Genomic DNA, 232,464 nt, shown 5'->3' on the forward strand with positions numbered 1-232,464 from the left:
GTGTTTGTTAGTTAAAGAAGAATGTAGGGTCTGGGAGCTATTAGCAATAAATTGTAATTTGTGTTGGTACCTACTATAACAAGTGTACCCATCAGATTAGTGAATTTCAGGTTTCTCCTTTTTGTATCATACAGGAAATCCTGTACCCTGCAAGATAAATTGGCTAAAGCTGCTGTAGCCATACTGTAGCAGGTGAGGTTCAGAGTTTGGCTGCCCAAAATGTGGGATGTTTAAGTGCACTTTTTGAACTCAATGTGCTATAGTTTTCTATTTTTACGAGTGGAGGCAGCAATGTAGTTATCCAAGGTCACTCGAATGTCATAGGTGTTTATGTACTTTTCTGTCCTTGTGGTCTCCTATAAAGAGGAAAGGCCACGCTAAAATATGCAGACAGTTTAAGCAAGTCGGTTTCTACCGTCTGAATGTCTTGAGAAAGGTGTAAGATGAGGACTGAAACATTGGCCTGTGTAATGTTAAATATATTTCATAAAAGCTATGTTTTAGCCTTTTTGAAAAACAGACCAAAGTAGGCAAAGTAGTCACTGGAACCACTGAGTCTATGGGAAATGGCCTTTATGTGAATCAGAGCTTTAAGGAAAGTGGGTTTCCAGATACTGATATCTGTACCTTCTTTTCTTTAACAACTGTTTCCAACAAGACAACTTAAGCATAAAAAAAGTTGTTTCAAATATTTACTTAAAAAGTAATATTTCCAGCATAAACCTATTTTAAAACAATAGAACATTTTAAACAAATCTAAGTTCATGATCTCAAACTAGATACTAGTAGTTTTATCACAGATGTTAGTACTAAAGCAAGCTACTATTATAAAACGCATTCCTGTGTCTATAAGGTACATGCAAAGTTAGACCATAACAATCATCCTGAATATTCAGATGAACTAACCAATGTTGCAAAAACAAATGCAGTTCGATGTTCAATCTGCAATTTTTCTGCAAGCCATATCTCCATATGTAGCATTTTGCTGATGGAAGTATAGTGTGCCAAGTTCTGTAATCTACTTTGGAGTTTAGTAGAGACTCTATTGGTTGGCGAACAATCAAAGAAAACTGATGACTGCTGTATGAATAATTCCTACCTGTATGTATACACACACACATATATATTTAGATTTATATACACATCCATAATGCAATCATTTTTCACTTTCACTGAAAGCTTTAAAATAAGACTTGACTGGCAGGATTACACCTGTGCGGAGGTGCATAGATATTAAAAGCGGATATGATTTCTGGCATAATATCTTGTGTTTCTTCCAGTAAGCTCTTGAAAAATCAAGGCTTCATTTGTCACAAATTGTATGTCATTCAATAACATGGAAGGACAGAAACCAAGCCCTTCTTATTAATTACGAACGAATACTAAAAGGGTGGTTTATAAAATGTCCAGCCCCTCGCAAAGGTATTTCCTTCCCGCCCTAGCTAGCACTATACATTTTAACACTGATAGTAACATAGCTTCTACTCAGAAATCTTCCAATACATTAGGAAAAGTAGTTCATTAATCCTTGCTGACCCCACTCTTTTAACACAAACATTCATAATGTGGCATTGCCAGGGCACTACCCAAAGCAACCTTCTTCAAAAATAGCTTAGTTTTCCTCTTTAAGAGTCTGTTTCAAAAACGGGGATCATTTCAGCATGTTCTTTAGTGTCATCAGTTTGCTCACAAGGTGCTTCAATTTGATGACAAGCAGTGACAGTACCTTTCTGTAGTATCTCTGTGGCCTCGTGCTCAAGAACTTCTGAAGGTGTTAACGGTTCCAGATGAACACTGCTTTGCTCACTAACATCCGAACATATGGATTTGGGTTCATCTCTTCTTCTCAAAAACTGCACAAAACAGTTTTCCTCACCTGCAAAGTTTGGCTTACAACTCTCTGTGTCCAGCCTATCATCTTCCAAAGATACTTTGCTTTGGTCAGAGGTGTCACCAATACATGTATTGTCCAAGTTCTGGTCCGTCTCTGAAGTAAGATCTCGGTTCGATATTTCCTCTTTTACAGTACTCACAGAATCTTTCACAGGCTCCACAGGTGTAACATGTTTGTCATGTGAGGAGAAGCTACTTTGATCACTCATCTTGCTACTTTCAGAAGTACCACTTTCTTCAATTGTCGTGATAGTGGTTTTTTCTCCTTTGCTAAAAAAGACAATACCATTAAACAAGAAACTGGTTAAATTGTTATGTATAATTTAAGAACACAAGCATGAAATTCCAAAATAGTTTTCAGGGGGTTAAGTTTTTAATATTGTTAAAGAACTACTGAAAGTAGAAAAGTTAGCAATTTACTCATACCCTCGCCCAATTTTATGTAAGAATCTAAAATAAAAATGTCAAGGCCTCCTATATACATACAAGACTCACAATCAAACACAAACCAGACAGAGGGAAAGAAAGCCTAATAATAAACATGTTTATTTTAAATGTAGATCAGCTATGCAAAATGTATTGGTCACACTACAATGAGAGCATTACTATTTTAATACTTCTGCTGAAATGACCAAATATATGTGTCATTACTTGGGAATATTTACAGGCCCGGATTTGTGGAAAGGCCACCTAGGCCCGGGCCTAGGGTGGCAGGATTTTAGGGGGGTGGCATGCTGCCCAACCACACCCACATTGGTTCAAAAACACTGGGGATGCGCAGGAGATACAATCTCCATGAAAATTTGCATAAATAAAGGGTAGGGGACAGGGGGGACAAACGGCAGTGGGCCTAGGGGCGACCGCTATGTAAATCCGGCCCTGCATATTTACCTTTGGTTTATTGAGGTCTTTGCATCATATAGCATTATCTGAAACACAGAAGCAGTGATTACTAGTCTAATGATTTCAAATCTTACTGGGCTACCATGCAGCCGACAATCATATTTAAGTTTAATTCACCAGAGCTCAACTTCTATGCATTTAACACAGTGTATATAAATACAGAACTGCTACAGCATTTATTTTTTAATTGTAAGGGGTTGTTTGCTTTCCAAACATGTTTTTCAGTTCAGTTATTTTCAGATTGTTCACCAGAAATAAACTTTTTTTCAATTGCTTTCCATGTTTTATTTATGACCATTTTTAAAATTTAAATTTAATCCCGGTGCGGATTCTGCAATTACAGTGGAACCTCAATTTTAACTACCCTATTAAGTTTTCCCAGATTTTACATTTTCGTTTGTGAATGTTAATAGTGAAATAAAAAGGTTTAAAATACTAAACAGGTGAATACTATGGTTCTGCCTGTAAATAGTCAACTCCAATTAGTCTGCACCTCATACAATCATACAACAAATCACTTATTGCTGTGGGTTGTGCATGTGAGAGAGGCCGTGTATGTTGTTCCACAGTGTAACATTAATGCTTCAATGCTTAACCCATGTTGTTAACACAGTAACTTTTGTATTTCAAAGTAAAATGGACTCCTGTTCTTATATCCTTTAAGTACTTGAAGAATAAACTGCTTTAACAAATTTCCCTAATTTTACATACTATTCTCCTGGTCCCCTGAAAAATATAAAGTGGGGGTTCTACTGTGTCTGAAAACAACTGACCTGAAAAAAAGTGTTGGAAGGTGAACAACCCCGTTGAGGTTGAAACTGTTCTCTATAATTGTGGGTAGCATCCGCTGCAGTTTACTTGGTTGCTGACACCTTAGCAACCAATGTGCACGATTATCAGGCTGCCCCAAAGAGCTGCCAAATGTGCGCATGCTCCCCCTAGCTGGTTGTATTATTTGACAAACATCTTTCTTGCTTTTTGGAAAAGAGAATGAAATTCAGTTTGCCTTAGCACTGTCCACAATTGAAAGCCATTTGCATGGACTAAGCTGAGGTAGGAATGGAAATCTGTTAAAGGAAAACTAAAGCCTTGACAACTTTTATTTGGAGACATTTGGTATAAAAGGTTTTCATGGTTTTTACACTCAATAAATCTTGAATTTTGGAAACAATCGCAAATTCAATTGTTAGTAAATGGGGCCCTTAAAGGACAAGGAAAGTTAAACTAAAGAAGTAGCTAGAAATGTTGTACATTATGTTTTGTGCTTCTGTACCAGCCCAAGGCGACCACAGCCCTTTAGCAGGGAAGAACTGTGTCTCCAAAGATGCCCCAGTAGCTCCCCATCTTTTTTTCTGCTGATTCACTGCAAATGCTCTGTGCTGCTGTCACAGTATATATACAGTATACATAGAATGTAAATTTCATGATATAAGGCTGATTAGTAATTAATACAGATAATTACTAAATGGCAGCACAGAAACCAGTGCAACTAGCATCAGAATTTAATAATCAGCCCTGTAGCATCAATGTATATTACAGTCCAACCTCATTTTCTGCTTGATAATTTGCGACGACCCCTAAGCTTAGCTTCTCAACAGCTGCTCAGAGCCCACTGAGCATGTCAATGTCACAGACACTTTTCAAGCTGATGACCCCACCCCGTGACAAGTCTGAAGTCCTGGATCATTGCTGCTATTCAGAAGCTGAAACTTTAGGTTGGTGCAATAAGTTCAGCATTTAAAATATGGCATTTTTAGTAGGGATGCACCGAATCCAGGATTCGGTTCGGGATTCGGCCTTTTTCAGCAGGATTCGGATTCGGCCGAATCCTTCTGCCTGGCCGAACCGAAACCGAATTTGCATATGCAAATTAGGGACGGGAGGGAAATTGCGTGACTTTTTGTCACAAAACAAGGAAGTAAAAAATGTTTTCCCCTTCCCACCCCTAATTTGCATATGCAAATTAGGGTTCGGATTCGGCCAAATCTTTCACTAAGGATTCGAGGGTTCGGCTGAATCCAAAAAAAGTGGATTCATTTTTAGGGTTTAGTTCTCCTTTAAGGGGATCTAGTTAAGGGTGGTGCAAGGCAGGCAATGTCTTATTCTCATATCTCTTCTTGCAAATACAACTTCCAGATACTGTAATAAAATAAGAAAAACATGGGCAGGGTTCTGCAGCTCTGTCGGTGGTTGTAAAATGATTGCTAAAGCTGGCCATAGACGCAAAGATCTGATTGTACTAATCGAGGATTCGTACGATTTTCGGACTGTGTGTGTAGAGACCTGACATTTTTCGTCCGATGGAGATTTCTGTCGGCTGCCGATAATATCTCTGCATGTATTGCCTTTTGTACGATTTTCAGTGGGAGACTGTCACTAGCTTTTGTCGGACATAACTTTCGTACGATTGCTGTCAGGGGCAGAACATCGGCTGATCTGTTCTTTTCTACTTTATTTGATGGGAATTGGTTAGTGGCAGGTCGGGAGATGGGGGAAGTCCGATCGTTTGATGATTCGTACAATCAATACGTCTATGGCCAGTTTACAGGAAGGGACCCCTGCAATAAAGGAAGATGCACTAATTCAACGCTAACATTTTTTTAAAAGCTATGAGTAAATTTTGGAACAAGTTTAAGCATGTTTATTTCATAAAACCCTTTAATGAATGAAAAGAAAAAATAATACATCGTTCATCTTGTGTAAAATATTTTGCTTTAAACAACAACTAAGAAATTAATTAAAGAAGCAAAATGATTTGGTAACAGAGCAGAATTTCTGCTCTGTTACCAAATCATTTTGGTCCTCAGACACTTGTGACCTTCTCATTTAGTTGTACGGCACTTGTACTGAAGAGACTTCACGGCATGCCCTCAAATATTTAATAACAAGTTCAATTTATACAAATGATCTAATTCTTATAGGCATTAGTCACCTTGCAATACTTTTGCCTCTCTCCTACTGAAGATTCATTTCTTGATCTAGAAGAGAAAATCTGGAATTAGAATGCTGGATTATTACAAAAAGTGATCACTAAGGGTTCTGAACACCAATGACCTGATTAAAACAAACAAACCAATCTAGCGTGGGTCCATTTTTACTCGTGCCAAATTATGAAAACGTGAAGTATTCTGAGGCTCTATGAAGTGATCTTTGTGTGGGCATAACTGCACCTCCTTGTTGCTACGTCAGCAGTCAGACTAGATAACACAGTGATGGCATGCACAGTACTTAAGACAAATAGTAAACACTGCAAATTTGAACTCTGCTGGTCTTCAACTGAAAATGACTGTGATCCAGCTGAACCACAAAGAGATTTGTTGGTTCACACAGAAAAGCACAATAGAGCCATATGTCTTTGTAATCTACTATCATTTCAGTGATGGTACAAAAAAAGACACCAGGCTCGTGGCAGAGAAGGAAATGTCCAATAACCAGGGAGGTAGATCCAGGATCAGAAAACCAATTAGCAGTTATCTTACCATGACCTAGATTTGTATTTTTACATTTATCTTTTGAAAATCCCCAAAACAACCACAGCAATCACAAATGTCCGTGTATTTTGGTCCTTAGTTTAAGCTGCTACTGTCTGAGGCTGGTTAAACACAAGTTTGCATCTTAGTATCCACAGCACTTCTAGTGGTATAATCACCATACAAAATGCTACAGGGGATTTATTATATATTGGGATTATTGGGTAGAACCAGCAAACTATAGATAAATTAGTCTCTATTTTGCTATGCAATGCACTTCTGAACTGCTTATTTATTATATGGATTTGTAGGTGTTAAAGGAACAGTAACGTAAAAAAATAAGTGTTTTAAAGTAATTAAAATATAATGCAGTGTTGCCCTGCACTGGTAAAATTGCTGTGTTTGCTTAAAAACACTACAATTGTTTATATAAATAAATTGCTGTGTAGCAATGGGGGCAGCCATTCAAAGGAGAAAAAGCTCAAGTTACACAGCAGACAGCAAATAAGCGCTGTCTGTCTAATTGTGTTATCTGTTATCCATTAGTTAACCTGTGCCATATAGCCGTTTTTCAATTTCTGCCATTGGTCCACAGCAGCTTGTTTATATGAACTATATTTACTAGCAAAGCAAACAGATCAGTTACATTTTTTGATGTTACTGTTTCTTTAAGTTTAAAAGGAACACACTGCAAAATCAGTTAGGGACAGTTAGGGACAGATTTATCAAGGGTCGAAGTAAAAATTTGAAATTTCGAATTTGAATTTTTAAAGTATTTTTTTTATGGCCAAAACTGTGAAAATCGACTAGGGAATTGTTAAAATTCGATTTAAAAAAAAATAAAAAAAATTGAATTCTATTTTCAAAATGAATCATACACTGGCCCTTTAAATACTCAAATTAAGACTATTGCCACCTTAAGGGCTCTTACACACGGCCGTTCCGACCTGCGCTCCCCTGCGTTCCGTTTTTTGGCGTTCAGCCGCAGGGGAGCGCAGGAATAGACGCAAGTCATTATTTGAAATGGGGCTGTACTCACTCAGGCGCGTGTAGGCACCGAACGCAGGTTCAGACGCAACATGCTGCATTTTTCCTGCGTTCGGCGCCTACACGCGCCTGAGTGAGTACAGCCCCATTTCAAATAATGACTTGCGTCTATTCCTGCGCTCCCCTGCGGCTGAACGCCAAAAAACGGAACGCAGGGGAGCGCAGGTCGGAACGGCCGTGTGTAAGAGCCCTTAACCTGCCGAATTGCTGTTTTAGCCTATGGAAGACCACCTGGGATCAATTTGGAGTTGTTTGCAGCCTTCTTGACATTCAAGTTTTTTTCGGAGAAGAAACTTGATTCAAATTTCATTTGAGTTTGCGGATTGATCCTATTCACCCGAGTTTCAAAAATGTGATTTTTTTTTTTTTTTAATAAATTGCACAATTGTTTGAATTTTGAGTACATAGGAGTCAATGGGAGTTTTAAATAACTCCCATGAACTCGAAATTCAACCCATGATAAATCTGCCCCTTAAAATATTCAATCTTTTGAGTAGAAATTCACTTAAATGTAAATAATAATATAAATGAATATAAATATGATTATAATGTTAAGTACCGTAAATATGCTATACTATATATATATATATTATATGTTAAGTACAGTAAATTATCCATCCAGAAGCAGCTGTTGTAAAATGAAATAAAAAAAATATAAAAAAAAGAACTTCACAGTACAGGTATCAGACCCGTTATCCAGAGTGCTTGGGACCTGGGGTTTTCCGGATAATGGATCTTTCTGTAATTTGGGTCTTCATACCTTAAGTCTACAAGAGAATCATGTAAACATTAAATAAACCCAATAGGCTGGTTTTGCTTCCAATAAAGATTAATTATATCTTAGTTTGGATCAAGTACAAAGTACTGTTTTATTATTAGAAATCATTTTTAAGAATTTGGATTATTTGGGTAAAATGGAGCCTATGGGAGACGGCCTTTCCGTAATTTGAAGCTTTCTGGATAGTGGGTTTCAGAAGAACGGATCTTATACCTGTATAAATAATATATATTTCATGGCCTGCTGTAAATAGAATTAAAAATAACCTAAATGAGACTCCTGAGGACAATATAATGAGTAGGGTGATTTCAATGCGCTAGCCTATCCCTCAAGAAGATACATGAACACATTTTGAAGCTCTACATGCTAGGGATACATGCTTGTGGATTCTACAATAATTTTGTTACATTACAACACTGAATTCAATAACTTGGAACATTTTGGTGTGAAATAGAATTTTCTTGTCCTTTAAGATCAGACTTGGATAGAGAACTCAGATTTCTAGCAGGGCCTCCCACACACACACCTGATCATCATTCCACTGATTGCAGGACCTGACACCTATTTTCCCTTTCCTTACATTAAAGGGAAGGGAAATTAAAGGTGAGCTACCCTGTAAGTACCTGCAACTACAAAAATTCCATATGAGCTGGATATGTTCCACATGCTAAAATATATCTGCAATTTCAGTAAATTTCTTTTTGTAATAAATGTTTAGGCTAAAACTTGTTTATCACTCTTTCTTTCTGAAATGGGTATTTGCTTTAGTGCTTTTTTAGAGAGCAGGTATGGGACCTATTATCCAGAATACTTGGATAACCTGGGATTTTCCAGATAATGGATCTTCATACCTTAGGTCTAATAGAAAATCATGTAAACATTATATAAACCCAATAGGTTGGTTTTGCTTCCAATAAGGATTAATTATATCTTAATTCGGATCAAGTACAAGCTATTGTTTTATTATTACAGAGAAAAAGGAAAACATTTTTAAAAAATTGGACTATTTTGATAAAATAGAGTCTATGGGAGGAGGCCTTTTTTTTATAATTCAGAGCCTTCTGGATAACAGATTTCCCATACTTGCAGATTTTTTGCCTTCCATTCACAACCTTTATCACAGTTTTTATTTTATCTTTTTAAAAGACCACTGTGTAGAACAATCAAATCAGATGAATACTTTAATCTATTTCTAAAAATTAGGAGAGGGACAAGAAAATAATCTAGTTTAGCAATAACCCTGAAAACATTCGCTCAATTTCTGCAATGAATATAAGAAAAAAAATATGTACAGATTGAATTCCCTGAACTAATATAAATTATTTACATGCGCTGACAATGGTTGTTAATTATACTGCTTATCTCAACATCCAATTCATTGATTTTCTCAGTTAAGTTAAAAAACAAATGTTGCAAAAGATAGCAAAATTGCCTGATTTCCATATTGCCTTGTATAGTCATTAAATTTAACATTTATCCAACCTTTAAAAGAGGTCTGTTTAAAAAAAAAAAAAAAACTATTGTAACAACTGCAATTTGTCGTGGCAGCGTTAAAGTCCAAGGTAATCAGCAAAAGCTACCGTATACTCTGACTTGAGGATATTAATCATGAATAACATGATACATGACATTGTTCTCCTAAGACATTTAGGCTAAGGCCACACTAGGCGATAGCGCCGCGATTTGACTCGCGGCGACTTTTCGCCGCGACTTTTAAGCCGCAATCGCTGGGGAAACTTTTGCGCTGGCGTCTATGGGGAATCGCGAAAAATCGCCAGCGTAAAAACACACGCGGCGATCTTTTTTCTATTGTCGCTCGAAATCGCCTAGCGAGGCAATTTCGAGCGACAGTAGAGAAAAGATCGGCGCATGTGTTTTTACGCTGGCGATTTTTCGCGATTCCCCATAGACGCCAGCGCAAAAGTTTCCCCAGCGATTGCGGCTTAAAAGTCGCGGCGAAAAGTCGCCGCGAGTCAAATCGCGGCGCTATCGCCTAGTGTGGCCTTAGCCTTAACATATTGGGTTCTATAAACTCTGCTAAACTTATTATTTATTAATCATTCAGATTTACTCATTTAAGTTCTCACCACGTATTCCTAAGTAAAAAATTACGGAAAAAGGAAGACTTGGGGGGGGGGGATATGCATTTAATGTACTGATGGAATACTTTTTCATAAAATACATCATTTAAAGCACTACCAGAATAAAAAAGCCTGAGCAATGGCTGAGAAACAAAATATATATATATAAAGGACCGATATCGACAGCTTTATCTGCCCATGTATGGCCACCTTTAGGCTAATGCCAAACACCAGGCTAATTCTCTGCCAGCAGATAAACGCAAAATGTTGAAATATGATAAAGGTCGGTTAAACCTTTTTCAACATTGTTTTAATTAATAGGGCTTGTGCAGAGAAGTGCTGTTGTGCGTCAAAAAAATTTGTCGCTTGTTAAACAAAATGTGTCGTCCATAGACTTCAATGCATTTGGGAAATTTCTGGCTGCTTCTAAAATTTTCGGTTAAGTGAAACGGCAAAAAACAACCTATATTTATTGCAACAAAATTGTCCACCCGTTGGAATCTATGGGTGTCTTTTTTGTAGGGATGCATCTAATCCAGGATTCGGTTCGGGATTCTTTCAGGATTCTGCCTTTTTCATCAGGATTCGGATCCGACCGAATCCTTCTGCCCAGCCGAATCGAATCCTAATTTGCATATGCAAATTAGGGGCAGGGAGGGAAATCGCGTGACTTTTTGTCAGAAAACAAGGAAGTAAAAAATGTTTTCCCCTTCCCACCCCTAATTTGTATATGCAAATTAGGGTTCGGTATTCGGCCGAATCTTTCACAAAGGATTCGGGGGTTCAGCCAAATCCAAAATAGTGGATTCGGTGCATCCCTACTTTTTTGCGGCTAAAGTGCAAAAAGTTAGAAAAAAATCAGACATATTTCCTAATTAAAATAAAAGGGTAAAAGTATGTTCGCACAAAAGTATTCACTGCATTAATAATGAGATGGGGGTATACTACCTCCTAAAGCTAAGAGCATAATTATTTTATCAAGTTCAGGTTCTGCTTTACTTGCTCAGCTTAAAATGAGACATTTTGTGTGAGAAACAAGAATGTACCAATGATTATTCTTTAAATATAGGATTGTGCTTAAAAAAGAAGTGTATCAGGCCGATTTATTAAATATTTCTGCAAAAACCCTGCCCATCTCTTTCGCTTCCCAATGCCTCCTATTTATTCTGTTACAAAACAATTCTTCGGCAGTGCTGCATAAAAGCAGAGCTGACAGAGAATTCAAGATGCAGTATGGTCTGTGATGAGGTAGAAGCAATTGTGTCATGCATATGTAATACAATACCTCCCCCTGCATTGCATATCAACATGCACACAAGTTAAAAGCATTCAATTATAAAAGAATTTAAAATTATTTTTCTCATGACAGGATAAAAAAAATATACAATAGAAAAAGATGTACTACAACAAATTAAAAAGGCAAAGCTAAATGAAGTATTAATATAATAAACTATCTTTATTATGTTTGCATCAGCACGTCAATTTTAGCAGATGAGAGATTCCAGCTAAATTTTTTTCGTGCACAGTGCAGCTCTTAACGCAAATTATTCAAGCAAATAGATTTACTTAAAGGAATAATATACTACACACTACTTGATATCCATTAACAAGAAGCCAAACTACTAATAGTTGTGGTTGTATTTAAGGGCAGTAAGTAAAAATCTAACTTACTTAGCCATGTCTCCTTCAAGAGTTGAGGAAAATATGGAAACTGAGATCAAAAGAAAAAAATATGAATTTACTTTAAAAAAAAAAAAAAAAAATGATTAGGATTTACAATACCAGCTATTAAATGAACAATGATGAATGATTAAAAAAAATTACATGAACACATTAAAACAGAAATTATTTTTCTTCATACCATTCTCTAAGATAACTTGACAAGAATGAGTGTGGCTTTCATTCAGATGTTTGGCCATATCATCTAAACCAGATACATCAGTCAGGAAATCACAATTGAGGCACACCAGAGTAATTCTCCTGGAGAAACAAAATGTAAATGCATTAGAATTTAACTAATGACGTTAACACATTAGGAATAGTCAAAAAAAAACAAGGCTGGTCATATAATCACTTCTGTGAGTTGACTTTTGGATGGGGGGGGGTAAGTGGTATAAAGTAAAAGTGGTTAAAAATTCAGCTTTGTGAATGCAGCTTTTTAAACTCTTTGTTGTTAAACTGTTTTTTTTCGTGTGGAGTCGGAGTAAATTTTAGGCATCTGGAGTCGGAGTCACCAAAAATGTACAGACTCCTATTAACTTTAAATTGCAATACATAATTTTAATTTGGAGTATACAAGCAATGAAAATAACCAAATCAGATTTAAGAGCTTCTATGAAGGAGGATGTGGCAGAAGCAATTCTGTTTCTAAGAACAATACTTTAGTTCATTTTGGATTGTATTTAAAGAAGTGATTCATAGAATTGCTAATTCTAAGCAACTTTTCAATAGGTCTTTATTATTTTTATTTATATATATATATATATATATATATATATATAGTTTTTGAATTATTTTCCCTCTTTTAGTTTTTTTCAGCTTTCAAATGAGGGTCACTGACCCCATCAAAAAAAAAACAAATGCTCTGTAAGGCTACAAATTGCTACTTTTTGTTACTCGCCTTTCAATTCAGGCCCTCTCTTATTCATATTCAAGTCTCTTATTCAATGCATGATTACCAAGCTAATTTGGACCCTAGCAACCAGATTGCTGAATTGCAAACTTGAGAGCTGCTAAATAAAGAGACCTGGTGTAAGTAACACAGAATTTAAACGAAATTTAAGGTTTAAAGTAATTAACATATAATATATTGTCAGCATGCACTGGTAAAAGTGGTGTGTTTGCTTCAGAAAGACTACTATAGTTTATTAACAAGCTAATGTGTAGCCATGGGGCAGCCATTCAAGCAAGAAAAAAAATGAGAAAAGACACAGGTTACATAGCACATAACATATAATCCCTGTCCAATATCGGTTTTATCTCTTCTGCTATGTAACTGTGTCTAAACAGAAGTCTATTATGCATGGATTGTATGCAAAAAAAATATGTTCAGCACGAGCCATATTCATTAAATGCATGTTAAACAAGAGGGTATATTGCAACTTTAAGTAATTTGTGAAATTGTTGTAAAATGATTAGACCAGACCATATTATAATTTCCTTGAAATATATATAATATATAAAAACACCATCACAAGAAAACTTGTGCTAAATGTTTACTCTCTGGACCCTAGTGCAGTGTAAATAAGCACAAAGAGTTTTTGCACTTGCAACTGGGCTGTAGAAAAGCAAAACAAATTATGTTTACCCAAAATTATATACATTTGCACAATATTCCATATGGTTTACAGATATAATTACTGTCTACAATATCACTATAATATTTTTATTTTCATCTGTAAATTACCTTTTGTCTTTTTGAGCTTTTTTTGACCCCTTAGCCCGTTTGCTGGAACCTCTGCCATGAAAGCTAAAAACATAAAAAACAGAAGTCTGTTCACTTTAGAATAACAATTTAAATATATTTGACATTTAAACATTTAAGTGTCAACTTTTTCTTGGAAAATAAAAGGAAATGACAGTTTGTAAGATCAGAAAGGACAAATTGCAGGAAAGGGAATGACCCCAACATGTGTATAAGATTGCAACCTGCACTTCTTTTCATGCACCTTTAGTGGTGCCTTAGTTACCCAGATCTCTGCGTGGAAATAACCATCCAACAGTCTGTATAAGTAACAGGAATAGCACCAATGTGAAAATTTTGCCATCTTGCCTTTTACACAGATTGAAGTTATTTGTTGATATAAAAACTATAACAGGCAAAATCCTATGACATAAATGACATTATGACCAACTACACATGCAAAAAACTTTTAGAAATAGAATGTAGCCACTTACCTACCCATGTGATTCATATAGGCTTTATTGCAACTTGTACTAAATTTGCATTTGCTGCAGTGCACATATGTGTGAAAATGACCCTCAAAATCTTTCACCTCCAGCTGGCATTCAATACATTTATGGTAACCAGCCATTGACCTAGAAGTGAAAAGCATAAAAGTTAATTATCAACATCAGTCTTCAGTATCAACTTCAACCACATTCTTTGTACCATTTGGCAGCTAAGATATTGTTAAGCTGAACATTATATTATATGTTACATATACCATCCAAAGTGTTACATTTTATTTAGGCATTATCAAAAGCCTAAATGAGAATCATGTAGCACTAAATAAATATACATATATATGTATACACACACACACACATATATATAACTAAAAAACTAGTGAAACTAAAATCAACTGGTAGGATTTTATAAGAAAAATTATAGTTACTATGTAACCAGAGTGCTTTTCCAAACACAACATTTTGTGCTATGTGTTCATATAGCAGTTCAATCTGAGAAATATATAAATGCATATAGTCAGCATATACCTTACCCTCAGCTCTTTCACTGTTTGGATCTGTGTGCCTTTCAGAACTCACCTTAGATTTTGCAATGCTGTATTGATCATCTTAATTCGTTTTGTGGTAGTTGTGCTAGCTGGCTTCTTCTCAGGAGTCTGAGGTGGTACTTTTGGTTTAGTGTTTTGTGCATTTGATTTAACTAAAGGTACTTGAGTAATTTTAGCATTTGTATTGTTGTTTGTAGAAGATGCTTGAAGAGCAGTAGATGGGGGACTTGTGTAAACAGTATTGGTAGGAAAAGAGACACTGTTTATGATGGATCCAACTGATGCTCTAATTGTAACCTGAAGCAACAGAGCAGTTGACAAAAATCATCAGAAAGGGAATTAGTTTTGTTGAAAAAGCACATCTACATTTTTTTTGCAAAACAACAAAGAATTCTGATCTGCACCTAAACATATCTAAAATCTTAACCACAGAACAAGTATGTAAATCATAAGCCTATAATTGAGGGACAATGAATTAGAAAACACACATCTAAAAGGCAATGACAAACAAGGAGATTTGGCCCAGATGTCCTGTGAGAGGCAAATAATTTGTAAATATTTTCCCTTAACTTACATTGGGATCACTGCACATAAAACACTTTACATGCAGAAATCATGAAAAAATGCAGATGATGGCACATTACTATGATAAAGCCAGATCGCCTCATGTAAAGTGGCAAATTTACAGTGCAGTGACCATCAAATTTCATGAAAAATGTTGTTTAACTGAAATGAACTACAGCATGTACATCACCTGTTAGTGAATGATTTTATTTTCTTGTGCCTCAATAAACTGGCAGCACAAGGTAGGTGGGAAGTAAAAACCAGTTTACAGGTTACCTTAAAGGGATCCTGTCATCGGAAAACATGTTTTTTTAAAAACGCATCAGTTAATAGTGCTACTCCAGCAGAATTCTGCACTGAAATCCATTTCTCAAAAGAGCAAACACATTTTTTTATATTCAATTTTGAAATCTGACATGGGGCTAGACATTTTGTCAATTTCCCAGCTGCCCCTGGTCATGTGACTTCTGCCTGCACTTTAGGAGAGAAATGCTTACTGGCAGGCTGCTGTTTTTCCTTCTCAATGTAGCTGAATGTGTCTCAGTGAGACATGGGTTTTTACCGTTGAGTGTTGTTCTTAGATCTACCAGGCAGCTGTTATCTTGTGTTAGGGAGCTGCTATCTGGTTACCTTCACATTGTTCTTTTGTTTGGCTGCTGGGGGGGAAAATGGATGGGGGTGATATCACTCCAACTTACAACTATTAGTTTACTGCAAATTACCTTTGTACCGGGAGGAAGGCCCTCTAATTGTCTTGGCTTTCGAAAGGTCCTATGATGCAGAGTTTTGTGATCCATTTTTTCTTTACAAGTCAAAAACTGAAGTCTGCATTTTGGACATCGGTATACTCCTTTGTTCTATATTGAAGGGAAAAAGTATATTAAGAATTGTAAAAGCATCACTCCACAGTTGCCTAAATGATGTCTAAAATTACAGTAATACATAAAGAATATGAAAGCAATCCTATTTACTCTACTAAAGCATATGGCAGTAGTTTTGCAGTAAAAATGTTGATTTACCTGATGTTTTATGTAGTGTTGCATATACGGTGTTCCACACTTAATAACTCTGAGGCAATATGGGCAAAGCAAACTTTTGGTATTTTCATGAGCACACCTAAAATGGCTGTCAACCTCTGCAAAAGATGATGATCTGTAATTGCAGACCTAAAAAATAAATAACCTTATGAATGTGCAATGGGTTTTGTAAATGTGCACAAATACAGGAGTATTATATTATTACTTGCAAATCAGATTACATTTTGCCTATGTAAAATACAACTACTAATCTGTACAAGCAGTACAAACCAGGATAATTCTTAAGAGAAGGAAAAGTGAAATCACTGGAGGAAGCCAGTGCTCCTGAAAACTGAACCAGACTGAATTCTTCTCAGTGAGCACCACAGAGTTATTCCTCTTCCTGTTTCTTTCCTTGCATGGGTGCGTATGCGCAGTCGAGTAAAAAGCTGAACTTTAAAAAAGTCAGTCTTTTCACTTTACTGGGCATGCATCCTCCCCGGGGTAGAGGAAGAAGAGAGTAAGAACCATGGCCCGTTGCAGTTTTCTTCTAACAGGAACAACGGTCTAGGGCAATGATCCCCAACCAGTAGCTCATGAGCAACATGTTGCTCCCCAAACCCTTGGATATTGCTCTCAGTGGCCTCAAATCAGGTAATTATTTTTGAATTCCAGGCTTGTAGGCAAGATTTGGTTGCAGAAGAACCAGATGTACTGCCAAACAAGAGTCTCCTATAGGCTGCCAGTCCACATAGAGGCTACTAATAGCCAATCACAGCCCTTATTTGGCACCACCCAGGAACATTTTTCATGCTAGTGTTGCTCCCCAACTCTTTTTAGATCTGAATGTTGCTCACTGGTGAAAAAGTTTGGTATATACAATACTGGAGGGTGCCTAACTTTGGGCATCCTCAGTGATTTTACCTTTTCCTTCTTCTTTAATCCTTTTACTTCAAAGATATTGGTAAGTATCTGCATGTAATTTACAAGTTCGATAGATACACCCCACAGTACTGCTGCTGAATATATTGGTGCATTATAAATGTTATTCATTTTCACCATGAAATCTAACAATGATTACAGTATTTAGGGCCATTAGTATTATACAGTTATAAGAACCATGCTGGCACAAAATGCACTTTGATTATTTTCTATCAGTCTTAAAGCATGAAGATCCAAATTAAGGGAAAAATGTAATTTGGAAACCGGGTTCCAAGCATTCTGTATAACAGGTCCCATACCTGTACTAAATAATGTTTTTTAACACACAAAACCATTGACTAAAGCCCTTACCTGACAAACATAGGGCATTTCACCAGGCTTGTGGTTGTCTTTCATATGTTGCAGCAATATCTGTTCTGCTTCAAAGGATAACTCACATATCTTGCAAATGGCTAAAAAAAGGGGGGGGGGGAAGAATAATTTACAATTTGAGATATACATTTTAAGGACTGTTTAGACCAATTACCAATCACAAAAATCTATTTTTTAAGAATATAAAAACTTCCATTTAAGTTAATGTTTATTAAACATCCAAAAGTCAGCTGGGAATCTGTAAATGTCAGATAGTGTTTGTGTGTTAATGACAAAATTAAATATTTTACATAAAAAAAAAGTCAAATATTCTACAATTGGAAAAAGTGGGTTAAAAATAATAATTTCTTTTCTACGCTAAATATCTGTTTACAACAGTCTTGATTTTCTGAATAGGAAGTCTGTGAGGTTCACACACTGTGTAGATAGGCTGTGCAAAATAAAAAATGCTTTCAATAGTTAGTTAGCCAAAAAAAAAGGCTGGAGTGACTGGATGTCTAACATAACAGCCAGAACACTACTTCCTGCTTTGCAGCTCTCTTGGTTTCAACTGATTGGTTACCAGGCTGTAACCAATCAGTGAATAGAGGGGGGCCACATGGGTCATAACTGTTGCTTTTGAATCTGAGCTGAATGCTAGGGATCAATTGCAAACTCAAAGAACAGTTATGTCCCATGTGGCCCCCCTTAAAGCAGGAAGTATTGTTCTGTTCTGTTAAACATTCAGTCATTCCCGCCTTTTTAGATTACATTTTTGGCTAATTAGAAACCTTTTTAATTTTCCACATCCTATCTTTTTACCCAGTTTTTATTTTTATATTGAACTGTTCCTTTAATATCGTCCCCTGGCATTTGCTAACATGGGGTCTCTCAATTGAGCAGTCCCAAAATGATCATGTGAAATCTAGAAATCTGGTATATTGGGAACAAACACAGTCCACAAGTACAGTTAGGGGAAATGTCTCTGGTTCTCCAATGGATACCACTACAGAGTCTGTTACAGGACTCATTTCAGCTGACTCATAGGCTATGCCTTAATTATGCTTTCCCTTTTATGTTTTCCCTGGCTCCAAAATAAGCAAAAATAACCAAAAATTCCTTCCCAGTATTACCTCATATATAAGGGTTTTTACCAACCCTACTGCATGACAGAAAGTACCAACTAGAACCATAGCAGTGAAATCTTGAACATTCCCATGTATACACATTTCCACTAGACTGCTCACATGGTTGACATTTACTAGACAGACTGAGCACACTGCCAGAGTATAGTAAAGCATTAACATTGCAACCCTCTATATTTACTTTACAGCGTCCCTTCGGTCTCAGGAACATGTCTTTGCAAAACACACGGGCTGAGCAAATAAGAAATGAGGTTTGGTGGTATCACGCTTCATTGGTTCAGTAGTGAGGCAGCAGGCAGCTGTTCTATGTCCAAGTTCATTGCACTGCCAACACTGTATTTGACCCTGGTCCCAGGATGAGTAACTGGGTTTAGTTTAACCTACCCCTTTTGGCCATGTTTCCGCTGTTGAATCCCTTTTTGAACCCCCTTCTCTTTCTCTTAATTAAAATGAAAAGTCTCACTGATGTGCCAGACATCTTACTATTTGTTTGTCTGGAGTGTTGTGGAGGTGCCTCTCCAAATAAATCATCCAACCAGCTATTATATATCTTTAAAGGAGTAGTTAGTTAGCCAAAAATGTAATGTATAACGGCTGGAGTGACTGGATGTGTAACATAATAGCCAGAACACTACTTCCTTCTTTGCAGCTCTCTTGGTTTCCACTTATTTCACACAGCCTATTTACCCAGTTTTTTTTACACTGAACTGTTCCTTTAAGGTCTCCTCGTCCAACCCAGCCCTGGATCTTGGTTGGAAGAGACCTGATGTACTTGTCCAATGCCACTCTCTTGGTGATCTGGGTGATTTCTCTGGCTGTAGACAGTTCTTTATTACGTGAATAATGTCATACATCTGAGATCTTGGTGGTCAATAGAAAAAATGGCCCTGCATAGTTATATTAACTCCCAGGGAAGACAGGATCTCAGCTTTCCGTTTAACATAGTCCTTGGCATCATATGCACTTAAATCATACTAGGCCTTTTGGGCTTCTACAATTAGATAGGGTGCTGTTATTTTAGCCCACTGTTTTATCAGTACCCTTTCTCTCTCTCTCTCTCTTTCTCTCTGCAACTGGCTCAAGCACAATTAGATATGCCTCAATGTATTCAGCAGTCATCTTTTGTTGAGACATCTGTACCTTTTTGCAAGCATTTAATGGTGGCTGAACAAGTCCAATGCCTGTAGTTTTCCAGACAAGGACTGTATTTCTTGCTGTAAATGACAGTTAACCTAAAGTTACTGTTCCAATGCAATTTTACTGGCATCTGTCTGTGCATTGATTTGAGACATTAGTAACCTATTGGTCTCTTGCTGATTTCGCTGTTGCATAGACATGGCTTCCTTAAGGTGGCCATACACGGATAGATCCGCTCGTTTGGCGATGTCGCCAAACGAGCGGATCTCCCTCCGATATGCCCACCTTGAGGTGGGCAATATCGGGCTGATCCGATCGTGGGCCCTAGGGCCCAACGATCGGATCCTAGCGTTCACCAAACGGGCGGTCGGATCGCGGGACCGCATCAACGAACAGATGCGGCCGCGATCCGACGGGATTTTTAATCCCATCCGATCGAGATCTGGCCGACTTTCGGCCAGATCTCGATCGGGGAAGCCCGTCGGGGGCCCCCATACACGGGCCAATAAGCTGCCGACACGGTCTGTCGGCAGCTTTTATCGGCCCGTGTATGGCCACCTTTATATTTGCTGCTGAACTCTAAGTATCCTTGTGATTGTCAATAGTTTGCTGCTGAACTCTCAACCTCAAATGTAGCTTGCTGTTGGATAACATTAGCTTGCATCAGCTGCTTTAATACAGGTATAGGGTCCCTTATCCGGAAACCCGATATCCAGAAAGCTCCAAATTACGGAATGGCTGTCTCCCATTGACTCCATTTTATCCAAATAATCCAAATTTGTAAAAATGATTTCCTTTTTTTCTGTAATAATAAAACAGTAGCTTGTACTTGATCCCAACTAAGATATAATTAATCCTTATTGGAAGCTAAACCAGCCTATTGGGTTAATTTAATGTTTTAGACTTAAGGCATGAAGACCCAAATTACAGAAAGATCTGTTATCCGGAAAACCCCAGGTCCCAAGCATTCTGGATAACAGGTCCCATACCTGTAATTACTTCACAATGCTGTTATAAACAAGTATCTGCATTTGACACACCATATTTGGGAATTCACTCAAATGTTGGCATTAGAAATAACTTAGAAAGGCAGTGACATCCAGGTTACTTTGAACAGAAATACATCTGTATTATTCAAGAGTTAAGTAACTTGTACCAGTATGTAACAAAAGTAACAGATTTTGTTAAAGGGGAACTATTTGCAAAAACTAAAAATTATTATAAGCTCCGTCATACTCAAATAAGAAACTTTCTAAATACAATCAATTAAATATTCTGCATAATTTCTGAGATAATCAAGTTTATCTTTACTATTCCTCATTCAGCATCTGTTTCTCTTCATTCTGTCTTCTTTCAGGAGTTGGGTGTCAGATATTCATTGACAGATCCAATATATCTTATGGGGGGCCTCCTTTCCTAGCAGATGTATTAGAGTTCACTCAAATAACTAATTCCAGTACAAACAAAACTGCCTTTTGCACAAATTCTGCATGTAGAGTGACATGATGTCTGGTAATTTTAATAGTGAGCTCTAATACATCTTCTAGGCAAAAGGAGCCCCCCTATAAGATTTATTGGATCTAACGGTCAATGAATATCTCACACCTAACTGCTGCATGAAAAAAACAGATGCTTAGAGAGAAATAATGACGATAGATTTGATTATTTCAGAACGTTACAGAATTTTTAATTGATTATATTTATAAAACTTCAGTATGTTCCCCTCCCCCTGGTGGTAACACTCGCAGCACCTGCACTAGTTATTAGATGCTGACTGTGAATAGAATTTATAATTTTCCTCATATGCTGGGTCTCAGAGAATTCTGGGAGATATGTATATTGTTGTATTCATTTCTAGTCTGACTTCCTTCTGTAAAATGTAAGACTGGGTAAGATTATTATACTAGGACAAGCTGATGTGTATCAGGAAATAAGCAAGCTTAAAAGTGTCTATAATGCCATATAACACAGTAATGGCTGATTTACAAATATAAGTGTTAAATCACAATGGAATTAGTAACCAATCAGCAATGAAAACAAAAATGAAAGCAAGACCAGGCCAGCAGTATAATGGGCATCCGATACATTGTAATATAATGTATTCATTTTCAATTTTACAAATATTTACATCAGTGGTAGGTTTGTATGAAAAAGTAAATCTATGTAATGAAATATCTAATACAAGTAATTTAAAAAAAAAAGAATGAAAATCTGCATAGTCATATGTAATGATCTTTTTAGTATACAATATAACACCAAGAAACATTAGAGCAAAGGAAAGTAGTTCTCTAATATAGCCAAATGCAAACTAATAAATTGTGCCAAACCCCCAAACAAATACTTTGATACTGGGCATCACAATGATTCATGCATCAATGTATGGCCTCTTTTGCTTTATACACACATAAGTTAATAGCTCTGGATTTATACTACTATGAAAATAAATGTTTGATATGTGATATAAATAGCAATTGATTTATCGTTAATCCATAAAAGTTCTTACTTGATGATTCATAGAGAGTATGTGAGCTTTCGATGTGGCACTGCAGCTGGAAAGGTGTGGGAAACTGCCGATAGCAGTGGTGGCAGGTGGTGTGGTTTTCCCAACTTTCACTGCTCTGCTTCTCAAGCTCCAAATGGTGCTTCATGTGGTTCATAAACCTAATAAAAAATACAACAGCAGTTGCAAAAAGTGCCTCAGAGACAATTAGATTCAACAGTTCTTCTTTCCTTCATCACGTGTGTTTGGTAAAGAAAAAGTTAGTCACAGATAATAAAAATATGTCAAGAAAGCTGTAAAAGATTCAAAAGACAGGTTATTATTTAATCCAGTATAGTAAAGTCAGTTTGAACTTCTGGCAACTATATCATTTTTCCCTGGAATGCTATGTGTTTGTCTCTTTAGGCTTCTCAATGAATAATATGTTCTTAATGGTTTTCATTGTTTCTATCCATATTATAGTCAGTCATCCTGTTCTCCCTTCAACTTTTTGAAGCACGTCCTTTGCAAGGAGTTTTCTCTATGTCTAGGTCTGCAGCATTTGAGGTTAGGGTTGTCACCTTTGGTGGCTTATGAACACAGACAAAGGGGACATGCAAGATGCATGTGCACCTTTAACATCATCAAGCGGGTGGTGAAAAAACAGACAAAACCCCTTGAAAAACTGGACTGGTGGCAACCCTACTTCAGGTGGAGAGTGGATCACCAGCTTTTACAGTTATGTTCCCCTGCCCCTAGGCAAAAAGCAGTGGGGTAGGAGTACAAGTGGCCCATGAATGCAGTATGGCAGGTGGTTGTCCTTTAATCTAGAGCTCCCCCCAAAAAGATAGCATTAAATGCACCCCCAAAACATTCAGCTGCTGAAAAAAAATGTTAATTCAATTCAAATTCACACATACAAAAATTAAGACCAATTACACATTAGCTATCACTGTCCACATCATAGCAAAAGTTAAACATGTTGGTAATAAGAACATACCTTATGTTGTTCTTAAGAACTTTGTGACAGATAAAACATTTGAAAGTTGTGTGGGTCTTTTTCTCCTTCTTGGTTAAGTGAAGATCTCCTCCACACCTTCCATAATAGAAATCACTAACTAACATGATCAGCTTTCCTTTTTCTGCATACGCTATCATTCTCCGTGGATTCACGGCTTTATTGTTTGCCACTCCACTAAAAAAGTGGTCCACTTTGTCAGGACAACAAAACTAGATATAAAAAGAAGAGAAAGAAAGGGAGGTAGGAAATAAATTTAAATGTGTGCCAAGTTGATCAAAATTGAATTAGACTTCCTTACTTTAGGTAATCACATAATGTATGACTGCTATGAGCAGTTCAAAAGTTTGTCCAAACTGTTAAACTTAAGTGTTTTCATCAAACTTAATGGTTTAGGCATCTCTTTGTGGCCTAGCATTTATTTAGAGCCCTCTTGAATTAGTAAGAAAATTACAGAAATAGGAAATCATTTCTTTTCCCAACGCTATAGTAAAAAAATAAATATCCAGGCAATCAACCCTATTTCATTCTAAATAGCATCAGGCTAGGGAAATATGTAGAACAGGATCTATATATTGACCCCAAATCTCTACCTTAGTGGTCATTAGACTAAGCCCTCATCTGCAGTATCAGCCCCCTCCTCTCAACAAAAGCCATACTCTATTTTGTTACATAAAGCCTATAAAAACACTTATTTTAGTAGTAGTGGGAAAGATAAAAACACCATTGGAGGGCATAGGTTCTTAAATAAATAATGACCATGCACTTGCTTGAGTTGTTTCATGCAATTTGTACTACATTGTAAATCAAAATTACATGAATATGGTAAAGTGTTGGACTAAGACAAAGAGGACTGTTGCACTGTGAATGCAAGGGTAAAATTAATTTGTGCAATCATAGCCATATTACTCGTGAGTTTAGTTTACAGTGGTGAAATTAACCCTACAATGTTAATACAATATCTAATAACAGATGCACTGGATTCGGTGCATCCTTAATAGCTTCACCCTCTCAATATGCAGGAGAATGCAGAGACTTCTCTCCAATAAATATACTCTAGTCATTCTTTAGCTCCACTATTTACCATGCAGTAACTAAAGATGCTATCAGTCAACTTTACAGTGAAACGAATACAAAAATAAAAGGGCCAGTTGTCAAATGGGAGATTTGTCGCCCATTTTAAAGACTCGTGAGAATGTAATGTAATTTACTTGCATGATTTCCAAAGTTAGCAAATGGCAAGGCATTTGGGGGGGGGGGGATTTGTCGACACAGCAGCAAATCTGTATCATGTGCGACAAATCTCCCCATGTGTCATTGCCCTAAAGGTGAACAAGTGCTGCTGACCCAAGAGAGCTTGACAAAACTCTTAAAGGGGTTTTTCACCCGCCAACACATTCTTCAGTTCAGTTGTTTTTCGGATAATTCACCAGAAATAAAGACTTTTTACAATAACATTCAACTATCTATTTGTGACTGTTTTCTCAATATTTAAGTTTAAAGTTAAATTTTTCCCTTTCCTATGTCTTTCTGAAGCAGCTTTGGGGGGGGGGGGGTCAGATACGCTGTAAATTGTTCTAAATTGATACATTAAGTTGATATGATATCTTTGTCCCTGCTAAGCATAATCCCTTATTTTTATTAAAGGCAGCTGTTATAATTGATACAATAGATGCTAATATTACACAGATGCTGCTGAGAAATGTACCAACTAAATGAAGCAAATTGATACAATTTAGACTCTGCATCTGGATTACTGAGCTGCCAGACAAACACTAGAGACAGGAACATTAAACATTAATTTTGGGAAACGGTAAAAAATGGAAAGCAATTGAAAAAAGTCTTTATGTCTGCTGAATAGTCTGAAAACAACTGAACTGAAAAGTGTTTGGACGGTGAACAGCCCCTTTAAGTACATAGATTGACATGCAGTGGAATTAGGTCAGGAATAATCTTATGCTCATTGCTCATTTTATTCATCAAAAAGTATCTGAAGGTACACTACCTCTCTAATCATTGATTTGGTTAAATTGCAGTACACATCTCTTAAATGGTTAAGATGTCACTAGAATCAAGATGCATCAAGTTCCCTAGGGACTAGCCTAGTCAAGATAATGTTGATTCCGTAACCCCTGCAATCTCCTGAGTTAAAGGACTTACTCCTAGTTAATACTCTAACACTTATATACAGGTATGGGACCTGTTATCCCGATGCTCGGGAGCTGGATTTCTGGATAACGAATCTTTCTGTACTTTGAGAGAGAGAGAGATATTTATTCTTATATATTTTTTTATATATTTATTATAATTTAATAATTGAAATTTCTAAAACAAATATCTTCTCCAGAAGCTCTAACATTTACAGTAGAATCACCATTTTACGTTTTTCAGAGGACCAGAAAAAAATGGTGTAAAATCCAGGAAAATTTAAAATTGGGGAAATGTATTATGCATAATATATAGGTGGGACCACAAAACAACAATGTAAAATGAGGGAAAACTTAAAATCAGGGGATGTAAAATTGAAGTTTCACTGTATATACATACTGTATGCATGCAATAATTGTAGAGCTTAAGAGGGCTGATTTCCACATCATATAATCTACATAAGACATAATTGAGACATGAACAAGTAAACAAGACCTTAAAGAATAAGTAAACCTTTTTTTCTCTCTCTAAAATTACTCAGATTAACATATCTTTCCCTCTGCATTCATATTGCTTTTCTCTGTTACAGCCAGTTCAAAAGCAGCCCTTTTAGTTACTTCCTTGTCTAGCATTAAAGGAATGTAACACCAAAAAATTATACTGTTGCCCTGCACTGGTAAAACTAATCAATTTGCTTCAGAAACACTACTATAGTAGTAGTAACAGTTCATATAAACAAGCTGCTGTGTAGCAATGGTGGAAATTGAAAAAAGGCTATATGGCACAGGTTAAATAGTGGATAACAGATAACAACATGTTCTATAGAGCTTATCTGCTATCTGATGTATAGCCTGAGCATTTTATCATTTGAATGGCTGCCCCCATTGCTACACAGCAGCTTATTTATATAAACAACAGTAGTGTTTCTGAAGCAAACACAGCAGTTTTACCAGTGCCGGGCAACATTGCATTTTATTTTTATTACTTTAAAACACATTCATTTTTGATTACTGTTCCTTTAAAGGAGTAGGAAAGGCTAAAAATAAGTAAGCTTTATCTAAAAGGTCTATATAAATACATCAGTAAACCCTCAAAGTAATGCTGTTTGGAGTCCTCTGCCAAAATAAACACAGAATTTCTTTCCTTCTATTGTGTATACATGTGCTTCTGTATCAGACTTCCTGTTTTTAGCATAATCTTCCAAGGCTAGGGCTTTAGCATGCTCAGTTTGCTCCTCTCTCTCTCTCTCCTCCACCCTCCCTCCTCCCCTTCCCTGCTGATATCAGAACCCAGAGCTAGGAGTGAGCAGGGAGAGACTCCAGCAGGAAGTGATGTCACACCAAGCTAATATGGCAGCTGCTATCCTAAACAAACAGAGAGAGATCCTAGAGCTGTTTATTCAGGTATGGTAAAGCAGTCTGCAGAATAAGTGTTGTGTTATAGTTTGCACTATTGTGGCACTATCTATTGGCAATAACCTATTTCAGTAGTTTTCCTTCTCCTTTAAGCTCCTCTGCTTTTGATTTCCGAGCACTCCTTCTTTCAACTACTGAAGACTGAAGCCCTCCAATAGGTGCCTACTTCACATGCCTGATTTCCATTGGAGCAAAGGCATTGAGCATGTCCAGTAGGCACCTCTTTCAGGTCTTTATAGTTAGCGAGAGAGGGGTGCTCAGAGGGAGAGGAACTCCATGCTAGACATGGAAGTAACTAAAGAAGCTGCAGTTGAACTGGCTGCAATAGAGAAATGAATACAATCTAAATGCAGAGAGAGAGATATGTTATTCTGGGGTCCGTTTTGTAGTCATTTTAGTGGATTAAAACCAAAAAAAAAGCTTACTTATCCTTTAAATAAAATAAAAGAAAGGGAATACTAAGGAACCCACACCAAGTAACAATGAGCTATGGGTGGAATGAAAAATGTTCAGACTGGTACATTTCACGTGTGCTTCTCAGCTAGACATTCTGTCCAATAAACCACTACTGCCAAATGCACAAATAAACACATGATGGTTTTGGTTTAATGCCCAGTATAAATGATTTTGTATGTAATTTTGATTATATAACTAATTGCATATTGCTTATATGGCAATTATTGTTAAATGATATTTAAACATATTTAATGTCCCACCACATGGAAAAAGTTATTGTCTTAAATCTAATGATGTCTTGACCTAAATTAATCAGCCTTCATTGGTTTGTATAATGGTGTACACCCTTTTTCAGGCCACCATTGACCTAAAATTTTTAGCTGTGTCTTCCTATCCAATATAAATACAAATATAGGTGATGTTCCAGAGGCAAATTTAAATGGATCCTTTCTTACTTTATATCATCTATCCAAGGTTTTCAACAACCAAAAAATGGAGTCTGTAGATAAACAATGTGATTAGACTTTTTACCTTCATATGCTTTCTCAAAGGTTCCAAAAGATTGAAATGTATGTTGCATTTTGGGCATGCTCGAGGAAAAGGTGGCCCGTGTTTCGGTGTTGTTCCTGAACTGGTCCCTGCATTTACTAGCAACAGACAAAATATAATATTTCTCGTAAGACCCAGAGTCTTCCTTAGAAGCATATATATTCAAATAACAATTCACACGCAAGCCCTTTTCTAAAAGCTATATTACCTTTTGTAGGGGAAGACTGTGGCAATGTGGGTGACTTCACTGATGCTGGTAAATCAGTCAATCTGCTGCTGCATTCATTCTCTCCATTTTTTGTTTTTTTTGGTGAATCATCGGAAATCTCAATTTGAGCTGTGCGTTTCTCTGTTATTGTGATGTTACTCCGCCCAATACTTGCTTAAAATACAGAGAGAAGTGCTTAGGATTTAAGAAAACTTAAAGCAATGTCAAACAGTGCTGTTATTGAAGACTTCAAAGTATTGTTAGTTTTGTTCTGCAATAATTAACCATTATTTCTCACAAACAATATCCATGTGAGTACACTGGTACTTGCATGGATATTTATCTGATGTAATATGTACTTATGCCTGAAATGCACATTTAAAGGTAGTCTATTGATACACTTAAGAAGGTATTTCTATATCTGTCTTTAAAATTTGCACTGAAGGAAACTGTTTCAATATCTACTCAAAAGGAAACCATAGGGATAATCCCCTGCAAATAAAGTATATACACTAGTGGAACCTAAATTACCTGCATAATAACAAGCTGGCATGGTATATGGTCATTTCACTTAGATAATAAATAAAATAAATCAAAAGCATAATTATAAATATAGGCCTAATTCCTTATTCTTGTCAAATAAAAAACATTCAGTGACAATTCACCATTATAAAGATCTCTAGATACTACTCAACTACCACTACATTCTGAAATTGCACAATTGTTCTCGCTAGAATGTAACAGCTATGCTGGCAAACTATTTTATATATATACTATAGAAAAACAAAGAATTGTACCTGCTATGGAACAACAAATTCCCTTAACACTCTCCATAGAGAGTATAAGAGAAATATAAAAAGCCATCAGCACATAAATCTCTAGTTTTTGTTTTCTACCAAAAGTTGATCCTCTGTGGTTTTACATTTCTGACACTTTCCTATCATGTTCTCTTCACAGAGTTTTAGCTATATTTTACAAGTTTAATTTGGGCCACCCTGAGAAATGAGTTACTAGAATTTGAGTTACTCAAACTAAAACTAAACACAGTACCTTCTACGACTTTTAGTGATTTTATGTATCAACAAAGAATACATATCAAGCTTTAGTTTTCACACTGAAGTGACCAATATATGTCAAGGCTGAAATGTGCTTCAGCATATTGTATGGACTACATACCTTGATGCTGGATCATTATTATTATTTAACATGCTAATGTTCATAATGTGTACTTTGTTACAAATCAATTGTTATTTTCAGATTCTAAGCATCAATAATCAGAAACAGATCTGAGCACAGCCTACACCCTTTTAGCCACTGAGAATTCCATAATTAACAAAAAACTACAATAAACCATCCTAATGCTAAAAAAATGAAGTGGCTTGAGTTCAGCTTGTACCTTCAAAAAAAATGAACAAAATTTTAAAGGAACAGTAACACCAAAAAAATTTAAGTCTGACAATATAATGTACTGTTGCCCTGCACTTGAAAAAAATGGTGTCTTTGCTTCAAAAATACTAGTATAGTTGATATAAACAAGCTGCTGTGTAGCCATGGGGGCAGCCATTCAAGCACAGGATAAACAGTAGATAACAGAAGTTCTGGAGAATCCCATTGTTTACTATAAAGCAGTGATCCCCAACTAGTTGCTCCTGAGCAACATGTTGCTCAACAACCCCTTGAAAGTTGCTCCCAGTGGCCTCAAAGCAGGTTCTTATTTTAGAATTCCTGGTTTAGAGACAAATTTTGGTTGCATAAAAACAGATGCACTGCCAAACAGAGCCTCCTGTAGGTTGCCAGTCCACATAGGGACTACCAAATGGTCCAACAGCACTTATTTTGCACCACCAAGAAACATTTTTCATGCTTGTGTTGCTCCCCCACTCTTTTTAGACCTGAATGTTGCTTACCGGTAAAAAAGTTTGGGGACCCCTGCTATAGAGCCTGTTTATTATCTGCTGTGTATCCTGTGCCTTTTCTCTTTTTTCAACTTTGAATGGCTGCCCTCATAGCCACAAATCAGCTTGTTTATACAAACTAATGTAGAGTTTCTGAAACAAACACACCAGCTGCACCAGTGCAGGGCATCAGTACATATTATCATACCTTCCAAACTCTTTTCTCAGTTCAGGTGTTTTCAGATAGTTCACCATAAACAAAGACTTTTTCCAATGCTTTCCACCATTTATTTTTTACCATTTTCCCATTAAGTTTAAAGTTTAATTTTCCTGTATCCAGTGTTTCAGTCTGGCAGCTCAGTGATCCAGGAGCATCTGATCACAGATACAATTCACTACATTTATCTGATACAATTAGTTACATTTCTCAGCAGTATCTGTGGAATATTAGTTACTATTGTATGAATTCAGCTGCCTTTAATGAAACTTGGGATTCTGCTCAGCATGGCCAAAGATAACAAATGTATCAATTTAGAACAGTTAAAGAGTCCGCGACCCCTTCCCCCAGAGCTACTTTAGAAGGTGAAAAATGAAACTTTACACTTCAATATTATAAAAATGGTCACAAATAAAACGGAATTGGAAAAAGTCTTTATTTCTGGTGAACAGTCTGAAACCAACTGAACTGAAAAAAGTTTTGAAGGTGAACAAACCCTTTAAAAATCATAAATGTTTTGGTGTTACTGTTCCTTTAAGTTTATAGTCGTTTCAGTTTAATCATAATTCAAGTAGACATTTTTTACCAAATGTATCTTACACATGGATGTGTATCTTACCATCCAAGAATTTAAGACAATATTTTAAGAAATCAAAGGGTAGTTGGGACACAAATTATGCACATCGTTTTCATTACTATTTACTTATTTCCACAAGAAATTAATTGAAGGAGAATTAAGACGACCCTCCGGTTTGCCATTCCCCCTGGAACTACTAGGCCGCATCTCTTTTTCTATTGGTCTAATACAATGGCTTCCCTGAGCATAGGTGCAAGCCATAGATGAAGGTAGTTAAGATAAAATATTAGGAAATATAATTCCTTAAATATAAGGAAAACTGGATCTTGACTTGAGGAACTGAGCTTTCATTTGAAGCAGTGAAGAAGGTTCATCGTGGTGAGAGCAATGAGGTAGTGGAATCCCCTGCCAGGTAATGTCTTGATGGCAGACTCTCACAATGACTTTTAGGTCAGATTTTTTCTGTTCTGACTTTTAAAGGGGAAAAACAAAATATTTTCACAGACAAAAAACTTTTTCGAGGTTTATTAAACTCTGATAGTGTTATAAGTCCGGTTAAAAAGTACCGTACTCCAATTCAGAGTTCATCTAGAAGTCAATGGCAGATGTCCCATTGATATCTTGATCTGTGATGGGTTCCGTTCAATAATTCAAATGTTTTGTGGTTTTCTGGTGTAAAATCCAATAAAGTTGCAGGTTTGATTGTATCTATTTTTTTTCCCCACAAGAGATTTTCGGGAAAAAATATTGATAAATAGGAGGGAAAAGTATTGCAATTTTGGTCGGAATCGTTTTCAGAAAATAGTGAGAACTTTTCGGATTTTGATAAATAACTTGGATGGTTTATTGAAGCATAATATCCAAGGCTATAGTAATCTCAAGATCTACAGTATAGGTATTAGTTTATATATAAGTGTATACAGTCAATGTAGATAGTTCTGTATATGTATGTGTACATATATGCGCTTGGGTTCATTTGGTTCATTTCTTAACCCAAATTTAACTATGTTGATCAATTTGGACTATAACTTGACTGGCAGGCTTAAAAAACCCAAATAAACAATAAAAAACCCTATGTGTACCTTCTTATGTATATTCTCTGTAAAACTGTAAGCTGAGCCAGTACAAACCTTATATACACTTGAGGGAAAATTCTACATTCAGCAAATTATTTTTAACAATGCTCATGTTATTTATGCTTATGTTAACCTAATTATTTGAACCCCACAAAATGGGGGTCTATGCATAAAAGTCTTTGTAATTCCTAAACTGCTTAAACCCCTTCAATTGAAGCTGAAAAATACAGGTATGGGATACAGTATCTGGAAACAAGTTATCCAGATAGCTCTAAATAACAGAACACCGTCTCCCACATTTTAAACAAATAATTACAAATTCTGAAAAGAGATTTCAGTTTAATGTGACCTTGCACTTAATCCTAACTAAGCAGCAAAACCCCATATTAGTGAGCCAAATTACATACGAAATCTCCAAATTAACACCTGAAAGTTTTCCTTATAAAAAGGCTCTTTAATAAAAATAAAAAAAAGATAAAAAGTTTTTTGGGAGCAAATGCAAAAAATGTAACTGGTTCAGGCTGTGCAGTAATATATACAATAATACAAATAATACAAACCTGTAGCACTGAGAGGATGTGCATCCTGATACTGTGTTAATGTTGTGCTTGGTTGTAAAGTATACATTACATTTGTAGAATTGCTGGGGGCGAATTCACAATAAAACCCTGTAAAATATGAAGGAAATTTGACCTTTTAAAAAAATAGATAACACTAAATTAACCCAAAAGTAGGGATGCACGGAATCCAGGATTCGGTTCGGGATTCTGCCTTTTTCAGCAGGATTCGGCCAAATCCTTCTGCCTGGCCGAACCAAATCCTAATTTACATATGCAAATTAGGGTTGGGGAGGGAAATGATGTGACTTTTTGTTACAAAACAAGGAAGTAAAAAATGTTTCCCCTTCTCCCCCCTAATTTGCATATGCAAATTAAGTTTCGGATTCGGTTCGGTATTCAGACGGATCTTTCGCAAAGGATTCAGGGGTTCGTCGAATCCAAAATAGTGGATTCGGTGCATCCCCACCCAAAAGACAAATCAGAATACTAAGCTTTCAAAAAACTAAAAAAAAAACTGCCCAAATGCCAAGAATTTCATATATATCAATCCCACTTTTGCTGAATCCCTATTTACACAGGGAGGAAATGATAGGGTGGAGATATTGTTCAAATTAGTGCTTCGTCCTATGTGAACATCACAGCCCCCAAATGTTAGCATAGCACACTGTGAACCCCAAAAAATTGACAGGGCTTCTTTAAAAAGTAGAAATGGTTTGGGGAGTGTCTAGCTGCACCTGGGTATGGTCAGGACAAAATATGACATGGTCTAAATTATTGCTCATTTAACAATTCAAATAATGGGAGGTATAAGGGAAAATATTAGGTGAGCAGAAGGGCAAGATTCTGATTCTGTGTAATGAATGACCTAGGGGAATCAGATTGGCAGATTAAAGGGCAAGTCAATCCCAAAATAAACACTTGCGTAATATATAAATGTACATTTATTACAGATCTTCAGTGATTAAAGTTATTGGTAAAAACATTTGCTTTTGAAGCAGCATTTGCTTAACTCCTGCTTGTTATTTTGTAAACAATGTTGAAATGTTTCCCAGCAAAGACAGGTCTGTTAATCAGATGTCTTGTATCAACAGTCTGAACCAATAGGGTAGAGAATATAAAGGGACAGCTAAATACTGTTTTCAATAGCAATACATACAAATATAAAATTAACTTAACCATAAAAGAATTGTAATGAATCTATATTGCAAAGTTCTCTTTTATTAGGAAACAAAATATTTTTTTGGGTTGACATCTATCTCAAGCTCTCCCATCTTCTCTAATTATGACGTGAAATCCATATTTATATACATGCAGCTTCAACAAACATTTTATAAACAAAATATAAAAGTGATACCGACACGTTCCTATAAAAATCATAGGAACATGTCAGTATCAAGTATTTGCTGCACTCTGAGTAGTTCCCCTCAAAGCCGCCCCCAGCGCTGTGAACCTTTGTGAAGCCAACCTTCTGACACTGCTAACTGATCTTCTGCCTTGCTTTTGTGACGCTGAGCTGGGGGCTGAGCGATCCTTCCATAGGCTGAAGTCCTGTTTTCATTCGTAACAGCCTATAGAAGGTTTGTGCCGCCCCCAGCCCAGCGTCACTCAAACAACACAGAAGATCTTTTAGCAGTGTTGGAAGGTCGGGTCAACGCAGGTTCGTAGGGCGGCTTTGAGTGGGAACTATTCCAGGTGCAGCAACTACTTGATACAGACACGTTCCTACTAGCGATGTGCAGGTTGAGAATTTCTCGACCCGCCCCCTCCCGAACTGTACCCGGACTGGGCCCGCTGCCCTCTTTTTATAGTCTACAAATTCCGGTGCTGGTAGCCGGCAGTAGCAGGCCGCGACCTTGGGACTTTTGGGACTTGAAGTGCCTTTGCATTCCAGAAAATCTGTGCATGAAAAGTTATGAGTCCCAGAATCTATCACTTGCATTACACTCTTCACGAGTTCAAGAGGGGTTGGAAATTAGTTTTTACAAGGATTTTTTATTATAGAATACACAAGAGCCTTGAATATCTTGTCAATTATGTCTTTAAAACAGTGCTTAAGTGTGGTAATCAGGTCAAACTCTTCCTCCAACAACCAAACTTGGTGTCACCAGTAAAAATTGGTGTATATTGATGCAATTTCTGTTATAGGACTGCTTGAAACTTGTGTATTATAATTTGGTATTGACTATGAAGATTTTCATTCATCCAGGTCATGGTATATCTAGTATAGGTCAATCTAAAAACAACTGGACTTGCTGAGTAATCAATGAAGACTTTTCACTACTCATCCGAGCAGCTTCTTCAATTCAACTGACTGGTGTGGGAAGTTTTCGGCATATAAACTCATCCACTAATCCAATCACAATGGCACATTGTAACTCTTCAAAGAGGTGACATCTGAAGAAATTCACAGAGGTGTTGACTCCCACACCAACAGTTGAACTGAAGAAGCTGCTCGGATGAGTAGTGAAACGTCTTCATTGATTACTCAGCAAGACCAGTTTTTAGATTGACCTATACTAGATATAATTTGGTATTCCACCCCCATTAAAAAAAGAAAGAGATTAGAAGTGTATATACACACCATACACACATATATCTATTATTATTCTTATTTTATAAGTTTGAATATTGTTTAATGCACCTTTTCTAATTGAATAAGCTCTTGTGAAGAAAGGGGTATATTCCCTCTATTTGTGGCCACTAACTAATTAAAGGGAGGAAATGCAAACATTTTTTAAATTACCTTGTTCAGAATAACAGGCTGTGCAGTAATAGTGGCAACTGGTCTGAGAGCAGGTTGAACGGTTGCAGGGAATGTAATGTTTTTACATGCTGGCTGTGCATTTGAAGAAACAGCTACAGATCTACTGACAGGCTGGAGGATTGTTGGGCTTAGCCTGGATGACTGATGTGATGGCAAACATCCTGTAAGTGGCCCCTTTATTGGCTCTGGAGAGCCAGCAGGTCTTGGCAGTGGCTGGACAATGGCAGAACTAGTGGCTGGTCTAGATACAGGCTGATATATGGTGTTAACTGGCTGAGCACCTGTGATTCCAGTAGATGCTGTCTTATAGTGGTTGTTAGAAGGACGAAATGAAGCAGTGTTTCCTACAAAGTTAGCTATAGGTAAAATAAAGAAACATAAAGCTCTGCTATAAGTAAGGTTACTACCTCTGTCCGGTGTTCCATTTTCAACACATGGAAATTAATTAGGTTTAGTTACTTGTGCATTATCTGTTAAAAAACAGAATATTAAAAAAATGACAGTGCTCTCAAAGGGATATGGTCATCATACTTCACATACTGACAAAGGGTGGCTTGTATAGGTATGGGAGCCATTATCCGGAAACCAGTTATCCAGAAATCTCTGAATTACAGAAAGGCCGTCTCATTCCTACACATATACATGTATACCAAAACAATATACAGATATTTGGCTATGGACACAGGTGGAGAATCCTCTGCCCGGCCGCTCACCTTCTCTATGCAGGCAGGGTGAATTTCATCTTAAAATGCTAAATGTTGTGTTTCGGTGCCCAGAATCTGTGCGTCTGCCTGCACCCAAGCTGACACAATGCTTCACAGTGTAGGCAGAGCAGGAAGAGATTCTCGCCCTGTGTTTCTCCGCAGCCAAAATATGAAATCTTCTGGCCCTAACCTTAAAGTGTCAGCACAGCCCCTTGATCAACAAGAGTTCAGTGAATAGGGCTTGTGCCAAACATACTTTTTTGTCCATTGTTACCTGTGTTTACTGTTATTTCTTGATCTAAACAGGCAACTTGTTTAGTTTATAGGGGAAATAATTAGATTTCTGGTGCACAGATAATGCCTTTTCATAATGGGCTCCTGCTAACAAAATAGTTACAATTTGGGCCTGCAACAAATCTCTTCTGTGGATGATTAGTTTCCCACATATGTTTTCCCACCTGCGATAAAGCGATTCACTGGTGTTAAAACAAATGCAGCTCTTTGGTTCTGCCAAAGTCACCCGAAGTTGCCACAGGAGGAAACTTTAGAAAAACAAAATGACACATATGTTTTACCATCGGAGATTCACTTTATTGCTGAAAAGAAAGCATTTGGAGGAGATTACTCGCCAGCAGAAGAGCAGATTTGTCAAGTGTAACTAATCTCCTCATGAGTCATTGCCCTAAAGGGGAAAATTAGGTGGTTATATTCTGGTATACTAATTTGCTACCTCTAATGGACAATGCATTCAATAGCTTCAAGTTCGATCTGTAGCAGAATTTTCTCTGCCACCAGAGAAAACAATCAACACCTTTTCTGCGCAAACAAATGCACACACTTTGCGGCTAAGGGCTCTTATAATGATCATCTGTTCATGCCATGCCAGGTGTTTATAATAAACACAAAGTGTGTCACCCTGTGCTACCCTTTCTCTGGCAGTTGGTGCAGAAAAAATTTACCACAGGCAACAACAACAAAAACAGAAATGTGAATCTCTAATGTGGCAAACATTATTTTAAATCAGTAGCTACGAGATTTGGCAAACCGTGCATGTTATATGCATTAAGTATAATAAAAACAATTTTATATATATATATATATATATATATATATATATATATATATATATATATATATATATATATATATATATATATATATATAGGATCCGTTATCTGGAAACCTGTTATCCAGAAAGCTCCATATTATGGAAAGGCCATCTCCCATAGACTCCATTTTATCCAAATAATCAAAATTTTTAAAAATAATTTCCTTTGTTGATGTAATAATAAAACAGTACTTTGTACTTGATCCCAACTAAGATAGAATTAGTCCTTACTGGAAGCAAAACCCAGCCTATTGGGTTTATTTAATATTTGTGAATTTCTAGTAGACAAGGTATGAAGATCCAAACTACGGAAAGATCCGTTATCTGAAAACCCCCAGATCAGGAGCATTCTGGATATCAGGTCCCATACGTGTGTGTGTGTAGCCAACGTGACCTTTCGGTCTAAATTCTTGCAGGTGTATGTAGTATGTATGTACATATACATACATCTTAGGTAAGCTATTCCCTGCCCCTGACTGCAAGTGATTATTACCCCACCCCCACAGGCTGTCAAAGTCACCCCCCATCACCACCTTGTACCAAGTAAAGTGATGCACTCTTGGAATGGAAGTCATTTCTAATTCACCCCTCTCCTTCTTGGTAAAACTGGAGTTCCAACTCTTTATCATGTCCCTTCTTGCATTATATTCTGCACTGGGACTGTAGGGGGTGGACAAGATGTAAGTGACTGACAAGTGATCCAATCAGCAGGCAGAATTGGTGTCCTCAGAAGAAGGGGTGAATCAGGCAAGAAAAATGTTTTTAAAGTGTTGGATCGGATGTGAACTTAGAAGAGGCCGTGTGAGGATGCAGCTGTGCTCAGAAAAGCAGAAAGAATTCCAACTACAGAGTGCATTGTTTTTATTTGGAACAATGTAAAAGTGAAATGAATATTACATTTGGAATTGTCTCCACAGATGGAAAAATGCCAATGAAGAAAACACCAACATGGCTCTGAGCTGCAGGTGCAGGCAGCTATTGACATGCAGCCATTGCACAGACAGGGTCAATATGGGCCCAAATATGCAAACCTGAAGTTTTATTATGCCTAAATCCAACCACTGTGAAAAGGAGAGCTTGTTGCAATTAAAGTCATAGGTAGAATTCACAAACGTGTAGATGACATTTTATGGAGAAAAAAATTTATTAATACAAGGTGTGAATGCAACCTCCACATTCACAAACAAAATCTTTCAAACTTCCAAATAAACAGCCCCTTTTCATTACTTGGTGAAAGAAAGACAGTTTACAGACACTTATAAATATGTTCTTTAAAATTCCAAAAGTGGAGGAAAAACACAAAATGAACAACATTTTCTCCTGACAGTCGACCCCCTTTCCTCAGCTCAGCTTTGTTTGCTTCAATCTCCATCCACCTGGTATTTCCTCCATTGGAGTTTTATTAACAGCAGATAGAGATAATGCTAATTATGACATTAGCCTGAACTTTGGTAAATGTTTCTCTATATTTATTTTAAGTACCTCATTATAGCAAGCACTCATCAAGCTGGAGTCAGGTAAAGCAACCCTATATGTGTATTTATAACTTCATTTGTAAAGTGCTGTTAAGGAGCATCAGAACTGCACAATGCATGAAAACCCTGTTAAAGTATTTTAGTAACAGAACCTAACAAATCTAAATAGTGTATTGGAGCAATATAGCAATACAAATTCAGGAAGCTTGCTTATAGCTACTGGGTTTTAACGTACATAAGCCAAAATACATGCGCTTGTACAGCATCAGAACCAGGGCCATTTCAGGCTGTTATGCCGCCCCATCCCTGCCCATCATGCTTACCTCATGATCGATGACAGGGGTCCTGGGGGGGGCACATCGCTAGCGCAGAGAGCGAAATTGCAGAATTTCCTGTTCTATAACCAGAAATTCAGCTCTTAAAGTTACAAGGGGCGGCTTTTTGCTCCCCTTGCCTCATGGCAGAAACGCCCCTGATCAGAACCTGAGTTAGGCCAGACTCTATATGCACAGTTAAATTCTTCACTGAGTGTTCTTTTAAAGTGGACCTGTCACCCAGACATAAAAAGCTGTAAAATAAAAGTCCTTTTCAAATTAAACATGAAATCCAAATTATTTTTTTTATTAAAGTGTTCATAGCTGATTCACTTATTTAAAAATATCAGCTGTCAATCAACTATTGGCTGCCCCTCCTCTATGCCTTAGGAATAGAGGTGGGGCAAGCAATTACTTTCACTTTCCATTGAGTACTTTCAAGATGTCACTGTACTCCTCACATTCCCCCCGTTCTCTTAACCATTTAATTGTGTAACCAGTGCATGGGGATGGACATCAGATTCCCCATTCTGGTGCACAAACAAGGTTTGCCTTAATAACAGTGTTCACAAAATGGCTCCTGCCTGCTTGCTATAATTATGAGTTCACAGACTGATGGAAACAAGATTCAAATAATTTATACAGTGTAATTAAAGTTAATTTTGCTTGACTAACATGATAAAATAGGATTTGACAAAATCATTAAATGTGCCTGGATGCAGAAACAGCAAAATTCTCCATACATGTCCAAAAGGATCCGCACTCACAGGACTTATAAAAGACGTGTCGGCCCAAACAAAGGCCTTTCTCAAAGTGATGTGGATTTTACACAATTTTTTTCTGGTCCCCTGAAAAACGTAAAATGGGGGTTTCTAGTGTGTGTGTGTGTGTGTGTGTGGGTCCTGTGCGGACCGAAACGCGCTGGTATGTGGTTATAGTAATAAAAGACTATTTTTTTCTTTAAATAATATGATGCCGTGAGTGCTTTCTACAGTTTGAATTTAATTACTTTTGTGAGCACCCGGCAATTGACTCGATGAGTGGTGAGTGCCAATAAATGCGACATAATATGCGATACTTGTACTATGTATTGGCATTCACCAAATTATGAGCATTAGCCAAGTGCTGACCAAACAATAGGTATATGCACCACTGAAAGCACACACGGTCACTGTATGTAGAGAAAATTCACCAATCTTTATTACATCTAGTTCAGATTTACATGTTTCGATCATCAGGATATATAGATATATATATTAGGGATGCACCGAATCCACTATTTTGGATTCAGCTGTTGATCCCAACTAAGATATAATTAATCCTTATTGGAAGCAAAACCAGGCTATTGGGTTTATTAAATGTTTAAAAGAATTTCTAGTAGACTTAAGGCATGAAGACCCAAATTACGGAAAGATCCGTTATCCGGAAAACCCCAGGTCCTGAGCATTCTGGATAACAGGTCCCATACCTGTATGTGTGTGTGTGTATATATATATATATATATATATATATATATATATATATATATATATATACAATATCAAAACAGGGGGGTTGTAGGAGCACTCTAAAGGCTTTAAAGTATATATATAAGTATAATAAATGCTATTGCATATGTACCCAAATAGGGGTTATTTTGTTACAAAGTTATGATCATAAAATTGATAAGCCACCATACCACGTCAAGGTAAACCCCGAATGGCGGTCCCTAACTTGTTTTATTTTTTATGTGCATTTTAGCATTACCTGTAATCAATGTCCATTGAACGCTGTTTTTTCACTGAGGGCTAAATCCTCCCCAGCCTGCAATCAGGCTTTTAAAGGAGAGATATTCCCAAAACAAACGCCCAATTTTAAATGCACATAAAATATAAAATAAGTTAGGGACCGCCATTCGGGGTTTACCTTGACGTGGTATGGTGGCTTATCAATTTTATGATCATAACTTTGTAACAAAATAACCCCTGTTTTGGGTACATATGCAATAGCATTTATTATACTTATATATATACTTTAAAGCCTTTAGAGTGCTCCCACAACCCCCCTGTTTTGATATTGTATATTTAGCCAGGAGCTGTGGCATAGCTTCAGTGGTTGTAGCACCCCATACCCCCCTTTAAACTAGTGGTGATCCTATGCTTTTAAAATTGGGCGTTTGTTTTGGGAATATCTCTCCTTTAAAAGCCTGATTGCAGGCTGGGGAGGATTTAGCCCTCAGTGAAAAAACAGCGTTCAACGGACATTGATTACAGGTAATGCTAAAATGCACATAAAATATAAAATAAGTTAGGGACCGCCATTCGGGGTTTACCTTGACGTGGTATGGTGGCTTATCAATTTTATGATCATAACTTTGTAACAAAATAACCCCTGTTTTGGGTACATATGCAATAGCATTTATTATACTTATATATATACTTTAAAGCCTTTAGAGTGCTCCCACAACCCCCCTGTTTTGATATTATATATATATATATATATATATATATATCTATATCTATATCTATCTATATCCTATTCAAAAATCAATAACCAACTCAACTGCAACACTACTACTCATAGGTAATTCTCTGATGGATCGTGTTTTTATAGTACAGGAATAGGATCAGTTATCTCGAAACCTGTTATCTCCAGAAAGCTCTGAATTACGTAATGGTTGTCTCCCATAGACTCCATTATGATGAAATAATTCAAATTTCTTAAAATTATTTCTTTTTTCTCGTTATAATAAAACAGTACCTTGTACTTTATCCCAACGAAGATATAATTAATCCTTATTGGATGCAAAACAACCCTATTGGGTTCAATCAATGTTTAAATGATTTTCTAGTAGACAAGGTATGAAGATCAAAATTACGGAAAGATCTCTTATCCGGAAACCCCCAAGTCCTGAGCATTCTGGATAACAGGTTACATGCTTGTATTTTGAAATTTTAAAAGAATATTCTTACTTGCAGGAGGTTGCTTTGCTCCACTAATCTCCCGAACAAATATTAGCTCATCGTCATCATCTTCAACTTCCTTTATTCTTTGTTGCCACGGTTGCAGATCTTCCTCCTCACACTCCATTAGCAATTCAGCCATTTTAAACTATGGCAATATCAATTAAAAAAAAAAAAAAGTTAACCAAACTCTCAACCTAATCACTAAATCTCTAAATTTCTAAACATTTACAAGAACAAATGGGGAAAAAGAAATTGGCAATCACAAAAACAAAAATCCACCCAGTGGGTGCCCCAATGAAACCATACACATAAGTATATTACAGTATGTACCGACCTAACATGCCAACTGACAGGCCAATTTGCATAGCAATGAAACATCCATCCATATTCCATGCAACTCCAGAGAAATGAATGGTGATTTCATTTTCTATATTGGACTGCTCTGATCAGACCACTTGTGATCACTTAGGGCAGGGGTGTCCAAAAGGTAGATCGGGATCTACCAGTAGACCTTTAGCTGGTGATCAGTAGATCTCAAGAAACTGTCAACCAACAGCTTTAATATATCTCCCTCTTGTTTCATGTTTTTTATTCTGATATTTTTTACATTATAGTTACATTAGAAATAGTTGATTGTTAAATATAGCAATATACATTTGCTCAAAAATCAATATTTAAAGGGGAGCTGTCACCCAGACACAAAAAAACTGTATAATAAAAGTCCTTTTCAAACTAAACATGAAATCCAATTTCTATTTTTTATTAAAGCATTCATAGCTGTTGTAAGCTCATTTAAAAATCTCAGCTGTCAATCAAATATTGTCTGCCACTCCTCTATGCCAGTGGCATAGAGGCGGGGCAGACAATTACTTTCACTTTCCATTCAGCACTTCCTAGATGTCACTGCTCTCCTCACATTCCCCCGTTCTCTTTACCATTTAATTGTGTTGCCAGGGCATGGGGATGGACATCGGGTCCCCTATTCTGGTGCACAAACAAGATTCTGAGATAATACAAGGCTTGTCTTAATAACAGTGTGCACAAAATGGCTCCTGCCTGCTTGCTATAATTTTGAAATCCCAGACTGAAGGAAGCAAGATTCAAATAATTTATATAGTGTAATAATAGTTCATTTTACTTGACTAATGTGATTAAATAGGATTTCGAATAATTTTTTTGGGTGACGGGTCCCCTTTAAGTAATATTTTCCATGAAATAGAATGCTAACAATGCTTTTATGGATGTAGATCATAATGGGACAACATCACTACTAAAAAGTAGACCTCACATTAGTAAAGTATGGGCACTCCTATGGTGGTGCACAAGGTGTATTCTGTGCCAAAGACTGCTACATTATAATACATTATCTTTCAAGTAGTAGGCAGAGAGTTCACTGCGTCCATATAGCCTAGATCTCTTCAGAATTATATCCTATACTTTACTGTAGGGATGCACGGAATCCACTATTTTGGATTCGGCCGAACCCCCAAATCCTTCACAAAAGATTCGGCCGAATACCGAACCGAACCCTAATTTGCATATGCAAATTAGGGTGGGAAGGGGAAAACTTTTTTTACTTCCCAGTTTTGTGACAAAAAGTCTCGCGATTTCCCTTCCCATCCCTAATTTGCATATGCAAATATATATCCTGGATTCGGTGCATCCCTACTTTACTGTAAAGGTAGCACAATAGAACAGTGGCTATTTTAAAGGGGAACTCCAAATCAAAATTTGATTAAGTGGCCCACATTAGAGTCCTGCACGAGTCCATTTTTTGGAACTCGTACCCGCAACCTGAAATCCACAACCCGGACCCGCATTCTTACCCGCTTGGACCCGGTACATGACCCAAACCACAAGTACCTTATCCGCAACCTGCTGACCATCAAGAATAAGAAAGTGCCGTCATTGTAAACCGGAAGTGACATTATCGGAAATAGACGTGACCAGAAAAAAGGAGTAAAAAAAGGAGCCGCGGCCCAACCCGCGTCTATACCCGCAACCGGAACTTCTACCCACTGCAGGACTCTAGTTCACATCCCCTAATGATCTATCCATCACAGTTACCAGTATGAATAAATGCCATTTTCTATGCTGAAATCCGTTTGGTTAACAGTTCTTCTCTTTCTGCATTATTTGAAATACTGCCAGGGAAGGAGGGACTAAACACGGCTATTACAAACAGGGGCGATCCTGGCCCCTCTGCTGCCTGAGGCAGCAGCAGTTGCTGCTGCCCCCCCTCCCCCAGAAATTCACTCTTAAAGTACCAGGAGCAGCATTTTTGCTGCCCCTGGTACCTTGTAGGGCGCTGCCGCCTGAGGCGACAGCCTCAACTTGCCTCATTGGCGAAGCACCCCTGATTACAAATTGTAACAACTTCTCCACAGCTTACAGACAACATGTAGGAACTACAAAACCCACAATGTATTGCACTACAATGTTTCTTTCCTTTTTGAAATCACATGTGCAGGGAATTGTGGGGTTTGGAGGATGCAGGCTAAGGACAGATGGCTGTTGATACCAAGTAACAGTAGTCAGGCAGCTCAGCAAAGTAGTCAGAGAGATCAGCAGGAGAGCAGGGGGCTAGGCTTAGGGAACTGAGAGAAACCATTAAAAATCATGAAAAGTCTGCATATTTTTTAAATGACATATTGCAAATTTGCTTGAAACTATGTTTACTTTTGAAAAAGCTCGTTATGTTTTTTTTGTGGAGTTCTCCTTTAACATATGAAAGCTGGAGGCTAAAGCTTTTGTTCTCCTAGATATGGCATGACTTATAAGGACGGCTATTATGTTTTCACGTATCGAGATACTTGCTCTGATCTATGTGGGGCTTTCAGTAAACACTGGAGCACAAAGGGAAAGCAATGAAGCTGTGTGTGAAGACAGAATTAAAGGAAAACTATACCCCCCAAACAATGTAGGTCTCTATTAAAAGATACTGAGTAAAACAGCTCATGTGTAAAACCCTGCTTCATGTAAATGAACCATTATCATAATAATATACCTTTTTAGTAGTATGTGCCATTGGGTAATCATAAATAGAAAATTGCCATTTTAAAAAATAAGGGCCGTCCCCTGAGATCATACGATTCACTGTGCACACATACAAACCACATGTAAGGTCACATGAGCCAATTAACAGACAGAGTTCTGCCTTTTGCTTCCTCACTTCTTCCTGTTACAGTTAGAGTTGTAGTATTTCTGGTCAGGTGATCTCTGAGGCAGCACAGATAGAGTCACGAAATGGTGGTTCAAGGCAAGAGATGTAAAAGGGCAATATTTATGTAAATATATATTCCAGTTTGGTAAAATTCTTTAATATGTCATTCAATTTGATATAAACTATCTGTTGCTTAAGTGTTCATTTTGGGGGTATAGTTTTCCTTTAAGCAGCACAGGAAGCGACACCTGGAAGCACATGACTTCAGGTCGGGGAAGGCGGGAGTAGTGGTCCCCGGCGCGGTATTGGGTGTTATGGGGGGAGCTGTAGTCCTGAATTCACTTGGATTACTGGCTATCCTGCTGTCTGTCAGTGAGCTGCAGATTTCCGAAGGAAGGACAGTAGATAGGATGCCCGCATGTGCTTCCCCATACATAGCCTTTTGTATTCTTTATTTTACCACAGGAGTTTTAATCCCAATAAAGACGCATGCGTATTGAATAGGCCGCAGGGGGAAGTGCTAACTTCACTTCCGAAGTCAGCAGTTTACTGGCAGCTGAGAGTGGGGGTGGCTAATTTTAAAGCGCTCAACAGTCCCGCTACTTACCCGTCCCACAAAGCTGCAGAAAAATCCCGACGCCACAAGTCTCATCACGCGAGTTTGTGGCGTCACTACCACACGTAAGCGCAGTGACGCGTCATGACTACACCTTTACGTAAGCACAGTGACGCGTCACGTAGCCGCTTTGTGGGAGTGAGCAGAGGAAGAGTAAGTGGCCATTACAGAAGCTGAAGCTTCTAGCGAGTGGTGCTAGATACGCTCACAATATGTTTTTCTTCTTTTTGTTAGTCAACTAAAAATAAAGTTTTTTTCGTGTTGGTTGACTGCTGTACCTTTTTTTCGGAAGCCATTCTCTGCAGAAGAAGCGTTATTTTAGGAGAAGAGAATGAATAATAATTGAGCAAAAATAACCTTTTACTCGGTTTCCTCTGGACAGATTAGTTGTGAGTGTTTTTCACATTTTAGAGACAAAATATGGCATAAGGGCAAGGCCGGACGTGGTGTTTTTAAAAAAGAACAGCCAGGCGTAAATGCGCTACTGAAACCACATGCGACCGTCAACATGCGTTTTTCAGCACATTGGATTCTTTTCCCAACATGCCCTTCTCATTGAATTTGGACGCCATATTTAAAATACGCTGCGTATTTACGTAAAGTTTGTTTTCAAACGTGCAGATCCCATAGAGCCTATTGATCTGGTAGTTTCTTGACGTATTGGCGTTTCTGCTAAAAAACGCTAATACTGGCGTCCTGTGGCGGATTTCAGTTTGCAAGCGCCTTGTGCGAATTGCCATAGTGCGTTTTCCATTAGTTTCAGTGGTAGTGCAGTTTATGCATATTTACCACCTGGCTGTTCTTTTTTAAAAACGCAACGTAAAAACGCCACGTCTGGCCTTGCCCTAAAGGTGACCATACACAGGCTGGTATCAGTCGCTCAAGGTGGGGATATTGGTAAAAGTTTTGTTTGCATTGAAGGCTATCTGATGTTTTTTTCCTGGTTGGAAGGGGCAGATTTATCAAGGGTTGAATTTCGAGGTGATGGGAGTTTTTTAAGATTCCCTCAACTCGAAATTCGATTAAAAAAGAGACCAACCGAAATGAATAAAACAAAAAAAAAATTCTAATTTTTTAACTTCAACTGAATAGGCTGTATTCGATCGTTCAAATCAAATTTGATTTGAAGTATTTTCAAAAAAAAAAACCTTCGATTTTTTTCAAAGTCCACCAAATGACTCTGAATGGGTTCTAGGAGGTCCCCCATAGGATAAAACCGCAATTCTGCAGGTTTGAGATGGTGAATAGTCAAAGTCGAATTTTTAAAGAGACAGTACATGATAAAATTAGATTTTTTTTCAAATTTGGACTATTCCCTAGTCAAAGTACACTAAGGGGCAGATATATCAAAGGTCGAGGTGAATTTTCAAATGAAAAAAATTAGAATTTCAAGCTATTTTTTGTGTACTTCAACTAGGGAATAGTCCAAATTTGATTCTAATTTGAAGAAAATTTGAATTTCAAAATGTATCATGTACTGTCTCTTTAAAAATTCGACTTCAACCATTCGCCATCTAAAACCTGCTGAATTGCTGTTTTAGCCTATGGGGGACCTCCTAGAACCTATGTGGAGTCAATTGGTGGACTTTGAAAAATCAAAGTTTTTTTCGGAAAAACTTTGAATCGAATTCGATCAAAGGTGATTCGAATTCGATCAATTTGATTCGTACAAATCAAATTCAGCCAAATACATACCTATTCGATCAAAAACGGACCTATTTGACCAAAAAAAAAACCTTTGACTTAATTTCGATTGGTCTTTTTGAATTCGAATTTCAACGTTTTTTTTAATTCGAAATTCGACGCTTGATAAATATGCCCCTTAAATTAGCTCGAAATTCGAATTTAAAAATTTGATTTTTGTAATTCGACCCTTGATAAATATGCCCCTAACTGTCCAGAATGAATGCTTTTGTGGTGAAATTTAATAATCTTTTTTGTTTTCTTTTGTTCTTTGAGGGTCCCACTATTTTTGTGCAAACAAAAGGCAGAACAAGGGCAGAAAACAATAGACGAAATTGGCCAAAAGTCATCTTTTACGCTTCTGGGCCATATGGCCCTAAATGTGTGCATGTTGCCTGTCTGTACAGCCACGGAAAGTTCCCAAAAGGGCATCAGTGAAGACCAGTGCTGCCAGGGGTTTCCATTTTTGACAGAGGGGTTAGACCACAGTGGTTGTCATCCTTGGTTACCCATAAACTTTTAGTTATTCTGGCCCTTGATTATAAGTAGGTACCAGCAGAGTACCAAACCAGAAATACAAACTATCACTCCAACTTGCAGTGCAGCAGTAAAGAGTGACTGAATTTTATCATGACACATGAGGGGCCCCTGGGAAACTGACAATATGTCACATTTCAAAATTAAATATAAAAAAATCCATTTGCTCTCTTTTTCCCATGACAGTATCCCTTTAACATGCAGAAAAGACAGAAGCTACCTATAGTATAACAGTTCTGAAAAACTGCTGAACTATTATGATCTCAAGAAATATATTGTAATTACAGTGTAGACCCAGTGTAGAAAATATACTGTGTTAATACACTGAACAGCAGCAAGATAGCACCCTAGTAATGGCGCACACACACATGCACAATATAATTAGATAAAATAGGATAGCATCGTAATATTGTGAACTGCTGCAATACACCCAGTATTAAAATACAGAATAGACAAAGTAGAATTATAGTAATGATATAGTTATTAATATAGTGTTTAGCAGCAAGAATATCAACAAAGTAATGATGCACTGCAGAGATACACAGTTTAATATGCTGCATGATACCATAATAGTGAGGAGCTGCATCGATACACACAATATTACTATACAGAACAGCAGCAAGGCAACGGTAATGGAATGCATACTGCAGATATTATAAAATAGCAGCAAAATAGACCAAAAAATTATGTGCCCTAGAGTCACTCAGTCTTCATATTTTAAGAGTATTAAGATAGCATCACCATAATGATGTTCTGCATTTATGCACAGAGTATTAATATGGTGAGTAGCAGCAAGATAACTGCTATAATCAGGGGTGCTTCGCCAATGAGGCGAGTTGAGGCTGTCCCCTCAGGCGGCAGCGCCCCACTAGGTACCAGGGGCGGCAAAAATGCTGCTCCTGGTACTTTAAGAGCAAATTTCCAGGGGAGGGGGGGCAGCAGCAACTGCTGCTGCCTCAGGCGGTGGAGGGGCCAGGATCGCCCCTGGCTATAATGGTGAGCTGCAAAAATATTGATATAATGAATAGTGCAAGGTAACTCAATAACAGCATGCCACAGTGATAGACACAGTATTACAGGAACAGAGTTTGATCCCTTAAAGGAGAAGGAAAGGCTTTGTACACTTGGAGGTGCCAAATGTTAGGCACCCCCAAGTGATTGTATTGACTTACCTGAAACCCGGGGCCAGTGCTCCTATCAGCAGAAAACGGCACCAGCCGGGGATAATACCAGTGAGCACCACGGAGTGATCCTCTTCTGGCGTCTTCTTTCTTCAAATCTCCCGGGGCAAATGCATGCTCAGTTGAATTTAATAGGCAACTTTTTAGTTAAAATTTGGCTTTTTGTTCTACTGCACATGTGCAGCCGCGCAAAGCGAAGAGGAAGACAGAAAATCACTTTGTCATGCTCACTGGTATAACCCAGGGCCGGTGCAGTTTTCTGCTGATAGGAGCACCGGCCCAATGTTTCAGGTAAGTCAATCCAATAACTTTGGTGTGTTTAACATTTGGCACCCCCAAGTGTACAATGCCTTTCCTTCTCCTTCAGTGTCGGACTGGGCCGGCGGGACACTGGGAAAAAACCCGGTGGGCCCCATGCACTAACTCCTTTCAAAACCACTTATCCAGGATGAGTTCAGATGCAATCTATTAATGTAATGCATTAACCAATCCCCACATACCAGACAAGCAGGTGGAGGATGAGCAGCTGCTTTGTCTCTTGGCCATGCTTGCCAGCGCAAACACCCATCCTGGGTAAAGCCCACACATTGTAACTGTGCTTGGCACTCAGATCAGCTCATAACCTTTTCAATCTGAAATCCCGCAAGATTTTCTGTGCAAAATCTCATGATGACATCACTGGAGTCACCAGGTAGGGATTTTTTTTTCTAAAGACACTAGTCAGCAGCACATCTCTGCCCCTCCCCCAGACAAGCTTGAATACAGTAGATACATTGGTGCGACAAAGGATTTTTATTTTCTATTCATTTTTTTAGGCAAATAGGTTTGGGGAGGCTTGTTAATCAAGCATTCCTCCTTGGGGCCTACCTTAGGTCTTCAGTGTTAATGTACTTTTTGAACCATTGGAAAAATCCTCAGATTGGCATGTTGTTTTTAGTGGCACTTACATGCACCTGTTCAGTTGGAGAAATCTGCTAGCTTTCAGGGAAAGAACTGCAAAAAGTGGTATATGAAGATAAAGAGAAATTTTATTTGCCGTAAACTTGCCGTAATTGGAGAATGCTACCATCATCATTTATAGCCCCAACAGATTACACAGTGACTTTAGTTCAATGCATGTAGCCTCCATTTAAGTCCGGTTGCTTTGATTTATTACCTTTGTGTAAACTTCGAACGTTATTAGAACTGAGATCAACTGGCCCTTGCATCGTTCATACCCTTATATTCAGGCTGTAAAAGCCCTGCACAGTGGTGTAACTAGATATTACTGGGCCCCACAGCAAATTATTTTTCAGGCCCCCAAAATGTTTAGAGGTTGACTTGTTTCTCCAATATTTATTGAAATTGTATATGAATTGGGGCCCCTATACCTGCTGGACCCCCCTGCAGCCGCAGGGTCTGCTTCCTCTATAGTTGCGCCCCTGGCCCTGCATTATTCACACTTGTAATCTCATTCATTTTTCACACCTGTAATACTCCGTATTGATCGCACTTCATACTGTCAGTGCCCACACTGTTCAACTGTTCAATCTTAGACAGACTGTAGGAGAAGCACTGGCATTGTGTCACTGTATATAATACAGTACATACTGTTCATCTTAGGGTTGGTTTAGGTTTCCCTGTCTCTTACCCTGCTCTGCCTGTGCCTGCTCTACCCTACCTGTGTGCGCCACTCTGCCTGTGTGCAGGGACGGGTTTCTAGCCCTACACTGCTGGTAATAAACTATAAGCTTTACACCATATTTTTCATTTCCTTATATACCTTTACATATATACTCCTTAATGTTTTTAAATTGTGTGAAACAAATACAGTATGGTTAGCAACCTGTTTAGCATATAAAGTGCATTTACACATTAAAATGATCTCCTATTCTGAAGTTAGATTAATACTACATTTTAAATCCATACATCTAACTCCAAAATATCCAGAGGAAAAGGATGCAGGAAATTGGTAAAATATGTAAACTTATACAGTTGATATCTCATTTTTATAAATTGTGTGCTTAGAATAGTTCATTTTTATCCACAACATAAAATAACCATTTTAATACTTCTATCGTAATCCTGTTAATGCATTTATAATGGATTTTTAAAAATAATATGTATTTGTGTATAATTATATGTAAATAACATCAACACAATATTACACACATTACAGGATTATTATTCAGAAAAGGTATGTCATATTTCCAAAATGTATTTGATGGCTATCAGGATTCCAGCTGCTTGCAGTCTTAGTCATATCAATTTTATTTCATATTAGGCTCTCTATACTAAGAGGGTGCCACTCACATAGCAGACAAGAGTGATTTGTGAAAATAGTATAAAGATTTAAGGACTAAGAATTTCACTATATACTTAAATGGGTTGTTCACCTTCCAAACACTTTTTTTCAGTTCAGTTGTTTTCAGATAGTTCCACAGAAATAAATACTTTTTCCAATTACTTTCCATTATTTATATTTTAATATTTTTCCAAAATCTAAGTTTAAAGTTGAATGTTCCTGTCTCTGGTGTGTGTCTGGCAGCTCAGTAATTCAGGTGCAGACTTTAAACTGTTACAATTTTGCTACATGTAGTTGATACATTTCTCAGCAGCATCTCTGGAGTATTAGCAACTATTGTATCAATTTCAACAGCTGCCTTTAATGAAACCCAGGGATTCTGCTCAGCAGGGACAAAGATAAGAAATGTATCAACTACATGTATCAATTTAGAACAGTTTGCAGGGTCTGCGACCCCCCCCCCCTTTCAGAGCTGCTTTAGAAGGTGAATAAAGATACATTACACTTCAATATATTCAATATAAGAAAAACGGTGATTCATAGAAAATAAAAAGTAATTGGAAAAAGTCATTATTTCTGGTCATCTATCCGAAAACATCTAATTGTTTGAAGGTGAACAACCCCTTTAAGGAAAACTAAAGCTTAAAAAAGATGTTTAAAAATGCTATATATTATATACTAAACTTTCTGTACCAAGCCCTTCCTTTTCAAGGTAGTCACAACAGCTCCCAATCATGTCTTTTACTACTGTATGTCAGCTTATAAGAGCCAGTGGCACTGCACATAGTGTGCTCTGGGCTCATGTTGAGAAACTAAGCTTATGTCTTGTGGAAAATCATCAAAACATTTGCAGCTGAAACTACAGGGTCAATTATGAATCAATGCTGATACTGTTTATATGCAGTTGGTGCAGTGATGCTGGAATTCTAGCACAGTTGCATTAGGGGTGAAACCTATGGTGAATGGTTCTTGGCACCAGTAAAAAAAAAAGTAATGCGTAAAAATAGATGTACAAATATTGCAGTAGTAGTGCAAATATTGCAGTAGTAGTGCAGGGTGTGACCAAACAGTTGCTTTGAGAGTAGTGAAGGAATTGGCTAGGAACGTATGGAGTCGCAAGAAGAGATGTAGTGAGAAAGACGTTTGAAGGTTATGAAAATGAATTTATACATTATGCTTTGTTTTATGGGAAGCAATGATAGGGTTTTCTCAGGGGAGGGAAATGGATCACAAGAAGAGAATTCTGTCAGGATTATTTATTACAGATTGTAGTGGGGACTGGGAGGGATGGGAGAGTTAGGGAGGCCACTTATTAGCAAGTTGAAGAAGTCTAGTTGGGATAGGATGAGAGCATGCAGGAGTGTATTAGCTGTTACTTGTGAAAGAAAAGGTGGATTTTGGCAATATTGCATAAGAAAAAGTGACAGGTTTTGACAGTGATGTTAATATTGTCAGTGAAAGAGATAAATGCAGTGTTGACAGAGTTAAAGGATCAGTAACATCAACAAATTTGTGTTTTTAAGTAATGAATAAATAATGTAGTGTTGCCCTGCACTAGTAAAACTGGGATGTTTGCTTCAGAAAGACTATTATTGTTTATATAAATAAGCTGCTGTGTAGCCACGGGGCAGCCATTCAAACACATGACAAATAGGAGGTAACATAAAAGCTATGTAGAATTCCATTGTATACTACAGGACTAATCTGTTATCAGTTTTGCATCCTGTGCCTTTCATTCTTTTTCAGATTTACATGGCTGCCCCCGTGGCTACCCAGGAGCATGTTTATATAAACTATAGTAGAGTTTCTGAAGTAAAAAACTGTTTTACTAGTGCAGGGCAGCATTGGGTTTTTTTTAAATTAATTTAATACACTTTCTATTGTTGGTGTTATTGTTCCTTTAATGCCATAAATAGAGATAGTGAATGGGGGGGGGGGGGCAGGACTAGGCTCAGTTTTTGTTAAATTCAGTTTGAGGTGGCACTGGCCCAGTTGGAAGATTGCTAGGAGGCAGGTAGAGATTTAAAGGAGAACCAAAACCTTATCCATTAAAAACCCCAAACCCTTACCCTACATAGTCTACCCCCAGCCTAGGTGTATACTTCAGTAAATGCCCCTAAGTCTTTACTTACCACTCTTTGCAGATTCAGCCCGTGAGCTCCACTGCACTGAAGAGAGGTAAGTAAAGACTTAGGGGCATTTACCAAAGTATACACCTAGGCTAGGTGGGAGCTGATAAACAATGGGAATATCATAATGGATTTTAGGATAAAGTAATAACATTCTCAAAATTCAGCTTTTAACACTTCTCTAGTTTATAAACATAGAGAAATATATACATATAAATATATCATTTAGGTGGTTTTATCTCACTATTTTTGGAAAGCCACTCCGACCAAATTGCACAGACTTTTCACCCCATTTATCATGACATTTTCCCAAAAAATTCTTGTGTGGGAAAAGTTTCGACAAGATTGTAAAAAAATCCAAATCTGCAACTTTTTCAGATTTGATGACCGAATATCGCAACTTTTTTGTATCGGACACCTGGATACCACAACTTTTTTGGAAACCCAGCGCAAATCAGGATATCTTCAGGACATGTGCCACTACTTCTACATGAACTTGGCAGGTCTGAGTTGGAGTACTTTTTTATTTGGACTTTTAACACCATCGGGGTTTAATAAACACAAAATATTCAAGGTTTTTTTTTTCTAGAAAAATCGGACTTTGATAAATAACCCCCTTCATGTGCAGCATTTTGTACAAAAAATGATTGAAATGGTTCCTAAACACAATTCCATTTTTACAGATCAAAGGAAAACTTTGGTGGAGTTATTTTGCCGGGGAAAAAACATACAATCAAACAAAAATATAGGGACATAGGTAACTGGAAGCAAAATAAATTACAGAGCTGCAAAATCGTATTTATCCAGCCCAAATGAAAGAGACCGTAAAAGGATAATAACATTTAAAAAACAACTATCATCAGAGATTGCATTTTGGAGATTAACATCTGTTTAAATTCTTCCTCACAGCATGTTAGAACCACAGGATGTTCCACTGAAAGTTCTCCCACTTTCCAATTATGTGTCAGGTCTTTGCAGGTGTCTTTATGTATTGCTCCCAGAATTTGATTTTAAATCTAAACCTTGAGTTAACCTGTTTGCTTCCAGAAGGCCAAAGCATTCTCAAAGCATGGAATCATTTTTGGTGTAAGGCAGTGTGTCTATGACTGTATTATTACTATGGGTATGGGGAAAGCAGCTTGATCCTCTTTCATTCTATTAACCACCCACATAGGATTAATTGCCCATTATTAATTTTTCTATGCTATTTTACCATTGTGTGCATGCATATTTCTTAAATTGACATACATTCCAGAGATATACTGTACCGTTTGTTTGGAATTGTTTATGCCTGTTAATACATTGGTGTATCCACTGTAACCATTACTGGGGTAACATATAAATCCTGCCTTCACAGAATCATACAGCAAATGATTTTATTTGATCCATCTTGACTAGGAAACTCATCTTTTACAGCTATGGGATCAATTATGCAGAAACCTATTATCCAGGATAATCTAAATTATGTGAATGCCATCTTCCATAGACTCTGTTTTAATCAAATTCACATTTTTCTCTATAATATTAATAATAATACAGAACTTTGAATTTGATACCAACTAAGATAAAATCAATCCTTACTGGAGGCAATACAATCCTATTGGATTTTATAGCAAACTTAAAGGGGACCCGTCACCCAAAACAATTATTGAAAATCATATTTTATCACATTAGTCAAGTGAGGCAACTTCAGGCGATTTCGGAAAGTGAAGCGATCTGAATGCCATCCCACCGGCAATTCACATTATTGCCGGCGGGAAGGCATTTCAGGGAGATTAGTCGCCCGAAGAAGATAATTATTGCTAGGAGACTAATCTCCCCTGGATCTTCACGTGTGCCTCCACCCTTATGCTAACAGGCAACTGCTGCACAGATATGGCAGCCCTTCATAGAGGAACATGGGGGATCAAATAGATAATATAGAAGCATTAGGAAAATGCTTCTATGGTGAAAATATAATTAGCATGCAAAGGCCATGTTAAGATAGATGTAAAAAAGGTTTTTTAAGGTGATAGGTCCCCTTCAATCCAATAGGGCACTTGGCTTTCGAAACATTGTTCAGATTTCTGTGTGTAACAATATCTGCAAACCAGAAAACAGCAATCGATGTTCCCAGTGAGGAAATACCATTGAATATGGCAACCATTTCTGCAGAGTGACTGCGATTATAGGGGACCAGTCACCCCAAAAAATTATTCCAAATCCTATTTTATCACATTAGTCAAGCAAAATTAACTTTAATTATACTATATACATTATTTGAATCTTGTTCTCTTCAGTCTGGGAGCTCATTATTATATCAAGCAAGCAGGGGCCATTTTGTGGACACTGTTATTAAGGCAAGCCTAGCATAATCTCTCTTGTTTATGAACCAAAATAGGTGGTCTTATGTCCATCCCCATGCACTGGTTACACAATTAAAGGGATTGTTCACCTTTGAAATAACTTTTAGCATGATGTAGAGAGTGATATTAAAAGACAATTTGCAATTGGTTCTCATTTTTTATTATTGAAGGTTTTTGAATTATTTAGCTTTTTATTCAGCAGCTCTTCAATTTGCATCTTAACCAATCTGGTAACTAGGGTCCAAATTACCCTAGCAACCATATATTGATTGTAATGGGTCTGACTAGAAGGATCAGTAATAAAAAGTAACAATAAGAATACATTTGTAGCTTTAAAGAGCATTTTTTTTAGAAGGTAGTCAGTGACGCACATTTGAAAGCTGCAAAGAGTCAGAAGAAAAGGACAAATAACTTTAAAACTATAAAAAAGCAAATAATGAAAACGCATGGAAAAGTTGCTTAGAATTGGCAGTTCTATAACATAATTAAAGTTCCTTAAAGGTGAAACACCCCTTTAAATGGTAAAGAGAGAGGGGGAATGTGAGGACCGAATGACATCTAGGAAGTGCTGAATGGAAAGTGAAAGCAATTGCCTGCCCCGCCTCTATGCCAGCTATTACAACAGCTATGAATGCTTTAATAAAAACAAGAATTTGGATTTAATGTTGAATTGAAAGTACTTTGATTATACAGCTTTTTATGTGTGGGTGACAGGTCCACTTTAAGTTACCACCAATGAAATCTGGAGTTTTAACAAAGATGACAATAATTACTACTGTTCAGCACACCATTCGCCAGCCACATTTCTGGTTGGAATTAAGAAGTATGGTAACAACTTTTCTTTTTCTATAGATGAAATCAGCTTTAACTATAGATTTTTTTTCTTTCTTATTGTGAAAGTGGGAATCAAACTGTTGGGCTCATCTGAACTGGCATCATCTTTCTGTTTGTCTCAGTAATGGTGCCAGCAAGGATAGAACCTTCTTTTTATTTTTGCATTCTGCTCTATATTCACTTTAAATACTGCTCTCACCTTCAAGTTTGTACTGCAAGGTTTAACCCAGCTAACTAAATATTATTATTGTGTTTAGCTTGTCTTAAAAATCTCTATTCTCTATTCAGAATATTTTGTAATTACGCTAAAATGCAGCTTCACTGCAAGAACCACTGATACTGCCTACCCTATATATGTATACAGCATATATTTGACATATTGGCTGCATCCAATAACTGCATAACCACTTAATGGCTGCTCTTTTGCATAGTAAAGCAGTTTGCAAACATTAGAAAAAAGACCAGCACCATGGGACTATTATAGAATAAATGCTATATTATAAATTTGTATGCACAACTGATGTTCCTGTTCAAATTTATTATACAGGTATGGGATCCATTATACAGAAAGTTTAGAATTACGGCTATCACCCATAGGGGCAAATTTACTAAAGAGTGAAGTGACGTCAATTCAGAACTTCGCCGATTTACTAACGGTCGCTGGTGTAACTTCGCTAACTATTGCTCCCTAACACCAGGCGAATTTGCGCTCTGGCGAATGGACGTAACTACACAAATTCACTAAGATGCGGATTTTACTGAACGTTAATTCTTGCGCCAGGCTTGCCTTCACCACCTCAGACCAGGCGAAGTGCAATAGAGTAGATAGGACTTCCTCAAAAATAGTTGAACATTTTTCTAAGTCCCAAAAAATGCTGCGTCTTTTCCTTTTTTCAGGGTGATAGGCTGTAAAAGAGCATTCATTTTTTTTGCGGTAACCAGTTTCCCCCTACATTTACTAACATATGGCACATAAACTATACACTGGGCTCATGTGTAGGGCAATATAACAACTCTATAAATGTTCTTTATAAAGGTTTCCTGGTCTTGTGTTGTGTAATGTACTTGCTGCAACATATACGTCCATTGAACTTAAACTTCTCGCTGTATGTAAATTAGGCAACGCTAGCACAACTTTGCTTTGCTTGGCGCAGTAACGCTAGCGCAACTTCGCCAGCATTCGGTGCCCTGGACACAACTTTGGAATTTAGTTAATTAGCATTGTCCTGGCGCATCTAAGCCTGGCGAAGTGTTACGATGTGAGCGAAGCCGTCGCTGGTGAATTTTCGAAAGTTAGTTAGTTTGCCCCATAGATTCCATTTTAATTAAATGTAATAATAAAACAGTAACTTGTATTTGATCCCAACTAAGATATAATTAATCTTTACAAGAGGCAAAACAATTCAAACAAATCAGGTTTAATTCATGTTTAAATTATTTTTTAGCAGACTTAAGGTCTGGTGATCCAAATTACAGAAAGGTTCTACATCCAGAAAATTCCAGGTTCCGAATGTTGTGTATAATAAGTCCCATACCTGTATTGCACTGTTTCTATGAGAGTCGCCTAGTTCTAATCTTTTTTTTTTATGTTTCCAAACTGCTTTACCGTGCACATGGGCAACCATAAAATGGTTATTCAGTAAGTGAGTGTTGTCCATATGTCAAATATATATCTAAGGTGGGCAGTCCCAGTTGTGCTGGTAATATTTATATATAACAAAAATGCTCTTAAACCTGCCTCAGTTGCCATTCCTGACAACCCAGTTGTCCCTTGTATGAAGAGTGACATCTTCAGTTGTCCATGTCCCATTCAGGGGAGTAACCATAAAGGAAGAACACCTAGAAATGACAGGGGTCTCAGGAATTATAGGGGTCTAATGGGTTATGGACCACTAACTTTTCAGCAGGTTCAGTGTTTGTTTATGAAATATATCATATTCTCAAAGTTTAGGGTGATCACAAAATGATTTTGACGTGGGGCTTAATATCTTCTTGTGTAGCCACTGATCCCAGTGGTGTCATGCTATTCTCCTTGTCCATCATATCACCTTCTGTATTGTTGTATTGGAATTATAAACTTAACAAGCGCCTGGCAGGAGCTGAAAAAAAGCGTTTAGTAGCCTGCATTAAGAGAAAATACATGGGTCCTGAAGGTAAGTAGGCCCTTAAACCTTAAATAGTCCCCAAGATCTGCAATGCACAGAGTTACAGGGTGACGTCAACAGCATAAAAATGTCAAAAGGTCTTACAAATCCTAAACCATTCTGTTACGTACTAGGATAATCCACACAGGTTTAAAACCTGTTTTCGATTCCAATTTTCCATTTTCTCTATGGAAAGTTTGCATAGGTGTTGATTGACTAACTTTTTTCCTTGACCTGCTGCATCATCAAAGTGTGTGTTAGCATTAAAGTCAATTTTATTGTGTAATTTTTTGCTTGGGGTTGCGAAAAGTTAGGCACCCCCAAGTGATTGTATTTACTTATCTGACACCCCGGGCCAGTGTTCCAATCTGCAGAATACTGCACTGGTCTGGAGTTCTTCCAGCGAGCACCATGGAGCAATCCTCTTCCTTCTTCTTCTTCTTTCTTCTCTGGCTGTGCATACACAGTATAGAGGAAAGCCGAACTTTAATGAAAAAGCATGGCTATTTCATTCTACTGCGCTTGTGTCTGCCCGGGAAATTTAAATAAGTGAAGAAGAGGATTGTTCTGTGGTGCTCGCTGGCAGAATCCCAGGTCAGTGTAGTTTTGTGCTGATAGGAGCACTGGCCCAGGTGTCAGGTTAGATCAAGTTAGTAAATACATCCACTTGGGGGTGCCTAACTTTTGGCACTGCCAAGTTAAATAGATTTTCCTTCTCCTTAAACCTACCTTTTAATAAGTATATTTGGTCATATGCAGTAAATGTGTGAGCTACAGAAATAGGAAAAACTAGAAAATAATGTTTTTAATTGAAGGGGAATTGCTAGTTTACCCTGTGGCCAATAGTTAAGAAGTATATTTGAGATGGTGGAAACATCAGATTTAGCATAAATTAAACAAAGCTGACCTTACAGGGCTGATTACTAATCAATTATTATGCAAAATGCACTGGTTTATATGCCACCATGTAATGTGACTTAATTACAAATGAGCCTTGTATCTTGAAAATTTAGATTTTGTATACACAGTATATTGTGAGATGGTCCCTAAACTCTGGTAGCTGGCAGCAGCCAAGAGCATGTGTTCTGAATCAGCAGAAAACATGAAGCTACTGGGGGGTTACTTTTGAAGCACAGATCTTCACTGATCTTGAGCTGGCACAGAAGGACAAAACGTATGGCGTAACATGTCTGTTCTAATTCTTTGATGAACTAAAATCCTCCTTTAAATTAATTCATGTTCAAGGAAAGACATTTAGGGGCTGATTCACTAAGCTCGAGTGAAGGATTCGAAGTAAAAATACTTCGAATTTCGAAGTATTTTTTGGGTACTTCGACCATCGAATTGGTTAAATTCGTTCGAAGTCGAAAGAAATCGAACGAATCGAACGAAAAATCGTTCGACTATTCGACCATTCGATAGTCGAAGTACTTCCCCTTTAAAAAAAACTTCGACCCCCTACTTCGGCAGCTAAAAGCTACCGAAGTCAATGTTAGCCTATGGGGAAGGTCCCCATAGGCTTGCCTGTGATTTTTTGATCGAAGGATTTTCCTTCGATCGTTGGATTAAAATCCTTCGAATCGTTCGATTCGAAGGATTTAATCGTTCGATCGAACGAAAAATCCTTCGATCGATCGATCGCAGGATCAGCGCTAAATCCTTCGACTTCGATATTCGAAGTCGAAGGATTTCAATCCGAGGGTCGAATTTCGAAGTATTTTTAACTTCGAAATTCGACCCTTAGTGAATCGGCCCCTAAAATAAAAATAGCACTAATATTGGTTAAAAGTTCACTGCTGCAATCCTCTCAATCAATGCTTCATCACACCTAAAGTTATATAGTTGACAAGTTTAAAAAAAAGATAGTCGTTTATTAGTCTAATACAATTTCCCCGCACTGATGAAGGTGGAAGATATGTTCCTACCAGTTACCATGCACCACAAAAAGCCTCCAATTTATTCAGTAATATAAAGGCTCTGTCATTTCTTTGACTCTGCCCATTTTTCTTAATAGCTGCAGGCTATGTACCAAGTCAACTCCAATTATGCATTTTAGAGTCAGCAATCTCTTACAGTAGAAGATTGGGGTTGATGGGAGAAAGATGGCACCTATCAACTTGGCTGCCTTACTCTGCTTGCACAACCTTTGGTTGGGGATAATATTTTTTGGCAACAGATGCCCTTTAATATATTTTATCATAGCATTCTGCAAAATAATGTACACTATACTGAAATATGTGCAAATGAATACATTTTCGTTTCATACAATGGAAACAAAGGACAAAGCATCTCCAATTGTATCTTGTGTTAAGAACCACAGCTTCACAGCAAGCCTAACTGTAAAATGTCAAATATAGATAATAATAATTAATAATAATAAGAACATCAGCAACAAATGGTCATTTTTAACCCAAAAGGGAAGTGCGGAACCCAAGTAAAATTATTGATGAACTGAACCTCCAGGTTCAAGGTTTCTGTGCCCAGAAAAAAAATCATACAGTCATACATCCCACTGCCAGTTCTCTGACCGTAAAAAACCTGGGTTGCCCTACTGACTACCGGCATGATTCTCGCTATACAGAACTAACTTCTGTGACTGCTAATACAAAGTAAAGGTATAGCACATTCTCTTGCACATGCAGGTGGCAGAAAAGTTAAAGCTCATGGCCTGTTTGAGGACTCCCTGACTGGGGTGTGGGACCTGTGGGGTTTCAAACCCGGAGGGCCCCAAACACCCTGGTTCATGCTTCAAACACAGTATGACCCAATGCAATGAAACATCTCAGGGTAAATACACTCAATCTCAGAGTGAGACACATGCAGTTGGCCAAAACAAAACTTTTTTAGGGCAAATCTCAGTCTTGGAAAGTCAGGGACTGCTTTTTGTTCTTAAAACGGTGGTCCCCTGCTTAAAGCCCCATTTTGTCTGACCAATACGATTACAGCATTACATAGGGTATGACAAAATGCAACAAGACATGTACCTTGGGGCTTCTATTTGCCACCCTTTAACACCAAAATAACACGCCTCTCTTCTCTCCAATCAGATTGCCCCATTCCATTACATTGCAGAAATATTTGGAAGGACATTGGAGCAAATAAGAAACCATTTACATGGTCAAGGGTCGTTTTTTTATGGATAACCATTTTGTTTTATTATTGGTTTATCAGCCACTATTAGGTAGAGGGTTGTCTACCTATCTGGCCAATAACCCTGCAACATTCCATAGCACTGCCAAGCTTCTTAGGAAATGTTTGTTTGTTTAAAGGGGACACGTCACCCCAAAAAATTATTCAATATCCTATTTTATCACATTAGTTAAGCAAAATAAACTTTATTTATTATTACACTATATAAATTATTTGAATCTTGTTTCCTTCAGTCTGGGAATTCATAATTATAGCAAGCAGGCAGGAGCCATTTTGTGCACACTGTTACTAAGGCAAGCCTTGTATCATCTCAGAGTTTGTTTTCTGCACCAGAATGGGGGACCTGATGTCAATCCACATGCCCTGGCTACACAATTAAACGGTGAAGAGTATTGGGGAATGTGGGGAGTGCAGAGACATCTAGAAAGTGCTGAATGGAAAGTGAAAGTTAATGTCTGCCCCACCTATAGAGGTGGGGCAGACATTAACTTTCACTTTCCATTCAGCACTTTCTAAGGCATAGAGGAGGGGCAGCCAATATCTGATTGACAGCTGAGATTTTTAAATGAGCTTGAAACAGCTATGAATGCTTTAATAGATAGAAAAAATAGAAATTGGATTTCATGTTTAATTAGAAAAGGACTTTTATTATACAGCTTTTTGTGTCTGGGTGACCGGTCCACTTTAAGAAGATGCTAAGATAACAGCTAGGTTTGTCGCTCTGTTTATAACAGGTACTTAGGAGTAAGACAGTGGATACATGTGTCAATACTGACCTCAATGCTGATGAATGGTCCAAGGATATGAAACACATTAGGCAGGAGGAGCACTGAGGTACATCTGATTTTGTAGTAGGGTTATTTTATGAATGTGTGATACAGCCTACCATTTGTATTATCATTTTGTTACTTTGTTTGCAACTGAAAGTGACCATGCCTGCAATCCTTGTATTAGTTTGTAAGCATACCTGTACCATTTGGAGAACTATGCACTAAAAACATCCCATGCTCAAACATGATTCAGAGCAAGCAAAGTCTGAATGCTTCCCATGAACTCAAAAAGGCAAGTTTAAGTGGAAATAAAATAAAACATTATTACTTAAAGACCTGGAAAGTCTCCGCATTGCTGGCCAACAGTAATAATGTCTACCTCTTTACACAGGCATAAGTCAACATATCCATAAACCTGAATCCCTCAAATTATTTTTGATCTCTGAAAATGCTCCGTGCATGAAGTCTGTCAAATATATTTGATAGATTTAAGGTTTTTCTGTCATCTTGCTCCTTGTCTTCTTTCCTCCAGGCAGTCATTCAGCCTGTTCACTCAGTACTGCTGATTGTGAATCATGGATTATTTAACGCTTTGTTTCTTGTTGTGCAAATAAAATAGGTAGTTTAAGATCAATCAAGGTGTGGCTGTTGGCAAATCATTGGGTAGGTTCAGGGTGCAACACCCCATAGAACTATTCAGATGTAAAGTGCTTGCATTTTTTAATCATCCTGTTAAATGAAATACTAAGAAAATATGTTTTGACTTGTGAATGTGATTCTCAGTTTTGCATGCTTCTGTTGCTCTCCAGCTTTCTTTACATTTGAATGTGGCTACAAAAGGTTGGGGACCCCTGTTTATGTGCATGGCCAGCTTTATGGCCAGCTTTAGGGAATCTACCATCACATCCTAATCTGGCAAAGTATAGGAATTACTGCTTGCTTTGTGAATAATCCTTTGTGCTGTGGAACATCGTCATCGTCTACCACTCATGCTGATAAGAGATTTTTTTTTTTTTTTTTTGCATTATCCCTATTTATGCTGTCCTGGAGTTTTGGGCTATATAGAATGATAATGCTTTATAAGCTGCCTCTGATTGCTTTTCTTTAAGGTTTGAAATGTGCTATATTGACCTTAGGCTTTTTCTGTGTACCCTTAAATGCTGGTGGTAATCTATAAATATGATACCCATGAAGCCAGACATTTAAAAAATTCAGATTTTCTTTCATATGTTCTTACCGTTTGAAATGGTTATGCTTGTATGTATTGCCTGGTGATTTTTTTTAAAGCAAAAACATTGTTCCAAAATAGATACCAGTAAATTACCATTGAAATCTCCTTTTATACATGAGTAGAGATATTTGTTACAGCATAATTAATTAAGGGGTCATTAATGACTGCAAGCACAGGTGCACTTGGCCACAGTAGGATGTGCAAAAAACTTTCATTTATTACTTGTGCCAAAATGTGCTCCTTTTCTAAATTCAACACAGTTATGTCTATTGATGCAGGAGATCCCTGGAGCTACTACCATCTCCAAACCAGTCAGTAGATTCAGGGCAGCAGCCTGCATCAATCGCCAAAACTCAGTTGGGCTTGACACCAACTGGACTTATACATTTTCAGTGTAATTGCGTCCAATTTGCCGTAAAGTGCAAGCACAACTGTCTCTTGCCACAATCCCTAGGGCCCACGATAAGATCAGCCCAATATCACCCAATATCACCCACCTCAAGATGACCTTGGAGCAAATCTTTGCTTGTATGACCAACTTTAGAGCATGAGCTGACATAATAAACATTTACAGAGTGATTTGCATCAGCAAAGCTGGTTTATATTTCAGCAAGTCTCCTTCCTTGAAAACATTATTTCAGAACCTGCCTATTTTAAGGGTCCATAAGCAGAAAAAATCCCTGGGTGCTTTGTATAAACAGTAAAGAGAATTCCCTTGTGCTTTGTGCTAAGCAAAAGAGTCTCCTGAGCCCCCATTCAACTTGCTGCTTCTATTACACCAGCTAGACATGCTGTAAAACAACAGACTTCCTGGGGCATGCTTTGCTATGGAACAAATGTTTCTATTCTATTTATTGAAAATGCACAACACTTGACAATTAGCTAGTAGTACTATTGCTAAAAATAAAAGTTTAGATACAGATACACACTACTGCTTTAATGATTAAAAGTGAAAGGAAAGTCATTTTGTAAATAGAATTAGAGATTTAAAAATGTTTTAAAAATGCGTTGTGGTGAGCAGTGAATACCTCTATGGTATGACTTTATTATTATTATTATTAACAACACAAATTTATAAAGTACCATATTAAAGTTACAAATTGGTTGGGGAGGGGGGTATTTCTGTGCAACAGTCTGCTTCCTTTACAGTATTTAATGGCTGGTGCAGTATGATTAATGGGTGTATATACTAAACATAAAGATTCACATACAAAAACCAACAATCAGTAAAAGGTAAAGCTCTAAAAGGCTTCTGAATTAGTTCCATATGGTTGTTGTGTGCTACACAGGACAGTTACTAAGCTTAATTTACAAAGGCAGCACAAAGTGCAACATTTAGATGCTAGATTCTGTGTTTGTTTACTTGCAAAACAACATTTTACCCTGCCAAATAGCTTTTATCTGTGCAAGATGCACCAACACAGTCACAAGTTAGCATCTGTTTCTGTGCACTCTCTTATCCCTGCATTTTTCTTTCTGTAAAGGCACATAGGGTTAATTACAGCATTACCATCCAATTGACTTGCCACAAGTCAGTTTTGGCTTTGCTCTTATCAGCATTACCAATGTCCATTTTCTTGGTGAGAATACCCACCACTCATAAACAGAGTATATTGCATCTTAAATTAAATTGTTTTAAAAAAACAACTTCTTCTTCCTGTCACTCTTGTTTTCCATTCTGATTTTGATAAACATACTTACACAATCAAGTCATTTTTGAGGAAGCGGGAAAAGAAAACAACATACTTAGATAAGCAAAGCCACTTAATCACATTTTTGACAGATACAGTTATAATGATTACCTCTTTAGTGATCCTATAGTATTAATATCCAACTGGATTATTCAATTTAAATCTAGATCTGGATTAATGATTCAAATAATAGAACAGTGAGATTAAAAAAATGCACAAATCTAATAAATATTTTAACCTCTTTTCCATCTTCTCAGGCTTTTGTATACAGCTACCCATTGATTTAAACATTGGTGTGCTATACTGTATAATCGCAGAAGCATTGTATATGAATAGGTGTTGGCAATATTTTTATATTGAGTGTAACTTCTGTTAGATTATCTGATTTGCTATGCTTTATAAAGACACCTTAACTGAACATACAGTAAGTAACATTTACTAACACGTTTCTATTTTGTCTTTCTATAAGGCAAAAAGCCCCCATCACCTAATATGCCAACTGGCAAATTTACATAGAATTTTCACAGAAAGAAACATTGCCTTGTGTACCCACATCTGATCATACTGTATGTTCTTCTTGTCAGTCAAGAAAGTGTTTTAATTAAATTATTATTTCTCAGTGTAGATGCATGTATCATTTAGGCAGAATGTGTTCAACACATTTGAGCAGTGGCATACCATTCTGCTTTTGTTAGAGCTCAGCAGCAGCTGTGAGCTCTAACACCCTTTTGAACCATCCCTGCTGCAGATTGCATGTGGGGGGGGTAGTATTTGTTGTAACGGTGCAGTTTCTCCATGTCCTTTTTATAACATTAATTTTGCAATCTTCTGAAAATCAGCACAAGTAATTTCAGAGTTAACAATCAAGCAGAGTGTTTATTTTCCCAGTAGCATTCTGTAAATTTAAAAGTGCCATAATAACTATACCAAAGTCAAAAGACCAATTCAGTCTTGGGCTCAACAAGAACAGTAGATACACGGATCAGCACACACACACTATTATCTGCAGAAAGGGACAGTGCCCCTCTTTTTATTGTTATATCACCAATTTGGCTCAACAAGCATATTGTTGGATTGAGGTGTCCAGAGTTCATCAAGGATGCCACCTCAGGGGTCCCTACCCCAGATGAGATCTCTATAACTGATGCTGCCAAACCCCCATTCTCCCCCACAACACAGGCCGCATACCTTTCATTTATTGCTTTCAGCCGCGATCACGGGGGGGGGGGTGTACGGGCTGGAGCTGGACCCACACATCCATAGAAGCACTTCCGGGTCAGCAGGGCCCACCAGGTTTCTTCCCGGTGTCTCATGATATTATGTTCAAGGACTTCAAGAGCAACCTGGTATGATGGACTTTACTGCATTGTTTTGCTCCATATTAATTTAGCTCATTCTATACTAAATTTCCTTTGCTAAATAATATATGAAACTAATATGTCTCCTGTGACTGCAAATATGTTTCCATATTGTGTTTTGCTTCTAGGAAGGCCTATATGTTTCATTCTCCAGCTTGTATAAATTAGCACTCTCCACAGAGATGAACTTAATTATCTGAAATAACAAACCCTGGGGAGGAAAATGCTGACAGTGCTGTTTCAGTCTAACAAGTCCATTTTTTCCCTGCCACTTTCCAGAGGGTTTGTGGTTTCATCACGTGCGTACATACAGATTAATGAAGAGTATCAATACTTCAGCTGCAAGAGGTGACAGAAAAGTGTGCTAGAATAGATGATGTCCCTAGACTACAAACAAGGAGTGAATTTTGTCAGAAGCATTTCAGCAAAGACATCATTTCTATTTGGAATGTAATTGTTGTATTGCAGGGTCGGACTGGGGGGTCCGGGGCCCACCGGGACTGGTGTCCAGGGCCCCCCTCTGGCCCCGCTACCTACTTGTTCGGCGAATCCCTGCTCGGCGCATCGCGCATGCGCAAACGGCGCGCATGCGCAAACGGAAACGGCGCTCGGCGCGCATGCGCAAACGGCGCTACTATGCGCCGAATTTTTTTTTATTATTTTTAAAAAACAGTTTGGGAGAGGGGGACTGGCCCGGCGGGGCCCACTAGGGTCGGGGCCCACCGGGTATTTTCCCGGTATCCCGCCGGGCCAGTCCGACACTGTTGTATTGTTTTATCTTTGTTGTGCAGTGTTACTATACAGATAAACACCATAAGGCAACAAAATGTAGACATTAGTGTAATGTAAAGGGAAATTATTTTTATGTAGTGCTTTTCTCCTGTGGGACTCAAAGTACAGCAAGGCAGCCATTATAGGCGCACTAAGTATACTGGGACACCAGGGGATTTAATGACTAGTGACAAGACGTTAACAAACAAGGGAAAGTTGTGCTCACCACTATTTTTTAAAACCATTAGGCGGGGGTGCAATGAGGCTGTGACCACAAAATACATATAGTCAAATACAAGAGTCCTCTGCACTCAACCCATTATCAATATATTTAAGACAGCGACATTTGTGCATACTGCTACTGAAAAATGCCTTACCCTTTAAACAAAACAGGGATTGTTTGTCCATATATTGCAATATATTTAAGCTGGCCAACTACGTCAAAATCATCCCATATCTGGCCAGTCCTATGCTCAATTTTATCTGATTTATCAAGAATTCTATTGCTTCATTATACATTTTACAAAGGGACTAGGTTTTACCTGCAACTTACTTGCTGCTTTCAAAGTAAACCCCCATACTTGGCTGCCCTTTTATTAGACACCAGTGGGATCACCTGACTATAGCTGGGAAGGGTGGGAGTTACAACATGGAGCTGGTCACTGCTCCTGTATAACTGTTAGACTCTTGTATTTGACTATAGTGACAAGACGTTGCCACAGATAATGAAACCAAGGTCTCTAGCATGTAGCATATGATATTGGTCAGGGTCGGACTGGGCAGGTGGGGTACCGGGAAAAAACTCGGTGGACCCCTGGCTCTAGTGGGCCTCACTGGCCCAGATCCGCAACTGGGATTACTTGATAAAGGGCCTTGCCCGAAACATGTCGTACTAATAAAACTATTTGCAGTTGATCTGCGAGTGCCTGGCTCTACTTCCTTTACATAACCTGGATTTCTTCCCGGCTTCTGTCTCAGGGCCCCATTCCAGACTCTGAGGGCTACTGCCTCAGGGACTTCCTTCCAACAACCTCGCCGCCGCTCGTGTGTGCAGGTGCACACTTGTGCATGAGCTTTAATGCACATAGTTTTTTGCCGTAAGGGTTACTGGATGGGAGGCCCTGAGGCAGGGTCCGGAGGGGGGCCCAGAGACAGAAGCCACGGTGGGCCCTGGATCCCCCAGTCCAACACTGCTATTGGTGATTTATACCCTAAAAATATTTTCTCTGCACTCATTAATATCCTATTATACAAGTGGTGGACAACAGAAATCATATCACAAACCTCTTGAATCATCCACAAAGCACTGGCCTTGTATATAAGTTCATGTAGATGAACTACACAAAATAACTATAAGGAACATAAGATTTAAGTGGACGTTGGGTGCAAGGCTCCTATTCAAGCATGTCGAAGACCCAAAGACTAAGGGTTTTGAAGACAAACTTGCTTATCAGTCAAAACATAAACATGAAACAAATTTCTAAAACCCAGTTATGGGATGCCTTCTGGAACTAGTTGAACGAATCAGAAAGTATACTGAGTATTGCAAGGTGTGGTGGTTTTAACTACCCAAACAGGTAGAAGTGCTAAGTCTTTGGGCTAATGCAGCGGAAATTGCTCTAAGCCTCCATTGTGGGTTGGCCCTATAGAGTCAAGCCAAAGTCATTTAAACAATAATTTTTCTTAATCTACCTTTACTACTATATGGAAATGTGTTTCACTGAAACGCAATACAAATACAGTAGGTCTGTAGTTTTTGTAGTTTATTGTGTCTATCATTCAGGATGATTTCATGTGCTTTTAGTACAGGAATTGTTGACTGGCAACTGATGAAATATTATAACAAGCATGTATTTAAGGTTTCTGTACGAAATTATATGTTTAGGCTCTCCCTAGTGTATGGTAGAAAAAAATGGCATCCATCTCAAAATACTCTTGAGTTTTACCTCTCATCTGTCATAATAGAAGCATTATTTCAATTAGCCAATATAATTATACAGGAAGTGGATTGCTGGAGGATGATGTTTGTAGAAGCTGTGGTTTCATAAGCAAGCTCCATGCTGGAAATATGGTTTAGAACATGGAAGCACAATTCAGTGCCGCTCAGGTGAAATTGATTTGAGCTAATTAAATTCACTGAAGAAAATCATTCTAACCTTGTGCTTAGAGACTAAGTGGTGCTGTGGAAAGGTTTTATATTGGAAATGTGTCTTTTCTACTTGCCAGGATTTTGGCTGTGTGCAAGGGTAGGAATGCATGCAACACAGCTATTGTGGGATTCTGGGAGTTGTGCTTTCATAACTTTTTGAGAAAAATGCATTGCCTCTCTCTGTTTTATTTACTTGTTCTGTCAGTGGTTGCTGGTAAATTGTTATTATTATTAACATGTTCTTATAATGCACCAACATTTTCCGCAGCACTAACCAAAGGCATTCTGGGGAGATTGTGTTAAGAAAAAATACACTAGATACATAAGAATTACTGTACGAAAGAAAAAGAAAGCAAGGGATTTTACATTGTTTTTTTGTGGTCCCACCTATATAATATGCATAATATATTTCCCATAAATAAAGGATAATAATAACTTTAAACATCGTTTTAGAATCTGATTTACAATGTGGTGTCAACTTAGAGCTGTGGCTTTAATCAACTCCAGGATGGCCAACAAGTAGTTACTACAAAATATAGGTATAGGATTCCTTATCCGGAAAACCCAGTATCCAGAAAGTTCCAAATTATGGGAAAGCCATCTACTATAGAGTCCACTTTAATCAAACAATTCAAAATTTTAAAAAAATCATTTTTTAGCTTGTACTTGATTCACCGTCAGATATAATTCATCTTTATTGGAGGCAAAACAATCCTATTGGGTTTATTTCATGTTTAAGTTATTTTTTAGCAGACTTAAGGCATGGTGATCCAAACTACAGAACAATCCCTTATCCGGTAAACTCCAGGTTCTCAAGCATTCTGGATAACAGGTCCTGTACCTGTAAATGGTACTATTTTATTATTACAGAGAAAAAGGAAATTCATCAAGAACTGTTTATATTAAGTACTTTGACTGATAATAATATATATTTCTATCTAAAAGGGCAGTATAACATGTTTTTCTCTCCTGCTAGGTTTTCAAGATTTCAGTAAAATAAAACCTGTCTTGTGAATTGATAACTTTCAGGCATGAGAAAACAAAGTAAACATGATTGTGATATCACAATAGTGAAGACATAAACATAGTACATTAGCAAGGTATTGTTGTTTTATTATGGTTTTTAATATAATGGAAAGCTCCGTGCTGAAATATGTCAAAAATGGAAACAGCCTTATTTTTCAAAATTAAATCTTTCAAATATGTGAAATTGGCTTTATATGAAAAGTCACATTTTCATTACTGAAAAGTAAAAAATACTGCACTATATGACAAAAATGTATGTTTTGTGGCACTTAGGATCAAAGATAAAAGCATAAGCAATACATGCCCAGAAAGCAACAACAAAGGTGTATTACTGTTTTTTTTTATTTTTATAAGATTTAGCCAATACCCTTGAATAAAATTACATAGTGGGAAGAAAAATATTTGGAAATAAGCAGTCACATTTAAAAAATATTGCTGATGTTTGGCCTTGTGCCAAATAACCTTTGTTTCAAATGTGGAGCCAGTGTGGGCACATGATTCATACATACCTTCTGGACCTGTCCACTAATTGATACATTTTGGGCAAAAGTAACAACGTTCATAGAACAAACTCTAGACCTGCCAAAGGTGTGATCACCAGAGGCATGTCTTCTGGGGCTGGTAGAACATACAGGGGCACATTTACTATTCAACTACATTTAATATTCAAATTCAAAAACTTCGAATTTCGAACAAATTTTTGGGTACTTCGACCATCGAATAGGCCTAAATTAGACTTCGACTTTGATTCGAAGTAAAAAAGTTTGACTTCGAAAATCGAAGTACTGTCTTTTTAAAAAAAGTTCGACTTCGACACTTCGCCACCTTAAACCTGCCGAATTGCTATGTTAGCCTATGGGGACCTCCTCGAAGTTTTTAGAAGTTGAAGTAAAATTGCTCGAATCGTTCGATACGAAGGATTCTATCGTATGATCGTACGATTTGACTTTGACTGAATATGGCCAAATTCGATAAAAAAAAAACTTTGAATATCGAAGTAATGCAAAATTCGATGGTCGAATTTCGAAGTTTTTAGCACTTCGAAATTTGACCATTGATAAATCTGGCCCATAGAGTATAGTGTCAGACAAACATAGGCACTCACTATTGAGCAGTGTCGGAAAACTTTAGACCAGGGGCCCACTCTCAGTACTATTATTCTTCCTTTCCTCACTCAACCTCTATTCTATTATTCCATCTATTTAGCCTCTTTTTCTCATAGAAATAGGAAATGACCATGAAATAGACCAAATGTTTAGCAGCAGGAGGGTCCACTGACACCTGGGCCCACCGGGAGTTTTTCTGGTATCCTGGTGGGCCAGTCCGACACTGCTATTGCGATTTTTCTATTTCTATGCTAGGAAAACCATTATTCTGCTGTGGAAGCTACCCAATCCACCTTCCCTGAAAAGATGGAAATCTTTGATAAATTAGGCCATCCCACTCTATAAGTGGACCTATCTGAGTTAAGGCTGTCCAGACAATTTTCACAAAGTCTGGGGCCCGTGTGCAGACACCCTGGACTCAGCTAGGGTTGCCACCTTTTCTGGAAAAAAATACCGGCCTTCCTATATTCTTGCCGTTTTTTCCTATTAATAACATCAGCACACAAAAATTTTTATATCAAAAGATATATGTCCCAAGGCTTATTTTCAGAAAAAAAATAAATTGGTATTCACATTTTAAAAAGGTTTTTGGTACATATAGACCTGGATCTGTATAATGGGAACACATGCAGCAATGTCTTCATTGTGATTTGCATACATTTTTAAGATATAGCTATTCTACTGCATATACAGAATACGTTATATTATATTGCATGTTTTAATTCAATTCTTAATTCTTTCAATTTTTCCCTTACATTTGCAAAGTACATGTATGGGATCTGTTATCCAGAAACCCAGTATCCAGAATGATCCGAATTATGGAAAGGCTGTCTCCCATAGACTCCATTATAATCAAATAATTAAAACTTTTCCTCTGTAATAATAAAACAGTACCTTATAATTGATCCAAACTAAGATGTAATTAATCGTTATTGGAAGCAAAATCAGCTCATTGAATTTATTTAATTTTTACATGATTTTCTTAATCATTTTCTTAATTAAGGTACGAAGATCCAAGTTACGGAAAGATCCTTATCTAGAAAACCCCAGGTCCCGAACATTTTGGATAACAGGTCCTATACCTGTATAAATCAGACAACTTGGCAAAACAGTACTTGTTTGCTTGAGTCAGCTGGATTCCCCAATATGAAAGCAGTACTCGGTGCACGTACCATCAGTGGTCCATCCTCCACCATTGATCCAAAAAGAAGTTTCCGTACAGCACCAATAGATTAAAATGCCTTTATTGATACATTACTTGGCAAAAAAAAATTTTTTTATGGGAATATAGATCTGCTGTTGCAATGAGATGTATTACTGTTGAGTTAATTAATATAAATACAGGTATATTTAATATATATGTATAATATTTAATTTATAAATGTTATTTTTTTTAGGCAGGTATATCCATACTCAGTTATACTTGACCTTAAGGATGTAAGGCAACCTCCAAAATTCTTGGGGGCACATTTTTTTTAAATAAAGAGGTATTTGGAGCAACCATTATTCTTGTATTTGGTGTGCTTTTCTTTTTAGGTATTTAATAACGTTTAATAGGCTCAGCATTACAGAGAACGGAAATGCAGGATGTACAGTAGCTTGTCATAAAGTCTGGAGAAACAGCATATACAGTCAGGGGCACTTCGCCAATGAGGCGAGTTGAGGCTGTCGCCTCAGGCGGCAGCGCCCCACTAGGTACCAGGGGCAGCAAAAATGCCGCTCCTGGTACTTTAAGAGCAGAATTTCCAGCTCTTCTAGCACAGAGAGCACATGTTGTAGAGAGTGATATTGTGAGACAATTTGCATTTGGTTTTCATGTTTTTATTATTTAAGGATTTTGAGTTATTTAGCTTTTTATTCCGCAGCTCTTCAATTTGCATTTTAAGCAATCTGGTAGCTATGGTTCAAATTTCCCTAGCACCCATGCATTGATTTGAATAGGAAAGGGTCAGAATAGGGAGATGAGTAATAAAAAGTAGCAATAATAAAACATTTGTAGCCTTACAGAGCATTTGTTTTTTTTAGAAGGGGTCAGAGTCTCCCATTTAAAAGCTGCAAAGAGGCAAATAATTCTAAAACGATAAAAAAATAAATAATGAAAACCAATTGAAAAGTTGTTTAGAATTTGCCATTGTATAACATACAAAAAACTACCTAAAAGGTGAACCACCCCTATAATGAAAGAAATTGTAATTTTAAGCAATATACATAAATTCATTTTTCCAATAGTTTTAAGCTACAGTATTTGTGACTATTGCATTATCCATTTACCCCTTTCTATTCACTGCCCTGGTGGTTGTGAATTTTGAAACTAATACTATGTAACTAGATTATTAACAAACTTGTAAGAAAGAATGCAAGGCTGACTTATGTTACATTGTTTCAAGGAACAGCATCAGAAATGCAGAAACTGTAAAATAATACTTTAATTTACAAATAACTTGAAAATCATTGTACTACATATCTAGGTGTCTGTTGCTTTGTAATTGCTATGGTGTGAAAATCGAATTTGCCTTTAGATGGCCATACATGAAAAGATCGGCTAATTTGGTGTTATTATCAAACAAGTGGACCTTTATCTGATTTGGCCACCAGGAATTATTGTTTGGGATATATTGAATAACAACAGGGACCTATGCAGACTCATTGGGAAAGACCCACATGAAGTAATTTACACGTGACTGGGGTGGTTCACCCTCTAAACACTGTTTTCATTTTCTTCACCATGAGCAGCTCAGTAAAGAGGGTTGCAAACTCTGTCAGGGCTGTGTATACTTAGTCACGGCTTAGTAATTTGGCTGGTTAAGCAGAAAATAAAAAGTGAATATAATATTTTCCATAGGCTGGCAGCAGCCCACCTACTAGCATACATGGATAAAAGGTCTCCTGAACAGAACATTGGTTTTATGAGCCAATCATCTTCTTTCCCCCCCCCCCCAACTTTTCACTATAAATGTTAAGAGGAAAAGATGTGGTACGGATATGAGAGAATTAAAGGAGGCTTCTGGGATCCTAGTGAAACTATGTAATGTTTGCCATAACATGCATTAAAGCTTTACAAAGGTGTATGTCAGTAGATGCATATTTTATTTGTGGAGGGCAGGTATAGGCCTTTAAGCAGTTTAGTTTTAGTTGATTAACAATGGGCTAATTTAAATGGAGGGTCGTCGAACCTGTAAACTGTTCTAAATTGATACATTTATTGTCTGGGTTTCATTACAGGCAGCAGTTAGAATTGATACAATAGTTGCTAATATTCCACAGATGCTGCTGAAAAATGTATCAACTAAATGTTGTAACCGTTTAGAGTCTGAATTACTAAGCTGCCAGACTCAAACACCAGGACATTCAACTTTAAACATAGGTTTTGGAAAAACAGTAAAAAAGTAGTAGTAATTGAAAAACGTCTTTATTTCTGGGGAACAATCTGAAAGGAAAAAAAAAAAGTGTTTGGAAGGTGAACTTCCCCTTTAACCACGCAGCAACACCTCAATAAAACACTGCTTTGCGAGCACACGTATAAGCCACAAGCCAGGTATTCCAGACGGGGGCAATACGGCTGTAGGGAAAGTATAATGCCCCGGGCTAGTTTCCAACTACGGACTATTAGTGGGAGCGGAGGTGATTGTAATGGAAGCGCTGTAGGGGGAAGCGGAGGAAACTCAGCTGGCAGTGGCACACGGCAGCCAGACTGAGAAGAGCGGGTCACGTGTCCCTCCCAGGAGCGCGCCTTTAACACGTTCGTCCCCGTAAAGCCCACGAGCGCGCGCATTAATACCGTGAAAAAGCACGGGTTCTCTCACAAAATAATAAAAAAAAACACTTCTATACCGAACCACAGCACTAGAATATAAAGTAGTGTACAATGACACGCACGGCTAGACCCATACAAAGGATAATAGGTGGTTATTTCGCTGGCAACCTAGGGACTAACATAGCCCACACAGTTGATACGTGAAGTGTAGTGACAAGCGCATTTATCAAGCATTTCTGACGGCATCGATCCTTTCCTGCCTCTGGCAAAACCCCCTGAGGGTCGCAAGTCGCACAGCTGCTGTCTCTGTGACTGACCCCTTCTGAGAAGGGCGCATCCGCCTCTCCAATTAGCAGCGCCCTCAGAAGTGTTACAGGACTAGAGAAAATCCCTGTAGAGCCCAAACTCCAGCCTGGCGTGTCTCTAAGTGGCGAATTACGAACGCGGCAAACACGAGCTGCGCCCTCACATCCCAAAGCTTACTGAAAACTGCGACCGCACACTGCCCCTCTCTGTATACCTCCGCCTCCTCTTTAGCCGGACCTTTATTCTTTACTACAGGAGATGCGTATGGTTTGGGGGGAAAAAAAGGAGCCGGATTCCTCCCCCCCTTCTTTAGCGGAGGGATACTCAACTAGGGTCTAACGTGGTGCTGAGGTTTGACTAGCGAAAAAAATGTCTGCCTGAGGGAGCCCCACAAGTTCCTACCGGGGGAAAACAAAACGTGTAGCGGTAATAAACACAGGCAAAATCCCACGGAAATCTTGTTAGTGCTGAGTATCTTGGCACAGAGGCGGGGAAAAGCTGCTTTTAAGCGCCGGGGAAAGAGACGAAAGGGGATCTCGCTAAACTTCAACCCAATTATTGGATGTTTGAACGGAAAAAAGGTAAAATGAATGTGTAAAGGCAGAGATGTGAGAGGGAGAAGCGGGTGTGGGGGAGGGCAGGGTGGTGGCTGTGTGTTCTCCTGTGTGTGCTTGTGGGGTGGGGGTGCTAGTCGGATCTCCCATAGCTCACTATAGCACTGCCTTGTACAGCGACTTGCTGAGCTCACGGGAAAACTTGGAAACAGCCAGAGGAACAGTCATTTCCGATCCAAAGCAGCCCGAGGCAGCGCTATTCTATGTGCGACTCTGAAGCTGTGTTGTTCAGCTACCGACCCCGTCATCCTCTGACAGCTTTCATGCTGAAGTTCAACAACACCACAGAGCAGAGCTTGAACATGCTCAACTGGGCACCCATTGCTGAAATGCAACTTCCAGCAACCAGGACAGCTTTGTGGGAGTTGTAGTTTGTAGTAGCTGCTGGAAGCTTTTTATTTCGGGCACCTTTGTCCTAAAGGAATCCGAGTTACCAACCTGGCCTTGGCACCCACTGGGTGACATGCAATAAGCAGGGTGACGGAGGAAGGTGCAAGCCACTGGAGTGTTGCTTGCGGTCACCTTGCTTCTTCATTAGCCATTCTTACTTTGGGAGAGTCACTTGCCAGAGCCATTGTTGGGAGAAGATGGTGAGTCACTTTGTGATCTATGCTTTGTTTGTGAAGGCTGCTTTAGCCTCTGCATTTCTTTCTTGCTATGGTATTTATTGTTTAGTGTGTCTCAATGCAGTGCACATTTTTTCAGACCCGGTCTCAGACATAATTTCCGGGGCGCTGGGTGAAAGTTTCCAGACAGTTGCTACTTTTTCAGGAGAGTGTAGTGTCCCCCCTTCCCTGTGCCCTCCCACCCTCCATCAAAGTGTCAGAGTCAGAAAGGGAGGGGGGTGTAGTGCTGTGATGCAAATGGTAAGTTTTTTTTTTTTCCTCCTCTTGCTGTGTCCTAGGAGTTCATCTGAGTGGTGGAAGATGAATCCTCAACAGCGGATGGCCGCTATAGGAACAGACAAGGAACTGAGTGACCTGCTGGATTTCAGTGCGGTACGATATCCTTCGGGGTCTTCTTATGGCTTCTCCCACACGGTAAAGAGAGCATACCAAGAGGCAACCTGGGGGTCTGGACACCTCCACTTTGATGTCATGTCTAGACTCCCAGCCTATAATCACTGTAATCTATACTGGTATCAGTGGGATTACAAAATGAATACCTCCCTGACCTCCAGTGCAGCAATACAGTTTAAACCCCCATGACTGTCTCGCTCATATTTTTATTAAATTATAAGGGTAAAGTTGACCCTGCCCTAGGTTCTAGATAGAGAAAGTTAACCCTGACCTGTTGCCATGTGCACAGGGATGATAGTAACGCTGTCAAGACCTAACACAACTCATTCACACTGTTCAACAATTTGGTGATTAGACTGCATAATAATACTGCACGTCCATACTGTATTTTCATCATTCATCCATGACATGGGCCTGGAAAAGTGGCATTATAAACTAAGGAGGTTATTTACTAAACTCTGAATGCAGGAATCACAAAAAACTCATTTGTTTTCATAAAATCAGACTTTTAAACAATCACAAATTTTTCGGAATTTATTAAACCCGGAGGATGGAAAAGTCTGAATCACAAAAATCCAGCATCTCAGACCTGTCGAGGTTGCATATAAGTCAATGGGAGAAGTCCCAATGATTTTTTGATGTGCACTGGGTTTCGTGCAATACCCCAAAGTTTTCTTGCAAAAATCTGGGTTTTCTGGTTAAAAATCGTGAAAACCGGATGAAAAAACAGAAAAAATTGTGAAAATCCAATTTTTTTTTTTCCCTCAAAGCAAATTTTCGGGAAAATGTATTAATAAATAAGCGTAAAAAATCGGAGTTTGTAGCAGAAAATATTGAGATAAATTCGGACTTTGATAAATAACCCCCTAAGTGTATGTACATTATACCTTTTGTGGCAGTCATGTTTTATTGAAAGCTTAGCAAAAAAAAAAAGTTCTTCCATTCCTAAGTAAATCAGTCATTTCAGCAGACCAGCAGAGCAGTTAAATCAAATGCATACTTATGAAATATATATGAAATGAGCTACAGCTAACTTTAAAGAAATACTCCTTTATGTTTTGCAGATGTTTTCCCCACCTGCTAATAGTGGGAAAACCAGACCTACTACACTAGGAAGCAGTCAATTCAGTGGATCTGGTAAGGAACAGCTAAAATAACAACGCTGTGATCTGTAAAGATACCTTTTGACTGTACCTAGTTAGACGTGTGCTAATTTATAGTTTTCTCTTATTATTGTCAGAGAATGATGATGTGTTACAGTGACTTGCATAGCATGCCAACACCCCGTGTTATACCTTTTGTAGTTGTGTAGCTTTTTCTTTCATTGCAATAACTGTGACATTTCTGATGCGCGCTTTATAGTCTGTGTGCTTGACAATTACTTCTAGAAGAATTCTGTTTCTCCAAGTGTTTGCTGAAGTGATTACAGTGACATATGGAAGGTGTTATTTATTGTAATTATATTGAGTATGCAAAGATACTATGCTTTTTCATTTGTAGTGAAAACTCTAAATGCGGTAAATTTACATTTGGTAATTTGTCGTAGTGAAAATGTTGGTGATCTGTCAGCATAGTTTGAAAATATGCCCCTTTTTTGTTCAAATTGAACCAATTCTGTGCCTTGGAATGTACAGTGAGGTTACGGAATGGTGTGATTTTTCTTTCTTTTTTTCCTTTTAAAAATTTCTAATTATCACACATGAAAAAAATCCAATTACTAAATCTGAGTGAATGAACCTGGATGGCCCTTAAATTGTTTCCACATTTAAATTTTTGCACATATAGCTAGTACAGCCACATGTAGCCCTGAAAGCAAACTGTGTAACGGCAGTATGAGAATCAAGGCAAAAATCTAATTACGTGTGATATAGTTGTAGAGTAATTAACATCCTGTTTAGGAATACAGTAATACCATTTATAACATGATTTTGTTTGCATCCTTGTAGGCAGTGTTTAGACACATGCTCTGTTACAAGTGTATCCAAACACTTCATATAAATACATTTGATCTTTAAGATATAATCTTGTCAGTCCAATATTTGTGCTAACTTTACTATAATATATTTTGAGTATTCATTTTGAAACTTGAAATCTACCTGAATTGGATTCTGTGGCTTTTAATTGATTTTTAACTTTCCCAAAGTATTAATTCAGATGAAATGCCTGTATTGAGACATTGATTGTAATTAATAATCTCTAGAAATTGTTAGTTGCACTATTTCCATGTTATATATTCCTCAATGGTTAATTTGTTACTACTGAATTGATTGTGTGTTGTTTGTGCTGCTTGCTTTTTCCATTATTTAAAATTGTTTCCTCAATATAATCCTGTTTTGGGAAACCTGTTTATAATAAAAAAAATCCTTTGCAGTGGCATCACACATCATTATGGAAGCACTTGCATGAATCTAGAGTGCTTACATGTTTGTAAACATAATTTGCAATCTTTTTTCCCTGGTATTGCTTTTATGTCAGATTGCATGTCTACTGTTGGCATGTAACTGTCAGTTACATTATAAAGGTGTTTCCTTATTAACATTTGCTAGCTTGTAAGAATTTATGCCTCCCACTTTTTATACATTCATGCTGCGTTATTGGTGAATTGTTGGCATGATGATGTATGCATCATGACACCCCCCTTCCCTTCAGTCATTCGTTGCTGAGGATTCATCATTCTAATAATAATTATAATAGTGTTTAGCTCCCTGTTGTAGCTTCTAATATTCAACTTCTTTCAAGTGATCCCTCTGGTGTCCAATAAAAGCAAAGAAACGCAAGTGTCAGTTAAAAAGTAGTCCCTACAAAATAATTAATAAAATGCTAAACATCTGAAAGGGAGTATAGATCTGATGATTTGGATGTATTTTGACAAATTTGTAATGCAATATATGAACAATCAATCACTGTTTGCTTTGAAGGGGTGGGCATTTTAATAGCTTTTTGGATAAAATATCCAGATGTTCTTTATTTATACGGGTGACTGGAGAGAGTATCTGCAGTCACTAGAGTTGTTGTTTGTTGTTATTTTAAAAAGCAATTTCTTTGAGCTGAGCTAACATATCGATGTTTTATTGGCACTTGTCAAACAAATATTAAAGCACAATGTAGAAACTTGGTGACAAATAAGGGCTACTTTACATTAATATTTTTTTAATGATTCTTTTTTGGCTACATTTGTTATGTTTTTCCTTCTAACCCTGTAAAAATGCAAGGGTGCTCATGGAAAAGTGAGAACCTCAACAACCTGATTTCTTACTAATATTCTGTTGCTTTTATAAATAATTTAAGGAATACTATTTTTTTTTAGTTGAAATCTTGTTGGTTTTTTAATACATCAGTTCTCATAGTTCAGTGGTCACCAGATGGAATACCCATATTTTAAGGGCTAGAAAGATACGTTATTATAGGTTAGTAGCTTTTGATACATAAATACTTTAGTCTAAAACATAATTTGATTCATTAAAAGCTTAGAAAGCAACATTTCTTTTTCCCATGTTTAAAGTAAAATAAATCTCTTTTTGTCAATCTTGATTTTAAGCTAGAGGTGTGTGTATTTACACACACACAGTGTCTTGTACAATCTCTCTAGAATTGTTAAGGTCTCTTACCAAGTTGAAATAATGAATGTCTTTATTTATTTAAGCAAAACATTATATTCGTGTTATGAACTGTATTCTCTGCTTCTTTAAAGCTTTTAGCCCCTCACAGACCTGTCACCAGTAATCTATAGGGAGCAAATTGTCATCATTAACACAGTACCTTTGTTGGCTGTCTTTATTGATTAGCCTGAACAACAAATTGGAGACAGAAGAGGAATAATGGCATAAAAATGAACATAAAACCAAATCTTTTTGTTCTTAATACATTCTTTCATTTTTTTTCATGAAACTTACAGCACAGTAGGTATAAAATAAATCTGTCATGTAATCAATATATATGTATACTGTATATATTGTGGTTAGAATACATAGTTGGCCTTATTTAACCCTTCTATGCATTTTGTAATTGTTCTGTGGCTGCACAAAGAGTCAATTTTTTTAGCTACATATGTGAATTTTTTGCTTGATAACATCAGTAAGGAACAGATAAGTGACTAAGTTTATTATTATTTACTGTTGCTTTGGGGGGGAAGAAATCTGTAGCGCCGGTGGTTAAGAGGTGAAGAGGACAAGAAGTGCATAGCACAAAGAGAAATTGCCCTCCTTTGAAAATCTACTAGGTTCCAGAATTCTTTGTTTCTTACAAAAGTTGTTTCTGCAGTTCTGCAGTCATCCCACTTAATTAATTTAGCAGATGTTTTGCAAAATATTCTACCGTGTGGACTGAAAATACGTGAAATGTTAAGGGTGAGAAATAAAATCTTGATTGCAATGGGTTAGTTGCAACCACATATTCACTATGACATTTAATGTTAATGTGCATATGCTATATAAAGACAGAGTTTGTGCTGATGCCACAAAAAAGAAAATATATGCAGTACCACTCTATAAAATAATTGATAAATCAAGATACAAAATTGTTTTTAAATCAATAATTCACTCATAGTTCACCTCAGTCCCAAGGTGCAAGTCCAAAACACTATATCCAAAAATGATGTGAGGACCTCCAGTAATAAAGAAACAATTATATAAAAAATAGAAAAATTTATTAGGACATGAAGACCTTACGCGTTTCGTGCCTATTGGGGCACTTACTCATAGGCTAGCCCAGTTTGTAACTGCCCAGTTTGTAACTGTGTCTGTGATGTGTGAATGAATACACTTCTAATTTTGATGCACAAGATATCTCGGTGTTGCTGGTCTTTTTTTATATATAAAATATGGGTACATCCACTGGAATGTTGTCTTTCTTTGAAGTTACACAAGGGTGGATGTTGGACTAGTTTGGTCTGCATTGCTTCAATGGAACAACATTGTCTGCTTCTGTTTGTCAAGCTTATGGAGTAAAGTATACAAATGCTTAATACACTGCAATGCTATAACATTTGCTTGTTTGCAAGAGAGAGTAACATGGCAACTGGCTTTACCTGTTAATATTGCAAGGGTCAATGGTTGTTATGTTGCTTGAGACCCTTCCAGGAATGTTTTGCAGGTACAGAACTGAACCATTGCCACTCTTCACCATTCATTACAGTTAAATAGCACCTGTATGAACAAACATTAGGTTACATTTTTGGCATTCCTGCCTTTCTTTGCATGTTCTTACCCAAGATGTAAGTAATCTCTTATAATTTGCAGAAATAACAAGTGGTGGTATACAGCTGGTACCTTGCCACAGGGCTGCAATTTCTCAATTGCTAGAATGGGATGCAGATGTAGCTGCATGCTGTGAAAGGGGGTATTAATCCCCGTGGCTCTCCCTGAGAGCATTATGAAGATCAGAAATGCCTGTAAACCATAGCCATGAATCCTTCAATAAAGCTTCTCTTATAGTCACATTTTCATAGTGTATTTTAACAGTATGTTTTAAGTTCTTTTAGGTGGACCACAAAGAAACTTTGTTTTATTTTTAATTAGTTTTTTCTAGTGGTTATCCTACAGTTCAGGCCCTATGCGTCTTCTGTTCTGACATATAAACTCTTCGCTGTGTTTTCGAATTTCTGTCAAGCAGTTAGAAAGTATAAAAAATAAAAATAAGTTCCTTTTATCCCCACAAATTAAGACTAACTGCAGTCTTCTAATACTGCAGATTCTGATATGGGAAAGAATGTGGTCAGTGTAGAGTGTAGCTACAGTGCATGGTCTGGTGTGCCAGTTCATAAGGCCAAAGGATAGCATTGCTGCTTTTGGGCAAAAACTTTGAAATCTTTAATGCATTCTGTAAAATGTAGAGATCTTTCTTTGGCTGTCGCTCTTGCCCATTTTTTTATTTTTATTTCCACCACTGGTTATAGGGCATTAATGATAATCATATTCTTGAAATTCCCTTGGCAACAAGTGCTACCTGCAACTGTAGTTGATGCTCACACTATACATCTGGTTGATTTATTGTTGCAACTAGAGGGACCCCTGCATATCTATTTTGGAGAGTTGCAAGCAGTGCCACAATTCTCCCAAAGGATATGGCAATATGAAAATATGAAAATGTGTTTTCTGTTTACTTTGGAAAAATGTGTGGCCACTTTTCTGTCCACATATTTCCTGGTACTTTGGCATAAACAATGTTGAGTGGATATTCCATTTGCTTAAGAATTGTGTGTAATTGGCAGTGGAATCTTCCATTTGTTTTGCTTGATTAAAGCTCCTTCTCTTGGCATATTTAGATGTTGATGCACAGCCGAGGAATACCTTTTTAGAGCCACTACTAACCCCAAAATCATGTTAGCTACCATTTAATGAAACCAGTCGTCAGACAGAAGCTGCGCAAGGCCTTCTATAATTTTTGCCTTCCCATAAAGAAGGTAGAAAGTATTAATCCCTTATAGCCTGACTTATATTTTAAAGAATGTATAAATATATTTTTTTGTTAGGATGTTTGAAGCGATTTTTAGTTTGCGTGATCTTTCATGAAAGACGTTTGTGGCTTCTGATTTCCTTAAAGTTATAGACCTAACTGCAATGATTTCTTTGTGCAGGGAATTAAAATAGATGACCATCAATTTATTTCAGAAATTATGATTGCTTAATTGTTGAATATTCTAGTTCTAGGGAAGTTCACCTAAATAATTACTTTTGCTAGTATATAGAGAGAGGTTATCAATGCAAATTTCTATTTTATTTTTTTTATTTTTCTTGATTTCTTTCAGTTTTACAGACAGATGTTTAAAGGGGGTTGTTCACCTTTTAACCCTTTTTTCAATTTAGTAGTTTCAGATAGTTTGCCACAAATTAAGACTTTTGTCTATTTTTGATTATCTGTGACCATTTTTCTAGTACTGAAATTTAAAGTTACAGTTTTCACCTTCTTATGTCTTTATAAAGGTGTTTGGGGGAGTGGTCACGAATTCTGTAAACTGTTCTAAGTTAATACATTTGTTGATACATTTCTTATCTTTGTCCCTGCGGGATGGCATATGTATCTCTTTGGAATTCCAAAGACGCCCAAAGTTTCCTTATGAAGTGTGATTATTTACTTTTTAAAGCAGCTCTGGGAGGGGGTCCTAAAAGTCATGTGACTATAAAACATTGGACCTCTGAAAGTAAGAATTTTTTTTTCATATTTGATTTATGGATGCAGCGTATCCCTAATTTAAATACATGAATGGAACTTCACTCACTTGTATGTACATAGGAGGGCCTTAAAATATTCTTTGAATTAGCAAAATTTCATTGCTGTTTAACCGTAGAGTAATTGCATGTAGAACTTATATTAAATTTATTAAAATGTTCATATTTAAATGTAACTTATGAAATTGGTTGGTGTCAATTCAGTACTGACAAATCGAGCCCCCTTAATATAAACCGTAGAACACGACTAAAGTTAATCTATTATTTCTCTATGCTTTGATTTTAATACAGATTTAAGGGACATGTTTTTTTTTCTACTCTGATTCTGGGGTGAGATAATTGGGATTCTATCTGAACTGATTCTTTGTATTGCTGTATGTATAAAACAAAGCTTTACTTGTAAACACAACTTACATAAATATAAAGGGCATACTTTTCAGTGAAGATGTCAACTGAATACCAAGAAGAGCAGAAAAAAGCAACTTTTGTTTGTTTAATGTAATAATGTAGCTGGGGTATTAGTGTATAATTGTGTTTCTAAATGTGTCTGGTTTATAGAGCCCTCTTGGCAGCTCCCTTTTATAATAAAAGTAAGGCCAGACATTTTTTTGGCATTATTTATTCTTGCTTTGTGTCATTGATAACTTGCCTATAAATATAAAGTACAAATATAGTTTTTTGGTAAGAAGTTGTTGCTTACCTTCTGTTGTACACTTTGGTTAATCTTGTACTTGGGGTTCCCAAAACTACCGGTGCTGCTTTCCAATGAGTATATTGCGAATCCTCTGTATGTGCTGGTACAGCCAGTAGTTTGGATGGTATGGTTGGGCAGGGGCCCTCCAATTTAATTCTACCTAAAGGGATGTGCGTGACATTGAGACAAAAAAGCACCCTGTAATACTAAGGATGAGAGTGAGCGTTAAGACCTGACAGGACTGGCACCTAGCCGACAAGCAGTTCAGTAGAACAGGCTAAAGATCAGGGCAGACAATAAACTGATACAAGCAGGTCATTTAGTCGGAGATACATGATAACAGATGTTAGCATGAAAAAACACAAGATTCTGAGGATTGCTAGCATAATGATGTGTGTACTTCTACCAATATTGGGTGGCAAAGACACAAAGCTACATTATAATGATTGGTAATGTGGCTGTACATTGGCTGACTTAAGGTGGCCATAGATGCAAATATCCGCTCGTTTGGCCACATCGCCAAATGAGCGGATCTTTCCCCGATATGCCATTAACAAACATGGCTATATCGGGGGTAATCTGATTGTTCGGCCGTACGGCCGAACGATCCGATTACGATGTGCCGTGGGCTCCGGCGGGATCGGTCGGGTCAAAATAAAACCTGACCGATCGACCAAACGACCAATCTCCACCGGACGAAAGATGTCGGCACACACCACACACGATCCGAAAATCGTACGAATCCTAGATTTGTACAATAGGATCTGTGTGTCTATGGCCACCTTAAAAGATAACAGACATAGCAGATTTGAAAATGGTGTAATAATGAACACCCCCAACTGCCTCTTGCAGTTCCAGCTGACTTAATTGACAACAATGCAGAAGTGTAAATGGGAGTGCATTTTCCAAATACCTTCTAATTTCCCAGGATTGGAATCATTGTATCCTTACCAGTACACTTGCATAGTTCAGCCATAAGCAGTCTTAAGTGCAAAAGCAGGATACATTGATTCCAAATCTGGGCAAAAATATTTTCAAGGACACAACCTTTTGAATGGTGCTGGTGCCTAATACTGACATGCAGTTAGTGTATGCTGTCATTTATTGTCATAAAGAAAATAGGTAATAGCACTTTATTCCTACACTACATTTGCCTCCTTGCACATGTAAAATGAAGGCTGTGGGTACTGAAGCCCTAAACACATTATATACAGTGAAAGAAAGTGGGTACTGGTTCCCTATGTAGTTTACATGCTATAAAAGGCAGGGATTACACCCTAAGCACCCTACATGCAGTGACATAGTAACCTAATAAGGTAGGTTGAAAAAGACACATCCATCAAATTAATCCTTTCGTACAAATGCCCAAATGCTAGGTCAGGGGTGTCCAAACTGCAGCCCGAGGGTCACATGCGGCCCAGAATGCATATGAATGCGGCCCAGCTTGAAACTATTGGTTCCCGAGGAAATAGGAGGAGGGGGGACTCTGCCCATTGCCCAGTTAGTAATAATAATATAATAATACGTCTATTTATTATACAGGTGTTCCATATTCCAGTGTATAGCTCCATCTGGTTATCCAACTGGCATTGTAGTTGTTTTCGGTTTATTTCCTTTACTTTTACAAACCAAACGTGTTTTGTGTATTTCATGTGTGGCCCAGACAATTTTTCTTTTTCCAATGTGACCTGGCGAGCCAAAAGTTTGGACACCCCTGTGCTAGGTGATCCAAAGCATGGAGTGAAAGGTAGTTTTACAAAGCAAGCACATTATATACCGTGAAAAGCAGTGGGTACTAACACACCAAGCACATAACCGTGAAAGGCAGGAGTCCCAACTGATACTGTCTAACATGACAGGCCCATTATTAAATGTGAAGCAGTAACGTTAGGTTTTGCATTAGTGATGTGCGGGTCAGGGTTTTCCTGACCCGCACCCGCGCTTCCAGAGTCCTTTTATAGAACCGCGCAGTGCAAGGTATCGGGTCGGCCCACACATCACTAGTTTGCATGCATACATGGTAAATAATTTGATAATATTGAATATTGGGTAAGATAAATGCTGTGAGAATTTAATTTATTATCTCTCCAGAAAACAAGGAAAGCTAATTTCACTGCTAAATCCATTAACAATACCCCCCCAAAAAACAGCAAATATGCAGTGTAAATGTAATGTAGAATAGCCACAAAAAACATACAGCAAAAGTATGCATTTAGAATGAGTAATGTAGTTCACAGAATATATTGGGGTAAAAATGTTATTTCATATATAATAACCTCTTTGTCACCTGTGGGGAGTGTGATTACCAGTGGATGACAAAACCGCAGTTCTAGAAACACAGGGTAAAGCATTTATTTGGTTAAAATCAGTAATAAATAACAGGTTAGAGGTAACATATTTAAATCTGAGTCAGCGGGAACCTACCTCATACGTAGGTAGTAGTTCAGAGGTCACTGTTCAGCCAATCAGATTTCAGGCAGCTGTGGGGGGGGGGTGGTGGTGGTAAATTTTTGTGGCAAAAACCAGCAGCAGCAATGTATATAGACATGTCAGAGGAGTGATGTGTGTTAAAATCTCTACTACAGATACAGACTTCTCTCTGCAATAAAGAACAGAGATTTTTTCCTCTCTGTATTTTTATTTCCGGTGTCAAGGGGTTTAAGTAGGCTTCCCCATATCCTTAATAAAAATCCTTCCGTGTGTGTGTGTGTGTGTGTGTGGGGGGGGGGGTAATTAATCTAATTCAAGCTATTTTCTGCCTTTGTGATAATTGTTCAATTTTGTTTCAATAGTTTTGTGTGGCTTTAAAAGCTGCTCCTTGAACCAGAAGTGCCCCAGATCATAGAATCTATGGCACTTCAGTCCCTTATCCAAGATTGTAGGTTCTACAATCTGTTGCAATTACAGTGTAATGCAAGTTTTAAGTGATCCATTAATATCAAATTTTAAGGCTGCATTAATAAATTCCTTGCTGGAGTCTTACAGGCGGCATTCGAGTACTTTTGCATTTTATTTCTTCAATGCAAATAATCTGTCATCATGCTGCCAGTCCCTGATTTGTATCCAAGAATAAAAAGAGCATGGAGCTTATTCGGTACACTGCATTTTTTTTATTTAAACAGAAAAGATTAAACATATAAATTATTATTAGTAAAGCTTTTTATTTACTATGTTAAACAGGTATGGGACCTGTTATCCAGAATGCTCGGGACCTAGGACTTTCTGGATAATGGATATTTCCATAATTTGGATCTTCATACCTTAAATCTACTATAAAATAATGTAACTATTAAATAAATCCAATAGGCTGGTTTTGTTTCCAATAGGGATTAATTATATCTTAGTTTGGATCAAGTACAAGGTGCTGTTTTATTATTGCAGAGACAAAGGAAATCATTTTGAAAAATTTGGATTATTTGAATAAAATGGAGTCTATGGCAGACAGCCTTTCCCGTAATTTGGAGCTTTCTGGATAATGGGTTTCTGGATAACGGATCCCATATCTATACTGTTCATCATTCTCTGGCACCCTTTGGAGCTTAGATACATTTCATTTATGTTTTCATTTAAACATACTTGACGTGATCAGTTTCATAAGGAGCTAGGTGAAACCTGACCCTGTGATATTGTGCCATGTCCAAATGAAACTGAGACCCCAGTGCTGCAAAGCAGCAGTGCCACCCACCTTACCACCATGCTATTTATTTTACTTCTTGGGTAACTCCAGGATGTTGTAGATTTGTAAACAAAAAATCCAAAATGTTTAAAGGTATACCCAATTGTTTGTTTCATTAAAGATTTTGTTTCTATGTTTTGAAAGTAAGTAACCATGTTACATGTTTTGGATATACTGAATTTTGTTTGGAGGCAATGCACTAAATCAGAAATGCCCAACAAGAAGCTTGCAGGTCAGATCTCAGACAAGTTTATGACCCTGTCTATCCAAAGGCTCTATATATGATGATATTGTAATGTAATTTAGCCCTCGGTTATAGTAAATAGTTGTCCCAGTTTTGCTTTTAATAAGTAATTTGTTTGCTAATGAATTGTAGTTTCTCGCTTATGGTGTTATTTGTTAGATCAGGACTGATATTTACAGCTCTGTTGTCCTGAAATAACTCCACAGTGTTTAGCTGTTATTAGAAGTAAAATTCTACTATGCCTGTAGTGACATCTTTGAGTCAGATGCAGTTTTACGTTTTAGAATTTGCAAGAACTCTTCCTGGACATTTTCTAGTTAACAATATAAATTTACTGTGACAGCTTGATATATGTACCAGAAGCTAGACCATGGCAATGAACTAATAGTCATGGATATGGGAACAGGTCAGCTGAAGTAATTTGGTGGTTACAATATTCAGGAAAAAAAAATCTCTCTTTACTGAACCAAAAGCTAAAGCTGAGGTCAACATCAAATAATGTTCATCGTGTAAATATTTGCAAAAATGTACATGTAGTTAAAAAATAAGACCATGAGATTGAAAATAATGAATGACTAACTGTTAAAGGATTTCTCTGCAATGCCTGGAAAAGCTACCATTAATAGTTTTTCTTTTATATATGTTTTCTCTCTCCCTTAACTTCCTCCTTTCCTAAAATTCCCAAAATGGGTATTAATGCTTTACAACTTGCTGTTTAGGAAACATTCTTCTGAAATATCCAATATCATAAACACGTAAAGATGTAAGAATCTATATCCAGCTAGAATAGGCACATAGGGTCACTACATGGCCCCTTCTCTTGATGACCCCTCTTAAAACCTTACTTATTAAATTGATGGACTATTAAGACAGAGATGCTTCATAAAAAACCGGGGCTACCCTTTGAAGGAGCCAGGATGTTGCTATAGCCGGACTACTCTACTCAACTAAATCAGAGTACATATATGGGAGTCAAGGGCCAACTGCGTAAACTAGGCATTGAATACTCCATGATGTTCATGGCCAAGCTCAGGGTCCTAGATGGGGACAAGGTAATCATCTTTGACAGACCAAATTGAGATTATACAAAAAGTTGCCCCATACAACTATGGACAGGTGATTTTATGTTTCTGGGCCATGTTTGTAGATTAAAGCCTTTCCCACATGATTCTCTCATTTGCCCAAAGGGTGGCGACACTGGGCCTACCAATGCATGGAAATGGAGAAAAATATACTCCCAACCATTATTGATCCCAAAATATTACAGACTCTATCTAGGGGAAGTAAAGATACTACCTGCTGTCATATTTAGCAAACCCTAAGCAGGCGCTGTCAGCCTTGATACAAACATAGAGTTCTTAGAAGGTAAATGAGAACAAATCATTAATCTTCCCCATAGACCCATTTCGGGATGGTGATCCCTGGGTAGTGAGTAATTTACAGGTGGTAAAGAGTTTCTGATATCTGTTTTTTACTATACACGCAGGCCTCCATACATATGCTAGCATTAATTTTCACCTGATATTGCAAGCCTTAAGCGCAAAGGTAGACATTTGGGAGACCTTTCCACTGTGTATGAGGTAACAAGTATATAAAATAAAAATATAAATTATTTGAAAAATAACCAATTTCAAAATGTTTATAAAGGTTGTAATGCCGTTCACGTCATTGGAAGTTTAGTTTCCTGAGCATGAATCAAAATGTATGCTTAGGTAACAGGTTTGCTGTGTACTTCTATATGGAAACCCAGGAGGGTACCTGAGATGCACCAAGGCCATCCAAAAATTGTAGTGTGGGTCCTAAGAATGACATGGTCATGAAGTTATTTGTATCCTATCTAGAGTGCCTGTTCAGTATGATCACACACCAAAAGACTGCAGGTCTTGCTGTATTTTTAGGGCTTGCTTAGTATTTTGAACTTGCTTTTTATTATTAATAATAATTTTTAATAGACTGATATGAACCAGTGCTGAGGCAGAGTTATGGGTATAGCATTTCTTTGTTCTTTTGCTCTGTGCAAGCCTTGCTATTCTGAATTGTGATAGACAAGATAAGCTTAGCAATTTTGTTGGCATGTGCTGCAAGCTCTAAACCTTTGGCAGTTTCTTGGTGTATGCACTACAGTTCATTACTTGTTTAGGGTAGACTGTAAAATGAAATCAGTGGTTCAGTAAATTGACCATACAATCTAATTTTGCCAAGCTGCTCTTTTTATTAAAACTTGAAATCCTGTATGCAATGCTTGTTTATTGTTAAAGTGTTACCTTTAGGCTGAATTAGCATGGTTGTCCGTCCACTTTGTAAGATCTGCTGTTTCCCTCACTAAAGTGTTGATTAGGTAGTTTCCATTTTGGCAATACAGCATGCCTTGTTGTAACTTGCTGACTGTGTCAAATTTTAAGTTAAAGGGAAAAAAAAGCTTAAACTCATTTTTTTTTTTTTTTATAGAGGCCAGAAATAGAAATCTATTGAGAGGTGTATAATCTAATAAATGCACTGCTATGTCTTTTTAAACTGTTTACAAGAAAAGTGCAATAAATGTAATCTGGTGACAGAGAATTTTTTTTTTTTTGGAATGGTACATATCTCATATAAAGGTATATAGTTCCATGTGCTGCTACATACCTTAGCCAAACAAAATGTAAAGTAATAAAGTCTTAAGATAGAATGCAAATTTTATTGATCATATGTAAAATGTAATGTGGCTAAGTGATAGTATAAGTTCTAGTAATAATTGTGCCTTTACCAGATTACAGAATTAGTGGGTTGTGTTGGTACTTAATAGAAATCCAATTCAAAGCATATTTATCTAAATGGTGAACTCTATTGATAAATACAATTCTTAAAATCCCATAGGAATGAATAGAAAGTGAGTGAGTTTTTCTGTGGTGAGTTCTAACTTGTTGATAGATCTGCCCCTAGATGTGGGTTAAATCATTAAAGTTACTTAAAGGAGAACCATTGTTGCTATAAAATCAAACAAACCTAAATGTTTTAATAAACCTGCTCTACAAAGTAGTTTTTAATTTTGTTTTTCTATTATTTGTATTTTAAATGATTCATTTGAGTTATACAACATAATTTTTTTTCTTTTGTATCCGAAACCAAGACTTGTGCTGTGAGTCAGTGACAAGCTCTTGGCTGACTCCAACGTGGGTCAGCATTTTGCACTGCCTAACTGACAGACCGTATGGTTGAGTTGTGTACAGTAGGGGGTACATCTTTGTTTGAGGAAGCTCACCAATAAATCGTTTATATCTCAAACCCTAATTATGCATCCCCTACAGTTTAGTGTATTTTAATTTTATTTTCTCACAATGCGACTGTTCCTCTTTAACTGGAACCATTACTTGGAGTTGTCACATTATGTGGAAATAATTGTCAGTGTGACATTCTAGCCTAACTTTTAGTTAGGTCCTTTCTGTTATGAGCAGCTTAGCGAAGCAGAAGGAAGTAAATGAAAGGAGCACATGAAATAAAATCAGCTCATGTAAACTGTAAGCTTTTTGTGATATGGCCACTGTGTAAAGTGCCTTAAGCTTATATCTGTGCAGAAATGTAAAATGCATAAATAACAAAATTAAGCATGTAATGAAACACAGCAGTATTATTCAACATCAATCAAATATTTTTGAGTTTACTAAAAATATCACATTCTCTTAAATATTGCTGCAAACGTTCAGACTTCTTTTTAACACCACGTATATAAACAGATAGATATAATAATTAGCTAATCATACTGCAGTGCTCTCTACTCTGCACCATAGAAATAATTTCTTATTGGTGTGAACAAGTTTGCTTCTGTTTTCATAACCCAGACCCATTGCTTAAGTAGAATGAAAGATCAGGACATGCTTTATGTAAGCAAATTAATCTCTCTCATTTTCAGTGGTGTCTGGTAAACCAGTAGCTGTATTTCTTTTGGAGATGGGAACTATGTTGACGTTAAAAATCTTTGACTTAAATATTATATAGTGAATAATGTACCCCCTACTGTAATTTATAAAGATATGTCACCAAGGAGTTACTTGACTGTATAAAAGCACAAGGCAGCAGGCCAAGTCATATAACTCTGAGGTATCTTTATAAATTTTAGCAGGGGGGGTACTTATTCATTCTAGCAAGAGCTTTCTCTCTTTGCTACAGAAAAATGGCTGGTAGTAATGTAGAATAGGGTATGATTTTTTTTTTTTTTTTTTACAAAACATTAATTCTTATGTTAGGCATTTAGACAAGTGACAGGCAGTGTGCAAGGGGAAAAAGTTCTATTAGAGATAGTAGCATGCTGTTTATAAGAATATGGTTCACAGTTTGGTCCCATTGAGAAATTACAAAACTGTAGATTTTAATATTGTATATATTCATACAAATATATATACAGTGTGTATAAACAATGTAATTTTTGTCACATGATTTACTAACATTTTTGTATCATAATAAATAAAGTACCCCTTCTTGGAATATGTGAGGATATTAGAAGTAACCTCGGAGTGACCTGTATAAAAGTAATGCCTTTAGCCTCGTTCTTTTATATGGTCATGGAACTCCTTTGTGACTTATAATATCCTTATATTCTACAACAGGTACTTTATTCACTATATATATTACATTCATTATAGATGACAAAAGAGCCATGAATATCCTGTAAATGATATTCTTATAAACGGAGCTTAGTGAGGTCATCAGGTATAATTGGAGCTTAGTGATTACTTGTGTACAGGTTTGGTCTGCAAGCTTTATTTGCATTATGCTTTATGTGTATTGCCAAACAGACCCTTCTATAGGCTTCCAGTCTACATACTGTAGGTGCTACCAATAGCAATTCAGAACTCATATTTGGCAGCCCCAGGAACTTTTTGCATGTTTGTGTTTCTCTATAACTTTTTTTGCATTCGTCATGTGACTCATGAAGGAAAAAAGGTTGGGGACCCCCATCCTATAGTAATCAATGAGAAGCACAGTCTCTCGAACAGTCAACATTTCACCACTGTGAGATAAAGGCCCAGAATTTCTCCTAGATTACTATGGGAAGCAATCAGGGGACATAATCAATGGTTTTTTAAATGCATGCTGAATGTATCAAAGAGCATTTTATTCTATATGTATGCGTTTTTCCCTAGCATTCCCCAATAGTCAGTTTTAAAGCGTTCAGCCATAGGGGTGCACAGGAAGAAAAGCAAGCAATTCTTCTGAAGGGGCCTGTACTAACAGTATGGGGTCATTTAAATCAATAGACTGCATTTCCCGTGTGGTTGAACACTTTAAAACTGACCACAGAAGATTTCTCTGAGAAATGCTAGTGTGTACAAGCCCTAAATAAAACCAATACATTCAGCAATGTAAAGCTAAAAGACACTTTGTAAAAGTGGATGTTTAAATGTGATAAGTTTTTCTAATGTAATGCATGGCTGCCTTTTTTAAACATTTTGGTATTCATTAGCATTCTTTTTGCAAATTTTGTGCACACTATAGTCACGTAAAGTTATAATTTTCAGCCTAACTTGCATGAAGCCATAGACACCTATGCATGCATCACATACACGTTTGTGTAATAGAAAGAGAGAACCGACAAAGTATTTTTTCTCTTGTGTGAATTGTGGGATTCACCTCCACTAATCCCAAAAAGATCCCTTATAGAAAGGTAGAGAAGGCACCCACAATTACCATCGCATCTTCAACTCATTTTTCGCTACTAACATAACACTACTTCCTGCTTTACAGCTCTCTTGGTTTCCACTGACTGGTTACCAGGCAGTAACCAATCAGTGACTTGAGGGAGGGCACATGGGCCATAACTGTTGCTTTTGAATCTGAGCTGAATGCTGAGGATCAATTGCAAACTGAATAGTTATGTCCCATGTGGTCCCCCTTCAAGTCGCTTACTAACTCAGAGTTATAGAGCTGAAAGCAGGAAGTTGGATTCTGGTTATTATATTAGCCATCCTGTCACTCCAGCTGTTATAGATTACATTTTTGCCTAACTAACCATATTAGAAACATTTTTTTATTTTGCACAGCCTATTTATCCAGTTTTTATTTTTACACTGAACTGTTCCTTTAAGGACCCACTCAAAATATACAGTACACATAGAATATAAATGTCATAATATGAGGCTGATTAGTACTTAATATAGATAATTAATACGTCAGCCCAGAAACCAGTGAAATTAGCATCAGAATTTAATAATCAGCAGCATCAGCTTATATTACAGACAAACCTCATTGTCTGCTTGAAAATTTGCTACAACCCCTAAGCTTAGCTTCTCAACAGCTGCTCAGAGCCCACTGAGCATGTGAGTGTCATAGACACTTTCCAAGATGGTGACCCCCTGTGACAAGTTTGATGTCCTGAATCATTGCTGCTATTGAGAAGCTGAGACTTTAGGCTGGTGCAATAAGTTCAGTACGTAAAATATGGCATTTTTAACCATATTCATGTAGGGCCCATATTTGCATAGTACGTAACAGAGTATACTATTTTGTAGCTCATAAATTATCGTCATCGATAGCTCTTATCACTGCAGTTGCATTGAATGTTTTTCATACAGAAATTCTGAAGTGATGGATATCCCAAGATTTATACCAAGTAAAGTAGTATCCTATATATTTTTAGAGTAATCATTAAGGGTATGCAGTACTCCTATTTTTATATTCTGTTAAATTAATGGTACAAGGGGTGATGTAAAGCATTTTGTTACCTGGGAAGAAAAAAAAGCTCCAAATTACTCCTCAGTTAAAGGGCACCTATAATACAAATTTTTCCCACTTGAGATGCAGACTAATAGAAATCATAGTCCAGCATGTCATGGGTGACCCACAATTTTTTGGAGTGCAGGTGACCTGTGATTTCACTTGGCAAGGTGGCCTGGAAAAATGTGCTACTTCATGCTTTACTTGCTTTGATAGCTCTTTGAACCTCATTGAGAGCTCATGCCAACAGCGTCCAAATGCAAATTCCCTACTTGAATCAACTCCAGAACCTCTACTTGCTTAATTGTTAATGCAATAATGATAGAACTCTCACATCTGGCCATGGAACAGCTTGTCAATCAATCAATTACTTTTGCTGCCTAAGGGTTAATCCACACAAGGAGATTCGGGGAGATTTAGTTGCCTGGCGACTAATCGCCTCTTCTTCTGGTCGACAATCTCCGCAAACTGCCTTTGCGTGTCTTCCCATCCACTGAAGTCACCTTAACCTGCCCCACAGGAAACTTCGGGCGACTCCGGAAAACGAAGCGCCGCGTGTGCTTTAGCGCAGGCGACTTTTTATTATAGCGGATGGGAAGACACTCAAAGGCAGTTCGGGTAGATTGTCGCCCAGAAGAAGAGGCGATTAGTCGCCAAGTGACTAAATCTCCCCGAATCTCCTCGTGTGGACTAACCCTTAAAAAGGAGAGGACTACATTCAAGATGAGTAACTAATCTAGTAGACCATAATTTTAACTAGCACATTGATTGTCCATCTAATTGGCAGTAATATAGTACTATTCATCACAAGTTCTTATACAGCTGCTTTGTACACATGTTTTTCGTCATAATTAAAAATGTTACACAAGTACTAGTGCTGTGATTCATTGTCTATTGAGACACATGATTTAGGTCTCACCACTGCATTATTACCAAACAACATATTTAAAAAACAATTTTTAACCACATTGTTCAACAAAACTTCCCTTTTCTTTGATTAGTGTTTATTTACCACTACTGATGATCTACAAGACTTTTTACTATTAGAATATCTCTGTTAATAACTGATGTGGCCATATCTGATAATGCATGTTTTGGAGCAGGCATTATAGATGGAACTGGAAAGATTTATAGACAAACTCCATAGGACATTGCTCTTAATGACTTAATGCGATAAGAGGTCCGTTGCCGCTCTTATCTTCCAGCATTCCCCTATGGTATCCCTGGCTCAGAAAGGCAGGCTAAGCTCTGCGCATATTTACATTGTACCTCAAACTTCTTAAGTATTCCTAAATGGACAAGTTTCCATGGTTTTTATAGCTGCTTATCTGACCATACCCACCTATTACTGCTTTAACATCACCGTGCATGAGGGTTCTCTTATGGCTTAGGTCTCAAACTTTAACCATGTTTGTGACAAATATATTTTGCTTCAATGAAGAGGAAGATACATGACTTGCCAAGGTTCCATTGTACTTCTATTGAACAAAGTAAGATTTCTACAAAATGTAGAGGGAAGTCGTACAAAATGAGTGATCGCATTGTGGAGCGATTTTTTTTTTTTAAGAATGTTTACACTTTGGTGACTGCTAAAAAACATTGTGTGATACAATCACATCACATTTAATAAGTGATGTGATGAAATCTCAACAGCAAGGTTTATGCTCACCTCTTGCTTAGGGATTTTCACAAAATCCCTTTAACACAGCAACCTGTTTCTTAGAACTTTTACAAATGCCAAAATATACTTGAAGGCATCGCAGGCAGAATTGCATTGGTATTGTGAAGCAATTTTGGTTATTGTTTTCATAGGGGACTTTTCTGAGAGAAATGCCCCAAGTGCTCCACACAGCTCGCAGACATTGTGAGCCACAACTTGAGTCTCAAAAGAGTTTGGGCTAGCCAGCTTGTATCCTTTGTGATATCCTGATTGCTTACTTTGCAGCCAGCTGTCATGTTATCGCTCGACAGTAGTATCATTGAAATTTGTGAGCCTCAGCGCACAATATTGTTGCATGCAGACATAAGTTAATGCTCTCAATTGATCAAGATCCAGCAGGACCTTGTTCGCCCACCCAGCCACTGGGTCTCTTCCCCCTATGGCCCTGGTGCTTTCTGAATGTTCATTTGAAGAAACTGCCTATAATAATCTGCAGAAATATCACCAGCTATTATTGTAGCTATTGTGGCCATGTGTTACTTTGTATGTATCCTAGCATTACTTGTGCTACAATTTCATTTTAGCCTTGATTTTGAAGAGCCCTACTGTCTAGCATTAATGTAATATTTTTAGTTTTGTTGTTAGACATTGGCAAACTATTCAGGAGAAGAAAACATAACCCCATATAGCATCTGTAGAGTCACCATTAGGAAGTTCTGGGTACCAAGCACCAAACCTACAGCCAGAGGGAATGAATCACATCATCTATATAAAAGTGAGCAGGCACGCAATAATGCTAATGTTGACAGGTTCAATAAAGTTTAACTTTATTAAAGTTTACATGTCCATAAAAAGCCTGATGCATTTTGTGCTGTGTAGCACTTAATCATCGCTCAGCATAAGGCTTTCGAAGGACATGTGAACTTTAATAAAGAGAAACGTATTATTTTAATTGAACCTGTCAATGTTGAAATCACTAAGTGCCTGCATGTTTATGTGCATATGTCGGTAAGCTTTTGTCACAATCTTTTTATTAAACACTATTTTAAAAATTCACATATTTCCTGAAGGAAGCTGTTGGACAGTGATATAAATTTTAGGCCAAATAAAAAAAAAAAAAGATTTTTTATCTCTTTATGGCTGTTAAATTAAAACAACCTGATCTTCACACGATTCCCTTCATTTTCTATTTTAACACTTAAAATTCTCTTGCTTATTCTGTGGGCATGTACCCTTCCCTGTTTTTGTTGCCATTTTTTTTTTTTTTTTTTTAAAAAGTCTGAATTAGGATGGAAGCATTCACCCTTGTATTCATTTAAATACATTATTCCCAAATGAATTACCTTATCTGCTGTTTCTAGTCATGCTGTCAGTGCTGCTTCTGTTTGTAAAACCTAAGACATTTTAAACACACATTTAAGGTTGAGTATATTACCCACTAAAATAGCTCAAGTGAGAAACTTGATGGTAACCTTTAGTTTACCCTTCTATGTGCCATGCATAAAAATGAAATCAAGGCATGAAAAGGCACACCCATGAGTTGTGTGACTGTCTGTTAGTAAATTCATTTGAGTATAAGAGAGCAGTTTGCTTAAAGAGGTTGTTCACCTTCAAACATTTTTCCAGTTCAGTTGGTTTCAGACAGTTCACCAGAAATAGACCTTTTTCCAAATGTTTTTTTTTCAATTTTTTTCTACTTTCTATTTGTGACTGTTTTTCTATTTCAATAATTTTTATTGTGTTTTACAAAACAAAAGACACATAGGTAGCATACAGCAGTAAAAAATGGAAATGACAGCCATTACCCAGATATGAAATCAAGAGTACTGCAGTGAAAGGCTCATGGTACAGACAAATAATATGTAATAGGATATAAAAAATCACATCAGTACCAATAGACCAAACACAGTAGCTAACAGAATATAACCAGCCTTGCGTGAGAAAGCATAGTAAAAACACAAGGTGTATTTCAATAACAAATAACAAACTAAATGACAGATTCTCCAATGGACCCAGAGAGAGATGGGCCCACAAAGGGCCCCAAACAACCGGTTTAGGAAATTTGACTCAAATACTAAGCAATGTCAGATGATAACCAGGCCCGTACCTGTATTCCAACCACGGACCCCAAATTTTCAGAAATCTGCTATGGGAATCATTTAAGATACTGGTCATTTTTTCCTGAGACATGATCCAGTCAATCTTATGCTTAGCGATCTCAATGGACAATACTTTTGTCTTCCAAGCTTTTGCAATAGTGCTCTTAGCAGCAGTAGTAATGGCCGTAAAAAGTTGGAATTGGGACAGAGTGAGTTGGTCAGGTTTTTGCCCCAATAAAGCCGTTTTAGGATGTCTAGGAATTACAACTTGGAACACAGAGTGAGTCATAGTGTAAACTCGAATCCAAAAGCGACGCACACTCGGGCATTCCCACCAAATATGGAACATAGAACCCACTTGTCCACACTCACGAAAACATCTAGGGTCAGCAGATGGGGCAAATTTAGCAATCCGGGCTGGAACCAGGTACCACCTGAATAAAACTTTATAATTAGCCTCGAGCAAAGAAACATTTTTAGAGGATCGCATGACATTGCTCCAAATCGACTCCCATTCGTCACCGTCTAATTGACAGGTCAAATCTCTATTTGTGACTGTTTTTCTAATATTAAAGTGTATAGTTTATTTTTTCACCTTCTAAAGAAGCTCTGGGGAGAGGGGGGTGTTGACTCCTTATCTGTTCTAAATTCATACATTTAATTGATACATTTGTTATCTGTGTCACTGCTGAGCAGAATTCATGAGTTTCATTAAAAGCAGCTGTTAGAATTGATACTTAGAATAGTTGCTAATATTCCACAGAAACTGCTGAAAAATGTATCAACTAATTGTATCAACAAAATTGTAACAGTTTGGATTCTCCTGGCTCACTGAGCTGCCAGACTGAAACACTAGAGGAGCATTAGACCAAACATACAATTTGGCAGAACTGTTGGATAAAAGATGGAAAGCAATTGATAAAAGTCTTTGTTTATAGTCAGCATTCTGAAACTTAAAGTGAGTGGTGAACTTAAAGTGATATTCACACAGTCCTATGATGTATGGAGAAATGCTTTTTTGTATCATTTAAAACCTTTCTTTCTCCTGGTTTTGCCTCCTTCCCTGCCTGAAGCCCATCTTTACCCATCTGAAGGCTATGCTGTTTATTTTACTTTCATATAGGGCTGGGTGTCTTGGGAAGTGCAAAGATTATAAGATCCAGATTCTGTTTTAAACAATACAAACATTGGTTAAACACCAGTAGGAGCCTTTTTAGAATCCCTTTAAAATGCTTATAATTCTATAACTTGTAATTAGCTGTCACTATAGCAGAATGTCTTGTTACTTGTAATTGTTGCTGTAAATATTGTTATTAATTCTCAAGGTTTGGCAGTACTGTGTGTTCCTTTGATTTAGTGATGTGCGGGCCGGCCCAATAGCCGCGGGTTGGGTGGGTTAGGGCCGACCTCGCACCCCCCTTTTCAGGGTTGCCCCACCTGCGACCTTTCAATGCCGGCTTCTGACTTCTGGGTTCAACTTTTATAGACGCGTGCCTGCTCGCGTCTAACCCAATGGTTTCACAAGTTTAGGATCAGACATTATTCCTTTTCATTATAGGTATATGTCAGTGTCACCAGGATGATACGGATAAAGCTGATCTTGTATTTATATTTAGAAGTCTGTTTTCACTGAGACATGTTTACTTTTCTTTAACCTTATTTTACCTTTTTAAAGATAGTTAATATTTGCTCTATTTTGTGTTGTATAAAAGATATAACGGTGTAAATGTACACATTATCGAAGTGATCTGCTAATGGTAGGATGCAAGCCAAAGCTTTTTTGTTAACGACAATTATTGTGCTAAAACACAAGCCCTATATTGAGCCTGTGACTATTTTGGAGCTACATCATATATAGGCACTCTAGATTAACTGTTGCAAATATGATGGTTTCTATTTGTGTTTAAAGTGGACCCGTCACCCAGACACAAAAATCTGTATAATAAAAGTCCTTTTCAAATTAAACATGAAATCCAATTTCTATTTTTTATTAAAGCATTCATAGCTGCTGTAAGCTCATTTAAACATCTCAGCTGTCAATCAAATATTGCCTGCCCCTCCTCTATGCCCGTGGCATAGAGGCAGGGCAGACAATTACTTTCACTTTCAATTCAGCACTTCTTAGATGTCACTGCTCTCCCCACATATCCCCGTTCTCTTTAACATTTAATTGTTTAGCCAGTGCATGGAAATGGACATCAGGTCCCCTATTCTGGTGGACAAACAAGATTCTGAGATGATACAAGGCTTTCCTTAAAAACAGTGTCCACAAAATGGCTCCTGCCTGCTTGCTATCATTTTGAATTCCCAGACTGAAGGAAACAAGATTCAAATAATTTATATAGTGTAATTAAAGTTCATTTTGCATGATTAATGTGATAAAATAGGATTTTGATTAATTTTTTTGGGTGACGGGTCCCCTTTAAGAAGTTTTTTCTAATTTTAAAAATGTAGTGTGTTTCCGAAATTAGGATGTAGGGGTTACCTCTGTTTTTGCATGGGAAGCCTCTACACTTGTAGTCTTGTAATTTACAGCATTTTTGGTTTTATGATGCTTTAGTAGTAACAGCCTTTGAGCTACATTTTAAAACGTGTCTTTGGAGATGCTTACCGTCAACTAGCCAAGCATCCTTTCATAATACAGTATAAGCTGCTTCTACTTGCAGTGCATTACTCCATTCCACAGCTCTTACTTTACTGACACTGAGTTTGCCCAGCCCCACTCCTTGTGATTCCTCCCCCCTTCTCGTAGATTGTAAACTCTGATTAGCAGGAACTTCACCATGTCCAGTTTCACTAATCATTCTTTTATGTTTCAAACATAACGCTGCTACTAGTTGTAAGCACTGTGGTAAGAGCAAGGCAGTGATTTCAGATTTTTGTTGTTACAACATAAAAAAACTCGGCTAGGGAGTAAAAAAAACCCATAATAGGTTCTCATGCATCTCATGTGTAATAAACAGTGTAAATTTAAAGTATTTCACTAGGCATTACTAGGCATCACTTTGGCATTACCAAAGTAACAATAGCGAAAAGTCTGGGGTTTCAACGCTCAGTACGAAACTCCATATGTTAGTGAATTGGCTTTGTCCGACCGAATATTCACCTGTCAGAAGTGTTGCGCTGGGTGTGCAGTAGACGCTGCTGAATTTTCGCCAGTTAGAGTTCTGGCTTTTGCTTCCACACTTCTTCCTGTTACAGTTAGAGCTGCAGTATTTCTGGTTAAGTGATCTCTGAGGCAGCACACAGACCATCACGAAATGGTGGTTCAAGGCAAGAGATGTAAAAGGGCAATATTTAGCTGTTGCCGGCCCGAGTGGCTAGAAGCTGTTTAAAATGTTCCTTAGTGTGGCAAGATAATTTCCATTACAACTTTTTATTGGACACAATGCTGAAATTTCCTGACCAAAGGCTCTAATTTACTTTCCGGAGTGCTACAAGCTCCACATTTTTAGGCACATGTACCTGCGAGTGGTATTTTTCAAGGTACCGAACTGTATATTTGACTTTACCTTTACTTATCTAAGCTGTTCACTGTTTGAGCAATAGGCTCCTTCCTGGAATATCCACAGGACACATAGAGATTGATTAGATAGGGATCCGTTTAAGTTGAACCCAAGTTGGGGAGATGGGTTTAATGCAGGGAGGGCTAAAGGGTATTCTAGTTTGGTGGGTAACATACAAAGACAGCTGGACACAGTCCAAATGTGGGCAGACTAGTTTATCCTTTAAAGATAGCATGCCTGATAAAGTAGGGTTACATGATTTCCTGATGCACATGGTTCTAGAAGACTACTTTGGCGAATAGGTTACAATTCCTTAGTTGGAACGTAAGGGGACTCCAAGATAAAATCAAGAGATAACTAGTATTCAGCTTTTTAAAGAAAGACCCACATGACGTCATTATCCTCCAAGAAACACACATGACACAGGATAAGATCTTGTCTCTTAGACGTCCATGGCTCAGCAATACGTATCATGCCTGCTATTCAAATTATGCAAGATGCGTGTCAATAATGGTTAGAGGGGGGCTGACATTCCAGCCGGTTGAAATTAAAACAGATCCTGTTTATGTCTGTGCTAAAATTGATAACAGTAAGTTGCTAATAATAGGGGTGTATATACCTCCACCATTCATTCTAGATTTACTGGCAGAGTGCTTAGCCCTAAGATCTAGGTTCCCTAACCTGCCTGTAGTCTGTATGGGGGATTTCAACTGTGTATTAGACGCAAATCTGGACAAACTTTTAACTATGTTTCAGTCAGGAGCATGGTTTTCCCAATGGTTCCAACAATTTATAGCAGCACTGGGGCTAGTGGATGTGTGGAGGTCAAGCACCCAACCAAAAAACAGTATACTTGTTATTCGGCTACACATAGCTCAATGTCCTGAATCGATTTGGCACTAGTGTGATCAGATTTACTCCAACACACACAACAAGTGCTGATTCTGCCCCGTGGGATGTCTGACCATTCTCCCCTCTCTTTATCTGTATCCCTACTTTCCCGGTCTAATAAGCCGTGGAGGATGCAATTATACTGGCTTAAACTCCCAGAAGTAACTACGGGGTTACACCAAGGGATAGAGGAATACTGGTCCCATAACAAACACACAGCCTCTAACTCAAGTGTGTGGGACGCGATGAAAGCTTACTTTCGAGGGTTAGTTAAATCCAGAGTAGGCACCTGGAAAAAAAAAGGGAAGAAAAAGGGGCCCAACTTGAGGAAAGCCTAACAAAAGCAGAAGCACAGTATACACAACATCCCACTAAGGAGAACAAAGATAGCTGGTTCCTTCAGTCCCAGGAGTATCAGGAATTTACGAGGCAACGGGCATATAAAAGTATACTATACTCTAAACACAAAGTAGCACAGTTCGGAGATAAAACTGGACATCTCTTAGCACTAATGTGTAGGGAGACCACCCCATCCACAGCGATTTTAAATATCCACAACCTGGATGGAACTCTGGTATCGAGTATGCAAGAAATTAATGACACATTCCAAAACTACTTCATCAATGCTTATGCTTCTAAAGTAACGTACTCAGAGGCAGAACTACAAACATATCTAAATGGTGTGCGCTTCCCCAAACTCTCCGCTGAAGATAAAAACCTTCTAGACAGTGAAATAGCACTTGAGAAAGGGGGTTGATCCCCTGAAACGTTGTGCAGAGATCTGAATTAATCATAAAGATTCAGCATATTTTGCTTGGTGAGTGCCATCTGATTTCTCTTTATTGCTACATGTATGGAACTGAAGAGCAGCAAAGTTCCCAGATAGAGCACCACAGTATTTAACCCATGGAGGTAGGATTCTATTGAAGTTAGACAGTGAAATAACTGAGCAGGAAATAGAGGATGCAATAGGTACATTTCCCTCTGGTAAGACCCTGGGCACTGATGGAATCCCCATAGAAGTATATAAACAATATAAAGAAATTATGGTCACCAGGTTGAAAGGCTGTTACGATATAGCTCTGTCTACCAAAAGTCTACCACAATCCATGGCAGAGGCACTCATAGCATTAATACCCAAAAAAGGGAAGGAACCCATGCACTTTGAATCCTATCGCCCAATATCCCTACTAAATTGTGATATTAAAATACTGGTGAAAATGATGGCTCTTAGACTGAACAAGATAATCCTTAAATTAATACATGAGGACCAAACCTGGTTTATGCCTGGCAGGGCAACCACTATAAACATTAGAAGACTTCACACAAATCTACAAATGCCACACACTAATGCAGGTAAGAGAGTTATTCTCTCATTATAAGCCGCAAAAGTGTTCGATTCAATAGAGTGGAAATTTTCTATGGGAAGTCCTAACCAGGTTTGGCTTTGGGAAGCAGTTTATGTCCTGGGTGCAATTGCTCTATACTAGCCCACGAGCCAGGGTCTGTACAAACACCCACGTTTCAGAACGGGGCACAAGACAGGGATGCCCAATGTCCCCAGGTTTATTCGCCTTAGCTATAGAAGTTCTGGGCATTATAGTCAGGGCAGAAAAGAGGATTGTAGGCTGTAAATATGGTGGCATAGAGGAAAAGATTGCACTCTATGCCAATGATATGCTGATATTTTTGGTAGACCCAGCAGACTCCCCGGTACAACTTCTGCAAAGTGTAAATACCTTTGGCAAATTCTCTGGTATGTTAATTAATTGGGGAAAATCCCACATTTTTCCACTGGATGCTTCAGCCCCCTGCCACCAAATGCCAAACCAGCCCCTCCAATGGGTAGAAAGCTTTCAATATTTGGGAATCCACTTTACTAGGAAGCACTGCCACTACCTGAAATCCAATTTGGATCACATACTCTCCAGAATTTACAACCAAATGAAGGCATGGAGATCCCTCCCCCACCAGGCAGAGTAGCTATTTATAAAATGATTTTCCTCCCACAACTATTGTGTATATTCACAAACTCCCCAATCTATATAACCAAGAAAGTGTTCACCCGCCTAGACTCTGAGACCAAAACATTTATCTGGGTAGGAAACGCATCAGGCTGGCATATACAGTAATGCAGCTCCCAACCCTACAAGGGGGATTGACCCTCCCTAAATGGAGGTCATATTATTTGTCCTCACAACTGCAAAATTTCCTGCCATGGATCAGCGGGGACCAAACAGATGCTTCCTATAAGATACTAAGCACTCGCTGGGGTAGAGAAGCAGTACCCCTTCTGATTTTTTTCTGGAAGTAACAGAAAACTTCGCCCTCCCGCTCCCAATGATCAAAACGCTTTTTAAAGTATGACAGACAACACTAACACTTATACAATACCAGGGAATCTCACCAAATACCACTCTGTGGGAGAATGATAGGCTTCCTCACCTGAAAAGTGTAGAACTACAGAATCACTGGCACAAGGTATTCAAATAGTAGATGGCTTGTTTATTGATGGAGTATTTAAATCCTTTGGCCAAGTAAAGGCAGACTTTGATGTAACAGCTAACGCATGGTTGCAGTACTACCAACTTAAGCACGCAACCAAGGCACAATGGCCAACCTCTCCTGTCCTAATTGCTAAATCACCAGTGGAAAATATACTGGATTACCTGGTAAACATATGTAGAACCCACCCCCTGTCATGGATTTATTCCATCTTACTTAAAAATAAGAAGCAAACGGCCAACACTGCTAGAGGTAAATGGGAGCTTAACATCTATGATTTGGAAGATGAGGAGTGGGAGGAGGCGTTAGAGGCCCCTAACCAAGTATCCTTTAATGTTAGGAGCAGATTCTCATAGATGTTTATCCTACATCAGGCATACATCACCCCTACTCGCATGTACAAAGCTAAATTGAGGCCTGATGACCGCTGCCCGAAATGTCAGATACCTAATACGGGAACACCTTACGATAGCCCAGCTGGTGTACATACAAAGGGGCAACCTGGGCAAATTTGAACTTATATGGCAACCCTGGCTGGACTCACCGTACCACAAGGACAGTAGCCCCCCTAACTTAGCCAATATGCATCAGCCCCCTTAAAGACTACACCTGGTTAAAGCAACCGCACTATGGACTGTAACTTCTACAAAGCTGTCAGGCAAAGACAGTATATTAAGAATGCCCACAAATTGTTAACGTGTTGCTTTGTTTTTATTTTTATTTTTTCATTTTTGTATTGCAAAAAGCAATAATATGTTTGTTAAAAGTAATAAAAAAGAAAAAAAAAGGACAATATTTTCTTAAATGTATATACCAGTTTGGTAAGATTCTTTAATATGCCACATAACTTGATATACACTATCTGTTGATAAGTATTAATTTGGGGGGTATACTTTTCCTTTAAACACTGAAATACTTAATTTTAAAGATACTTCAAAATGAAAATATTCTTTAGCAACACTTTTTGTAATTTTGCTCTGAGTAATTTCAGGCGTTTTCATGTCCTGCAAATTTAGGAGCTCAGGGACTGTGGCACATTGCCTGAAATTGATGTCCCTAGGCACTAAGGCTATTGCCTGAAAGTGAGTTTCAGAGCAAAATTCACTAGCACTTGCACAAGCACTTCCAGGCTATCAGCACTGTAGAAAGTGAGACTAAATCATTGCCTTAAAGAAACTAAAAAGTTATTTTCAGCTTTAAAGGATAACCTGATTCAGTTGATGTGCAAATATATTAGTGAATAAGGCTTTTGTTGTCCTTTAACACCCTTTAAGATAAAACATGCAAACAAGTATAACCAAGAAATAACATTTTCATCCAAATATTCTTCGCAATGCGTTTACATTTTTTCTTTTTGCTGATGAATCACCTGTGGCATATAACATTTTCAAAAGCAAACTTAAATTGCAGAAATGCTCTAGACTATTCTTCTGCCATTTAATGCGTTATAGAGGAATTTGGTTAGTTTGGTCAGATGAGTTTATATGACAAACTTGTAACAGATGGTGAACATATACTGTGTATTGTCTTTCTGTGGCTGTAGTGCTTTTATAGTACAGGCTTTCTAAAATTAGATTTAAATGTTTTATTTTGAACATTACTATAGACTTTAACTTTGTATTGCACTTTAACTTAATATTGCTACAAACCTATCTGAGCTGTGAGATTTTATTTAGAGCACAGCAAGCTTTGTATTAAATGTATTTCATAGTAGTTCAGTTGCCAATATTTTTGATTTACTGAATGTACACTGTGAAGAAAAATATTTGAGGTTGTAGAGTTCTCATTATCTGAATGTTGCTGCTTATAATTTGTATTTATGTGCATGTCAGAATTTAAATAAATATTTAAAGAAAGATGCTCCCTGCCAGCATCTGACACTGGTTCTGAGGGGGTTCTGAGGGTGGTGGGGACAGTAATCCCTGTGATAGACTAAGCCAGCCCATACATTTGTTGTGCTTATTCTGTTAAATAACATGCAATGCAAGGATAATTACTCATTTTATCAGCAATAATTGTCTGTATGTATGGTTGCAATGGACCTACTGTACTTTTTGTTGTCGGTATTATATGTCTTCATTACTATTGCCATAACGTAACTAGGTATTGCTTGGCCCCCCAAAAATATTTGGCCAAGTGTCCAACCAATCTGAACCCTAATGTGCATATTCAGGTTTGAGAAGAATACAAAAAATTGCCTCAAAGAATGTTCATTTTCAGTTGTTCAGGCTATGAAGTCATGTGAGTTTGAATTTGGTTCAGCTTAATTCTCAGGGGCAGATTTGGTATGGTATTTTTGGAGGCGTATTTATCAAATGGTGAGTTCTAATTTTTACCTATTGACTAATATCCTTCTAAAAATCCCATAAGAATTTATAGAACGTGGGTAACTTTTTATTTATTAAAATCTGAACTCACATTTTGATTAATCTGGCCCTTAGAGTTCAAAACCATCTGGGATTCAACTAAATCCTCCAACCCTGGTTAGATCACTTTTTCTTTTTTTTGATGGCCTTTTTTTCTGTAGTTCTCTGTAATAAATTATTTTTATTTTCCTGAATTGCAGGTATGGATGAAAGATCAGGTGCCTCTTGGGGAACAAGTGGTCAGTTGAGTCCATCCTATGAATCTTCAAGGGTAAGAGATTTGTAATAGAAACTGCCAAGTTTCCTTAGGCATAGAGACGGGCAGGCAATTACTTTCACTTTCCGTTCTTCACTTCCTAAATGTCACTGCACTCCCCACATTCACCCTCTCTGTTCACCATTTAATTGTGTAATAAGTGCATGGGCATGGATAAAAGGTCCCCTATTCTGGTGCACAAACACAATTTTGAGATGATGCAAGACTTGCCTTAATAACAGGGTCCACAAAATGGCACCTGCCTGCTTGCTATAATTGTGAATTCCCTGATGGAAGGAAACAAGATTAAAATAATTTATATAGTGTAATTAAAGTGTATTTTGCATGTCTAACAGGATAAAATAGGATTTGGAATTAGTTATTGGGGTAAAGGGTCCTGTTTAACTCTTTCCAAAGGATAGAGAAATAGTCTGTTACCCTACTCTGATTTCACCAGTGTCTGAAGGTATGGTTAAACAAAACAAAACCAGTAAAATGATATAATGTGCATCTGTGCATAATTAATAAGTACTAAAGTGCACCAGATTTGTTTTCTATAAATCAGATGTTTTTAGTAGAAATTATTAAGCAAATATCTTTTTGATTGCCATTGATGTGTGCCAGATTGTTTCAGGGCAGTTATGTCAGTATATTATTATTATTAACATGAATTTATAGAGTGCCTACATATTGCGCAGCTTAACCCTACTGTCTCAGCTGTAATTTCTATATTGAGATTTTTTTCCTATTGCTGATAATATCCTTGAAATGGTGGGAATTTGTTGGTTAACAATAGGGATGGGCGAATTTGACCCATTTCGTCAAAAATTTGCCGCAGGCGAAATCTCGGCGACGCCTTTCAAAATCTATGGGCGTCAAAAAAAAAAATATTTTTTTTAAACGCACAACGCCATACAAGTCTATGGGCGTCATTTCTGCGGTGAAACAAGGCGAACAAATCCATCCATCCCTAGTTAACAACAAACCTAATTTAATTTAAAGTAATAAATTTAATTTAATAAGTCCATAGTTGGTGGAAACTGATCTCTTTGAGTCCCATTGTTATATTTGAATAGAATGGAAGAAAGGCAAGAAGAGTCATCCTTTATTTTCCAGCTTTTGATTGGCATTGTCCTTTAAGAACCCCAAGAGTAACATAATAATGCTTTTAGATTGAATATGTTAAAGGGACGATAATAGCTGGCAACACACCGAGTTGGCAGCCCAATGATTGGATAAGCTCAATATCACGCAGTCATGGTGCACATATCAGAGCAAGATCCACTCTTTTGTAACAAACAAGCAGATTTGCCCATGTATGGCCACCTTAGCTCCTCTTATTTGAAGATAAGGCGAGATCATATAGAATAAATAGATCCGTATAACTATATTATTATTATTGTGCTTGAAATGCTAAAGTGTACTGGAAATGGCTGGAAAAAAAACACAGAAATATGTTCAAACTTTTATAACCTGCGAAATTTTGTAAAATGAACATGGTAATTAGGGGGTGTGACCACAAAATAGGCATGGTCAAAAAATTTCGCCATGCTACGCGTGGCAATTTTTTTGTCCCTCTTTTTATTTCCAAAATGTTGGGAGGTATGCTAATGTATACATTTTGAACAGTTTACATAGTCAATGACCCCCTCCTCCCAGAGCTGTTTCAGAAAGACATAAGAAGGTGAAAAATTAAACTTTACACTTCAGTATTAGAGAAATGGTCAGAGATAGAAAGTAGTTTCTTTTAATAGAATGGGTTCTTTTAAGTTAGTGAGTGGTGCCAACTTGAAGTGAGGCCACATATAGTTAAAGACCCACTGGAAGAATAAGTATGAGGGGAGTAGATATCACATTTGCTATTATCTTTGTAAATATCTGTTCTAGATTGTATGTACATTCAGGGGCATTAATCAAAATGTGATTTCAGATTTTATAAAAATTCCTATGGGATTTTTGGAAGCATATTTATCAAAAAGTGATTTTCACCCATTGATAATTATCCTTCTAAAATCCCATAGGAATGAATAGAACGTAGGTGAGTATTTATTAAAGGACCAGTAACATGATTTAAAAAAAAAATAAAAAAAATAAAATCTGTTTGTATATAATGAAGAACAAACACCAGGACATATTTAACTTTAAAGTCGCAAAGTCTTTATTAACAAATAACCGATACTCTGCTCCTCTTCAGAAAAGGCGTCAGGCGATGAACCATTGTGAGCACTCGATTTCTCCTCCCTGGCTATCTCCTATAGAAGGCAGGGAAGAGAAATCGAGCACCGCACGATGGATCGTCGCCCTGACGCCTTTAAACACTTTAAACACTTTAAAAGGTGTGTATACATAAAACTTCTCATTTGGTCTTCATTATTTATTTTTTTATAGTTTTATAGTTATTTCCCTTTTTCTTCTGACTCATGCAGGTTTCAAATGGGCGTTACTGACCCTTTCTAAAAACAAATGCTCTGTAAGGCTACAAATGTATTGTTATTGCAATTTTGCATTCCTCATCATTCTAGCTAGCCCTCTCCTATTCAAATTTCAGTCCCTTATTCAAATCAATGCATGGTTGCTAGGGTAATTTGGACCCTAGCAACCGGATTGCCATGATTGCAAACCGGAGAGCTGCTTAATAAAAAGCTATGTAACAAAAACCCCCACAAATAATACAAATGAAAACCAATTACAAATTGTCTCAGAATATCCCTCTCTACATCATACTATAAGTTATCTCAAAGGTGAACAACCCTGTTAAGCACTAATTCTATGTATTTAGCATTATTTCAGTCTATAATTTGTAACATAGAACCGCACTCCTTTTTCAAGGACCATATATATATATATATATATATATATATATATATATATATATATATATATATATATATATATATATATATATATATATATATAATGTCATATATTGGATGGCACACCGCTTCCAAATTACACCCGGTTTCACGGTTTAAACGTTAGTATATGTCCATGGAAAGAAACCAGCAAACCACAGGGTATTCTTGAAAAATCAAAAAAGTGTATTAGAGAAAAGTGTATATAGCCAACGTGACGTTTCGGTCCCTATTGGGACCTTTCTCAAGGTATATATATATATTATACACACAAAAGCCATGAATATCCTTAAAATGATATCCTTATAATAGTGATGTCATCAGTTATAAATTGAGCTTAGTGGTGTCATTTTTGTTACATAACTCACTAAAACTTGTGTATTATAATAAGTAAAGTATCCCTTGTTGGAAATATGAGGATATTAGAAGTAACCATGGAATTCCATGACCAGTATAAAAGCACTCTGCATTTGGCCTCATATTATATGGTCATGGAACTCACCTGTGACCTAATATACTTATATTTTACAATAGGGGTTCTTTATTCACTATATTCCTTTCAAAGAGCATGCAGAATGGGTTAAAATGATACTTTGTTTAACTTTAATATATTGGGCGTACGTCCTTTCTCTACTCCGTTTATTTTGGTGTGTCAGGTGAGATTCAGCCTATGATTAAGTGCCCTAGTGCATCAACATGTAAGGCTCTATTATTATTCGATTTGCTTGAAATTTGGTGTGCCGTTTTTCTTACTTTGCCTGTCTGTGAGTGCCTGCCATGTCTCATTGGTATGTGAGGCAATATACCTTGAAAACTACTAGAAGTAATGCGTTTGGTTCAGATGTATATCGGAGCTCATTGACACTTTTTTCCTTGCCTTAGCCATATTTACAATTAAAGATGAAGCAATGGAGTACAGTGTACATCTTGTGAGAAAGTATACTATTTTATTGATACAAACATGTTGGTGTTTTTGTTTGTTTTTTTGTGTTGCTGTGTTTTCCTGCACTACAAAATCTGTTTGTTTCCCAAGGTCCCTTTTTATTCACAAACAGTTGAGCTGTTTATACATAAGCTTTAGCATTTCAGAATTTCCAACCATTTACAGATGTTCATTATTGCTTAATCAAAATAAGTTTCTCTTTAGTTTATTCTCTGTCACTGCGCTGCTAAAAACATTAGTTAGTTATCATGCCCTGAAATTGCAAAGCCATATATTAATTAAAGGTAGTAGGGCCTAAACAAAAACACTTACAGTATCTATCAACACCATTTGTACTTGTGCCTGAAAACAGTGTATATTAGTTTAGTAGCTTGGGAAAATTTTATGTTTACATTTTGAAAAAAGTTTACCTTCCCTTCTCTCACAAATCAGCATTGCAATCATGCTGTTATGTCTGTTATTCTAGCTATGCTAAAACAGCATTCAGACCACAGTGGGCCAAGATCTTATTTACAACCCATTACATGGCGTTTGGTATGCAGATGTGCAATATATTATCCAGGAGGCTTGGGACCTGGGGGTTTCCAGATAAGGGATCAACAAAACTTAAATCTGCTTAAAAACATTTAAACTAGGGATACTCCGAATCCAGGATACGGTTCGGGATTCGGCCAGGATTCTGCCTTTTTCAGCAGGATTCAGATTCAGCCAAATCCTTCTGCCTGGCCACACCAAATATGAATCCTAATCCTGATTTGCATATGCAAATTAGGGGCAGGGAGTGAAATTGCGTGACCTTTTTGTCACAAAAAAAGGAAGTAAAAAATGTTTTCCCAACCCTAATTTGCATATGCAAATTTGGATTTGGTTCGGTATTCGGCCGAATCTCTAGCAAAGGATTTGGGAGTTCGGCCGAATCTAAAATTGTGGATTTGGTGCATCCCTAATTTAAACTTTGAACCCACATAATTTGAGTTTTCTCATTGGTAGTTAGTTTTGAAATTTAGCAGATGTTTATAATATACAAGTATGCACAGATTTTTCATACTAGCTTCCACAAGTAAGACTTGCCATAAATGGCATACTGGCTTATTCCTCTCATTGATCTCAAATGGCTCTATATGGCCTCTGACAGAGGTTCACATTGTTTTTTTTTTCCCACTGGCGTGTTTTTGTTTTTATTATCTCATTATATACAGTACAGATAAAATGGTAACAATTAAAGGCAATGTGTCCTGATAAAACTGTCTAATCTAATCTGAAAAACTCAAATTTTCTCTTAAATATTTTTTGTACAATGTCATTATCCAATTATGTTTATGGCAGTATATAATTAGAAGTTATTATATACTGTATAACAATATCAGTCTTAGAGAAAAAGCACAGCCGTCATAGCACAATACTGACACCAAGATGTCACCATTTTTTAAAACACTATTTCTTCTTATTTGTACCTTGTATCACAAAAAAATCTTAGCCCTGTATAATGGAAATGCTAAATGGCCTCTATAAACATTTGTTCTAAAAAGGCTTTTATTTCTTCATTAGTGTTTTGGAAAAAGATTAAAAACATTATTTTTTCCAAGTAATATTGTTTGTTATGTTAAATATCTTTATTTACTGTTGTAATGGACAACAAGTAATTTGACTGTGTTTTTGCGTTGACCCAAATACATTTTTCCTGTTACCCCTAACTGCATGTATTAACCTTGGCAGCTGCTGTTCTATCTGACATACAATTGTATAGCTGTAGCTACCAGAGCAAGCCCTCATGGTCATGATCGGGTTGTAAATGTCAAAGCAATTCTATTCATGTCTATCAGTCATCTTCATCACTAATTTTATAGCATATTAAATGGGCAGTAGGTCTATTTGGGATTCTGGACACTCCAAACAATTTTTTCAGAAACTGAATAGTAGCAAGGAGCTAGTGTTGATCCAAAGTAGTTCTGATATGACATGTCTACAGCCTTGAGTTACTGTGCCTTTAGAATCCCTACGAATTGAGGGCCACATTATAACTCCTATGGCCTATAGGCTATTATATGATGAATGTTCAGTGATTTGTGCATTAAGCATCTACGTTCTTGGTGTGAATCTGTTACTTCTGAGCCTGAGGTCCTTAATAATACAGATAAACATATAATACATTGTAATAATGTTGTCTGATCATGTTTAAAGGAGAATTCAACACATAATAAAAAAAAAACCCTGGGTAGACCCTCCTCCCTCCAGCCTACCTTCCCCCCGGGCATATGCCCCTAATTTTTTACTCCCCCCGCAGATTCTGACCTCTGAGTTCACGGCAACCATCTTCTTTCTTCTGTAATTTTTGGAAGTTTTGGCGCATGTGCAGTTGGAGTAATTTTCCAGTCCTGAACCACTGTGCATGCAGCAAATCCCGAAAATTTTCCTAACATTTTTGGAAAATTCACGTGACTTTTGGTGCATGCGCAGTGGTTTGGGACCAGAAATTTGCTCGAACTGCACATGCGCGGAAAATGCCGTCAAGACACAAAGATTACCGGAGAAGAAGAAGATGGCTGCCATGAACTCAGAGGCCAGAATCTGCATGGAGGGGTGAGTAAAAAATTAGGGCCATTTGCCCGGGGGGGGGGGGGGGAGAGGGAGAGCGGTCTACCCAGTGTAGGGGGGAGGGTTTTTTTTTTTATTACAGGTTGAATTCTCCTGGCCATAGTTGTGCAGATTTTATCTTCATATCCGATAAATGATTGTAAATCTCAATCTTTAGATCTGCAACTAATCATTTAAATTAAATAAAATAGTAAAAGATCTAATCAAACGATTTTCTGGCCGTGACCGCAATCGTATGAAATTTATGTCCAATCAACTAAACAACTGATTGCCATGATACAAAAAATGTTTGGGCGATCCACACACTGTCCGAAAATCGTACGAATTTTCGCTATGACTGAAACCATAACCATTATTAGGAAGAAGCTATAGTTCATCTTTATTTAAAGCTAAGCATGATTCAGAGACTTTTCTTAGCAGTAGATTTTTCAGGTGGAGGGCTAATACAGGCATGGGAGCTTTTATCCAGAATGCTCGGGAACCTAGGGTTTTCCAGATAAAGGGTCTTTCCGTAATTTGGATCTCAATACTTTGTCTACTAAAACATTATTAAAATTTTGAATAAGCTCAAGACGATTGTTTTGCCTCCCATAACAATTCATTATATATTAGTTGGGATTAATTACAAGGGCTGCTTTATTGTTACAGAGAAACCGTTATTACCTGTGCCACAAGCAACGTTAAGAAGACTGCGGGAGCTTAGGGATATTAATGTGTGGCTAAGAAATTGGTGTAGGGAAGAGGGCTTTGGGTTTCTAGAGAACTGGGCTGATTTCTCAATCAGCTACAGACTGTTTGCCAGGGTTGGGCTGCACCTCTTTGGGAGAGAAGATGGCTAGAAGGTTGGAGGTGACTTTAAACTAGGTGTGGGGGGGTGCAATAAGGGATTCTGTTGAAGAGATGTTAGATATTGTAGTGGGCATAGTAAGGGAAAACGGTGGATGATATAGCTATATATGTCCGTAGCTATGCATTATTTCAGACGGACAGAGGTAATAGAAAAGAAGGAGGGGTATGTCTGTTTGTTAGGTAGAATGTAAAAGTTAAGATAAAGGAGGAGGTGATGTTAAAACATGAGGGTGCTGAAGCCTTATGAGTGTAGCTCTTCACTGATTGCAATTGTCCAGCAAATTAATTGTAGAAGTATGATATAGATCCCCTAATGCAAGTGAAGAGGATGAGGCTAAGCTCCTGATACAAATAGAAACGTCTGCTAGCTTGGGAAAATTATTTATAATTGGGGATTTTAATTACCCAGAGATTGACTGAACAGCAGTACTGCCAGGACCTTTAATGGCAACAAGTTTATAAACTTGTTGCATGACAATTTTATGGCACAGGTGTTGAATAGCCAACCAGAAACCATGGTATACGAAATCTAGCTATCTGTGATGACCCAGAACCTATAGCTAATGTGCAAATAATTGAACCCCTGGGTAATCGTGGCCATAACATGATTTATTTAGTATTTGGTGCAAAAAACAAATATACATGGGAGCAACTAAAACCCTGAATTTTATAAAAGAAACTTTAAGCTCCTTATGGGCTGCCCTTCAAAGCACTGATTGGGGCTTTATGTTTTCTGCTAAAAACATGGAACAGAAATAGTTGTCATTTAAAATGTGCCAGCCCATTGTCATCTTTTTTGCAATATTTTCCTTCCCGAGCTGAAGGTCTGGGGCTTGAGCACCTGGACCCCCCTTCTTCCTGGGTAAGTCAACCCCTATGGATTCATTGCACTCAACACTGAATGTTGTCTTATTTAGATTCATTTAAATTTAAATTAAATTGTTACTGTTCTCAATTTATTCCCTTAAGAAGTAAATGTGGAAGCATTAAGAACCACCCTATGTGGCTTAATATAGAAGTAAAGAAGTTAATAGGAAAGGAGAGAAAGGCATTTCAAAACTACAAGTCTGTGGGAACAGAAGCTATAACACTATAATAAATGTTGTAAAACCGCGATCTGGAAGGCAAAGATAGTAAAGGAGGAGCACATTGTGGCAGATGCTTAGACTAACCTCAAAAAGTTTTTGAAGTATATTAATCGTAAAAAGATGTGGTTTGAGAGAGTTGCTCCTTTAAATGAAGGTTCCAGCATAGCTGTAACAGATACTGAAATGTGCTAAATCAGTTCTTTCTTCAGTGTATACATTAGAGGAGTCCGAGTTCCAAGACCCACATCATAGATTCACCAGTGGCTGACTCAGGATATGGTTCATAAAGCTTTACTAAAAATTGAACACGGCAACAGGGCCAGATGGAATACGCAGAGAGCTTAGTTCAGTTTTAGACTCGTCTCTTTTTCTGATTTTCTCAGACTCTTTCATCTGTATGGTACCTATGGATTGGAGGAAAGATGATGTAATTCCTATATTTAAAAAGGGATTACGATCTAAGCCTGGCAATTATAGGTCAGTCAGTTTGACATATGTGGTGGGCGAATTATTTGAAGGCTTTTTATCACATTAAAAATTTTGTCCTAGTGAATGTCATTATGAGAAGTAATCAGCATGGCTTTATGAAGGATAGGTCATGTCAGACAAATTTGATCACTTTTTCTATTTGGATTTTGCCAAAGCTTTTGATACAGTGCCCCAAAATTGACTGCTTTCTAAACAAATGGCTGTTGGTCTTAATTAACTCTTTTGCACATGGATAGAAAACTGGTTGCAGGATCAGGCACAGAGGGTTGTTGTTAATGGTACATTCTCTACTTGGAGTAAGGTTATTAGTTGGGTCCCTCTGTATAAGGCTCTGTATTAGGTCCACTTTTATTTAATGTGTTCATTCAGCCGAATCCTTCTGCCTGGCCAAACAAATCCAAATTTGCATATGCAAATTAGGGGCAGAGAGAGAAATCGCGTACATTTTTGTCACAAACAGAGCCTTGAGCTGTATTGAAAGCAGCATAGATTAGTGGGAGGAGCGCTGGTAAGTCCCCATCTCGAATACATGGTTTTGTTTTGGTCTGCAGTGCTTAAACAGGACATTATTGAATTAGAGATGGTCCAGAGAAGGGCAACTAAGCTGGTAAAAGGTATGGAAAATCTCCACTATAAGGAAAGATTGGCCAAGTTGGGGTTGTTCACTTTGGAGAAGAGGCGCTTGAGGGGATCAGTCACAGGATAAATGTGAGAATGTACTTCTGAAATTGGTTATACCTTCATACTTATTGATAGAAAACCCCATGTAATTAACTAGAGGTGGGAAGGAACAGGACTAAGTCCTGTGGTTTCCAAAAAAAGAAAGAGGGCATATTTTCCCAAACCTTTGAATTGTAAATGGACTATAGGGCTAGTGGGTTACTGAACACTGCAAACAATGTTGAAACCACTAAGGAAAAAGGCCACTAATGTATGTAAAGTCAACGCAAAGCAAATCCCAACAAATTCACAATACAGTAAAAATGGTGACCACTGATGTGCTAATATGTTCTTCAGTGTTGTAAATAAGGGTACAAAAACATAGAGAGCAGATAATGAGCTCCCTGCTTACAAGGACTTATATTAAAGAGTGCCTGGAAAGCTTTTGTTTTCGGAGGAAATATCACATTTGATGCTGATAAATGTTCTATCCAATACTCTTCATGTAATGTCTAAGGAATGTTATGTTGAAGCTTAGTATGTAAATAAGGCCTGTTCATTTCCACCATGCAAAATGTCTAAACTAGATAATGTCGGATATAAAGAAAGCAAAGCTAACTATATCATGAGTAGCCAATTACAACCATAAATATGAATTAGGAGCGGCATTACAGTCAATTAGCAAGGCTGCCACATAATCTTCTTAATACTCTGCTCTTTTTCCCCAGGGTTTTACAGACAGTCCTCATTACAGTGATCACTTAAATGACAGTCGATTAGGCCCCCATGAAGGATTGTCCCCAACACCTTTCATCAACTCAAATCTGATGGGTAAGTAGGTAATTCTTTGACAACAGCTCTAAAAGCCCGTTTGCCTCTGAGACATGTTTACCCCATTGTTTCTGTATGACACATTTAGCATCAGAACAATTAGGTTTTTTTTCTAGGGTTTGCATTCAAAAAGCTTAATTTTGAAGTGTTTTCCTTACAGTTGATTAATTCATTTATTGCAGATCAAAATGGAACAAATCTGTATGTTTTCAGTTAAAGCTATTTAGGGTTTTGGGTAAACTTTGCTTTTATAAGCTTACAGTGCTTTTCAGAGTACTTCTATAATCGAAATCATTGCAATTTGTGGACCGTGCCTTGTGGCTTTCTGACATTAAGCAGTAATACATAACCAGGATAAAACTACTGTAAAAATAGTATTTTCAGATGTATTATTAATAACAGGTATTTAAAGCTTCAACATATCCCACTGTACTATAAAAGGTTGTATACATACACATACAAACACATTACATACAAAGTGGGCCCTGCTCATAATTTGCATTCAGGTAAGCAGCATTCAGGAAGTAGGTAAAAGTGGTAACAGGACACTAGCAAACGCCAATTGATCTTAAACATATTAGTTAAAAGAAAATAAAGACAGAATTTAAATGGAAAAGTGTTCAGACTTTAAAGGGAAAAATATACTCCCCTGATTAAAAGGAAGCCATAATAGTTATCCTGTGCTGCAAGGACCAATTCCCCACCCCACTTAGGCTCACAGTCATCCAGAGGATGAAAATGGGTAAATTGAACAGTGTTTTTGAGAAGCATTTTTCTTGAAAATTATGACTTCTGCAGAACTGTTTGGTTATTAAGAGATCCTTTTTTCTCCTGTAGAGGTATCAACATGGTAGTAATAAGTAATTTTATTAGATTAACAAAGTCTTAAGACATTTTAAAGTATATTATGTCCATTTTTCTAAAGTTTTGTAAATGCTACAGTTGAAACATTCTTCCTTAAATGATGTTGCTTAAACTGAGCCAGTAACTACATTACTAGCTCTCAGGGTTCAGACTTTGTTTGGCAAAAAACAAAACAAAAACTTCAGTTTTCAGGTGTAAATATTTTTCTTTTTCATTGCCATTATCTCTTTAATACGGTTGCGATCCTTCAGTACTTTAAACAGCTCAGTATAGAGCAATGATAAAGATTTTGTCTAGTGGCTGAATTCAACTAAAACTGACTCTGATTCCATAGGCTCAGATCACAATGACATACAGTAAGTAGTTTGTCAGATTTGTAAGATGTACTGAGGCATGAAGCAACTACTTCCTATCTAACTGTCAGTGTCTAAACTTGTCTAATTGGTTGACGGTGTTCAATGCAACACTCAAAAGAGAGTTATTCAAAAAACCCAGAAAAATTATGTATTGTTTAGGTGGGCCTAAATAACAGCCTTGTTTACTACCAGGTAAATTCACAAATAAGCATTACATTTTCAGTTGGTTATAGTGGCAGCTGTATATTAAGCAGGACAGGCAGTACATCAAGGTAATTACTGCACTTGCACAGTCTTGTAGGTGTTTTTGTTTTGAATTGTAAATTTTACTACAGACTGATGATATTTAGAGGTATTCTATTTCTTGCCTGTGTGACCTATTTTGCATCTTTAGTACTGTCCTTTTAAGACACGGCCATGGTAATCTAAATGGATTAGCTAAATCCAAATCCTTGATGGTCTGTAATTTTCTTTTGGAACTCTTTCTGCAATGTCCGTTCCCTTCTTAATCTTTCCTAAGCATTTTGCATTTTCCTAGTAAACCAAGCCTCACATTACTTTGCTGCTGTCATCTCCTTGTGCTTTATGCACACTGTGTTTATGTAATGGGTTTTGTCTTTTATACTGAGTAAAGTGATGATGTGCCATAATATTGTGTTAAAAATAAACTGTTTTTCTTTAAATTATTTTAAGATATATAATACAATGTTGCATTAAAAAAATTATTGGGAAACCTGGTATACAGCAAGCTCTGAAATTAAGTACTTACATTTTTAGTAGAGGCCTATTTAAACATGCAATTCTTTAACTTTGACAGAGTTGCTGTATCATTTTCATAATGTAAACTTGCATAAATCCATGGTGTTTTTAATGTTAGACTGTTTGTAGCCTTAAGGTGTGGTGTTTATATAGAACGATTCCCTATCTACAACATCCCACATATAAACATACACACAAACATATAGACAAAATGATTATGGCTGCGTGAGTGCAATAACCCATTAAGCGTAACAACTAAACGGGTAAATACCCTCAGGCAGCCATTCTCATTTTGTTATGCTACCATGATTTTTCTCATAAATTGCTCCCAATATCTATAATTAGGGTGCTTCCCACTAGCAACAATTGGGTTGGCAATGATTAACCCTCTCCCAGCTTTACATTCAGAACAGAAAACTATTATCAGAACAGAAATATTATTCATGGTGCTGCAGAAAAGTGCAGACATATTTATTAATTGAATTAACAATATTTATTCAGGCCAGTGATGCACTATGAAATCACTCTGATGAGCGCTGTCAATACTCATTTTGAAATGTTGGCACAGTGTAAACTGGCTTCTGACTACTTTTTAGTGACTATTATTGGCATATGGCTTAAATTGTGTGACCAGAAGAGGGCATCATAAGAGTAAAGTTGCTTGTTGCACTAGTGGCATTTTGTTCTTACAATATATTTGCAAGAATTGTCTACTTTGCAAGTCAAGATATGCCAAAATGTGTTTTCATTTGCATGACATGGCTATTGAAATACTTCAATTTCATTAGCAGCCAATGCTTACTATTTCATTAAATTTTTTTGGTTTCGCTTTTCTAACCATCTGTAATTTTACAGCAGTTGGTATCCAGCTTTTACCAATTGTTCATAGAGCACCAATTCATTAATAAAAGTTTCATACACACAGAAACTGACGTTTCGACACCCAGCCTTTTTCAAAGTTGCAAATTCCATAATCCCCAAGATCAAGTTTATATATATATATATATATATATATATATATATATATATATATATATATATATATATATATATATATATATGTATATGTATATGTATATGTATATGTATATATGTGTATATATATATATATATATATATATATATATATATATATATATATATATAACGGATGTAATTAAGAGTGAATTTATTGAAGTTTTACAAGATGCCCCACATCAACGCGTTTCGGTTCTCCACTGTCATCAGGATGCACTCAGAATTTATCACATGGTGCTTAAATTCAAACAACCCCCAATTAGTGAATAGTGTTAATTATGTATAGTGAGCAATTTACATAGCAATAATTAGTGTATCAATATATAATTGTACACCCACTGCAATATTTCAAGCACTTATTTAAATAATGTATAAAAATTTGCAAAATAGGAAAATTCTAAAATGTGATCAAATATGATTAAAAACACCAGGCATTGGTTGCCATTGTACTGATAACATATAACTGTACAAAGTCTTATAACTTAGCAACAATGATATGGCTACATCATACCTGAAAACACACTCAAAACTGTATCAAATAGATAAGCAATATTGAATCCCTAGGGTAACATATCTTTACAATTGTATGTTATCAACCAGTAGCTGCATATTTTCAAACATAATGCTATTTAATTAATTACGTCGTACTACTTCATTGTAATAGCTATTTACTTTTTCTCGAATGGCATATATCAACACTAGCTATTAAGGCACATTCATATTTTTAGTACTCCATCAATGGGAAAAATAAATTTCTACTAATAGAATATGCTCATCGAAATATCTCATTTCTCATTACAATGTAATTAAAATAAAATTTTTACCAGTGAACCATCTTGTTCTAAAAAATCAAAGTGCAAATGATGCAACAAATGTGCAAACATATTACAAATTCTACATTACCAACAAAATTCAAATTTATAACCCACAAATAGTCCATCAAGGTTATCATTAAAACATTTTCAAGAAGCATTTGAAAAAAACGTTTACATTTACAATACATTTCATTGAGGCCCCTAGGGGCCACACTATCCAGTATCTGAATCCACTTAGCCTCCTTCTGAAAGAATTTTTTTTTTCCCCTATACCTCCACCCCCACGTTTCAGGGGGGGTACATGGTCAATCAGCACACATCGAATAGATGGAAGTGAATGTCCAAAACGATAGCACTATGTCTCTCAAGAGGAGTCTCAGCTCTCAGAGGCCAAGGCTGTGCGTATGGTAGACCGGTGGTTATTCATATGGATTTAAAATGTTATGTTACATTTCCCCCTGCAAAATAAGAGCCATGCAAGCATATAATACAGTACACTATATGCTCAGAGAGGCAAGTTATCGTATTTCATATCTCTTGTGACTATGTGTGTGAGAAAAATCTGATCCAGTTAAAAGAAAACCACAAGTGATGCATTTATTTACTATATATAGTCCCAGAAGGGACTGAAACGTAACGTTGGCTGTATATGCACCTTTGAATACAAACTTTTGACTTGTTTCACCAAAATTCTCAGTTTTGCTGGTCTTTTTGAATGATATATATATATATATATATATATATATATATATATATATATATATATATATATATATATATATATATATATATATATATATATATATATAATGTGTGTGTGTGTTGCTAACCTGCTTTCCTTTAAACTGAACAGGGGAACTGCATTTTATTTTCACTTTAAGTATTTCTAAATATATTAAGGGCACTATGGGTTAAAATGCACAGTGGTGCCTGCCCGCTATTCAAGTTTTCTGTGTGTAAAATGCAGATAATCCAGTATAATTTTTCATAACTGCTGTTAGCACTTATAAGATCCTTGCAAAAACAGGAGGAATTATACGTCAAGAGGATGTTGTTATTTTGAGTATTATGCTCAACCATAAGCGTATTTGCCTGGAGAGATAGTGGATTATAAAGTGTCACTGTCTTTCATGATGGAGCTCTTAAACACTTTAATGATCTTGTACTTTGCAGAAGAGAGAAAATTCTAACAAGGGTTGATAATGATTCAATAATGAACAATTTACTGCAGAAAGATGCATTTCCATATTCATTTAGTTATTTTTGAAGTGTGCTGTGCATGCAGTAAAGCTATAATATAGCATTTCTCTTATGTTTCAACTAATGAATTCTAGAATTATTCTGTTGATTCAAAGGCACAGGGCTAGGGATTCTGTTTTTAAATGAAATGAAAAGCATGCCATATATTTTCTTGATGGTGAGCGATTAAAATCAAATAAATTATTAAATAAAGGCTAACCAGTAGAATATCCTTTTTTAGTTTTGACCACAGATGTGATTCTGTTCCAGTGGTCCTGTTAAAAGTTAATCTTGTTTGTAGGTTAAAGCTAATAGTTACATATTGTACAAGCTGTTTCATATCTTTGAATTATTTATCATCTTACTATATGGCTCTTTTCATCTGACTCCCAATAAAATGACTGCAATTTTTAGTAACTTGTCATTATTTTCTACTTGTTTTTTTTTTTTGGGAGGGGGGGATACAGTGATGTGTGCTTTAGCATCAAAATGTATTTCAAGTTCATGATTTGTTTCCCAGACTTTTCTCAAGAAGAGACACAATAACGAAACTCCTGTCATTCTCAAAGAAAGTCTCCAGGGTAACCATTAACCCACCAGAGACCAACAAACATTCTGTTGGTGACTGGTTTCCCAGAATGCCAGCAGGCACAGAAAAATAAACACTGCTGTGAATTGGTTGTGTTTCCCTATCCATTTTCCCTATGGACTAAAACCCCAGCCCCCTACTTAACTGATTTCCATCTTTCCCACTCCCTCCCTGCACAGTCTATTACACTCCATATCAACTTGCTATAAGAATGCAGAGTTACACAGCAGGGTTCAGCTGCTTAAGAAAATGGCGATAGCGTTGTGAACTATGTTTGATGTAAGATATTGGGGGAGGCTGTGGTTTGGGGGGGATGAGTTTTCCTTTAAATCAGTTGGGTGGGATTATTAAAGGGATCCTGTCATCGGAAAACATGTTTTTTTCAAAACGCATCAGTTAATAGTGCTACTCCAGCAGAATATCAAAAGAGCAAACAGATTTTTTTATATTCAATTTTGAAATCTGACATGAGACTAGACATTTTGTCAATTTCCCAGCTGCCCCCAGTCATGTGACTTGTGTCTGCACTTTAGGAGATAAATGCTTTCTAGCAGGCTGCTGTTTTTCCTTCTCAATGTAACTGAAGGAGTCTCAGTGGGACATAGGTTTTTACTATTGAGTGTTGTTCTTAGATCTACCAGGCAGCTGTTATCTTGTGTTAGGGAGCTGCTATCTGGTTACCTTACCATTGTTCTTTTGTTTGGCTGCTGGGGGGGGGAAGGGAGGGGGTGATATCACTCCAACTTGCAGTACAGCAGTAAAGAGTGATTGAAGTTTATCAGAGCACAAGTCACATGACTTGGGGCAGCTGGGAAATTGACAATATGTCTAGCCCCATGTCGGATTTCAAAATTGAATATAAAAAAATCTGTTTGCTCTTTTGAGAAATGGATTTCAGTGCAGAATTCTGCTGGAGCAGCACTATTAACTGATTCATTTTGACAGATGACAGTATCCCTTTAAAGAACAGTGGGAGGTGCAGTAGGAGACTCAACTTTTTATACTTTTTGTTCAGGTCATTAGAGAGTCAATCCATTCACAGAAATGTGCCAAAAGATTGCTGACTTAATTATAGTACAGACAGTTCATAACAAAGTAACCTTTACATCATATAAGGGATAATGTATCTCCTTTTGCACAATATACTGTATGTATACTAAGACTGCTGCCACATGATCAATAAGAAAAATACATTTATATACAGGGATAGAGATGGCCAGTCAAAAAAAGGGCCATGGTTACCACGAAACAGCCCCCACTTCCATGGGCACATTAATCAAAAGTACAAAAAAGGAAAAAGTGTCCCGTAACTCGTACTTCCATAAAAATCTACTTTATTCAAAAGTCATATTAAAAGAATAACAAACATACAGACCCTCAGGTACTTTATCATAGGCAATCATAGCACCATGCTAATAGACAGAATTTAAACCCTAATAAGTCCCTACCATAAAGATATAAAACCAATCCAAAGTTGCCATGTATTACTCAATTAAAGAGCAATATTATGCACATACACTTCTGGGGTTCTATTCCTTGATCCGTGTGTAATCAGTCTAAATAATAACATAAAATACAAAAAGTTAAAGCAAAATGTAAAATCCATATTATCAACCAAAATTTTTAGTACTAATAACAGTAAGTACCCTAAATGTTAAATATGAGGGTAAAAGCTCCAAATGTAGTAATATAAATAGTTATGAATAAATAATTTTAATTACCTCATGACTTCCTCAAAAACACGACTCTATTTTCCATATATCTAGATCCTATATAATGTAATAGCATTAATAGTCTATAGGTCCTTTCATTAAGGGTCATATGATCGACAGTTTAAATCCAGAACTGGTGCTAGCCTCCCAGGTTTCTGCCTTTTAACAGCCGCCTTTCACTTCGGGAGGAGCCCTCAGCTGATTGGATGCTGCCAGATCTTAATAAGAGAGGAGCCAAGCAGGGGTTTTGGACGAGCAAAGGGGCACGGTCGTTATCAATGTTTTTGGATGGAAGGCACAGTTCTTGGAATAGTCAAAGCGTAGTCAGGCAGGCCAGGGTCGGTGCAGGCACAATACTAGCAAGGTCAGACAGGCAAGGTCAGATTGGCAAAGGTCAATACCAATAGAATCCTCAGGCAGGAGTCAGGATTAGCAGAGTTCAGGATAGTCAGGCAGGCAAGGGTCAATATTGGCAGAGTTCAAAGTAATCAGACAGGCAGGGGTAAAAACCAGGAATCAAACACAATATAACACACCCAGGATATTAGCAAATAGAACCTAACAACGAGCAATGAGTTTGAGTAAGCAGTCCCTTTAAAGGGGAAGGAAACCTTGTCGGTGCAAACCCCCCACCCCTGCTCCCGTTTGTTGCCCACCCTCCCTCCTCCCCCCTGGCCTACCCGTCCCGCTGGGCAAATGCCCCTAACTTGTTACTTACCCTTCTGCGCAGGTCCAGTCCAGGGAGTTCACAGACGACATCTTCTTCCACGCGATCTTCTTCCTACTTTGAACGGCGCATGCGCAGTAGGATCATTTCGCCGGTACGATCTACTGCGCATGCGCATGACTTTTGGCGCATGCGCAGTAGATCCATACCGGCGAAATGCTCCTACTGCGCATGCGCCAAAACGCCGTTCACAGCAGGAAGAAGATCGCGTGGAAGAAGATGTCGTCTGTGAACTCCCTGGACTGGACCTGCGCAGAAGGGTAAGTAACAAGTTAGGGGCATTTGCCCAGCGGGAGGAGGGAGGGTGGGCAACACACGGGAGGGGGGGAAGGTTTTTGCGCCATCTAGGTTTCCTTCACCCTTAAATTAAACATGTCACGTCAAGTTCATAACTAAGATGAAGTGGCAACCGTATGCAAATAAAAGATCCAAAACACTTCTGATCTCCCCCTAGATCTAGATCTCCCCCTCTCTCCCCAGAGCTTACTTTTTCAACCCCTTGAACTGAGAATAAAGTTGTATTACTCCTATTACATTGTGCAAAATGGCTTGTAATATTACTCTTTTCCACCGTGCATGGATTTTTTTTATTTGACTTGAATGAACTTTAGGCATGTTATAAAGTAGACGACTGTGGGAGTATTACAGTTTATATATTCCTTTATGTTACAACTTTTATCCGTCGCTGTTGATTTAAATTCCCTTGACACTTTCCTATGTTGACAAGTCACACACCTACGACTGCCACACCTATAACTACCAGTAATTCCTAAGGGATTTTTTTCTTTTATTCTATCTTCCCTAAATAGACTTGGTGATAAATCCTTTAGTGTATTAGCCCGTCTAGGGACACTATTTATACCTGGCTTTAATAGCCTATGGAAATCATAATCTCCATAAGGTATATTTCTTAATAATATCAAAAATTACATTAAACGGTCTACTGTAACTTGTGACAAATGTAACCCTGTCCAGGCCTATTTTCTGTTTCCTATCTGATCTTACACAATTCAGGAATCTTTTTCCCATATTACATGCCTGTTCTTGAAAGGCTTTATCTGTTGAACAGTTCTGCATAACCTTAGGAACTGTCCAACAGGTATCCCCTCAATCAGATTTCTCGGGTGGCAGGATGCATGTAAAAGCATATTCCCATTACACGGTTTACAAAATATTGTCATGTATATCCTTCCCTACTGTACTAGTACATCCAAAATTTCCATATTCTTTTTTCTAATTTGGCTGGTAATTTTTACATTTAACTCATTTTAGTTTATCTCCTGAACAAAGCACTCAAAGCTCTTTTGATTCCCTGCCATGTGCATAGTAGATTGTCGATATAGTTTTGGCAGTGTCGGACTGGGGGGGGGCACCGGGCCTGCAGCCTTAGGGCCCCCCCACACCAACCCTAACCCCAACAGCAAACTTCTCTCTGCAGCCAATTCTCTCCCCCACCCTGTGCACATATTTCAGACGATGCAGGAAAGAAGAGGAATTGCAGAAGCCGGTCTGGGCCAGCGGGGCTGAAAAGAGCCAGGGCCCACTGGATTTTTTCCGGTGTCCATCCGGCCCAGTTCAACTCTGAGCATAGGTACATTCTTCTTCTAACAAACTCAAATTTGCCAGGGCCAGAAAGTCTTTGCGACAAATTCTATATTATAGATACTACAATAGATACTCCAACATTTTTTACAGGGCACTATTACTAATACAGGTGTGGTACCTGTTATCCAGAATACTTGAGAATAATTGTGATTTCCCTCCCTGATCCGGTTCGGCCGGGCAGAAGGATTTGGCCGAATCTGAATCCTGCTGAAAAAGGCTGAATCCTGGATTTGGTGCATCCCTGCACTTCATACCTTAGGTCTACTAGAAAATCATGTAAACATTAAGTAAACCTAATAAGCTGGGTTTGCTTCCAGTATGGATTTAATGTATCTTAGTTTGAACCAAGTACAAGGTACTGTTTTATTATTAAAGAGAAAAAGGAAATAACTTTTACTCATTTTGATTATTTGGATAAGATTGTGTGTGTGGGAGAAGGCCTTCCTGTAATTTTGGAGCTTTCTGGATAATGGGTAAACGGTACTTGTGACATTAATTCTTAAATTTTAAGAACTAGCACATGCCAAATTAAAATTTTAATTTAAAAAGATTTTGAGTTTAGCCTTGCCGTTTTGTCCTTAGTTTATATATTGAGAAAAACATAATGTGCAGCTTGTTTTATAATATCTGATGTCTATTGGCTCATAATCTTTCATGTTCACTATGAAAATTGCTCTGTATCTATAGCCTGTCTTCTCTGAAAAGGTTGTTAAGGATAGACAAGGAATAGTCTAAAAGATCATTTTGGTTATTGCCTTTTCGATTCTGGTAGCAATGTGTGCCACTTATGGCAGTCGCCTGAAAGCACTTGTGCAAAGCTTGGAGTAAGATTGTCATATAGAAACCGGGTTGGACCTGGCCGGCAGGACACTGGGAAAAAACCCAGTGGGTCCCCAGCTCTTTTGGGCCCCGCCAGCCCAGATCCGCCCCTGGATCTGCAGGATTCGTCTTGCCACAACTTCCCTTTTTAGGGCAGTCGCAGCAAGGGGGTCAGCAGGGGGCAGAGGGAGGCCCTGGACAGCAGCCCCGGTGGGCCCCGGGTCCCCAGTCCGATCCTGCAAAGAAAAGCACACAACATTCTTAATCGATTGTTGCCCCCTGGTCAACAAACAAACCCAGAAGTTGATGATTATTTTATTATTTACACATCCCCCATACAAAACAGCCACAATCAGCTGGATTATTCTTAAACTCATGAATTCTGCCTTTAAGAGGAATAGGCAGATCAATCTCATTAATTTCTCAACTTTTTTTATTATTTAAAGAGCCCTGCACATCCCTTAAAATGAATTGTGCTCACATTAAAAATATAGCGCTCATCTGGTTTTCATTTTCCTTTCATAAAAGCTAATGGGTTTCCAAGAAATTAAATTATACAGTCATTTAGTGGGAGCACTAAGTGCATGGCATTTTAAAACCCTATTGGTTTCAATCCTTAAGGAGATCATGCAGGTTCAACCTCTACTTTATAATTAGACTAAGAAAGTACTATTGAAGTAATTATTTTAAATTATAGAGAATTAGACCTCACGCTAAGGACGGGTGCAAACAATACTAAAATAGTTGATGACTATTACAGGTTATAGGAACTGTTATCCAGAATGCTTGGGACCTAGAGTTTCCCTGATAAGGAATGTTTTCCATAATTTGGGGTCACCAAAGAGTAATTTAAACATTAAATAAACTCAATAGGATTGTTTTGCCTCCAATATGGATTCATACAAAGTCTCTCTTTTTATATTATTTGTGGCAAAAGACTTTTTTAATTATAGTAAAGAACGTTCATTAAATAACCTTTACAGCATATAAGGGATACTGTATCTCCTTTTGTACAATATGTGTATATTAAAGCTACACATTGGTGTGTGTGCACCCTTTGCCAGGACAATGTATTAGAGCTGTCAAATTAATGGACTCTGACACTAAACTGTACGTAGAGAGGCCGCTTGCTGATGAAAGATAGTGAAGATTACGTGGATTATTTCAGAAATGATGCAGAATTTTTAATTGATTATATTTAAAACTTGTGTTACATTTTTATCGAATTTCACCTTTAAATAAATTGATTGAACTATATCTCGATACACCAAAAGTAGTCCGTTCTCCTTAGACTGCTAAGGAATATACATTGGCGCTCATTGCACTCAAAAAGGCATATATTAAAGCTGCTTAATCTTCCTATTTTGAGCACAGTGCACTTTTGTCTCACGGATTAATTTTATACATTAATTACTTAATTGAGGGGTCAAAATAAGATTGTTTTTATGTATTTTTAAGTATGTATTGAATTTTGAGTAGGCTAGCCAGTCACTTATGAAATGTATTTTATTTTTTTATCTGAAGTTAATACTCCAACATTTTTTACAGGACACTATTTTATTAATAATAGGTATTGCTTGTTATTATTATAATATTCATACCAGTATACCCAGGGACAAATTGTTTTACTGATTGTGTGTTTAATCAATTATTACAACTCAGTCTATCAAAACGCATATATTGTGCTATGTGTGTTAATTAATATCACAATGGCATTAGGGGCATCTAGATTGTTGCTGTCATCCAGCAGAAAACCGTGGTCTGTAGATTGCCTCTCTCCACTTGTCATCTCTTCTAATGTGACTGATGCACAAGTAGCTCTGATTGACACACATGAAGTCAGAGTTTAAACTGTCAACATTCTGTATGCATCCTGTCATTAAAGATGTCCTCCATTCAAAAGCCGATTTTCTGCATAGTGAAAAAAATGCAGTTATAAACAATGTCCCAATGTGCAAACATTTAAAGGGCAAGTCAACCCCAAAATAAAAATATTGCCTAAAAATAAAAAAACAAAACACAATTCTAAAGCGAATTTCCAATATACATTACAGTACTTTTAAAGTTATTTGTAAAAGCACTTGCTATTGAAAGCAGCATTTCCTTAATTCCTGGTTGTTCATTTTTAAACAATGTCGCAAAAGTCTTCCTTGTGTCAGCTGCCTTGTCTTTAATTGTATCAACAGTCTGATCCAACAGGGCAGAGAATAGAAAGGGACAGACAAACACCGCTTTCAATAGCAATACATATACAAATAACTTAAAAACACTGGAAATTTTAGGTATTTGTATTTCAGTTATTTTATCCCTTTCTGTTTTCTGTGTCAGAGGCTTAAAACAATGCAACACCGTCGGGTGTCTTCCAACTGTATTAATCAGCTGGCTTGCACCATCGTTTCAGGAGTTAGAGCCAAGAGTGCAGAGAATGTAAAGAGACACAAACTGCTTTCAAAAGCAATTATATTTAAGAATAGCTTTAGATCTTATCTTTAAAACCATTGAAAATGTGTAACGAATGTATATTGGAACGCTTCTTACAATTATTTTTTCGTTCAGTATACAAATGGTTGGAGGGCCCTTTCAAATAATAAGGATGCACTGAATCCAGGATTTGGTTTGGGATTCAGCCAAACCCCAGTACTTTTTGCAAGACTTGGCTGAATCCTTAGCGTTTGACTTAACACTTACTGTGATGCTAAATCTTTGTACAAAGGTGGTTTAAATAATATTTATCTCAAATTTAAATATACAAATAATGATTCAGTTCAGGACTCAACCAGATCTTTTGTGGAGGATTTGATATTCAGCTAAATCAAAAAATTATGGATTGCCTCTTCTCCCTAATCCAAGTCCCAACCTGATATAAAACTCTCTTCACCGTGCAACTTCCCAAATATAATTATCAAGGAAAAACATCCTAAATATGAATGCTAAGGGTTTCCCAAACAGTTTGATGGCCATTGTGCATAGGATTGCCAAAATATATGGCATGTATAGACCCCCAAATTTAAATTGTGCATACATATTTAATACTAAAAATGTACTGCCTGTTTAATGTATGAACCCCAGATCATATATTTTAAGAAAGTACACTTTCTGCCAAACCCAAAATGGATAAATATGACTTTCTACTCTAAACTACCAAATTGCAAAGCTATAATTAGTTATTCTGATAATGTTTCTGAAAATTGACTCAAAGCTTGTATTTTACCCCATAATAATCACATTGCATAACCTACCAACATAAAACAACGTAAATATGAACTCAAGGTTATTAATATACAGTTTGACGCCCAATATGCATAGATTTACCAAACTCTGTGGTGTGTAGAGGCACCCAAATAAAAATCTGCAGATTAATTTTCACTGCTGACACTGGCTGCTGCAGAAACAAATACCAGGTATGTATATTATGTATCATAAAACAAAAGGGCCCCTAGAAAACCATATGTTTTCAGAAAGTGCAAATTCTTTAGATTATGGGAAAATAATTCTTTATACTGCAAACTACTACAAAGCTATGGTAATCATATTGATATTTCTGAAAATTGTTGCCAATCTTGTATTTTATCCTAGCATTATTAGTAAAAAAATGTTTTATTTTAATTGTTGAATGTAAATATATATTTTTTGTGTGATATCTGTCCATTTGATTATTAAATATATAAGATGCTAGCTAATATATTTAATAAATGTAATTCTATTATTTATCTCTATACTGGTGGTAACAGCAAGTAATCACTGCTGCCAGTGTATGTGCAGGTGATTAGCCATTGGCCGACGTTGCCCTTTACATTCAATTGGAAGGGTACAAGCAAAGTAGAGGCCAGTACTATTGAAAATAAAAGAAATTGCTAGTACTTAAACTGCCACTTCTGCAAATAACTACTTTTATTATGCTGTTGCTCATGACCTGTATTGTGAGACCAATATTTAATTTAACTTACCTAGCTAAAAGATAGCGGAACAACAGATGTCCAAGACCAGTTAGAGTTAGGCTTAATTGGGGACACCAGAATACACACATTCATACAGTCTTTGAAGGTGCACATAGCCTCTAAACTTACATCCAGCAATGGCAATTGATATTGCATTCATATTACTAATGTAGAAAAACACTATAAATAATAATTAAAATAGAAAGTAATTGAAAAAAGTTTTCATTTCTGGTGAAATATCTGAAAACAACTGAGCTGAAAATAGTTTTGAAAGGTAAACAACCCCTTTAAAAGTGTTTTATGTTTTAATATATTAATTGCTATTGAACTCTTGTCTGTTCTTTGTTTCTGCACTGCCGTTTTCAACTATTTAATCAGTGTTGCAGAAGCTTGCTGATTAACAGACCAGTGAAAAAGCATGCAACACATTGTGGAAATTAGAGTGTTGGTTCGAAAGGGGTAGATAAGTATTGCTTCAGCTGCAATTAAATGTAAAAATAACTTTGAAACCACTGAAATTGCTAAAGTATATAAAGCATTCTTTTCAGTTTTCATTAAAATACAAGTAGAACCCTCTTTCTATGTTTTTCAGGGGGCCAGAAAAATTGGTGTAAAATAAAGAAAATACATTATTTCCTTATTGGAGGGACCACAAAAAAAGTGTAAAATGTGGGGAAATGTTAAATGAGGGAATGCAAACGTTTCACTCTAGTTACAGAGCATAACCTGATATCCAGAATGCTTGGGACCTGGGGGTTTCCAGATAATAGGCCTTTCCATAATTTTGAAACTTCATACCTTAGGGCTCTTACACATGTCGTTTTTTTCCTGTGCTTCCATTCAGCCACAGGGAAGCGCAGGCGTAGACGCGCTAAATTATTGTGAAGGGGGCTGTACTCAAACAGATGCATGTACCTGTATGTGCCGAACACAGGTGAAATGCAACATGCCGCGTCCCACCTGTGTTTGGCAATTACATGCATCTGTGTGTGAGTACAGCCCCCTTTCGCAATAATTGAGTGTGTCTACTCCTGCGGCTGAACCGAAGAAAGCCCAACACGTGAGCGCAGGAAAAAATGGCCGTGTGTAAGAGCCCTTAGTCTGCTAATAATAATTTAAACATTACATAAACCCATCAATAAAAACCAAACTATTTTCCTGCCAATAAGGAGTAATTATAGCTTTGTGAGGATCAACTAAAAGATACTGATCGATTATTACAGAGATAAAGGAAATACAGTATGTTTTCACATAATAGTGAGCTTTCTTTATAATGGGTTTGCGCATAACGGATCATATACCTGTATTTCTGTTGTATTCACTTATAATGATGATGTTGTCTTTTTAAAGATGCACAAACCAAACTGCTTTATCCACTTGCCTCTGGCACCAGCTGTCAAAGACCTGACTGCCTGTGGCATAGATTTTACATTTCCGGCTTTATGTTTCATCTATGCCGTGCAGCTTGTTTACTGGCCTCACATAAGGAGACAAGTTCCAGGAGCTGCAGAAGGGAAGGGTTTAACTCTTTCCCTGCCAGCTTTTTTTTTTTTTTTTTTGCATGCTAAATGTCACACTGGGAACAGCACATTGCCTGGCAAGTCTTTTGTGTCATGGTGTTATACGCTGCCTAGTTTTTGTGTGTGAATGCTTGTGTTGGTAGTCTTTTTTTTCTAAATTGGCTCTAGGAACTATGATCCACTTTTTTCATCAAGGTTGCCAGATGAGCAGATTTTTGCTTGATTTTGGCCCTGACCAGCTACTGACTTGATCAGGGTTGGCAGAGTTGACAGAGCTATGCTATTGTCCCATGTATGTCAAGCTTAATGTAAGGAAAGTCCACCATCTACAAATTGCTGTTGTTACTGAACAATGCTGATCTGGTGTAAAATACTCCTAAGTATTTCATCTTCATTGGTGTGACTACATTTCTGCAAAAAAAAGGAGCAAAATGTTAGGGGGATTTTTTCTTTAGTCTTTAGCGGAGGCTGCACATTTACGGATATTGGGAGAGTCTGAAATTTGGAATAATCCTTGTTCTCAGTGCCTTAAAGGGATTATGCCATGATTTTTATGATGTAGTTTTATTTCTAAATTACACTGTTTACACTACAAAAAATTAACTCTACAATATAAAATTTCATTCCTGAACCAGCAAGTATATTTTTTTTAGTTGTAATATTGGTGTGTAGGCAGCCATCTCCAATCATTTTGCCTGGTCATGTGCTTTCAGAAAGAGCCAGAACTTTGGGATGGAACTGCTTTCTGGCAAGCTGTCGTTTCTCCTACTCAATGCAACTGAATGTGTCGCAATGGGACCTTGATTTTACTATTGAGTGCTTTTCTTAGATCTACCAGGCAGCTGTTATCTTGTGTTTGGGAGCTCCTGTCTGGTAACCTTCCCATTGTTTTGTTGTTAGGCTGCTGGGAAAAAAGAGGCAGTACAGCAGTAAAGAGTGACTGAAGTTTATCAGAGCACAAGCCACATGTCTAGCCCCATGTTAGATTTCAAAATTAAATATAAAAAAATGTTTGCTCTTTTCAGAAATGGATTTCAGTGCAGAATTCTGCTAGAGCAGCACTATTAACTGATGTATTTTAAATTATTTTTTTTCCCATGACAGTATCCCTTTAATTTAAATGGAGAAGACATCTCACTTCATTTGCTTCTATTTTATTATAACTGTATTGGACACTTTAAAAGGGACAATAAAGCAAACAAATGGGCCCACCCCCCTCAATGGACCCACCCCCCTCAATGGACCCACCCCCCTCATGCTCCCTGTGCTACATATTTTGTGCTGGAGCAGTTCAAGGTTTTCATTTTCAAAAAACAGAATTTGATCTCTTGAAGTTACCAGTAGTAGCTTTTTTCCTATCCCTGGCAACTTGTGGAGCACTGCCATCTGAGGCCAATTTCTAAATTAGCTTCATGGCAGCTGTCCCCCTGATCATACAGAAATTTGGAGATAGGAATGGTACATATTTGTGGTGCAGAAGTTAATGATAATCCTGCTCATCCCTTTTGAGATTGTTAGCTGTCATAATATGCACAAAAATATTTGCTAACACTCACTGTAGGTGTCCAGCTGTTAAGTCTGCAACTGTATCTTTGGAGATTCATGTTGGAAATGAAATCCAAATGTGCCGGCAGCCTGTTACATTAAGAAAACATGAATTTGTTACTGCTGCTGAAGGATTCTTAAAGTACTGCCAGGTGTTATTCCGGTTGAGTGCATCTCCATGCCTTTGTGAATGCTGTTTTCATTTTTAATCATTCTTAATATTCTTAAAAAGATCTATAATGTTGCTTTCATTACCAGTACTTGTGTTTCAAGCTTACAACATATTAAAGTATTTTATTAGTGCAGTCACTTTTTTCTTTTGCAAAAGAATCTTATGGAGGAAAGTAATAAAAGACGATTTGCACAAAAAAAAATCGCATTCCGCAATGTAATATTCTCCCTTAAACTGTTATTGCCTTGTGAATTTTAACTGTGCACTTGAATTGCTTGAAGTTGTCGTAATCTTCTGGAGCAAGAATAACTTTTTCAGTAAGAACTTTTATTCACTGTGCACAGGCGCAAACTTTACAATTCACACACCTTCTTCCACTGTCGGAAGAGGTTTCTAAACAGTTTCCAGGTTTGCATAGGCTATATTAAATTTGTGCAAAGGAAAATTTGTTCGCATGTGAATATATTTCCGTTTACCGACTTATTACATTCTCTCATTAAAGACATATTACGCTATGGCAGGGAAGTATTTTGCATTGTTGACATGGCAGCTACTACCACAGTCCGTTAAATATTTCTAAATACAGTAGTAAACTCATTTTATTGGATTCCTTCTGTTAAAAAAGACATTTCTTGGATCAAGGATAAGTTTGCCAACAGAAGGACAACAAGCTTCATTGGTGTTAACAACTCTTTTCAGTCTCTCATGTGATTATCCTATGGCCTGGAACTCAGCCATTCTTTGCAGATCCATTCAGAAAATAAGGAAGAGAAGAAAACAATTGTTAAGTAAAATCAGGACTTGTATTTCATTGCCAGTAGAACTCTAGCCCATTTGCATTATTTATATCCTATCATATATGATTTTTACATACCTTCAAAAATCGTTAAACATGGATATCCTCCATTTAAAGGGGATGTTCAGTTACAGTGGAGCCCACAACAGAATGACTACTAGGACTAGTCTACATAGGTGTCAAACTGCCCAAGTTAAGCTCTAAATAGTAACCCATTAACATTAACAGTATTCTACATGTTAGAAAATGAAAAAAAAAAATTCTTTGTTTTGAAATCTTTATATAATAACATATGCCCTCATAGAAAAACCTTTTAGCTCCCAAAGGGGGTCTCTCTTCTTGTCACATCTTGTATGTCATTTTGGGTGGCAATAGTTTTATCAGCCAGAAGCATTTTATCTCATCAGTACGAGAGATTTTCTTTATCCTCCTTTTTAACACTTTTTTTGAAGGTCAATATAAATAGTTGGTGTTAGAAATCTTACAACATTCCCTTACACTTGTCAGGCATATTTTTTTTATTTTTTATGTTCCAGTTGTTGTCTATTTAAGTACTGCAAGGCATTTAAAACAGCTTGTAATGAAATCAATGTGAGTGGGTTTGAGGGGAAATTCTACACAAACAAACACTATAAATACATTTTACTGTGTCGAGAGAAAGTGTTCCTAATTCAAATTCAAATCCAATCATCAGAATTTTTAAATGTAGATTAAAAAAGTATTTGTAAAACAGTTAACTATTCATCTCTAAGTGCGTTTAGGCTTGTGCTGTATGTGAACTAAATAGAGAAAAATATGTAGGGGTCTATTTATTAAAGGTTGAGTTTTAAAAGGCACAAAATCAGATTTTTAGGGGAATTTTTCTTGTAGATTTGTTATGCTTTGAAGCTGCTAAAAATTTAGATCCAAAATACTCCAGCTAAATCCTGTTGAAATTGTGTAAAAGTCAATGGCAGATGGTCTCTTTAACATTTGGAACATGTTTTTTACCTTCACGATTCTTAAGCGTTTCGTGCTGTTTGCGCTGGTTTTTATTCAATAATCTGATACATTTGAGCGTCATTGCGAAAAAGTTGCACAACGATTTTGTCACAATATTTTTTCGCAGCTAATTTTTCGAAAACTTGTATTAGGGAGTGTGTTCAAATCTTTTTTTTTTTTTTTTTTTCCAGTGAGAAAAAAAGTCCAGTTTTAGTAAATAATCCCCTAAATGTAATGTTTACATTTTATTTGATGAACATGCAATTTATACTTATTGCATTGTATAATGGTATTTACAGGAATGCAAAGCTGACTTTATTGGGCAGATTTATCAAAGGTTGCATTTCGAATTCATCAATTCTATTGATGGGCTCACGTTTAGAAACAATGGCCCATGTGCCATTAAACTTATTAGCCAGGAGACTTCTGTGTCAAATAGTCTGTTGCATGAGGCAGGGTTCATTTACTTACTAGAAGCAAAATAGCACTACTGAAGCAAACTAATTTCAGGTTTACTTAGGGGACAGATGAGAGCATTGTATGTGTCTCTCCAAATAATGAATATTAATAAGGCGGACAAAAGTGGATGCTTTAAAATCAGCAGCTTTATATAAAAGTACCGTTTCCACCTGTGTGCAGCTGCATAGAGCAGAGAGGAGATTGGCTTCAAAATGCCTTTATTTTTCCATTCTTCAGGCTGATCTCCACTCTGTTAATATTTTTATTTCAGATTGCATGTTAAAGGGGTGGTTTACCTTTAAGTTAACATTTAATATGTTAAAAAATGGCCTATTCCTAGCAACTTTGCAATTGTTTTTTTTTATTATATTTTATTTTATTATTTTATAGTTTTTGAATTCTTTGTCTTGACTGTTTTAAGCTTTCAAATGTGGGTCATCAACCCCTTCAGCCAAAAACTACTGCTCTGTGAGGCTACACTTGTATTGCTATTGTTACATTTTATTACTTGTGTTTCTATGCAGGCCCCCCTCGTTCATATTCCCATCTGTCGTTCAAACCACTACCTGGTTGCTAGGTTAAATAAGAACCTAGCAACCAGATAGCTGCTGAACAAAATTCTAAATACAAAACAGCACTGAACATAGCATTTAACTTTGGGGATCTATAGTTGACTGTTGTAAGGAAGCTATTAAGACAACCCCTTCTGACAAGTGGGACTTGTTGCTGTATGTAACCTAAAAATTGGACAATATATACATTTAATTTTGTCTATATTTATTACATTATTTTATTATCATTGTATACCAATAGTGTGCTATAAGTATATGTAAATTTAAGTTATCTTGAAGGATGATGGCAAATTTTTTTAAAGAACCTTTTACATTATGTGTGATTGATCAAACAAAAGACCTTGTTTTTCTAATATGAAACATTTCTTATGTTTATTGCTTGGAATTCATGTATTTCTGTATAGGCTGCTTGCAGGAAAGCCAACGATTGAATCATGTCATTTTCAGAACCACAGGTGATACTGGCACAATATTTGTTTATAATAAAACAAGGCTTTACTGGTTTTATTTAGACCTAAGGCTGTTCAGACAATATTTCAGAAAAAGTAGGGCATGAAAGGATGAACCTGAATTTGTTTTTGAAACTCCCTTTAAAATCATATCTCTGATTTCCCGAAAGCTGCTGAAAAAAAAGTAAGACGCTTCTATCAACATCACATGCATTTGTTCTAAGAAGCATCAAAGTTATGATAAATCTGCTTGATGGGCATTTCTATTTACCCTTAGCTCCTATTTTATCTTCCAGCCTTGCTCAGCAGTTGCTTTGTGAAATATTAATATGTGGTTAGAAGACTTTGGCAGAATAACGAATGTTAGCAATGAGCTTGACATGACTTGAAGTTACCTTCCATAGGCACAAGGAAGTCTTTAGCTTCAGGTTGTCTCAGCCTGCTACATAAACTCCATTTCTTCCCTCTAAATACTTCCCTATCAATATGCACAACATGACCGTTTTCAGGAGAAGGTTATTAGAATGCTAGTTTGTATCCTCCAGTGAATGAAATGATGTGTGATTATGAAGTCATCAGGCATGGACCAGTAAGACTCGAGAGAGCCTTCCCCCTCTGAGCTCCTTAGGGTGCCATTGATTGGTGACCATGTGTTTGTGCCCGATAGACTGTGAAATGGTGTGTTGCTACACGGCTGTGCTGCACCTGCGCCCCACCAATGTGATTGATTGGTTTGGTCATGTGGAATGTTCCCATCTGGTCTGCAGTAATGTGTTTTTTTTTTTTATTTGCTTCTCCTCTTCTGCGAATAGTGAGCGCTCGCTGAATAGCTAAAGCAGACAGAAGTGAAAGCTGTTAAAATCTCTTCTCCTCAGATCTGGGATTACAATATTTTCTTTCATCAAGAGACGTTCCCTTTGTAACCAAAGGAGTGATTTACGGGAAAATCCTTTGGGGCAAAACTGACTCAAAAATGATGTCACTCCTGATGCAGTTTATGATTTGCAATGAGAGGGCATCCCCCCCCATCCCAACCTTTAGATTTTTCTCCAGTAAATTATATCCACTATAAAGAGGGTGTATAATAAAGATGTGTACTGGGCGGTCTTGTTTGATATTTCTTAATCTCAGTCCTTTCTCATAATTGATCTATGCATTGCACCTAATGACTAATTACATATCAGAGCACATCAGTGCATGCATTCATCATGGTAGAATGTAATAATCAATGACATTTCAACAAAGGAAAAAAATAAATATGCAAATAAGAACTCATTAACATTTGCATGAGCTGTTTGAATAATCACGTTGCTGACAAGGCTGTAATTAACAGAAATTGATGCTGAGTTCAGGATTTGATAGTGTGTTTTCTCAGCATTTTATTGTTGTCACTGCGGGGGCCGAAATGAAGTTCTGCTCTACTTGTACCTTGACTGAATCCTTCTGCTACGGTTTATGCCAGGTATTAGTGGCTGTGGGAGTTAACTATTTTCATTGCCAGTGTATTTGCAGGCAGTTAATGCAGTGTGCTTGGTTCAATCCTATAAGCGTTTGCAGCCATAAGTGAACCTTACCTCTCCTCCTGAATCGCTGCGGAGCCCAGATCAAAGCATATCTAGGAGTCTGGTAATAATAATTAATATCAACTCGGCTTTATTGAAGCGCAAATAAATTAACATTATAACGGTGGGTGTGCAATTCTAACGCGTTTCGTGCCCGCAAGCTAGGCACTTCATCACTTAACGCAAAACGCATTAGAATTGCACACCCATCGTTATAAGTAACTGTATTTGCCCTTGAATAAAGCTGAGTTGATATTAAAGATACCAGACTCCTAGATATGCTTTGATCTGCAGCGATTCAGGAGGAGATGTTGTAGCCCACATAAATCGATTGGCATATCACAAGAGCTACGATCGGGTAGGAGGCGGCACGGACTGGGAGGGCTCCGCCATTCCCGCATCATCATGACCTGCTTATAAGTGAATCTTACCTTTATCTTTTTCTTTCCTTCATGAGTCCCATTTCTGCAGTATTTTTATGTGTTTCAGGTTTACAATTAACCAGCTAAAAACTCGTTCATGTGACTTTAGTGTGGGTGAGTGATGATAAAGCATTTTAGGTGTCTGCTGGTCTGTTTGTTGTAATTGAAAATCACTTGCTTGAAAGAATGCTGGCTAATTATGAAGTTTGCAGTATCTTCTGCTTGCTATTGCTTCTCTGTTCCCCCACATTCCTCCTCCTTTTCCTCCCTAGCTTCCTGTTTTTGTCATGGATATTAACTGAAATGCACAAAACACAATAAAGCTGTTTATGTCAGTTTTTTGGATGACTGCAAGTGCTGATTATAACAAGTTTAAGGAATTTCCTTTGTTGAAAATGCACCCATGCCATATGGCTATACATGGAACATTAACTTGACAGGGATAATGGATTGTGCTATATGGAGATGATTTTGCCTGCAGCTTTACTATAACTCACTGAGGTTGGGGATCATAGGTTTATGGCGTAGGATGCAGAAAATATCCAGATGGATTTACTTTACATAAAAACGGCTACTTTTATTTTCACTTTTTAATTAGAAAAAAATACATTAGTTGCTATGTAAAAGCATCAGCCTTGCACTTTTTTGTTTCTTGTATTTTTTTCTGAACATTGGCTGGCTCTGTGCATATATGGCCAATAATACCCAAATGTTTAAATATACAGGTATGGGACCTGTTATCCAGAATGCTCGGGATCTAGGGCTTTTCCGGATTACGGATCTATCCATAATTTGGATCTTTATAACTTAAGTTTACTAGAAAATCATGTAAACATCAAATAAACCAATTTATTGCTTCCAATAAGGATTAATCATATCTCAGTTGGGATCAAGTACAAGGTACTGTTTTATTATTATATAGAAAAAAGAAATAATTTTCTAAAATTTGGATTATTTGGATAAAATGGAGTCTATGGGAGGCAGCCTTTCCATAATTCAGAGCTTTACAGATAACTGGTTTCCGGATAATGGATCCCATACATGTATTGCATATGTGTACCCTCAAATGTCTTGTTTTGCTTGGAACATAATCCTTTAGGTGTGCTTAGAACAACTTATCACATCTGACTTTTTGAAATTACCACTTAAAGAGACAGTATCTCAAATTCACTAACCTGCGGAGTTGCGCTAGCGCAGGCTTCGCCACACTTCGCCAGGGCACGTTAATTCACTGAAATCAGAAGTTGCACTCAGGGAGGCGAACAGTAGCGAAGTTGCGCTAGCGTTAATTCGTCAAGGAAAGCGAAGTTACGCTAGTGATGCATAATTTGCATAAAGCGCCAAGTTAAAGTACAATGGACGTATATGTAGCAGCAAATACATTACACTACACAAGCCTGGGAAAGCTTCATAAAATAGAGTTGTTATATTGCCCTACACATGTGCCCACTGTATAGTTTAGGTGCCATATGTTAGGAAATGTAGGGGGGAAGTAGGGTACCCCCCAAAAAATTTACGATCTTTTTCAGCCTATCACCCTTAAAAAAGGAAAAGACGCCAGCGTTTTTTGGGACTTAGAAAAAATTTCAACTTTTTTTGAAGCAATCCCTATCTACTCTATTGCACTTCGCCTGGTCTGAGGTGGCGAAGGCAAGTCTGGCGCAAGAGATAACGTTCAGTAAAATGCGCAAGTTAGTGAATTACCGTAGTTACGTCCCATCACCATATCGCAACTTAGTCTGGCGTAAGGGTGCGAAGTAGCGCTAAAGTAGGTCCACTTCGCTAGTGAATTTACGCCAGCACCCGTTAGTAAATCGGCGAAGTAACAAAATGACGTCACGCTGGCGAATTTGCGCTAGCGTTAGCCGCTTCGCTCTTTAGTGAATTTGCCCCATAGGTGGAAGCAATTTTGGGTATCTGGAGTCGGAGCCGCCAAAAATATGCCGACAACTATACATGCAATGAAAATAATCAAATCCGATTCAAAAGCTTCTATGAAGGAAGATATGGTAGCAGTGATTCGATTTCTAAGAACAAAACTTCAGTTAATTTTGGATTTTATATAACATATATCATACGGCTGTATGCCAGGTTCAATTAAATAAATTGTTTTAGGTTTTCCAATTGTTTTTGGTTTATGCAGTTTAACTTTGATTTCGTTTTAGAATTACCAAAGATTGTGGTTTATTATTTATGAATACATTTGTCAGTGATAAATATGTTGTGTTTTAATAAACATGGAAAATGCGTTCGTATATTAAAGGAACAGTAGCACCAAAAAATTAAAATGTTTTTACCATATAATACACTGTTAACATGCACTAATAAAAGCTGTGTCTTTGTTTCAGAAAGACTACTATAGTTTATATAAACAAGCCATGGGCTCAGAGATTCAAGCTGGAAAAATTAGAAAAGGTATAGGTTACGTAGCACATAACCGATAAGCCCTGTCCAATACAATGTCGTTTTATCTGTTATATAGCCTTTTCTCCTTTTTCCAGCTTGAATGGCAGCTCCCATGGCTACACACCAGTTTATTTATATAAACTATAGTAGACATTCTGAAGCAAACACGCCAGTTTTACCAGTGCAGTGCAAAAATACATTATATTCTAATTACTTTGGTACACTTTCAGTTTTGGATGTTGCTGTTCCTTTAGGGCAGAGACACGTGCTCAGATTCGGGGAGATTTAGTCGCCCAGCGACAAATCTTCTCTTCTTTGGGGCGACTAATCTCCCTGAACTACCTCCTGCCGTCTAGAATGTAAATCACCGGCGGAATGGCAATCGGTGCGCTTTGTTTTCGGAAGTTGCCTCACGAGGAAACTTCAGGTGACTTCGGAAAACGAATCTCTCCAAGTGCCATCCCGCCAGCGATTTAGATTCTAGCCGGTGGAAGCAGTTCAGGGAGATTAGTCACCCCAAATAAGAGGCGATTTATCGCCGGGCGACTTAATATCCCCGAACCTGAACGTGTGTCTCTGCCCTTAAAAACAGAGCAGATGGAGTCAGTGGTACTAATCTCACTAATGCACTATACCAGTGATCCCCAACCAGTAGCTTGTGAGCAACATGTTGCTCCCAAACACCTTGGATGTTGCTGCCATTGGCCTCAAATAGGTGCTTATTTTTGAATTCCAGGCTTGGAGGCAAGTTGTAGTTGCATAAAAACCAGGTGCACTGCCAAACAGAGCCTCAATGTAGGTTGACAATCCACATATGGACTACTAAATGGCCAATCACAGCCCTTATTTGGCACCCCAGGAACATCTTTCATGCTAGTGTTGCTCCCCAGCTCCTTTTACTTCTGAATGTTGCTCACGGGTTCTAAAGGTTGGGGATCCCTGCACTATACGGTGAGGAAAAGGGGAAGGGGATGCTATGGAGGATAGTGGAAGCAGATTTTCACATTGGGGGGGTTAGTTCTCCTTTAAGGCAAAGGTAACTTTAGAAAGCTCTCGTGCAGGCTACCTCAAGGGTTTCTTTTTTTTCACTGTGGGAAGCAGCAGGGAACAATTTTGGTTGTTTTGGATCTGTACTTTTTTTTTGTTTTTTGGCAAATTAAAACGACTTGCCATGTACCATGATGTGAATAAGGGGAGCACTTCCATATTGATCGATTCATTGGTCTGTAAGGCTGAGTTATTGTATAAGTTTATTGGCCATCCATGTGTTTCAACTATATGTCATTGTCCCGCTTGCCAACCAAATGCATACCTAAAACCTATATCTGTGTAGTCAGATTTTAGTTTAAGTGCTGTAAGTATTTCTGAACCATACACACTCTTTCAGTAGGAGATATACCCAAGCATTGTTGACGCATTGAGTCAAAAATTTGACATGTAAATGCAAGTAATAATATATATCGTAATTGACAAGCCAGGGCCCACTGGAATAAGCAAGCTACAGCTGTATTTTTCATCAGACTCTATGTTTCTTCTGATAATGTTTGTGCTTAGTGTCATGGTAACTGTGAATCAAAGAATGGATATTCTTTTCATAAGGGAAATGATCAAATCCCTGTATAAAGCATCAGTCGAAGGCTTTCTTAAAATAGATCATCTGCAGAAATCTCTGAGGCTATTAATGCTATTATGTTAAAAAAAAAAATTAATAAGCTGCTTTGCATGTAGACGTATTAATGGACTAGTTTTCTATACATTATATAAACCTTATTAAAAACAGAGATAGTAATTCAACATTTTGTATTGATATCAAAGATAGTAAAATGATTCCTTTTTAGGGTCTGGTCGCCAGGTGACATATCTCTTCTTCGCAGCGACTAATCTCCCCGATCTCCCTTCCACCGGCTAAAATGTAAATCGCCTGGGGGCAGGGACTCGGGATTGCTTCGTTTTCATCCGAAGTTTCCTTGTGAGGCAATTACGGGCTACTTCCAGAAGCGAAGTGCTCTTTGTGCCTGCCCCCTGGCGATTTTCATTTTAGCCGGCGGAAGGCAGATTGGGGAGATTAGTCTCCAAGCGGCAAATCTCCTCTTCTTCGCGGCGACTAATCTCCCCGATCAGCCTTCCCTTCCGCCTGCCCGTATGACCAGACCCTTACTGTATACACCTATGATCAGATATAGATTTAATGGCCTCCTATCACCCCTAAAGGAGTATTAAACAATGGACTTTTGTTTGAGGAATGCTTGGGTGGGGGCAATGGGTTGTGCAGTGATTGTGTAAAGAGTGCTTTTTGTTTGTTGCTACACTAAAAAAAAAAAAAAATCACAACAGAAATGCGCCTATTAAAATTAAGGGGCTATTTTTTTTCGCCCACAAATTATTGAACCAGTGATATTTGCCCATCCTTGAGTTCTTTTACAAAATAGAGGTGTTACAGAGAACTTTTAACTAATAATCGGTAAGGCTGTTGGTGTCTTCCACTCATCATAGTCTGTCTGTGCTGACTGTAAGTGTAAAATGTCCCTTTATGGGCTGTGCTGCTGCTACACTCCCCTGAGGCCTCCTTTGCAGTGTTGTGAGGTGTTTTAAATGTATTATCTGTGTCTCATAGCCTCACTAACAGGGAAGGCATATGAGGGGCAGAGGGTCTTCTGATATTACTATTTTTTTTTATTTTCCTTCCAGTTGCACTTAGTCCAGCCTTCCTAAATTTTAATAAGATGTTCACTATTGCTTTCATATCTGATACTTCATATCAGTCTTTAATTATTTACCTCAAACTACCAATCTCTTATTAAATTGGCCACCAAGTCCTGAAGAGTATTGATTGGGAGCTGCTGGCTTTGATGTCTGTCACAGAATGACTGGTCTGCCTTAAGATTGAGAAAGTGATGAGATAAAGACTAGGTTAGAAGAGTGATTACAACTAGGGACCTGCTAATTATTAACCACCGCAGGGATCCTCTGGTTTATCTCCAGTCTCACTTGTGCTTGCCATTTTCTTCTGTGGCTTCCTAGTCATTTATAGTTCAGTTAGTAATTTGCCAGTGAGAAGGAAGCCCTAAGTCCAGCAGCTGTGTTTGTTGTTGGTAGTTAAACATTTTCCCCTGCAGCTAACACAGTGCGCCTTGCACCAGGAAACGTACACTTAAATTACTGTCAATTAAAAAAAATTAAGGTTATCTTATTTGATGCATTTTTTTTAATTTCATGTTTTGTCTGTGGCAATCACCTGCTTTTAAATTTGCAATTTTTGGCAAGTGCTGTGGAGGCAATGGGTGCTGTGTGTATGAACTACTAAACACACAATGAGCAAAGGGCTCAAAATGTGCTATTACACAAAAGGAAATGTTTTTAAAGTTTGCAAAATATTTAAAGCTAAGCTATTGCTATATGGAGACAAAATAAAACAGCAGGTATTATTATTATTTTTTTTATACATATACTTCTGATCTGTTCTGCATAACTGTACAGAGATTATATACCATTCACATCAGTCCCTGCCCCAGTGGATATTACAATCACAAATTCACACACACTTTGGTTTATTTAATTATTGTTTTATTTAATTTATATTTACCTGCCTTTATGTTTAGTAGCAGCTGAAAAATAAACTTATATATACATTAGGCATTTATCAGATTCTTGTATTGTGCACTTTGTAGGCCTGATTTCTTTTCCTTCATTCAAAAGCAGTGATTAGTCATGGGTTGCATTTGTAACTCTGTCAGGAGCCCTAAATACTTGTTGTGCCTGTGCTCCCTTACAGCTGTCAGATTAGAGTCTTGGAGCAAGCTACATGTATGAGACCGGTTATATCTGTCTTTCCCTAATTTTTATTTCCATTCTACTAAAAAATCTTTTAAACATGACATAAATCTAATAGAATTGTTCTGCCTCCAAAAAACATACCTCCCAACTGTCCCATTTTCTTCTGGGCAGACAGCTCAGCATGCAGTCCTAGATTTTTATTAAAAAGTCCCTAGTTTCTCTTTGATCTCCTGCACTGACACCACAAAAATATACAATGTTTCTGAAACTTCATTAAATAAGAGGCATTGTGGCAGGAAGCACAAAACAATCAGCATCTGCATTTAGATATATTTGTTACAATTTAAGATGAGCAAAGATACAATTGTAACTATTTAGCAAAGCAAATCTCTTGGGAGAACTGTGACTCATAGCTTAAAGGAACAGCAACACCAAAAAGTTTAAGTAATTAAAACAGAATGTACTGTTTAATGCACTGGTACAATTGGTGTGTTTGCTTTAGAAAAACTTCTATAGTTTATAAAAACATGCTGCTGTGTAGCCATTGGGGCAGCCATTCAAAGCACAGGTTACATAGCAGATATCAGAGACGCTATATAGATTACCATTGTATTCTATTATAGATCTTATCTTTTATCTGCTAACTAACCTTTGTTTGTTTTCCTTTTTTAGCTTGAATGGCAGCCCCCATGGCTACACACTAGCCTATTTACATAAAGTACTGTTGTCTTTTTGAAACAAACACACAACTTTTATGAATTCATAGCAAAATAACATTATATAAATGATTTTATTTGTTGCTGTTACTGTTCCTTTAATGGGCAATTTCACCTTCATTAGCAAAACTGTTATAACACATAGAACATTGCCTTCGAACTCCCAGGAATGTGTTCAGACTTTAATAATCTGACAAATTCTGTAAAATGGACATGGTAATTAGGGGGTGTGGCCAAAGAACTCATGTAACATGGCAGATTTTTTTGTCCCGCTTTCCATTTTTCAAATGTTGAGCGGTATGAATAAAGATTTCATATAGCTTGGCTGCTGGGATCAAGTTCAACATACAGTTTTGTTATTACAGCGATAAAGGATTTTTTTTTTTTTATTTTTTTTTAATAATTTCCTTATAATGGCTCTGTGGGAGATGACTGTTTGGATAATGGGTTTCCGGATCCCATACCTGTACTTAGTGACAGTATACTCTTCTTTATGCCTGTCTCAGTGCCAAAAGGCTGGGTTCTCTTGCTTAAATTGCTTTACACATGGGTCATTGAAAGGCTCAGTTTAGGAACAAATAATTTGGTGTATAATAGAAGGCAGAATATGCAAGCAAAGTGAAAAACACCTTACAGATACAATGAATTGCTCTGCTACATACATCATTATTCAAGTAAAAAAAGCCAAATACATTTCTAAACTCTGTCCTTTTATGAACCTTTTGCCTTTTTTCTATACATGAATAATTATCTATGGTAAAATTTTACATGGTATTTTCTGTTTTGTTTTCATTAATGCCTGTACAGCTCTCTCTAGCATAAATCATTCTATTTATTAATTTTTACATTCTTATAAATTGTTCTTATACGAGTATTTCTTTTCACACCTTTTAGTACTGCTGTTTGCTTTGGCGAAAGTTGTTTATCATTTTGTGTATAAGTCTCATTTTAGGTGAAAGGAAATGCTGACAGTGTTTAATATAAACAGGGTGATTCATGATGCTTCAACTAATTCTGCACAGTTGCTTTTTTTTGCCTTCAGCCTGGAGTCTGATGCTTTAAAATGGTCATTGTCTCCTTCAGATGAAATATTAAAAAGGAAGTTTGCCCTTTAATAAAATCTGAGCATTTTTGCATTATATTTCAATTATTTGTTTTTAACAATTTTAGAATAAACTGCCTTTAAACACAGTGAGGCAGTGCAACATGTGCAGTGTTGAGGTTGGCATACCCCCTCGAACATGGTGTTTCTGAACTGGCTCTGACTTCTCTAAATACAGCATAAGTACCCTCCGCAAACCTGATCGACTGTTGCTGAGCAGGAAAATGTAGACCCTCCTCTGCTTTTTACAAATAATGTAGAAAATTAATTTAACATTCACACATTTTCTGCAATTTACACCATGTTTATAGCCTCTGGAACCCCAAATTCTTTACATTTTCTGTGTATTTTATTATATTTTACACAGGTGTAAAGACACATAAACTCAAGTGTTCTGCAGTATGAACAGATTTAGAAAGCAAATATATAGGAGGCCCAAATTATATTTAAATAATGGTATTGCTTATAAGCTAATGCTTACAAAAGAATGAACAGAATATTTGCCTTCTCTTTTTGCATAAAAGTAATACTTCTCTTTCATGTGTTCTAGGGAAAACATCCGACAGAGGCCCATTTCCATTATTCGGTAGAGATTCAGCTGTTCCTGGATGTCAAGTAAGTTTGCCAGTCTTATGGCTGTTTCCTTTGATAATGCTGCATAGCTATGCTGCATATAGGACAGATAAAAATACTAGTACATTTATTTTATATACCTATATTGGTTTCACAATGCATGTATTGTTTTGAAAGATCTCCTATTCAAAGGTTATTTTAGTTTTGTTAAAGGGGTAGTTAAGTATAGTATGTTATAGAATGGCTTATAATTATAGTTGAGTTGCCCCATAGGGGCAAGTCCCGCAGTTTGGGAACCAATGATGAATGGCAATCTCTGCGGCCTTAGCCAGTGATTAAAGAAGTGACCTATAGTGAATGTTTAAAGCTGTTCTTTAAATAGTTTTATTTCTTACAGTTAATTTATTATATTTATATTAAATATATTGAGTTTGAGAGATGCTTAACCTAAAATGTTTGCTGATTCCAGCATTCGTGGGCAATTTGCAATGCACAACTGACAAACACCATGTTGAGTTCAGGAAGCTCACTAATAAACTAGCTGTATGTCAAAAATATAGTGAATAAAGTACCCGCTCGTGTAAAATATAAGGATATTATAAGTCACCAAGGAGTTTCATGACCATATAAAAACACGAGGCCGAAGACGAGTGTTTTTATACAGGTCATGGAACTCCGAGGTAACTTCTAATATCCTCATATTTTGCAACTGGGGGTATTTTATTTATTATAATACACAAGTTTCAGTGAGTCATGTGACAGAAATGACATCAGAACTCACCGTTTATAACTGATGACATCAGAACTCACCGTTTATAAGGATATAATTTACAAGATATTCAACGCTAGTGAGGCAGCTGCAGATTTTTTACTGGAGTGAGATCTGCTATGAAGGAAAGAGAAGCCGAAGGGAGGGGGTGGAGCGCGTTGTGGGAGGTAAGCAAATGCAGAGCCGAAAGCTATAGTGGTGGGAAGGTCGGGTAGAGGCGATGGCAGCAGCTGCGAGTGCTGTCCCTTTAAGTTTATAAACGGCGCGCTCTGGCGTCAGAACGCGCCGTTTATAAGGATATAATTTACAGTCTGGTCCCATTGGGAAATGACCAGACTGTAGATTATATAAATATAAAATACTTGGAAAAGAATTCCTCTGTTTGTTTGGTGAACAGTTTAATGTAGCAGAACTACAGCAGGTGCCTGTAACTGTAATGCTTTGCAACAGCATGTTGAGTTATCATTCCCTGTGAGTTTCCTTTGTTAGATAGGAGGTCTTTAGAGGGAACCTACTTTCAAGGTTTGTGCTAAGCAAAATCATATGTTAAGCTTCATAGACAACAAATAAAAATAACTGTCTATTTGCCTGTTCAGACCTGCCTTTTACCAAGTAAATGCATTCAGACTCACACCACATGAATAAACTGAAGTACTGGATAAACAATTCCACCACCAAATGGATTGTTAGACAGACATTCTTATGTTATTACAGAGTACCTGTTTTTTTGTAAAAGTATTAAAATTCTCAGTGAAGCTACATGAAATTTTTTGCATATATGAGGTTAAAGTGCCTTTTGAAATAGTAACATCATAGTTCAAATATAATGCAAACCCTTAAGCTTATTTTCATTTTATCCAACATATTTGGAAACAAAATCCTAAAAATATAAAAAGTGTCTTTATAAAATCCTAAAAATTGAAAAAGTTTTTAGACCCCTGGTAATGTCACCCTGAAGGAAACACATAAACATGAATAATAATTTACATAGATCAGTTAGTGATGATTAATTGTGGGTAACAAGGTAATCCTTATTTTATTATTTTAGTATCTATATTCTGTTCTGCCAAATTAATAAGAACAGAATGGACTTTTTTTCACTTTACCTTCAATCAGCCACAGGATGGGTCAAAGCTCATTTTGTCAGTGAATGCAAGAGTCAGGCATTCATTCAGGGCTGATGTTTAGTGATAATTCATGTGTATATATACACTTTCATTTTTTTGTGTTACTGTATCTTTAAACTTACATTATTAGTTTCTTCCTAAACAGGTGTTCACTAATGAGAGTAATAACTTAATAGTCAGTGCTATGATATTTGAATAGTGTTTTTGTGGTCACAGCCTCCTTGCACCCCCACCTAATGGTTTTAAAAATTAGTGGTGAGCACAACTTTCCCTTATTTGTTATAATATATATATTAAAAGATGTTCTTTTTTTATTCAGTTTTACAACAGATAGAATGCATTGATGAGTCATGTGTAAAAGCTGTTCATGACAGATTGCTGACATTTAAGTGTAAAATAAAATTAACATGTTTGCTTTTTGGGTAGCTGCCATTCGGAAAATCATATTCCTGTGCTGCCCTTTAATAATAAAGTATCCATAATATTATTTCAAAACAGTAACCTATTTCTACAGGTCAAATGCTATGAGCACCCTTTACATACTCAGTGTCATAATCTCTCAGTAATTTCTGTTCAGATTCAGTTACAACAAATTTGATCAATGGAAAATGTTGTATGGCATGTTAATGTTATATAAAATGTGGTGTGGTTACTCTTGGTAAGATTTTCACTTCTGCGATCATTATTTTTTAATGATTCTATAAAAGCACTCATTTGCAATATAGTGTGTGTGTATATATATATATATATATATATATAGATAGATAGATAGATAGATAGATATACACACACACACACACACGTCAGGATTTATCTCAATATTTTCTGCTACAAACTCTGATCAAATCTGCTCGGGTTTTTTACGCTTATTTATTATTACATTTTCACGAAAATTTGCTTTCTGCGAAAAAAATCAGATTTTTCAGACTTTATCTGTTTTTCACTAATTTCGTGATTTTTTTCATAATTTTCAACCGAAAACTTCGGGGTATTGCCCGAAACCCGTCGCATATCAAAAAAATCATTGGGACTTCTCCCATTGACTTATATGCAACCTCGACAGGTCTGAGAGCCTGATTTTTAGATTCGGACTTTTCCATCCTCGGGGGTTTATTAAATTCCGAAATATTTGTGATTTTTTTTTTAAAGTCCGATTTTATAAAAAAAAAAAAAAAAATCGAAGTTTAGTAAATAACCCCCATAAAGTGTGGATGGATGGGAACATGCTCTATAGCAGGGGTCCCCAACCTTTTTTTACCTGTAAGCCACATTCAAAAATAAAAAGATTTGGGGAACAACACAGGCATGCAGAAACTTCCTGGGGTGCCATATAAGGGCTGTAATTGGCTATTTGGTGGCCCCTATGTTTGGTGGCCCCTATGTGGACTGGTTGCCTACAGGAGACTCTGTTTGGCAGTACACTTGGTTTTTATGCAACCAAAACTTGCCTCCGAGCCTGGAATTCAAAAATAAGCACCTGCTTTGAGGTCACTGGGATCAACATCCAAGGGGTTGGTGAGCAACATGTTGCTCACAAACTACTGGTTGGAGATCACTGCTCTGTAGTCACATTGGAGATTTCAGGCACAAAACTTGTCTTTATCAGATTCATTTGGAGTAAATATTTTATTTCCCAACTGAACAATATAGTATGGCTGTAAATTGTGGTCTTGAAATCAACTACCTCAGGAGAAATTTACTGACATCAAGCACCAAAGTAACGTAGAACTACATCTGTCAATGATGGTTTGTAGCCCATTCTTTGCAAACCCTGTTATGCTAAGTGGATTTTACAGGCAGCATGGAACCTTAGGTTCTAAGCAGCATAGTTTACAAGTGTAGAGCTCACTCACACCTTCCCTTATCTGTTGGCAAACCTCGAAGCATGAGGCCGACCTTTTGCAACTTCTTTAAGCATTTAATTGCCATTTAGAAGTTGGTTACTGTAAAACATACCTCTCAACATTTTGGAACCAGAAAGAGGGACAAAAAGAAATGTTTTTGCCGCACCCATTTTAGTGGCCACACCCCCTGATTACCATGTCCATTTAACAAAATTTAGCAGGTTATGAAAGTTTGAACACATATCTGTGGTTTTCATGTGTTATTACAGTTTTGCTAATGAAGGTGAATTGCCATTTAAACTGCAAGTCACAGTTTCTGGGACATTTTAGTAACAATCTGGGACTGCAGGTTGTGCTGTCAAAATCTGAACTTTCCCGTGAAAAACGGGACAGTTGGGAGGTATGGTAAAATTCTTCTTCTCTGGAAATGCTTCTCCCTACAAGGCACTGAATTATTCTATTGTTGATAGCATAACATGTAGTTTTTAATCTCATTTGCTTTGTTCCCTCATTTAAATAGTTTTGGATCAAAGTTAAAAATAATTTTGGCCTGGAATAAACAGAGGTATTACCTGTTGTATAGTGCCGACACATTTCCATATTGTTTTACATAATACACATCAGTCCCTGCCCCAGTGGAGCTTACACTGTAAGGTCCCTATTTTATTCACACACAGTAGGGTAAGATGTCCATTAGCCTGCCTGGATTTGGAGTGTGGCAGGCAACTGGAGTCCCCGAAAGAAAATCGAGCAGAACAAGTTCATTAGTTTAAATCAAGAATCTGCTGCAGGATTAGCCAAAGTGCTACAAACCAACAAGTATGTTAGTGGTTGATTGTATGGAGTAAATGATCAATTATTCTTTAATGTCTTTGACTACCCAAGGCCAGATGCAGGCCTCTATGAATATGTTACGGTTACCTGACAAAGGGAGGTACTGACTGCCCAAAACATTATATTCACTGGGGTAAAATTGGCTGAATAAATTGCTTTAAACAGCATTAGTTGAATGCTTTAACTTCATTTGTGTTTAATACAAATGCACGAGGGGTTGAGGGAAAAATAACATCAGGATGCCAACTACAGTTTGCGCTGCATAGTCAGTTGCCATAGCTATGTGAAAGGTATCCCGCGGGACATAAGTTTGTGCCCTTTGTGCTGCACCATTTGTGCCTATAATAGCATGTTGCAGATCATTACATCTTGTTAGGTTGAGATGTAACTGCCATGTTTAAAAAATGTTTCTGTTGCTGCGTCTGGTACTGTGCATCTGTGTATTCTGTGCAGCAGCTTTAGAGCTCTGTACCCTAGGTAGCATCCTTGCATGCAATATTAGTCTGATTGCATTGACACAATGCAATTGATAGATGACTGTCATTATCTTCTTAAGCATGCTGGATACTTTATGAAGAGATAGTAATTAAAATGTCAACCCTTTACCAAGCATAAAATACATTTTAAAAAAGTAAGTGATTTATTACTGATGAGCGCAGTTTAACTATCCAGATGAAAGTAGATGATACAGGTACTGTTTTTTTGTATTGAGACATAAAGGTTTGAATATGTGATCAGACACACGAAGGATGACTTGAATGCTTACAGGTTAGCACAAAGCATTTAATGAAACCATGTCTGAGACAAAACACTAGAGAGGATCATAATTAACGTCTTTCCTCTGTCAGTTGCTATTGATTACTCATTCAAGACTTCTTTGTTCTTGAAATTGTAACAACTGTATTTCACATCACTATCTAATGAGGTCCTTAGTATAGGATCATTTAAGCAACATGATCATAATTGCCAACTAACAGAATTGCAATGTTAAGTGATTTACATTAAAATGCAAGAATACCCTTATTTTAAAAACCAAGAGGTGTTACTGGCATCCTAGGGAATTTAGAGCAGTCCTCTCCAGTTTAGATCACTATTGTACTAACTAAATTCTTTTAGTGTATTTTTAGGGTACGCCATAAATATATTCTAAAGGTGGCCAAACACGTGCCGATATAAGCTGGTGAAAGACTAAGTCAGCAGCTAAGCAAAATGTGCTTAATATTCTGGTTTATTGAGATCCTGCACACGATAGGATCAGAACAATATGAGGTGGATGAGGTTGAGAAATGAGCGGATCTCTGCATAGCTACCTTAATGGAACAATGAAAACGGGATAAATAGACAGGCTGTGCAAAATAAAAAATGTTTATGATATAGTTAGCCAAAAATGTAATTGATAAAGGCTGGAGTGACTGGATGTCTAACATAATAGATTCAATCAGATGAATGAGGAGAGCAATCTAAACAGCAGAATACCTGCTACAATGTGATTTATTTGCAACTACAAACACAACATGTTTCGGGCCACACGCGCCCTTTATCAAGTAAAAGCCAGAACCCAACTTACTGCTTTCCAGGTCTCTAACTCTGCGTCAGTCAGCGACTTTAAGGTGGGCCACATGGGACATAACTGTTCAGTGAGTTTGCAATTGATCCTTAGCATTCAGCTCAGATGCAAAAGCAACAGTTATGACCCATGTGCCCCCCTCAAGTCTCTGATTGGTTACTGCCTGGTAACCAATCAGTGGAAACCAAGAGAGCTGAAAAGCAAAGTAGTGTTCTGGCTATTATGTTACACATCCAGTCACTCCAGCCTTTATATATTACATTTTTGGCTAATTAACTTTATTGAAAACATGTTTTATTTTGCACAGCCTAATTATTTACCCACTTTTTATTTTTATACTGTAAAATTCCTTTAAAGTAGGGCTGTTTCATGCAAAGCTCATTTTATCACTCCCTGCCTACCTTCATGCCCTATAGACGTAAGTATGAAAATTATGAAGTTATATAATATAGTTATATAAAAACAGGTAACTGATGTCGAATGGAAAGTAAGGCTGCGAGTGATTTAGCTTCAGAAATTAGATATGTGTGGGAGATGGGACTTAAATTTAATGAGACAAAAAAAATGTAGGTGGGACTGTGACAAACACAGACTGATGAGTAAAATGAAGTCTTTCAAACAATGTTGAATGATATTAAAACCCCACTGGCAATATGGTCTTTGTATATTCTTTTCTGTAGAGGCCCTCAGGACAGGATCATTACTGTTCAATAATGTATTTTGGCTGTCAGAAAATTGACCGGTAAATCAATACAAAGGATCAGTGACATTGATTTTGGGATATCAAAAGACAGCCAAATTGTTTATATACAGCAGCGACGCGCTTCAATTGAAGCAATTTTTATTCATATCAGTGTTTTTCCTCTATTTAAGGGAAACAGTCTCGCCTATAAAATTCACTCTACAAAATAGCTTTCTTTCTTATTGTTTCTAAGATGTAAATGGGGAAATCTGTCATTAACTCAAAACTATAGTGTGTTGTTTGCAGACAGGAAAAAACTAAGAAATAACTGGTTAATTGTACAATGAGGAGTAAAGGGAATTAAGGCAGGTACATGGTACCGATTCCTATATGGATGATATATATTATCTTTATCTGAGCCACTCTCCTTGAGTTTACTGTATAAACAAGCTTGCACGGGTGAATATGGTTTTGCAGGACTTTTTATAACTTGCCATACATATGTTTCAGCATATATACAGGTGATGTTTTACACTAAAAAATGATTTTGCCACATGCAAACTGTATCAGCTGCCTAGGTTGTGGCAGTGCAGATTGAACATTGATACCAGGTGGCAGATGAAATCTTCCCTTCACATCTGTTTTTTTCCCCTGTTCATTTACATGTTCAGAAAACTGAAGTTACTGATGTGTACTCGATGGGGCGCCATTTATTGAAGGGTTAGCAGACAATTTGCCACAAAAGTCAGCTCCATAGTTCTATTTATTAATAGTTTTTTTTTTTGACTAATCATATGGTAAGTTAATTGTTGGCCTTTTTGTAAAGTCAAAAGATTTCACCTACTGAAGTGAACTGAAAGCTAGTGTTTTAATTTGATAATTATGTGATGTATGTATACTTATACTCCTGCATAGCTTTTCAGAGCCTGTGTCAACATACTGTTATTAAAAAAAGTCACATTCTCTTTGCAGATATAAATTGCCTTTTAAAACTTAAATTTGCATGTTTACATTGTTCAAAACTGCCTATTATATAATGTCATTGGTAAAACAGAAATTGGAAAAAAATGGCAACCTTGGATTCAATGTGAAGGGGTAAAGAATCACTGGCACAACGTGGGTATTTCTAGAAGGGAGAACCCTTGCTTGTTTATTGTGGATGCAACATTTCAGGGCCTAACCCCTTTGTCAAGCATGTGCAATAAACGAGCAAGGGTTCTCCCTGCTAAAAATACCCACGTTGTGCCGGTGATTCTTTACCCCTAAAACAGGAATTGCCCAATGAATGGCATGCACTCACCATGGGATCTGATAAACAAGAAAAGGGTTTTCATACATGAAATGTAACACTAAAATATGAGGAGGTGCCTGCTCTATAGACACCAGTGAAGGCAGCGTTCCATATTTTTCCTACTGTCTTGACTTCTAAAATATATGTTATAAGGGGATTTTCTTATGCTTTGTCTCTGCAGATGCTTATTTTAAATCTGGCCCACTGTTTAGACATGTCTGAACCAAGTGCCCCTCATATACCCATTTACTGCCTTAAAACATGGCTTTGAGGTGAAAACCACTTGTTTATGCCATAGCTACCAAAGCCAACATAGACTTTTCTCCTACGATTCCCAGCATATCTGTGAGCCAGTTTTAATTCTCCTGGAAAATTTGCATAGAGAGACAAAACAACTTGTGTGCCCTAACCCCAATATGAAATAATCTCCTTTATAAAATAAAATAGAGGCTCTTATATGGCTGCATTTGGCATACAGGAAGCAGCATTTGCCATTACAAAAGTATTTATTTTATGGATTACCTCTGCAAAGGGCTGGGGTATAGGGTGTTCTATAGATATAAGATAAGACCAGTTTTTTTTTTTTTGCTATTTCTTCAGTTTTTTATTTTTTATGAAATACCCATATAAATGCATGTATTATTATAAGGTCATAAGTGAAATACTTCTTTTATTTTCTTCTTCTAACAAATAGCATGAATCGTGCAAATTTGATAACAAAATGGCCCTTAATGCAGATATTTATTTATTCAACTCTGATAATGTAATAATGCCCTGTAATTGGTTGTTATTCTACTTGTAGTGTTTTGATGATAACCAATTGCTTATAGTGGTTTACTGCCTAGGGGAAAATTTGAACAGTTATAATATATAAGCATCTCTGTGTCTAATCAATACTGAAGTGACTTTCTGGTATGATCCAAAACTAGAAAATGTCTATTGTTTGTGATGAAAAACCAAGAGATCCTTATCTAAAGTGAAAATTTATTTTGTTTTTGTTCAACTATTTTATTCTTTATTATTTTGTATGTCGCATACTTTTTAACACAGTGTTCATTCTTTATTACAGCCTGGCCTCATCCGAGCAGATATTGGACTTGGGAGCTCTGGACAACTTCCATCCTCAGGAAAACCTGGTACCCCTTACTTTCCTTTTTCGGCATCTGGTTCACGTCGGAGGCCTTTACAGGACACACCTGCACTTGGTTAGTTGTGTCTGTTATTATAGGAAACCATAAGTTGTACTTTACCCAGTATTCCTAATTTACTTTCTTTGTGAAATCGTAAGAAATGGGAAAAAAAAATTACATATATATATACTACAGAGGATAGAGTGCAGGTGTCTCATATTGAACTATATATATATATATATATATATATATGGTATAAAGTGATGGCACTCACAGGATTTTGTAAAAAAAACAAATGGAGATAAAAAATAAAAAGTTTATTGATCCATCATCGTTTCGGTCCCACACAAGGAAACACAGTGCAGTGAAAGAGTTCACAATTTATAGCCAAAGAGAGGCTAAGTGATCAAAGAGTCCACCCTCTTTACTTAGATGTCTGGGCATAGCGTAGGCGCCCTTCTAACTGTGCATTAGGGAAAAGGAGCTCTATCTCTCCTCACACTACCCGCAAAGTGCCAGACCGACCCCTCGGCTCAGCAAAAAACGACTAGAGGGTGTTACATCCCCCTCATAGACATTACCAGAGGAGGAGCTAAAAAAAAAAAATCAAATAAATAAAAGATATATAAATAAATAAAAACATTCTTAAATATAACATAAGTGAGACAATTGGTCATGCGAGCATTATTTTCTGGTTACCCCTCACACCTAGTAACCTCCCACCATGTCCGAGGAATCCAGTGAGGTACTTTTTCCTGGGGGCCGGCAGCTATCTCAGTCAACTCCTGGCCTGTAAGCCAATGGACCACAGTCCTGAAATCTCAGGCCCTGTCACCCCCCGAAGGATCAGGCTCCATGGGGGGAAACAGCCCCCCCTCAGGAAGCTCCAGCAGCTGTAGGAGCGCAGAATGGGTAGCACATCTCGCCACTGTTATTCCAAAGTTAGCCCTATCCTTGGATAAGCTCCTGACTAGACTAGGCAATCGTACACCCAGGACTTCCAAGAGCAGAGCTCCTTCTTCCTCGGATGAGGAAAGTAAAGGTGTGTTGAGAAACCTCTCTCCACCTTTGACAGAACCAGAGGAGGAACTTTACCTCTCTGAAGGATAATTGTCCCACAGTTCTGATGTACAGGGGGAGGAATCCACAAAGTTTTCCTCTGAGGCAGTAGACTCCTTCATTCAAAGACCCTTAACCTGCAGGAACCAGGAGACAACCTGGATACCTCTAAGACACTCATCAAGTGAAATAGGGACAAGCTAGAGTGACGTTTTCAGGCAAATCGTAGATTCCTAAACCTCTACCCCTTCTCATCTGACCTTGTAGAAAAATTGTCGTCACCACCTTCCATGGATGCCCCTGTTTTCAGACTCTCCAGGAACACAGTCCTCCCTGTTCAAGATGCCTTTTTTTTAAGGACCACATGGACAAGAAATTGGAAGGTCTCCTTCGACCCCTTTTTCCCGCCTCAGGGACCTCGCTCCACCCAGTGTTAGCCACAGCCTGGGTTAGGGCTATTCAGTCTTGGATTGACTCCCTCCTGCAAGCAATTCTCGTAGGAGCACCACGTCACGCGTTTTCCCAATGTGCATTCCAGATTAAGCAGGCAAATGATTACATTTGTGAGGCTTCCCTCGATGCTGCTCTAGTGATTCGCAGTACATCAGCATTATCGGTAGCAGCACGAAGATCCTTGTTGACGAAGCTCTGGTCAGCAGATTTTTCATCAAGAAAAGTCACTAACCTCCCTGCGCTTTAAAGGAACTTTCCTCTTCGGCTCTGATCTTGACAAGATCATTAGCCAAGCTACAGGGGGCAAGAGTTCTCTCCTACCCCAACCAAAGGCTTGCGCCTCTTTTTGTAGAGAAAATAAGACCACCAGGTCATCTCCTCCACGACAGCCATCCTCAGGCAGAGGATGCTTTAGAGGCAAGCCTAGATCTTCATGGCAAACGCATAAGTCCTCCGCTAGACCGGCGGACAGGTTTCAGTATGACTGGATGCCCTCTCTGTCAGACCACATAACCTTGGGAGGAAGACTGAGACACTTTACGGATACTCATAATCACACAAGACTCCTGGTTGAGGTTGTGACGATTGGTTACCACCTAGAATTTTCCTCCCTCTCATGGTCTTTATGTCCAGGTTTACTCAAGAACCGACCAAGAAAAACGTTTTTCAGGAAATGGTCAACAACCTCACATGGAAGTAATTATCCCAGTTCCAGCGGGAGAAAAATTCAGGGGCCACTACTAAAACCTGTTAGTGGTACCAAAAAGAACGGGTCAGTACGCCTGGTACTAGAGCTCAAGGCCCTCAACAAGTGTATTCGGCCGCAAAGGTTCAAAATTGAATCCCTCAAATCCACTATTAAAGCAATGGACAAGGATCAGTTCTTGGCTTCCCTCGACATAAAGGATGCATATCTGTACATTCCAAATCTCCCTCCCCATCAGAAATACTTACGCTTTGCCTTTCAGAACCAGCATTTCAATTAACAGCCCTCCCATTCAGTCTAACTCCAGCCCCGCGAGGGGCAGCGGCGGCCATGGCTGTAATCCGGAGTGAGGGGACCTACATCCTCCCTCTCGAAGAACTACTGATAAAGGCACCTTCCCTCATGGAAGCCTACCATTCCCTCCTCTTCACCATGCCCAAGCTAAAGCACCTAGGGTGGCAAATCAACATGGAAAAGTCTTCCTTGATCCCCAGCCAATCAACGATATTCCTGGGGATGCAATTCAATACTCTGAGCAGTCTGATATCACTTCCCCAGGAGAAGATTTTGCGCCTACAATCACTAGTGAATTCGCTACTGGAGAGGCAGAGTCACTCAGCCAAAACCTGCATGAGGTTTCTGGAAGTAATGGTGTCAATGATAGAAGCGGTTCCCTTTGCTCAACATCATCTCAGGGAACTTCAGTGGAACATTTTGGCATCTTAGAAGAGAAAATCTATACTACAAAAATCAAGCAGAACCCGAGATTCTCTCCTCTGGTGGCTACAGTACCATTATCTTTCTGTGGGCAGGGGCAGGGGCACCTGTAGACAACAGAAGCAAGTCCCTTTGCATGGGGAGCAGTTCTCAACGGAAGCCCAGAGCAGGGTCAGTGGTCCCAGGAAGAAAGCCAACTTCCAATCAACTTGATGGAGATCTGGGCGATCCGCCTGGGGCTAATCCACTGGGAAAAGGATCTAGCAAGACAAGCGATAAGGATATTGTCGGACAATTCTACGGCAGCAGCCTACATAAATCGCCAGGGAGGCACAAGAAGCAGAGGAGCCCTGGACGATGTAAACCTCATATATCACTGGGCAGAAAACCACCAAAGCCAGCTGTCAGCCATCTACATTCCAGGCCTCCAAAACTGGGAGGCAGATTTTATCAACCGGCAAACTCAAGGTCCAATCCGGCACCCAAACCCAGCAAGCCTAAGCTTGACTGCTGGGCTCTTGCGACTAAAATTCTAAAGAAAAAGTGTTTTTCAAGTGCAGCAGTAGGTACAATGCAGGCAGCAAGAAAGTCTGTTTTGGCCAAAACATACTACAGAGTATAGATCACCTACCAAGAATGGTGTCTACGACACAAGCTAAAATTCATTTTTTCCTTACCAAATCTGCTAGAATTTCTCCAGGAAGGATTGAACATTGGCCTACCCCTTGGATTGCTCAAATCTCAAGTGTCAGCCTTCTCAGTTCTGTTCCAGAAGAGATTAGAATTTCTACCTGATGTTAAAACTTTTTTTTTTTTCAAGGGGTAGCTCACGTGAGCCCCCCCGATCAGTATGCCAGTACCAACGTGTCGCTTGTCGTAAGGGCATTACAAAAAACACAGATTGAGCCCATGGCCTCGGTCTCCATCCAGTGGGTCACTTGGAAGACAGTTTTCCTATTGGAGATTGCATCAGCAAAACGCGTATACAAGCTCAGTGCATTATAGTGTATGCCTTCCTTCTGGGTCTTTCACCACGATAGGGCAGTACTCCGAACGATACCTTCTTCTTGCCAAAGGTAGTTTCCTGAATCAGGAGATCCAGGCCTGGATTTGTGGAAAGGCCACCTAGGGCGGCAGGATTTTAGGGGGGCGGCATGCTGCCCAACCACACCCACATTGGTTCAAAACACTGGGGATGCACTGGTGATATAATCATTTTTTAAATTTCCCGTGCGCCATTCACCATTGCTCCTGTCCCCCTGGAGGGGACAGGGGCGACAAACGGCAGTGGGCCTAGGGGCGCCCACTATGTAAATCCGGCCCTGAGGAGATCATCGTCCCAACGTTCTGCCCTTCCCCAGCCAACCCAAAGTCATCCATTCCAGATGGATTAAGCAGAATATCCAATGAGCATACACTGCCAAGGGACTGAATCCTCTATTGAGAATTACAGCCCATTCCACCAGGCGGATGAGCACATCCTGGATTTTCAGAATTCAATATTCGGCGGACCAGCTATGCCAGGTGGACTTCCATCCACTCCTCAAAGTTCTATCATTTTGACACTTTGCAGCTCTGACACACGCTTCGGGAGGAATGTCCTCCGAACCGCTGTGGCTATTTCTACATAGGGCCTCATTCCCGCCCTGATATCGGGACTTCTTTGGAATGTCCCCACTGTTCCCTGTGTCCCCCAAGCAGATGATGGAGAATGGATGGAGATTTTGTGTACTCGCCGTTAAATCTCTTTCTCTCCAGTCGCTTGGGGGACACAGGGCTTCCCTCCCTAGATGGAGGTCCTCTCAATGTTTTCTGACATGGTTACCAGTTATTACAGTTATTGAGTTAAGTTTTTCTTATTTCGGTTTTTGGTACAAACTGATAAGGCTCCGCCTATTGCTGAAGGGTATAGCCAGCGGAGGAGGAGCTAGTTTGTTTCATGTTGTGTCCTACCTCCTAGTGGTGCCAGCTATACGCTGTTCCCTGTGTCCCCCAAGCGACTGAAGAGTGAGTGAGTACACAAAATCTCTTTTTTACACAACTTTACAAATAGTCTATTTATGCTGAGCTGTTGCCAAATAGCGTTCTGGTTAAGATTATAAAGACCATAATTAGTCATTATAATCTTTGTAGCTGATTACTTACATAGTAGGACTTTGCATTTTCATTATAATTTCTAAAATGCTGTGCATGTTGCTAATACTGGTAGAAGTAGCTGATGGACTGGTTGCCTGAAAACAGGCTTCTGTTGAAGTCTTGGTGGCTCATTTATAAACTTTGTGTAGGGCAGATTGGTTCGCACAGTGAATATATTTGCCCTGTGCATGGTTATATTTATAAAGTTGGATAAGAGTGTGCAAACAGAATTGTGCACTGCAAATGTCCATAAGCGCTTTTTAAATGTGGCGAAAATCTAAAATTGCGAATATATATGCAAACACTCTGCATTTGAGTTACTCCACGTCTTTGTTGGCGGAGAAAATTTTTTGCAAAACAGTTTTCGCAAGTTACGAATTTAATTACTGTAAACGTTATTCTTGCGCACAATGTGCCTGCACTCAGCACACAAACAGCCATCTCATTTGCGAATATTTTTTCGCAAAGTGAATTTGCAAAAACGGAAAGATGATTATTGTATATTGGTGAGCTCAGGAAAAAACATGGGCAATACAACCATTTGTGAAAAAACATATGCACATCATGAAGGTATTGGAAGGTAACGAGATAGCAGCTCCCTAACACAAGATAACCGCTTCCTGGAAGATCTAAGAACAGCACTTAATAGTAAAAGAAAGAAAGAAATAACAGCCTGCCATAAAGTAATTCCATCCTAAAGTGCAGGCACAAGTCACATGACTGGGGTAGTTGGGAAACTGACAAAATGTCTAGTCCCATGTCAGATTTCAAAATTGAATATAAAAAAAATCTGTTTGCTCTTTTGAGAAATGGATTTCAGTGCAGAATTCTGCTGGAGCAGCACTATTAACTGATGCATTTTGAAAAAAACACGTTTTCCCATGACGGTATTCCTTTAATATTAGATGGGTTTTTTTTCGTCGTTTGAATTCAATCAAAATTTTGGGTCGGGACTATTCAATCCAATTTTAGACGTTCAAATTTTTTCATAAGTAATATACCATTCGAGTTTAAAAAAGTCGACCTTTGATAAATAACCCCCTAGATGTAAGTGAAAACGTAAGCTTTTTATGATGATATGCTGGACAAACTTTGATATAAAGAAACTAAAGTTTATGTAAGATATATTTTTACTTGTCCATGATTCATATATATAATGGGTTAAGATATTTGTTTTTATTGATGATATAATTATATAATGTCCTCTACACATTCTCCCAGTATCATATCAACAGAAAAGCATGGATATTTGTTAAAATGAAACCAGAGATTAAATCAGTGACCTTGATTGGAAAAAAGCTTTAGAGATAATACACGGCATTCATATTAGTAGGGTCTTTAGAAAACAATTTATATAACCAGCTTAAACATAAAGGTGAAAGACATGTTTTTGCATAGTCACTGATCAAGTGCAAAGTGTTTTGCTATTTAATTCTGCATAAAAAATAATTATATTTGTTTTGTTTTTTTCTTTTTATATCTGTGCTGACATCTTGGAATGTGTGATTAAAAGTGGTAGTATATATAGTGTAAGATTGTCTTTCTATTGGTATACCTACACATGGAGCAGTGCTGCTAAAAACAGACTTTTCTACCCAGTTTGTACAGTTTTAGGCCAATGGCACATGGGGATATTTCAGGCATTTCCCTGACACTTGCCCATATCTATGGAATAAAATTGTGGCACTGTGCATTTTGAGGGGACAGTCACTTAACAGTGCAGGTGCTTTTAATCAACACTCATTCTAGGGAAGAGCGGGCAGTTTTGGGAACGGTGTTTCTGGCAAAATGTACGAAAACTTTCCATATGCCATTTTCCGTAGAAGGAAGAGTATGGGGTACTAAACTTTGGACATTACTATATTAAGACCCCAGGAATATATCTGCCTTATTTAGATGTAATCAAATGTATCATTTTTGTAGATTTTTTTTTTCATGAAATTTAAGTTTGCTAATAAGTATCTAACTAATGGAGTCACTGCTACATTTACCAGTTAGGTCATTTTATTCCGCTCGTATAAAACCTGTATTTGTTTGACTGAGCAGCAAAACTGCATAAGTAGATATCCTAAAAATATAGCTCACGTTATTTTTTTTCTTTTGTGCAGATCCTGTACAAACAAAGAAAATAAGAAAGGTCCCCCCTGGCTTGCCTTCTTCTGTAAGTACTACATTGTTCAAATTATTATGGGAAATAAATTGGACTCATAGGAGCGCGTATACAGTTCATAAAGATCATTATTCTAACAGTTTTTTTACAGTGACCATAAACTGGATGACTTGATCAATAGTAGTGCTTCATTAGGTTTAAATTCATGTTTGATGTTTAGTTTTCCGACTCCTTTCTATGATTTGCAGCACCATCACATGCTTTTACCCCCTTGTTCGAGTCATTTGAATTCCTCTCATGGGAGGAAAGCAGGGCCAGGAGCTGTCAAAGAAGATCTCCTGTACAGGTCTTTTGATGTTTAATTAGTCATTATGTTGCCGAGCAGGAGGACAGACAGAGATTAATAGCAGAGAATCTTCAGAATTTACATTTGTAATAATCCCAGTGGAGCTTGGGACATTAAGATTCGAAGGACACGTACAGCTCAGCTTGCCTCAGTAAGACTCGGGTTATTAATATGCATAAATCACCAAGTCAGATGTTCAGTGTGACACCCTGGTGGATTGTAAAGCTTTCATTAAGCCTTTCCTAACTTCAGCCTAGCATCAGGAAAGCTTTCAAGCAACTAGTTTGTTGATCCCTCTTTGCTCGAAAATATATCCTTAGAGAATAAAGGGCTTTGATGAAAAAGGTTGGAAGGGTTTTGTAGGCAAAGAAAAAAATCATTAATGGCTGTGATAATCTATTGCTATAAGGGTGTTTTGTAGTATTAAATATGCTTTATTCTTTAAAGCACATAAATTGTTTGTAAATGAATCCCTATTTAGAAATCCACGTGAACTGAAAATCCCCGTACGCCGGAGGAAGTTAGGCTTTTTTCCCCTCTATTTCTCCAGCTAAGAACAAATCAGAAGGGAGGGAGATGGAGAGCTTTTCTGCCTTGCGGGATAGGTCTCTTTGTTGTGTAAATTGATGTAGGCCTTTTATTTGGCAGTACTTAACACATGGGCGCAGGTGCAATCTCGTGAGTCATAACTCTGAATAGAGCATCCAGTCTTGTCTGTACTGCTATAGGAAAACAGGACTGGTTTGTGTGTGCGTATGTGTGCACTTCATGATTCTTCCCGTAAAATAAAATGTGGTGGTTTGAAATCAATTTCCCAGCTTACTTCCAGATGGAGCTAAAATGCTTTATACTGGCTGGGGCAGCTGTGCTGTGAACCTGAAGTCTACCTGGAAGCCAGGACTACAGCTGCAGACACTCTTAGAAGCTTTTGCTTGCATAAGCACCCGGCCCCACTACAGGCTGAATAGCTGCTTGATAAACAAAATCACACAATGCTTCAAATCATTTTTCCAGAGGCCAGGAATATTTTCTCCCTCCTGGCATCTAAAAATAGTTTAGCAATTTACATTTTAACAGTTGTGTCTAATTCAGGGGATGCTGCACACTGAAACAGATGATTTCTGCTAGATTAACAAAAATATATTGAAAATGGCAGAACGACATACCATGTAACAGCACATTTTCCATTTCATTTATGATGATACCACTGTCTGAGTAAGACATGAAAATAACACATTAATGTTTAGCAGGCCTGCGCAGGTAAAAGCAGCCATAATAGAAAGGGACAATATCACGTGTTCTCTTTTGCATTTATTTAAAGTAATTATTCTTTCTCATGAAGATATGAGCAAAAGAAAAATTAAAACACTAGGGCTCATTTATAAACACTGGGCAGTAACCCATGGCAACAAGTCAAAGGTTTGTTTTCACTGTTCAAACTACAGGTAGCTGAAAAAAGCCAGCCACCGAGTGGTTACTATGGGTTACTGATCAGGTGCAAATTTGCCCAGTGGTTATAAATGAGCACCACTGTTGTTTATAGAGAGCCTGTATTTGGAGGCATTATTGATCCAGAGACACTTTAACCGTAGCTGGCAGAGCAAGGTCAAAGGTTTTTAACTAGCAGTTGATCCAAATCATAATTTCTTTAGGATAACATGAATATACTGGAATCAGATTAAAATAAAAATCCTTGCTCTCCCACAGCCCTCCAGCACTAGTAGTGGAACCCAGGCCTGATGCTATTCCAGTTGATAGTGTAGGGATAACACCAGCCTTGGGTTTGGTTGATGCAAGAATCTGCTAGGCTTTAGTGCCCCTTGTCTGGTAAAGCAAAAGCACAGGGAAGGCATAAGAAAGCAATACCAACACTTGTTTATATTTAATTATAAGTACAGAGATAGTATCCCTTATCTGGAAACCAGTTTTTCAGAAAGCTCCAAATTACAGGAAGGCCATCTCTTACAGGGTCCACGTTAAGCAAATTATTTTAATTTGTAAAAATGATTTTTTTTCTCTGTAATACCAAAACAGTACCTTAAGCTTGATCCCAATGGAGATAAAATATATTTTTTGTGGTCCCCTGAACAAGTTAAAATGTATGATTCTACTGTAGGTTTATTTTATTTCTATTTTATCTTGAAAAAAAAGCATAAACCTAGAAATGTATTTTGTTGAATAAACCTTTTCCATACTGTTTTTTTCATAGAAAATCTCCCTTGTTTAATGCTTTGGCAGCTGTTAGTCTCTTAGTATCTGTAGCTGAATATATTTCACATTGCTGCCACCAGTCAACTACATCTAGGATTTTGATTCTAGGGCCCTCTGCAGGTTCATTTAGAAAACTGCATCTTGGCCGAAATGTATGATGTTAGTCTCAATAGTTCCTTCTGGCTTATATGTGACAAAAGAGTAAACTTTGTATAGAAGCAAGAAAGAAATGATCATCTGTACTTTTAATTGTGTTAAGGATATTTGGTTGTGATACCTACCTGCCATTCTCTGTTCATTAGCAAAATTCTTTCTTGAATTCTAGAATTGATGCTGCTGAGTATTTACTGTTTTTTGATTTATACAGATTAATCTTTTTTTTTTGCCACAAATAGAATAGAAAACAACCCTCTTGTCTGTCTGCTTAAATACATAAATGTGTAGCCTTAAAATAAACATATTGTCAGTCCATCTGCTTACTGGTCAGACAAAGGTGAAATATAATTTTGTGTGCAAGTTCACGTAGTTGGAATGGATCATATTGGCATTTAATTAGCAAATTTTATTACACTAATAAAACTGTCATGATCTTATCCCTAGCTGATTGTTAAGTGACATGCATACAATTATATTTTAATTTTCTGTCCCTATAGAATAACCCATTTTATATCTGTATTGTTAAATTTCTCATTAATCTGTAGCAATGAAAACTTTGTTACAATGGGAAAATAAATGGAATGGACCTAAAAATTGTCTTCTGACGATTCTACTAAAGAATATAGTAGGGCTCATTTATCAACACTGGGCAAATTTACCTATAGCAACTAATCAGGGAATAGCTGAAACGAGAACAATGAACGCAACACTTTGATTGGTTGCCATGGGTGACTGCCCATGGGCAAATTTGTCCAGTGTTGATAAATGAACCCCAAAGAACGGTAAAGCATACAGTAGCAAAACAGAGGCTAGCACTGTTTTAACACCATCAACATGTATGCTAATTTGACATCAGTAGGTTGCTTTTAAAGGGGCCATTCACCACTAAAATATTTTTTTTTTTTTGCGCAAGAAAATATAGTTTTTATTAGATTTCGTAAGTTGATTCACTATAGCAAATTCTTATTGGTCACTGGTAAAGCTGTTTGACACATGGGCAAATTTGGATACACAACTTTAGGACTTAGACCTTGAGTAGCATGGTTCTCCACTTTTGCAGTGTCCTGTCATATTAACCCATTTTTGTCCAAAAAGTCATATCCTAAGAGCTGTGAGCCATTCAAATTGCTCAAAAACTTGCTCAATCACGTTTACTTCACTCAATCAGTAGTACACTAGAGGCAAATTGTTACTCAAGTACTTTGGAGTTTTAGCACTTATGCAGTAGCAATGAACTCTTCTGAGATTTAAACAGTTGTGTGATCTGCCTGACCTATATTTAAGCTGTTGATTAAATGATCACTAGGGATTTTTGATTAAAAAATTCTATCTTGTTTCACAAATCTAAAGCTAGCCATACATCCACATTTTGGTTGAGCAGTTTAGTCAATGTAAGGCATATTGTTGGACTATCTAGCCTTATGACCAGTCAGCAGACTTTTTGAGCAGAAAATGATGCAATCCTTGTCTTTATGGGCCTATGGGAAATACTGTGCTGGTCCCTGTATGGCCACCGTGTTCTGTTTTTTTGAGCTCTGTGTCCAAAAATCCTGTACTAAAATAAATCTTAAACATTGCACTTTTTGAAGCAGAGTTAAAGATTACAATGTATATATACAGTACACACAGAATATAAATGTCACACTATAAGGCTGATAAGTAGTAATTAATACAGATAATTACTACATTGCAGCAAAAAAACAGTGCAACTATCATCAGAATTTAATAATCAACCTTGTAGCATCAGTTTATATTACAGACAAACCTAATTTTCTGCTTGATAATTTGCGACAACCCCTAAACTTAGCTTCTCAACAGCTGCTCAGAGCCCACTGAGCATGTGAGTGTCACAGACACTTTCCAAGATAATGACCCCCTGTGACAAGTTTGAAATCCTGGATCATTGCTGCTATTGAGAAGCTGCAACTTTAGTAGGTGCAACAAGTTGAGTATTTTTAGCCATATTAATTTTTAGGGCTCAGTTCTTTTTTTAATTAATTTTTAGGGTTTAGGAGTGAGCGATTCTGGTCACTATCATTGCAGACTTCAGTTTACAATAAGAGGGGCAGGGATGCTTTAGAAGACAGTAATAGTAGACTTCAGATTATACATAGTCGCTTCCCTTTAAATGTGTTATACAGAAGAATTCAACTTGTCTTATTTTCGATTGGTAAATGTGATGGGATATCTGTGAATGCTTCTGAGGCATAAAGGTGAGCGTTTTCATTTCCATTTCATACTTTGCCATTTTGTTAGCTGATTAGTCTAGTTTACTAATGGAAGTAATGGAATTAAGAATGCTTTTCCATCTGTAATTAGCCATTAGTTCCCTGTGCGTCAGACCATGTAATCTGTTTGTGTTGAACAAATGACAGTTTGTTTAGCAGCACACTGCAGGGTTGTGAATGGAAACAGGTTAAGGAGTTCAGGTCAGTTCATTGCTGACAACTCAGTCTGAATTAAGTTTAAAAAGTCAACCTAGTTTTCAGCTGACTGACTTCAGGTCAGCGCAAGAAGTCATCTGATTTCTAGTTTAGATAACCCTGTACTGTATTTATGTGTGTGTAACTTTATTTAGAACGCACTACAAATATACAGTACATTACAATCGTATGATATACAAAAGTACACACCAGGAGGACAATTATAATAATAAATACAATAAAAAAGGGGAGCATATTTTTTATTGGATTATCTAGTGTAAGGCTTACAGTGCATTTGTCCAATCGGTGCACACCATTTACATGTAGTAGACCTGGGTCTGCGAGTAAGTATGGTCAGTATATATAGTATGTGAGCATTTTAGTACTCACAGTGGTGTATGTGCTGCCATTTTTTCAAACTGTGTGTGTATGTATGTGTGTGTATATATATATATATATATATATATATATATATATATATATATATATATATATATATATATATATATATATATATATATATATACAGATATCAAAAAAGGTCCGCACACACAGGACTTAGATGAAAAAGAAAAAATGTAGTTTATTCAACGTTTCGGCCCAGTCACTTGAGCCGTCCTCAGGAATATATATATTATTTGCTACCTATGTTTCAGACCTAAATGGAGCTTGATCTTTAGGGCAAAGAGATGATACTAAGTTTTCAATGTCTATTTATTTTAAATATAAATAAAATGTATATTTAAATGAGAATGCATGTGTATAGATGTGTGTGTATATATATATATATATGGCCAGCTTAAATATATTGCAATATATGGACAAACAATCCCTGTTTTGTTTAAAGGGTAAGGCATTTTTCAGTAGCAGTATGCACAAAATGTCTCTGTCTTAAATATATTGATAATGGGTTGAGTGCAGAGGAATCTTGTATTTATAGGTTGGGCACTGATGCTTGAGTTCAGTCCTGGCTTACAGGTAGGGTTGCCACCCAGCCGGTAAAACACCTGCCAAGGCAGGGGCTGGTATTGCAAATTTACCGGAAATGTAGCTGCTGGTAAATTTGTAATACCCCTAACAAAAACCCTTGGCCTGCCTCCAATCTGCTCAAAACATACATTTTTCCTCCTTCTGGCCATCACGAGATGTGGCTTCGCCCCTTTTAATGTAACATCCCGCCCTCTTTTACATCACATCCCACCCCCTTTTACATCACAGCCTGCCCTTTTGTTCCCAACCCCATCCACCGGCTGGTGGAAATTTTATTAAAAGGTGGCAACTCTACTCACAGGTGACTTACTGTGCATTCCTTTGAAGATGTTCCGCTCCCATCTCAACTTGCCTATTCTGTACAGACATCACTTTTTATGGGAGTGTTATATTCAGCATATTGTGTTAAAATGGGAAAATCTCTTCCCCAAACTGTTGCCCTTGTTGATATCATTTTAGACAGTGTTCAGATACTTTTGCCCATATAGTATACATTATGTATACACACAATGGATGTATTGTTTTTACAAACAAACAATCCTATTACATCAAAGATTCTATTAAAAAAATGTAAATATCCAATAATACAAAGTGACTTACAATGCATTCAGACATTTACATTTATAGACGAGGAGTATTCTTAACCTAACTGTCACAGTTGCTAATATTTGAACGTAGTAAACTGCATTTAAATCCAATCCGGTCTGCACTAAAATCCAACCCGGTCTGCACTACTTGTGACCTTATACTAGTCCTTTATATCCCAAGTCTTTAACTACCATAATTAGACGTTAATACAGGGATTAGGTGTCTGTACAGAGCTGCATATTATTATCAGCACCAAAGGCCCCATTTTGCTAGACTTTTAAGTAGTCAAAGCTGCACTAAATGAGACATTAACTCAGGATTACTGTGTGCATGAGCTATTTCATCTGAGTTATAATTCATATTTTAAGTGGTCTTGCAGATGAGATATTGGTTTGCTGAAACTGCCAAAAAATCAGCACTCTTTATTATTGCCCTTTATTTATAAAGCACATGTTTATTCTGCATTGCTTCACATAGAGTGAACAATCCTTTGCCAAAACAAGTTTTCCATCTCCGTTAACTTGTGCACACAGGTCAGTTTTGTCTGTAAATACCAAATGTATTACTGTTTTGATCCCACCAAAAGTGTGTTCAGCACAATGCATACTCATTGCTCTCATATTGGAGGTATACTTTGAAAACAATATTTTTGGTTCTTGCCAGGCAGTTCTTAGTTTTCTGTGTTGCAACACTGTGTGTAACAAAGCTAATACCTACAGGTGTCTCTTTTACCCCACACTTATTTTTTGTAAGGGCATGTTGTGCCGTCTACATTTGTTCATTTGTGGAAATTCACTTCTATGTTAAATTGTAATGAAAAGTGCTGCAATAATGATTGATGTTGGTTTTTAGATAATGGGTACCAAACTATCATTGCATCAGGCACCAAAACACTCTACAGGGCTAACTTACTCCAAAAAACTGTGTTCAGAGCTGAGTGGAATTACTAGTAGTGCATAGCAAAATAAGCATCTACAGATGTACACAAATGAAAGGAACCTAAAATTCTTAATTGGGCAAAGACTGATTATCATTGATATCTTCCTTTATTTAAATAGAACCACATTTTCCCACAGTGCTTTTCAGCAGATCCTGAGATTCAAAACAGGTCCTAACATTTCAATTACACAGCAGTCACACACACTGCCTCACCCAGGTCCAATAAAGTGGAATGTTACAGCACCCCCTCTAGCATTTGCCAGAATCTACAGGTTGCCGGGCCTGCTTTTCAGAGATTAATCGCCTCTTCTTCTGGGTGACAATCTCCCCGCATTGCCTTTGCGTGTCTTCCCATCTGCTATAATGAAAAGTCGCCTGCGTGAAAGCACACACGGCACTTCGTTTTCCGAAGTCGCCCGAAGTTTCTTCGGGAGACTCCAGAAAATGCAGCGCCGCGAAGGCAGTTCGGGGAGATTGTCGCCCAGAAGAAGAGGCGATTAGTCGCCAGGCGACAAAATCTCGTGTGGACTAACCCTTAGTCACTGTAAACTACAGCGGCATGGAAAGGACAAATCTCCATTCAAACATCTTGCGTAATGCACATTTTGAGATTTAACAAAATAATGGGTTTTGAGATGTGAATCTTGTGCCTTGGCTGATATAATTTTATTTAGAAATATACATTATAAGAGAAATTAGAAGAATGACATGTCAAGTTTCTAACATCCCCCCACACACATTTTATTTCATTTGAAAGCCATATGCTGTGTATTTGTCTGTAGTTCTAAAAGCAGATAACCCCCCCTTCAGCTTTGATGTTGGAGAGTAGTGTTCTCACTCTGTTAAAAGATTTTTCCTGGAGGCATTACCACTGCACAGATCGGGGTGTGATCAAGGTTGAATTACTGGATGCTCTTTCCCTCCCTCTTTTGCTGTGTGGGATGGTTCAGCCCTGTTTTGCATAAGTTTCTTTTGAGTAGATCCATGTGTGGCTTGTGTAGGCACACTACTGGTGGAATTACTTTTTCCTCGTGTGGATGTATTGCTGGGATTGAAGCAGTGCACTTTAGCTACTGCCTGAAACGACTGAACAATCAACATGTATTGTGCGTACCCCGTGCCTGGAGTGGGCAGCAATTCTTTGATGTACTATTACAATGGAAAAACGGTGAGGCAGCTTTTCTTGTGCCAAGAACTGCGGGCGACGACGAGCTCAGGCTCTGCTTTTTTGTTTTGCCATTTCTTTTCTTGCTGTGTGACTTCTTATGCATTGTACATTAACTGCTTCAACTTTTTATGCCAGCTTTTGTGAACCTATTTTAATTCCTAGAAGGAACACATTTTGTTTTGATGATTAAGCCGACAAATGTCAGATATAGGAATTTTGTGGATTGTTTTAATGTGACAAATGTTTCTTTTCCAAACTAAAAAGAAAAATGTGCATGAACATTAATACAGTAAATGCTGTTTTAGCAAGGGGGAGAGAAACCACAGAAAAGCCTGTCTTTACTGAAAGTTCTTGTTTCTGGGAATGATTAAGGGCAGTCAGTAAGGTTGTGTTTCCTGTTTAGACTTTGAGGTTCAGCGGCTCGGCTCTACTGTTATTCCATCTGCTTCCAATCAAATCAGCGTTTTCACCCTTCAAGCAAACAGAGCTATTTCTATACCTTGGCAAAGTGATAAGATCTCCTTAGACGCTGTTTTTAGGTGGTAGAAATGAATCTACATAAAGCTGCAGAAATGTAAAATATAATCTACACAAATACCGTTTTTATATTTTCAGTAAGCCGATTTAAATGAAAACAACCCTGATTCTGCAGCGTGTTTGCTTGTGGATTAAAGGAGCAGAGCTTTGTCAGTGCTGCTTACAGATTTACTTGCTTATAGACAGAAGAGAGAGTTTTGTCCATTGTACTGTATTTTCTAATGCAGGCAGAATTCCATAGAAATTAGTTGTATACATCCCAATATGCAATTGAATTAATTGTAAATTTAGAACGTTTTTTTTTTCTTTGTTCTGTAGCAAGAAAAAAAGCTTTGATCTCATTAAGTATTTCCAGGCTTCTAAGGGCTGGGGCTGGTACTTTAAAGAGATGTCTGGCCTGGAAATTCATTGCGTTTGTCTGCTATAGGTCAGAGGTGACGTTTATAAGCCTGGCCAATCGGTAAACAAATGATAGATAATTTACACAGGGAGAAAACATCTGCCTAGATTTATGTGGATCTGTTCAATATCAGCAGTGATTGTAAAGATTCGGCTAAATAATTATACTAGTTGTCCACATGTAAATAGTTACTGCATGGATTCTATGCCTCTATGACATTAATTTGTAAAACGTATTGTGAATAAGCCACAATTTCTTTATTAGTACAGGTATGGGATCTGTTATCCAGAATGTTCGTAACCTGGAGTTTTTCAGATTATGGATCTTTCTTTAATTTGGACCTCCATGTCTTAAGTCTACGAGTAACTCATGTGAATGTTAAATCAACCCAATAAGCTGCTTTCAGTAAGGATGAATTATAGTTATAGTTTGGAGCAAGTACAAGGTACTGTTTTATTATTACAGAGAAAAAGGAAATCATTTTTTTTGAAATTTAGATTATTTGATTATAATGGAGTCTATGGGAGGCAGCCTTTCCATATTTCGGAACTTTCTGGATAATGGGTTTCCGGATAACGAATCCCATACCTGTAGTCAATTGATCCAGATGGTTCAAATATCCCTGCTTCCAATCATATTCAATTTCTAGATTGGAATCCTCTAGGGTTAAAATGAACTCTTACAATGTATGCCGTTTTACTACTGTTTGTATTGGCTTCACCAGTACAAAAGAAGCTTTCATTTAAACTGAATTATTTAATTTAGTAAATTTAATGAGCATTCTGTTCTGTTTTGTAAAGTGGAGCTTGATGGACTTTTTGTGTGCAAAAAATACAATTTTATATCTATCTCATCAAAGAGATATTCCGTCTGTTACACTTGAAATAAAACTTTAGCCATAACAATATAATCTGAGAAGTGGATAAAGTTATTAAGCAGCACTTCTGGTGTTAATGTTACAGGAGCGTTCTTGTCCTCCAGCTTATAAACTCTCATGAACTGGGATTCGGCTCTTTTGTTTCCTTCGCTTTCGGCTGCTTCAGTCTTTGCTTCCTCCCTAAAGTTTCATGTTAGCGACATAAATAAATTCTAACGCAATAATATTTAAAGTGTATTTGTTCACTTCCTTAAAGAGCCCGAGCAGCATATGAGAAACTTTTCTGGCCCTGAAAACGTCCACAAATTTAACATGTAAATGTTCAGCATATATTGCATTAAATCTAGTTTAACTACAGGGTAATTGTAGTACTTATGTTAATTATCTTGTAATAGTAAAATTGTCTTTTTGTTAGCATAAATCCTCATACCTCTTATTTACATCAGCTACAACAATAGAGAAATATATGTAGCGTCCTTTTTAAATACTAAAAGTAAGTTTTTTTTAAATACTAAAGCACACTATCAAATGCTTGAGCTTCTTAACAGGGCTTCCTAAAAAAAAATAGTGTCTTTATTCATTTGTATTGATCATTGCCATGAATTAAATGGACATAGTGGATATATACTTGCGCCTAAAGGAAATAATATTAAAAGCATTGCAGACATTTGTTTCTCAGTTCACTTCTTATTTGTTTAATGTACATGCAGTTTCAAAGCTTTTACATAATGTGCATGGAAAAGTCAGCTGCTTTTTGGCTGATTTTTTTGCAGGAGAGAGCAATGCAGAATTTAGAAGGAAAAAGATCTTTTGCTCACTATTACTGGTCTAATTTGTTTTGCATCACTAAGCTTTGGGGCAATACCTTTTTATTTTGTAATTTTAATTTTCTCTGAGAAGGATGCAATGTCATTTTGTGTCAATTTGCAATATGAGTAAGATCAAACACCTTCCTTTCCATTCTAGAAGTTCTGTTTACAGTAATGCTGTTAACTGTCCCCTGAGAGTTTAAAATAGCAGACCACATAGACCATAATAATGGTCTGTAGTAAATTGTTTGTCGGTGTTTGCAGTGACCTTAAAGGGGAAACTCCGGCTTTCAAACCAAAATTTGATAAAGAGGCCCACATAACACAGAAACCCCTAATATACCCATCACAGTTACCTGTTTCTTCAAAAAGTATGAATAAATTCCATTTTCTATGCTGAAATCCAGCTGTTTAACAGTTCTTCTCTTTCTGCATCATTTGAAATCCTGATATTACAAATTGTAGCCACTTCTCCACAGCCTACAGACAGCATGAAGGAACTACCTAACCCACAATGCATTGCACTGTGATGTTCCTTTCCTTATTGAAATCACATGTGCAGGGAATTGTGGGGTTTGGAGGATGCAGGCTAAGGACAACTGGCTGTTGATACAAAGTAACAGTAGTCAGTCAGCTCAGCAAAGTAGTCTGACAGATCAGCAGAAGAACAGGGGGCTAGGCTTAGGGAACTGTCAGAAACCATTAAAAATCAAGTAGATATGGAAATTGAAACATTACTGCTATTACTTCTCCCATAGCTTGAGCTTTGTTTCTGCACCAAAAGAGAGTTGCTAATTTACTCTTTTTGACTAGTTGATGTTTTCCAAATTTGTTTACTACTAAAACAAGGCCACATTTAGCTTTGCCGAGCAGATATATATTTTTTTCCTTGGTAGCCGTTGGAAGTAGCTCCATGTAAACTATATGAATCAAGAAAGCATGTACGTCAGCTGAGAAAATCTTATAATATCAATCTTGAAGATATCAATTTTATAATATGAACTTTTACGTTATACAAAGTCACTACTTCTACGGTAGAGTTAATTTGTTTCCTGTCCTGGAACTATGCAAAGGTTAATTATTTCCTATTTAGTTCTGTTTAAATCTTTTTGTGTGTGTATATAACACCTAGTATTATATATCTCCAAATGAAGTGCTGAAACCTCAGCTAACCTAAACATAGGATGGCACCCTGGAAATCTGATTTGCTTATGAATGAAAAGGAAGCAAACTGAATGCTCCTGTGCCTTTGTTTTTATTGAGACCTGGGGTGTAGATAATCTGGACCTCACTTCTATCACCTTGTAGTACTTCCTTTCTTTAAATTTTACATTTGCACCAGAAAGGGCGCCATGTTTGATTTTCACAAAAGAAATGGCACATTCCATCTATAGCTAGGTAGTGCCAACAAGGCACTCTGGCCTAAAATTAGACTTTAACTGGTAAAAGTGCTCCCTGTGTTTTTTTTTTTATCCCCCTGAGAATGTTAGTCAAATTTGCATCAGTCGCCCCCGGTGGCCTTGTTTCTGATCCAGAGACTTGTATCATTGGGTGAACAGAATGGTAATGCGAGGATGTGCTTTGTTACTGTTCACTTGAGAGTATAAACCAAATTGCTTTTTTAACTTTTATCTTAATTAAAGGAAAGAATACAGAACTTTTTATAGAACCACAGTTCAGAAGCTTTACCATATGGGAGCAGACACACAGTCAAGAGTAGCACATGTATATGAAGCCAAAGGGTAATATCCCTGGTGTGGTACTCAATGCTTGACATCCAGAGAGCTCCATTTGCCAGGCTAGTGGACAACATGTGAAATAGCAATCATTGTAAATGCTGCTAATGATTTAGCCAATAACTATAGGCTTGCCATGGAGTTGATTTGCCAGCTAAACCTGCAGAAAGAGGAACATTTCTGTGTAGGTTTCATTTCTACCGTCCAGATCAACAAAAAAAATCAAGACAAATGAGTATAGAAGGCTGGCTGTGAGGCAAAAGCATTTTTTAAAAACTTTAAAGCCCCTGTTTATTACAATATTCATGCGTTGCCTACAGTATAAATGAGCTGATATCTATACATTCCATTCAACCAGTGATCGTATATTTGTGTGTAGCCACAGCTGTTTTCACATTTCAGCTCAAAACATAATCCTAAAGCATGCTTCAAATGGATGAATTTGCAAAAGACATTTAGGGTCAGGGCACACGCTCCGATTTGGGGAGATTAGTCGCCCGGCAACAAATCTCCTCTTCTTCGGAGCAACTAATCTCCCTGAACTGCCTCCCCTGCCTTCCCGTCGGCTAAAATGTAAATCGCTGGCGGGATGGCACACGGAGCGGTTTGTTTTTCCGAAGTCAGCCAAAGTTTCCTCGTGAGGCAAAAAAAAAACTAAGCAATCCAAGTACCATTCCGCCAGCGATTTACATTCTAGCGGCGGGAGGCAGTTAGGGGAGTTTAGTTGCCCCGAAGAAGAGGAGATTTGTCACCAGGCGACTAATTTCCCCAAATCTGAGCATGTGCCCTGACCCTTAAGCTCTACCTGAATCTCCATTTTCCTAAAAGAAACCCCTTTGAAACTACAATGTCAAAAAACATTGATCTTGTTTGGCGTGTGTGTGTGTTTGTGTGTGTGTAGGGAGGGGGTAGTAGAAGCAAGAAAATACATTACCAGATTCTAAACATCAAAGGCCTAAAGCAGCAGAGCACCAGTGATGTGGTCTTAGAAATTACATTCATTCCAGATGTTACAGAACAAGATGGCTAAAACCATGAAAAGGGGCCTTTTGGCTAAAATATGAAATGCCTACAAAAGAAAACCAGATGCCTGTGTCATCTGATCAACTGCAAATAAATGGCAGAATTTCTTATTTATAAGTGATCTATTTACTGCTTTATAACTAGACTGTTGGTTACAGTATTTCCAGTCTTGTGTAATATATATATATATATAGAGCAAGAATACATCATGGTGTGTGGCAAATTAATGTATATACTGCATACTTGACAAAAGTGCAGACAAATTATTTTAAATGTTCTGAAAGATTATAGACTGTCCCTGAGAATCTGTGACTAATAGAAGAAATAACAGTTTTGTTTCTTTTCTTTTTTTAAACATTTTGCCATGTTTACAAAACTGTCAGAAAGAGAGCACTTACATGCCGAGACAAGCAAACAAATATGCTTAGTGCTGCTGCAGAAATGCAGGCTATGCATTTTAAAATGTCAGGACACAGACTTGTCAAATATAGTTTTGCCCTCTGATATGATCTTTCAAATAGGAACAACTTTTTCCAACCACATTTTCTTTTCCTAGTAAAAGATAGTGTTTCAATTCATGCTATAAAACATCAAATGTATTAACCCATAAACTCAGAAAGATCAATCCAAACCAGATAAGAACATTGACTGGGCATAGACATTTTGTTTGAGCCAGTTTAGTTGAACAGGTTAATATGAGTATTTTTATTGCATGTTGTAAACATTGAAATGAGCCATATGTGATTGCCATTAACTGCTGTATCTCTAGGCTGTTCTTGCATGGGGCCTGGCTGTTGTATGGATAGTATTGATTTAAGACAGTGATACTATGATTAATGTTGCACATGCTCAACCCCACAAAAAATAATTTGTTTAATCTAGGCAGACACATGAAGATAAACTCTTTTGCAATTTGGCCACCAAAGGGCAGGGGCACACAGGAAGATTCAGGGAGATTTAATTGCCTCTTCTTTTTGGCGACAATCCCCAAACTGCCTTCCCCCTGCTAAAATGAAAAATCGTCTGCGCCAATGCACTTGCGGCGATTTAATTTCTGAAGTCGCCCGAAGTTTCCTCGTGAGGCACCACACCGCGAGTGTCATTGCGGTGGCGTTTTCTCATTATAGCAGGGGGATGGCAGTTCGGGGAGATTGACGCCCCGCAGAAGAGGCGATTAGTCACCAGGCGACTAAATCTCCCCAAATCTGCCTGTGTGCCCCTGCCCTAAGGGTGTTTATGCTGCCCGAGCTTTGTCACTATGTTATTTTAGGAAGTTACATGAAAAGCAGGATACGGCCGCTAAAGTTCATGTACAGCATAGAATACAGGGTAGCAGCAAAATCTTTCAAGTTGGGTTTTGAAATAAAGTATGTGCAAGTTAAATAAAAATTTAAATTTAGCTACTTTGCACCCTCAAAAAAAGTTGTGCGCCGATCACCACTATATGATAAACCATGAACTTGCAATATATATATTTACTAGGTGTTCTATAAATGACTTGACTGTAGGATCAGAGAAAAGGGAATTAGATAGATAGATCTGGGCACAGTGATTGATGATAGGGAACTTGATGTACAGACAGACTTATGTTTCTCTATGTAATATTTAGGTAGTATTCTTTAGTATGCTGAATACCTAGTTATGTTTAGCTGTGCTGGGGATTTATCATAGATTTCATTCAGATTCAGATGTAATTCACCCCCCCCCCCTTGTGGTAAAATCTAAAATGGGGCACACCAATCACAGATCTGATTTGCAGCTAGTCGATTTGGAAGTGGATGGTTCTGCTTGGGTTAATGTTCTCTTTGTGTACCCCTTTCACATTTGTTTGATTCAGTCCATTTACAGATTTCTCTAGTGAGCACAGCCCACCCCTCCTCTATATTTATTTGGCTTTGTTACTAGTTTTCCTAGTAATGTGGATGTTGGTCACTTGCCAGTTTGCAGTGTTCACGCTGTGCTTATCTGTAGCCAAGTTTCACCCAGGGAAACTGGTATCTCCTAGCAAAACAATAAGCGTGTGTATATGTGTGTGTGTACATGCATTTGCAGGCACGAATATGCATTTTTTTTCCAAGCCTTTTTAGCTTTGAATTGAAGTTTGACAAATCCTGCAGATCAAAAAGCTATATTTAGTCCTGGATTATTCCATTGCATTGGTGTCCTTTATTATTTACCCTTCAAACAATGTAATTTGTATCAGGACATTATGCCCATTTAGACTTGCTGAAACAAGTGCTTTGCAACTGGGATCGTTATGGTACAAATGGGATTAACTTGTGGCTTTTATTAGGCATGTTCACGGAAGCCAAATGTTGTCTTTGTATGCTTACAGGTCTATGCACCATCCCCAAATTCAGACGACTTCAACAGAGAATCTCCTAGTTATCCATCCCCCAAGCCTCCAAGCAGTGTGTTTGCTAGCACTTTCTTTCTCCAAGGTAACTTACAGATATGATGCTGTTTAAATCCAAAACTGTATTTCTTGCGTTATTTTTATTCCTTTTAAAATATGGCAGAAATATGCAATATCATTTTACATATGTAATTTAAATATGAATACAAATATGTATCATAAAGTTTGTTTTTATTGCATTTCAGACTACGGAGTGGGTTAATTGCAAACATGCTAATTGTATGCTAAAGTATCAGCACTGCTTCGTTTATGTTCTTGTTAATATTGTCTATGTGAATGTTACAATTACTTGGGCTACTGCTTCACTAGTAGTGGCTCTCTTCCCTATTTGAATTTTTCTTATACTTAGTTTATGTTCTGCTTTATTTCTTTTCATTTCTTTTTCTTTTCTATTTCTTTTCATTTTTTGCCAGTGCCATACTTAATACATTGAAGCCATGCCAGAGCAGTCATTTAGTTGCATTATATTATGTATGTTCGTTCATAAATGTTATTGTGTAGGGTTTTTTCTATTCAAAACTGTCTTGCTCTTTTTTTAGATGGAACACATAACTCATCAGAACTGTGGAATTCCTCCAATGGGATCAACCAGCCTGGGTATGGTGGAATGCTGGGTAGCTCATCTTCTCACATGTCGCAGTCAAGTAACTTTGGCAGCCTACATGACCGTTTGGTAAGAGCTAAAAGGGAAACTAACTCTTGGGACACTTGTAAGACTGATAAGTTGTTGTTTTTCACCTTATGACTGCTTGATATTACATAATTAATCCGTCCGATACTAAGAAGCAGAATCAAGCAATTGCAAAGCTTGGTTATTATTGTTTATATATTATTATATCAGTAGTAATATTTGTGTATTTTCCCCCTTCTAGAATTACCCACCCCATCCAGTGTCACCAACAGATATAAATGCCAGTCTTCCTCCAATGTCCAGCTTCCATCGAGGTGGCAACTCAAGCTCCACCTATGTGACTGCTTCTCACACTCCTCCCATCAATGGATCAGACAATCTGTTGGGTAGGTCTAAACGAACTCATTGAGAAGGTTTTAAAGAAGGTTTCATTTAATTGTCTATTAATTGAAAATATAAATTTGCAACTCTTAGCGATAAAAACAACCCTTGTGATCTTGTATGAAAGAAGATATAATTAATTTCAGGTAGCAGTATCCTCTAACTGCTGAAAATTATGCAGCCTTGGGACAGCAGGAACTGCCAAGGCTAAGACTTTTTCTGCCTTATGGAATTCTATCAAGCTTTTTAGAAAGCTTTATGTGGAATTTATCATGCTGCGGACAAAAGCACATTACATCTTCTGTATTGTAAACCTGCCTCTCCTCAAGTCTCTGGTCCCTCTGTAGAGAGGCGCATACACTTGTGCTTACACCTTCTTTACCCCTCCTAGTGTAGCAGATATCTACCCGCTATTTCTGAATTTTTAACATTTTAACCACAATCTTTGTACAGGAAATCGAGGGAATGCAGCTGGCAGCTCACAGACTGGGGATGCACTTGGAAAAGCTCTTGCATCTGTAAGTATTAAATTAAAATCTTCCAAACAATGAAACACTTAACTTTTGTTTCAGAAGTGTTGGCCGTGTACACAAGTGAATCCAAATAACATTAGCCATAGGCTTACTTGTTTTCTTCTTTAAGAATGTAAGCTCCTAGAATTATTTGTTTGTTTCTGGTGTGTTTGAGCAGTTTATTTAATAACGTATGATAGAAGGAAACAGCTGCCTGTCCCTCAAGGGCTTAAATTTCAGGTGGAATGTACAATGTGAGAGTAAAACAGAAGTGAATCATGTATGTTATTTGTGTGGAAATATATTGGGCAATTGATTTGACCCTTAGCTGGTGGTTCTGCACAGATTCAGGGAGAAACACTTGTATTAGCCCAATTTTGCCTGTTCCTATGGTTGTCAATTGAGACAATGATCTCTCAAGTGGTCGCTTTTCCAAATGATCAAGTATGTGGTCAGATTTAGCCCCTTTACAATACAGCTTTTTCTCCCCGATGTTGAAAACCTGACCACAAATTAGCAGCATACTTCACACTGGGTCTGCAGGTCTACAATATCGCTTTTTTCAAATTTTTTTCCATGTTCTAATGCATTTCCAAGGGCACAATTCTTGGATTTTAAGACACTTTTCCACGCATTTTATATAATTTTGCCCCATTTTCATGAAAACCCCTGTTTAGCCCCTGTGAATGTTAGTTTTTCCACATTTTAAGTTTTTCCCCCATTTTTACAGGAAAACCTTGATTTTTCTTACTCCATTTTATGTTCCCAGATTTTTCATTTTTTTTCCCAGTCACCTGGAAAATGTAAAAACAGGGTTTGACTGTATTCTGTCCCTGAGGTGTGCACCTGGCCATGAATATGGTCTGCATATGGCTCCCATTTGATTAAATTATTGGCCTCCGATAAAGCAGTTGACTTAACAAAGATATGGCCTACCTCTTGACAGAAACAAACCAGTGGATCTAGCCTGTATGATCATCATGAGCTGTGCATGTTAATGTCTCAAAGATTTCCATTTCTTTGTTTTTTATCTTGTCTGTAGACAGGGCCTCAAAATAAACTCTTACCACTGACCAACAAACTGGCTGTATAATTTTCCTCTTTTTGCTTCTTAAACTCTCAGCTCTGACTGACTTAAGCTGCTGACCTGGCCACTTCAGAATGGGCAGCTTATTGGCCTCTGTATGGGGCCTAAACAATATCTGGTTAGACAGGCTTTAAACTCCCGAGCAGCCAGCACACAGGCAGGGTTTAACAAGCTCATAAATTCATGCAGTAAATGTTTATATTGTGCATCTACAGACAAAGAGTACATTGTAGTTCTGAGCAACAAAACACCCAGAATCACTGTGTGCCATTGCCCTAATATCTGCAGCTTTTCCTTAATAACTGGTGCAAAATAACATCATGCTTTCTTTCTCCCATTACTTTTTTGTGTTACAATTAATGAAAGAACATGCAAGTGTGTATATATACAAAATAGGTGGTTTTTAAGGGACCCTTCAAGCAAAGGCAAATAATCCATGTGCTGGTTGGGCTTTCGTTGTCATGGTGACTTAGTTCTGTCATTCTGTGTTGTTGCTTAGCAGAAGCAGCCAGGTCATTCCATAAATCACTGCTGTCATTTCCAATGGAGATGCATTCCATCTGCTCTATGAATACATTCCATAGTCTACACATTTCAAATTTTTCTTTCACTTCCACTCTACCACCAAATTGGTTTACCTTCTCATAATCTCCTTTATCATTTGAAGCAGAAGATGGATTACTGTTTATTCCAAATCAATACATCTGCCATTAATAATTTGTTTTTAATAAGCAAATGCCAGCGATAGCCCATTATTTTTCTACATCATGATCAGGTGAAGGGAGTATCTATATGCCACATTACTCACTGTCCAGCGTTGTCATGTTCAAAATACTTCAGAAGACTGCTTGATATGTAAAGAGATGGCAAAATGAAGCATTTCTTAGTGCATGTCGGTATTAAAGAGCACATGGAGTATACTGTGTGCTTAAAAGATGTAATACATTTGCAAAGGTCCTTTTATTTTAGATTTAAGCCTAGATAATTGTGGTTTTCATCTCGGGTAGCCAAGAAATTGAATTGTTTATGTTTACACAAAGTTCCCAAAGCCCTGTGGATTATGCATTATTTTGGATGATGAACTAGTATAGGTAGAAAGGAAAGAAAACCTGGGTATTTCTGCCTTTTCTAATGTGTCTCCCTGAATGTTTGCCAAATAATAACCCTTTAAGATTGTGCCCACTGAGGGTTTATTGAAGCAAAGAACATCTGGTTTATTAGATGGACTGATGCCAAATCAAAACATTCAGACTTTCATTTAGAGGGAATCAAATAAGGCTCCTATTTAAATTTCTTGATGATATCAAACAGCTTATGGTTCAAACTTCATAGACTGCTTTTGTGTCAACTGGCTTGTTAAGTGGCTAGTAGTAACTGGTACAAAAGAAATTAAAATTCAGGGAGTTGACTTTTTAAAACGTTATTCATGAATTAGATTTTTTTGTTACTTTGAGACTCTATTATATTAGCATGACAAAGCTTAACTGAAATGTACACCGCAGTATTTGGAAATTGGGCTAACAGCTCCATGGCCTTGCTTTGTGTGCCCTCCATTGTGTTCCTTTTGTGTCAGTCCCTTTTCATGAAATTTAGGCATATTGGCACCCAACTGACTGGAATGGCCTGTGACTGATAGAAGGAGGAGCTTTATTTTGTTGCTAGAAAATGAGTCACGTTACTATTTCGAATTAGAAGAAGGCAAAATAATTATTCATATTAGCCATTTTCAACTGGAAACTCTTATGTACTGAATACAGAATGGGCTGTCTAAAGTATTTTACCTTTAGCTAGAAATTAATTAGATAGGAATTGAGAAAACTATGATGATTACAAATCTGCATACAGTTAACTTGTGTATACTTTCTTTATGTATGCATTCTTTCAAGGAGAATAGGCACTTAAGCTTTTCTAATGCATACATTTACTAGGGAAAAAATCTAAAATTATATATATATATATCTAAATAATAGCATTTATTTTATTTAGCACCCTGATTTAACTCCGCACCTCACATAGTATATTTTTTTGCATCTGTGCCTGCTCCAGCAAAGTCAGTTGTATAATAAGCAAGTTAACCTAACAATATGTTTATGATTTGTTGGAGGAAACCAGAAAACATAGTAGAAACCCACAAAAACACAGGGAGAACAAAACACCACACGGCTAACTGTAACCACTTACACAGCATATCACCCATTCATTTATCTTGTTAATGGAAAAATATTAACATTTTAAAATATTATTTATTTGCCTTTTTTGTTTCTGTGATTGTGGCACATTGTATGTGCTAACAATGGGTTAACATAAAGTCTCAGTATTTGGAGTCTAAAGCTTATAATACATGGTGTGATAATGATGTGGCCTCTGCTCAGAAACCCCAAACTGGGTGTTAGAAATAAATGATATTTTTTGTAAAAGTAAGATTGTAAAGCACTTTCATTTTAAATGAATCCCACCTCTTTGACTCTTCAGAATAATTGTGAGTCCAAGAAAAACTGTAGTTGAATTATCAATGACAGTTAAAGGGGTAGTTGATCTTTAAATTACATTTTAGTATGCTATAGAATGTTTTATTTTCTGTAATAATACTACAACAATTTTTTTTACCTTTTATCTTTATTATGGGTTTGGGATCCATTATCCAGAAACTCGTTATCCAGAAAGCTCAGAATTATGGCTGTCTACTATAGACTCCATTTTATTTAAATAATCAAAAAAAATTTTAAAAAAACATTTTTGTTCTCTGTAAACAGTAACTTTTACTTGATCCAAATTTAAGATTTAATTAAATCCTTATTAAAAGTTAAACCAGCCTATTGGGATTATTTAATATTTACATGATTTGCTAGTAGACTTAAGGTATGAAGATGCAAATTACGGAAAGATCCCTTAGCCGAAAAAAACCCCCCAGGCCCGAGCAATCTGGATAATGGGTCCCATACCTGTACTATATTTCAAAACTGCAGAGCTGCTGCACAAAAACCCAAACCATAAATAACTATGGGACATCAGTCAGCTCACAGAAATCTAAATCCATGGTATTGCTCAGAGTTTATGTGCTATGTACCCTGGGCCTTTCGGTGTTACTGTGGTTTATATGATTTGGAGTTGCTTTACTAACTGCTGCAATTGAGGTATTCTTTAGATTTAGAATAAAAACAGCTCTTTTTCATGCTGTACTAAGGGTGTTGTTGAGAGTCAGGCTGTAAACTCTTTTGTATAAACATACACATGTGCTCTGAAATATACTGACAATATTACCCAATATGAACCCAATGCTGTTTTCCAATTTCTTCTAGATTTATTCTCCTGATCATACCAGCAGCAGCTTTCCATCAAATCCCTCAACTCCTGTCGGCTCACCTTCTCCTCTCCCAGGTAAGCTTACATTTCACTCTCAGACTTTGTCTAATAATATATTGCCTACATGTTGACACATTTTTATGAAATGTCTATAGAGTCAAGGGGTTGAAATGAGAATTTCTTAGCTTACTGGAAAAGAATTCTTGCTAGTGCGTAACTGAAGAGCAAAAACAATAATCACTGTCCATTTATGTTACTTAATGATAAGGCAAGGTGTATTATACATGATGAGCTATGGAAATGCTGATCAATTATAAGCTAGCACTGAAGCACATTATCCCTCATTCTTTTTTGTTTCATGTAAAGTAGTATTCCTACTATATTTTTCCACAGATAATTATTATTAATTACAGAAGGCGCGATAGCACATAGTAACTGTGATGGTTATCTAGCAACTGAATAATTAACTGTAGGTATCTGGCAACTCAAGTGCTCCTGCCTCAGCTGTCTAGTAAAATCTGTACAGCTGCTCCACTCACACACAACTATAAAAGCTCCATTCATAATTTGAGAGGGGGGGGGTAGCAGCCAGCTACATGAAATGACCTATTTTAGAGGTGGGGTTTCCTTTTACTGTCTGTAAATGAGGCTATATGTTGGTTTACACAGTGAGCATTGGATTCATATTGCTTCCTCAGAATCGACTGGAATCCTGGAAGCATCATTTTATAAAATTATTTATGTTTCAAAGCATCATTCACCTTTTACCCTTAAGCTCTCCAGCTTGTGTGCCAACACAAGGCTTTTTTCATATAAGTGAATAATATCATGTATAAGTACAATATTACTGAGTGCTAGTTCAGGGATGTGCTTGACTCATAAACTTGTGTTCCAGAAGCAGATAATTAACTTGAACATGGGCTGTAACAGTCACAGGAAACTTTTTTTTTTTTCCTTTACAATTTAGCTGGTTAAATAATATTTTTGTGTTGCTCGAATCCTTTGGGTGAGATGCAAGAAGATCCTGAAATGAGGACGCACTCCTGCGACACACCAATTAGGATAAAATTCGAACTCTATTCCATAGGTTAAAAACAAATGTCCTAATGCGTTTCTTATCTACTGCCTAAGATTACGTATCTCTAGATACGAAATGCGTTAGGACATTTGTTTTTAACCTATGGAATAAAGTTCGAATTTTATCCTAATTGGTGTGTCGCAGCAGTTTGTGCTCATTTCAGGATCTTCTTGCATTTCACCCCAAGCTACGAGTTCGGGGCGCTGCACCCAGGCCACCCATCTTCATCGGTGAGTGTGAATAATGCTTATATCGTTTGATTCAATTTGCCAAAAAAGCTGACCCTTCGAGATGGACCTGGGGCTTTGCACCCAGGTCAATTCTTACATTGGATGAGCTTTCGGTTTTACAAATTGAATTGCTAAACTTTAAAATTTTGGATGGTGCCGCGGGTTTTTCTGTTTGCGCTCGAATCGTTTCTCTTGTTTATATTTTAGCTAATCTTCCAATCTGCCGAATTTTAGTTTACTGTGTTTTTATTTTGGTTTTGTAAGTTATACAGATGGTCATTTAACACACCACATATATAAGGTATATATAAGCAGAAAAGCAAAGGGAGGTAAATGAAAATCAGTACAGTCTGCTGAATTATTCGGCTAATGGCATAATTCAGCACATGCATACTTTTTTTTTTTTTTGCTTTCAGTATTAAAGGGTATTAAAGGGTATTAAAGGGTATTAAACAGAAACACCAAAAAATGTAAGTATATTAAAGGAATTACAATATTATGTAGTTTTGCCCTTCACTAGTGCAACTGCTATGTGCTCAATACATACCAGTGCCCCTCCTACTATATTTTGGAGATGTGAAACAATACAGTCTATAGCAACCAAATACACCAAAAATCCCATCAGGCTGTGTCCTAAAATCTCATTGATAACTGACTGTTAATGGTCCTTGCAATGCAGTATATAGCATTTCTTATGAAAGTTATGAGGCCCTTGCAGGTGAGGCTGGAACACAGATACTTCATGAGCAATAAACTCCTATTGCTGCTCTGGCTTATTGAAAGTGCAGTGGTGAGATGGGGGCTGAGAGCTGTTCTGGTCTTATAAACATTAAAGCATCACTGTATTTGGTTGCTACAATGAGAACAAATATTCAGCCAGTCACCTCCCTGGCCTGAACGTTGTTTATGTAACTCAAAAGTTATTTTAACTCCTTCATTAGTCATTGGCACACAATGGCTTCCCTGTGCTGTCAGACAACCAGTGGTAGCAGAAGTGTTGTAATTCAGTTCTGGACACGTTATGGTCGATGTTTTTTTATTTATTTATTTACGCTGAAAAAAGAAAATCAATTTTATAATGTTAATCAGGTCTTTTGCAGATTTTTTCTTTGCCAGCAAGTAACCACTAAAACGTTTAATCAAGGAATGACAATTTTATTCCCAAGCTTCTAAATCTGCCAAGAAGAATAAATTGTATTTATTCTGATAAAATACTCACCAGAAGGTGTCCAGAGGCACTTCATAAATATTTATCTTTTGAGATTTAAATAAAAGTATTAACCAAATTACCGAAGCCTTGAACATGGGATACCGTATCATTTGGGTTACTGTAGTCAAGCCCTGCGCTAGTTATTTATTTGTGATTTACTGAACAAAGACTCTGTAATAAACATATTCTTCCTTACCCAAACATACCCATAGGCTTTTTCTGTGCTATGTATTTCTGGTTTCAGTAGAATATCTATCATTTATTAATGGGTTTGCTGTATTATTCAGTTGAAAGTAGGTACTGTACACATCAATCATTTATGACTCTTCCTTCACTGGGAGGAGACAGCAGTCTGAAATGAAGTATACATAGCTGATCTATTTCTCACCCCTAATGTGTTATTTCATGTTGATATAGTACTGATATCCTTGCACAGATATTAACACATATGTGAGACCTTCCTGCATTTTTAGGACTTAAGGCTAATGTCACACAAGGCACAGCCTCCATAACATCAGAGAAAACACAGGAGGAGAGAAGCCGATGAGCTTTTCTCTGTCCTACCATATCTCTGCACTGATAGGCACAGCGTTGACCTGCAAGTGAATGTGATTAGGATCCTAAATATGGGTAAAATGTGATTGATCCAAATCGTTTAGCCCCCACAGATTATAATGTGTGTCTGCACAGGCCTATTTGAGAGAGGACCACAACAATGTGCCAAAGTAGTCCTCACCCAACAGGATTTCCAAAACTGCCTGATACATATCTGTAAGATGTCGGTAAGAATAGTATGGAAAGGACAACATCTACTCTGAGGTCAATTCAGGTTTCCTTAAATACAGAGCTTTTGTAGAATTATACTAAACTAAAAAACAGAACTATATTTCATTCAATAAAATTATTTTCGCTTTTATATTTTATATGTTTCAATTCACTTTTTTTTATGGTCACATACATGTGTAATAATACTTGTATTATTATTTGTCTCCCCCCCCCACAGGTGCCAACCAGTGGTCTAGACCTGGAGGGCAGACGCCTTCATCACCAAGTTATGAGAATTCTCTTCACTCTTTGGTAAGTGAAATGAAATCATTTGCGTGCACAAACAAAGCTCTCAAAGTTCTTACATTTTTCATAGCTGTCTGTTCATTGATGAACTGAGCCATATGATGTTACAGACACATTCTTTACAAGCAAATGGTATGGGTTTCACAGAACAATATGAAACATATAGGGTGTGTCTGTCACCATCTGTTCTTTGGATGACAAGCCTCTGAGGCAGCTGCTAGTAGATTACTTACATGGGAGACCAATCATTTTCCACAAAACCGAAGGTACACGTTAATCACTGGTTTAAGCTTTTCAATTTAATAACATCAGTTCTCATGCTTAGGGTCTTCAGTGAACAAGTGGCTATGATGGATACATTTGTACTGATCAATTAAGTTTCTACAATATATCTGAGTCCGTGTTTGAATGCTGTCCGGAAATCTCGTTTGGCTCTACAAATACAGTTTTGTCTTGTGAACCCACTGACTATCTATGAGCAGTTTCTCCAATATATTTTATCATGTTAAGAGCAGACTCAATAATCACTATGAAATAGGTTTTGTGACTTGAAAAGGCCCAGTATGATATTGCCATAGAGAATATAAAGGTTTCTCAGCAGCAAGACCACTCCTCCTCAGCCGTGTTTTACCAAATACTGTTTATTAGAACCAAACGTGCAGCCATAAAACCTTCAGGGCAAATGAACGTGACAGATGATGCTTTTTTCTCCCTGCCATTAGAATATGCAAATTAGGCTTTGGATTCAGTTTTGTATTCAGCCGAATCTTTTGTAGAGGATTCAGTTTATGGAGTACACAGTCAGCATAATATCAGACATATGCCCAGGAGTTCATATTCTAAAGTAATAAGACACTTTCCCATAGTTGCTTGTATTTTGGTGCATCCGTTGTTTATTAACCTTTATATTTTTCCCCTGAAGAGAGATTCCCTGCAGTAAATCTACAAATGGTGCACACACATTCTAGAGTTTAGAATTTAAAATCATGTGAACAAATACAAATATTGTTCATTTGCAGCCTCCTATGCCTTTCCTGACGTTGAATTTACTGTGAAGAACTATTGTGTATGTGCTGTGTAGCACCATCTCTAACACGCAATGGGATTTAGGGTTTACTCCTCATTGTACACTATTTATATATTTGCTTATAAGTTTGTTTAGATCTTGAAGATACAATAAATATATCCCATTCGCACAACACACAAGAGTTTTTATTTCTTTTTTCATATAGCAAGTATTTTTGAATTTAAAGGAACTGTAACACCAAAAAATGTAGTTTTTAAATGAATGACAATATAATACAGTGTTGCCCTGCACTGGTACAACTGGTGTGTTTGCTTTAAAACATACCTGTAGTTTATCTAGTCAAGCTGCTGTGTAGCCCTGGGGGGCAGCCATTCAAGCACAGGATACACAGTAGATAACAGACAAGTTCTGAAAAATCCTGTTGTATATTACAGAGATTATCTGTTATCTGCTGTGTATCCTGTGCCTTTTCTGGTTTTTCCAGCTTCAGTGGCTGCCCCCATGACTATACAGCAGCTTGTTTATATAAATATATTTCTGAAGCAAACACTCACATTTTACCAGTCAAGTTCAACACAATATTATATTTTCATTACTTTAAAACACTTTCCCTTCATGGAGTTATTGTTCCTTTAAGAACGCAGCGGCAGAAAATCAGAATGAAACAATGGTTTATCTGGGTGACTCCAACATGCTTGACTTCCGAATGAATTTAAGCACCACTTTACTGCTTTACTACAAAACCCCAATTCTTATTTACCGTATGCAAATCTCAGATCTTTAGCACCTTGTGTCTCTCTTCAATCAAATTCCCTGCTTTAATATAACTAACATTTCATGCTGACGATCATGTCAGTTGTTTCCTCACCTCCTCTTCAATTAATCGTAACCTTTGCTTTGCTTCTTCTTCTATCTTGACTTTGCCAGAAAAATCGCGTTGAGCAGCAACTTCACGAGCATTTGCAGGATGCTATGTCCTTCTTAAAGGATGTCTGTGAGGTAGTAGTTTTTCTCTCTAGACCATGCCATTTGTCTGTCTGTTCATTTCACTCACTCCGTCTTCTTTGGAGCTTTGTCTTCCACGATTTGAGATCCTTGGTCCATGTGTTACATTTTATGTTTAAAGAGTATTCGTACATTTTGGGGGGGGGGGGAGAAAAAAAATATTGAAAATAATAATTTTAAAGGAACATTTAGTTACCCAGTATTTTATGGGCAATTTATTCAGAAGTCCATTTTATAATAGGCTTTGCACAGAGCAATCATTAATATGACTCTAAGCCAGACCATATTTATTTCAGCTTATATTGCCAGTGGGTGGAAAATATATTAAGACATAAGTGTGTTGTTCACCTGGTCCCCCTGCTGGCTTCATTTCACAAATTGCATAGCAATATCTGCGTGCAGAAAAGTAGCATATGAGATGCATTAGGATCTGTTAAAGCCAGAGTAATTGCGTGTTTTATTAGCACCTGTTAAATGCAATGAAATGTTATAGAGGAAAAAGTCCCCAGATTTTACCACATTTCAGAGGATTTTTTTGCAAATGTTTTAAGGCAGCTAGCTTATTTACATGATATCCTTTATCTGTCCAGCGTTTGTACGTCTCCATTGGGATTTAGTAAAATACGCAAAACGCTACATTGTTGTACTTTTTCTGGATATATTTCCTGTTTGGGACACCCTTGAGTTTTGTGAAGCCACAAGAAATACTTGCTGTAGTAAATACCACTAGCAGGTAAATTAACCGTCACTGAATTTTATTTATAGCAATCCCGAATGGAAGATCGTTTGGATCGACTTGATGACGCAATTCACGTGCTTAGGAATCATGCAGTTGGACCCTCAACCAGTATGTCTGCTGATATACACAGCTTATTGGCTGCTACACATAATGGACCCATTGCAAGTCTGACCTCCAACTATGGAACACCTGGCCTTGTAGCAAACAGCCGACAGACTTCAATGGTAGGTCAAGATTTCAGCATATTGGTACAATTTGCAACAGCTTCATATGAAACGTGTCTTATTATAAGCTTTATTCAGGTTATTTTGTAATATCCGCCTTTAAAGAACCACATTTTTAATATTGGAAAATGCTAAAGACCCTGCACTCTTTGACCTTGACAGTGGCCCATAAAATTCTGCCGTTCCATGTGCTGAAAGCGGAGACTTTTGACAGAGTATATTTCAGCTTATACATGCATTCTTTCCAGATGGGTCATAATTGGCAGAACACTTTTTCTCCGTGAAATACGGTGCAGAGAGATTGAATAGGAAAAGCAGTCAAGAGGGACTGAATTTCAAGCGTTCTGGTCTGGAAAAGCTGTTTATTTTCTAAATTGGAACTAGACTTCAATAGCAGATGCTGGCAGAATGCAGTCTGAATGTGAATGTTAGTATGAGCAGGCCCTAAATTTTAACTCCCCCCCCCCCCCAGCACTCCCTTTCCTCCCTCAAAAAATGAATAGAGTGTGAGCACAGCTGTAGTGGAAGTAACACTGGAAAGGAAACAATTTTAATATAATTCCCAAAGCAGTGCAGTATAATCTATTCCATATTTATGCAAGGCATGGGAACCTTTTAGAAAAGGGCTATGGAATTAAATGGAAGGATCCTTATGCAGAAGTACTTTTTCTGCCTTTTCTGTGAAAGAAAGGCAGACTCCAAATTAAAGGGGATTGACACCTAAAGATGACCTTATTGATGTGATACAAGTTACAACACCATTTCTCATGCAGGCAGCTGCTCTCATTCATTTGAACAGGGAACATGCAGTCTGGGACACACTAATGCTCTGTCAAGCATGTGTCACCAGGAAATATTCCCTTCTCCTCCTCACTGTATATACCTGCATAGTAGGCACATTTCCAATGAATAGTAAGTGTGTGATGGTGGTCTAGGGCATTTTAATTATACTGCTTCTCCCTGGCACCACCGCAACAATCCTAATGCTGTCATCCTGATATTTCTACCCATTTATAGGGAGACATACAGTATGTCTTTCAATAATACATTTTACAATAGCAAAATCTTTGCCTACACACACACATTCTTCTCTTGGCCCAAATAGTTTTTTTTTTAGTTTACAATTCAGTTCAGGCCCCATACGAGTCAACATTTTTGACTGATATTGAAACCACTGACTGATAAGGAACAGTGATACCACCTACATATTTCAGTTGTCATAATATAGAACTTCAGACACATAAAAGAGCCAACGTATATGACAGTTGTTACAATTCCAGCTGCTATAACATAATTTCATTTAAATTTGCCCCTCCCCCCTTCCTTTATATCAATAACAAAGTATGATACGTGGACAAAATCTTTATATGTATGAAGTCTTAACTGAGACATTGATCCTAGGCCAATAGGTGTTGCAATTAACATCCCTGGTTCTTTTCATGTTGAATACTACAGTACAGTACATAAGTGGAAAAGTGCTCTTTGAGTAATGTAATTTTCCTTTGTTTTCTTCTGTGCAAGTCTAGAAGAGATAAGGAACTCAGATTTATTTATTTTTTTTGGCGTGGAAAGTAGGAAATGAGTCCGAGTCCTTTTTATTGCATAAGCAGATTATTTTTTTGACCTGACTTGAAGGTACTACATTTCCTGTGGTCTGCTTCATGATTTCTTTGCTTTTATCTGTAGCATTTTTAAGTCATGACATTGCCAGGCCCAAACAAGAAACTTCCGTATTTTGATTCTTCTTCAGAGCATTGTTTAGAATCCTGTTTTTAAGTTCTATTAAAGTGCCAGAATCTGGAGATGGCCACACACAGCCGCTAGTTTGGCTGATGGTTCATGTGTAGCCCTTTTTGTTTTACGGATAATGATCCATTGTGATCACTTTAGTTCCATTGCACCAATGCTATCCTAGTGAATTGCTGGTGATTTAGCATATATTATGGAACTATCAGTCTAATGGAGATATACAGTGAGGAAATACAGCTAAATATTCACTATACTCCCAGCTACTAAGTACCAACACATGACCGCTAAAATATTCAAATTTACTTTGGCTTTTATCAAAAGCATAGATTAGTAAAACGCTTTTCTTTTAAAGGTATTTGTTTGCCAATTGTTGTATCATTTCATTATAGGCAATGCATTATAAATCATGTGACTGACTCACTAGTACCCTAAGGTGCAGCAAAATAGCTTCTTTTCGTTATTTACACATGGTACTTTGTAATAAATAATCCGTCGATGGAAGCCAGTCCATTCTCAAGTTTAAAAATATAGGTGAATAATGTAATAAACGGTTCTAAGTTTGCTAACGCATAGCAACCAATCAGCATTTACTAGTCAGCTGTTGAACATGTGATTGGTTGCTAGATGGTGACAATCGAAACAATACCCCAAATTTCTTTCCATTACAGCTATTAGTGCCATAAATAGGTATATACACAATATATACTTATTGTAGTACAATATGTTGTTCTATCCAGCACCTAACTCTATAAATATTTGGTCCTTGCCTGCTGGTTTATTGCCACCTTTCAAGTTCATGCGGAGGACATCTTGCTCTATACATAATCTGAAAGCATTCCATCTGGACGTTATTATACATTTACTCAAAAAAGATTTTCAGCTATTCAACTATTTATTGGTTATATTGCATAGGACATTTGCCCAGGTCACCCACAGTTATTGCCCAGACAAGCCCAGATAATGACCCGTATTGGAGGACCTGCTGCCTTCGTAGGGGAGTTGTCGACATTGTTCTCATTTTATTTATTTTCAAAATAAACACTGACTAATCCGTTTATATATAATCTGTACTGAACCATAGAAGCCTTTGTCTTAAAGTGGGCATAGACATACAGATATTTGGTGCATGTAGGGCAGAAGACGAGCCAACTGATATCATATACTCATATATTGTGTGTGTATGTGTTGTATGTGTGTGTTAAGTTTTCTCTCATTTTACATTGTTGTTTTGTGGTCCCACCTATATATTGTGCATAATACGTTTCCCTGATTTTACATTTAAAGGAACAGTAACACCAAAAAATGTAAGTGTTTTAAAGTAATGAAAATATCATGTAATGTTGCCATGCACTGGTAAAACTGCTGTGTTTGCTTCAGAAACACTACTATAGTTCATATAAACAACCTGCTGTGTAGCAATGGCGGAAAATGAAAAACGGCTACATGGCACAGGTTAACTAATGGATAACAGATAACACCCTTAGACAGACAGTTTATTTGCTATTTGCTGTGTAACCTGAGCCTTTTCTCCTTTGAATAGCTGCCCCCATGGCTACAGCAGCTTATTTATATAAACAATAGTAGTGTTTCTGAAGCAAACACTGCAGTTTTACCAGTGCAGGGCAACACTGCATTATATTTTCATTACTTTAAACCACTTTTATTTTTTGATGTTACTGTTCCTTTAACTGGCTTTTACATCATTTTTTCTGGTCCCCTGAAAAATGTAAAGTGGGGGTTCTACTGTGTGTGTAATATTAAGATTGAGGAACACATTATAAGAAAGCTAACTTGCACACCAGTGATTCATGCGTTATTACTCTAGGGAATGTGGTACAGATGATTTCTTCTGCAGGATTCATTTTACAATTAAATCCTTAAAATCAACACTGGTATTAATTGTGCCCCACCCTGTGTGTGAAGCAGCTAATTAGGCACATTCACACACAGCACAGGCCAGTTAGTTCCCTCAGGTTCATTGAATGGAAACAGATGCTGGTTGGCTGGTGGGCTAAATGAAGGCAGTGTCTATTGCAGTTCATAGGGCAGCTCTGTGTCCTGTGTTAGTGGAGATTTTATTAGGGAGTCAGGCTTCTGTGATCACTGAAATGTAGACAAGTGGTGTCTGTGTGTTAGACAGCTGTATGCTAATGTATCCTATGGGACTGTGCTGGGGAGGTCACACTGCACACACAAAAGACTATTTGTACACCTGTTGTGTGTGTGTGGACATTGCCATCTTAATGACTTTAACCCCTTCAGTATGGAACACTTCCAGAATCCAGCATTTACTTCTAAGGCATTCAAAGGCAAATGAAAGGCGGCCTCTCTGCGAAAGTGATTTTTTTTTTTTTCCCCTCTAGAATGATTCCAAGAATGTTTTGGAAACCTGCACAAGAAATGCCATTTTATTAAACACAATGTGATGAGCCAGTAAATAATGGAAACACTTAGGGGGTTATGTATTAAAGTCTGAATGCCAAAAACTCAAAAAAATTAAGTGTTTTTACTATAAAATTAAAATTTTTTGTGGGGAAAAAAACCCTCAATTTTTTCAGAATTTATTATATTCAAGGATGGAAAAAGTCTGAATCTGAAAATCCGGCATCTGTTGTATATAAGTCAATGGAAGAAATCGCAAAGATATCCTGATCTGTGCACATTTTTCATTTGTTTAAACACTTTGAGAAAGGCTTGGGAGCATGCCCAAACGTCAGTCCCCATATTTTGTAATATACGTTTTTATTCTTTCTTTAAGACCTGTTAGTGCGGATAATTTCTTTTTGAGGTGGACACTAGTTTGCAGACTTTGCTCCCAGTCCTGTGAACTGCTTTTTTGTAAGTGACAGCAACTCTGAGGAATATATATATATATATATATATATATATATATATATATATATATATATATATATATATATATATATATATATATAATGAGAGCTGTTTTTGTGAATAACCAGGCAACTGATTTTATTTGCCCTCCATACCCTTCTGTTACCACCAAGACTACAATTGTATCTCTTGTGTTTCTTATTAACATATACAAGATATCTGTAGGCTTGCTGTCTAAAGTGCTTCTACCCTGTTGGCATTACAGACTCATTTTACAGTGGCAACAGTAATAATGGAATAACTTTTAATCCCGGATTAGTCCACCTTTACACCAAGACTACAGTGTTCTCCTATGAGCAGTGTTCAAGATAAACGGGAGTTTTCAGCAAAGTAGTTTACCATTGTCTCTCTCTCTCTCTCTCTCTCTCTCTCTCTCGTCTGAAATAGAACAGAACAGGTTAAATAATCCACTTTAGAGTCTTTTTCCCCCCCATTCAGCCAGATAATGTGGATTCTGAATCATCATTTAATGGCTGCAGGAACACAAAATATATTTGCCATGAAAATCTGAATACATGTTGATTTTGTAACGTACTTAATCAAGGACAACTTGAAAAAAGCCATTCATTAGATGAGGGGAATGCTAACAAATGGTCTCGCTGCTGAAAAGAACAGCTGTGTACTTGTGTACATATCATGCCTTCTTAGTTTTAAATCTCTTCATTTCACTTGTAAATTGTCACAGATTACTTTTCCTTGCATTGAAGCCATAGATAAGGCCAATAAATGAAAATCCCTAGCCACTTTTTTTTTTAAATGGGGAGACTAAACTTTTCCGAATTATTTTATGGATGTGCTGTTAAAGTGTTGCTTTGTATGAAAGCATTGTGCTGAATCCTTTATTCACACTTACTTCCCTTGATTTGGTGTAATGTGCAGTCTTTCCATCCTCCTGACAACTAAATTCTTTCCCTTTCCTAAATAACGGGATACACACTGGGTGCAGCCTATTCTGTAGTTACACATGCTTATGATACAGGACACTGTGTAAATATTAGTGAAAGGAGACATATAGGGTAAATGAAAAAACCCTAATTTTGTAGGCAATTATAAGTAATATATGATGTTGCTTTTACATAGTGCTAAAAATGAAAATTATCTTTATTATTAGCCCCTTTATTGGAGCTCCGTATAGATGTTCACTGGTCCCTGTCCCTGTTTTAAATGAGGGGTGGGCCAGTAGGAGGGGGACAGCCAATCACAGCAGAAAAGACAGGCTTCAGTTTCCTATCAGGTCCTGCTAGCTGCTGATTGGTTCCTGTCCTACAGTGCAGTGAGCTGAGAGCCGCCAGCTCCCCTGCACAGCCTGGGAATTTAGGGAGAAGGAAGGGATTATTAGGGTTTTTGCAGAAATATTCAATAAATCAGCCTGAAACTACTTTTTTTAGCACAATTCTTCTATATCTAAATGAGTATAACTCACTGGTACATTCTTATTTTTTACACAAAATGTCTCCTTTAATGTTCATAGAGCTTTCATATGTGCAGCAACATTCCATAGTAATTAGAGCAAATATAGACAACCCCCCTCTTACAACTTTATAACCCTATGTAATAGTAATATACCATCTCTTGTGTATATGGCACATGGGGTATGTTTCATTGTTGTGCTTATACCCCCTTACATTGACTTATATGGGAGGCACCTGGCCATTACCCATTACTAGTCCTTTTCAGACTAAGCATTTTGGACTGTAATGGTGCTGTTGGAGAATATCCATTTATTTAAAAAAAAGCTGTCTGAAAAGTGCCCTGTGTTCAACCAGTTTAAGTAATATATTATGTATTTGCTATGGCCTCCTAGTAATGTTTGTGGTTTTTTTCTTGTGATAGGTGGCAAATCACAGAGAAGACTCTGTATCCAGTGAACATTCGGTTCTATCAAGCACAGTTTCTGCATCAAACACAGACATTTCTCACAAAGCCCAAGAAAATTACAGAGGTAATGTCAATACAAGGGTGAGAATCCACTGATTCCCAGACAAATAGTCAGGATCACAAAGTGACACTTGCAGCTGAATTTCTGTACAAGAGGCAGTCATGCTAGAGTGTGCAAAACACCCCAAATGACAGGGTATGACAAGACCCCAAAGAATGTTTCCTCCACCTTATTCAGTTTTAATGCTACCAACAGCAGTGGGAAAGTACAGCTTCAGAGGGTCACATCTAAGGGTCTGAGCACACAGGCAGATAGGGGAGATAGTCACCAGGCGACAAATCTCCTCTTCTTCGCAGCGACTAATCTTCCTGATCTGCCTTCCCCTGGCTAAAATGTAAATTACCTGGGGGCACACGGAATACTTCATTTTCCAAAGTCGCTCGTAATTGCCTCACGAGGAAAGTTTGGAAAACAAAGCGCTCCGTGTGCCCTCCTCAGGCGATTTACATTTTAGCCAGGGGAAGGCAGATCGGGAATATTAGTCACCGCGAAGAAGAGGAGATTTGTCGCCTGGTGACTTATCTCCCCAAATCTGCCAGACCCTAAAGCTACTCGTGTGGAATTATCAATTGCAACATTAAGGCCTGTGTATAAATACAGACCAAGAATCGGACAATCTCTGGCTCCTCTGTGTGCAGACACACACAGCAGATATTGGTTTGGAAATACAGGTATGCGACCTGTTATCCAGAATGCTCGGGACCTGGGGCTTTCTGCAATTTGGACCGTCATACCTTAAGTGTGCTAAAAATAAATGTAAACATTAAATTAAGCCAATAGGCTGGTTCTGCTTCCAATAACGATTAATTATATCTTAGTTGGGATCAAGTACACGGTATGTTTTATTATCACAGAGAAAAAAGGAAATTATTTCCATAATTTCCATAATTCAGATCTTTCTGGATAACAAGTTTCCAGATAATGGATCCCGTACCTGTATGAGTATGTATTCACTTGTTGTGACTGTACTCAGACTAACATTACCTAGGAGTGCACACGAGGATTGTCTGATTGTTGGTTTGCATTTATACACGGGCTGATATTCACTGTAATTTTACTGTAAACCAGTGCTCCTCAACAACTGGCTCATGAGAAATATGTTGCTTGCATTGACCATAAAGCTGCTGCTTGTTTCTGAATTTAGAGTATGTTGAGTTTTTGTAGGTCTTATTCAGAGGACAGAAACTTGGGGAAAGCTACATATCGATGGCACATGCATTCTCATATTGTTGTGGGAAAAAATGAATAGCAAAAGCTTTCCAGCATCTATATTACCTCGTATTGCTTGTATAGCTATCATAACACCATAGAGATTCATGGGAGCACAACAAGTTTGCTTAATATAGACTTACAAAGACTTTGTGTTTCTACACAGCATTATCCGTGGGATTGGCCAGTCAGCCAGCACTACAGAACCTGATAGAAATCAAGACTGAGCACAAAGAAAAGGATGAGAATATACACGATGACGTCTCTTCAGATGATGACTCTTCTCAAAAAGAAATGAAAGCTTCCCGAGGGAGAACAAGGTTATTTATTGTGTTGCTTTTATTTCCAAATTTGCGAGAGCAAAGCTTCTTTGTGAAACTGACGTATTTCTATAGGAAAGATTTAGATATGCAGGATGCATCATTTTCATCTCATTTTAACACTGATCACCGTATTATGACTATATCTGCAATGATAGCCACAAAAGAAACTATTGTGCAGTTCTAATCTAGGCATAACATACTTCACTTCTATGAACAGGGTAGTGGGAAATGCACGTGAGCCCACAAGGATTCCTAAACCGCTATAAATGAGTATAACTCATGATGAGGAAACTGCTGCAGGCTTCTGGTGTACCCTTTTAGGGAAATCATTTTAACAAGAAGGATATATAACTAATACATATAAATGCCATTAAAAACTGGCATTCTCTGCACCTATTTGTTGGAAAATATTTTTTATTGTAATTCTATACTTAGCTGATTTCTATATTTAAGGGGGTGGTTCACCTTTAAGTTAACTTTTAGTATTTGATAGAATGGCCAATTCTAAGCAAGTTTTCATTTTTTTAATTTGTATACTTTTGAAATGATTTGCCTTTTTCTTCTGACACAGTCCAGCTAAAAACAAATGCTCTTTAAGGCGACACATTTATTGTTATTGCTACTTTTTAATTATTCATATTTCTATTCGTGCCCTTTCCTATTTGTATTCCAGTCTCTTATTCTGATTAGTGCACGTTTGCTGGGGTAATTTGAATCCTAGCAACCACACAGCTGAACTTGCAAACTGGAGAGCTGCTGAATAAAAAGCTAAATAACTCAAAAACCACAAATAATAAAAAATGAAAACCAATTGCAATTTGTCTCAGAAGATCACTCTCTACATCATACTAAAACCCAATGGTGAACATTTAAGTGCCATTTCTTATTTTACCTTGAAAATAGCCAACACATACACTATTAGTTATAATTCCCATCTACTTGTTCTGAGTGACCAGTAATTCATCAAGTAGATTAAATAAAGTGGGAAACATATCTGTAAGGTCTGTGTGTTTGATGTTTGTTAGATTGTCTGTGAACACGCAACATGTTACATTGTTTTGCCTCCACATTGAGAATAAATGAAATAACAGAGTATAATTGCTTCCCGTGTTCAGCAGTATCAATGAAGATGAAGATTTAAATCCAGAACAGAAACTGGAGAGGGAAAAGGAAAGGAGAATGGCAAACAACACAAGGGAACGTCTGCGAGTCAGAGACATCAATGGAGCGTTTAAAGAGCTCGGGCGCATGTGTCAACTACATCTAAAGAGCGAGAAACCACAGACGAAACTGCTAATTCTTCATCAGGCCGTATCAGTTATCCTCAATCTAGAACAACAAGTCAGAGGTCAGTGGGGCTGAATAGAAATATATAGAATTATTCTCATATACATAAGTAGGTACAGATTCCTGGTTATGAGGTTTCATTAATAAAGGATAGTTCAATCTTGATAAAATATTGATACATATCTGCAGTAATGACAAACATACACAATATAAAACACAAACCCCCAAAGGCACTACATTTTTCCAGGAATCCCACAGTAACCAATAAGATGTTTGCATTTAAACAGGTGACCAGTAACCAATAAGATGTTTGCATTTAAACAGGTGACCAGTAAATGGTAACTGCTGATTGGTTGCTATGGATTACTGCCCCTGGGCAAACTTAGTGCCCTTTTTTACATAACAAGTCAACCCCAAAATATAAATTTGCCTAATAAAAGAAAACTTAATTCTAAGCAACTTTGCACTATACATTCATTACAATTTTTCTGTGTTTTTTAAGTTATTTGTATATGTATTGCTATTGAAATCAGTGTCGGTCTGTCCCTTTCTGTCTGTCCCTTTCTATTCTCTGCCTTGATGTCTAAAGCTGGCCATACATGAAGAGATCCGCTTATCTGGTGACATTGCCAAATGAGCGGATCTTTCACCTATATGCCCACCAACGGCAGGTCTATATTGAGGTAATCTGAACATTCGGCCCTAGGGCTGAACTATTGGATTACAACTAGGAGCAATGGGCTCTGACGGGTCAGTCGGTGGAAAAATTAAACCTTCCCGATTGATATCGATCAGTAAGATCCATCGGAAGCCCCCATACACGTGCAGATAAATTGCCGAATTGGCCTTCATCCAACAGTCGGATAAATATAGTTCTTACCTGCGATTTCTCCTTCACTAACTGTATTCAGTGTTTCTTCGCATGGCAACGTGTCGGCTCCAGCTGCTCCGTGGAGTTCCTCCCTAAAAAAAGTAACAACCAGGAGTTAAAGGAACAGTAAAACCAACAAATAAAAGTGTTTCAAAGTAATGAAGAGCATGTACTGTTGCCCTGCACTGGTAAACCTGATGTGTTTGCTTCAGAAAACACATCAAATTTTTTTTTTATTTTTTGATGTTACTGGTCCTTTAAGCAAATGCTGCTTTCAATAGCAATTGTTTTTACAAATGACTTTAAAAGTACTGAAAATTTGTAATGAGTGTATATTGGAAAGTTGCTTAGAATTATGTTTTCTTTTATAAGGCCAATTTTTATATTGGGGTTGACTTGTCCTTTAAGGCAATATTTCTAGTTGTTGGGGGGTGAAAGTTAACCCTTTGTATTGTGTAAAGTGTATGTCTTTGAATTCCTTACAAAGTATTAGTAGAAGCAAAAATGTTTCTGTTTTTATAAGTTGTTTTACAACATTAAACAAATGGAATATCGTAATCAAGAAGCCAGATTACAGGATAAGATCGCTGCTTTATTTTGATTAATGATAAAAAAAAACATGTAATTTTAAACCTTATGATTTTTATTTTACTCTGCAGAGAGGAACCTTAACCCCAAAGCAGCCTGCCTTAAACGAAGGGAAGAAGAAAAAGTTTCTGCCGTATCGGTAGAGCCACCAAACACACATCCAGGAGCTCATCCTTGTCTTACTGATACTACCAACCCTATGGGTCATATGTAACATCAGTCAGGTACGTACCAACTCTGTGCATTATACCATTCAAGTAAGCTATATACAGCTGTGGGATCCGTTATCCAGAAAGTTCCGAATTATGGAAAGGCCGTCTCCCATAGACTCAAATTTTTATCCAATTTTTTTTAAAATTATTTCTTCTTTTCTCTGTAATAATAAAACAGCAGCTTGTACTTGATCCAAACTAAGATATAATTAATCCTTATTTGAATCAAAACCAGCCTATTGGGTTTATTTAATGTTTCCATGATTTTCTAGTAGATTTACAGTGTGAAGATCCAAATTAAAGAAAGATCCGTTATCTGGAAAACCCCAGGTCCCGAGCATTCTGGATGACCAGTCCCATATCTGTACTAGCAAAATATTTTTTCTGTGTTAAAATGAATAACTATGCAGTACCCTATAGTACCTTATCTAGTTGATGTACAATTTTTTACCTTTTGTTTATTATCTGCATTCACAGAGCCACCTTCATATTCAGGCTGGTCTCTACCTTTCAGTTATGTTATTTCTTAGTGCCCTATTGCCAGAGGTTTCCAAAAGTACATCAGTAATAGGAGGCCTAACCATTGCAAATGTTTTCTTTTTCCTTTAAAGGGATCCTGTCATGGGAAAACATGTTTCTTTTTTTTTCCCAAATTGCATCAGTTAATAGTGCTGCTCCAGTGGAATTCTGCACTGAAATCCATTTTTAAAAAAAGCAAACAGTTTTGTTTTTTTTATATTCAATTTTGAAATCTGACATGGGGCTAGACATATTGTCAGTTTCCCAGCTGCCCCCAGTCATATGACTTGTGCTCTCATAAACTTCAGTCACACTTTACTGCTGTACTGCAAGTTGGAGTGATATCACCCCCCTCCCACCCCCACCCCCCCAGCAGCCTAACAACAGAACAATGGGAAGGTAAGCAGATAGCAGCTCCCTAACATGTAGATGTAGGAACAACACTCAATATTAAAAGCCAAGTCCCACTGAGACTGATTTAGTTACATTAAGTAGGAGAAATAACAGCCTGCCATCCTAAAGTGCAGGCACAAGTCACATGACTGGGGGCAGCTGGGAAACTCACAATATGTCTAGCCCCATGTCAGATTTCAAAATTGAATATAAAGAAAATCAGTTTGCTCTTTAGAGATCTGAGAACTGGATTTCAGTGCAGAATTCTGCTAGAGTAGCACTATTAACTGACAGTAGCAGTATTTTCCATGACCGTATCACTTTAAAGATCAAATCTGAGTACTTTTTAGTGGCAGAGAGCAAACTTGATTAAGACCCAAACAAATGTCCTGTAAACCTTATTCTTTGCTATTCATATGCCATTGGGCAGCCGTGAAAAGGCCTCTTTATTCAGCAATGAGCTCTAACCTTGGTCTCTGCTCTGCAGGTCTCCCGCGCTATTGATAGGATATATATATATAGGTGACCTCTCATCACAAGGAAACGTACAACTAAGATACTGACGACACAAATCTGACAGGATCACAAGAAAATGAAGAGGGAGAAATCAAATGAACTTGAAGCAAGAACTCCAAAATGCAATCTATAGCCTGAAGCAAAACCCTTCTATCAGACGCTGAACTGTAGCGATGGGGATAGAATGACATCACACGCCGGGTGTCGCTTCTGCACAATCAGACTGTCAGTGTCTCTGCCTTGTGCCTAAACGAAATTGACAAATGCATTGTATCTACACATTTTATTTATTATGGAACTGTTCTAAAGGTATAAAAGGAAAAAGTTGGGCTGAAAGTGGAGAAGATTTGAGTTGATGGCAGCATTTGTATAACTGTTCATATACAGAGAATAAAAGGCAACCATTGTCCCTTAGCATTCCCAGCAAACCTATTAGTGTCTTAACAATGGAAGGGAATTGGCTTTTACCAATCCTTTCCATTACTGTTGCCATATGAATAGTGTTTTCCATCTACTGGAAAATATTACTTTGGAATAGATTTTGTTGTTGATTTCAATGTTATTTTTGGTCTCTGGTAATCTGAACAGTTATGGGCATAGCTAACCTTCCACGCTCCACGCTCCATGCTTATAGAAAGGCCTGGAGCAATTAAGTGACATCACACGGGGGGTATATTATTCCCTCTCAACACTGTGTTGTAAAGGGGATTCATAGTAAGGCCTCCTGGGGCAATGTTTCTATGCAATACCTGCTACATATAGAGGACATAAGGCGTTCACTGTGAGGAAACACAAAAGGAGATTTTGCAGGGATGCACCGAATCCAGGATTCAGTTCAGGATTCGGCCTTTTTCAGCAGGATTCGGATTTGGCCGTATCCTTCTGCCCGGCCAAATCGAAACTGAATCCTAATTTGCATATACAAACAGTGTTGGACTGGGACACCAGGGGCCCACCCAAGAACCTTAGACCAGGGGCCACTCTCACTACTATTATTCTTCCTTTCCTCACTCAACCTCTATTCTCCTAGTCTCCTTTCTTTACATATTATAATCGATTATTCCATCTATTGAGTCTCTTTTTCTCATAGAAATAGGGAATGGCCATGAAATAGGCCAAATGTTTAGCAGCATGAGGGTCCACTGACACCTGGGCCCACCGGGACTTTTCCTGGTATCCCTGTGGGCCAGTCCCGACACTGGGGTGAGGAGGGAAATCACTCAACTTTTGTCACAAAATGTTTTCCCCTTCCCACCCATATGCAAATTAGGATTTGGTTCGGTATTAGGATTTGGTTCGGTTGTTAGACGAATGTTTCACGCGAAGGATTCGGGGGTTCGGCCGAATCCAAAATAGTGAATTCGGTGCATCTCTAGTAATTACTGTGACTATTTACGATAGCAGGTAAAGTTAGAACAACAATAAATCTGAGGTTAGGGTCTTCAGGTAGAGAGTGATTATTTGCACCGCCCTGAGCCCTCAGCTGGGGGAGCGGACAAACCGAAAATTCTTTGTAGCAGGCACTCAATAAAGGCAAACTTCCACCAGGCAGTTAGTTCAAAGTGAAAACCGAGTTTATTGTCTCCACAACCTTACGCGTTTCGTGTTACAAACAGTTAATCATAGGCTTAAGTTAGAACAACACGTAGGTATGAGATAATGTCAGAATGAAACGAGGGCAATGTCAGCGCTTTATCAATTGAAATGGCGATTCAGTGTAGGATTCAACAAACGCCCCTCGTTAACATCCCAATCCTGATACTCTGGAACCATATTCACGTATTGGCGTCTATACAAACACCGTGAATGTCACTGTAAGCCGTCTTCCACTACTATGAGCATGGAAGGGTAGAAATCATTTCTTATGGTCTGAACAAAATGAAGATAACTCTAAAGAGAACAAAATATACTGTATATATCATTTTGGGAACCTTAAATCATATCGTGGCCGATCCCGGGAATAATGGTGAGGTTAGTGGATTAATTCCAGTTGCTTCTAAATATCAGTTATCATGGGACTATATCTGTGGCCTTGTTCTTTATTCCAGTATTTATCAACTAAACAAACGTTGTTGCATATGATTGATCACTTGCCACTGCCTGACCTTTTTTCCTTTATACCCGTCTCTTCTTTTCCTTCATTTTTTTTGTTTTGTTTTCTTTTGTTTCTATTTTTCTCGTTGCTATATTAGACGTTGCCGTATGCCCAAACGCTTCTCTTCATAAAATAGAAAGAAAAAAACATTTGGCTTATTTTTCACTGTAGTTAGTCTTTTATACAATAATCTTGTAAGAAAATTTCTTGGATTCTAAATATTACTCTTTCTAGATTTTTGAAATCGAAAAAGTTTTCAGTAAAAAAGTTTCTTACTTTATTTTACTATATTAGGTAGTAAAAATGTAGGGTTATTTACCATAACCTGTTCATTTATATCAGAAATTTACAATAGCATTATAAGAACATAGTAGGGTCCTAGCAACCGTGTAGTACCTATGGAGTATTGTAAGAGCTAATCGTCCAAGATGAATTGCTTTATCATCTTGTTCCTCCGGTTTCCATTGTTGGTCTCTTGCAGATTTGTACCCTGTGTCAGTCAACGTATTGTTGATAACTCTCTTCAACCAGCAGCAAGAAGTTCAAACATTTCTGTCAATGTAACAGAAACACAATATGTATATAACATTTATGTAGCAATAAATGTGCCATCTTTTTTTAAATACAGTAGAGCCGTGTATTTCTTCTCCATGCCTCCCTCCTAAGGAACATGATTGTGATTCATTCTTGTGCCTTTTCTGTTTCCTTGTTTTGTCTCATTACAATCTTGCATTAAACAATTCGGTACAATCAGGACCTTAGTAAATAGATGCTGTATTAAAACGTTTCCACACCCTTTAAAGGAGAAGGGAAGTTTAAAACTAAGTAAGCTTTATCAGAAAGGTCTATATAAATACACCAGTAAACCCTCAAAGTAATGCTGCTCTGAGTCCTCTGTCAAAAGAAACACAGCACTTCTTTCCTTCTATTGTGTACACATGGGCTTCTGTATCAGACTTCCTGTTTTCAGCATAAACCTCCAGGGCTAGGGCTTGAGCATGCTCAGTTTGCTCCTCCCCTCTTCCTGCTGTAATCTGTGAGCAGGGAGAGACTCAGGCAGGAAGTGATGTAACAGCAAGCTAATATTACAGCTGCTTTACTAAACCGAGACAGGGTCTAGATATGTTTACTCAGTTATGGAAAAGCATTCTGCAGAATAAATATAGTGTTCTAGCTTGCACTATTGTGGCTAATCTATTGGCAATAAACTGCCTTGGTAGCTTTCCTTCTCCTTTAACATAATGTGCCTACAAGGGGACCTTAGTCATAGGCCCTATGACTTAGGGCTAAATGGCTCATAAACTCTAGCCTATGACTAAGTAGAAATTTAAAGTATTTGCCCAATCAAAAGGCAACCCATAGCAGTTGCTGGGGAGTGTATTCATCAGGGATAAGCTGCAAGGACATATATATATTATATATTTATTTATTCACGATTCTACTTTAAAGTCCCATGATTACGGACATGGATTTTGAAAACTATTGATTTCTATTTCTATGGCTTTCAAACAAATGAAGTGCAATGGCTAACGGGGCATTCTACTCATGGTCATATAAATGCTGCCCCTTCATTCACTTATTTTGTTACTCCACAAGAGAACTGACCTGAATTAGGGAAATGCCTGTACCTATAATAGAAACTGAATATTTTTGGCAAGGCAACATTGTCTTTTCACAACTTGGGTATTTTTGTAAAACGTTCAGTGAGAAAAAAAAATCCCCTTGTGCGATTTGATAACCTGATGCTGGAGACATTTTGCTGCCTGCTAAATTAGCTTAATGTAACCACTAAATAATTGAGTTCTTAGTTGCAAAATGTTTTGTTTTCATGGGGACAAACACACAGCTGTGTATACAGCCCAATATCCCTTGTTTAATAATCTAGAGTTCAACCTTTAATGTCTATATAAAATCTGCCTAGGGGTAAAGACACACAGAGCTACTAGTAGCAGCTACTTTTCACGGCTAAGAAATAGACAATACTGATAATTGGCTTTGCTAAGACACTGCATACTCTGACATTCCCCCATTATGTTTGAATTATCCAGATATAACACAGATTGCCTCCTCTCATTCTAGTCCTTAAAATGAGCCAGGGCCTGGAATTGAAGTTTATTAGGTAGTCAAGCTCGGGTGTTGGCTATGGTTTATCATAAATAATAAGCTCATTTTGGGCCACAAAGCTGATCCAGGAACTTGAAAACTTTTTTCCAGGGGACCCTGTTTAAGACAATGAAGAATAGAGAGCTGGAAGTATAATGGTTCCCTAAAGATGTCAAAATCTAGGGGTTGCCCCCACTATGAATTTCATTCATTTATTATTATTAACATGTATTTTTAGAGCACCAACATATTCCGCAGTGCTGTAAAATAAATGTGTTTATACAAAGAACATACAGAATTACATAAACCAATAACCGCTACAAAGGTGAAGAGGGTCCTGCTCAAAAGAGCTTACACTCAATATGAAGTTAACACCTTGCCTTTACTCATGGGGTTAGAGAGCATTAGGCAAGAGACAGACTTTGCTGCATCCATGAATGTGCTGCTAAGGAGTGATACTGACCAATCAGAAAGCAGCCAGTTCTCTACAAACTTGGCACTACTGGACTGAGCTAAATTTGCATGTCCCAGAAGCATAAAGAGTCAATATAAATACTAAATGTCCCCTTTATGTGTTATATGCACCATGATCAGATTTCAGAATTTGAAAACTTTTTTTTTTTTTTTTTGCAAAGCTATGCCAAAAAACAGTCTCCAGAGAAATGGGTTAGATTGTTTTTGCCCTGATATTGGTCTGGCAGGCCTGTTGGTGGGAATTCATGGGTCAATAAGCTTCCAACTTACTTCCAAAATCTGCAGCTTTTATCAGCCCGCTTTAGTTAAGTGGATACACTCTAGTATAGTATGCTTTTGGGGTACATTAGCATTCCTTATATTAGGAATTAGAAGAAATATCATAAGTGTGGATGACCTTGGGTTTATTTGAATAAAACATGGATTGGGCCCATAATTTAGACGATAAGCCGTGGGTGGAAATTGAGCAGCAATCCACCCCTGTGCGCCAGATTCACCTTCCATGGATGAAAGAAGCACAACATTGCATTTCATATACAATCTAGACCCTAATACATTGGAGGAGCAGGATAAGGACATTTACAAATAATAGATTTGTTAGATAACGGTTTCCTGGTTACCAACGACAAACTAGTAAGCGCCTCTACCTTCCGCCTACTCCTTCACCTACATATAGTGTGACTAGTTTTAGAATCTTAGAAATCAAAGCCCCTGGCCATACTTTAGTCCTGCTTTATTACGGCATTCTTATAATAGAATGGCAGAATCTTTTTCCTTTTCTGCTTATGGCTGTCTGGTGCTAAAAAGCTAAAAATTGCTGGGCCTATGTGTGTATCAGAATGGTGATATCTTCTATTCCAGTCAATTCACACAGTCTGTTATGTAGTAATATTCTTGCAACTTGCTGGAAATGATCCTTCCTGCCCTGGGCTAAAGCTGGTCTTGTATTTGCCACTAACTGTTTACAACGTGCTGCATCCGTAACATGAACTCCATCAAGGTTCCGTCACTCCTTTCTAATAGTCTTACCTTCAGCACATCCTCTTCTGTATCTCCAGGAACCTGTCTAGACTGTCTCATTCCAAACGTATTTGATAATCCCGCTAATGATAAAGGCTGGCCAAGAAAATTGACTAATTCTTATCTGCTGAGACCTGTCACATCAACATTGATTCTTCCAAGTCCTGCTTATATTTATGCTGAGATTTACTGTTACACGGCAAGAACTTTTATATTTATTTAGAGGTGATTTGCAGTGATCGTCAGACTCCATAGTAGGGCTTGGGGTCGTTCACCTTTATAGATGTACTGAAACTACACATTGGTGATTATTTAGCAAATAAACTGAATTAAAAGTTGGTCAGTTCTGCTGGTTGTTTAAATGCAAATAACTTGCTGTAATGTTACAAGTGGGAGCTCCCATACTGCTTGTGTTGCTACTGCTTATATTGCTCTGTTAATGCAGCCAGGACAATGTCATTCACCCTTTCTGTTAAACGTAATATGAAGCTATGAAACCTCATTGTTGTAGGAGTAGCCAGGACATATACATATACATTATATATATTGGGAGGCCCATTTATCAGTCACAATTTATCTCATAATTTTCTGAAAACGACTCAGACCAAATCCGCACATGTTTTTTCCCCTTATTTATCAATACATTTTCTCGAAAATTTCCTGTGCAGAAACCCCCCCAAACAAACAAATTGCACAATTTTTTCTGATTTTACTCCCGAAGATTTTTTTCAGATTTTTGCCTGAAAACCACAAAAACTTCTGATTACTGCACAAAACCCAGTGCAGATCAAGATATCTTCGGGACGTCTCCCATTGACTTAGATACAACTTGGGCAGTTCTGAGATGCCGGATTTTCGTATTTGGACTTTTTCCATCCTCTGGGTATAATAAATCCTGAAAAATTCGTGTTTGTTTTTTTCCACTAAAAAATTTGGATTTTACAGTAAAAAACACAAATTTTTCAGGTTTTTGCCATACGGAGTTTAAGAAATAAGCCCCATAGTGTTTAGTAAATACATTGTAGAAATGATAGTAAGATAGATCTAGCACCTCTGTAATGCAGCACATAGAACACTTGCTTGTTGTGACTTGTGTGACATCATGTGCTCATCATTAATACAATACACTACTAATACAGCAATCAGGAAACATCTATAACATCTATATGGCCCCCATAATCTATTCCAGACGGGCTCATTAAGTAGCTGCAACCTGGATGATTCCCAGATGAAGGACAGGGGGGTCTACAACTGGAAAAATGACCCTATTTAGCAAAGTTAAATTAGCAACAGAGCAATTCTACTACAAAATATCCTCCTTCTGTGTTTTTCGTAACAATAACCACAGTCAAACACAACATGTGTAATTCTATTAAAGGGATACAGATACCGAAAAACTCATGCCCATGTCATCCCCAGGACTTAGGTATAAACAGTGAATATCCAGGCCCAGCTCTTTTGGATGCAATTGGAAATCACGTTGCTTCCCCTTAGTATCTAAGTGAGTTGAGCCTGGAAGTTCAGTGCTGATATTGCTGGAAATTCTGCTTTGAGACCAAAAAAAACAACCCGTATTATGGAAATAGATTTTATTTAGAAATAGAAATGGCTCAGTGTTCTTAACTGATTTTCACTGGATATCAGAGCAATAACTAGTGGGTCTTTATACCAGCCATTAATCTAAACCCTTGTTCATATCTGCTCTAACCCAATGGAAATTCATTCACTGACCCTCGATTTCTTCTTAGATTGAACTGACACCTTAAAGGGGTTCTTCACCTTTAAATTAACTTGTAATGTGATGTAGAGAGGGATATTCTGAGACAATTTGCAATTGGTTCTCATTTTTTATTATTTGTGGCTTTTGAGTTATTTAGCTTTTTATTCAGCAGCTCTCCAGTTTGCATCCTAGCAACCAGATTGCTAAAATTGCAAATGACCCTCACAACCATGCATTGATTTAAATGAAAAGACTGGAATATGAAAAGGAGGGGCCCGAATAGAAAGATGAGAAATAAAAAGTAGCAATAACAATATATTTGTAGCATTTGTTGTTTAAATGGGGTCACCCGGGTCAGTGACCACCGTTTGAAAGCTGGAGGGAGTTAGAAGAAGAAGAAGGCAATTAATTCAAAAACTATAAATAAATAAGACCAATTGAAAAGTTGGTTAGAACTGGCCATTCTATAACATACTAAAAGTTAACTTGAAGGTGAACCACCCCTTTAACATTCAAGGCCCTTAACACACCAGCTCTACTCACTAAACTAATTATTCATGTTCTTTATTCTCTGCTTCTGACATTTTGCTCTGCAACCTCACTGTTATCAACTGTCAGATTTCTCTTGAGCTTCTGTCTGTCTCTGGAATTCCTTGCTACAGCCTCTCAGCCTCTTCCATTCCAGGTGCAGAAGAAACGTGTGAAAGGAACAACTGAGGGGGTACTAGGGCCTTAGCCATTTGCCTCTGCTGCTTTTTCTCTGGGCCTGTTAGTATTGTGCATGGAGTGATTTCTGTGAGCAACTGGGTACAGTTTGGGGTTTATTAAATATGAAATATATTAGGAGTGATCAGAGGCAGCGCTACACCATGGGGCATATTTATCAAAGGTCGAATTTTGAATTGAAAAAACATAGAAATTAAATTACAAAAAGACCAACCGAAATTAAGTTGAAGTCTTTTTTTGATGAATAGGTCCGCTTCCGATCAAATAGGTCTGTGTTCGGCCGAATTCGAATCGTACGAATAGAAGGAATAGTGCATTCAACCGAATTCGATTCAAAGTTTTTCCCAAAAAAAACCTTCAATTTTTCAAAGTCCAGCAATTGACCCAAATAGGTTCTAGGAGGTCCCCCATAGGCTAAAACAGCGTTTCGGCAGGTTTTAGATGGCGAATGGTCAAAGTAGAATTTTTAAAGAGACAGTACATGATAAATTTCGATATTCGAATTTTTGAATTTTTTTCAAATTCAAATTGAATTTGGACTATTTCCTAGTTGAAGTACACAGAAAATAGCTCGAAGTTAGATTTTTTTTTTTTCATTTGAAATATGAAAAAATATGAAATCTGCCCCCATGTGTTCTTGGCCACTGCTGACATATTTTTTTCCTGTAGCCTATCTTTGTAGCTAACCTTCTTATGTGAGTTTCCTATGGTGATGATTTCATTTCCCTAATTCCCATTTCCTTGGACTGTTATTAATGGTGGTGATTATTCATCCTACAACATATTGACTTCCTGCTCCAAAAAGGCAGCCTGAGTCACAATACAGTGTGAGGCTTCCAAGCTGTCAGGATATCATAGAAATAAAGAGTACCTTCTACCTAAAGGCAGTCACGCTAATATACAAATATACAGAACATTATCTTATTATTCACTAGGCCAGGGAAATAATGAGAGTTAAGTGCACTATATGGTCTTACTTCTTTGGTTGCTGGGGGGCTTGATTTTAAATGCACTACAGACTTATTATATATATATATACTAATGGACAGTGTAGGACTCATGTACAATGAGGAGCTTGACGTGGCATATTTTGGCCAAAGTGTAGTACTAACACCTCATTTTTTATAATAATTATTTGTAAACGCCAACTGTGCACCGGCAATCTTTCTGCTTCTTTTTGTGTACAAATAACGAGAGGTTCCTAAGTTTCATACCATAAATATCAGTTGTTTCTAGAGGGACGGGAAAGAGAACAAAGGGGAGATGAACCGAAGGACTTAATTATAAACACAGCCACAATTGCGCTCATGCAAAAATGGAAAAAATTGTTGCTCATATTGACACCATCCATTAAGTTACTAAACATGTCCCTCGCACTTGTATATATATTTACACCTGCCTTGTCTGTTCAAATAAAAGCCACGGGCTATGGAGCAGCCATGCAAGCAGAGGATACACAGTAGATAACAGATAAATACTGGAGTCTCATTGTATACTACAGCGAGTATCTGTTGTCTGCAGTGTGTCCTGTGTTCCTTAAGCGAATATGCCAGTGTTACCAATGCAGTGCAACAATACATTTACTTTAAAACACTTTCTTTTTTGGTGTTACAGTTCCTAACAATTTTGTGCAAAACGGATCTAAGCACAAGGAATGCCACAGTGTAATAATTCACTTTGCAGAACCCCTGACTCTATACATTGTTAAAGGGATCCTGTCATCAGAAAACATGTTTGTTTTCAAAACACTTCAGTTAATAGTGCTACTCCAGCAGAATTCTACACTGAAATCCATTTCACAAAAGAGCAAACAGATTTTTTTATATTCAATTTTGAAATCTGACATGGGGCTCGACATTTTGTCTATTTCCCAGCTGCCCCCAGTCATGTGACTTGGGACATGGGTTTTTACTATTGAGTGTTGTTCTTAGATCTACCAGGCAGCTGTTATCTTGTGTTAGGGAGCTGCTATCTGGTTACCTTCCCATTGTTCTGTTGTTTGGCTGCTGGGGGGGAAGGGAGGGGGTGATATCACTCCAACTTGCAGTACAGCAGTAAAGAGTGATTGAAGTTTATCAGAGCACATGACTTGGGGCAGCTGGGAAATTGACAAAATGTCTAGCCCCATGTCAGATTTCAAAATTGAATATACAAAAATCTGTTTGCTCTTTTGAGAAATGGATTTCAGTGCAAAATTCTGCTGTAGCAGCACTATTAACTGATGTGTTTTGAAAAAAGAATTTTTTCCCATGACAGTATCCCTTTAATATTGGCAAGTGGCAAGTACAGTTTTATCTCACTAAGTTCCCACTGCCCATATTTATTCCGAGCCCTGTCTCTTATTCCTGGACCTTATTACTGTACTTGCATTACCAGCTGCTTCTCCCATTGGTACAGGACAGCATTAGACTGGGCCTTCCAGAGGTCGTAGCATCCAGGGCCATAGTCACAGTCAATTGGATGGAGACAGAGCCAAATGGGTTGGTTACATATGTTTATGGTGGATATAAGAATTGGCTAATGAGAATTTTCCCAGAAGGTATATACCCCACCCCCCCGAGAGATCTCTGGTACACTGGCAGGCCAGTCCAGCACTGGTAGTGAATCCCATTGTACCAACAATATCACTTATTACTAAGTTATCTACAACAATAAGTAATGCTGCCAGTGAGCCAGTATAGAGGTGGTAGGAGGGCAGGAGATCAACATTTGCTTTATGCTTTATGCTTTATGCACATACATAAGCAGCAAATGGCATATCTGAATGTAGAGGGTAAAATTGGTGCCTTTGATTTAACTCATTGGAAGCCATTTCAGTAACGATTGAGTTAAATGTTTTATGTATTTGTGTGTTTTGAATTTCGTTTCCAAGGTTTTCACAATAATCTCATTTACAGCAGCAAGAGCATTATAAAAAAAGGAGAAGCATTTCCTGATTCTAGACTACTAGTTGGTTAATGAGCATCTGGCATCATTTTCAAATATTACCAAATCCCAGTACATATCAAATAACTTCTTTACATTATATAGACAGAAGGTCATGGTTTTTTTTGCCAGGGTTGGATGTATTTCTACATACATAAATATACATGCAGAAAGGCAAAATTTGCACACAATTCACCATTTATTTTTTAGTCACAATGCAAATGTATTTCCCAGAATTCCAGTGTTATTCCAGAACTAATATATATATATGTGTATATTATTTATATTAAATTAGTTTAATATAAAAACAGGATTACATTAGGTAAAGGTGGAGGAAAGGGCGTTATAGGTATAGGAAATACAGTATTTCTTTAACGTAGGTGCTGTCAAATTAGTGGAAATCTATAATGTGAGGTTAAATTGTCAAATACAAAAAAGAGGGGTTGTTGGTGCACTCCTAAGGCTAAATTATAATTATTGTACTTAATATGTTTAAGTACAATGGAAGTGCTACTGACCTGGCCAATTAATCAATGCACATTCCCTGGTCCCCTGTCTAAGTAATTCAATAAATATGCAAGTGCATTTATTTTAAAAATACAGGGTCTCCTGAAGCTTGGTTTCAATCTGTGGGCTAGATCCTCCCCCGCCACCTGCTTTTGCAGCTTTTTAGAGAGAGAGAGAGAGAGACTGGGGAGGAGGGAGGTTTTTGAGGTTAAATTGTCAGCAAGTTTCTTAGCAGGTTGTGGATCGTTATTGAGCTTCACTTATTACAGGACATAAATGTGCTTATAATATTACATCTAGGGATCCATTTTTATCACAGAACCTCCAGTGCAGAGCCTCTGTGCAACTGACCCCAGGAATGTATCACACTCCTAATTAATAATGGGGGTTCCTATTTACACATTATTAACAAAAGTGGACCATATTAGAGATGGGTTGAAAAATGACTAAAAAAGACAAAAGTCCATCACATTGAACCCCTGCACGTACACACATCCACTCACATGAACTGTATATACCAATCTCTATACTATATGTAGATTTTAGCATAGTCTATGATATTATGCTTGTCCAAAAAATCATCCAATCCCCTCTTAAAGGAGAACTTAAACCCCCAATAAGAAAAAGCCAAATCTACTACCCTAGATAGTCCCCCCTCCCTGCTTTCTCCTAAGTGAGCATAATATTCAGGGACACTTTCTGGAATAATTTACTATGCGGGAAGAAAGCAGGGAGGGGGGACTATCTAGGGTAGTGAAAGGGTACCTGTTGGTCTAGTGGGGTGGCGGGGAGGTCCGGCGCCACTCACTGCGGGGATGCTGTCTGCCTTCTTCTGCTCATCAACACGTCGAATAGCTGCTTCCGGGTGTGCACGGCGCTCGGCTATTTTCAGCCTTATTCGGAGCGCCACTGCCATTTTCACATTGCTCAACTTAATGGTTCATTTCTGGTTCCTGGGTGCTCTAGTCTGTCTAAGATTCTGTGTTTGACCCTTGTCTGACCCTGACTCTTCCTGCTGCCTGAACTGACCTTTGCCTGTTTTGTCTACTCTTCGGATCCTGATTGGTGCTGCACAGCTTATCTGTGTATGACCTTGGCCTGTGACCCCGACCTTGCGCCTGAATTCCATTTGGTGCTGCGCTGCCTGTCTGGTATTGACCCTGCCTGTTCACGCCTCGCTGATTGTTCCTACATTCTATCTCGTTACATTCAGTTCCCGTGCTTGCCCAGAACTCTCTCCCTGGTACTCCCACAATAAGACCTAGCAGCATCTGAGTAGCAGAGGGCTCCTCCCATAGCCAAAGGCGGCTGCTATAGGCAGAAGAGTGAGCCGTGACCGGAACCTTGGAGTTAGCTCTCGGTTTAGGATACAGAACGTTACGGGTAAATGGGGGTTTTCTTATTGGGGAGGGTTTAGTCCAGGGGTCCAACTGGGGCACTAAGGATCATTGGTGATGAACCCAACAACAAATCACAAACAGAATAAGCCATTTTCCTGTATTACCACTGTCAGACAACAGGTGTTCATTTTGCTTTACTGAACTGACCACTGTTAGATGATGAATTTCCATGCCACAAAGCACAAGTGCATTGTCTTAACTACCAGGGGTGCAGGTGATGCGATTACACTTGGACACTCACCCCCTTGAGTCCCACCAGAGCTGTGTCATAGCTTATTGTGGGAGGCAGTAGAAAGTTTGCCGTGCATGTTTGGAGGGAGCTGGTGAATAATTCTGGAGGGAGAGGGCAGCAGGGGGACCGGGTGCACGTCCTACATTTTATGTATGACAAAAGCTGCAAAAAGTAAGTTGAGCCCATGAAACCATAAATTAGCAGAAAATATACATTCAGACAAATGCAAATTGGGTAATGTTTTACTGGCACAACAAGCAATGCAAATGCAATTAATAAAAAAAATAAATTAACATTTGCTATGAAAATGCAAATCATTGTATGATTATGCAATGCAATTAGTGTTCACATTGGTCACAATGGCAATAAAACATAATTGGGTTATGTAATAAAAGGCACTAAATTTGCCCAGCAGCCATAACCCATAGCAACCAATCAGCAGGTAGAATTTACAGGGTCACCAGTTTGAAAGCAAACAGCTTGTTGGTTACTATGGGTTTCTGCTTAAGGTGGCCATACACGGATAGATCCGCTCGTTTGGCGATGTCGCCAAACGAGCGGATCTCCCTCCGATATGCCCACCTTGAGGTGGGCAATATCGGGCTGACCCGATCGTGGGCCCTAGGGCCCAACGATCGGATCCTAGCGTTCGCCAAACGGGCGGTCGGATCGCGGGACCGCATCAACGAACAGATGCGGCCGCGATCCGACGGGATTTTTAATCCCATCCGATCGAGATCTGGCCGACTTTCGGCCAGATCTCGATCGGGGAAGCCCGTCGGGGGCCCCCATACACGGGCCAATAAGCTGCCGACACGGTCTGTCGGCAGCTTTTATCGGCCCGTGTATGGCCACCTTTAGTGTCTTTTATTACATATGGGCACTTGCATTGTATTATTGCACCTATTTACTGTGTGTGTATGTAAATTTGCCCAAATTGTGTGCTTGTGTGTGTATTCTGAGATTCATTAATCCATTAATCATAATATAATCTTCAATCCTAAACATGAAAAGATTGGTTTATTTTGCCACATACTCACAGCTGCAGTTACAGCTAGCAACTCACATAGCTGGACTAGTATTACATGTCGTCAACTGATTGGGTTTGCTAGTTTCCTTATTATGAATTATTATACATTTCTTAATGAAATGGATGAATATTGGGCAAACATTACAGTTAAGGCAGCATTTATTGCTTCTGTTATCCATAAACCATAACAGGATCACACTTACTCTTATAACTCTTGAAATCTGACATGGGGCTAGACATATTGTCAATTTCCCAACTGCCCCAAGTCATGTTTTCCAATGACAGGATCCCTTTAAAGAGTAGAATTTGAGTGAATGTAGTAATTAATATTCCTAAACTGATTAAGAGAGAGAAATGCTAGACACATTTACAGTATCATTTTTACAGTGCCATTCATGCAGCCCAAGTGATATAAGCTTTCATGGTTTGGAGGTAGCAGGAAATTCAGTGATAAACAGAGATGGAAATTCACACATACGTCATATGTAGTTTTTTGATAAATATTATACAATCAGACTATGCTAAAGGTTTCAGTTAAGTGTTGGAATTAGCATCTTTAATGTGTTAACGGACTGAAAGAGAAAGAAAGACTGGTAACAACCTTAGGCTCCTTCCCTTCCAAACTGTACTAGTGTGTAAAACAAAACTGGTTAAGAAAAGCAGAGTATTCAGAGCCCACCACCACACTGAAAGCCCCCACCCCAAACCCTTTCTGTCCCTCTGCTCAGAAACATACTGTACAGCTATTTACTTCCCACTGTCAGGCTACACCTATGTGGAAAATGTAAAGATGGCCGTGCATTCCACATTACCAAAGAAGGTGGCAGAGCCCAACAGGACCGAGGCCCATCAGGATTTTTCCGACCCTGTTTCTGCACATGTTTCTGTGTTGAGGTTGCAAATAAAAGGATAAGAATGCAGAGTCATCAATGACTGGAGCCTTTACACCACTGTCATCTTAATAGGGTTTACAGTAGTATTATACAGATTCTATGGAGTTATAGGGTGTGTTAAATATAAAAATGGAGCGTGACTTGACATTTCCCTTTAAAACAGTGGAACCAATTAAATTATGTAGCTGTTTTCAACATATTTATCTTTAAGTTATTGATCAGCTGCATAATGATATTTGTGTCGTCTCAGGACCATAGAAATAAGGGAAGTATTATTTTGTCCAGCTTCTTCATAAGGTCTGTCCTTTTAAATAACCCGAATGCTACATATGATTGAATGTGTTTTAGTACCACAAGGTTTAATACGATGTATAAAGAACAGATGATTTATGAAGACATTATTGCAGAGAATACTCTTGAGACAAGTGGTTTTACAAGCTATCGTTCAGCCATAACATGCTTTATGATACGCCCGCTGTTTTATCCCCCAGATAATATAATGGCCATGGCTATAGTGGCAAAAAAGAAAAACTTACACTCGCACACCCTGGCCGTCCAAACTCAAACGAATCCCAGGTGCTCGATGTTAGAGGAATTGGGCAACCTCAAAAACAGCGTAGACACAGAACACACTGGCACAACATGGGTAATTCTAGCAGGTTTAACCTTGCTCGTTTATTGCGGATGCAACGTTTCGGGGCGTGACCCCTTTCTCAAGCATTGAGAAAGGGGTCACGCCCCGAAACGTTGCATCCGCAATAAACGATCAAGGTTAAACCTGCTAGAATTACCCATGTTGTGCCGGTGTGTTCTGTGTCATGGCTATAGTGGCACATAGTGGGGTATCCTTTGTGGTATGTGTTGTGTTTAGAGAAAAGCCCATATGGAAAGTGAGAGAAGTTGGATTCAGCAGAACAGTGTCTGTTAATATTTACTGTATGTGTTACACACAAAACTGGCACTTCTGATTGGAATCGAGTCATTGAGATGGAAGGTTTATTCAGGCACACGGCCAGGGTGCAGGACAGGGATAGTACTAGGGGTAGGCACCACTAGATGTATGTGCCTGAAGAGTTGTTGTTCCTCAGATCAACTGAACAGAGGAAAGATGTAGCAATAGGCAGCAGGGGGAAGCTAAATGGGCAAGGGAGAAAGAAAGCAAGAGAGTGATGGGAAGGCACGAGCCAAGAAGTATTGCCTTGAGCTCCCATACTACATTATATTAATTTTTGGAAGCTCAGATTGTGTTTATGCACCCTTTTTATATAAAACTCCAACTGAATGAGTTTCTCTTTAAAGTGGTAGTTTGTATTAACTTTCAGGCATTCTTTTGACGCTGATATTCTGATTCTAGTGCACTATTGTTCTTTTTATTTTTTTTTGGTTTCTGAATGATTTAGCTTTTTGTTCAGCAGCTCTCCAATTCGGAATTTCCGGAGCTACCGGGTTGCTAGGGTTCAAAATACCCTAACATCCAAACAGTGGTGTGAACCAGAACCTGGAATATGAATAGGAGAGGCCTGAATAGAAAGTAAGTAATAAAACATTGTATCTTGAGAGAACAATCATTTTCTGGTTGCCAGGATTAGCAAACCCCTATTTGAAAGTTGGAAATGTAGGCAAACAATTCAAGATTTATTGAAAACAAAAAATGATTTTCAACTGTAAAGTTACTAAAAGCAAACTATTCCTTCAAAGGAGAAGGAAAGCTACCGAAGCAGTTTATTTCCAATAGATTAGCCACAATCGTGCAAGCTATAACACTATATTTATTCTGCAGAATGCTTTACCATACCGGAGTAAACAGCTCTAGAAACTCTGTCTGTTTGTTTAGGATAGCAGCTGCCATATTAACTTGTTGTGACATCACTTCCTGTTGGAGTCTCTCCCTGTTCCCACATAGCTCTGGACTCAGATTACAGCAGGGAGGGGGGAAAGGGACGGGGAGTGGGAGAGAGGAGCAAACTGAGCATGCTCATGCCTAGCCCTGGAGGTTTAGGCTGATACAGAAGCCCATGTATACACAATAGAAGGAAAGAAATGCTGTGTTTCTTTCAGAGGACTCAGAGCAGCATTAATTTGAAGGTTTAATTGTGTATTTATATAGACCTTTCTGATAAAGCTTACTTCATTTTAGCCTTTCCTTCTCCTTTAACTAGAAATCTTTTGGACAGGTTCTACTTTGTGCATGATCAGTTTTCGTAAAATTGATCAAGCAGTTTGATTTTTTTGTGTTTGAGCATTAGAAGGTTGTTACTAGAGGGAATTATCCTTGTATATACTGTATGTGTATTAAGTAGGTCTGTGCCAACAGATGGAGGTGAAAATCAGAATATTATTATAAGGAAGCACAGTAATAAATATAATCAAATTATGCATATTGCTATCAGTCTTGTTGAATTATGGCTAAAAAAAAAACAGGGGTCAATACTATAATAGAACTGAAATAAATACAAAATTATAGTTACACACAGGATTAAGTGCCAAGGGTTTAGAAGGCCCTGCCCTGAACATCTTACAATCTAATTACAATAATCAGTTAATGTAGTCCATGCTGATAAATATCATAGCATATTATAAATCAATAACAAGCAGGGTCTTATCTCAGTTGGTAGAAATATATATATTGTATTGTTGGATATGGAGTTAACCCCCATTTTTTCGATGAGATGATTACAATGGTTTTGTCTATCATTAGGACTGGCTGATGGCCTTCCTTAATAGAAAGTGTCAACTTTTTACTATTTGGGCAAAGTATGTTCAATATGTACCATCCCAATGACAACAAAAAGTTCTCTATGTTTTTAGATTTACTTCTTGGTACATGTCCGAGAAGCTGGTATGACACAATTAATTAGACAGAGGACCTTGATCAGGTCAGTAATACAGTCTAGAGACTTATTTTGATATTTAGGATATTCAACATAATGAATTATTCCTGGAGAAGTGAGGAGCTGTCAAAGGGGTGGGACGTTTCCAACCAAATACACCTTATGATAACAAAGAACTCTGTATAACTTGTTTTTCCTATGACAGGGGAAGGTCAGAGAAAGTGTGTAGACCAGCCCCACCTTATTTATGTTGTTACGGTTAAAACATGTCTTTTAACACATACCGGTATGTATACTTGTGGTGCAAATAAAAACTTTTTTTTTTTTTTTTTTTTAAAAAAACCCATCATTCAACTGTTACAGAACATCACTTATTTATTGGAGAAATCTAAGTGAAGCATTTTCTTAGGTTTATAGGAAACTGCTCCTCCAGATGCAAAGTCTTTTGGGGAAGGGCCTATATTTTACTGGACAGATACTGCACCAAACAGAACCTAAACATTTCTAATAATGTAACAAAAGTAAAACATGTATGAAAAGTTTACAATACTAGGAAATTCAATTCACAAGTTTGAAATACTGCAGATTGAACATGCCATCATCAGATAAATTCTGACTGTTGATCAAAGATGCCTTGATATTTCTCTCTCCTGCCCTGGTTTCAATTGTGTCGGCAGACGAGAAAGAGGAAACAGGTTCACACCTGATCTCAAACAGAATTCGGGTCTCTAACTAGGCAATTACAGTAGGACTCCCATTTTGTGATTTTCAATGGATCTGAAAAAATGGTGTAAATTCAGGGAAATATAAAAGCACGGACATTATGAACTATTTATTGGTGGGACCAAAGAATAATAGTGTAGAAGGCACAAAAACTTAAAATCAGAGGGTGTAAAATTAAGATAGCACTGTATTCTTTCAATCACAGCTAACACTTGTCATAAAGCCACACTCACACACTTACTTTATTTACTTAAATGCAGCAAAGAATGAGGCAAACAAGTCGAACAGACCAGGGTCAATTTAAGGGTAGGGCAAAAAAAAATTGTCATGGGTGAATTAAAATATAAATCAGATATGTCCAGCTGTTGCAGGGAGAAAGCTGAAGTTGTATTTTAACTAAGGCTGGGGGGCTGCAATTTGTTTCTTTCTTTGCTAGGTACCTGCTCCTATTTCATTCTGGCTCTGATTTCAAGATGAAAATCAATGGAATAATAACAGGAAGACCCGGGCCAAAGGGGCAAGGGGGACAATATTTATAAGGGGGTGTGCTGTACAAATTTTGGGCTGTCAGTGGAGAAAACATCAATGAACTCCAACCCAATGTCATCTGCTTGTCACTCTACACAGTTTTGATTCAGCCCAAAAATGCAGACTAGACTATTTTCAGGCTGGGGGGGGGGGGGGGGAATGCCAACCTGAAACATTTCTATGTGGTAGAATTAAACATTTGATTATAGCTTACAATGCAATCAAGCATTTCACACGTTGTCCAAAATGTAGTAACCCATACCAACCAATTTACTGGAGCAGATTCTTGCACATACACGTGCGGGGGGGGGGGGGAAGGTGCACGTAGGTCGGCTTGGTTGTCTATGGTGTATATAAATGTGGTTAATAATAAAGCAACCTAGTTTTTTTAAATTCAAAAGCAAAATAATAGTCATTTCAGTAATCCTGATTTAAAATCTGGATCACCTTAATCCCTGCCTACTTTCTATTCTAGTATATTTCACTACTTCCAGGCCAGCAAATAGGGACTACTCTGTTTAAATGGTGAGGGTTTGGAGGTGTGCAATAAATCATATACAGATCAGCACTCACAACACTTAGCATGGATTAAGCACAAAAGAACCAAATGGACAGTACCTTCATTACACTGAATTCTCTCTGTTCCCTGTCCTCAGAGGACACTGGCTGCATAAGGACTCACTTTAGTTTTTCTAAAGAACAGTAATTAGTTTAATATTTTCTATATTTGCATGAATACAGTTGTTCTTTCCCCCCCTCAATTTCATGACTATGGCATTATGGGATGGGACACTGTTTCTTATTATAAAAATTGGATTTTTCATATGTCTTATTTACTTTAACTTCATCCATCTCCCATTGAATCGTTCTCCTCAAATATTTATTTGCAGCTGCTTTTCTGGCCTCACTTGTTTTAATTAAGAGGAGGACCACCAAGCTGAAATGGGCGATTTGAGCAACAGCCCGATATGTTTATGCAGGCGTTCCTTAGTAAAGTGCAAGTCAGGGTGGCCTTAACATTCTTTTGGTTTTCCTGTATTCTCTCATTTCTTTTTATGTTTATTTTTGGAGCAACTGGTGTAATCAGAGTAACATTCTGGGTACACAAACCCCTGTTAACCCCTTTTGGCATTAAATTGACAGGAAGGGAATGGAATGCAGAAGGGGAACAGAAAGTTTAACGCTTCCTACATCATTGCGAGGGGCCGTGTTCAGGGATTGTTTTGTGTGTTAAAGAAAAAAAAAACATTGTCTCTCTTTAAACCCTTCATGTATAATTTTTTTAGCTCTCGCATTTAAAGTAAACGTTTCACTTTTCCTTACGTCATTTCAAAAGCAAAGTAAAAAAAATATTTTGCCATTTATATTTGTGGGGCACGGAATCATTACGCAGATGCTGGGCTAATATTATCTTATGCAATTCATGTCATTGATCTCGTATTTAGATTTCCACGAAACAGGTTATTTGCTTCAGGGGGTAATGATCGTTGTGAAACTGGTTTACAGGTCTTAAAGGGCCACTACATGTTTAAGCCTATAGTGTAACTAGAGGTTACTTGGCTCCACAGGATGAAACTTGAGTTTCTGCTCCAATATCTGCTACTTGTGCATACAGGCTGATGCTGTGCACTAACAACATGGAGCAGATGGGAGCAGATTTGCGTTCTATGCGGGTGTAGAAAGAGCGTAGGGTGCAATTGGCCTAAAGCTCTCAATTCACAGCTGGTCAGCCTCACAATGTGTCACCTATATACACTTATACACAAGCAGATGAGGTTCTCTCTCCTAGTTGGTTCCCACGTTTCTGTTGCAATAATCAGTCTCACTCAGCAGTTCCTTTTACTGATCTAGAACATATGCAGTGATTCCTGCTTCTCATAAAAATCCATAGGCTAGAGGTGAGCTGACAATGTCGCAAATGTCTAAATCATATAAAACGCTGAAATAATAATAATAATAATAGCGTAGGGAGAAGGATCTCCTTTGGATGGTGAATTTTTTTTGCAGCCGTGAGAAACAGTAATTTAACCACTCAACCCTGTCCCTCTTTTTAAACAATTTACATTATTAAGCTTGTATAATATGCTGTCTCCAGCTGTTATGTTTACACCTAAACCACAAAGTACAGGAAAAATGTATGAGAAAACCAACATTTATGTTTGACTAGTTTGTTTACCTGTATGTTTCCATCTTCATTTTCACCTCTGCAATGGAACCATAGCACTATGAAACTTATAAGTACATCCATCTAACAAATACATTTTAGGTTTAGTTCTTCCCCTTTAAGATGATTAGATGCATTAAATCAATGTTTCGGTCCCAATGGTTCATAGAAAACATTTTACATAGGTTAATAAGGCTCACGTCAAATGCAAAATAATTTGAGTGGGAGATGCAGATTGTATTTTGTGTTTTTTTAAAAACAAGCCCCAAACTCTGAAAACCGGTGCCAATGCCCCCTGCCAATCAAAATGGTCTGCTCTAGACAAAGCATTACAGCTGCTAGATTTCTTTGTCTTTCATCACTTATTTTACCAATAAGCTTCAAGCTAATTTTTTACCTCCCCACTTGTTTCCAGACTAGAAATCTCTAATTAGAAGCAACAAATTCAGTCACTTGTTATTTTGGGCTCGGTAAATTGTATGCTTCATTTAACCTATTTACAGTAAGTATAGATATTTTTACCTGCAAGTTGTGGAATTGTCTAGACATTAGCCTATCAGAAAACACCACAATTAGATTTAACTTATTTGCATTCTTCTACCATTAACTCCATTACAGTCAACATGCAACCCTATGAGATATAGTACACGTGGTGTTTATGAGTAGTGCCCCCTGTCCCTACAGAACCTGTTATAGGCAGAGAACTTTATATTCTTTTCAGTAGGAAGGGCATCAGTTGGTTGTCACGGTTCTCTCTGAGAGCACTGTGGCAGTCATAAAACTATGGGGCAGATTTATCCAAGTGTGGATTTAGAACTCATCATAGAAAACTCACTTTCTAGACATTATAGAATTTTTCCTATGGGATTTATCAGAGGGTGAAAATTAGAGTTCACAATTAGATAGATACACTATTAAAAATCCCATAGGAAGGACTAGAATGTGGGTGAGTTTTTATGTGCTCTAATCTCATATTTTGCTAAATCTGCTTTTATGTATATTATTGCCTCCATAGAGTATTTTTTAGGATATCTGCTCCATGGCTTTGTTGCTTATCTAGAAATAAGGACAAATATAAATACATCAGAACAGTGTTAAAGCTACTCAGTAAGCAGAGAACTTCAGCTGGTTCCTCATACTAGTGTGTGGAGGAAGGGAGCGTTTTTGATGAACTACACCTCTTACTGCAAACAATCAGGAAAATGGACACCAATAAACACAGGCGAAACATCAATTGGTCTGTATGCCTACTTTTTAATATGTATGCTAAATAAAGACTGATTTTTTAACTTTAATATAATGCTTTGGAATATATTTTTTGGACTTGACCAATAAACACAGGTTTATGTAACACAGAGGTTCATACTCACATAGTACAGTTTAGGCATGGAGATGTAAGAGTTGCAGTGATAATCATCGACAGAACACACAGACACCACTATGGAGAAGGTCTTGGCAGGTTTCCATTTGACCGCGGAGATAGCCTTTAGTGGAAATATCAGGAAGAAGATGAAGGTGAAGTGGCCCCTTCATCAGGCAGAGAATCACCTGAGGGAGCTACATCCAAGTTATCAATCCAATGCTAGAGCTCAGTGCTGCTCTTTCTAGCTGGCCTATGTGTCTTACACCCCTAGATGTATTATTACATGTGCTATATTCTATTGCTGTCTAAATATCTCATTTATGAGGTCCCCGTTTGCCAGCTTACTCTAAAGGAATGGTTCCTATAGGGCACTCTTATGTTCCAGGTTGACCAGCGGCATCCACAATGTTTGGCAGGTGGAGGCCATGGAGAAACAGACCTGCGCTACCAGTCAATATATTAAACATGAACAGGAGATGGGCATAGCCTCCCTGGGCCAATAGGGAAAAGCTATCCCACTCTGGTAGCTAGGTTACAGGTCCGTAATTTAGCAAATAGAGGAAAAACCAGAATAGTCAGGGAAAT

The 232,464-nt window shown here is 37.6% G+C and overlaps 2 protein-coding genes across 12 annotated transcripts; one reads left to right on the plus strand and one right to left on the minus strand.

Annotated features, from left to right (window-relative positions):
• Positions 1-679: 679 nt before the first annotated feature.
• Positions 680-45,558, minus strand: znf280d.S (zinc finger protein 280D S homeolog). 4 transcript variants are annotated; one of them, XM_041588314.1, is made up of 18 exons: positions 45,463-45,558; positions 41,699-41,837; positions 32,383-32,490; positions 28,058-28,231; positions 27,832-27,947; positions 23,264-23,493; positions 22,288-22,445; positions 17,503-17,603; positions 16,213-16,359; positions 15,916-16,050; positions 14,661-14,926; positions 14,070-14,210; positions 13,579-13,641; positions 12,034-12,152; positions 11,844-11,883; positions 5,729-5,774; positions 2,785-2,822; positions 680-2,163 (listed from the first exon to the last, which is right to left on the minus strand). In XM_041588314.1, exons 1-18 carry the CDS (start codon positions 45,505-45,507, stop codon positions 1,626-1,628), a joined length of 2,604 nt encoding a protein of 867 aa, XP_041444248.1. In that variant the 5' UTR covers positions 45,508-45,558; the 3' UTR covers positions 680-1,625. The 4 variants fall into 4 exon arrangements, with proteins under 4 accessions (XP_041444248.1, XP_041444249.1, XP_041444250.1 ...); XM_041588315.1 differs by lacking the exon at positions 45,463-45,558 and adding an exon at positions 45,104-45,441; XM_041588317.1 differs by having other exon boundaries at positions 1,981-2,158.
• A 29,838-nt stretch (positions 45,559-75,396) lies between these two features.
• On the plus strand, positions 75,397-211,863 carry tcf12.S (transcription factor 12 (HTF4, helix-loop-helix transcription factors 4) S homeolog). Of its 8 annotated transcripts, none has more exons than XM_018255465.2 (21): positions 75,397-76,501; positions 77,439-77,574; positions 78,618-78,690; positions 109,251-109,321; positions 119,511-119,613; positions 151,080-151,144; positions 160,286-160,421; positions 167,526-167,578; positions 184,066-184,171; positions 184,686-184,819; positions 185,019-185,163; positions 185,612-185,676; positions 190,057-190,135; positions 193,582-193,655; positions 195,604-195,675; positions 196,447-196,644; positions 203,122-203,230; positions 204,603-204,756; positions 205,875-206,107; positions 207,577-207,729; positions 209,117-211,863. In XM_018255465.2, exons 2-20 carry the CDS (start codon positions 77,461-77,463, stop codon positions 207,717-207,719), a joined length of 2,127 nt encoding a protein of 708 aa, XP_018110954.1. In that variant the 5' UTR covers positions 75,397-76,501; positions 77,439-77,460; the 3' UTR covers positions 207,720-207,729; positions 209,117-211,863. The 8 variants fall into 8 exon arrangements, with proteins under 8 accessions (XP_018110954.1, XP_018110956.1, XP_018110957.1 ...); XM_018255467.2 differs by having other exon boundaries at positions 75,399-76,501; positions 77,439-77,532; XM_018255466.2 differs by lacking the exon at positions 75,397-76,501 and adding an exon at positions 76,610-77,124.
• The last annotated feature ends 20,601 nt before the right edge of the window (positions 211,864-232,464 follow it).

Source organism: Xenopus laevis, chromosome 3S (assembly GCF_017654675.1).
Source record: "Xenopus laevis strain J_2021 chromosome 3S, Xenopus_laevis_v10.1, whole genome shotgun sequence".
In the NCBI taxonomy this organism is placed as follows: domain Eukaryota; kingdom Metazoa; phylum Chordata; class Amphibia; order Anura; family Pipidae; genus Xenopus; species Xenopus laevis.

Coding starts and splice junctions, on each gene's coding strand:
- znf280d.S (XM_041588314.1), bottom strand. CDS start 45,507: ATGAGACTTGTGGCGTCGGGATTTTTCTGCAGCTTTGTGGGACGG. Junction 27,948..28,057: donor ACAGTCTTCCCCTACAAAAG/GTAATATAGCTT, acceptor GTCTGTTGCTAG/TAAATGCAGGGACCAGTTCA. Junction 16,360..17,502: donor AAATGCCCTATGTTTGTCAG/GTAAGGGCTTTA, acceptor TTTATTTTTTAG/GTCTGCAATTACAGATCATC.
- tcf12.S (XM_018255465.2), top strand. CDS start 77,461: ATGAATCCTCAACAGCGGATGGCCGCTATAGGAACAGACAAGGAACTG. Junction 184,820..185,018: donor GCAGCCTACATGACCGTTTG/GTAAGAGCTAAA, acceptor TCCCCCTTCTAG/AATTACCCACCCCATCCAGT. Junction 185,677..190,056: donor TTGGAAAAGCTCTTGCATCT/GTAAGTATTAAA, acceptor AATTTCTTCTAG/ATTTATTCTCCTGATCATAC.